General features: G+C 40.4%; 4 protein-coding genes, 4 long non-coding RNA genes and 3 pseudogenes across 13 annotated transcripts; 6 read left to right on the forward strand and 5 right to left on the reverse strand.

Annotated features, from left to right (window-relative positions):
* Positions 1 to 4,657: 4,657 nt before the first annotated feature.
* LOC140611640 (uncharacterized) lies at positions 4,658 to 14,521 on the forward strand. The gene is made up of 3 exons (XR_012012733.1): positions 4,658 to 5,164; positions 5,315 to 5,389; positions 9,819 to 14,521. It is a non-coding gene; the product is annotated as an uncharacterized lncRNA (long non-coding RNA).
* On the reverse strand, positions 7,574 to 9,263 carry LOC140612022 (cationic amino acid transporter 3 pseudogene; annotated as a pseudogene).
* Positions 14,522 to 20,018: 5,497 nt separating the features above from the next.
* Positions 20,019 to 36,688, reverse strand: RAB33B (RAB33B, member RAS oncogene family). The gene is made up of 2 exons (XM_072788325.1): positions 36,353 to 36,688; positions 20,019 to 22,797 (listed from the first exon to the last, which is right to left on the reverse strand). Exons 1-2 carry the CDS (start codon positions 36,587 to 36,589, stop codon positions 22,357 to 22,359), a joined length of 678 nt encoding a protein of 225 aa, XP_072644426.1. The 5' UTR covers positions 36,590 to 36,688; the 3' UTR covers positions 20,019 to 22,356.
* Positions 36,689 to 37,297: 609 nt separating this feature from the next.
* Positions 37,298 to 72,914, forward strand: LOC140611643 (uncharacterized). The gene is made up of 3 exons (XR_012012737.1): positions 37,298 to 37,719; positions 70,569 to 70,682; positions 70,805 to 72,914. It is a non-coding gene; the product is annotated as an uncharacterized lncRNA (long non-coding RNA).
* On the reverse strand, positions 71,042 to 154,327 carry NAA15 (N-alpha-acetyltransferase 15, NatA auxiliary subunit). Of its 4 annotated transcripts, none has more exons than XM_072788327.1 (20): positions 153,967 to 154,327; positions 122,973 to 123,057; positions 120,584 to 120,688; positions 116,998 to 117,155; positions 115,869 to 116,003; positions 114,540 to 114,693; positions 110,451 to 110,570; positions 109,026 to 109,121; positions 108,769 to 108,875; positions 106,405 to 106,477; positions 103,630 to 103,799; positions 101,504 to 101,656; positions 100,842 to 100,970; positions 99,513 to 99,726; positions 90,896 to 91,089; positions 86,325 to 86,433; positions 83,359 to 83,457; positions 77,312 to 77,455; positions 75,904 to 76,001; positions 71,042 to 73,964 (listed from the first exon to the last, which is right to left on the reverse strand). In XM_072788327.1, the coding sequence occupies exons 1-20, from the start codon at positions 154,018 to 154,020 to the stop codon at positions 73,764 to 73,766; spliced, it is 2,598 nt and encodes an 865-aa protein (XP_072644428.1). In that variant the 5' UTR covers positions 154,021 to 154,327; the 3' UTR covers positions 71,042 to 73,763. The 4 variants fall into 4 exon arrangements, 3 of the variants coding, with proteins under 3 accessions (XP_072644428.1, XP_072644427.1, XP_072644429.1); XM_072788326.1 differs by having other exon boundaries at positions 77,312 to 77,458; XM_072788328.1 differs by lacking the exon at positions 153,967 to 154,327 and adding an exon at positions 129,267 to 129,421 and having other exon boundaries at positions 77,312 to 77,458.
* Positions 149,909 to 160,223, forward strand: LOC140611642 (uncharacterized). Of its 2 annotated transcripts, none has more exons than XR_012012736.1 (3): positions 149,909 to 153,382; positions 156,999 to 157,104; positions 158,260 to 160,223. It is a non-coding gene; the product is annotated as an uncharacterized lncRNA (long non-coding RNA). The 2 variants fall into 2 exon arrangements; XR_012012735.1 differs by lacking the exon at positions 149,909 to 153,382 and adding an exon at positions 154,453 to 154,802.
* A 587-nt stretch (positions 160,224 to 160,810) lies between these two features.
* On the forward strand, positions 160,811 to 165,689 carry NDUFC1 (NADH:ubiquinone oxidoreductase subunit C1). The gene is made up of 4 exons (XM_072788330.1): positions 160,811 to 160,944; positions 161,306 to 161,409; positions 163,753 to 163,832; positions 165,528 to 165,689. The coding sequence occupies exons 1-3, from the start codon at positions 160,860 to 160,862 to the stop codon at positions 163,810 to 163,812; spliced, it is 249 nt and encodes an 82-aa protein (XP_072644431.1). The 5' UTR covers positions 160,811 to 160,859; the 3' UTR covers positions 163,813 to 163,832; positions 165,528 to 165,689.
* Positions 165,690 to 172,128: 6,439 nt separating this feature from the next.
* On the reverse strand, positions 172,129 to 172,988 carry LOC140611577 (small ribosomal subunit protein uS2-like; annotated as a pseudogene).
* Positions 172,989 to 174,946: 1,958 nt separating this feature from the next.
* MGARP (mitochondria localized glutamic acid rich protein) lies at positions 174,947 to 186,902 on the forward strand. 2 transcript variants are annotated; one of them, XM_072788331.1, is made up of 4 exons: positions 174,947 to 175,105; positions 179,216 to 179,319; positions 183,731 to 183,824; positions 186,092 to 186,902. In XM_072788331.1, exons 1-4 carry the CDS (start codon positions 175,024 to 175,026, stop codon positions 186,493 to 186,495), a joined length of 684 nt encoding a protein of 227 aa, XP_072644432.1. In that variant the 5' UTR covers positions 174,947 to 175,023; the 3' UTR covers positions 186,496 to 186,902. The 2 variants fall into 2 exon arrangements, with proteins under 2 accessions (XP_072644432.1, XP_072644433.1); XM_072788332.1 differs by lacking the exon at positions 174,947 to 175,105 and adding an exon at positions 175,216 to 175,315.
* Positions 186,903 to 194,517: 7,615 nt separating this feature from the next.
* Positions 194,518 to 194,647, reverse strand: LOC140612174 (U4 spliceosomal RNA; annotated as a pseudogene).
* Positions 194,648 to 198,263: 3,616 nt separating this feature from the next.
* On the forward strand, positions 198,264 to 208,962 carry LOC140611646 (uncharacterized). The gene is made up of 3 exons (XR_012012738.1): positions 198,264 to 199,700; positions 201,009 to 201,187; positions 206,925 to 208,962. It is a non-coding gene; the product is annotated as an uncharacterized lncRNA (long non-coding RNA).
* Positions 208,963 to 228,453: the final 19,491 nt, after the last annotated feature.

Genomic DNA, 228,453 nt, shown 5'->3' on the forward strand with positions numbered 1-228,453 from the left:
AAATAAAATCTTTAAAAATAAATAAATAAATTAAATAAATAAATAAATAAATAAATAAATAAATAAATAAATAAAATAAAAAATATATGTGTATATTTATATACCACATGAAGGGATATGCAGTGGGGGGTGTCCGTCCATACCTACCAAAATTGGTTCCTAGAAGGAAAATAATGTATCCCAGTTGAATGGAGATATCAGAGAAATTTCTCAAAATTTCTTTACACAGTAGAGCTAGTCAAAATTGAGCCCTTGGCCCATGGGTGTGCGTGTCCTGGAATACTGCTCATGCTGGGAAGACTCCCAGCCCCCAAGGCCATGGGGAGCGCAGCCGGAAATCTGGAAGCCAGTGACTTCTGAGCAGCCAACAGCTCTTTCAAAGTTCATGCCCTGTGTTCTGCAGAAGCTCCCGGACGCTTCCACGGTGGGACGTGAACATTCCAGCCTCGGAGCCTCTGACCCGCGAGCCGTCAGCCAGAGAGAGCGCAGGGAGAAGCATTAGAAAATGCGGCTGCTTCTCTAAAAGTCCCTTTTTCACTTTTTCAGCACTTTGGGCTCAAAATCCTCCGTACTTTAACGCCTCCTCCAGGAACTCAAAAGTGGCTCTTTGGGAGCCGTTTTGAGATCCGAGCAGAGAAATCTACAGTCCCCGGAGAAAGACAAAAGTGGCTGTCAAACCTGCAGGCCTGGTGTCCATAAACTCTCTTAAGAAACACTCAGGATTTGGGAATTTACTTCCGAGTCCAATACAAGAGGCAGAGAAAGTGGGTGGGGTGGAGACAAAACCACACTGACCTGGTGTGAATAACGATTAAACCTGGGCGATGGGTACGTGACGAGGGGGGCGGCCGTTCTTCTATACGGTGGATTTTGCTAGGATCCTGAATCTCCACAATAAAAAGATAAAGGAAAAAAGAAATTTTAAAAAGTGAAAGTTAGGGCAGCCTCGTTGGCTCAGCGGTTTAGTGCCTGCCTTTGGCCCGAGGCGTGATTCTGGAGTCCCGGGATCGAGTCCCACATCGGGCTCCCTGCATGGAGCCTGCTTCTCCCTCTGCCTGTGTCTGTGCTTCTCTCTCTCTCTCTCTCTGTCTCTCATGAATAAATAAATAAAATCTTAATAAAAAAGTGAAAGTGACCATAAATATATCAGAAAAGTGTCCCGGGGGCAAACCTTACCCATCCTAATTCTGTCCAGGTAATTGCCTTCCTTGAATTTCCTGGTCCCACTGGCGACATAATGCGTGCTACGAATGGGTCTATCAGAGAACGTCAAACATTACGTGTCTATAAGTGAAATCTCCCCTTGGTCCGATTCCTTACACACCAAAGCAATCCTCTGAGTGTCAGTCTGCCTTCAGGGAGATAATGCTCTGATCACGCTAGCAGGAATCCCCGACCCATGTGACATTCTTCATATTTTTCATTCGTTGTGACTAATCTAGGATTCCAGTTGTCCATTGGTTGTCTAATTAGTTATCCATTAGTTATGTCACTTAATTTTCACAATGGAAAACATGGGGTTGTGTCATTACTTGGAAAAGATCACCATCCCAACCGGTTATAAAGGGCGCAAAATGCACAAAACAACGCATGACACACGGTGCTTCCGTGGCTCAGTCTGAAGCATCTGCCTTCGACTCAGGTCATGACTCTGGGGTCCTGGGATCGAGCCCTGCATCAGGCTCCCTGCTCTGGGGGGAGCCTGCCTCTCCCTCTTCCTCTGCCTCTCCACCTGCTTGAGCTCCCTCTCTCTCTCTCTCTCTCTCTGCCAAATAAATAAAATCTTTTTTTAAAAAAGATTACTTGAAAGACACTGTTCCTTAATCTGAAAAAAATGTACCTGTGTTAAATACTCATTGCACGTAATCTGTAATGCCACATTCTGGCTACAAAACCACGCGAAGATATATATTTTTATTTATTTATAGTTTTATATAGTTATAGTTACAGGCCATTGTTTTTCTAAGTATAATTTCATGGACACTCCCCATCTCATCACAAAGAATCATAGTTTACCACTTAAGATAATATTACTAGTAAATCCCCCCCAGGCAGGCAGGTGTAAACACATGTTGCCATAATCCACTGAAAGGGGATGTACCGTAAGGGCGCTGCTGGGCCTGTTTGATGTCCAGTGTCAGTTCACGTATTAAATATCGTCAGTGCTAAACCTCTGGGTCTGTATCATCTATCTGCACACAAACACAAGGTCTACCCGTCCTTCCCACACTCCAGTGGACTGTCTCCCACACCCCCCGGGGTGTCTCTACATTCTCCTGTTCACCGGAACAGTATTTCCTATTATAACACAAGACAGTACTTTTTATTTTATCTTTTCTTTAAGAAAAAATATTTTATTTATTCATAAGAGACACAGAGAGAGAGAGGCAGAGACACAGGCAGAGGGAGAAGCAGGGACCCCGACGTGGGACTTGATCCCGGGTCTCCAGGGTCAGGCCCTGGACTGAAGGCGGCCCTAAACTGCTGAGCCACCCGGGCTGCCCTATCTTTTCATTTTTAAAAGGCTTCTTCCCATCCCAAAGCCTGATCCGGTCACCCGGCACCCCCGCCCCCCGGACCCATTCATCCAGGATAATTACCCAGGTACCCTGGACATTGAACACAGTGTTGGAAGAATTGTTCACCTGCAGACACAGCAGGTCATGATCCTGGGGTCCTGGGATCGAGCCCTGCACCAGGCTCCCTGCTCGGTGGGGAGCCTGCTTCTCCCTCTGCTCCTCCCCCTGCTTGTGCTCCCTCTCTCTCTCTCTCTGCCAAATAAATAAATAAAATCTTTTAAAAAAAGATTACATGACACTATTCCTTAATCTGAAAAAAATGTACCTGTGTTAAATACTCATTGCACGTAATCTGTAATGTGCACCTGCAGACGCAGCAGGACCTGTGTGACCAGGGTCAGCCTTTTGCAGAGCCCAGGAAAATGAAAGGCAGTGAGAGGAGCACACTGAACGTGAGGTCAAAAGCCCAGGACTCCAGCCCTATGAGCTCTGGGTGCTTTCACACCACTGCCCCTATAAACGAGCCCCATAGAAACCTCTCCGCCGCCAGAGCAGCCTGTCCGAGGCCCAGTGGCCAACGAAGGCCCTTTGCAGACCATTGTTCCCATCGCCTTCCTGTGCCTGAAACAGTCCCCTTTCGAGGCTCTCTTGCAGCGAGGGCTGACCGCCTGACCCATGAGGTGTCGGGGGAGCCGGGGGCCCCCGAGCGAGCCTCTGGGAAAGCCATGCTCCACGGCCTGCTGCCTTCATCTCTTACTCTCCCCGCCCCCACTTTTCACACCACAGCCCAGTGATCTTTTATTTATTTTTTTAAATTTTATTTATTTATTCATGATAGACATAGAGAAAGAGAGAGGCAGAGAGAGAAGCAGGCTCCATGCAGGCAGCCCGATGCAGGACTCGATCCTGGGACTCCAGGATCACGCCCTGGGCTGCAGGAGGCGCTAAACCGCTGAGCCACCCAGGGATCCCCCCCAGTGATGTTTTAAAATAGTAAAGCAGATCATGCCTTGGCCCTGCTGAAACCCTTCATTGACTTTTCACTGCAGTCAGACTAAAATACAAACTATCTGCAGTGGCCTGCGTCCCCTCCCCACCAGTGTCATTTAGTCCTTTCTCCCAGTCTCCGGCTCCAACCAGACCTTCTGTTCCTTGGACTTGCCAAGCGATCTCCTGGCACCGGGCCTTTGCACCTGCTGATCCTCGTGCCCAGCGATCTCCTGCTCGTTCCAGGGCTTGCTCTCTCTCTCATCCGTCAGCGCCCAGCTCCTACGGTGCGTGTTGGAAATGCCTTCCCCAGCCATCCCACCTCAGGAGTCCTGCCCTTTACCCTCTAGCCCGTCACCCTCTTGGGTCCCTTAGTCCAGCCCACGGCTGCTTTGTGCATTTCTTTACTTGTCTGGTGCTTGTCGTCTATCGCTCAAATACAAGCATCCCTGAGACGCCGCCTTTTCCAGCTCTGTGGACTGCTGGATCCTTAGCCCCTTGCATGGGGCCCGAGACCGATGGGGCACTCATTCGATATGTGCCCAGCAAGCAAACGGGTCTCCCCTGTGGCTTTCTGTGTGACCAGGGTCAGCCTTTTGCAGAGCCCAGGAAAATGAAAGGCAGTGAGAGGAGCACACTGAACGTATTCAGTGTGCTGAATACGTATAAAAATATTTTTTTATTTCTTTGATTTTTTATTAAGTAAACTTTTTTACTGAAAGAAAACCATACTTACAGGAAAGTACACAGATCCTAAGTGTATAGTTTGATGAATTTTCACAAAGTAAACATACCCACTAACTAGGATCCAGATTCCAAAACAATATTTCATGCACCCCAGAAACCACTTCTAGTTACGACCCCCCAAGGTTATCACTATGCTATGGATTCATTTGGCCTGGAGTTGCACTTCACATAAATGGAACCATACAGTACGTGCCCTTCCAACTCGACTTCTTTCCCTCAACACAATGTTGGTGAGACTCATCAGAACATTAGTGGTCAGACCTGACCTCTTCTCGTCACTGCCTAATAGCTCCTGTTTGGGTGCAGCGCTGCTCGATGTGTTCTCACGTTCATGAACAGCTGAGTCGTATCCAGTCTGGGCTCTTACAAATACTACTGCTACATCTTCTGGTGAACACTGGTACTAATCTTCACTGGGGTGGGCCCAGGGATGGAATTAATGGGGTCTTGAATATGTTTATGATCCATGCAGTTGATTTTTTTAAAAGATTTTATTTATTCATCAGAGACACCAAGAGAGAAGCAGAGACATAGACAGGACTCGATCCCAGAACCCCAGGAATGCGACCTGAGCCAAAGTCCAGCCCCTATTTATTAACTTCCTCATCAAAGGAAATGAGAGGCTCATCAGCAAGAGTTTGCAGTAGGAGTAACAGGTGGTTAACACGCGACATGCAGGATGCTGAGATGACGTCCAGGAAGCGGTAAGCAGGGGAGCCAACCTGGTAGCAAAACGAGACACAACACAACAAAAGTAAGGGAGCGATTGTGATCGGCTTGGGAGCGGCAGGCTGTGGGCAGCACCTTGTGGCCCTCAGCAGCCCCTGATTATCTGGATCGCCCCGGCTATGGACACCGGAGGGAGCCTTGAGAGAAGACCTCTGGGCGTGAAGGTGGCCCAGTGAGTCAAGGTCAAATGCTTGCCTCCCCGCCCCCCCTCCAATTCAGCATCACCTGCTAGGGGAGGGGGCCCTACTGTCCATTGAAAGTCCCATTGCTCTTTACCTCCTCCCCTCCCAGGCTCCTCTGTTCACATCAACTGCTCTGATTCATCTCCACAGCCTTCCTTATATCGGATGGATTTCAACCCGAGGAGACGGCGGCAAGGCTACGGGAAGAAAGCAGAGCTTGCAAAGGTAGGCAAACCTTGCTCAATCCCTTTCCAGCAATGCTATTTTTAAAGATTTTTAATTAATTTATTTATTTTGAAAGAGGGAGAACGAGAGAGAAGGGGAGGGGCAGAGGGACTCCATCCCAATACCCCAGGATCATGACCTGGGCCGAAGGCAGACGCCTAACTGACTGATCCAGCCAGGGGCCCCTCCCACAATACTATTTTAGAAAAGTTTCCTTAATTTCTCTAAGAGCAGCATTAATACTTCATAAGGGTTACTGTAAAGACTCCGTGACGTGATATATGAAGCACCTGGGCCAGTAGAGAAGCGAGTAATAAAGTTATAACTTTGGAACAAGCAGGGTGGACTTGGAGGGGATTTAATGAGGGAAACGTGGATGTGTGTGATCTTGTGGTTTATGAGAAATGGGTATTGGTCTTTGCCCACAGTTCCTGGCTCAAGCCCCCCCCAAACCCTTGGAATTTCCTAAGTAATAAGAGCAAAGGGAGTATCTTTTGCTATAAAATCTGATCTTTCGCCCTTAGTTCTTCAAGCAGCTTCAGAGCAATAAAGATGAAGGGGGGGGGGGGCTTGGTATTAATAACAGCCCCTTTTAATCACCCTTCCTTAAGTTAATGAGTTACTTTTGGAAAGTGCCTTAGGTAACCTAAGGATAGAGGCTGGCTGCCCACAGGACCAACCAGGTGATTAGAGCCTTGAAACTCTCAGCCCCATCCCCAGACCTCTAAGGAAGTCACAGGGGCTAGGGACCCAGTTCCATCACCAATAATCAATGATTTAATCAATTATGTGATGATTTATTGAAGCCCTCGTAGAAATCCCTGACTTAGGGGTTTGGAGAGATTCAAGTTTGGTGAATGAGAACATGATGTATCCACATGCCTGGAGGGTGGCCCACCCTAATCTTCACAGGGACAGAAGCCCCTGTGTTCAGGACTCTACTGGACCTCGTTCTGTGTATCTCTTTATGCAGCTGTTCCCTCAAACCCTTTAATATCCTATGGTAATAAATTAGTAATCAAGTGAGTAAAGTGGTTTTCCTGAGTTCTGGGAGTTGCTCTAGCAAATTAATTAAACCCGAGGAGGGGTTGGTGGGAACCCCAAGTTACAGTCCATGACAACCAGGACTTGGGATAGTCTTGTGGGGGTGAGTCCTAAACCTGTGGGATCTGACCCCATCTCCAGGCAGATAGTGTCAGAAGTGAGTTAAACTCGCAGGGACACTATTGCGGCACCAGGCTGGGTCTGGTCAAGAGCGCGTGACTCTTGATCTCAGGGTTGTGGATTCGAGCCCCATGTTGGGTGTATTAAAAAAATAAAATCTGAAAATAAAATAAAATAATAAAAATAAAAAAATAATAAGTAATAAAAATTTAAAAATAAAATAAAATAAAATCTGGGATCCCTGGATGGCTCAACGGTTGAGCACCTGCCTTCGGCCCAGGGCATGATCCTGGAGACCCAGGATCGAGTCCCGCATCAGGCTCCCTGCAGGAGCCTGCTTCTTCCTCTGCCTGTGTCTCTGCATCTCTGTGTGTCTCTCATGAATAAATGAGTACAATCTTTAAAAATAAATAAATAAAAATCTTTAAAAATGGGGAGGGGGCTTGAGAACACCCAATCAGTGTCTGCTGAGAATTGGTGGTGTTCAGAAACACGTCAGAAAAAAATAAACAAAAAATAAAAAAAAATAAAATAAATTAAAAAAAACATGTCAGAAAAGCCTATGAAAAAATCCTATGAAAAAAGCCTATGAAAAGCCTATGAAAAAAAAACCTATGAAAAATCTACGGCAGACCTCATATTTACCAGTGAAATTTCAAGAGCATGCTCTTTAATTTTTTTCTTTTTCTAGTTTCTTTTAATAATTTTATAAAAGGCCAGTAAGCAGCTACAGACACAAGTGAAAAGTAGATCACTAAAAAAAAAAAAAAAAAAAAAAGAGATGAGGAACAGCAAAGACACATCCTTCCCTCCGCAATAAATACAGAGCTCTACTAGTGTTCCCCACCCACATCCCATGGGGGCCCTAGCTTCGCGTGTGCTCAGGGGTGCTCTCCATTGTTGCACGGGGGGTCCAGACAGCACTCGGGTGTGATGACGTCAAATCGAGTGTGTACACGCATTGCTGAGACCATTGCTGAGATCAAGGTCTGCAGTTTGGGCCCTACACTAGAGCGGGGCTCAGTCACTCTTAACCTCTTCCAGGCTGTGCTGGATCCCAGAGCCGAAGGAGACGGCAAACCCAATCCACATCCAGACCCCGAATCGGGTCCAGGTGCCAGTGCCATCTGCATCATAAGGTCAACCTTCACAGAGATGCTCATTAGAGGGAGGAGAGGCGAAGCAGGTACCTTAAAGTGCTGGGGAGTGGAACTCCGGGGCTGTCTCCTGGTGACCTCAGTGATCCCAGTAACGGGCATCAGGAGCAGCACAACCACTGCAGTCCACACTGGGTCTCCAGAAACCAGTGGAACGGGCCACTGGGCCACACCAGGCAAAGATGAGTCAGCAGCAGAGCAACCCATGAGGACAGGCAGAGACAGCTTGACCGGAGAGCGGAGTAGGGATGCAGCTGAGTGGACCCCCGTAGGGTCAGCCTCTCTACCCCAGCCATCCTCTCCTCCTGCAGCTGCACCCCATCCCCCTCACTCCTCAGCTCAGGCTGACACCTGAGGATGAGAACACCAATAGCCACCAGGGACTAGGCAAGTAGGGTCCCAGTCGACCCGAGGCCCACAAGATCGGCGAGTCCAAAGAGGAGTGCCCTGAACGCTGCAGTAATGCGGAGACCACGGTGGCCCGATGGGGCGTGTGTACCCGTGTGCACGCTGGCAAGGACACAGAAGAGGAGGCCATGTGCTGCCATCGCCTGGGTCACCGAGGCGTGGGGAACATAGAGCCTGAGAGGCTGCTAGAAAGAGCACAGAGGGATCCCGACTGCAGGCCCGGGCCATGCCGGCTGCACCCATAAGGCGGGGAAGGAGGCTCCAGCCGGGGCGGAAGGCCCGAGCTCACCCTGTGACGCAGCTGAGGTCAGCCTTCACAGAGATGCTCATTAGAGGAGGAGAGGCCAGGCAGGTACCTTTTTTTTAAAGATTTATTTATTTATTTATTTATTTATTTATTTATTTATTTATTTATGATAGACACAGAGAGAGAAGCAGAGAAACAGGCAGAGGGAGGAGCAGGCTCCATGCAGGGAGCCCAGTGTGGGACTCGATCCCGGGTCCCCAGGATCGCGCCCTGGGCTGAAGGCAGGAGCCAAACTGCTGAGCCACCCAGGGATCCCCAAGCAGATCCCTTAAAGTGCAGAGGAGTGGAACTCCGGGGCTGTCTCCAGGTGACCCCAGTGATCCCAGTAACGGGCATCAGGAGCAGCACAACCGCTGCGGAGACATGTGGAACCACGACGGGGGGCTCGGGCACCAGACCCCGCGTGGCACAGTCCAGCCAACGCAGAAGCTAGAGCGGCCACCACGAAGCAGATCACGGCGGACGGTCCTGCTTTATCTCTGGCCGCCTCAGCAGCCAGGACACACACACCTGCACCCCGTGTGCTGCCCACACCCAGGGCCACACCCAGGGCGAGTGCCAGCCAGGCTTGGTTCCAGCGCACGTCTGCGTGCCAGCTTCTGGCCAAATCTGCGAAGCGCCTGCCGCAGCACTCTAGCTGCAATTGAAGTGGATTCAAGGATCGGGAGCTGTTGCAAGCCCAGGGAGAGGAGAGTCTCAGGGCTGGGTGAGTCAAACCGAGCTGGGTTGGGGGTATGGACTTCGGTTGCTCAGGCTTCAAAGCTGCAGCTTCGAGCATTCTCTTTAAGATCAGGAACAAGATACATGTGTCAGCTCCTCCTCTCCTATTGAACATCATGGTGAGGGACACCTGGGTGGCTCAGCGGTTGAGCGCCTACCTTTGGCTCAAGGTGTGATCCTGGATTCCCAGGTTCAAGTCCCACATCAGGCTCCTTGTCTGCCTGTGTCTCTGCCTCTCTCTCTCTCATGAATAAATAAATAAAATATTTAAAAAAATATCATGGTGAACATCCTGACCGGTGCAACAAAACCAGATAAAGGTAAAAACTGCATAGGAATTAGAAATACAAAAAAAAAAAAAAAAAAGTTTGATTCTTGTTTGCAGGTGATTGATAACTTATGTAGAATACTGACAATAATCTACAAATAAATTATTAAAATTAATAAATACGGATGCTTGGGTAGCTCAGCGGTTGGGCATCTGCCTTCAGCTCAAGTCATGATCCTGGGATCCAGGATCGAGTCCCACATCAGGCTCCCTGCATGGAGCCTGCTCCTCCCTCTGCCTGTTTCTCTGCCTCTCTCTCTCTCTCTCTCTCTCATGAATAAATAAATACATCTTTTTTAAAAAATTAATAAAATAAAATTAATAAATATTTCACTTGGTTCCTAGGTAAAACCAATATGCAAAATCAATATACAAAAATCAAGGATCTTTCTATACACTAGCAACAAGAAGTCAGACAATAAAGATTTGTGAAGATATCTTTAAAAAAGAACTAAAAGAAAGTTCTTAAGAATAAATCAAGTCTCTTAAGAAGAAAATCAGAAAACTTTATTCAAAGACATTAAAGAGAGCCTAAATAAATGGATAGATTTACCATATTCCTGGGTGGGAAGACTCAACATCGTTGATACGTCCATTCCTCTACACTGATTGCTAACTTCAGAGCTTTTTTTTTTTTTTTTTTTTTTTTTTTCAACTTCAGAGCATTTTAACTGATGAAAATCCCAACAGGATTTCTCATAGAATTTCACAAGTCAAATCTGAAACTTAGACAGAAAAACAAAGGTTCAAGAAAAAACAAGACTCTGGCAAGGTGAGAGACTTTTCCTGTTAAATATCAAGATAGAAAGCTCTTGGTATAAATATCAAGATATAAACTGAAGGATGTATAGTATCAATCTGGAAACAGACAAACCAATGGAATAAAATAGCCCAGAAACACAAATGCATAAATGGTGTCTTTATTGATAGAGTGGTTACTACAGACCAGTAGGAAAGGGTGGGCTACTTAATAAATGGTGCCCAAACAAGGTATTCATATGAAAAAAAAAATACAAATTTGAGTCCTTACCTCATATTATATACGACTCAATTCCAGGTAAATTAAGGACTTCAATATGAAAAAACACAGTCATAAAGCATTTAGAATAACATAAATGGAATATCTCTTTTTACTTAAAGGATAAGGAAAAAATTTAAATCAGACACAAAAACACACTGAAATAAAATGATTGATAAATTAGCTATACTAAAACGAAGAATGCCTGTTCTTAGAAAAACACCCTAAGAATGAAAAGACAATCCATAAGGTGAGAAGAGATATATGCTTCACGGGCAGCCCGGGTGGCGCAGCGGTTTAGTGCCGCCTTCAGCCCAGGGCCTGATCCTGGAGTCCCGGGATCGAGTCCCACGTCGGGCTCCCTGCGTGGAGCCTGCTTCTCCCTCTGCCTGGGTCTCTGCTTCTCTCTCTCTCTCATGAATAAACAAATAAAATCTTTTAAAAAAAAATGTACGCACGGTACTGGTTTTCTGAAAACTTTTTTAAATGATTAGCTACAAGGTAACCATTTCATTTGTAATCCGTTTCTCAGCGAGCACGGTACGTGATCCTTTTACAGGGAACTAACCTGGGGCCTGGGTGACGCGGTCCCTTAAGCTCAGGGTCTTGAGATCAAGCCCCGCCTTGGGCTTCACGCTCAGTGGGGCGTCATGCTTGGGCTTCTCTTCCTTCCCTCGGCCCCTCTCTCTCAAATAAAAATAAATATTATCAAAAAATAAATAAAATAAAGGCAAATAATCTTTTTATTCTAAAGATTTTATTTATTCATGAGAGACACAGAGGGAAATTCTAATCTACTAAGTGTCCTTAAGTATGATCACCATTTATGTGAATATTAACATGTGTCAATCAATAATGTCAGCATAATTTTTAGTTTGTAGAATTTAATTGTTTCTCAATTTTGTTTCATTTTTATGTTTTGAGGTCAACCCTTTCTTTTTTCAGGTGTCAAAAATGCTCATGGGTTTTCAGGAAGCTCCTTGGTCCTGGGGATGTGCGGAAGCTGCCTAGAGGACTCAGGGAGCCTTCTGGAGGCTGGGGCCGGAGAGGGTGACTCAGTGGGCAGCCTCCGCAATAGAAAGGGACTGAGGCCCAGAACCTCCTCCTCCCTGTTCCAAACGCCGGGCTGAGGGGAGAAGTCCTCCTCAGAGAGGAGGAAAGGGTGAGGAGAAAAGCTGCTTCCAAGAGACATGGGTTTCCCGCCCGTCAGCTCTGGGGGACGGAACCTTCCAGAAGCAGCCAGAGGCAATGTGAGCAAGCCTCCGCGCTGGTCACAAACTCCAGACCGGAGCCCGCGGTTTGGAAGAGTTGGGTGGCTTCTTGACCCTTTGGGTGTCTCCTGTGGAGGCTGAAATGGAGGCTCTCAGAGTTCAGTTCATGAGGCCCAAGCAGATTCTGGTCGTGGGCAACTTGGGAGCAAGGGGAGCCAGGGGACGGAATGGAGAGAAGCGTACCCCAGGCGACCGCAGAATGGGGTCCCCCTGAGGCGCCTCAGGTCTCATTAGGGAGGTCAGTCTCATAATAACCGTTTTTAGGCTTGCGAGGGGCAGGTCTCATTGACCCTGCTTTGCAGCTAGGGAAACTGAGGCTGAGCAGCGTAAGGCGGCTGGTGGGAGTCTTGCCACGGCTCAAGCTGGCGGAGCTGGGCCTTGCTTGCCATCAGGATACAGGACAGGAAAGTGGGGACTTCAGTACTTTCATTATCGTCTTTAAATTAAGAAATGCTGCTTTGGGGTGGCTCAGCGGCTGGGCGTGTGCCTTCGGCCCAGGCCGTGACCCCGGGGTCCCGGGATCGAGTCCCACGTCAGGTCCCCGCAGGGAGCCCGCTTCTCCTCGGCCTGTGTCTCTCCCTCTCTCTGCGTCTCTCCTGAACAAATAAATAAAATCTTTAAAAAAAGAAAGAAAGAAATGCTTTGTTTTGTTAAGCTTAGCAGAGGAGTTAAACTCAAGAGTGGCTTCATTTTTACTTTCATGCAACCAAACTCCCAGGAGACACGCGTCCTCTGCGAGTGTAACCGAGGGTCACTCCGAAGGTCACTCCGAAGGTCACTCCCGCAGGCCGGGGACCAACTGCTCCCTTGCACGAGGCCGTGACTCGACCATCACGTCCTGAAGCCCTTCGAGCCAAACTGTTAGGGAATCCAGAGCAATCCCTCCGGGCGAGGAGTGATCGCAAAGGGCAGGAGGCTGGGGGGCAGGAGGCCAAGGACAGTCAACCCAAGACCCCGCCTGCGACGCTGTGGGGACCGTCGCAGGTGATCAAGGCCACCTCAGGCCCACCCCATGGAGCGGGTGCCTGGCCTGCCCTGGGGGAGACCTGGCACACCTGCACTGGCCATCGCCACCTGCACAGGTACCCCGCAGAACAGTAAGAGTCCGCACAATAAAGGATGAGACAAAACACAGATCATCTTTAAATAATTATTTTATTGCTTTTCACTTAGTCCTAAAAAAGCCTTTTTATTCACCCTGTCACACACCCACAAAGGCCTGTTTTGCTAATAATAATAAATAGGCTTTAGTTTGAAGACCTTGATTCTTAAATCAAATCATCTTTGTGACAAAGCAAGGCGAAGGTCTCTCTCCTTTTTTTTTTTTTTTAAGATTTATTTATTTAGGGCAGCCCTAAATAAATAAATTTAGGGCTGTTGAGCCAGGTCGTGACCCCTGGGATCGAGTCCCACGTCGGGTTCCCTGCATGGAACTGCTTCTCCCTCTGCCTGTGTCTCTGCCTCTCTCTCTCTCTGGGTCTCATGAATAATATATGAAATCTTTAAAAATAAATAAATAAATAATTCTCACTTGGTTTCTTATAATACTTTTACGGTTCTTTTTTTTTCCACAGCTTTGTTCCATTTGAAATTTATTTCAGTGAAAGATACGACATAGGAACACAAATTTTTCTTTTTAGATGACACTTACTTGGCCTAACACTCGGTTTTGAATAATCTGTCCTTTCCCCCTTGAACATGAGGTGCCGACTTGATCATTTCCTAAATTCTGTATGTTTTTGGACCTCTTTCTGGATTTTTCTCTGCTGTTCCATTAATCTACCTATTCATGTGCCATTTGTTTTAATAATTATAGCTTATTGTTTTAATGTCTGATAGGATCAGTTCTGGTTTTACTCTCTTTTCCCAAAGTTTTTATGGTTCTTGCTTATTTTTCCACTAGAACTTCAAAACTGGTTTAAGATCTGAAGCCTAGAACAACAACAGCAAAATCCTGTTAGTGTTTTTATTAAATCCCTGTTCAACACTGAGGTTAAAGAGAATCGCTGTCTTTATGCTCTGAGGCTTCCTGTTCAAGATCATGGCGAGTCTTCCCATTAGCTCCACTGTTCTTTTGGGTCCCTCTGGAGCTTTTAGGGTTTTTGTTTTTTCATATAGATATTCCTTATTTCCTGGAGAGGTTTATTTTTAATTATTTATCTATTTTGTTGCCCTTTTATTTATTTTTATTATTTTTGTTGTTGTTGTTGCCCTTTTAAATTTATGTTTTTGGAATTTTTAAGTATTCTGAGAATGCGTCTCAGGACTCTCCACATTTGGTCAAGGTGGAGGAATTGAACCCAGATACTCCCCAGTCTTAAATAGTTAGGAAAGGACTTGCAATCCTAGAAAGAAGGTAAGAGAAATCAGTTTGGGATGGCCATATATGCCCCCAATGAGTCCTAGCGTCCCCTACAGCTTGGTGTGGCCGCATGCCACAGTTGTGGTCAAAGAGAGGCAGACGCCTGCCCGCCATTCTCAGGTAAGCTTTGCTTTCCCGGAAGGAGGACTCTCCTTTCTGTTTGCTTCCTTCTTTGTTCCACGTGGCGGGTGAAAGGGAGGCTGGAGTTGGTCTAGGGGTCTGTTCACTACAGAGAAAAGGGGTCTGGAGAGTGGCATCCCAAAGCCACCACAGCTCATGACTTCCGGTGAGAAAAATAACCCCTATTCTGGAGAGGCTTCGGTTACACGTAGCTGAACCCAACCCCAGCTGGAAGGACACTTTATTTTTTTGTTTTTAAAGATTTTATGTATTTATTCATGAGAGACACAGAGAGAGGCAGAGACCCAGGCAGAGGGACAAGCGGGCTCCATGCAAGGAGGCGACGGGACCCCGGGGTCACGGCCTGGGCCAAAGGTAGACGCTCAACCGCTGACCCCCCGCTCAGGCGCCCCTGGAAGGACACTTGAAGCGAAAGGGTGAAGGAGACTTGGGGACACTGGGATTAGGGCTTGTGGAGAAAGCCCGGGAGCCGCGCCTTCGTAGACGGCGAGCCTACGTGGCGGCCACCGGCTGTCCCGCTCGCTAGCCCTCCGTGGGGGGCACTTGCTGGGGAAGTCTCGCCATTGCTCTGCTGCCCTCCAAGCCGCGGAAAAATACCCTTTTAGGCACTTCGTGGACAATGTGTGAGGCCCGCAGCTGCTCCCCAGCAGCGCCCCGGGAGGAGCGGGGCGGACCAAGGGCCCCGGGCCTGGCAGGCGGCCCAGCGGGCCCAGCAGCGTGTCTGTCTGGTTGGGCCCAGCACTGTTTGGGGGCAACTGATGCCTCATGGAAGTTATGCCAAGAAAGCATGTCTGGCTTCGGATTGTTCAGCTCTGTCCGTGGACCCGACTACCCTGGGTAGGACGGTCCACCATCGGGCGCAAGGCAGCTGCGTGGAGGTTGGCGGGGATCGCAGCCCGTGGGGACGTGGCTTGTGCACACGCGGGGGCTGGTGGGGGCCTGCGGGGCGCTTGCGAGCCCCGGGCTGGCGGGAGGCCCAGGGCTGCCCACAGGCCTCGGCGCCCCCAAGGAGGGCCCCTCTCTGTGGCCCCCCAGCCCGGAGGCTGCCTGCTGTGTAGACGGAGCCCAAGCCACAGGGACATCCCAATACGATGGATTGGAACATTCTAAGCTCTGCAAGGGGAGAGCATGAGGGCAGGACGAGAGGCCTTGTCTGGGGCCTAGTCTGGGGCTTAGTCTGGGGCCTAGTCTGGTCCAGCCACAGCATCTCCCGGGCAGCAAGGCCGCCTGCGTGTCCTGGGGGGCGCCCTGGTGCCCAGGCCCCTCGGAGGCACGACCCACGGTGAGCGCACATCTTCCCCAAGCTGCTGATTGAGTCAGTTCCACGAACTGGTCACTCACACGGGAGATCACTGAGTGGGCCCGGGAGCTGCTTCCACGCTGCACTCCCGCCTGCCTGCCTGCTGAGCACACATTCATTGGTTGATTGATTGATTTTTATTATTATTTTTAAAGATTTTATTTATTTATTCATGAAAGACACAGAGAGAGAGAGAGAGAGAGAGAGAGACAGAGACCCAGGCAGAGGGAAAAGCAGGTCCCTGCAGGGAGCCCGCTGTGGGACTCGATCCCAGGACCTGAGTCAAAGGCAGATGCTCAACACTGAGCCACCCAGGGGCCCTATTTTTAACTCTTTGAGACCCCTCCATGCTGTTTTCCAGAGTGACAGCCCCAAGTTTGCACGTGTACCAACCGTGTAGTATACGTTTTTAAGTTTTGAAAATTCTGGGAACTTAATCATATAGGTCATGTGTATCACAGTCCTGAAAGGAGGCACTCCCGGAGCCTCTGTCCTTCCTCTTTTTTTTTTTTTTCTGGCTGAACAGCCTATCCCTTTAGGATCTCATCTTCAGGAAACAACTCCCCAGACTATTTTCCAGGGCCTCGACTGCCCCTGGATTCCTTGAGGTACCAGTGGCACACCCAATAGACACGGCCAAACCCAAACTCCTAAACCTCCTCCCTAAGCTTGTCCTCCTGTGTTTCCTGCAAACTTCCAAGTTCTGAGGCTCCCTTTTCTCCCCTCTCCCACACCTAGCATCCCACGCGGGTCTGTTGCTTGGACGGCCTTTGACCCCTTGCATTTGATGGAATCCCAGGTGTCCTAACGGTGAAACCTCTCGGTGCCTCCATGTCCTCTCGTCTTTATAAGGGGCTGCCAATAACAAAACGGTCGTTGTGGGAGTTACGGGAGTCGGTAAGGCGTGATGCCTGTTGCTGCACAGCAATCTTCAGGACCTCGAGATGAAAGTGCCCCTGATTATCTCTTATTGTTGCGGTGGTTCAGGAATGCGGGCCTTGCTCTGCCCAGCAGTTCTGGGGTGGGTCTCCCTAAAGGCTGAGCACCGCTGATGCTCCCCTGGCGTCTGTCTCCCTGGTTTCCCTGCATGGTGGCCTCAAGGCAGCCAGACTTCTTATAGGGTGGCCGGAGACGCCCAGAGCCAGTGGCCCAGGACAGGCCTGGGGTGTGTAACTGAGCTCCCAAGTCCTGCTCTACTTGTGCAGAGGAGCAATCACGAAACCCTATGTGGGTTTAAGAGAAGGAGGTATAAACTCTGTGCGTGGAGGCCGTGAAAAACTCATGGGCTTGGGGCACCCGGGTGGCTCAGCGGTTGAGCATCTGCCTTCAGCTCAGGGCGTGACCCCAGAGTCCCGGGATCGAGTCCCACATCAAGATCCCTGCGGGGAGCCTGCTTCTCCCTCTACCTGGGTCTCTGCCTCTCTCTTTCTTTCATGAAGAAATAAATAAAAAAGGAAAAAAAGAAAAGCAAAACCTATGGGCTTTTTAAAAAACATCATAATAAGTGACCATAAAAATGTTTTTTGCCATTTGGATGATCCAGTGTGTCTCTCATGGCCCAGTAATTAAAAGACTTCCTCAGGGAAATCCCTGGGTGGTTCAGTGGCTGAGCGCCTGTCTTCAGCCCGGGGCCTGATCCTGGAGACACGGGATTGAGTGTGTCTCTCATGAATAGATAAATCTTTTTTTAAAAGCACACACACTAGAAAAAAGATTCACCAAAGAAGGTGAACTTCTCCAATATATGAAGTATTCCTACAAATCAGTAAAAAGGACAAAGGAAACAGACAATTCAACAGAAAAGAAAATACAAATGATCATTAAAAAGATGCTTAACCCTATTCACAGTTGAGAGAAAGGCAATTTTTCACCCAGTGATTTGCAGAGATCAAAAACTTCGGTGACAGCCTGCATCGGGGAGTCTAGAAACACTTTCCACTGCCAGTGCGACGTCTGGGGAGGGCAGTTGGAAACCCCACTCGCAAATGCAGACTTCATCCAGCAATGTCACTTCCAGGAATTTGCCCTTCAGACGTATTCACACATTTACAAAATGATTTCTGTAAAAGGTTATTCATCTCAATATTGTAATAGTAGAGGACTGGAAACAACCCAAATGTCCACCAGCAGAGGGAAATCTAAATTACGATCAACTTAAAGGAATTCCATGAGGCCTAAGAGAGAAATGATGCTTACGTGTCCTAAGATGTCCTCATCCTCAGGTATTTTGTTGCTATGCCCAGAAACCACAAATTCGTGATCATGACTCTTTGTGGTGGAAGAGCCAGAGCTGAGCGGAGTGGGGAGGAGACTTCATCGTTACTCATCTGTACATGGCCCAAACATTGAACCATGTGAATATACTTCCTATACAAAAGTCTAATTTTTAAAAAGCCCTATTGTCATATTTTACAGATAAACAGAGCTCTCAAAGGATTGAGGAGCCAAGAGAAGTAATGAAATTAAATGCCTTTGTATACTCTGTTATTTCTATGGAATGAAGAACAATATGAAAATCCACCTTTTGTTTTAGTACTAAAAGAACGCTCCAAGACTTCAAGAAAAATAGACAAAATCTTCCATAACTATTTAAAAGTATAAATATCTAATAGCATTAGAGCACAAAACTCAAATAATTTTAAGTGAGAAATTTCACAGGACTCAAATGTCTGAAAAACAAATACGGAAATGACAGATTACGGGAATCGAACTTTTGGTACATGCAAATTAAAGGAATCCAATAATCCAAAAAATAAGACTTGAAAACATTCCTTTTAAAAACATCTAGTTACGTACATGAGTGCAGTGCGTAGCCCTAGGGGAGAACCATACTAACTGCTTCAGGAAATTAAATTTCTGAGCTTGACCTAATCAACTTGTATTTAATTAGTCTCTGTCTCCTCGGGATTTTCACCCTGGCAGGTCTCCAATCCATGTTCTCCCGCCAGCGTCCCAGCAAAGACTTTCTTTAGGCTCGGACGCTGCCGTGCCTGGCCACCAGGCCTCCATTCCCCCGCGCCCTTCCTAGCACCACTGGAATTTCTAGCATAAACCCGACGGTCCCAGTCACCACCTTGCTTCAACACTCTCATTAGTTACCCAAAGCTCAAAGGCTTTCACGTGGCTACTCTTTTCTCCCTTCTCTTCAAAATTCCTTTGCCCCCAAATGTGGAAATTGCCTATTTGATCTTTTTTATTCTTATTTTTTAAGCTATTGATTGGTCTTGGGCTGGGCATCTGACTTTAGCCAGGCCAAAAATAGTCCACCCCAGATATTTTAACTTGGGATTGACAATCAGTTCATCTCTCTGAACGTCGGCAGCATACAAAAGTTCAGACGCAGGCAGTGGCCACATTTTCTGCCATCTGAACCAGAAAAGGGGAGAAAAATCCAGTTGTAAGAGAGAAAGAATGAGGATGTGCAGAGAAGCTTAAGCCCAGAGTTAGGAAACTGGGTACCCAATCCCAGCATTTCTTAGAGTCCAGCTGCATCCTTGTCCCGGAGTCCAATAGGATGAGTCAGACTCCTCCCGATAAATCCTCCCCTAATGGGAGCTACACCACACCCTAGGTTGACAGCCTCATTTCCTGTTGTTCTGACCAGCTCTTCATTGCCCTGCACTCGCTACCCTGCATCAAAGTCAAAACATGGCTCCATGCTGTGTGCTCACTGTCCTAAGTATGATTACATTTACCATATTATATTGTAGAATTCCCAGGTGTTTACACAGTATTTTGCAAGTTCTTCAAGGACATCGTCTTAATCATTTATGTCGCTCACTGCCCAACACAACTGGAAAACACATAGCAGATACTTGACAACCGTTGGACAAATCAGGTTATTCCAATCAATTAACTCTTGCCACAAAGGCTCTAGCAAATTTGCCCTCAGAAGACCTGACCAACTTATTATCTTAATAGCTGATACGAAAGCAGTCTTTCATGAATAATATGATTTTGTGTTTGAGCAGGAGAGTAACTGACATGTGAAATAAATGCACTGGGTAAAGCAGTATTGACTTCAGAGGCCCAAGTGCCAACCCACACTTTTCCTAAAGGGCCTGAATCAGTAAAGGTGAATGTAGAAATTACAATCTTATACCTACAACAGAATTCCTTCTTTTTTGTCATACAATTTATAATTATTCATTTCGTTTTGCCTTTTCTAAGTCTGGGGATGTCAACAATTCTTATAGTATTCGTTGGCCCTGAAGTACTCTTCAACAAGCTGATTACTTAGCCATACAAATGAAAAAAAATCTACCCTTATCAGCTAATTTTAGTATTTAGGGTTTTTTTCTGAAAAGTTCTTTAACCCTAAATGTGTTTCCAAATAGATTTGTTTGTTTCTAATGTATTATATATACTTTACCTGGAAGCCAGAGGGGAAAAGAGATTTTTTCGTTTTGCTCTGTAATCATCCTAATAATCAAACAAAGGGAATGAAATACAATTTCTTTATGGCAAAGCTGGTTTATTGAACTTCGTAAGGGAAATGTTACAGTGACACTATTCCACAACGAAATTATTTAACTTCAGATTTCATGAAGAAATATATTAGCAATATACTGTCAATAAAGCATCATCATTAATAGCTAACTACATATAGATTCTGGATTAACTTCCTTCAGTTGTTCTCAAATTAAGACTTTTCCAAAACATATCTGATGTTTTCAATTAAATGTCACAGCTAAAATAAATTCACACAGGAGTTACAAAACATGTGACTTGTGCTTTAAAAATTTATAATTATTTGTTTGATAGCCACCATTCTGTAAGTGATTTCTCAACAATGAAGTGTTTTATAAATATTTTGGAAAATATCTAAAACCTCTATCCCCATTCAACTGATAAGTATGCTCTTTTAAAAAATAAAAACATATGTAGAAAAAATTAAGAGAGTAAATCATTACAAATGAGATACAAATATTTTAAAATTAATAAATATTAAAGTGAAAAAATAAGTTCTTTTACAGAACTGTAAAGGATACCTGTATTAAGTTCTTACAAAAAGAAATAAAGTTAAATTATTTTTTTAATCATTATTAACAGCACTTAAAAACATAAATGCACTGGGAAAGTTTGTAAACTTTCTTCTCACACTTTAGAAAATGTTTTAAAAGCAATAAACGGATTCCCTTCTTTAAAAAACTGTTACACTCACCACAATTAGCACAGTTGTCATTGTTTTTTACTATAAAAATAGTTACAAATCAACAATTTAAATTAAAACCATTTTAGCATAAGAAAAATGGATTAATCTCCCTAAACACAGATAAAGCCAACTTGTTTTTCCTTAGGCTCTAATATTTAAAACTGAATAATTATTTCTTTCAGTTAGTTCATTTAATAGCATTATCTTGTTTTTATAATTATTCAGTTAGGATCACCATAATGATTAAATAAAAATCTTAAACTAGATTACATATTTGAATTCTCACATTCTGAAAATATTGTTAAGTATAATCATCTTTTGGCTTATTTACCTCTAAAATTATCAAGGACAGCAATCTATCAGAATTAGTGAATGTGTGCACTTCAGTTAAGGTTCATGGCTTACATTCCATTCGTGTAATAGCTTTGTATACAAGCTTACTATTTTCTATGTGCAAAGTCTTAAAATCAAAATAAATTTTTGGGGTAAGAAACTTCTTGTACTATTCTTTACATCACTAAGAGAGACAACGTATTTCTCAATATCTTATTTATTTTTCATACCAAGGAGGAATAGCTTGTTGGGACCATAAAATTTAAAGATTTTAAAAACTGGTATGCTACAACACGATACTATTACAGAAATATATGTAGACTCCTAGCAATCAGAGGTGTGCCTTCAGAGCTACAATCCAAATAGAAGTTGATTTGTTAACTCAACCTTCCAGTCATTGAATTGACTGACCGTGGCGGGGAGAGCAAGAGATACTATGCCAGACCCACAGTTTGAGATTACAGAAGCTAAGAATAGGTCTCCTTTTGTAGCCAGGAATCACATTTATCTATTCTCCCCCCAAATTACAACTCCTCCAATGCTTTCAATTTGTTTTTTACTAAAGATACCAAAATATAAAGCACCTTATTATGTCACTTCATTTAAAGTCAGACTTATTTTTGCATATTTTAATAGAATTTAGTAAGAAAACAAATTTTTTCTAACAATAACAATGACTTCTGTAGATCTGACTGATAAATCAATTAGAAATATCAAGCACGTGGAATCACTGGAAGTCATTCTTTATACACTGAGAACCAGAAAACATTCTATGCCTTCTCCTCCCACTGAAACTAAAAATCATCTTGGCTCTAACATGTACCAATAATAATGCAATTAAATACATCAATAATACGAAGAAAGAACTTTAGGGAGAGGCAAATACCAGTTTTGTCCTATTGAGAATGCTTCCCATTCAAAGGACATACCTAGTAGGTATGTCCTATACCCTTTTATTTCTTTTCTATCCCTGGAACACAGGAATGAACAGTGATTTACTCCTAAAATACCATCATGCTTTCATTTGAAGCCTCCTTCACTGGGCTCTCAACGGGAAGATGTTCTGATTCATCCTACCTTTGCTTCATTTTCAACCTCACGTGAAAACCAACTTTTGCCCTGTGTTGTCATAATGACAAACTTAATTAAGTAGATACAAAATACAAAAATTAGCATGACAATGATAAACAGTATAATGTCAGGATGATCCATTATATTTGAGATTAAATCTTATGACTTATCACTGTCATACTTCAAAAGTATTTCTCTAGTCAAAATTAGATAGTATAATAAAGACTGTTACTTAGCACCAGCATGTCATTGCAGGCTTTGGTTCAGGCTTCAGAATAATTCCGTTATCAGGGGGTTGACTAAGCATTAATGGTTTGTGGCTCTTAAGTTTATGAGCCAAGGTCATAAATATAGCTTCCACATGGTCATTATCATTGGGGTTTTTCGCAGAGGTTTCAAACAAAGGCATACTGTGTGTGTCAGCAAATTTTTGTGCCAAGTCTGTAGGTACTTGAATGGCACTTCTCAAGTCACATTTATTTCCAACGAGAATCCGTGGTATGTCACTGGCTAGCAAATGCTGTTTGCATTCTTCTATCCAAGATGGCAGGCTATGAAAACTAGCCATGTTGGTCATATCGTACACGAAGACAACAGCATGTACATTTCTGTAATAGTGCTGGACCATGCTCTTTCTAAATCGTTCTTGTCCTGCTGTGTCCCACAACTGGATCTGAAAATGGAAAAAAAAAAAAAAGAGAAAACTGAAAATTTCATTCCAATTATACTTATGAGATTTTTGATCAACTCTGCATGGTCTTTAGTAATTCTTAAATTACACTTTGATCCTTCTATAGTGCCTTTTCAGTGTAATTTGTGGGACCCAAACTTCATGATACTAGTTACTTCATAATTAATGCAAGTGTCAGAACAAATATTTCAATTCAGCACTTAAATTTTAGTAAGTCAAATTTGTTTGGGTGAAATTATACCTCAAAAACAGATTTTAGGGCAGCCTGGATGGCTCAGCAGTTTAGCACCTCCAGGGATGGAGTCCCATATCAGGCTCCCTGCATGGAGCCTGCTTCTCCCTCTGCCTATGTCTCTGCCTCTCATGAATAAATAAATAAAATCTTTAAAATCTAAAAAAAAAACAAAAACAAAAAAACAAAAAAAAAATCTGACATTTTTATTTAATATTTTAAAATCATTTTTTTAAAGATTTTATTTATTTATTTATTAATGAGAGACAGGGAGAGGCAAAGACACAGGCAGAAGGCAGAGTGAGAGCCCGATGTGGGACCCAATCCCGGGACTCTGGGATCACCCCTGAGCAGAAGGCAGACACTCAACTGCTGAGCCACCAGGCGTTCCTGAATGTCAGATTTTAACAAACATATTAAGCATCTAATTCCTGTAAATCTGGTTACTATATGCCCTTCTCCACCTTCCACTAGACTAACTTAAAATAGTAGACGTAGGACAGATGCTATGAGTCATTAGGTTTATTAGTCCTCAAACCAATATATACAGACCTTCTATGAAATCCCCCTTGAAAATCTTAAAAGGCTAGAAAATCATTTATTTAACCTAAACATGTCTACCAACAAGACTAGTCCAGTATCTCCTAGTTGAAATACAGGGGGCGGGGTGGGGAGGATTGAGGAAAATAATATCTAAAGCTAAGTATAAGTTATGTGTCATGATTCTCTGAATTACCCTTTTGTTTGCTTCCTAAAAAAGTTAACTGATGGGGGTGGAAAAGACTAGAGGTAGATCTGATTAGATACCTTTTTTTTTTTTTTAATTTTTATTTATTTATGATAGTCACACAGAGAGAAAGAGAGAGGCAGAGACACAGGCAGAGGGAGAAGCAGGCTCCATGCACTGGGAGCCCAACGTGGGATTCGATCCTGGGTCTCCAGGATCGCGCCCTGGGCCAAAGGCAGGCGCTAAACCACTGCGCCACCCAGGGATCCCTGATTAGATACCTTTTGATAAAAGACTTGTACTATCTACAAGGAAGCCTCAACTGGTGATTTTTCAGAGTGACACAGAGTAGAAGGAAATGTAGATGGCCCACAAAGTAGGATATAATAGAGTGCTCAGAATATGGCAGCACATGGTTAAGTCCTCAATGAAGATGTAATAATGAATAAATACATTTTAAAAATGTGATTAGAGATGAAAATATTGATCACAAATCTCTTCCATGGTACCTTAATTAAAAAAAAAAAATGTTTTAAAATAATCTCTACAGCCAGTGTGTGGCTTGCACTCACAACCCCAAGATCAAGAGTTGCGTGCTCTTCTACCTTGGATTTAATCAGCTCTGAGCGGTTTTTTTGGTAGTTCCTTTTAAGACCAAGTTTCTCCATTTTCTTAACATTCTCCCTTTCTTTCTAATTAACATAAACCAAATTTTGCTCCAGGTGGAAATATAAAATACTATATAAACCTGATCTCTCAGGCTCCCCTGGAACTAAGGGAGGCCAAATGACAGTTCTAGCCAATAATTTGCAGACAGTCTTTCAGGGGGTTTTCCGGGAAAACTATGGATATGTGATTTTTAAAAGACAGAGCATTTGGCAGGCGCCTTTTGCACCTCTCTCACTGCACCCTTTCTGCCTGGAATGGGATATAATGACTGGGAGTTCAGCAACTATCTGCAGAGCATGAAGAAGAAAGAGACACAGAATAGCAGAAGTCTACATAAACCTTGAATCTTGCTGCCTCGGGTCTCCTTAGAACATGAGAAAAATAACAGCTTACCCTGGTTAAATCATTATAGTTGAATCTCTTAGATGTAGCTGCATGGCATCCTAAAATTACTTACCATGCATACTGTTTAAACCTTTACCCCTTACACTCACATGTACTCACTAAATCACAAGGTTTTGCCTCAATGCCTTCCTAGAAACCATGTCACAAAATAAATTATCATAAAATGCCCACCGTGTGATGTAGGCAACATAAATGGCAGACAGGCTGTAAAGACTCCATATCATATATATCAGAGGTAGAAGCAAACAGTTGTCAGCAAAGCAAACTAAGTACTAACATCTAAGACTATCTAAATCAACAAGTATTTACTTAATGCCTACTACATGCCAGAGATGACTGTTACACCTCTAGGCCTTAGCTTCTTCAACAGTGAAAGTAAAATTTAGTTTCAGACCCTCTAAAATAAGCACTCATAGACTAGCTGCAATGAGTGTGCAAAGAGCTACTGAAGTGCTTAAAATACTTTAAAAATACAACTTTCCTTTAAAAACATAAAACTTTCTTACCCCAACTAACAGATTAAGAATACTCAACATACAATTAAAAATGCTTCTGTAGATATCAAAGCATACTACACAAAGCTACAATAATCACACCGTGTGCTACTGGAATAAGATTAGATGTATAGATCAACAGAACAAAACTCACAGTCCAGAAATAACCCCATACAGCTACGGCAAACTGATTTTCAACAAGAGTACTAACACAATTCAGTAAGGGAAAGAATAGTTATTTTAACAAATGGTTCTGGGATAACACACAAAAAATTAGGTTGGACCTCCTACCTCACACCATATATAGAAACTTATTCAAAATGGACAACAAATCTAAAGAGCTGAAACTATAAAATTCTTAGAAGAAAACATAGGGATAAGTATTTGTGACCACACTGGGTTAGACAATGGTTTCTAAGATATGATATTTAAAACACAAGTAATCGGGGGATCCCTGGGTGGCTGAGCAGTTTAGTGCCTGCCTTTGGCTCAGGGTGTGATCCTGGAGTCCCGGGATCGAGTCCTGTGTCAGGCTCCCTGCATGGAGCCTGCTTCTCCTCTGTCGGTGTCTCTGCTTCTCTCTCTCTGTGTCTCTCATGAATAAATAAATCTTAAAACAAAAAAACAAAAAACACGCGGATCCCTGGGTGGCTCAGTGGTTTGGCGCCTGCCTTTGGTCCAGGGTGCAATCCTGGAGTCCCGGGATCAAGTCCCACATCGGGCTCCCTGCATGGAGCCTGCTTCTCCCTGTGCCTGTGTCTCTGCCTCTCTCTCTCTGTCTCTCTCATTAATAAATAAATAAAATCTTAAAAAAATAAAACACAAGCAATCAAAGAAAAAATAGACAAATTGGACTTCATCAAAATTAAAAATGTGTGTTTCAAAGAATATTATCAAGAAAGTGAAAAGATGACTCACAGAATAGGAGAAAATACCTGCAAATAATATCTGGTAGGGGTATACCATCCAGAATATTTAAGACCTCTTATAACTCAATAATAAAAGGACATATGAACCAATTAAAAAATTGGTAAAGAATATGAATAGACATTTCTCCACAGAAAATATACAAATAGTCAATAAGCACGTGGAAAGAGGCTCAACATCATTAGCCATCAAGGAAATGCAAATCAAAAACAAAACAAAAACAAAAACAAAAAAACCAAATACCACTTTATACTCACACTAGCAAGGCCTAAATTAAAAAAAAAAAAAAATGGATGGACGATAAGAAGGGTTGGTGGAGAAAATCTGGAACCCTCATACATTGCTGGTGGGGATGCAAGATAGTACAGCCACTTCAGAAAACAGTTTGTCAATTCCTCAAAAAGTTAATCAGACTATGACTTCCCACAAAAAGGAATAAAGTACAGATACGTGCTACCACAAAGATGAACCTCCAAAATGCACTGCATGAAAGAGGCCAGACACACATTCTATGGTTCCATTTACATAAAGTATCCAAAACAGAGAAATCTATAGAGATGGAACATGAGAGGTTTCACTTTGGAGTGATGGAAGTATTTTGAAACTAGATAAAGGCGTGGTTATACAACATTATGAATACTAAATGGAATTGTTTACTTCAAAATAATTTTATGGGATCCCTGGGTGGCTCAGTGGTTAAGCATCTCCTTTCGGCCCAGGTCATGATCCTGAAGTCCTAGGATCGAGTTCCGCATCGGGCTCCCTGCATGGAGCCTGCTTCTCCCTCTGCCTGTGTCTCTGCCTCTCTCTCTGTGTCTCTCACGAATAAATAAATCTTTAAAAAAAAATAAAATAAAACAAAATAATTTTGTGTTAATTGAATTTCACTTCATAAATTATTTTTAAAAAACATAAAATGGATTTGCTGTATGACCCAGTAATTCCACTCCCAGGTATGTACCAGAGAGAACTGAAAAGACATATTCACACAAAAACTGGTACACAAATGTTCCTAGCAGGAGTATTCGTAATAGCTAAAAGGTAGAAACGACCCAACTATCCATCAACTGATGAAGGAATAAGCAAAATGTATGTCCATATAATGGAGTATGATGCAGCCATAAAAAGGAATGAAGTACTGATACGTGCTACAACATGGATGAATCTAGAAAATATTATCTTAAGTGACAGAAGCCAGACACCACAGGCCACATATTGTTAAGATTCCAAAAAAAAAAAAAAAGATTCCATGTGTATATGAAATACCCAGTATAGGCAAATCCAAAAGCAGACTGGTGAGTGCCAGGGTTGAGGGAAGGGGAGGAATGGGGAGTGACTGTTAAAATGGGTTTGGGGTTTCTTACTGGAGTTCTGGAATCAGATAATGATGACAGTAAATATACTAAACCTTGCAAATATACTAAAAACCAATAAATTGTATATTTTAAAAGAGTATATCTGATGGCCTGTGAATTATATCTCAGTTTTTTAGAGTGACAAAACAAAACAAAACAAAACAAAACAAAAAAACCCACTCCAAACTGTATCTTTAACATTTAGAAAGATATTTGGGAAATATTTTAGATGACCTATATAAAAGCTAGCCAAAGAAACTGGAGCTGATCTCTTCTCTTTTCTCTTTTAAGAACATTCCTCTATAGCTCAGGTATTCATTCAAAAACCATTTCATCAATGAAAAATGATTTATGATGTTTTAAGCAAAGAATATTTATAAGTTAAAAATAGATAAATGATAAGTACCCCCCCCCCAAAAAAAAATGAAAAGTACCCAAGGAAATAATACGAAAACATTAATCACGGTTGTCTTTAAGGTAATTTCTCTGCTTATTTCTACTTTTCTGTTTTCTGTAACAAGCAACCACTTCTTCTATAAAAACAAACTAAACTTAAAAAAATAATAATTACACAGAATTTAGACCTGCCTCAAAGAGCTGCAAAAGTCCTCCATAAAAGTGGTGATGATGAGACTGCTTATCCCTAAGAAAACTGTTGGTTTGTTTTAGGATGAGACGGACTCAACAATACTTGGCTTTCCATCAGTCCTGTTCAGAACTATGCATTCTACTATATCAAGACTTCCCGGAAACAAGAGGTATGAAATAGTAACTCTTCACAGTTTACCAAAAACCTATACAAGTAAATACTAAGTTAATGAGGCATTCACAAAGGATTATTTAAGAAGAAGCTTCAGGTGCCTGAGTGGCTCAGTCAGTTAAGCGTTTGCCTTCAGCTTAGGTCCTGGGATCAAGTCCTGCACGGGGCTCCCCATTCAGGGGCGAGTGTGTTTCTCCCTCTCCCTCTGCCCCTGCTCTGTTGCTCACTCGCTCAGTCTCTCAAATAAATAAAATCATTAAAAAGTAAAGACAAAGAAACTTCAAAATTTCACTCAGAAAATTGCTGAAACAACGAAGGCTCAGCAAGGGGGCTAGGGAAGGAGCAGAGAGACTCAGCAAAGAAAGGACAGGACAAGTGATAAAAACAGCACCAGCCTTAAAAGACAAGAGAAAATTCTGACCAAAAGAGAGACAGATAGGGAGATACTAAGGGGACAACGGTACCCCGTGATAGCATAGAAAAGTCCTGAAGTTAGCTTTAAGTAGAATGATACATACGTGTTTAAAAAAGGGGAATAACACTCTGGAACCTAAGGAAGTGACATGCCTTTGTTTGGTTAAATGAGGAAGTATTTTCAGAGCAATTTTTCCCAATTTAATAATGTTTAGTGGAAAATGGTTAATGCATGCTCCCACAGATATTACCCCCATTTTAAACATTATAAGGACAACATAAAATATACCTCAATATTATTTCACAAATCTCTACTTTAAATTCCAATACGAAGTTCCAACAAAAACAGCAACCTAGTTATTTGCTAAATCCCAACAGTAGATTCTTATTGTTGGTATAATAAGCTCTTTTAGATTTATTAAAAAAAAAAAAGATTTTATTTATTTATTCATGAGAGACACAGAGAGAGAGGCAGAGACATAGGCAGAGGGAGACGCAGGCTCCATGCAGGGAGCCTGAACATGAGACTCAATCCCAGGTCTCCAGGATCAGGCCCTGGGCTGAAGACGGCACGCAACTGCAGACCTACCCGGGCTGCCCTTTTAGTAGTTTTATTACCAAAATGAGGAAGTGATCTGGCCAAACTAAATACTATTTTTGCTTGACTCAAAATGATAAAGGTATTAACCCAAATGATCTTCCTTCTTTGACCACCTATCAAATTTCCATTAGTTTCTCTTATCACCTCAATACTGGATGTCCAGAGGAGCCTACCAGTGGATCTCTGTTTCCATACATTCCATATGGATCCCCCGAGTACTACATAGTTTAGAGACTGAGCTAGATACTCAAAGAAGTCTATGGCATTACTAGACATGGATCCTGCTCTGAATAAGACTGAATAGGATGATAAAAGAGATAGAGACACCTACATAATACTGTGAGGAAAGAGATCATGTAAAGACTCAGGTAAGGTGCTAAAGGGAGTCCACAGAAGGAAGAAACAGGATGGAGAAGGAGAGGGGCAGCCCGGGTGGCTCAGCAGGTGAGCGCCGCCTTCAGCCCAGGGTGTGATCCTTCAGCCCAGGGTGTGATCTGGGAGACCCGGGATGGGGATTGGAGTCCCACATCAGGCCCCCTACATGGAGCCTGCTTCTCCCTCTGCCTGTGTCTCTGCCTCTCTCTCTGTGTCTCTCATGAATAAAGAAAATCTTTAAAAAAAAAAGAGAGAGAGAGAGAGAGAGAGAGAAGGAGGGATCAAATATTTTTGATAGACGCACTGAGTTTAATAAGGAAGAATGACATGTGGTGAAATATGAGCAGAGGGGATATTCCAGGCCCAGTAGGGCATGCAAGGGAAACCACAGGGATCAGCAAATAAGCAGCTGGACTATAGGTACTTGAAGGAAATTAATGGGGAAAAAAAAGTTTGAAAAGCAGTATGGAGCAAGATGAAGGAAGTCCTACATTCATTTTAAAAGTTGGAATTTTGGGAATCCCTGGGTGGCTCAGTGGTTTAGCACCTGCCTTGGGCCCAGGGCGTGACGCTGGAGTCCCGGGATCGAGTCCCACATTGGGTTCCCTTCATGGAGCCTGCTTCTCCCTCTGCCTGTCTCTCTGCCTCTCTCTCTCTGTCTCTCATGAATAAGTAAATAAAATCTTCAAAAAATAAATTAATTAATTAAAGTTGGAATTTTACAATAGAATGGAGAACTACCCAGGGCATCTGAGGCAGGGCACAGAGATCTCCCTAAAGTGCAACACTAATCTGGCATTTGGGCAACAATGTACCAAAAAAGGTCATTGCCAACTGGGGATGAGAGAGGAGTTGGGTTGCTGTAACAGTTCATAGGGAGGTAAAAAAAGACCTGAACCAGGACTTTGAAGAAAGGATGGATGAGAGAATCATGCACATAGAGAACCAACTGGATGTAGGGATAAAAGAGAGGGACGAGGCCTTGAGGATAAAGAGGACACCATGATGCCAACCTAGGTGATGGTGATGTGGGGAGAAACAGGAGAAGCAGATATGCCAGGGAAGATGAACTCACTTTAGACATTCAAGGCAAAGGAGGGATTATCCAAATAGCCATGTCTAGAAGACAGTGGGAAATGCAGAGTGACTTGAGGAGGGGAGTGGGCTAAACAAAGATTTGGAAGTTACCTTCATGGATTGACAACTGTCATCAAGAGACTACCAAAGGAGAGACTGTAGACAGAAAACCAGGTCAAGGGGCAGTCTGAATCTCACTCTAGATTCATTCTCAATCGCTGCCATATTTATCTTCCTAAAACACTTGGTTTTGTTTTTGTTTTTTGTTTTTTTTTTAAGATTTATTTATTTATTCAGAGAGAGTGAGAGAGAGGCAGAGACACAGGCAGAGAGAGAAGCAGACTCCATGCAGGAAGCCTGACATGGGATTCGATCCCGGGACTCCAGGATCACACCCCGGGCTTCAGGCGGCGCTAAACTGCTGCACCACCGGGGCTGCCCAACACTTGGGTTTTTTACCATGCATACAAAATGAAACCTAGACCCTCTAGCTTTGTTTTTCAAACTCTTCACAAATGTTGCTACCAACACCTTCACCTTCTTCCCGCTTGCTACCTTTCCACAGGAACCTCTGATCCTGCTGGAGCATCCTGCTGATGGTCCTCTTCAGAAAAGCCCTCCGTCTATGAAACCTCGCCTAGCACTCCAAACACATGATTCCTCCACCCACAACCAAACAGTAACCTGGCACTCATTCAGTGCCTGGTTTTGCTGGTCATCTTTTTTTAGGTATATAAACCTTACCCCAATCCAGGACAGCAATTCATCTATGCGCTCTATCAGGGTCAGCAAACTTTTTCTGTAAAGTGTAAGAATAGTGAATATCTTAAGACTTTGTGGGCCTACCAGTCTTGGTCACAACTATTCAACTCCCGTTGCAGCACAAACGCAAGCACAGAATGTAAAGTCATGGGGCATGACTGTGTTTCAAAACTTCATTTATAAACGCTAAAATCTGAATTTCACATAACTTTCACCTGTCATGAAATCATATTCTTATGATTTTTCCCAAACCATTTTAAAAAGTGAAAGTCATTTTTAGCTTGCAGGCCATTAAAAAAAAAAAAAAAAAAAACTGGCAGCAGGCCATGATTGGCCCTCAAGCATAGTTTGCTTAACCCCCTATGATGTTATCAAAATTCTTTGTGACTGACAAAAAATGTCATCTTTCCTGCAACTACTCCTTAAATATTTGTTTTACCAATGTGGGGACAGGTCCTGATTACGTTCCTTTAGTTAATATTAACATCTTGTATTTAACATGGCAAAATACCTCTATGATTGATAAGCAAGCCATCCCAATGTTCAAATAGAAACTGCTGGCCCCTGATGAGAAGACAGATTAAATGCAACATGAGGCTGTCATCATGCTGTTGGTGTCTGCCATTGTCATATGCTTGTATAAAAGGAATACAGCGAGTTATCCTGGGGATACACATACAAAGAAGGAGCATAAGGATTAGGGTTGAGAGTCTTAATTTAAAAATCAAATGTGTTTTTATTTAAAGAATCCAGTCTATAATTTTATTCAACTTCCAAAACTCTGCAAATAAGATTTTCCTTTTTCATCCATATATATATGGTACTTAGACGAACAAATCTAGACTTCATTACATTTTATAGAACGTTTTCACTGATTCTGAAAGGGCAGTGCCCTAAGACATGCTCTCTGAAAAACTTCCAGCCCACAATTAAAAGCATTTAACATATGACTCCTGGGTGGCTCGGTCCATTGTGTCCAACTCTTGATTTTGTCTCAGGTCGTGATCTTGGGGTACTGGGATGGAGCCCCAAGTTACACTCCCTGCTCAGCAGGGAGTCTACTTGAGATTCTCTCCCTCTGCCCAACCCCCACCACGTGTGCACATGTGCATGCATTCTCTCTAAAATAAATAATCTTTAAAAAAAAAAAAAATCGGAAAGCCCGGGTGGCTCAGTCAGTTAAGCAACTGTCTTTGGCTCAGGTCATGATCCCAGGGCCCTGGCATTGGTCATACTGGGCTCCCTCTGCCCCCTACTCATGCTCTCTCTCACTCTCTCAAATAAATAAATGTAATCTTAAAAAAAAACTTAACACAGTATCTCAGCTTTACCAAACAAATAATATTTTTTTTGGTCTAGAATGTCATTTTATTCATAAAGTAACATAAAACTTTCCAGTCTTCACTTTAAGATGAAAAATGAAGACATGTCATTTCAGATAAGGCTAAAAATTTTCCAGAAAGAAAGTATGTATGAATGTTGCAGCAGCACTTAAGATGTATCACAGGTTAACAAAGAAAAAGCAGAAGTAGCACATGAAATAAACTATATTCACTTCAGTTTTTTAAAGACACTAGAAAATAGTTTGCTTTTTTAAAAAGATTTTATTTATTTGAGAGAGAGAGAGAAAGAGCATGAGTGGGGGAGGGGGCCGAAGGAGAAGCAGATTCCCCACTGAGCAGGGAGCCTGACTGGAGGTGGGGGCGGGGGAGCAATCCCAGGACCCGGAGATCACGACCTGAACCAAAGGCAGCCCCTTAACTGAGCCACCCAGCACCCCTAAAAATATTTTTTTTTTAAGATGTTATTTATTTATTCATGAGAGACACAGAGAGAGACAGGCAGAGGGAGAAGTAGGCTCCATGCAGGGAGCCCGACATGGGACTTGATCCCAGAATCCCGGGATCACGACCTGAGCCAAAGGCCAACACTCAACCACTGAGCCACCCACATGCCCCAGTTTTTTTTTTTTTTAATCTCAAAATATTTCTGTAAGAGTCTTTTCAACCACAATAAAAATCTTTCAAGTCTTAAAAGCTGGAGGTACAAGTCAATGGCTAACCCTTAAGAAGAAAAAAACTCAGCATCCAGGTCTCCATCAACCAAACAGGTTAAGCTAAAGCTCAAGAGGAATAATCCCAGAAAAAAATATTTTCTCCTTACTCCTCTCAACCAGAATAAACTCTATGCTTCCAGATTGATCATATTTATGGTTCTGGTTTACTTATCACTGCCAACACTTACCCCAGTAGTTAAGTATTCAACTTAGATACTGGACATGTTTTATATTTTTTCAATGAAAACATCTCATTGGGGATCCCTGGATGGCTCAGTGGTTCAGCGCCTGTCTTCGGCCCAGGGCATGGTCCTGGAGTCCCGGGATCGAGTCCCACGTCAGAGCTCCCTGCATGGAGCCTGCTTCTCCCTCTGCCTGTGTCTCTGCCTCTCTCTCTGTTTCTCATGAATAAATAAAATCTTAAAAAAAAAAAAATCTCATAAATTTGCAACTCCTCCCGTTTCATTTCCCCCTACTTACATCTTTAAAATCATGCTTTTAGGGGAGTTTCTCTCACCCTCAGTTGTCTAAACCCTACTGTGCCTCTACTTCACACTCTGGTGCACAGGCACAGAAATGATGGTGCCAAAGACAAACAAGGATGTTAATCCACCAAGGAAGAAGAATCTTTTTAAGATTACCAATTATGAACCAGGTGCTTCATGTATGTTGGTGTGTAATCCTCTCATCTAATCTCATCTCATCTTATATGGTGTTATCCCAATTTTTCAGAAAAGTAGTCTCTGAAAGATTAAAGAGCCTGCCTAAGGACCAGAGTAACCAAACACCCCAGTTCACCTACGACTGAGGGGTTCCTGGGATGTGGGACTTCCGGGTTTAAAACTGAGACAGTCTTGGGCAAAACTGGTCACCCACCTAGGGACACATCGCCCATATCCTCACCCTTTCATCGGTTCAGATTCAAGCTAAATCTGCTGGACTCCGGAGCTCACGCCCTTCCTCCCGGGTCTCCTGCCTTCCCCACACTAACTTCCTTCTCAAACCCCAGAAGCCTCATTATGTGCTTCACACCCTCAGGATTCTGGGCCTCCCCTAATTCTAATGAAAAAGATTCCGGGGGAAAAAAAAATAGATTCCGTTCTCTTCTTATTCTGTCTTTTCTGTTGTAATATACACAGATCTTTCTTAACTTCCTGATACAGTGTTCCCAAAGCACCATCACACTGGCAGCCTGGATGGAATAATAAAAAAATTAAAACATAAAAGGCAAAAGGGCCGGCCTGTAGAACTAGATGAACATCCTAATATAAAGCAAAAAAGTAGGGGCGCCTGAAGGGCTCAGTAGTTGAGCACCTGCCTTTGGCTCAGGTCGATCCCGGAATCCAGTCCCACATCAGGCTCCTGCATGGAGTCTCCTTCTCCCTCTGCCTGTGTCTCTGCCTCTCTTTGTGCGTCTCTCATGAATAAATACTTAAAATCTCTAAAATCCACAAAGCAGACAGTAAACGCGGTATAAGGAGGCAGGGCGTTTCCTGGGGTCTGTATGTCCCGGGGACGTGGAGTCAGCGAGGGCCGCGGGCCAGCGGGGTCCGGAGGGAAGAGGCGCGTCTGAGGTTCACACGGGCGGAGGTGCCGGCCCGTCACCGTCCTCATTCCCGCCCTCGGAACTCTGGCCTGGCCTGGGGCCTGGGGCCGCCTACCTCCTCCTCCAGGACCCGAGCCCCAGGGAAGAATTAGGGACCGGGAGGCGGAGGCGCTAAGACGACGCTTTCTGGAGAACCGAGCAGGAACTACCACGGATACAGTAGTTCCGCCCGAAGATAGATTTTTCTGGACAATTCCGTGTCCTACAGAAACGTGAACACCTGCACGCAGGGCGCACCTAACTGCTTCCTCGAAGGCCGCAGGACCCGGCGGCCTAACCAGCGACCGGCCGTCTCTTACACGTTTCCCGCCTGAGGACCTCCAGGCTCCTCCTTCGGCCTTGGTTCGCGGCCTCCCGACGGCGGAGACGCTGCCAGCGAGCGCGGACCCGGCCACCGGCTACCGCGCCCGCAGCCGCCGCGCCCTTCCCAAGCTACAAGCGGCATTTAAGAAATAAATAGGATAAAAGTCGCCCGAATAAACCGCGGGTCCGGGGAGTTTGCAGGGCTCGCCTTGCACGGCCGCCCCGCGCAGATCCTTCCAATCTGCACCCGCAGCCTCCACCTGGGCTTCAGGGAACACGGGCGAGGCGCCACCGCGGGCAGCCCCACACCCGCCCACCTTGATGCGCCCCCCGTGCGGCGGGGACCCGGACCCCGGGCACGCCCCCGCGCCCACCTTGACCCGGACCCCGGGCATTCCTCCCCCCCCGCCCGCCCACCTTGATGCGCCCCCCGCGGCTCACCTTGACCGGGCCCCCGGGCACGCCCCCGCCCACCTTGACCAGGCTCCCAGGCATCACCCCCTACCCCCCCACCTCGACCCGGCAGCCCCCCCCGCTCACCTTGACCCGGCCCCCGGGCATCACCCCCCCCGCCCACCTTGACCCGGCAGCCCCGCCGCCCCACCTTGACCCGGCCCCCCGGCAGCCCCCCGCCCCCCCCACCTTGACCCAGCAGCCCCCCACTCCGCCCACCTTGACCCGGCCCACGGGCATCCCCCCGCCCCCCCCACCTTGACCCGGCAGCCCCCCGCACCTTGACCCGGCCCCCCGGCAGCCCCCCCCGCCCCCGCTCACCTTGATGCGCTCCCCGTCGATCTCCACGGCTCGTTCTCGGAAATCCACCCCGATAGTAGCCTCCGTGCGGTCGGGGAAACGGCCGGCGCAGAAGCGGTAGGTCAGGCACGTCTTGCCCACGTTGGAGTCGCCGATCACGATGATCTTGAAGATGCGGGAGCGAGCCGGCGGCAGGAACCCCGCGGCCCCCGACACCGCGCCGCTGGACGACAAGCTCGCCTCCAGGGACGACTCCATCTCCGAGGCGGTTCCCGGGACCCGCCCCGACCCGAGGCGGCGGAGGAGCGGACACGCGCACACGCCCCGATGACGCCACCGCCAGGCGCGCGCCCTGCCAGCCCGCCCGCCCCGCCCCGCTGCGCTGCGACACGGCGGCCGGGCCCCGCCCCCTCAGCGGCAGCGCGCCTGCGCAACGCCCGGCCCCGCCCCCTCAGCGGCAGTGCGCCTGCGCACCGCCCGGTCCCGTCCCTCAGCGGCAGCGCGCCTGCGCCCCGCCCCTCAGCGGCAGCGCGCGTGCGCCCCGCCCCGCCCCGCCCCGCGCGGCTGTAGCGCCCAGCGGCTTCGCCGCGATGCTCCTTGCGCCCGCCCCCGGCCCCGCCCCGCCCCCGCCGCCCGGGGCTGCCTGGAAGGGCGCGGGCGCTGCTGGGGCTGGACGGCGGGTGCACAGGGCCGGCCCGGCCTAGCCACGTCCGCGGGTCCCGCCCCCGCCGGAGGAGGCCGCGCAGTCGCTCTGGGGGCGCGGAGGGGAAGAGGGACCGCCCGCAGTCTCTCGCGAGAGTGCCGATGAGCGGGCGGGGGCGGGGCCGCAGGAGGCTCGGGGGCGGGGCTTAGGGCGGGGGCGGGGCCGCAGGAGGCTCGGGGGCGGGGCTTAGGGTGGGGCGGGGCCTCAAGAGGCGGGGCGGGCTGCGGGGCTGCGCTCGGCCTCCGGGCCCCTGGACGGCGACGCTACGCCGCTGGAGGCGAGCGTCGGGCCCGGCGGACTCGGGCAGCCCCAGGGCTCGGGCTCGGCCGGCGCTTGCTTGTCGGGGAGCAGGTGCGGGCTGGAGGCCGCCTCCCGCCTCGGCCACGGGAGGGACCCAGGTGCCCGGGGTTCGTCCGGCCGCAGCCGCACGTGACACCTGGGCCACTTAGGGCCGTTGAACCAGGTGGTTACCGGGCGGCCTCCCTGCAGAAAATAAAACCCATCGTGCGCCTTGGCCGGGCGACCGGGCGACCGGGCCTAGCCGGTCGGGGTGGATAAGACTGCGTTTCTTCTGTCTGAGCCCGTGTTGATGCTGCTGGTGAAGTCAAGGGCTAGGAAACGAGAACGTGGCCGGCGTTTAAGTGAGGGGAGATGAGCTGCGGAGATGCGGTGCTTATTCCAATAGGTAAAATGCAGATGGAGTCCGTCGGGGGGCACGTGGGTGGCTCAGTTGGTTAAGTGTCTGCCTTTGGCCCAGGCCATGGACTCAGGATCCAGCCCCATGCTTCTCTCTCTCCCTCTGCCGCCCCCCTTGCTTGTCTGCTCGCTGTCAAATAAAATCCTTTAGGGCCTCCTGGGGGGGCTCAGCGGTTGAGCGTCTGCCTTCAGCCCAGGCCGTAACCCAGGGGTCACGGGATCGAGTCCCGCATCGGGCTCCCTGCATGGAGCCTGCGTCTGCCTCTGTCTGGGTCTCTGCCTCTCTGTGTGTGTGTGTCTCATGAATAAATAAAATCTTTGAAAAATGAGTGAATGAAATCTTTTTTAAAAAATGAAAATGTTAAAAAAAAAAATGTAGTCAGAGGAAATTAGCTGTAGAACCCGAGGGTGCCCAGAATTAACAGGAATTTGTGATAGCCTTAATATACAGCTTCTGTTGTGGTACAAAAACATACAGTCACTAATATACCAAGTGATGTTAATCAGGAAAAAAAGTTTACTCACCTGGTTGAATGTGTGTGACAATTACATTGATTGGGTATCCTGTTAGAGAAACTAGAACACTGTGTGTCTGTGAGGTCGTTTCTATGAAGTCTGACCGTCCCAGGTACTATTAGAGGGCCTTGGAGTGTGTTCCTCTAGTTAACTCTGCCTATCCCATTCAAAGGAGAGAAGCTGAAGACTTAGAACAAAAACCAGTTGAAGAATTCAAAGCTCTGCATAATCAAGTAATTGGAAAGGATGAGTGGGGGAAAAAAAAAAAGATTCGACATCTTTCTATCCTAAGAGCCTTGCTCTTTTGTATTCTAGCTTTTTCAGTTTTGCTCTTACTAAACTATCAGAAATTCATTTTCTTGTGTTTATCCAAATCCTGTTCATGAAACTTTTCTTGATTACTTCAGAATGTACTTCGCTTTATCCTAAAACTAATAACATTTTGGGGGTATTGCTTATTTGGCCTTTGGATACTATTACCTTCACTGTTTAAGTTTCATAATGATGTGTTGTCTCCTACCAGCCAGATTGTCAGCTCTTGACTACTGATGGAAAGCTCATTGTTTTTCAGCAAACGAATAAATTAATGAAATGAGAAATTTCTCTAAAGTGTGTCAGTTTGAACCCTTTACTAATTATACACATTTCAGCACAATTTAAATAGAAGAAATACTTTAGACACTTGACACTGTTATGCAGAGTTTTGTATTTTCAGCTTGCAGTTTGAGAGACTGTGTGTGACCAACATATATGCCACTCTTCTTAACTGAATAATCCCAGAACCTCCGGGTTGGGTATTTGGAAATTCTACTGTTGGGAAGAATGGATGGATCACGCAACCCTATTTTCTGAGAATTCATTTTGTCCTTGGAATTCTTCACTACTTGCTGTCACTACCACTTGACCTCAAAGTATAAGCATGTAACTTTTTCTTAATACTTTGCAACATAGCTGAGAAGAGACTAAATTTGAATTTTTAGCAACATAACTTAAACTGGAACATTAGAAATGGTTTAGGGTACGTATTTAGATTTATAGATTTATAATTTATTTAGAGTATTTGGATATATATTTTAAGATACTTTAGGATTTTATTTGTTTATTCATGAGAGAGAGAGGCAGAGACACAGACACAGGCAGAGGGAGAAGCAGGCTCCACGCAGGGAGCCCAATGTGGGATTCAATCCCGGATCCCCAGGATTAGGCCCTGGGCCAAAGGCAGTGCTAAACCGCTGAGCCACCTGGGCTGCCCTAAAATACTTTTCTAATAGGAAAAATGAAAAGGGAGTTAACTCAGAGTCAAAGGGACTTTTTTTTAAACTAAGCTCTACATCCAGTGTGAGGCTTGAACTCATGACCCAGAGATCGAGTCACATGCTCTACTGACTGAGCCAGCCAGGCGCCCTCAAAGAGACTTTTTTTTTAAGATTTTATCTTTTTATTTGAGAGAGCAGAGAAAGGAGGAGGGACAGAAGGAGAGGAAGAAGCCGACTCCCAAATGAGCAGGGAGCCCAACACCAGGCTCGATCCCAGGACCCTAGGATCATGAGCTGAAGGCAAAGTTTAACGAAACGTTTATCCAGGCACCCTGGGGAATTTCAAATATAAGAGAATATTATGTATAATTCCATGTGTTCATAAAAATATCTTATTGAGCACCTACCACATGAAAAACAGGCACTATATGAGTTGCTAACGATAATGTGGTTAACAAAAAGACCCAGTTTATGGAATTTGTTTAACAGAATACTAGAGATAAAGGGGGTTGGTACCTCTAACTCCTGCATTGTTCAAGCTTCCACTATATATCTTATATGTGTTGTAGTATGATATTACTTGAAGGTAAACTGTAAGTTAAAGATTCATATGGTAAAACTTAGAACAACAGGTACAATAATAAAACACAGAAGTATAGCTAAGCAGCCAACAGAGAAACTAAAATGGAATACTACAAACTAGTTCAAAAGAAGACAATGAAAAATAAACAAAATGTAGACAACCAATAGAAAACAATTTATCAAAAATTAAATTAATTGTAAATGGTCTAAACATGCAATTAAAAGGAAGACATAGGGATCCCTGGGTGGCGCAGCGGTTTGGCGCCTGCCTTTGGCCCAGGGCGCGATCCTGGAGACCCCGGATCGAATCCCACATCGGGCTCCCTGCATGGAGCCTGCTTCTCCCTCTGCCTATGTCTCTGCCTCTCTCTCTCTCTGTGACTATCATGAATAAATAAATAAAATCTTTAAAAAAAAAAAAAAAGGAAGACATACCTCTCTAAATAAAAAAGCAAGGCCTAATTATGTACTACTGCTTACAAAAAAAAAAAAAGGCATCAACAACCTAAAGCCACAGGTAAGTTCTAAGTAAAATGATGGAAAAATATAAGTAAATAGAATAAAGCTGGAATATCTACTAATGTCAAAGTAGACTTTAGGGAAAGGAATTTGGCCTATCTTCAGGACAAGAGATAAAAGGGGACATTTCATAATATAAAAAGGTCAATTCATCAAGAAGATGTAGCAACAAAACTTAAAATTACATGAAGTAAAAACTGACAGAAGAGAAATAGACAAACCCAAAATTAGAGCAGGGATTTCAATATTTCCTTCTTGGTATTTGATAAATACGTAGATTTTTAAAATCTGTAATGATAAAGAAGACTTTAACTATATTATCAACCAATCTGACCTAATTGATAGAGAAAATTACATGAAACAGTAGGAGAATACACATTTATTTCAGAATGCACATGGAACATTCACCAAGATAGACCATAAACTAGAAGATTTCTTTTAATTCTCAATAAATTTAAAAATAACTGACAATTATATCAGTCAAGGTCCAGTTAGGAAATAGAAACCACATAGTAGTTTAGCCATGTAATTTTTTTAAAGATTTTATTTATTCATGAGAGACAGGCAGGGACACAGGCAGAGGGAGAAACGGGCTCCATGCGGGGAGCCCAACGTGGGACTCCATCCCGGGTCTCCAGGATCACGCCCTGGGCTGAAGGTGGCGCCAAACCACTGAGTCCCGGGGGCTGCCCACCATGTAATGTTTAATATAAACAGGTATTAACTGTGATGGGCTCGAGGTAACAAGGGATTAACTAGTAGAAAGTAAAGAGAACTTTAAATATTATAGGGACATGAGAAGTAGTTATAGAGATAGACTCCCCAAAGCACATCCCCCACACATCCTCCCCCAGCTCCAGGCTGAGATCTAGACCTTGTTACAGAGGGCAAGGCCCTGGCTTAATGACTGGTAAAGATTTTGCTGGGACACTGTGCCAGTGAAACATGATGGCAATCCACCCTTTGGAACTTGCTGAAAGTCCACCCTCTAGGGTACCACAGAAAGTTGTTCATCAGGTGGTGAACATACCTAATGAATGGTATCTCACAGAAGCCATTCTCAAGCAAGAACTGGAAAGTTATTTCTAGCATCTTCTATTGATACAGCTTAGCACTGTGCCAGTTGGCAAAGGGAAAATATATATATATTTTTTAGATTTTATTTATTTATTCATGAGAGACACACAGAGAGAGAGGCAGAGGCACAGGGAGAGGGAGAAGCAGGCTCCATGCAGGGAGCCCGACATGGGACTCGATCCCGGGTCTCCAGGATCAGGCCCTGGGCTGAAGGCGGTGCTAAACCGCTGAGCCACCTGGGCTGCCCAGGAAAAATATTAAAGAGCTTAGTTCCAGGGCACCTGGGTGGCTCAGTGGTTGAGCGTCTGCCTTCGGCTCAGGTCATGACCCCAGGGTCCTGGGATTGAGTCCTGCATTGGGCTCCCTGTAGGGAGCCTGCTTCTCCCTCTGCCTGTGTCTCTGCCTCTCTCTCTGTGTGTCTCTCATGAATAAATAAATAAAATCTTTTTTAAAAAAAAAAGCTTAGTTCCAGTTTGGGGGCAAGCAATGAATCTAGGAGATAGAACAATTCTTAATAAAAGCTTAGAAGAGAAAAATGTGTTATTATCTCTACAGATGCTAAAAAGATGATATAAAATTTAACATCCATGTCTAATTTAAAAATCCTTGGTAAATTAGAAATAGAAGGATACTAATAAAGAATATCAAACATTTTCTTCCAAATGCATGGCTGGTAAGTTTCTTTGAGGAATCCTGCTGCCAAAGAGCTATAATCTACATGAGACATGCTCTATGTGGCATCCTTGGTCCCCAAGAGACTGAGGAAGTCCTAAGGAAGCCCCACTACCATCAGATACACACAAACCCTTGGCCCAGGCTGATCAGCAAGCAGATAGGAGGACACGTGTCTACAGCAGCTGCAATCCAGACACAGAGCCCTGGACTAGCTGCCAGGTGGAAAAGCCATACATAGGATTTCCTCACCCTCCCATAAAGACCTGAATTAATCTGAAGTCTGTGTTGCTCCCTGGCTATAAGCAAAAACAGAAGCAAAACCTCTCTGGAGGAAAACATCCCCAATGTAGGTCAAGAAGTCTTTCAAAATTAAGGTCAAGCAAGGAGCTCACAAAGAATTCCAAGCACCAAGAAGCCAAACTATTATGAGTATCTGTAGGAATAACGTTCAGTGGATATATAACTCCAAGGGCCATAGATAGTGGAATTGACAGATATAGAATATGTTCCAAATGTTTCAAAAAGTACAAGATATAATCACAAAGATGAGCAAGAGACTACCAAGAATGAACAGGTAGATTGGGAGGCAGGTAGGAGTGGAGAGACTTTCTACATGTGAAAAATACAATTATTGGAATGAAAAAATTCAGTGGAAACATGAAAGAATAAATTAGATACAGATGAAGAGAGAATTAATAAATGGAGAAGATATACCTGAAGAAATTATCTAGAATATACTATAGAGAGACAAAGAACTAAAAATATGGAAGAGCTATTAAAAGATGGAGGCTGGGGGGTGCCTAGGGGACACAGTCGGTTGAGTCCCATTTGGTTTTGGCTCAGATCATGATCTCGGTCTCAAGATGGACCCCCACATCGGGCTCCATGCTCAGTGCAGAGTCTACTTAGGACTCTCTCTCCCTCTGCCCCTACCTCCCACTCTCGCTTGCTTGCTCTCTTAAACAAATAATCTTAAAAAAAAAAAAGATGGAGGTTGGGATAAGAGAGTCACATAACTAACTGGAATCAAAAGAGGACAAAAGAAAAGAGAAGCAGTATTTTTCCTCAACATTTTGTAAAACTTCAAACATACAGAAAAGTGGAAAAAATTTTACAGCAAACATTCATACCCACCACCAAGATCCTAGATTTAACATTTTATTTCATATGCTATATCATTTATGCATTCTCCTACCCATCCATCAATGCATTATGTTTTTTGATGCATTTCAGAGTAAGTTGCAGGCATCACCCTAAAGATGTTTACCATTAACTAGTGTCCAATATTGTTTTATAGGATTTTTACCCCCAGGTAAAATTTATGTACAATAAAATGCACAAACTTAAATGCACCATTCACTGAGCTTTTCCAAATGCACATACTAATGTAACACAAACTCCTATCAAAAAATACAGCATATGGGGCACCTGGGTGTGTCTCAGTCAGTTAAGCATTCGACTCTTGATCTCAGCTCAGGTCTTGATCATTGGTCATTGGTCATTGGGCTCCATGTTGAGTATGGAGCCTACTTAGGAATAATATATATATTTATATCCAACACCCTAGAAAGTTCCCTTGTGTCCTTGTCAGTCAAACCCTGTCCCCTACCTCCCACTGGTAACCACTGCTAAAATAAGAGGCAATATTTAAAGAAATAGTACCATGACTATTGCAATAATGATGAAAAACATGTACCTGGAGGCTGGAGAATCACAACATAACCAAAACAGGATAAATAAAAAGAACTGCATAATAGCACACTGTAAAGAAATTGAAGAACTCACAAGAGAAGATCTTAAAAGCAGCCAGAGAGAAAGGACTGATCACTTGCAAAAAACAGCAATTAAAACCACAATGGATTTCTCATCAGCATCAATGGAAATCAGAAGTTAATGGAATAATATATTTCAAGTGCTGAAGGAAAAGAATGATCAACTAAATTCTGTACCTATCCAAACTATCTTTCAAGAACAAAATTGGAATGGAAACATTTAAAGGTAAGTGAGAACTGAGTTTACCCCAGAGGCCTGCATTAAAGGAATTTTCTCTCTTTTTTTAAAGATTTTGTTTATTTGAGAAATCAGTACACTGGCCCAGGCACTGAGGCAAAACATCACCTTCAGAAAAGCCTGACTGCTACAGGAGGAAACAGACATTTTAACAAAACTATAAGGGGCACGTGGGTGGCACAGTGGTTGAGAGTCTGGTCGTGATCTTAGGGTCCTGAGATTAAGCCCTGCATTGGGCTCTGTATTCAGTGGGGACTCTGCTTAAGACTCTCTCACCCCCTCTCTCTGTCCCTCCCCATTGCGCTCTCTCTGTAAAATAAATAAATAAATCTTTACATAATAATATAATAACATATATATAATAATTTTATGTTTATATATAATATAATAATATATACATATATATGTTATATATAATTTAATATATATAATAATTTTATAATTTATATATAATATAATAATTGAAAGAAGAAAAATAAAGCAAGAAGTGAGAGCATGACTGGAAGAGGTGGCTGTTTTATGTGGGTGGTAAGGGAAGACTTCTTTGAGGAACTGCTACTTACGCAGAGGCGCAAAGAAATAGGTGAGATAGCAAGTGATGCATATACATGGATGGGGGAATGGTTTTTCAGGCAAAGGGAAAAGCAACTGCAAAGACCCTAACACAAAAACAAGGTTCAAGGAATGCAAATAGATGTATCTAAAATTTTGAAACCTACTTAGGGTCAATATATTTTTTTCCATTTCAAGTGAAATGTAGAAACCTTACCATCATAATAGTTGTTGTATGTTATATAATTGTTATAGTTGTCATCAGTTACATCTACATGAGTTGAAAACTCCATGAGACAATGTTGTGATTTTTGCTTTCAACGTCAAACATATTTTAAAGAACTTAAGAGGAGAATGGGCTACTATATTTATGCCAACATTTATCATTTCTGGTGCTCTTCCTTGCATTCCTGATGTTTCAAGTTTCTTTCCAGTGTACTTCTTGTCTGTCTGAAGAATTTCCTGTAGCAATTCTTTTAGGACAGGTCTGCTGGCAATGAATTCTTTTAGTTTTCTTCATCTGAGAATGCCATTATTTCACTGGATATACTATTTCCGGAAGATATTTTCACTGGATATACTATTATATGTCAACCATTCTTTTTTTTTAAAGATTTTATTTATTTATTCATGAGAGACTTAGAGAGGCAGAGACATAGGCGGGGAACCTGATGCAGCACTTGATCCCAGGACCCCAGGATCACAACCTGAGCCAAAGGCAGACGCTCAGCTACTGAACACCCATGCGCCCCTCAACCATTATTTTCTTTCAGCACTTTAAAAATGTTGTGCCACTTTCTGCTGGACTACATAATTCCTGATAAGAAATCTGCAATCAAACTATTACCCTGCTGATAATACATTGTACTTCTCTGGCTGCTTTCAAGACTGTCTTTATTTTTCAGCATTTCAATTATGATGTGTTTGGACAGAGAATTTCTTCATGTTCATCTTGTTTAGGCCTTGTTGAACTTCTTGAATCTATATTTATGTCTTTGGCCAAATCCAAGATTTTTCATCAATTATTTACTCAGATTTATTTTCAGCACTTTTTGTTATTGTACCACAGGTCCCTCAGATTCTATTCACTGTTAAGCCAGTATTTTTTTTTCTGTTGTTCAGATTGGATAATGTCTATTGATTTGCAAGTTCACTGACTCTTGTTTCTGTCCTCTCCACAATGCTCCTGAGATTATCTCATTAAGTTTGTAAAATTTGGCTGCTATAGTTTTGTTTTTTGGGTTTATTTTTTACTATTATAGTTTTTTTTTAATTTGTATTTATTTATGATAGTCACAGAGAGAGAGAGAGAGGCAGAGACACAGGCAGAGGGAGAAGCAGGCTCCATGCACTGGGAGCCCAACGTGGGATTCGATCCCGGGTCTCCAGGATCGCGCCCTGGGCCAAAGGCAGGCGCCAAACCACTGCGCCACCCAGGGATCCCCGACTACTATAGTTTTCAATGCTAAAATAACCATTTGGTTTTCATTATATTTTTCATTTCTTTGCTGATTCTTTACTCCTTGGTTTCAAAATTGTTTTTGATTGCTTGTAAGATAATTTTTTTAAGATTTTATTAATTTGAGAGAGGGAGGGAGGGAGGGCAGAGGGACAAGACAACTCCCCACTCAATGCAGAGCCCAATGTAGGCCTTGATGCAGGGCTCCATCCCAGGACTCTGAGATCATGACCTGAGCTAAAGTCAGACACTTAACCGACTGAGCCATCCAGGCTTCCTGTTCATAAGAGAATTTTTTGTGGGCAGCCCCAGTGGCTGAGCGGTTTAGCGCTGCCTTCAGCCTAGAGCATGATCCTGGAGACCTGGGATCAAGTCCCATGTCGGGCTCCCTGCATGGAGCCTGTTTCTCCCTCTGCCTGTGTCTCTGCCTCCCTCTCTCTCTCTCTCTCTCTGTGTCTCTCATGAATGAATAAATAAATAAAATTTATTTAAAAAAAAAAAAAAAAAAGAGAATTTTTTGTAATTGTCAAGAACTTTGAAGGGACTAAGATCTTACCTTACTTGCAAATTAATAAGTTAGGCCACTATAGCTTCAAGGACAGTGGCAGAAGACATGAGTCTCCTGGGTCAGAAACAAAGAACCATCTATTACCTACTCCAGTAGCAGGAAGCAAAGTATCTGCATTTATGCCAATTTCCTAAAGAGTCCCAGTTTCCACAGAGTGATGCCATGAGGACAAGGTGACACCTGTACATGAAGTGAGTTGTACTATAAAAGAGGAACTCTTTGGGAAACCCCAACCTGTAATAAGGGGCTAGCAAGCATATCCAACTGTGCCCTGGAGAGAGCCATAATCTCTCTTTATCCTGGACAGCAAACAAATCTACTCTTATTCTCAGAGGAAGCATTTCTATTTTCCAAGGATGTTGGCTCTACAAGAATCCCTGAAAAGACAGTCCACAAAAAAGCTGTTAATGCCTTTGCCCAAAAGACATGTGGAAATGCAAGAGATCAATGGAGAAATATCTCCCAACAAATAACTGCTTTAAGGCCTTTCTCAGATAATTCCATCATCTCTGTTCTCTCGATGTTGGCATCTTTTTTTTCCCATGTAAATTGAAATTTTTCTGGTTCTTAGTGTGCTTAATAATTGTGGATCGTATTCTTGACATTTCGAATATTGTTTTGAGGCTCTAGGTCTTGTTTAAATTCTAGTGAGAGTGCTGATGTTTTTGTTCCAGCAGGCAATCAACCTGGGTAGGTTTAGAGTAGCCTCCTGTGGGTGGGAAAGGGCATAGTAATACAAATATCTACCAAAAAACCCCCAATGTTTATTACATTCCAGGATAATAAACCAACAGATGCCTTTCTCCTCTCCTCTAGAGGAAATTTACCTGCATTTCAAGATAATGAGTAATCTCTCCTGAGGGGTGAGGAATGATCCAGTAACCAGCAGCCTTGATAAAAGCTTAGAGACTCCTAAATTCAGATTATTCTATGATGCAACCCACTGCACATAAATCCGGCCCTCATCCTGTCACCTGTGGGAATTGGGGCATGAGGAACTGACACACAATATTGCTGTAAATGTTATTCGCTATGAATAACCAATCTTCTAAGGTCCTGGCCCAGGAGTTTGATGTCCTCTGTCAGTATATGTGTATAAAACCATGGCAGGTCAACCTGCTAGCTCCCAAGAAGGATCCGCCCTCAGACACTTCCCCTTCTGTCTTAACAGTGGCAGGATGTAGAAGTTGAAGTAGTCAGAGGCCAGCTTGTGTAGGGCCAAAGGTCAGGTACTGGATGGATTGCTGATGTCAGGAATAACGACAAGAGTAATAGTGGTGGAAAGAACAGAACATCACATGTGAACTCTTCTGTGATAAGAGCAAAAGAACTGCCAGGACAGTGGATGACTATCACAAGAAGGGAGAATGGATAATATAGCAGAATGGTATGTACCTAAGGGAACTATGATTTTGGAAGGAAGAGAAAAAAGGTGTGGAATTGGCAGTAGGGAGCAAGCAAGCCACCTACCTCATCTCCAGGCCCTTTGTTTAGTGGAATAAAGGATTAAAAAACAAAAATGAAAAGCCACAACTCAAGAGTAGAGCAGAGAAAGCCATGTTTTCAGGAGATGGCTAGGTTTTTGGTAGAGTACGAAGATAAAGGGAATGTTTAGAAAAATTGTTTAAAAAATAAAATTTTTTAAATTGTTAAAAATATAGGGAATTTGATCTCAGCACAATGGAAGAATCTAGTAGATTAAAAGAAATGGAAATAAAATCAGGAAAAAAAAATAAAAGAAATGGGAAATCAAGATAGATTAGAGCAAGGCATTTTGGGTTAAGAATCTGTATATGGGGGCACCTGGGTGGCTCAGTGGTTAAGTGTCTGCCTTTGGCCCAGGGCATGATCCTGGGGTTCTGGGATCGAGTCCCACATCGGGCTCCCTGTGTGGAGCCTGCTTCTCCCTCTGCGTGTGTCTCTGCCTCTCTCTCTGTGTATCTCATCAATAAATGGGTAAAATCTTAAAAAAAAAAAAAAAAAGAGAGAGAGAGAGAGAGAGAGAGAGGCAGAGACACACGCAGAGGGAGAAGCAGGCTCCCCGTGGTGAGGGAGAGCCCAATGTGGGACTCAGTTCCAGGGCCCCAGGATCATGCCCTGAGCCAAAGGCAGACACTTAACCACTGAACCACCCAGGCGTCCCAATAAATAAAATCTTTAAAAAAAAAAAAAAGAATTTGTGGGATCCCTGGGTGGCGCAGCGGTTTGGCGCCTGCCTTTGGCCCAGGGCGCGATCCTGGAGACCCAGGATCGAATCCCACGTCGGGCTCCCGGTGCATGGAGCCTGCTTCTCCTTCTGCCTATGTCTCTGCCTCTCTCTCTCTCTCTCTCTCTCTCTCTGTGACTATCATAAATAAATAAAAATTAAAAAAAAAAAAGAATTTGTATATGGACTTGACCTATAAAAAGAGGCAAATAGGCATAGGAGATATGATGTGGTTATCTTTTTTTTTTTTTTTTAAAGATTTCTTTATTTGAAAGAGAGAGAATGAGAGAGAGCGAGCACGCACATGAGCAGGGGGAGGGGCAGAGGGAGAAGCAGGCTCTCCACTGAGCAGAAAGCCCAATGCAGGGCTCCATCCCAGGACCCTGGGATCATGACCTGAGCCAAAGGCAGACACTTAACCGACTGAGCCACCCAGGTACTCCTGATGTGGTTATTTCTAATTCTTTTATTTATTTATTTATTTATTTATTTATTTATTTATTTTTAAAAATTTTATTTATTTATTCATGAGAGAGAGGGGGTAGGGGCAGAGACACAGGTAGAGGGAGAAGCAGGCTGCTTGCAGGGAGCTGATGTGGGACTTGATCCCAGGACACCCCAGGATCAGGCCCTGGGCTGAAGGTGGCCTAAACTGCTGAGCCACCCGGGCTTCCCTTTAATTCTTTTTTTTTTAAAGGAAAGTCTGATTATAGCTTGTTGAGATTGTTATTTAAGCAATTTGTGGCCTGTAATTAGTCTCTTGGGATTGTTCTCTTAGGCAGTTTATATCGGTAAAGTAGGAACATACTGTGATCCGTTGGGGGAGAGGGGAGCAGACCTACCAGGAGCATAATGAACTCCGTGCCTCTAAAATCTGGTTGGGATTTTGGCTGAAACATTTCTGAAGGCATCATGTAAATCCGGGAACACTGGGAACCCTGGAGCCTCCCTCTATAGACTAAATCTTGGTGTTGCTGATGGACAATCTTCCAGGGATATGGAAATCCTGCTGTGGGTGAGAAAGGGTGTAATGATATAAATATCTACCCGAAAAACCTAAGGAAAGCAACATCATTTTAAGTCTTTTCTCTGACTTGAACTTCTCAGACAGGGCTTTTTTGAACACATTATCTGAAATAGTATTTTTCATGGTCACTTTCCACCCCTTTCTATGCTTTCCCCAACTTCTTAGCATTTATCACCCTGTCATATATTTATTTGTATAATATTTCCTCTCAGTAGAGTATAAAGATCTTAAGAATAGATTTTTTTACTGCTTATTTCTAGGACCCAGAATAGTGGCTGGCACATTGTAAACACTCAATAAACATTTATAGAGGGCAGCCCGGGTGGCTCAGCGGTTCAGCGCCGCCTTCGGCCCGAGATGTGATCCTAGAGACCCGGGATCAAGTCCCTGCTTCTCTCTCTGCCTGTGTCTCTGCCTCTCTCTGTGTATCTCTCATGAAAAGAAAAAAATATATATAGAATGAGGGAATGGATAAATTGAAGAATATTAGAACAATTAAATGAATTCAGTAATGAGGCCAATTACAAAATCACAAATCCTCAAATAGCATTTCTCTATATAGCAAAAGCCATTTGAAAAAATATAGAAAAAGATATTTATTAATAACAAAAAATATAAGATATCCAGAAGTAAACTAAATGGAGACTAAGTAACATTCAAATTTTACTGACAGAAGAATTAAATACATAAAGAGTCACACATGTTGCTGAATGGAAAAGCATATTGGTAAGGACTCAAATTTGACCCAAGTTAATCTATAAATTTGACACAGTATCAGTCAAAACCCCAACTAAAGTTTTAGGGGAAATGGAAAGTCAAAACTTGACAAAAAGATTTTAAGTTTCACCAGGAAGAAAAGTGAATTCTGTTGAATTACTGTAGAATAGGGAATTAAATTCCGAAGAAAGGTACTAATAGGGACCTTGCTCTATCAGACACAAACACATTGGAAATGACAAACTGTATCAAAAGCTTAAAAAAAAAAAAAAAAGTGTAGGGCAGCCCGGGTGGCTCAGCGGTTTAGCACCGCCTTCAGTCCAGGATGTGATCCTGGAGATCCAGGATCAAGTCCCACATCGGGCTCCCTGCATGGTGCCTGCTTCTCCCTCTGCCTCTGTGTGTCTTTCATGAATAAATAGATGAAATATTTTTTAAAAAAGTGTATATCCTTTAGCCCAAATACTTCACTTCTAGGAATGTTTCCCAAGGGGCTTCTGGGTGGCTCAGTCGGTTCAACATCTGCCTTCTGCTCAGGGCATGATCCCGGGTCCCAACACTGAGCCCCACATCAGGCTCCCTGCTCAGCGGGGAGTCTGCTTCTCCCTCTGCCCCTCACCCCAGTTCATGCTCTGTCTCTCAAACAAATAAATAAAATCTTTAAAGAGAAAGAAAATCTTTCCTGAGAAATTGATAATACGGCAAAGTTGTTTGTTAAAGCAATTCCTATAATCCCAAAACACAGAATTTGTGTTTCACAAGTAGAGGATGGTTCAAACAAATCATGGCTTTAACAAATACTTGTGGGGGATCTCTGGGGGGCTCAGCGGTTGAGCACCTGCCTTCGGCCCAGGGCCTGATCCTGGAGACCCGAGATGGAGTCCCACGTCGGGAGACCCGAGATGGAGTCCCACGTCGGGCTCCCTGCATGGAGCATGCTTCTCCCTCTGCCTGTGTCTCTGCCTCCCTCTCTCTCTGTGTGTGTCTCTCGTGAATAAATAAATAAAATCTTAAAACACACATACACACACACACACACACACACACTAAAACCTGTATAATACCATGGAGCCTTCAAGAATTACATAGTGTAGAACTACATTAATTGGGGATATTCACATATATTTCTATGTCAAAGAAAAAGCTGACTATAAAACACTATATCTAATAGTATCCTCATTTATGTAAAATTTTAGAATAATAAATTTATATATAAAGGTGCAGAAATTACCTGGATGGAAGGTTATGCATCAAATGTTAACAGCTTCTTTGAAATAAGAATTAAGGACGATTAAATAGTTGTTTGTTTTCTGAATTTGTATATTGAAAAATTAGTGAAGTTTTCCCCAAAATGGGATGGCAGTTAAACTCGTCACTGTTGCCATCTAGTGGCAACCACAGAGATTTCTTTTCTTTTTTTTTTTTTTTTTTTTTTTTGAGATTTCTTTTCTATTTAGAAACATGGCACACAACATATAAAAGTTATAAAGAAATCTGCAGTATCCCCCAGTTCTATCCATTTTACAACTTAAAAGGGAGGAAATAAAAGCAAACATTTTAAGCCACTTGTCTGAAGTCACACTGTTGGTGAAACTTATTAACAGTAGCAAACATTTGTTGAGAGGCGCCTGGGTGACTCAGTTAAGCGTCTGCCTTTGGCTCAGGCCGTGATCCCAGGGTCCTGGGATAGGGTCTTGAAATCGAGTCCCCCCTTCTTCCCCTGCCCCCTGCTCGTGCTCTCTTTCTCTCACACTCTCTCAAATAAAATCTTTTAAAAAAAATTTTGTTGAGTGATTTTTCTAATGACTTTATATGGATTATCTCATGTTATTCTCATAGGTACTTATGAGGGAGATCCTATTTTCATTCTCATTTATCCCCACTTAACATATGAGGATCCTGAGGCTCAGAAAGTGAGTTGCACAATCCGGGCAGAGCCAGGCATTCTGAGGCCCACCTCCCTCTCCTCAACCTCCTCTATGGTGCCATCTTACTATACCCCAGTGCCTCTTCCTTCAGTGCTTTTGGTGACAACTCTTTGCATATCCCCAGTGTCCTGTTCCTCATAGTTAAAAAGAAAGTATAAACATTTACTGAGAGGAATAGTAGGAAACAAAATAACTTTACCCATAGTACCTTGTAATAATCTTGTCCAGATAGAAACAGACCCATCTTGAATTTTTCCAGGGTCCAGATAGTAGAGACTCTTCTTTTTTAAATTTTTATTTTATTTTATTTAATATTTATTTATTTTATTATTATTTTTTTAATTTATTTTTATTTTTAGTAGAGACTCTTTTGTCAAGAGATTTGGGACTATGGTAGGCTTACGAGCACTCCCTCGTTCCAGTTTGGTCCATGCTATGCTCTCTGCTTCAGTTTTTGATTACTAGAGCTTAGAGTAACATCACTACTAGGTAAACTTATTCATGAACTTTCCTCCTTTCTCTTTTACCTCTTGCCCAAATTCTCAGGGAAAATAGTCTCCACTCTTCATCTATCTTTGTGCTCATGAACCAAACGGCATAAGTGCTAATAAGTGTAAAAAGTTGTACTATAGATAAATCTTTTTTTCTTTTAAGTTTTGATTTATTTGACAGAGAACACAAGGAGGGGGAGCCTCAGGCAGAGGGAAAGGGAGAAGCAGGCTCCTTGCTGAGCAAGGAGCCCAACACAGGGGCTTGATCCCAGGGTCCCAGGATCGTGACCTGAGCCGAAGGCAGATGCTTAACTGACTGAGCCACCCAGGTGCCCACGGTAAATCTTTTAGAAGTGAAATTGAAAGTGTGTAATAACTAGTGCCATTTACCCTCTAAAGCCCTGTGAAAACCCAAAAAAATATTTCAGAATTGCTCCCAAAATAAATATATGCCTTTGAATTATCATCTCATTAAAGCTGCTTTTTCTTGCTTGAAAATGAATTAAAATTTAAAATTTGTACAAGAATTGTAAAACTGTTTTATTTTTCTGCTTTATATTTTTAGAGGACAGTGTGTGAAAAGCCCTTAGGTGTCAGACAGTCTTGAGTGAAAATTCACATATCAGCTGTCACACATTAACTATGATTGAAGTTAAAAAAAATTTTAAAGGATTTTGTTTATTTATTCATGAGAGACAGAGAGAAGCAGAGAACACAGGCAGAGGGAGAAGCAGACTCCTTGCGGGGAGCCCGATGTGGGGTTCGATCTCTGGACCCGGGATCACACCCTGAGCCGAAGGCAGACGCTCAGAAGCTCAGCCGCTGAGCCACCCTGGCGCCCCAATTTGAAAAAAATTATTAAATTTTAATTTTAAAATCCTTACCTCTAAAATTAAGGATCATAACGTCACCAAAGGTGATAGAGAGGAATAAAGGAGATGACATAAAGAACTAGGGCATGTGAGCATCTACCAGATACACATTTTCTTCCCCTCTCTCCGCATTATGCACTAATCCACATGTTCTTCGCACATCTGGGCTAGGCTTTACTTGAAGGAATCCTTTATATCCTAGCCAATGCTCTGTTGGAGGGGTTTGTGAATCTTTTTTTTTTTTTTTTAATTCCTTTTTTCAATCTATCAGTGAGTCCTGTGGGCTTCACTTTGAGCATTGATCCCAAATTCAACGATTTCTTATCCCCCAATAACTACCACCCTGCTCCAAGCCATCTTCATCTCTCACCTGAATGGGGCACCAACTTCCTAACTGGACTACCTGCCGCCATTCTTGTCGCCACCATCTACTTTGCACCTGCAGATAAGGTTATTTTTTCAAAAACCCATCATGTCACTCCTCTGCTCAAAGTCTTACAAGAGACCTTCATCATTCTTAGACTGAAAATGTAAAGTCCTTGGCCCGGGCCCCCAGACCTCGGTGATGCGTCCCTACCTAGCATCCTGGTACCTCTCCGACCTTCCCGGGCTCCAGCTGCACCCTTGCTGGTCTATGCTGGTGCCAAGCACACTCCTCCCTTGGGGCCCTCATATCTGTTGTTCCCTCCACTTGGAATGCTCCTCCTCCATCTACGGAGCCCCCCTTTCTCATTTCTCACCTCAGAGAGGCTGGACCTAGGCACCCTACTAGTAAACAGCCCTCCCAAGCTTGCGCTTCTCGTTCCTTTTTCTTCACCGCATTTCCCGTACCTTGGCACCGTGAGACACATGCACATATAAATGTTTACTGTCTTCCCACCTGAAAAGTAAGTTCTAAGAAGGTGAAGATTTAAATTTTGTTCTTTGTATCGCTAGCATCTAGAACGATTGGTACGTGTCAGGCATTAAAAAAATATTTGTTGAATGAATGTCTGAAAAAACCTTTAACGTCCTGCCATCAAATGAGGGCTCCTAGAGCTTTTCTTTCCCCTCTTCCTCCCTTTAAGTATAAGAGATTTTTTTTTTTTTCCTGTCTGAAGGCAGACGCTCAACCACTGAGCCACCCAGATGCCCCTTTCAGGCTTTTCAAAGCCGAACTTTTTGGAATATTCTTTACCGTCTTTGCATTGCCTCACCTCTCATTCTATTCTCCCAAAGTCCTTATAAGCAGTTTACTCCTGCTTTGGTAGTTTTCTTCCCGGAGCTTTTCTGAGACCTGCTCCTCTTACTGTTTTTCTCCTACTTCCCTGACTGCTACTCTTCTTATCCTTCCCTCAAATTCTGTGTATTTCAGGTTCTGATCTGGGTTTTTCTCATTCTACACATTCTCCCTTTGGCAATCTTCCCCATGTCCACAGCTTCAATTACCGCCCAAATCTGCATGCTCCCCCTACTGGGCTCACAATTTACATGACCTAGGGTTTCCTTGATCCCCACTTGGATTTCCACAAGTGCCTCAAAATAAAGATGTCATCTTGGTTCTGCAAACTTATTTCTCCTCCATTGTTATTTCAGTGAAGGGACCATCACCCTCAACCAGGTGTTCCGTGGATTTTATTCTTGACTTCTCCTTCTCCTTTAACTTCCCCTATTTCCAGTCCAACCCATCATCACGTTCCATTCATTCTACTATATTGGATCAAATTGTGCCCCCTTCCCCCAACAAAGATGTCCAAGTTCTAACCCCCTGCTACCTGCGAATGTGACCTTATTTGCAAATAGAATCTTTGCAGATGTGATTAAGTTAAGGATGTGGTTAAGGATCTCAAGATGAGATCATATGACTGGTATCCTTATATGAGAAAGAGGAGGAAGGAGAGGCAGAAATGAGACCCCAAAACAGGGGGAAGGCCCGGTGCAGGCCCCTGGGAAGATGCAAGGAGCTACCGGAGTCATGTTAACACAAGCCAAAGACCACCAAGGACTGCCAGCCCTACCAACACCTTGATTTCAACTTCTGGCCTCCAAAATTGTAAAAGAACAAACTTCTGTTTTTACCACCAAGTTTGTTATGTAATATATTTACATTTGAATATCTCTTGAAATCCATCCATGTTTCTCCATCTTCACTGGCCCTATCTAATTCAAGCCACAATTACAATCTTCTGCTAGTCTCAGCCTGTCATTCTCAAATGCAGGACATTTACCCCACTATTTACCATCTGTGAGTGGTTTACCCATGAACTCCTGCATGAAGTCTAAATGCCTGGGGTCATGGTTTACAGGACTTACATTTTGGCTTCTGCTTATTTGCGTGCCCTTATTTCTCATCTTTTTATGCTCATCCTTGGTTTTATGCTCTAGGCACAGTCAAAATTTCTGATATTTATGGGACCATTTGTTCCCACACAGCTAAATCTCATGACAACCCTATAAGACAAGAACAAGCTTCTTTCAATGTCTCAGTCTTTTTTCTCTTGTTCTGAGACTTGGCATATACTGTCCTCCACCAAAAATAATCTTACTTCATCTTCCCTTGCTCTTTGCCCCCTCTGCCCTCTGCTCACCTGGCTACCTCACACTTAAACTTTAGGTCTCAGCTTATTCAGCATTCCATGAAGCATTCCTAGATCTTCTTAAATCTGGGTTATGTGTCACACCCCAATTACCCAAATTGCCATTACACCCTGCATTTCCCCTATCATAAAAATATAATTGTCTTGGGGATCCACGGGTGGCTCAGCGGTTTGGTGCCTGCCTTTGGCTCAGGGCGTGATCCTGGAGTCCCGGGATCAAGTCCAGCATTGGGCTTCCTGCATGGAGCCTGCTTCTCCCTCTGCCTGTGTCTCTGTCTCTTGTGAATGAATAAATAAAAAATCTTAATATATATATATAATTGTCTTATATTTTTTCTTAGTTCATTTGGGCTACTCTAACAAAGCATCACAGACTGGGTGGGTTTATACACAACATTTCTAACAGTTCTGGAGGCTGGAAGTCTGATACCAGGATGCCAGGGGTGGGTGAGGACCCTCCTGTGCGTTGCAGACTTCTCAGTGTAACCTCCCATGGTGGAAAGAGAAGGCAAACTCTCTGAGGCTTGTTTTGTAAGAGCACTAATCCCATTCAGACTCTCCTGAGTCTTAACCTCCCAAAAACCTCCTTTCCAAATTCCATCACCTTGGGGATTAGGATTTCAACACCCACTTTCGTGGTACTTTCAGACCATTGCAACTGGCCTGTATCTCACACTATTTTATGCTTCCTGTGGATTGAGGCTGTACCTATCACTTACCATTGTAACCCCATCCCTAGAATCAAGTACTGTGCCTGGAACACGAGATGCTCAATCAATATATGTTAAGTAAATGAAAGAAACTTGAAAAGGTTGTGAGGAGCATTATGTCTCTAACATCAACTAGGGTAGAAACACATGTATCCTCCACTGATCCCTTCCTCAGAATTAATGCTTCCTAGGCCTTTGCTCTGGCCAGTTCTCAAAGATCATTTCATAGGCATTCCCTGAGACCTACAAGGCCAGTTAGTCCTCACTTCCCTATTATATTCAGTACTTCCCCAATACAAGGCTCTCCAGGTGGCCACCCTCTCCCATTCTGCTTTGCAATCCTCCCAAACCCTTCCTCTTTTTGCTTTTTCCTGTGTCCTCTGGAAATCCTGCCTATTCAGAACAAACTCACCTGTATTCTCAACCTTGTAATGAAATACTCCTTTTACCTCCTGGCTTTAAACAGAAAACTGTGGGATGCCTGGGTGGCTCAGCAGTTGAGCGTCTGCTTTCGGCTCAGGGCGTGATTCTGGATCCCATAATTGAGTCCCGCATCAGGTTCCCCGCAGGGAGCCTGCTTCTCCCTCTGCCTGTGTCTCTGCCTCTGTGTGTGTATATCATGAATAAACAAAATCTTAAAAAAAAAAAAATCCAGAAAACTGCTCTCCCTTGAGAAGACTACACCTCTTCTACTGCCACCTTGGTGGTCCTACTGGATTGATTATTCTCTCAGAACCCCAATATGTAACTCATCTGGTCCATGAGGTTGGAATTCAGTTTTGACCATTTCCAAGTATTGGCTATTACATAATAGAAGAATGAAGAGCTGTCTATAAGGATTTGAAAACAGCGGTAAAGATGTTTATTTTGGAAAGATCCTATAACCATGAATTGTTTTAAAAATTTCACTGAACCTAAACAATAACCTCTGAGTTTCTCTCACAACTACCAAATTAAAAGTGAAAAATAAAACAAGTGGTGCCTATGGCTTGGAGACTACAGAAACGCCATATAAGCTGCTGATACTGCTCCTCAGCAAACCTATTTCCTCTAGGCTGCAGGGTCCATGGCCCATGATGTAGTTACTACAAGCAAGCATGGAGGCTTCATCAATTATGTGTCTGGCCTAGAGATGTACTTACATATTGATTTAATTTTTTTTAAGATTTTTAAAAATTTTTTATTCATGATATATATATATATACATATATATATATATATATGTATATATATATATAGAGAGAGAGAGAGAGAGAGACAGGGGCAGAGACACAGGAGGAGGGAGAAGCAGGCTCCATGCCGGGAGCCCAATGGGGGACTCAATCCCAGGACTCCAGGATTGCGCCCTGGGCCAAAGGCAGGTGCTAAACCACGGAGCCACCCAGGGATCCCCTTGATTTAATTTCTAATGGTCCATGATATGCTTGACCCTTGTAGCAAATTCTAAAAAGCACTAGATTTTTCTTTTATAATAAATTTATCTAAATTCTAACCTGTTACATGAAGACTTTACGGCTGTTAGGTTCCAGCAAGAAGCTCCTATAGTCCAAAATGCAAATTGTAATGACTGGTGATCTTTTTCGAGCACTTTCTGATCTCTCATTCTGGCTCACTGAGCCATCTTCTGACCTATGACTTGTTTAAACTGGATTAGTCACCCTGTATGATGACCTTTTCATGTGGTAAGTTAATACATTTAAGCTGGCAGTCTAATTTATTAAGATGTTTGTGTGAGCTAGTTTCCCCAAGCTTTAGTACCCATAAACTTTTAAGACAGACTTCCTGAACCTGTACTTAGCTGCATATCAGGCCCAACTCTGTTGTCTAAGATAATATAGTATTACCTGACGCAATCCAAATGGCAAAAAAAGAAAGTTCAAATGGCCCTGTTTCCTCCTGTCTTGCTGGCTGACTCTTCTGCTGGCCCTCAAAAGTCCCAAATCACCTGGGGTGTGGAGCCAGAGTAGTTCAGAACCAAATCTAGGGTTAGGTGTAGAGCTCAGAAGATTGGAATATCCTGTTGGCGGTGTAGAGACCTGCCCAGAGGCCTGAGTTGAGGGTTAAAATTGGGGTGAGGCTCTAGCTTAGGGTTGGTATCCAGGGGAGCACTGAACGTGGGGCTTGGCTCCAGGGTTTGTTTGGATTTCTCTGGCTGGGGCTGTCTGCCATGCTTCCAAATGGCAGGTTTCTTGTTTTCTTAGCCGTCTTCGGGTGTCACCCCATTGTCCTCCATCCTTCTGGATTCAGGACTAGGTTTGGGGACTGGACTTAGCAAGAACCAAACCTATGGTTAGGGTTAGGTTTAGAAAGGCCACGGGGCTTGGAAGGTCCTATCTGCCGGCAGTTAAGAGGCCTGCTTGGAGCCCTGAGTTGAGGACTAGAGTTTAGGGTGAGGCTCAACCTTAGGGTTGGTGTTCAGAGGGGGTCTGAACCGTGGGCTTGTGTCAGGATATCTTTTTTTTTTTAAGTTTTTTTTAATTTTTTAATTTATTTATTTATGATAGAGAGAGAGAGAGAGAGAGAGAGAGGCAGAGACACAGGCAGAGGGAGAAGCAGGCTCCATGCACCGGGAGCCCGATGTGGGATTCGATCCCGGGTCTCCAGGATTGCGCCCTGGTCCAAAGGCAGGCGCCAAACCGCTGAGCCACCCAGGGATCCCCTGTGTCAGGATATCTTTTGGGTATCTCCTGTTCTAGCTCTTTTCAGGTACTCCAAAAGGCACCATTTCTGCCTCTTTTGCCTGCTGTCTTCAGGTGTTGCTCAGATGTGCCGTATCTTTTGGGATTTTTTTTTTTTTTAAATTAAGTCATTTATTTTCACAATATACTTGAAGGGGCTTAAGGGTGTATATTATTTATTTTTTAAATTTTTTTTTATTTATTTATGATAGGCACACAGTGAGAGAGAGAGAGAGGCAGAGACACAGGCAGAGGGAGAAGCAGGCTCCATGCACCGGGAGCCCAACGTGGGATTCGATCCCGGGTCTCCAGGATCGCGCCCTGAGCCAAAGGCAGGCGCCAAACCGCTGCGCCACCCAGGGATCCCCTCTTTTGGGATTCTGAGTTAGGATCTGTGGCTGGGTGGGTTCAGAACCCAACCTAAGGTTAGGGTGAGAGCCCAGGAGCTTGGAGGGTCCTAGCTGCCTGTAGTGTAGAGGCCTGCCCAGAGGGCGGAGTTGAGAGCACACATTGGGATGAGGTTTAGGATTGGTGTTCAGGAGGGTGATGAATGTTGCTTGGCTCAGGGGGTTGTTTGGATTTCTCCTGCTCCTGCTATCTGCGAGGCTTCCAAATAGCGTGGGTCCCTCCACTGTCCCATATCCTTTGGGATTTAGAGCCAGGTTTGGGGGCTGGATCAGGTCAGAACCAAACCTAGGGTTAAGTTTAGGGCCCAGAACCCTGAAGGTCCTATCTGCCAGCAGTTAAGAGGTTTGCCTGGAGCCCTGAGTTGAGAGCTAAAGTTAGAGTGAGGCTCAAGCTTAGGGTTGGTGTTTAGTGGGGCGCTGAACCAGGGCTCGTGTCAGGATTTCTCGTGCTCTAGTTATTTTCTGGTTAGGGTTAGGGCTAGGATAGAGTTAGAATGGAATATCCTATTTAAAAAATCATAACAGGGGATTCCTGGGTGGCTCAGCAGTTTAGCGCCTGCCTTTGGCCCAGGGCGTGATCCTGGAGTCGGGGGATCGAGTCCCACATCAGGCTCCCTGCATGGAGCCTGCTTCTCTCTCTGCCTGTGTCTCTGCGTCTCTCTCTCTCTCTGTCTCTCTCATGAATAAATAAATAAAATATTTAAAAAATAAAATAAAATAAAAAATCATAACAATGTCAAGTCATATGGAAACACAGTTTTTTGGTAACTCATAGGCTGATTGTGATGATTTTCCACCCTGTGTAATCAAATTAAGGGCGTATATGATAATAATACATAATACATTTCCAGGATAGCTAAAACTCATTCATTTAATAAACATTCAGTGAGCATTTCCTTTGAAGGCTTTATGTTCAGGGAAGTAAAGGATATAAGAAGGTAAAATACATGGTGTCAGTTGTCAACCCAGTTAAGTAGCAAAGATCTCTATAAATAAAAATGCCACATAAGTCAAGAAATACAAATTTGAGAGCAGCCCCAGTGGCCCAGCGGTTTGGCACCGCCTTGGGCCCGGGGCGTGATCCTGAAGATCTGGGATTGAGTCCCACATCGGGCTCCCTGCATGGAGCCTGCTTCTCCCTCTGTCTGTGTCTTTGCCTCTCTGTCTGTCATGAATAAATAAATATTAAAAAAAATACAAATTTGAGCTGTCACAAACATCAGATGTTCCCACGTGAGTTGTAGGACCATAGCTGAATTCCCAGGAAAGGAGCATCACTGTGGCTTAAAATGGCTAGGGATGCTTCACAGCGTGAAAAGTACTTTGGGCTTTGGAAAGGAATGGGAATTGCCAAGCTTTCTTGCTAAAGCATTATAATTAGAAACCAATAAAATAGGGTGTATCTGTACTTACCTTACACCCACACTATAATATTATACTTTAGGTCAAAGAGCGAGTCCTCGAGTAAAATCAGGGAAAACATTACCATCACTGGAAACGATTATAAACACAAATTCTAATGTTAGATTTTGCTATTAGGAAGTCCTTCATCCTTAGTAAAATTAGTTTCCACAGAGTAGTGGGAATTGGATCCAAGGAACAAGCTGAACAAATGGGAGTTGAGGACGTAGACTTCAAGAGAATGTTACTCTTCCAGAATTCTTTGGAGGTAAGATGGAAAGGAGATGGAGGGCAGAAACCAGATGGAAAGAACGGGTAAAAAGAGGGGTCATGATATTTGAGAGATCTGAGCATGATTGTAATTTGAATGAAAAGGAACTTGTAGAAAGAGGGAAAATTTATGAAACCAGGGCCCAAAGGAGACAGAAAAGGTGGGCCTTGAAAAAAATATCGTTTCTCAGAAACTAAGGGAGTAAGGGAATGGTTATAAATAACTTTATTAAAAAAATAAAAATAAATAAATAACTTTATTGCTCTGAAGTTGAGGCTTCTTGCTATATGGCCTCAATTATTTTGTGAGGTAGGAGGGAATTAAAAAGGGGGCTTAAAGAGAATGGAGACAGTTTGAAATATACCACTGACTATAGACAAAGCTATCTATCAATGGTGGTGTTAACTACCAAACTGAGTTTGGAAATCATGAAAGTATAGCTTTATGATTGTTCCCAGTATCTTAGCTGAAAGGCTTATAGGGCCAGGCCTATGATGAGACTGATCCAGAATTGTGAGTCGGATGACAGATAGAGGAGAAAGACAAGGATGCAGGAAATTGATGGCAGGTCATTGATGCCACGCAGAATATAGCACTGTTCTAGAAACACCAGAGAGATACCAGGAAAGGAAAATATGGCACGGTACTGAAAGCACTGGTGAGAGATTGGGTCATGTAACCAATTAAAAGATCAAGGCCAGATATGGAAGGAAGTGGGGTCAAGAATCAACTGGAAGAAAAGGCAGTATTATAGGAATAGAGCTCTGGGGTGAGATTCTGGATCAGGATTATTGGGGGTAATATGGATGGGAGAGGAAGGGTATTGAAATCACTCCGAACGACTGTATAACGAAGTAGAGAAGATGGTCAAGAGAATGAGTTGAAATGGCCTTGGAACTGTGATACTTAGGTATTTGACAGAGCATCCACATGAATGTTGAAATCTCCTAGAAAATGATAAAACAGAGGGATCCCTGGGTGGCGCAGCGGTTTAGCGCCTGCCTTTGGCCCAGGGCGCGATCCTGGAGACCCGGGATCGAATCCCACGTCGGGCTCCCGGTGCATGGAGCCTGCTTCTCCCTCTGCCTGTGTCTCTGCCTCTCTCTCTCTCTGTGTGTGTGTGACTATCATAAATAAATAAAAATTAAAAAAATAAAATCTTAAAAAAAAAAAAGAAAATGATAAAACAGAGATTTGAAGGGTTAACATGATCCAGATACAAAGACAAGAAAGCCTCGCAATCTCTGATAATCAGTCCATCTATACCATACAGCTTTTTGCCACTTTACTAATGGCATCTTATCCACTGGAGTGGTTTCTTTTTCAGGACACTGTATTTCACTTGAGGGATACAGGGATGGCAGTTCTAATTCCTGGAATTGGTAAATGATCTCAAACATGTATCTTCACCATCTTAAAGGTACACTTCCTCACTGCAAAAGGAAATCCAAAAGCCAGCACAACAGGGGCTTATGAAAAAAAAAAAAAAGTAAGTTTGAAACATAAAGCACTGTCAGCATGATGTCATATGTATATCAAAAGGGATAAACAAATACTGTATAAAATGCATAGTTTAGAAATACTCATATTTCATTCCAACAATTCTTTCTTCTAAGGGAGTTCTAAATAGCATAAGGCTTTTAACTTCATTAATAGCTCTCTGGGTAGAACAGTAGGATCCAGGAACACACCATACATAGTCTAGTTTGCCTTGAAACAAAAAACCTGGGTTTAAGTTCCTGCTCTAACATCTACAAGTCTGTAACCTGAACTCCTAAGTCAGCACTTGCACTACTACTAGCTGGGTGCCCTTTAGCATGTCACTTAACATCTCTGAGACATGAATCTTCATCTCTAAAGAAGGGATAATAGCTACATAGGAGTAATCACAAAGGGTAATTAATATTTTAGATATTATTGGATCCACTTTTCCACCTGAAAAATTATGTCACATATCCTGGTGATCTTCCCTTCATTTTTTCATTCTTGGTAAATCAGAAAAACGCCATTTTTAGATTTTTAAGGAATCCCTACACCCAATGTGAGGCTCGAACTCACAGCCCCAAGATCAAGAGTTGCATGCTCCACTGAATGAGCTGGCCAGGCACCCCTGTAAACCTTTACTTTAAATGAATATATCCATAAACCACACAGGATTTACATTAATACATGAAATACGTCATTTAACTTGTTTTTTTTTTTAATCACCACAGTTTTGGAAAGTAATTCTTGATCCACTTAATGCTGGCTTATTCATTTTAATTGTACAGCATTCCATTAAATGAATATAGCACACCTTATCCATTCTTATGTCACAGAGACTTTATTTCCAAATTTCATTATTATAAACAATGCTGTGACGAACATTCTTGCATGTCCCTCTGGCAAATAGGTAGGATGTTTACAGGGTATTTATATATATATGTGTGTGTGTGTGTGTGTGTGTGTGTATCCTAGTGGAATTGCTGGTTCATAGGGGTATGCACGTTTAATTTTAGTAAATGAATATTGCCAAATTACCCTCATACCAATTAATACTCCCAAAGACGGTACCTGAGAGTTCCTATGTTGTTTTTCAACATCCTTGCCAATATTTGATATTCAGACTTCTAAAATGTTACCAGCTCAACTGACAAGAATTATAATACTTTGATTTTGACCCTGTTGTTCCTAATCATTGAAAAACTTAAAAAAAAAAAAAAAAACCTTTCTGACTCACCAACATTATAATTGTCTAACTTTTTAACTATTATTTCTTGGTCTCTTTTGCTAGCTTCTCTTCCCCTAGCCACTTCCCTTGGCAAGTGCAAGTCATCTTTGTTTATTCGCTTTTGAGCAGTCTTATCCAGGCTATACTACTCACAACTAATTCTTCAAAATCTACAAGTCACCTCTCTCCTAAATTTCAGACCCATATGCCCAGTGGCCTAATCTTATGGGATTTACATGTCCTATAAACACCTAAAATTCATTCTGAAAAGACTCTGCTTTTCCCAATTTCTTCTCCCAACTCTGTTTAATGATACTGTCGTCAAAGTATTTCACGCCCAAACCTGGATGTCATTAACTTTTACTTCTCCATGCACTATCCTCTCCCCTCCAACAAGTCAGCTAATCTAGGTCCTACCTTCTTAACATCTCTAGTATCTTGCTCTCCTCCCTATACTTACTGTGTTTGTCCTCACCACTTTTTCCCAGAGGTTATATCGATCAGAAGCAAGCACTTTGGAGATAAACCCACCTGGGGTTAAATGCAGATTTTTATCACTTATAAACTGTGCCACCATGAGCAAATTATGATCCTCAAGTTTTCTGTTAAATGGAAACGATATCTACGTTGTATGGACTCTTCAAGGATTAAATAAACTATCAAATGGAAAGTGCTCACTACATTGCCTGGCACACAGGAAGAGCTCAGTGGTAGCTCTTCATTAGCTCAACTTGAGTCTTGTGATTAGTTTCAGTGCCTCCAATCTTGCTCCCCACCCTCACAATCACATTGCTAGCAAAATTCTCTCACCTTTCTCTACTTCTTCATAGCTATCCTGTCTACACATAACCAAACCCAGTCTTAGTAAGTCATCTAACAACTTTAATCTGAGCCCCAGCCTCATTTCCTAGATCCTCTTCTCAGTACTTTACATAGTCCCTGAATACATATTTCATGTACCTGTGCCTTTACATACATACTGTCTAGGACACTGGTCTCTTATCTCTCCAAGCTCTAGTGAACATTCTGTTTAGCATTTCCTAGTTTATCCAAAAATAAATGAATACCATCTCTAGGCATTTATAAATTACTGCTGCACTCATTTCTTGATTTGTCTGTCTCGTTTACTAGCCTGTAAAAAATGTGGAAGCAAGGACTATGTCATCTATTCCTAATATGAAACAACAGTCCCTGGGGTGCAGTAGGTACTCATTAATTACTGGATGGATAAAAGGGAGGGTATTAGGACTGGCCTAATTCCACATCTTCTAAGTAACTTTAAACTGTAGCATCAAGCAATCTGTCGTTTGCTAACATGAGTAAAGTTTCCATGAATGTCAAAATGATCATGGAGGATGGAGGTATTACAGGTTGTTTTCTCTGATGTGAGAAAAAGCAAAACAATGTAAAGTTCTCACAAGTGTAAAGTAAAATACTAGGGAAAAAATTAAAAATTGAGCTATTAATATCTAGAAAATTATAAACTATTTCCTGAATATGCTGGCCCAATGTACCGCAGTCAACAAATAAGGATAACCAAGTCAAATACTTACAAATAGAAAGAACAGGGGTACCTGGGTGGCTCAGTTGGTTCACCTGAATTCAGCTCAAGTCAAGATCCTGGAGTCCTGGGATAGAGTCCCAAGGCGGGCTCCCTGCTCGGCGAAGAGTCTGCCTCTCCCTCTGCTCTTCGCACCCACCCACCCAGCAACCTCGTCTTCTCTCTCAAATAAATAAATAAAAATCCTTAAAAACCAAAACAAAAAAGAAAAGAAAATCTTTTTTGCAAATATTTGTATTTATAATGAATGCTTACTATGTGCCGGGCCTTGTGGTAATCACTTTCTATACAGTATATACATTACTTAATCCTTCCAACAACTATGAACTAGAAATTATCTTGCCTAAGGCACCTGAGCCAGGCGTTAAACCTAATTCTATCTGATCTAAAAGCTTATGCATCAAGTACATCACACTATTGTACCAAGCCACAAAGTTGGCATTTAATCACAAGGTTCAGATAAAAGTAACTAACATATAAGGCTAGATAGACTTCTATGTGAAGAGATAAGGCAATTTAGACTTTCCAAGTTTGCAAAAGTGAGGGAAGATCATCCAACTCTATGAACTCAAAAATGGCAAAGAGCAGTATCAAAACCAGACTCATTTATTAAATCCTTCAACCAGCCAAGAACAAGCTAGACAGAATTGAGGATTGTCTATAAAACAATTCCTATTAAAGAAAAACACTAGATTGGATAGATTTGGGATACCAACCCAGAATGTTATTTCAACAGATCTCACAACGCAGGTTTTAGTTTGATATAAGATTGTGTATTATGTAAATCTCCTTTCCAGGTTATACATGAAGAGGCCAACATTTAGCTTTGAATGCTGTCTGTCCAAGAATCATGGCTCCTTTCACATCTGAGATTTGTAACAATAATCCATTTATGTAAAATGTAGTCCTTTAGGGAGAAAAAACATGTATTTGATTGAGGGTTAGGTATGTATGGATTTGCAGCACTCATTCTTTTAAAAGTCGGACTCCATGCTTTGCTTTGGTACTCATCCACTCAAAAACTCAAGCATCTATCTATCCATGGCAATTTTTAAAAAAGATTTTATTTATTCATTTATTTGTTCAGACACACACACAGAGAGGGGCAGAGACACAGGCAGAGGGAGAAGCAGGCTCCATGCAGGGAGCCCAACGTGGGACTCGATCCCAGGACCCAGGATCACACCCCGGGCTGAAGGCAGCACTAAATCACTGAGCCACCCGGGCTGCCCATATCCATGGCAATTTTATTTTAAAAGTTGCTTTAATGGAGACAAGTTACTATGACATCCAACAAAACTATGAAGTGATTTTTTTTTACCCTTTGAATACCAGCATCTCATGTAGTATAGTAGCAGCAGAACTTACGTAGAGAAAGGCATGGACTTTCAAAGTTCAAACATAAGTTCTTCCCCTTAATGTAAGATAGGGGAAAGTTAATCTTTTTGTACTTACAGTTATCTGCTTCTTTTAATCTAAGGAAAAAACTCAATACTATAAAGCATTTTTAAAATTCATCAAGGACAGTGGGCCTCAACTTTGGATGCACCTTAAAATCACTGGGGATTGAGGGGAGCGGAGATAATGACCCATGCCCAGGCCTGACTCCAAATCATTCTCTCAGTAGGTAGGCCCAGGCATTGAGGGTTTTTTGTTTCTTAAACAGGTCCCCTGGAATTCTAATAAACAAACAGTGTTAAGTTTATGACTTGAAAGGATTCAGTTGCCTATCCTAAGCAAAGACCAACTGTGGACCACAGCTGCTGGTTGTGATGAACACTAGCTGTAGGTCATGTGTCTAGAAATAACCACTGCAGACTCTACCCTGGTGTCTCCTTGCTTGTAATCACTTAAAGTAGAGATAATAGGCTAGAAAAAACAGAGCTTTCTAGGGAGGTGGTTGGTGTGTGTGCTACCCATCCCCTCAAACTGAAAGATGAAAAGCAACTAATGAATGACAGAGAATGACAGTCTCTGTGGTATTCCACTAGATGTGATGTTACCTGGGTGGCTGGTTGCTAAAGACATGAATGATGAGTAGATTCACTGCCAACTTATGCGACAATGAACAGGAAACTGAAAAAGTTAGAGGATGGTCCTCCAGTCATCTGCTTCCTACAACGCCAGTCACAATCATTCCATTGACAAACTATAGGGAAAAAACAAAAATTAGATGTGAGAAATGTATTCAACATAAGTAAAATATAATGGACCTGTGGTACTTTGAGGAAATTCTTCAAGACCAACAAAGAGTCAAAAGATGAACAATAATACTCTAAATCAGATCTAAGCAAACTATGCTAACAGTAAACAATGCTGAGTACATGTTCTCAATACTTCTATTACTGTTATTAATGCATAATTTTTTATTAAGTTAATGAAGGGAAGAATTAGTATTTTGTATTCCATAGTTCAAACTTAAGCATTTGGGAGATGTTATTTACTTCTTTAAATGGTTCCTTTTTCATTTTTAAAGATATCAATCAGCAGTCTAACTACTTGAAAATAGTTTGAAAGATGAAAAGTGGAGCTAGGGCAGCCCCGGTGGCGCAGCGGTTTAGTGCCGCCTGCAGCCCAGGGCGTGATCCTGGAGACCCAGGATCGAGTCCCACGTCAGGCTCTCTGCGTGGAGACTGCTTCTCCCTCTGCCTGTGTCTCTGCCTCTCTTTCTCTCCCTGCATCTCTATGAATAAATAAAATGTTAAAAAAAAAAAAAAAGTGGAGCTAATTTAAGTATTCATAAGTAATGAAGAAACACCAGTGTTTTGGAACAACACTTTAGAAAACCCAGCACCTATCTCAACTGTGATGAAACATCAAGCACTAGGCAATGGACCTGATACACTTGCAGATAAAAGTAAACGAGTGGCAGATTCATAAGAGCTCGTTACGAAACTACAGTAGACTAGAAAGATAACAGAAAGGTGTGGATAAAGGCTTCTTGTTAAGACAATGCACAAGTAACTAGATATAGAAAGCAAATGTAATTATCAGCTGAAAGCAAGCCATGGGGCCCAAATCCTATTCCCCAAATCTCTTTGCTCTTCTGTTTCTAAATGAGATACTTTGTACTTATTGAGACCAAGTTGATTTAGCAACACCAGAATCTTTATGTATCACCAGAAAATTTTCATCACATTCAAGATCACTTTTTCAATTAAAAATTGTACCACTTGTGTGAATACAGAGGTTAAAATAGGCACAAGGCCTAATATAAAAAAAGGTTAAGAACTCCATTACAGTCTTCCTTAGATTGCCATGTATCAACTTTACTTTTGCTACAAGCCACCTTGAAATAAAGTCTATATTGTTTTTGGCACCTAGAACTCAATAGAAAGCATTCAAACATTAAGATTGCAAGCTTGTGTACCATTGGCAATTTATAAAAGTTCTAACTTAAACAGTACCATTTTTTTCTTCTGGTTACTATCAGAAGATGGTGTCATTTCAAAGGCAACTGGAGGGACCCCTGGGTGGCGCAGCGGTTTGGCGCCTGCCTTTGGCCCAGGGTGCGATCCTGGAGACCTGGGATCGAATCCCACGTCGGGCTCCCGGTGCATGGAGCCTGCTTCTCCCTCTGTCTCTCTCTGTGTGTGACTATCATAAATTAAAAAAAAAAAAAAAAAAAGGTTCAAAGGCAACTGGATTAACTGAGGCTGGAAACCCTGAAGACCCACTTTCTACCACACACTGCTCCCTATCCTGCCCATCTTTGTATTGTAAAAGGGGTAGGTCTTTTTTTTTTTTTTTTTTTAAAGAGTAGGTCTTGATGGAGGTAGCAGTGTTAATTAAGCTGTACAACATACAGTATGTAACCAATACTCTTCTGCTTCACTGAAATGAGCATTTTCTCCAAAACCTCCTGCATACTATCAAAACTTAATATCCACCCTGTAGATTGCATACTAAAAGGTGAAAGTGCAATTCAATAAAGAACAATGATCTTTTCCAAAAATGTTTTATTGCTACAAGTAGTGATATTTCTAGTCATCAAAATCGGAACACAACTTAAGATTTCGGCTCCCTATGGGGCAATACAGCCATTTCATGTGACTTTGTTTTAATTTAGGTTTGGCAGTGGATTCAACAAAGTTTAGATAGTAGCTGAATGGAATCAAGAAACCTTGCCTGTAACTTAAAGTGGAGCAGGAGCTAGAACAGGAGACTGCCTACCATCTGACAGGTCAGTCTTTCTTTGAACTCTCAAGAATTATTTAAAAATTTAAGGCTAGTAATTACTCAGACAAGTATACAGGTATCTTATAAGAAAATTTAATACTTCACTTTTTACCTTTTCCCAAACAGATGCTACACATGGCAACTGGAATATTCCTAAAAAATTGTGCAGGAGAGAGACTTCCCTGAATTTATCACCACCTACCTGAAACTAAACCACACTCTTCTGGCCTCTTCTTACAATCACAGCTTTCATTTCGTAGCTCTAACAGCAACACACCATGGGGTACAAACATCACTGGAAAACAAGGTCCTGATAAAACCCACAGAAAAGCTGTTCACTAATATTGGGACTACTTTTAGCCATGCTATTATAGATCACGCTTTATTTTTGTGCATAATAAATACAGAAAAATGTTGAAAATGCATGACTCAACTATCTAATTAAAGCTGAGTAAACTAACCTAGTCAGATTTTAATTTTTAAATGAGAAATGACAAGAGTAGTAAATATAAAGAAAAACAAAAATAACTTTACTTTCCTATGTTAATACAGGTCAAGGGACCCTTTCTTCTGAAAAGGGTTGATAACACCAGTTCTCAGCAATAAACATAAGGCACTTGTTTAGAATACAACATCACTGCATTCCCCCCCCCCCCCACTTGTTTTTCTAACCCTGTTTTCCCCCACAGTATCATTTGGAATTAATAGAGTGAATGAGGCAAATGTGAGATGATCCAGTTGATACTACTCAGAGCAAGACAGTACAGTACAATGTTTTAGGGGTGCTGTCTGGACATAAAATGAACCCATTCAAGGTCCTCTGACACCAGACAATGTATCCACTATCAAGTAAACCTGAAAGAAAATAAAATATTTATTCAATAGTTCCAGTAAAATTGGGTCAGAGTACAATATACACGTTAGGAATTTATCTCCTCACGGGTGGCATCCGCATCAAGAGTTCTGAATATTTATGAATTTTCATTCTAAGACAATCTACATCATTTGAACATCAAGACAAATATATGAATTTCATTTCAATATACAGTAGAGTTTGAACATAATTCACACACACTCCCCCTATTATATGGCTGGTGCCTCCTCCCAACACCTCAGCAGTGGCAGAGGTAGCACTAGTGTTCTTTCCCAACAATGAGAACTTCAGTTGCCACTCATAGGAGAAGTTGAAAAAGTTTTTTTGTTTGTTTTTTTTTGCCATCTGTTAAGATGTTCCTGAGACAGGGCCAGTTAAGAAAACATGACAAAGCACTGGAGTTCAGTTTGTACTTCTCTTTACATCACTAAATCGTTAGACTGGGACGCAGAATGCAGGTCACGTACTATGAAAAGTTGAGTTTAGCACAACTGATCAATCAGTAGAAGGATAAGGTCTCCTGAAAATTCCCTTTAGAATGTATTTCCTATAAACTAAAAGTACCACAAAAGGTCAATTATATATACAATTGACTAATTTACTTAATTTACTCAGATCTTGCAAATGCAATGAGAATACTGAGCATGAGGCCAGTTCTCAGTAGCTAGGTTTAACATTTTAAGGCTCATATTATCTCCATCAAAATTGCAGTTTTCAGTTTTCCTTAAAAATTATGAGTTAGGAACTACATTCATAGTACCTGCCACCATCCTAGCCCTCAATGAAATCTTAATGCAGGAGGAGCAGGACACCTTCACCTGCATTATGGAGTTCCCCTGACATCGGCACTCAGCCCATTCTCAATGCTCCCATCTGAACTAGTTTATAGCACATTACATTGCCTCTGGCTTGCACCTCTGTTTCCACCTGTGTATTTTCACAGAAGCCCAACACAGATTAGTTGAAATATTCACACAACTGTTTTTCAAAACAATTTATTGCATCATATTTGGTACCTTATGTTTGACAACAAAAAGGAAATTACATCTGTAACTGCAGGAAAAAGAAGCTGGTCTGTTATTGAAAAAAAAACCTTGGGCCCTTTAAAAATTACAAAGTCTTGGGCTTGCCTGAAACAACTGAGCAAGAAATATATTCTTAGAAATGTAGGGCTTCAAGTATTACAAACCTGTGACACTGTGGAAAAATTCCAGAGGTATCTAAACTGCAGCACTTTTTTTTCTGCATAACGTGAACAAGGCCTGCTGAGGTTTTTAACTATTAGTCTCTTGATCAGTCATAGAATGGTAGTCAGGAGTTCTGCTCTTTAACTTCAAGCCATGGTAGATTTTCTTTTTTTCACTCTTGGGTGAAAAAATTCATGCGTGCTAATTAGTTGGTGCCACATCACAGTGCATTTGGTTCTTGCATTACAGTTTTAACAAGTTTGGCCAAAACAATGCTGAAAGGTTTGCATTGCTATTTTAGTTCTTCAAGTTTTAGTTAAAATTGAGATTGTTCCAACTGGTTCCTTCAGTTAAAAACTGTGGTACAAGAACACCAAACTGATCATGTACAGTGAATTTTGGAAACACAACAAGCGTATTGAACACCCTCTAGGTTTCTTATAATTCTGCTTGGTATCTATATGTCCCAGCTCTACAACATCAAGCATCTGTTGTAGGTTTCTCTGTAAATAGTGATTCACATTGCATACTTCCTATGGTCAGAATCAACCCCGTAACAAAATCAGTCAGATGCTAAAGCCCCAACAACTCTTTGTGCTCAGTGAAAGAATCCAGTGCTAAAACAGCGTTTATGCTGTCTGAGATATAGTAAAATCTCACAAGACAAATTTTAAAGTAATATTTCTGCCACACACCTGCTTTGTTAGCTGTAACAGCCTCCAGATTTTATATAAATTAGTTAAAAAACATGGGTGGGTAGGTAGGAATAGAATAAGGTATCTTTTTTTAATCCCTCAATTTTAGCAGCTTTTAATTTTTTAAGAAACTGAACCTATATCCTGTAATATGTTAGATATTTTATATATACTTTTTCAGCAGGATAAAAAACGTAAAACACTATTTGAAGGCAAGAACATTTACTCTTCTCATTCTGTGTAAGTTAGAGCAATGCAGCAGGTGCGTGACAAAAATATTATACACTAGATATGGTCCAAAGTCATTCCATTTGCTTGTTTAATGATGTTCAAATTTCATTGGCCAGTTCTTCAGTTTCTGCAGAACTATCTCCATTAACTGTGATCTTCATATCCTCTTCATATCCAGGAGGCATGAAAGCCAAAGCATAAGGGAAAAGCTTATGACAATTTGCTCTATAAACTTCAGCAGCTTCTTTACAGTCTCCTAGGCTACCATCACACAAGGCTTCTAATACCTCCATACATGTCTAAAGAAAGAGAAAAGGTCATGTTATAACTTGTCCAAAAAGAAGTTTTTACTATGAATTCATTAGACATTTCATTATCCACAGATTTTCTAAACAAAAGGCATAGGTACCTATCTAAGATACACAAAAGCATTTTACTTCCACATATACATTCCACAAGAATTACTTTCTTCGGATTTGCAGGGTTAATACAAAAGGATGAGTTATAATATAAACAGGGCCAGGACAAATGTTGGGCAAACAAGGTGTGTAGGGTGCTACATTTAAAGACACATTCAGGGCAGCCCTGGTGGCGCAGCGGTTTAGTGCCGCCTGCAGCCCAGGGTGTGATCCTGGAGACCCGGGATTGAGTCCCATGTCGGGCTCCCTGCATGGAGCCTGTTTCTCCCTCTGCCTGGGTCTCTGCCTCTCTCTCTGTGTGTCTCTCATGAATAAATAAATAAAATCTTAAAAAAAAGTAAAGACACATTCACTCTCAGCAAGTGCTTGACCCCAGGCAGCAACCCTGCCTCAGCCCAGGCTGGCCCTGGGTATAAATGTCAAAATCTCCAAGGTAGTGTCAGTTACTTAAATCTTTTATAGTTTTCTTTTTTAGAGCTTAGAGACAGTTGGCAATATCAAACATTGCTTTTCATCCTTGTATTCAAATTGAAGGTTTTTGTCTACTAAGTGGAAAAGGAGGTCTCCTTATATGCAAGAAAAAAATCTGTTAGTGCAAATTGATTAACTGTTTCAACCAAACCCCTTTGTGGATCTTTTTATATTTTACAGTGATTCATTTTGACTTGCATTTCTCATGTTTTCTTCCTTCATCTTCTCACTTGGAAAATATTATACAGTTGCAGTATATAGTACTCAACAAATTTTGCCAGTCTAGAAATGTTTTAATCTAAATGATGTATTAATTGACAATCAACAAGTCCAATGTTTCTTGAAGATATTTCCTTCATTTGCTACTAAAGGAATATATCAGATGCTTTTTTTATATGGCCAATTATTACAGGAAATAGCGCTATGCCCTTTGTTTTTAGTCTAAACTAGAATACCTATATTGCAAGACACCTATTTTTCTTTTACTCTATTTAATCTCATGTTACAAGTTACAAAATGAGTGCTCTAATTTGATTCCTAGTACATACATGTTCAATATGTCAGAATCTTCAGAGGGGGAACCTGGGTGGTACATAGTTAAGCAATTAACTCCTGGTTTCAGCTGAGGAAGTGATCTCAGAATGGTGATAAAATGCTCTATGAGCAACTCAGCACAAGTCTGCTTAAGATTCTCTTCTCCCTCTGCCCCTCTCCACCCATCCTGCATATGCACATGCACACACTCACAGTACATAAATAAATCCTCAAAAAAAAAAAAAATTCCTCACTGAAACCACTGCTTGCTCAGAAATGCACTGATATGGGGGCACCTTGGTGGCTCAGTCCTGATTTCAGCTCTGTTCACGATCTCAGGGTGGGGAGATGGAGCAGCAAGCCGTGAGGAGTCTGCTTGGGACTCTCCCTCTGCCACTTGTGCATGCACGCACACATGCCCTCTCACTCTCGCTAAAATAATTATCTTTTAAAAATGCACAGATATGAATGAAGTGAAATTTAAAATTAACTATGGAATATATATATTATTTTACTAAAATATATTTCTAGAAAAAAAATATTTTAAGTAACAGATGTGGAACTAGTTCTTGAATGGCAAATAGCCTGCTATGTATGTGTGTGTACACACAGTCCTAAATAAACTTAAGGTAAGGTAAGGTTAGGTTCTGATGTGGACTCATAACAGTTTGGAAATAGTATGCATAAATAACAAAAAAACAATTATTTAGTGAAAATTATTCTCTTTGTGAAGAGAAACAAAGTAGTCAGGTACTCCTTAATAGAGATTATGAAAAAAAAAAAAAAAAGAGGGTGATTATCAAAAACTCTTTACCTGGAGGTTTCTGTTAGTGAGGGATTCATCAAGTGTTGTTGCCAACTCTATAGCTCGCTTCTGACTAGAAGGATCTAAATAATATACCATTTTGGCAGCTAAATGAAAATAAAAAAGACAATTTATTTCAAAGTAAAACCAGCATCTGTTCTTCTATCCATTCAAACATAAGATGGAACATACATGTGCACATAGAGTGTGGTACTTAATTAGAAAAATGGGAATAGCCATTTGAAGCATTGTTTAAAAAAAAAAAAAAAATCCTTGGTGTGTCTGGGTGGCTCAGTTGGTTAAGTGTCTGTCTTCGACCCAGGTCATGATCCTGGGGTCCTGGATTGAGCCCTCCATGTTGGGCTTCTTGCTCAGTAGGGAGCCTGCTTCTTCCTCTTCTTCTGTTGTTCCCCCTGCTTGTGCCCTCTCTCTCTCTCAAATAAATAAAATCTTAAAAAAAAGAAAATCCTGAGATGACAGACCAAAAATAGCCTAACTAGAATTAAGGTAAAAAAAAAAAAAAAAAAAAAAAAAAACTATGAAGAAATACAAATATTCTAGTAATAGTTGTCTTTGTGTTCTGGGACCTTGGATAGTTGTCTTCTTTCTAAAGTTAACCATAGCGGTACACCTGGGTGGCTCAGTGGTTGAGCAATTGTCTGCATTTAGCTCAGGGTACGATCAAGTCCCACATGCTTCTCCCTCTGCCTATGTCTCTGCCTCTCTCTCTGTGTCTCTCATGAATAAATAAATAAAATCTCTGAAATAAAATGAACATAATTTGGGGCTATGTGTAGGGATGGGGGGGGTATGGTTGTAGATACCGAACCCTGGTGGTATGACCAAAAAGCTGAAATCAGAATTCTACCAAGGCATACAAAAGCTGCTGGGCTTCTTAGCCAGGTATTCTAAAAGCATCCTACTAAAAAAAAACACTACCCAAATGGTCCCATCAAGTTGACTTTGGACTGCTACCACAGATGCCTGCCTATGAAACAGTTTCAGGTGTTTTGCATTATATAGTCCAAAGCATGAGAAATCTTATGTAAGTATGAGAAATAGAAGATGATGGTCATATCTAAGTGAATTTTAAGAGCATGTTGAAGGGATAAAGAAAAGAAAAAAAAAAGAAACCTCCTCCCTCCTTCATTATATAGCTAAATGCAGTATACCTGCTTTGTTGTAAAGCCTGTACTGAACCAGGAGAAACTACTGACCTTAATTTTGAGTAATAATTTTGTCTAAAAAATTGAAACATTTATAGGAAGTATATTTAAGCTGCCTGTTTTCCTAAGACTGAAACATGAGATAATCACAATGCCTCTTCCATGTGAAAAATGTGTAATCTCTCACTGATCCATTAAGGTAAAAACTGAAATTGTTTTAGAAGGCTAAGATAAAAAGAAAAAGTGATTACCTGATAATCTGTGTGGCAATGAATCAGAATTCCTTTTCAGAAAAGTTTCATTAAAATTCTTTGGATTCGTTGCTCCAAAAAGACGATTCATTTCTTGTTTTAATACTGTTCTAACTGTATCAGGTAAATCTTTACTTTCACACACTGCTGAACAAATTAAAAAGAAACTTAATTAGCAGTTAGATACTCTGATATTGTTTGCAGAAGTTAAAAAATAATCTACTTAAGGAGTCCAGTGAAACAAAGCAATTATATGTAAATACTAGATGAACCTACTTATAATTCAACACTTAAAGAGCTTAGTATATAAAGGTAAAGAATGTGTGTCAGCAGAACAATCATTTTCTAATGGCATTCAAAGGCATTTCACTGATAAATGATTCCTTTCCAGAAAAAAAAAAAAAACCAGAAAGCAAGATACATAATGAAACATATAGTTCTGTAGCTTCCTAAGGTCCTGGGAACTGCCCCCTTCAACTTTAAATCAAGTCTGTAAAACAGGGGCTTAGATGACACCTACCTGATAAAAAATGTCACAGCATATGCAGTGCTGAAGACAAAAGAATTTTCCTTACCTTCTCTGGCTTCTGTACCCAAGTAAGGTATTACAAAATTTATCAATTTTAAAAGAAAACAATATTGACTTCATTGACCTATATTCGCAGGGGCTATGCAAACTGAGTTATCACTATATAATAAACTCCAAAGGACCACTGTAGTATTTTCCTTTAATGAATACACACTAGTATCACATTCCCAGGCAATGGGATTTTGAGACGGAAAGGCTGACCCCCGCAACCTCAGTGACTGAATATTAGTATGCTTCTTTTCATTATTACTTTGGTATAGAGACAGAGTCTGAAGCTTTGAGCCAGAGAGACCTGGGTATGGATCTAGGCTTGGACAAGTCAGAACCTCTCTGAACTTACTTCCTCATCTGTAAAATTGAGAAGATCCCTAACCTAAAAGGTTAACAGTAAGGAAAACTTATATATGAAAGAGCTAATTATATAATAGCTAAATATATAATTCAATAAATTGTAGTTCTTATTTTTGTCATAGATTGAAAACATATTTTCCTTATGGTTAGCAACTACGGTGGTCGCTTTCAAACATACTGATGAATATGTATCCTATATACATAATTTATTATGTGAAGCAAAACTTGCACAGAACACTAACCCTAATTTTGTGCTACACATCCAAATATTTTCTACTCTATTCTATTTCTGCTTTAGATTTTCAAATGGTAGTGATGACTCACTAAACTGCCTTCATTATCTCACTAATGGATCACTACCTTAAGTTTAAAAAACACTGAACTCTTGAGTAGTAAACATCTGTATGAAACATTCTATACATAATTAATACCTGAATAATTGATTGATACGCCCTTTGTTGGTTAAATAACATTTCTTCTATCAGTCTATAGAATTTGGTGGTTCAATTAAATGAGTTTTTTTTTTTTTTCAATTCAATGAGTTATTAAAGAATTTAGCTTAACCTCCATTATGGCTGTACTTTCAACTTGGTTTTGGCAATTTATCAGTATTTGTTTTTCAGGGGAAGCAGGAGCACAGAGAGAACTTACAGAAAAGTTGGTAAAATAGATTACAGCCAATTACAATGAATATTATGTCAAAAAATCACAGGTTTTCCATAAAATGTTATTTCCATGGGCCTTGTTGGTTTGTATGAAGTGCTTTTTAGACACTATATGCAGGTGGGAAAATAACTGCATAGTCACATTATAGTTGCTTATAGGTGGAAGCTAAGCTTTTCATGTTTTCTATTACCCTCCTTAGATTAAAACAATCTTCCCAGAAAAATCAAAACTGCTTAAAAAAAAAAAGCCCACAGAATTAAAAACATACATATATAACATAGACACACACATACTTGGGATGTATAAAGAGAAAATATAAATATCCCAACTTCCATTAATAGCTATTTCCAAAAACATCTCCTCACTAAGTCACAAAATGTTTGAGGCTGACTCTACTTCCCTACATTATGTAGATTGGACCTGGAATTTCCAGGAAGAAAAAAAAAAAAAAAAATCTACGGCAGTAAACTTAGAATGCTGTATGGAATTCTACATAATGCAATTTTACCTATATCTTTAAGGAAAGAAGCAACCTCAAATGTCACAGATTTGTTAGATAGGCTTTTATTGCTTAAGACTAGTGGGCAGGGGGTAAGAGGAGGAATCAATCTAAAAATCCTTTGAAAAAAAATAAAATAAAAAAAATAAAAATCCTTTGAAAGTGATTAAAACTAGCAAAAACTTATTGAGGTCTCAGAAAATAAAATATACCAGACTAATTATCTTCTTTGCTATCTTCTGATACAATAATTAAGTCTTGTGAATCAAGGAAAAGTAATACTTGATTGAGGGAAGGGAAAAAAAATCTTTTTTATGAGGCTTTTTGATTTGAGTCTTTTGATATCTTAAAATTAAAAATAATGTTTGGGGGACGCCTGGGTGGCTCAGCAGTTAGTTGAGCATCTGCCTTCAGCTCAGGGCATGATCCTGGGTCCAGGATCAAGTCCCACATTGGGCTCCCCATCAAGGAGCCTGCTTCTCCCTCTGCCTATGTCTCTGACTCTGTCTCTCATTAAAAAATAAATAAATAAATGAATGAATGAATGAATGAATGAATGAATGAAATGTTTGGTTAATGCTATTAGCTTTTAAGGAGATTGAATTAATTTGGTAATCATCAACGGTCAAAAGCAACATTGAAAAGGGGGCTGATTTTTAATCAAAAGAGTTACCCTGAGTTCCTAGAGTAGCTGGCATTTTTTATTTTTATTTATTTATTTTATTTTTTATTTTTTATTTTTTTAGCTGGCATTTTTTAAATAATTTGGGTAGAGGGACGCCTGGGCGGCTCAGCGGTTAAGCATCTGTCTTCAGCCAAGGGCGTGATCTTGGAATCCCCCGATCGAGTCCCGTGTTGGGCTCTCTGCATGAAGCCTGCTTCTCCCTCTGCCTGTCTCTGCCTCTGTGTGTGTGTGTCTCTCATTATAAATAAATAAATAAATAAATAAATAAATAAATAAATAAATAAATAAATATTTTTTTAAATTTAAAAGTCATAATTTGGAAAAAAATAAAAGTCATAATTTGGGTAGAAAATGCTCATATTTTGTGTGAGATAAAGACTACTCACTACTGGGTTACAGCACAATGTATTAAGTGATTACCACTCAAAATGGCAAAATAGGTAGATGAGAGTATTAATGCAGTTTTTAGGAGAGAAATGCATAAATACAAAAGAAAAAGAACCTGCAGATAAATGAGTTTGTACAAATGAGAGAGGAAAAGACATAAAATTTATTGTAGAACAACGTGACCAAACAGTGATTTTTAAAAGCATGTAAGGGAATAATAAAACAACTGAATACCTAAGCTCCTACCCTTTACTTAGCACTGAGGAGAAATGTAGTTTAAATTGCTCTAAGTCCTAAAACTTAAAAAAAAAAAAAAAAAAAAGTGAAAAACTTGAAAAGGGTACATACCAAATCATCCTCATAATTAAAAAGAGGAGAAGCTGATCTATATATAGTAATACTAATTACACTGGTAGCATAACAACATTCTCATTTGGAGGTTACTTGTAACCAGCTAAAATGAGTATTTACTTAGAGAAGTTTCTACAATAAAATAGGCACTGAAACATCTTTTTCCCCCATACTTAACTAATATATTAAAGGAATCCTGGGACACCTGGGTGGCTCAGCAGTTGGGCACCTGCCTTCAGCTCAGGGTATGATTCTGGAGTCCTGGGATCGAGTCCCACATTGGGCTCCCTGCATGGAGCCTGCTTCTCTCTCTGCCTATGTCTCTGCTTCTCTCTGTGTCTCTCATGAATAAATAAATAAAATCTTAAAATAAAGTAAAATAAAAAATAAAATTAATCCTGTGGGGTATAATCAAAGATGCTCCTAGTCTATGTCTCTATAGTTTCACAAATATTTTTATACAGTACACACCTGTTCTTAACAAAGGTAATAAGCTGTCTACTCAACTTCTTGAAGGCTTTTTAAAAAGAGTGCATCTTTATCACTCCAAATTATCACTGCTTTAACTGCCTAAATTTAGTCAAAATAAGAATTACTTTGTAACTCTCTTCCTGAGGATGCTGTCAGTTAAACACGTGGAACAATGGCATAGCTTATGGGGACACTAAATAATTCTACTTTTACATCAGGATCACGTAGCATTTGTTCTTCTGAAGTCCATGAGCATTTTAATTCCTGAAACAACTGTTCCAAGAAAACAGTCCTATGTTCATTAATCCACAATTACTGTAAGCAAATATATTTAGATAAGCCACTTTTAATTTCTATTTCAAAGTGAAATCTCTAAATCCATAATTATATTTATTATTTTACTGCCTTTTAGGAAAGAGTTGATTATACAAAATAAAGTGTGTGTATTAATTTTAAAAATAGATTAAATGCACTCCATCCTAACTAAGACTGGATTTTTTTAAAGATTTTATTTATTTATTCATGAGATACACACACACACACACAGAGGCAGAGACACAGGCAGAGGGAGAAGCAGATTCCATGCAGGGAGCCCGACATGGGACTAGATCCCAGGACTACAGGATGACGCCCCAGGCCAAAGGTAGGCGCTAAACCGCCGAGCCACCCAGGGATCCCCCCAAGAATGGATTTAAAACCATTACCTCTGGCCTTCATTTTCTGACTCATGTTTTTTTTTTTTTTTAGATTTATTTATTTATTTATGATAGCCAGAGAGAGAGAGAGAGAGAGAGAGGCAAAGACACAGGAGGAGGGAGAAGCAGGCTCCATGCCAGGAGCCCGATGTGGGACTTGATCCCGGGACTCCAGGATCGCACCCTGGGCCAAAGGCAGGCGCTAAATCGCTGAGCCACCCAGGGATCCCCTGTGACTTATGATTAAAAAAAAAAAATTTTAATACAGTAAGAGACTGAAAGAAAATTTTTTAAATTTTCTCTACATAAAGCAATTCTTTATGCTTTATGGGTGGTTATGCTATTTATTACTTCCAGAATTTAAGAAACTGAAAAACATCTCTATGATTCAGTGTCTTTAACAAGAATCATTTTTTTTTGACCAAGCATAAATATACATAAGATTTTACTTTTTCTTAGAAGTCAAAACAATGTTCTTAATCAGAATAATTTAGCATTTTTCAAAAGACTGATTTGGATGCCTGTTTTAATCTCATTATTTAGATATGTATGGATTCATATGTGGATGGGTATTTAGCAATACAATAGGTAATTTAACAGTATTTGCAGATTGTTCTATTAAGGATTCAATTTTCCCTCTCCAATCAACTTAAAACTCAAAACACTACTACCACTTCACTACAGGAGTACTTTACTCTAAATTTAAAGTTCTTGTAGTAGAAATAAAGAACAATATTCAGATCTGAGCTCTCATTCCTGCTTCATTACTAATTATCTGTGTTACCTTGAATAAGTCATTTAATCTTTTAAGGTCCCAGATTTCTCAACTATAAAATGAAAAATAATTAGCATGAAATTCCACCTTTTAGACTCTTAAAATTCTGTAGTTCTACTTCACATTAAAAGTAATGATAATGGATCTTACTATGAAAATATTTGAAAAGTACAGTAATTGCCTTAAAGGAACAATGGCATAGCTTTTATATCTTTAAACATATATTTAGTAACAAAAATTTTAGCTAGTCAATTTCAAAGATTTTTCCATTTTGGAACAATTTACTAAAAAGCTTTACATAATAAGTATGATTTGAAATTTCAACTTACATGTAACTTTTTAGGAACAGAAAGAAAGGTGATTCTCAAGTATTTGAACTAAACAATTCTATATCAAAATTTCTAGCCTTAAAATAAAGAACTTCATCACAAAGAAACGAACCTTGCTTTTCCCCTTAGCTAATTTAATACAAAACAGTTTTAAAACGATTGAGTTTATGACAAACTTATATAGATCACTTATACAGTCACTATCAACTTCTGTAATCAAATACTTAAGTAATGTAAAACAAAACATACCAGTACTAAAGAGTCGAATCATACACTCATGAAGCCAGGGATGACTAGAATCAATAGCAAATGCCCTCTTTACTGATTGTAGCATCAAAAGAAACTTTTCTATAAAAAGAAAAAGTAAGATATATTTTGATCATTTGATAAAATAAGCTGCCTCCTTTGGAGAACTAAGACCTTACAAATAGAGAAACTAATTTAGAGTCAATCACATCTGAACTGCAACATGAGTGAAGCAATTATGAAGTACAAAAAATTTATATAGCATTCAACAGTATTTGAACTAATGCCATATAAACAAAATTTGAAGCCATTTTATTTCTTAACCTCCTTTAACCAAAATAAAGGGATTTCCCACACTACTTATAAAACTTCCTTGTTTATACTTGAAACTAGCTTCTTTCTTGGGTTTTGTGACATGTGAAAATAGCTTCCCTCCTACTTGACCGTCTTTTCCTAATCAATTCATGGATCCTCTTCCTCCTTGAAAGGTCAGTGTTCACCAAGATTGTTTTCAGTGATTTCTAATATCTTTCTATACCATCCCCACAACTGTACCCCCATGTTTCCCAAGCCTCAGTAATATTTCCACCCACTGAATGGAAATTTCACCTGAGTACTCACTGTACTTTCAAGTCCCATCTATAAACACCTCTTTGTTAAGACTTCCCTAATTTGGTAGCATTCTCCAAATAACAAAATTCAAAGCTCCAGACTCCTCTGATTTCTTTTTCCTTTAATCTTTTTCCAAAACTCAGAAAGCTGAAAATACTGCCATACTTTGTTACTACCCACTTCACACTACTACAGTGAATTCCAAATAGAACACAATCAAGAAGCCAATTGAAAGCAATTTAGATTGCCCTTCTCTACTTTAAACAGAACAGCTTTTTTATATATCAGGATTCCATTTTAAGAATATCTACTGTATGGGGATGCCTGGGTGACTCAGTCGGTTAATTGTCTGACTCTTGATTTCAGCTTAGATCATCATCTCAGGGTTGTGAGATCAAGCCCTGCATCGTGCTCTGTGCTGGGCATGGAACCTGCTTGAGATTCTCTCTTTCCCACTGTCCCCCTACTCCCACATTGCTTGCATATGAAAGAAAGAAGAGAGAGAAAGAAAAAGAAAAAGAAAAAAAAGAAAAGAAAAGAGAAAAAAGAAAAAAAAAGGAAAGAAAGAAAGAGAAAGGGAAGGGGAGCTGTATTAACTGTTGTTCTTTTTTCTTTTTTTTAAAAGATTTTTTTTATTCATGAGAGACACACAGAGAGAGAGGCAGAGACATACACAGAAGGAGAAGCAGGCTCCTCACAGGGAGCCCAATGTGGGATTCAATCCCAGGACCCTGGAATCACGGCCTGAGCCAAAGGCAGACGCTCAACCACTGAGCCACCCAGGCATCCCTTAACTGTTCTTTAAAAGAAAAGTTTCTAAAAAGAAAAGAAAAGAAAAGAAAAGTTTCTGGAACACCTGGCTGACTCAGCAGTTGAGTGTTTGCCTTGGGCTCAGAAGGTGATCCCAGAGTTCCCAGATCGAGGCCCACATCGGGCTCCCTGCGAGGACTGTGCTTCTCCCTCTGCCTGTTGTCTCTGCCTCTCTCGGTCTCTCATGAATAAATAAATAAAATCTTTAATAAAAAAAAAATAAAGTGGAACCTCAACCATGAAAGAAAGAAAGAAAAGTAAAAAAAGAAAGAAAGAAAGAGAGAGAAAGAAAAGAAAAGGAAAGTAGGTAGGTTTCTAAATTACTGGGTTATTATTAAACTTATTTTCCAAATCATAACACAATCATTTTTGGAAAACAGAAATGTCACAGAAAACACTGTAATCACTCAAATCCATCAAGAGCCCATCTGTTATTTTTTTATCTATTTCCCCTTGGACCTTTTCCTATCTTATATACCCATGTAAGTATCTTAATAAAAATTAAAATCAAACTATGGTTTCATGTCCTTTTTTCAAGCAATGCTATATACCAACTTTCCCCCAACATTATTATTAATTACTTTGGATAAACATGATTCTTTAAAGTTTTATTTATTTATTTATTCCTAAGAGACACAGAAAGAGAGGCAGAGACACAGGCAGAGAGAGAAGCAGGTTCCATGCAGGGAGCCTGATGTGGGACTCGACCCCAGGACCCCAGGATCATGACCTGAGCCTGCAGGCAGACCCTCAACCACTGAGCCACCCTGGCGTCCCTGGATAAACATGATTTTTTAATGGATATTCTATAGAGGTACCACTTCATTCAATCGCCTTCAAAACAGTTACTCTGCTTGGAGCAACACCCTTCTATCAGATCTTACTAACCAATTTCTCTTCCCTTAGGCACGCATCACCTTAATGGTACACTGTTGTGTTTTTTTTTTTTTTTTTCAATGAACCACTTAGATTACAGCAATTTAATACCACAAAGGCTCAGTATCTATATGTAGTCTAGGCATTCTAAGTAAGACAACCAAGACCCTCCATTTATCTTTGATCTGACTGAGGCAATACAGACAACCTCTACATTATTCATGCACACTTTAGTTTTCTTAATGAATCCTCTTCCTTTCTATGTATCTTTTCTTTTAGAAATGTGATCCATCTTTCAAGATACACCTCAAGCACCACACTTTCTAACAACAGTTAATAATAACCAACATTTATTCAATGCTCATTTTGTATCAGGCACTAATCTAAGCTCTATGTCACTAACTAATTTCATTCACACAGGCACGTGGTAACTACTATATTTGATCTTCATCCGAGTTATGTGTGTATATCTACTATTGATTTTAACAGTCCTAGAAGAGATAATAGTATCATTTTACCTCTCCACAACATCTTGTACATATAGCACACATTTCTGTGAGAAGCTGCACTGGGGAAAAAAATCCTAGTGGTGAAACTACTGGATTAGGGTGTCTATATCTAAGAAATACAGTGATCAATTTTATCAGGGCCACTATACCCTAATTGCCTACCTTTCCTAAAGTAAATCTCAAAGGCAAAAAGATGCGTTTCTATCTTGTTCTTCACCAAGTTCTTCAACGGTGTTAAAAATTTAATAGCTTCTTCCAATGGAGTTTCAACCTAACAAAAATAAAAGATATTATACAAATGGAAGCAAGAGGAGGGGAGGGAGTAGGGGGTGAAGGATGTGATCTTATTCTGTTATAAACAGTTCACTTTCTGGGTTGGTTGCTGTAGTTTTTTTTTGTTTTGTTTTAATTTTTTTGGTGAAAAACACTTACCCATTACCCAGAAATACATCATATTTTAACCTCCCATAATCTAAAGGAAGAGAATTTTGAACTCTAGAACTCTTCACTGGTCTTTACCCAAAGAGACTACATGATCTCTGGATAGAAACTATCCAACAAGTAAAGACAAAGATAAAACAGAACCAGGGAAACAAAGACAGTGAGATGAACAGGTAAGAGAGCCAAGGGGTGAGGTGGGGGTGATGGGGGGAGGACAGAGGAAAGATGTTAAATACGATGAAGAGGGGTTAAGAAGGAGAAGTAGGGAATATTACAGAATCAGTTAACATTCTTTTTAAATTCAAAGTGAAGCACAATCAAGCTATTAAGAAAAAAAGCAGTACAATATTCACTATCTTGCTTTGTTCAAAATTATATTCTATAGAATCCATTATTTATTCCAATGCCATACTAATGGTGAGATGGCGTTTGATAAGATTTATGTTTATCGAACTCTGTTTCTACCACCCTTTATTAATGACATAAGATGTCATATTAATTACATACTTGTAATATATCCTGAGCAGGTATACGTTTAGTACATAATTATGCTACTGTTACACTCCTAGACGGAGTATTTAGACAAAATTCTTCTCTGTAGACAGAGATGGGGACCACCACATTTATCAGAAACGCATTGAACATCTGTGCCTGTATTGGCCTTGTCTCATCACAGAAGCAGTAACAATTTATCCTTGATGGAATTTGGATTTGCCATACCTGTCCAACATGCCTCTGCTAATACAGTAATTGTGGCTTCACCAACAGATTCTGTCCAAGGAAATTTTTTCACAGCATTAAAAAAAAAAAAAAAAACTTAAGCAAAAAAGTGATGTCTAGGATATTTACCTTACACTAATATGTAAGGCCGTTGGCATTATTCTGAAGGACACAGGCTCTGAACAAGAAATCAATATATGGCATTGTCATTCTAATAGCTGTAGATACCAAAAGACAGATGGGAGAGGGGCCCTCCTAAGTATACCTTTCTCAGACATTTGTAAATATTTTGTTTCTGTGTCCTAAGATTTTGATTCTTTTTTTTTTCTCAAGATTTTGATTCTATGTCCTACTGAGTTGGAATTTGTAGTGGACAGGGGAGAAATTTCTACCAGGGAAAGGTAAAGAACTGGAAACTGGAAACTGGAAACTAAAATTGCAATGGAGCTGTATCAATCTTGATACATGAACTTCAGAGCATTGACTGAACCGAAGATCATTGTAATGACCAGGGTAAGTTACTACCAGAGAGATATGGCTGCTGTCACAGAATGGAAACAAGAAGTACAGGGAAGCAGAGTCAATACAAACATTATACTTACTGAAATCAAGTATTTAAACTTGGAAAAAGAAATGAGAAATTCTGCTTTCAATTCTAATAAATGAGAACATATGCCTCCACAAGAAATCTGGATATGCTGTCTCCACATGTTTCTGTGTGCCTCGCATAGGTAAGATTTTCGTTAGGCTAAATCTGAGTATTTAAACATATATATAACCACAAGCTAAATACTTTCTACATATACACATAATGAAGTTGAGGGTTAAAAGTGTATCAACAGGGATGAGTTCTAAAATCAATGCTTAAGATCAAGAAAAAAAGAGTATCATAAAAACTACCCTTGAAAAATCCCTAAAGTTGTAAAGACAGATGTATAAAAATGAGTATTTACCAGTATTTGCATGGAAACTATATTAAGTACCAAAATGATAATCATTATAGCAAAACGTTCCTGCTGGGAGAGGCATACAGGAACTGACATAGTCTAACCTACTGGGAGTCATACTTCCTCCATCTTATACTCAGTTGGGGTCCTGTGTTCACTGAGTGGAGTACTATATGAAATTGCCAGAATTATGCATACTCATCTCTGTCTCTCAGAACAAAATTACAACCAGTAATGAAGATTTGAATTTACTTAAATTTAAAGAGATGTAGAATGGGGCTGTACTGTGTGGATGAGCAATATAAGAGATCTGCAAAGAGCAGTTTTGATCATATGTAACTTTTAAATTTATAAACTAATAATGTGCAGTCTAATCTGCATTACATATGTTGTATAGGAATACATCTCCCTATACTCCCAGCATAGCAACAAAAAGTTTTACAACTATTCAACACTATACAGACAGAATACTAAGGACGCACTGATAAGGAGGAACTATGTGTGCACAGAAGGAAATAATCCAGCTGAGATGAATACTACCTGGAGGCAAGGAGAAGCATAGGATGGATGGTACAAGAGGGAAATCATAGATACCAATTACTGCTTCATGGTAAGTTTGGAGAAATAAAGACTTCAGGTTTATGATCAGTTAACTGAATATTAAACTCGCTAAACTAAACCTCTTCCTATTTTCCTTTTTTAACTGGAATTACTGCTAACTTAATAGTGCTTTTATATTATATATATAAAATCCTGAACTGGTGACACTAAATATACCACTTATAACATGAAGAATGATAAAATACAGAATCACAAAACATCACAATCTGGAAACTGTAAATCCAGACTTGGCAGGCAGCTCTTAATATACCCTACAATGCCATACCTTATTATGATGGCTTGGTGTAATCAAGCACTGCCACTATACTGGAGATACAAGTGTGGACACTATATTAGAAGTGGGCATGCTGGTGGCAGTTTTCCTAGGAAGAGAAGTGTGCTATGTGCATAACAGGTAAGAATAGTATATATTTAAGAATAATATATATTTAACAGCAGCCTATGAAAGTCCATCCCTTCCACTGGGCTCTTTCCAAATAAAGAGCATTTCTGTAGGCATTATTTTCTTCTGAGACTCTACAAACCTCTAGCTATAAATATCTAGACTATAACTTGACATCTGGCCCAAAAGCAGCCATGATAAGCTGGACACAAGGAAAATCCAACAGTCTATAAGGAGGCCTGGTATAAGAATTCTGCTCTGTGGGTAAGTACCTCTATTAGAGGGTGACTAAACAATCCAAATAGATCCTCTCTTTAAGAAGTATAATGGAAGATATGTAAGATTACAAAGAAAAAAAGTCATTAAGAAAAGTCATGGGCTATAAAGAAAGCATGCAGACAGAATGATGGTGGCAGTCAGTGACAGTGGTAAAAGTGGTAGTAATAAAAAAAGCTGAAGCTTAAAGATGGAAGGCCCTTAAAGTTTATATTATACCTGAATAACTCTGCAATTCTCCATGAGGTCAATTTTCTGTGCTTCCTCACTATTCTGTATATTCCTTCAATAAACTCCCAACAATAAAAAGGTAGTATCCTTGTTTGTAGAAGTTATACAATTGTTTGTGAAAAGATGTCAATATATCCTTTGAAATCCAAGCTAGATTTCTCTATGGTTCTTTTTTTTTCCCCCTACGGTTCTTAAATAGCAATACTGCTAAGAGCTATTACTATCCACCTTCTCTATGTTAAAACTATTTTCCAACTCTACTTATTAGGTATTATAATTTTTCCTAGTTATAAGGTGGTTGATTTTGATTTTTTAGTTACTACTCGGGCTAATACTGAACTCTAGGGCAATGTGCTTACTCTATTTACTGCTTTAACATGATATATTATGCAATTATTTTCACACGGAGAAGCTGACACCAAGAGCCAGAAGAAAAGTGCATAAGGGTATGTTACTAATCAAAATATTCATGTGACAATGAATACTTTGGTTTCAGCTTAATGGTTAAAAATGGCAGATATGATTTTGATTTAGGGGAAAATATATAGGGACTTTAAGGAAATTAGGTTCAAATGGCAAAGTCCAATAAATAAACTGACAAATGAGTGAGAGATATACATATACACTCACTTTTTAATAAGTTCTATTTGGCCTAGATATAAAAAGTTGCATGTTGCCACTTACAACAGATAGCTACATTCTTTGCACATATAGTTCCTTTAATCCTAACACCCCTGACTAGTGGAGATTTTTTTTCCTAGTCCCATTTTATACATGAGACAACCATCAGAGAGGTTAGACAAAGTGTCCAAGACACAAAGTAAAGTGTAAGTGCCAATATGCAGACCCAGATCAGAATGACTCAAAAGCCTAAACTTTCCACTATACCATATTACACTACTTTGGATCCGGAGCAACATTCCAAGGTTTTGTTTTTGTTTTTTAATATTCCAAGTTTTAAATGTGAAATATGATACGGGAAAAAAGAAAGAAAATAGACAAAAAATTAAAATGATTCTTCGTTCTAAAATCTATAATCAAATTGAATAAGCATAAAATGACAACAGCTGGTCATGAAATTTCACTCAATTGTGCTAAACACTATTATTAAGTACCTTGGCCAGTTTCTCAGGGATAAGTTCTTCTTTTGGACCTCCGATTTCTTCATCATCATCATCCTTTTTCTTTTTCTGATTTCTCTGCTGCTTTTCTTTTTCTGCATTTTTTTTCTCTTCTTCTATCTGGGCTTTCTTTTGAGCTCTTCTTTGTTTATTTCGTAGCTTCTTTAGCTCTTTGTCAGACATGTTTGCTGTAGGCAACATGTGTTAATTAATTAAAACCACATTAATCAGGTTAGTAATGATAAATCACTAACTTAATATTTCCATTAAAACTCTCATAAAAAATATTACATGTTACGCATGTTCATGTTCCTATGTGTACCTAGACATTTAATGGTTCCACATATGATAGAGAACACTCTGATCTCTTCAAAAAAATTTTTTGAAAACAGATGGAGACCTGGTGCCGCAACCATAGCAAAGCATAAAAGTATACAAGTTCCTCCAGCAATATTATACTTGAAATTCTAGAAATGTAACATGCTGTTTCATATTTCTATGGCTGTAGACTCTGTTCTTTCTTAGTTATGCCTCTTTAAACTCATCAATTATTCATTCTCTACTTGGTGCTGCCACTACAACATATATTTTGCTTGTCACAATACTTTTTGTTTATACATGTTCTCCTTTCAGACAGTGAATTCCTTGGTGGAAGAGACTCAGTTTTACTCCTAAATCTTTGTATTCTCAGTGCCTACTGGTATACAGAAAATATTCAAATATTTGTTATAGAATAATAAATAACTATATGGTAAATTAAAGGTCTGACATTGAAAATTAACAGCTCTTGTGGTATAAATCATGGAATGTCTCAAAACAAAGACTGAAAATCACTAGCACGCAATAATAAAGTGAAAAACCTATATTGTTTAGTTTTCAAGCAATAAATCTGAAAGTTACATGTGCAACTGGTATTTATTTAGATAATACTTATTGATACTAAGAAATGAAAAAGGTCATTCTAAAATATACCACGGTGTTAATTTTCAAATATGCCCATAAACTCTTTCCTTCAAAAGGTAGAGCCTATTTCCCCTTCCCTTAATTGTGGGCTATATTTAACCCACTTCCAACGAATGGAATATACTAGAAATCAAAGCACATGACATCCAAGATCAGAACATAAAAGTATGGTAGATTCCTCCTTGCTTTCTCCTGGACCACCACTTAGAAGAAACCAGCCTCATGCTGTGAAGATACACAAATAACCTTATGGAAAGACCCATGTGGCCAAAAAAAAGGCCCCCGGCCATGAGAGTAAGCCATCTTGGAAGCAGATTCTCCAACTCCAACAATTCAGACGCTCTGGCTGCCGTCTTGACTTCAATCTCCTGAGAGACTCTACATCTTTCAAAATCATATAGCAAAGCTAAGTGGCTTCTGAGTTCTTGGCCCATAGTAACTCTGAGGTAATACATTTTTGTTATTTAAAGCTATGTGTAAGCAATCTGTTATACAGCAATAGATAACCAAGGCAGATTTTGGTACCTGGAAGTGGAGTGCTGCTGCAATAAAAATCTAAAATGTAGGACTGACTTTGGTTCTAGAGCATGGCAAATGGTAGAAAGATTTGGAAAAAAGGATTAATGAAAGCTCAAAGGATCTCAGACTATTTAATAGAATCTAGATTTTGAAGAGGCTGCAAATGAAACATGTGATAGTCATATAGAGACAGAAAGTTTAATAATATGCATTTAATAATATTATAAAATGTATCAAATGAACTGGGTGATCTAGCTTTGAGGGATTCAGGCCGAAAAAAAGGGGGTAGTTAAGGTAGCACCTGATTCCTCTTGCAGCTTACAATAAAAACGCAAGAGAAAGAAACAAATGGAACAAGAATTCCATTCTCAAAATTCTCAGTTCTCAAAATTCTCAGCCTCTTCAGAAGGGCTGCTGAGCAAAGATCAAATTCAGAGAACTGCCAAAAAAATATGTCAACAAGAAAACAGAGTTTGGCTTTAAATTTTTTAAGACTCAGAACTCAGAAAAGATGGTGCCTCAGTTATTAGTCACCCAAAGGTTCTCTTCTCTTAAAAATTTTAAGAGTGTGATTCACAGATTCTTTCAAACAGAGCTTCTAAGAAACTCAAGCACGTTGTCCTTTCAGCAAAAGCTCTACGTAACAAAGATATTTGCGCATGTAGCTTCCAATAAGATTTACAAAAGATCCATAAAGGTTTTAAGAGAACTCTATGGGCAGAAACAGCAATAGTTTAGTCCAAACGGACTGTCCATTTAGATTAAAAGGAACAGAGATAATATAAAAGACACCCCTAGAAAGGAGTAAAAATGAGTGGGAAATATCAGGGAGGGAGACAGAACATGAGAGACTCCAAACTCTGGGAAACGAACTAGGGGTGGTAGAAGGGGGGGGCTGGGCGGGGGGGGGGAGGGGGTGACTGGGTGACAGCCACTGAGGGGGGCACTTGATGAGCACTGGGTGTTATCCTATATGTTGGCAAATTGAACACCAATAAAAAATAAATTTATAAAAATATTTTAAAGACACCCCTAAATTTTGGAAGCAGACTGAAAAACTACTCAGATGCAAAAAATGCTAACTTTTTAAAAAATAACTTAAGTAATCTCTACACCCAACATGGGGCTTGAACCCACAACCCCTATAACAAGAGTTGCAAGCTCTTCCAATTGAGCTGGCCAGGCGCCACACAAATGCTAACTTTTAAGAACAAGGAAATATGATGCAAAAGGTAGAACCAAGGACCCAGGGATAAGACCCAGGAACCATTAGAGAATTAATCCTACATTGTGAGTCCTAATCAACAAACAACTGCTATCCTAAACCTAACTAGACTTGAGAACTGACATGAATCCTGTGTACCTCCCATTTCCCCCTCACCACTCCCCTTTTGAACAAGAATATTGACAATGGTACTCTATTCCTCTGCAATCAATTTATATTGGACATGTACTTACGCACAGAACTATACTTGAAGAGCTATACTAGCTATACTAAAGAACCATACTCAAGACCTCATCAGCACTAGAACCTCATTTAAATATAACATTCTGGACTCTGAGCTAATGCTGTAATGGAATGAGACTTTTGAAGGCCTTGGAAGGGGCAAGTGTATTTTGCATGTAAGAATAATGTAAATAATTTTGTGTCCAGAATACAGAACTTGGCAGTTAAAAATATGTCTACAAATTGTTTGATTCTTCTCTCAAATATAGGTTATACTTGGTGACTCACTTCTACAAAGACAGAACATGAAGGTAGTGATGGAGTGTTATGTCAAGAGAACAGAACTTTGGAAGCGTGTGGCTTCTTCCTTGCTTTCATGGCTAGCTACTATAGTCTTGAGGAACTGAAGAAACACTATAGAGAAACTAATGAATTAAAGCCACCTTTACAAAAGCCATGTGAGTGAGCCATCTGGGAAATGGATCTTCTAGCCCTAGTTAAGCTTTCAGATGATTACAGCCTCACCCAACATCTTTTTTCTTTTTTTGAGAGTTTGAAAGTGAGAGAATGAGCGCGTGCACTCACGTGCGCACGCGCACACACACACACACACACACAAAGGGGAGAGAGAGAAGTAGGCTCTCCGCTGAGCAGGGAGCCCAATGTGGGGCTCCATCTCAGGAGCCTGGTATCATGACCCGAGCCAAAGGCAGAAGCTTAACCAACTGAGCTACCCAGGCACGCCAGCCAACACCTTTACAACTTTATTAAAGACCCTGAGCTGGAACAACCTAGATGCTTCTAAATTCCTAAACTATAGAAATAGTTAAACTGCTAAATTTAGGGAAATTTATTATGTGTCTATTGATAATAGATAACAACCATCAAAAACAAATACACACCTGCTTCTCTCTCTTCCTAGTAAAAAAGCCCTTGCTACTAAAAAAGAAAATTTCAAACAAGGACCAAAAATTACATTCTGGAAATACAAGACATTTATAAATGAATAACCACAAAAATTATAGCCTTTTAAGGACTTGTAAAATAACTGTTACCACTTATATCCTTACTACACACTAGATACCATGCACACATTTTATTTAATATCTTCAATAATCTCATGGGTTACAGTATAGTGTTATTTAACATATGAGAAAACTGAGGTTTTCAGAGGAAAAATATTAACTCAAGAGTAATAATAAAAGGGAGGACAAGGATTTAAATCCACCTAACTCTGATTCCATAGTCTAGGCTCTTTCTTTCCACTATGTTATACCATGAGTCAACAATCTTTTTCTATAATGGGCCAAATACTAAATATTTTCAGTTTTGTAAGCCATGGGTCTCTGGTGCTAACTAAACTCAGCTACTACAGCATAAAATTAGCCATAACAATACATAAACAAATGGGCTCAGTTATGTCCCAGTAAAACTTTATTCATCAAATCAAACTGCAGTACAGATCTGGTCCACTTGCTATTTTGTAACTCTATTTTATATTATCTGCTACTGCCTTGAAAGGACTCACCTAGTTCATAACAATAGAGTTGCCATACAAAAATAGAGAAAGGAATAACCACATTAGATATTAACACAGAAATTAAGAGTTTGAATTTTGTTTCACTTAATGTAACACGAGTTACACCTGGATAAGCACTGTCTCAACTTTACCAGAATTACCTATTATCTGTGTGAATATAATAGAGACTCCAAATTTTTGCTTCAGAGAATTCTACTATGCTAGAATGTTGCACTATCTTAAAAAAACAAAAAACAAAAAACAAAAAACTGGGCAGCCCCGGTGGCGCAGCGGTTTAGTGCCACCTGCAGCCATGATCCTGGAAGACCCTGGATCTAGTCCCATGTCAGGCTCTCTGCATGGTGCCTGCTTCTCCCTCTGCCTGTGTCTCTGCCCACCCCCGTGTGTCTCTATGAATAAATAAAGTCTTTAAAAAAAAAACTATGTATATGTATGTGTGTGCATTCATATATGTGTATACATAGACAGTAACATCTAAACCTAGACTATACAGCGAAATCAACATTCACATAAGAAGGCAAAATTTAAAAAATCTGGTCACATAAAGACTTTTAAAGTTTACTGAAAAGATAAAAACAGGAGCAAAAAATAACTTCTCAACCAAAGGATAACTACCAGATATTTACTACAAATAGTAAGCTTTATGGTGGACCATTAGAAACATTATGTTTAAAGATAAAAAAGGCAGCAATCATGCTACTGTTCCCATTAATTAGCAATTTTAGCAACCCATATCAATGCAGTAAGGCATGGAAAAGAGAGGTATACAAAAACTACTAATGTTTACAGATTAATGTTAACAGCTTACATAGAAAAAATTTTTAAAATCAACTGAAAAAACTACTAAACCTAGAATCAGAGTTCAACAGATACCAACTTGACAAAAACTATTAATATACATTTAGAATACCGAAATGGGAAAAAAAAAGACATGTAGAGTTTTGGTTGTAAACTCACCAAAGTTATATGACAATTTCACTAAAACATAAATAGAAGATACAGTGCATTCTAGCATGCAAAGATTCAAGATTATTTAAGATATCCCCACCCCAAATGGTAATCTGGATCTTAAATCATTTCAAATTAAAAATTCCAAAAGAAAGTTTCTGACAGACAAGCTAATTCTATAGTTCAAATATAAAAGCAAGTTCATACAGAAGAAAATTCTTTTTTTTTTAAGATTTTATTTATTTATTCATGAGAGACACAGAGGGGGAGAGAGAGAGACAGAGAGTGGGTCAGAGACACAGGCAGAGGGAGAAGCAGGCTCCATGCAGGGAGCCTGATGTGGGACTCGATCCTGGGTCTCCAGGATCAGGCCCTGGGCTGAAAGCAGCGCTAAACTGCTGGGTCACCCGGGCTGCCTCAGAAGAAAATTCTAAAGACAGTTATAAAGAGAGACAAAGAGATCATAAGAACATAAACCTGTATACTGATGTCAATAACCACAGTATTAATGTCTTTTTTTTTTAAAAGATTTTATTTATTCATAGAGATGCAGAGAGAGAGAGAGAGAGAGGCAGAGACACAGGCAGAGGGAGAAGCAGGCTCCATGCAGAGAGCCTGACATGGGACTCGATCCAGGGTCTCCAGGATCACGCCAGGCGGCGCTAAACTGCTGTGCCACAGGGGCTGCCCAGTATTAATGTCTTTACAGTAAGTTCTGATGTTAGAACCAGATACCATACCCACAACCCACTACATTGTATTTCACAGTTTAGTTCATGATAAAGGTGGCATTTTTTTAAAAAAGATTTTATTTTTAGGTAATCTCTATACCCAATATGGGGCTCAAACTCACAATACCAAGATCAAGAGTCACATCTTCCACAGACTGAGCCAACCAGTCACCCTTCGAGGTGGTATTTTAAATTAGTGGGGAATATGACAACCTATCAACAAATACTGCTGAGGAATCAGCAGCCTATTTAAGGGTAATAAGCTGCCTTCTACTTCACATCTTTATATAAACAATTAACTCCAGATGAAGAGTGCCTGCGGGGTCGTCGGGTGAGTGTCTGATTCTTGGTTTCGGCTGGGGTCATGATCTTAGAGTTGTGAGATTGAGCCCTATATCAAGCTCCACACTCAGACCAGAGCCCGCCTGGGACTTTCTCTCCCTCTGCCCCACCTCCAAGATGGGCGTGTTCTCTCTCTCCTTTATAAATAAAGACATACATACATACATTCTTTAAAAAGTCTAGGAATTATAAATCAGTTATTTTCCTCAAAATAACAAAAACATAAAGGATGGATAATTTTCTACATTAGCAATAAAGTAAAAGATAAGCTCAATATAGTGTGTGTGGCAATAAAAACTGACAAACATTTTAAGGAAGACAATTTTGACACTATTTCAAATTCTCATACTCTTTAACCCAGTAATTTCCACTTCTTATGATCCACGGTAAGTAAACAAGTGTAAAATGTTATACAAGGACATTTACTATAGTATTGCAATGGTGGTGGTGGGGGGGGACCCACATAGGTTCCTACATAGCTTTTAAAACAACTGATAAGGGCAGCCCAGGTGGCTCAGCGGTTGAGTATCTGCCTTCAGTCCAGGGCCTGATCCTGGAGACCCAGGATCGAGTCGCACATCAGGCTCCCTGCATGGAGCCTGCTTCTCCTTCTGCCTGTGTCTCTGCCTGTGCGTGTGTGTGTGTGTGTGTGTGTGTGTGTCCCGTGAGTAAATAAATAAAATCTTAAAATATATATATATTTTTAAAAATATATATATTAAAAAAATAAAAATAAAAATAATAAAATAAAAAAACTAATGATTGTAAGAAGTTATGTCCAGACGTGGAGCAAAACTATGAAAAAACAAGTCTAAGTTGCAGAATACTGGAGATAATATCACTAATTTATAGGGCTAAAAAAATAAAAAATATCACTAATTTATAGGGCTAAAAAAATAAAACAAATGAAAACCAAACAACTTCAAAGAACTTCCCTAAAATGTGTGTGGAGTTTACGTACACATAAAACTGGAATATGTAATTGTGTACAAAGGACACTGAACCTTTTATAGGGATAACCCTTGAAAGAAGATTATCTATGGGTGGGAGAATAGTGAAAGGGGATTTTTACAATTGCTAGTGTACTTCTGAATTAATTTTGTACAATTAGAGTTCAAATATACACATGTACATAATTTGTATACAAATGTACATAAATTGTACATTATTTGTATAATTTGAAGAGGTGAAAGGCAGGAGGAATGGAGTGAACAAAAAGATAAAAGAAGCCAGAGGATCACAGCTCTCAGTGTTAAATTGTTTTGTAGATTCTTACTGGCATTTTCTCTCTAGTTGAAGAGGCAACCACAGGTAGAGGATCAAGTAAAATCTATACAGGGGTTTCAATGTGTGATTTTAAATTTTAATAAAAATTAACAAAAGAATCCAAAGGTCTTTATCAGGAAGGATACAGAAAACAACCAACCATAACTTCAGAAGAGGAATAAGCTCAGGACTGAGTATGTTACTGTTACACTTTTTTCTGCCCCACCTCATGTTACATTTTTGCCATGAATAGCTCACAAAATATTTAGGAGTATAATTAATTTATATCCTTCTACATGCCTGATCATTTTTATTCTGAGATCCTTTTCCAAATAATTATCTAAGGATGTCTATCTGGCATCATGGTATAAAAACAGCACTTTAGAAACTGGCCAAATGATAAATCACTTAGCAATTTTACTAGTTTAATTCCAAGCTGGCTTTTAATGTTCAAGCGACACTGACCTTTCACTAAATTATAAATATTACAAAGAAGAATAACTAGATACACTGACAACCAATAATAAAGTAGAGTGCCGACACTAATGATACAGTTAGCAATTTATAGTACTGTGTAAACCAGATGTTAAATGTTAAACTCATGGAATTCAACTTCCTAAAAAGCTAACAATCAGTTACAAATTAAATTCTTACTTAACTTTTGAAAGCATAAACAGTATTTTTCTTTTATTGCTTAGAGAAATCCACAAAATGTCCATCACCATTTTCTAAGCATGTATTAAACATCTTCCCATAAGGTGCTTACTAAAAAGCTCAAGAAAAATCTGTTACCCAAAAATACAAATACACATATATACACCATAGCAAACAAAAAGAAATCTTTGGATATTATACCTGTATCAGCTTCATGTTCTTTATTCTCATCTGTAAGGGGGTTGTCATGAAGCTTCAAATAGATCTCTATAGCAATTCGTGCTGCTTTGAAGTAAAATGGATGCTGTCGAAGTACATCTTCTAGTTTTAATAAGTCCACATATGATCTAAGGGTAATCTTCCTCATACAGTAAGTATGAAAGTCAAACTGGTCATCAGTGATTTCTATAAAATGCTAACAAAATTATCTTTTTTATTATACTGAAGTATAACAATGTCAAAGAAAACTACAGAAATCAAAGTCTTGGAATTACTTGTTTCCTACACATTAAAAATTAGTAAAGTAAAAAAACATTAAAAATTACAATCACCCAGTATCAATATTTTGCAAATAAGCAAATACAATTGGCTATTCCTTAGCACAGTATATTCACCGAGGACTGAATTATTTGGTGAATGAAAAAGAAACACATGATTTTTAAACATATATATTTATTCCTTCCTTAATCATACTTAAATAAAGCTAGCATAACAAATCAAAACATAATTTATTAGTATACATGATACAGTACATTTACACATTAAAATTCAGTTTTTATATTCAGAATGACATGCAAATACTGTATGTAGTATTTGGTAATTTTTCTGAAAATATAAATCTTAGTCCTACACAATGTTATGTGGGAGAGAAATAATTAGCATGTAAGTCAAGCAACCAGAACCTAACACACTTTAACTAAGCTCTGGGGTTCTCGACTTGATAAGAGAACAGCATAACAGCATGAATATATAAATTATCTTTATCTGTGAAAAACACAGAAAAGGAAAGCCAACCACTAGTGACAGAAATGAATCAAAAGAGGACTTAAGATGAAAGTATCAGGAAAAAAAAAAATAAAAAAAAAAGAAAGTATCAGAAAATGAGGAATTACATAGGCTACAGAAATACTGTAATAAAGGATTCAAACCTTGTAGTTTATGATTATCAAGGGTATATTGCATCACCAATCAACCCCATACCACACAGCTTTCTAGGGTAACTTAATGAGCTTTGTATTACTGAAGATGCAACAACAATTTGAAAGAAACATTCAAAAGTCAATAAAAACATAGCCAAGATACAAACTTTCCATCAAGTTTTTTACATGAATTCTTGCTGAAAAGCAGACAATGGGCAAGTCTGCTGAAAATGTAGTCTATAACATTTCTATCAAAAAACTGAAAAAAATGTGAGCACTAATATTTAGAAGTTACTTACTGTGAATTATAAAGAAAGGAAAAGACAGTAATTGTCCAAAACCTTCAACATATAACAATAAAATGAGAAACTCATACATATATGGTACTTACTCTCTCAATCTCATGACATTTCTTAAGTGCTTCACCAAATTTATTCATTGCCTTATAAGCCTGGGCACATTCTGTCTGGAACCACATGCACTGCATTTCATTCAAATTCTCTACCGCTGATGTTCCTTCCTATATGAAAATTACATACATTCAAGACCATTTCTTATCAAATAAACCATTTTACCATAGAATTTAAAAAGGAAAATATGGTCAATCGATTCGAATTCTTTCAAAATCAATTTCTATCTCTTTAACTATTTTTAGAGTGAGAGAGAAATGCTATTATGTGTAAGAAATTAGAATTATATTTCTAATCACTAAAAAAAGTTCCTTTGTAAATAATCAAAAGATCTATATAACTGGGGTTGGAGAGTAACATAAGAAATAGAACTAGCACACAGCATGTAGTAAATTAACATTAGTTCCCCCTTAAAAAAATTCATATAAACATACATTGATATAAATCAGTTTAAAAACCCATCATACAAACTACTAAAAATAAAATTATGTTTTATACTGATACTGATTTCAGTTTCTTCCTGATAAGGCAATTTAATTAAAATCCCATTTTGATACTAAAATTGCTAGAAACAAATTCTGAAAAAACAAGCAATGTATACAAGTATAAACTGTTTATTTGTAAGATTACGAGCTGTACAAACCCTTGTAAATTTCGAGCACATTTCTTCAGCCTCTTTTATCAGATTGGCTTTTAGCATGTACTTTGCACACTTGGAATTGATAAATCTGTCTGCTGTGTCCAAGGCCTGCGCTTCATCCATCCACCTTGCAGCTTCTTTAATATTACCAGCATGCTTATAGAAAAGCAAAATAAACCAGTCAGTATGCTAATTTTACTATGCAGGTAATTAGTTACCTATTGATAAATACCTAAAACACAAATGGAAAAAAAGGTATTCTTCTGACTGATCTTAAGACCCTAATCAATGTAGATGCATATATTTTAATACTTTTCTGGGCATGTAGAACATAGGCTGACAGTAAAGAACTGTTTTAATAATACTGTTTACTGTTAGACTTCACTGCTTGTATCAGTGTCTGGCACATATGAATACTCAAAAACAATGGCTGAATTCAAGAATAAATGATAAGCAAAATCTTTAAGTCAGAATAACAAAGTTCATAGAATGCATCATGTCTGAGCATAAGAGAAATTCTGTCAACATAAAAGAACACTCATCTAAAAAAATTATTCAACATCGAAAAAAAAATTTTTTTTTTAAAAAGGGCAAAAGTATGGCCAAATTTCTACCCTAAAGGAACCACGGAAACATTACTCCTTATTACTGGACATTCCACAAGGCTCTAATAATGTAAATATTCTAATTTACATTATTGGTCCATTTTGTCAAAGCCACAAAACTATGAGCACAACCTGGCTTTTTAAAGTGCTTTTAAAACAACACTTAATTTCATTATTTTTTGGTAAATAAATTTTTTTTAAAGATCTTATTTATTTATTCATGAGAGACACAGAGACACAGGCAGAGGGAGAAGCAGGCTCCATGCAGGGAGCCCGATGTGGGACTCGATCCTGGGACCGCAGAATCAACCCCTGAGCTGAAGGCAGATGCTCAACCGCTGAGCCACCCAGGCATCCCTTTTTTGGTAAATAAATTTTAAGTTCACAATCTCTTCCCTAAGAGCTTTTATTACTGGGATCCCTGGGTGGCGCAGCAGTTTAGCGCCTGCCTTTGGCCCAGGGCGCGATCCTGGAGACCCGGGATTGAATCCCACGTCGGGCTCCCGGTGCATGGAGCCTGCTTCTCCCTCTGCCCGTGTCTCTCTCTCTCTCTCTCTCTCTCTCGCTCTCTCTCTGTGACTATCATAAATAAATAATAAAATTTTTTAAAAAGGAGCTTTTATTACTAACTTTTATTTGTATTAAGAAAGAGAAGAGCCAACTTTAAGATCATGCTAAAACATATAATTGAAGATTCTCAAGTAACAGCAACAAGTTAAGAAGACGGCAGCCTGGGTGGCTCAGCGGTTTAGCGCCGCCTTCAGCCTAGGGCGTGATCCTGGAAACCCAGGATCAAGTCCCACGTCAGGCTCCCTGCATGGAGCCTGCTTCTCCCTCTGCCCATGCCTCTGCCTCTCTCGCTCTCTCCCTCTCCCTCTCTTTCATGAATAAATAAAATCTTTTAAAAAGTTAAGAAGACAAGAACAATAATATAATCTTCAGTTTCATTTCATTAAAATTACCAGATACTGATCATGATCATACTCAAATGCTAAGAGAAACAAACCTGTCACAGTAAATTAAATACTTCTGAGTATCTATACTCTTACTACTTAAAACCAAGAAAATAACCAGACGTGTGTATGTGTGAATGTGGGCGCCTGGGTGGCTCAGTTGGTTAAGTGTCTGCCTTTGAGTCAGGTCACGATCCCAGTGTCCTGGGATTGAGCCCCACATCGGCCTCCCTGCTCAGCAGAGAGCCTGCTTCTCCCTCTCCTGCCCACCCCGCTTGTGCATGCGTGTTCTCAGTCAAATTAATTAATTAATATATCTTTCTTTTAAAAGAATATATAATATGAACAACAAAATATCTGAATAATCATATGCATGTATATCTGTATGTGTATGTAGAGATATGAGTAAATTATCATGACCATGACAAATCTAAAAATAAACAGACTGAGAAATGTTCTACACTTATTCCAAGTTTTCCGAGCCATCAAATATATCATTTTTGTTACAAAATTATAGAAAACAGTTTTTAAAAGACTCATTACCTTATTAAAAAGGGGGGGAATATTTTACCTTATAGATTTTAGCTTTCACAAGAAAGAGTTCTATCAATGTAGGTGTACTTTCAATAGCGGTATTTATGTATTCCAGAGCGATGGATGGCTGACCAATTTTGTCATAATGCTGTGCCAAGTAGTATTGGACCCAAAGTAATGTGGTTGGTGGTTCCTCTTTTCCATCATCTTTAAAAAGTGGGAGAGGTGGGTGGGAGAGGAAATAAGCCAAGATTAGTCATTACATATATGATGAGAGTACCCACCTCCAAATGGCTTTATCTTTATTAATAAGGAAAAGCAGTTTGAACTATTTATTTATGTATCTAGTTATAAAACCATCCTTAAATTTATAAGATCTTTGGAAGGGATCATGCTGTCTGTTCTGTATCATTACAACCTCTAACACAATGCCTTGAATTTAGTAAGAACTTTATATATATAATAAATATGGCAGATAAATGAGATCAAAGATATTAAAAATTACCTAAAAAAAGAAACTGAAAGGAGTGGGGGTAGACAAGTTGTGCTAGTACTATGAAAGTGTAATGATCAGGATGTTATTTATGAGGGGCGAAAAAGGTATCAAAAATATTGATTTTCCATTAATGTGAAATTAAAAAAAAAAAAAATGGCCTGACTGCTTAATTGGGTTTCTAGCTAATGTACTAAACTATACATAAATATACTTGTAATGTGGTTGAGTTTGGGGTGATTATAATATTAATATATTTTAATATTATGCTGATGTGCAACGATGCATAATTTAGGTCAAATAAAAACTATACCCCAAAAATGACAGAAGTAAAAATGCTTACTCTACATTTTAGTTAATTTTTTATACACTCACAAGAAAATGTGTAAGTTAAATATACAACCCACACATTATAAAATAGTTTTTAATACCAATATCTAAAATCTAAGAACTGTCATTTGCTTTCAAAGAAAGCAATGGATTGCTTATTTTTATCCTAGTAAAAGTAGGATGGCTCAGTGGACAAACAATAGGAGTGGAACTCACCAACTCCCGATCTGATAGATCTGCAACTAAAGTGCTGCATATTCTTGGGCATGTCATTGAACCTCTTCCACATTTGTAAAATATGTAGGAAAATGCTGATAATCAAAGGAACATCATGATGATTAACCAATGAAACCATGGTAACGCCTTCTAAAAAGTATTATTAAAATTAATCTGAGACCTAGAAACAATGATCAACCCAATAGCAATGAGCATCCCAGGTCCCATACTGGGCTTTCCCACTAAGAACCAGGGCTCCTTTGGAAAAACAAGTGATTCCAGGTCTGCTATGGGCAGTGTACCAGATGAACTGGAATATCTGGTCATACCAAACTGCAAAAAAGCTACGTGAAGGCTGGAACCATTTGAAACTGCAATGATTTAAAACATCAAGTATGTTTAAACCCATGAATTTATAATACCTTTAAAATGTGCTCTGGCATCTTTGAAGGATGCTACTAAATGAATTCATTATTTTGAAAACTGATAAAGAACAACAACAAAAAGTATGAGATACAGGGGAAAGCAGCAGCATTTATCTTGCTTTTCCTATATAAACCAAAATACTGGATAAACAGGTAACAGATGAAGGGAAATTTCTCAAGATAATAAAGATGAATGACAGATTATCACTAGCTTATAATTCCTGACAGTTGCTAACATACAAACACTAAGTGCCTCCTGGTGTAAGAACATACTACATCACACCCATGAAATAAACCTTTTTCACCCTCTGTATTTAAAAAGAAACAAACAAAAAAAAAAGTGAATCTCATTAAGCCTCTACCTAGACCTGTCCATTAGAAGCTTCTACAAGGATGGAAGCATTCTGTATTTGCCCTGGCCATTATGGTAGTAGGCACTGGCTTTACACAGCTATTGAGCAGCACCTGAAATGTGGCTACTGCAACTGAAGAACTGAATTATTAATTTTACTTAATTTAAAAATTTTAATAATCACATTTGGCTAACAGTTATTATACTAGACAGCACAGCTCTACAGCCAACTACCAATTTGTAACAACTCAGAGAATAGAAGAACATGTTAAGCAACACCATGCAAGTCCATTCAGCAAAATCTAGACTGTAGAAAACTTAAGAAAAAAAAATTCAAAATTTTAAGCAAATAAATTGCAGGAAATAGAGCAAATAGAACACCTATAGATTTTTTATAAGAGAGTTGAGATATATCAAACTCAAGAGTATAGATTTCATATGGGTCCTCACTCAAACAAACTTGAAAACCAAAGAGGGGGAAAAAATGACATTTCTAAGATAACTAGAAATGTAAGTAAGCATGGATTTTTCTTTGACAATAAGAAAGCATTAATGTTCAAGTGTGGTGATGATATTATGGTTATGATCGTTAGAATACTAAAATAGTCATGGATAAAACGATGCGATGTTTGGGACTTGCTTCAGAATAACATGGGAACAGAGGGAAGTAGGTAAGAATATCAATGAAATATGTTTTCCCACGAGTTAAAAATTATTGAAGTTGGAGGGTACGTAAATGATGGAGGATCACTGTATGATTGGATCTACTGTTTAAGATGTTTTAAATTCTACACTTTTTGTCAAGAAGACAATATGATTCTCTTCTTGGCCAAATATTCTCACACAATGTGCAAATTAATGCATCTCCATCCTTAAAAAGTTTAAATATACTAGGCTTACTGTCTAAATTATGAACAATAATGACCTTCTGATTAAGAATTCCATAATATATTAAAATTTTCAAGATGTTTTTAAACATAAAACGTGAGCACTTACCATTAGGGTTAAATAACCGGCAGCTTTTTAAAGACGTTTCATAACCTACTACTAATTCTTCTATGATTGCCACCTAGAGTACAAACACACAAGCACATTTTGATAAAAAATATATACATGCAGTTACTACTCTTGTACAAAAACATGTTATTTACTATTAGCTAAATCAATATTCACACACGCACACACGTGCACACATGCACACACCCTTTTATAAACCTCTTAACCTATGGATAAAAACTTTAAAACAAGTAAACCATACATTTTTGAAGGGGTTATTTTTTTTAAGGTATTAATAAGATAAACTTTTAGGGCGCTTGGATGGCTCAGTTGGTTAAGCATTCGACTTCTGATTTTGGCTCAAGTCATGATATCAGGGTCCTAGGATCAAGCCCCGTATCAGGCTCCATGCTCAGAGGCAAGTCTGCCTGTCCCTCTCCCTTTATCCTCCTCCTACTCATATCTGCTCGCTCTCTCTAAATAAATAAATATATAAATATTTATTTTAAAAAATATATATATATATATAAACTAAAAACTTAGTGGCAACTCCTTCCCTGCTAGAAAATAGTGCATCAAGCTGAGCTAGAAATCAGGAAAAGGTTGGATTAAAAGAGGTAATATTGTGGATGACATTTATCTTGGTTCACTTTTATCTCAATTCACATAAGTAACACCCACAATTAACATCTGTCCTTCAGGAATCAAATTCAAAACTATGTGAAAAGAGAAATTCCAAGTATACAAAAGCATCAACTCTCAATTTTAGAGTCCAAGGGAATGCATTAGTGAACTGGAACATAGAAGAGTGGGTGGATTTCTGAAATCCAGGATAACGAGTGGATGTCCAGGTTCTGGTTTCTCCTGAGTCATGACTATACCACTTGCTCCTGGCTTTGTAAGAGATCTGTGAATACTTTTAATTTATTAATTCCCTTCTTCACTTAATCCATCTATAATGGATTTCTGTTACTATAGAAGCTCTCCTAAATGACCTCAACTTAACCGACAACAGATTAACACCAGCTCTCTCCATTACCTCAGAAAATTGTGAGGACTGAATGGTCACAGCTAGGTTATTCTGGTGCGCTTCTCTTCTGCTCCCACAAGTTGAGCTACATGTTTACTAAGAGTTTTGTTTTCCCAAACCTGTTTGAATCAGTTGCATTTATTATCATCATTACAGAATTTCATTATGCAAACTTATGAAATAAGAACAAAAGAAAAAACTGAAGTTGAATACTATGGAAAGACTCAAGGCTAAATTAGATACTTCTAATCAATTTAGGTTTCAATGATATGGAAAGACTCAATGATATGGAAAGACTCAAAGCTAAATTAGATACTTCAAATCATTTTTGGTTTCAATGATACAACCATAAAGGGGAAAATCGTAATATATATTGCTTCTACAATCAAGACTGTTTCATAAGCATCAAGTTCCCATGCTACTGAAACTGAAAACAGAATACATTTTATGAATGTGATTTATGTAATTTAAAAAAGTGAAAGTCATCAATGAAGCCCATATTTCGGGCCTCTCAACCAAAGACTGGAAAATAAGCACACATTCTGTGCTTCAGTGTTTAATTACATTAAAGTGTTTACCATGCTTAATTTGTCCCATCTTTCTGATCCTTCACTGTAACTGATTTCTTTTTATCCAACCAACATGTCTTGGTGTCACTGTACTTGCAAGCAAAATAATCTGAATTAAGATTAAAACACCGTCTTAACAAGCAATTTGAATATCATTAACAGCTAAAGAGTCAAGTTAACTAGCTTACTGGGACACCAAATTCTGCTGGCAGAATTTTTTTCTACCAAATAAAAAAGGAGAACGATTACTGAGCTAAACTTTAGTTTAAAAATCACTTCTGGGATGTCTGGTGGCTCAGCAGTTGAGTGCCTGCCTTTAGCCCAGGGTGTGGTCCCGGAGTCCTGGGATCTAGTCCCACATCGGGCTCCCTGCATGGAGCCTGTTTCTCCCTCTGCCTGTGTCTCTCCCTCTCTCTGTCTCTCATGAAAAAATAAAAAATCTTAAAAAAAAAAAAAAATTACTTCTTTTACCACGGACAAGGATTAGAAAAAATTTTGAAGAAATAACTACCTCACCAACTTTTTATACCAAACTGACTCAAAGTAAATAACAGAAATAGAAGAGAAAATAAGCAAATAAGTTACTTGACTAAAAACAGAAAAAGATGAGAAAAGTAAAAGGCACAGAACCTAAAATTTAGACTGCAAACAAGGAAAACATACCAGATTCACAAAATGTGTACTATGTGCACAGATAATCAAGAATCAACTATTCCAAATGCAGAGCAAAGAAAACAGAGGAAAACAAATGGTATTTTGCTTTACCTTTTCTTTATCTTTGTATAATGACCGCAAAGTATTGAAGACTGGTGGACAACCTTTGCTGAAATTCATCCTTAGAAACTTATCCAAACATTCTTTAAACTTCTCACCTTGGAAGAAAAAAATTCTGTTGATTTGCATGTACCTAGACAACTCTAAAATGTATACTTTAATATTAATATGCACACTCATATATCTAAGACCAAGGAAACAAACTGTAAATCCTAACATCATTTTCATTTCTTTGCAATTACTCTCACCAGATAAAAAGTTTAATGGCAATCTTCTTGGAACCAGTCCCCTGGGATATTTAGTCCAGGCCTCCTCATAAATTTTTAGTCGTTCTAACATATTAGCTGCAAACAAAGAAAAATTTTATATATATAACTTGATGTGTTTTCTAGCAAATTACAAATTTCTCAAAGTATATATAAATTCTTATTAAGCAGAAAAATTGAAGGTGAAAAGAAAATTTATAATCTAACCACCTAAATATACCAAAAATCATTTTAGAATATTTTCTAATATTTTCATATTTTAAATGCCTATAGCCATCTAAAATACATAATTTTCTTTATACTTTCTGCTTTACGTATCTTTCAGAATGTGAGGATTCCACGTTAGTTCTGAGAAAGGCTTGGTTATTATCTTTCCATAGATTCTACTACTCTCTTCAGCCTATCCTTTATTTTGGAGCTTTTGGATCTAATCTCCCAATCTTTTATTTCTCCGCATTTCTTTTTTTTTTTTCTCCGTATTTCTTTTATATTTTCTTTTACTTTCAGTTGGAGCTCTCCTCTGTTCAATCTTCCAGTTCACTAATTTTTCCTCAGCTGTGGCCTCTCTTCCAATCAATCTATTAAAATTTTTATGCCAAGAGGTAGGCTTTTCATCTCCTAGATTCCTAATTGGTATTTTCTCATAATCTTTCATATTTTATGGCTGCAATTCCATTTTTTCATCCTAGATTACTCCATTTATTCCCATTTGCTGGCGTAATAATTACCATTCCTGTGTTGGTGTTCCAGAGTAATACAATATTCTTTATTACAAGGTTTCTCTTGCATATATCAATGTATCAGTAATGGTTCACTATCAGTCTTGAGAGAAAGAGAGCGAGCCTCAAATCAGATCATCTTGGCTAAAGGCCCTATCTGTAGGCGACATGTTTCTGGGTCTCTACTCACAAGTGGGTCCCATTCATTGGGGCATGGGCGTTGTGAGGAAAGACCCAAGTTCATTTGATGAAAATTTAGTTCCTCTTCCCACATAGAAAACAGTGGTGCTCTTTCAGCTTGGCTACATTCACATGCCATTGGCAGACCATGCTGCTGTGACCACAGAAGTTAAACTTGCTTCTTTCCTTTAGGGAGATGTCTCAGTAAGGAGACAATTCTGTCAGTAGGAATTTCCCTTTTAATTTTTTGATGCTGCCATGACATTTGTGAATTTTTCAAAGTTGTTTCTGAAATTCTTTTTTTCAACTATTCCTATAATGTGTAGAAGAGATATTTCAGAAAATGATCAATCTGCCATATTAAACGGAAGTTTTGCAACTGTACTTTTGTATTCAGATTTTGCACCAGTTCTTAACCACTTTTTTCTAGTTATGTTTTTCAATGAGTTAACAAATACTTATCAACAAAAGGAGCAATTAAAACTTAAAAAGTTTTAAACAATACTACCTGGTTTGAGTGCCTTTTCCAGGCCCTTATAATAGGCCCAGTTTTCAGGATTTCTCTCTTGTAATCCTCTATAGACATCAGCTGCATCTTCCAAACGACCTAACTGCAACAGAAGTTCCCCTAATGAAAAAAAATTAAATTAACTAAATATATTTTGATTATAACTTTAACTAATTTCCTTAAACTTTCTCTTAAAACCTCCTCAATGTTGGGAAATGGATTTGGTATCCTCCTAAGTTCCCAATACCCTTCAACAAGACTACCATGTTATTTTTTTGTTTCTTTTTTAGAAGTTCATATGTAGAAATGCTGTCCTCTGCACATCCTCAATTTATTCAGATATTTGTCTAACTCCAGATTATTTCCCCAAATTCACCAGTCACCAACCCATTTACTACTTAATTATTCCTGACATAAGACAATTTCACATTGACCCAATCCAACACTCTAACCTTATGATCCCCAAATCACTTATATATCAGGATTCTTCTATAGCAGCCCACCATCATGGCCACGTTCAAAACCTACTTTCTCGCTCTTCCAACTACCAAATAGGGCACCTACCTTGTTTTAAGCTTAACTGTCTTGTCTAGCTTGTTCTTATCTCACTAATCCTAGCCTTTAATCTTCGAGAAAAACCATTCCCTTTTCTTCAGGCCCTGACATAACTCATACACACATCAGTGGTTTTCCCTGGGTTGCAGAGCCAACTTCAACCCTAAATGACATTAGCAGCCCCAAATATCAAAATCAGTCTCAAAACCTAAAGCTCTCTTATTTACCAATTTTAGGACCTGGATCATCCCAAATGTTTGCTTGCTGCACACCTTCTCACAAAAGGAAGCAGCAAGTCAACAAATGAACAGACAGAGGCCATCAGTTTCACTAGAAATCTATGAGCTCCAAAATCAAAAAAGCATCAAACACTGCTTAGGTACACTTTGGGCTTCCATCCACCAAAGGTATTATTTTCAAACCATGACTTCGCCCTTGCACCCTCTGCTCTCATCAGACAATAAAAATGAACACTGGGTGTTCACTGTGTGCCAGTTACTTTTAAACGTTTCACATGCATTAAATAATCCAATTCTCAAAACTCTTTGATAGGTTACTAGCATTCTCATCATTTTAAGGCAGAGAGAACTTAAAAGTAAACTTGCTGAGGGTCTTTCAGATAATTAATTGTCAGAATCAGGATTTGAGTCCAAGTAATTCTTTGCCTAAAAAAGCATAGTCTTAATGTCTGTATCACTGGTTCTCAGCCGAGGGCACTTTTGCCACCCAGGGAACATTTGGCAGCATCAGGAGACGTTTTTTGGTTATCACAGTAAGGGATAGGGTGATGCTACTGGTATTTTGATAGGTAGAAGCTAGGGATCTAGCTTAGAATGTTCTTAGAATGTATCTTAACATTCTGCAAGATACAAGAGACTTCCATCCCCAATGTCTCGGTCCCAAAACAATACCAATGTTGAAAAACCTGGTCTATACCAACCAAAAGCCTACTTCAGTAAGAACAAAAAAAACAACTTTTCTCCCCTACACTACACCCATCCGACATCTTTTCTTTGTAGAAAGAACTGGTGCTTTAAGAATTAACAGTGAAACTTTCTGCTTAACTCTGCCTACTCACCCACTCCAGAAGTTCCCAAATTATTCAGACCACGAACAATGCCTTTATTGCTGAAGTTCCAAAGATGAATGTTCTACTCTCTGTTCCTTTCTATTCTCTTTATAGACCCTGTCCCCAATCACCTGACTCACTGCAAGTATTCAATGCCTACTTTTTGGAAGCTGCTTCCTACTTCACTGAGAAACTGGAGCAATGAGAAGAGAGCTCCCACATATCTACTATGTCTATATACCTACTTGTCTATATATCCTACCCTCTCTTATTCCTGTGAACTACTCATGTTGTTATCTAAAGCTAATCTTTCAACTTATCCTCTAGATCATATCCTTTCTGCTGTATCAAATATTCTCTCTCTGCTGGATCATTCTCCAGTGAGCATAAGCACAAACTGTCAAAAACCTTTTTTTTTAAGATTTTATTTATTTATTCATGAGAGACTCAGAGAGAGAGGCAGAGACACAGGCAGAGGGAGAAGCAGGCTCCCTGTGGGGAGCCCCATGTGGGACTCGATTCCAAGACTCCGGGGATCACGCCCTGAGCCGATGGCAGACGCCCAACCGCTGAACCACCCAAGCATCCCAAACCTTTTATTCCATTTCATCTAGCAACACCCCACTTATGTTTCCCTAGACAATACAACTCCTTTTAATGAGTCATCTATGCATGCTATCTTTAATTCTTTGACTTCCAAAGTCATTTAATTCTACTTGATTTGATTGAGTTTTTGCCACCCTCCTTCCAAATGTTCAGAAAATGCTTTTTATTAAGGTCACCAATGACTTCCAAATATCCACTGATCAATTCTGAGTCCTCATCTAATTTGATCTATCATTCTCGCTAATAGAGTTAACAAAAGGATCAAATGAGATAATGTACGTAAGGGTATTTTGAAAACTATCATGTATTTTGATAAAGAAACAACGGTCCAAGTCTTATGCCTAGTCATATAGCCAATTATAGTAGCCAATGAAGGAATCCAAACTAGTTTTTTCCAATCCTGTGATCTTTCCATAAAGTCAGAAATCCATTTCCTTTATAACTAATAGACGGCTAGGGATGATCAACTCAAATGAAAGTTGGCTTCTCTGGATCTATAGTTTACAAATGAGCTCCAGCAGCGGTAGAGACATCTTTTTTTTTTTTTTTTTTTTTTTTGCCAGTACCATTATCCTCTGCTGATAGCTCATGTGGCTAATAATGGTTATATCTACTATGCACCCAAGTATCGCACTTTTTTAGTGTTCAATTTCAACAGGAGCCAAAGGAATTTGAAGCCAACAAATATCAGTTCCCTGGACCACCCGGGGCAGAGTGACATTTCAGATAGTAATCCTTAGGAAAGTACTTCTAATTTCCGTTACTTCTTTCATTTTCCATAATCATTCACTCAACTTTTAAAACTCTAAAGCTCCTGGGCAGTCCCGGTGGCTCAGCGGTTTAGCGCCACCTTTGGCCCAGGGTGTGATCCTGGAGACCCGGGATCGGGTCCCACGTCGGGCTCCCTGCATGGAGCCTGCTTCTCCCTCTGCCTGTGTCTCTGCCTCTCTCTAATAAATAAATAAAATCTTTAAAAAATAAAACTCTTAAGACTCCTTTTTCTTAGCCCTCTAATAAATGGTAGCACTGAAGTTTTGTTTTGTTTTGTTTTTACTGAAGATCTTTATTTAGGAATTTACCTCTCATCACAATCCACACACATAAAGCCATATCTCTGGTTTCAATTCATATTCTTTTTATGTCCAGAAAGACATTCAGATAAACTAGAAAGACCTCATGATTGCCCCCTATATCCCTTAGAAAAGAATGAATTTATGAATAAATATTACTGTTAATAACATATTCAGTTTTGCTAATAAGCTGTTCCTAAGAAATTTATTCCTGTCATATAACAATTACCTCATGTGCTTTGAACACTAATATTTTCAAGCCAAAACATTTTATTTATTTGTTTATTTTTTTAAAACATTTTATTTTAAAAAAATATTTAAAAAAAAAAATATTTTATTGAATCCCTTCACTTAATGGTTTTATGTTTGCAATTATTCTTTCCTATATCAATATCCTGTTTAAATGTGTATTTTCCAACATTAGAAACTATGCAAAGTGTACGTGAGCAAGAAAGATTTTTCCATCACCAAAAAGCTGAATTATATGCAATTATCAGCAGCAACTAGATTTTTTAGCCTTGCTCTTTGTCATAATTAAATACTAGAATAAATGATATCCCTTTAAAAAAAACACCCTTCGTGGTGCCTGCATGGCTCAGTAAATTAAGCTTCTACCTTCCGCTCAGGTCAGGATCTCAGGGTCCTGGGATCAGCCCCTTGTTGGGCTCCCTGCTCAGCAGGGAGTCTGTTTCTCCCACTGCCCCTCCCTTCACTTGTGCCCACCCTCTCCCTCCCTCTCAAACAAATAAATAAAATCTTTAAAATAAATAAATAAAAATCTAAAAATACCTTTGGTTTCTTCTACAGCAAGTTTATCACAAATTTGCTTTTCATAGGTACAAAGATGTTCCAGGGCTTCTCTATAGAGACCTGCTTCCCGAAGAACTTGGTTCTGATATAAAAGGAGTTCGCTATATTCATAATCCACTTTATCAGGGGATGTCTATATATGGATATAAGGAATACTAACAGTAAGTTTGTTTTATATTAGAAAACTATTTATACACTCAAAATACATACAAGAAGTCAAAGGATAATGACTGATAAAATTCATTTTCTAAAAATTCTTAAGTGTCTAGAAAACAACTGATAATGACGATATTAACTTATAACCCATTGAATAAAGAATAAAGAATCCCTAGCTCCTTACATATAATAAGAGATGAGAAAGGAAAGCTCTTAACAGTAAAATGTCAAATAATAAATCTAGAAAAAATAAGAGTTACAGAATCACCACTTTGCAACTATCATAAAACAGCTGATTCAGCAAGAATCACTATCAGTGAATGTTAAAACCAGTGGAAAGTTTTATGAAGAACAGGCTATTCATAAGATCTCAAACTGTTTACTAATTATAAACAAGAAAAAAATAGTAATTTTTTAGTCAAGAAACCTAGCAGACACCACCTTAACCATGTAATTAAATGGAACAAACAGATCTTATGAGTTTCTCAATGTAATGAACTGAGAGGGGCTAAACATAACTCTGTAGTTTCCTGCCAAAAATACGTTAACTATATATCTAATAATGAGGAAACATCAAACAAATCCAAATTGATGAACATTCTACAAAAGTACTTGCTGTACTTTTCAAAAATTTCAATGTCATGAAATACAAAGAAAGCCTTCAAAATTTCCAGGTTAAATTCGACTAGAGAAATGATAACCAAGTGCAAGGTATGATTCTAGTAACAGGGGAAAAAAAAACTCTTAGGACTAATACATTTTGAATATGGGCTGTAGATTAAATAAAACAGTCTATCAATGTTAAATTTCCTAATTTTTGATAAGCCTATGTTGTATTGTATATAGAGTTATTCCTAGGAAATATCCCACTGACAGATTTGGGAGTAAAAGATCATGGTGTCTGCATTACATTCAAATGTTTCAGGAAAAAAAATTAAAAAGATAAGTAGATAAAAGAGATTGTAAAGTAAATGTGTCATATATTAACAATCAGTTAATGTGACTCAAGTCCTATAGAGATCTTTGTATTATTCTTTTCTCGAAGTTTGAAATTATTTCAAAATAAAAAGTTAGCAAGTCTACATATACTTCTTTTGTACCATTATACTTAGAATTAGACCCAGTTTACAAGGTCTGACTTCTGGCTATTACCTGTTGTGTTTTCCTAAATTCTTCTAAAATCTTTGCTGCCATTTCATAATCTTCTAATAAGTGGTAAGCAATAGCATAACCAATCCATGACGCTCTCTGTGCAGGGCGAAGCTGAAGTAATTGATATCTCGTTTCCTTTAAGGGGGGGGAAAAAACCACTTTTTCTTAGGTTTACAGTGAATGAAAGCAAATGCTCCTAAAAAAAGAGCATTTATTAATTTACTCAACAATGCTGAGCAATCTGCAACACAATACTGGGAATAATTAATAGAAAATAGCTTCAGGCATCCCATATTCATAGGAACAAAACAGTATTTGTTAAGAAGTACATCGAAGACTCCAAGATAATCTTATAACTCTTTTAAAAGTTAAGACCAGATATGCTTTATTACTTCTGAACTATTTTTTTTTTAAGGAGACAGGATAGAAAAGATAGTACAGAAGAAAAACTTTTTTAAAAATATAGGGCCCAACTACAAGTTAAGATCTATAGAAAACAACTGAGCAGGTACTACACGTACTATATAGACCCAATTAAAGGGTTAAAATATAGGCACAAAGACAGAATGGTCTCAATGGAGGTAAAAAGAAGAAACAAATCTGCTTTCCAGGAAAATGTGAGAACTAAGAGTTGTATTTACTTGTTAAATGCATACAAAGTCACTGTCTATTTGAGGAACATCAATGTTAATTTTGACTGAATTAACTCCATTCTACACAGTAATCCAATTCAGCCTCAGAGTAAGATAATTTATTTTAAAAATCTGATTAGTCCAGTAATAACATATACACAAACACTACTGGGGGGATATGAGTAAGATTCATTAAATTCTGTTTAAGAGGGATCCCTGGGTGGCGCAGCGGTTTGGTGCCTGCCTTTGGCCTAGGGCACGATCCTGGAGACCCAGGATCGATTCCCACGTCGGGCTCCCGGTGCATGGAGCCTGCTTCTCTTTACCTGTGTCTCTGCCTCATTTTCTCTCTCTGTGACTATCATAAATAAATAAAAATTAAAAAAAAAAAATTCTGTTTAAGAACAGAAAATTTTGTTTTCAGGAAGTACTCAAAAGTTTTAAATATTTTAACACTACTTTCCCCTTAGAATAAAAAAATTCACTATTTTACTTACCCTGTAACCCTCAAGATCTCTCATTTGAATCTGTAGTAAAGAAAGGTCCCTTAAGATTTGAAGATTGTCTTTATCCCATTTTAACGCATTCCTATAACACTTTATGGCTTCATCATATTTCTTGTCTGACCTCTGGAGAAGGCCATAAACATGCCAACCTAAAGGATTTAGTTAAGGACACAACCTACAAGTCAAGAAATAATATTCCAAAAATATTCCTCAAGAAACTCAGAAAACTATAGCTAATTATAAAATTATAAGCTTAATTTTAAAAAAGGAGAGAATATAAAGATAGTTTAACAGTAGATGGAAAATAGCACAGCTTTCTGAGCCAGAGAAAATAAGGTCTCACCTGTCTTATTAGCTGTGACCCTGAGTAAGCTTGTTGTTTCCTTAATTAAAAAATGTAAATATTAAGTCTATACAGCACAGTTTCACAACTAAATGGAAAAGATCAACACAAAATGAATGCTCACTAAATGCTAGGAATTATCTATCTATTTATTTATTGAGAGAGAGCACCCATGCACCCACACATGAATGAGTATAAGGGGGGTGGGGAGAGAATCCCAAGCAGGCTTCATATCACAGGTCTCCATCTCAGGACTCTGAGATCATGACCTTGAGCTGAAATCAAGAGTCGGATGCTTGGGGATCCCTGGGTGGCTCAGCGGTTTGGCACCTGCCTTTGGCCCAGGGCGCAATCCTGGAGTCCCGGGATCGAGTCCCACGTCGGGTTCCCAGGATGAAGCCTGCTTCTCCCGCCTCCTGTGTCTCTGCTGCCTCTCTCTCTATGTCTATCATAAATAAATAAATCTTTAAAAAAAAAAAAAAAAAAAAAGAGTCGGATGCTTAACCGACTGAGCCACCCAGTTGCACCTGGAATTAAACTTTATTTCTAAAAGAAAAAAGAGGGAATGAGTAGATTCATGACATATAGTTATTTTACATCATGTATATTTTTTTTAGCTAATAAGATCCTTAGTGTTGAATACATAGTGCAGAACAAAGCTTCTAAAAGTCAACACATGGAAGACAGAAATTACATATAAAAATTCACTTAGCAAATGATTATTAAAATATTTTAATAGCCAGAAAAAAGGTGACCAAAATGGACTGTTTTCTGCATTCAAAAAAATTTGAGTCTGGTAAGGACACAGATAAGTAAACTATAGTAGGTTGTAAAAAATGCTATAAAGGGGGGAAAATATGTAAATAGCCCCACTCCCCTAATACAAGTCCTTTACACTTTCGATCTTGATTACTGCAGTCACCCATCTTCCACCTTCAGTGTCTCTGCTTTTATTCTTTCCAGAATAACTTAAAAAAAAAAAAAAAAAAAAAAAAAACACTAAAATCAGAAGCAAAGAATTCACTTCCCTTTCCAGAAACTTGTGTGTTTCTCAGTTCAGATTAGAACTTTTCAATCCACCAAATTTTATGCCAGGGATCCTCAAGAGTCAGTTAAATACAAAATGTCCAGAATGGCACATATAACCAAAAATACATATTTAATATCATAAATTTCATTTGCAAAATCCTTGCTTTCATATCATAAGTGACAAAGTAAAGCGTAACATGTTTTCAAAAGCCTAAGACACTCTACCCTTCGTAATCTGGCCCCCATTACTTATTTCAGGACTTGATCACCACTCTTGAGCACTGCAACAATCTTTTAACTAAACATCTCCTAAAAATCTATACCTATGGAGTTTAACATTGCTGAAATTTAAAAGAAACATATGTCCATCAAGAGGAACATAAATAAATCATAAGTAAATGCATATAGAACATTACACAATCATTTAAAATGATGAAAAGATATCTACAACAGTCTTAATAATTAGTCCTTTGATTACCCTATGGTTTCTGCTTATTCCCAGTCACTTCTGCTTTACTGGATTAATGATAATATCTGAACAAGCTGTAAAGCTTTATGTAATACTCAAACATGGTTCTGTATATGCTGCTAGTAAGTATAACTTCCTTTCACCAGACTGCAAATTCTTTGATAGCAAAATCCCTAACTTTTCTTCATCTGTAGTATGCCAGAGGCCTGGTAAATGCTTGAAATTTTGCTAGGTGTCTCAGCACTTAAAATTTTTTCAGTTCACAAAAATAGTTAAGAAATATTTATCTAAAAATTGTTTGGAGACACCTGGGTGGCTCAGAGGTTGAACATCTGCCTTTAGGTCAGGGGCATGATCCCAGAATCCCAGGATCGAGTCCCATACTGGGCTCCCTACATGGAACCTGCTTCTCCCTCTGCCTGTGTCTCTGCCTGTGTGTGTGTGTGTGTGTGTGTGTGTCTCATGAATAAATCTTAAAAAAAAAAATTGAAAAAAAATTGTTTAAAAAAGAGCAACCCACAATTTTTTCTCTAGCTTCCTCAGACATTTGTACTTGCTCCTAACTTCACACTTCTCTTAAAATTTATCTAGTATAGTACTCTCAGCATTATCAGAGACTCTGTTAAGCATCTAATATACCTCATCATTAAATCCTCACACCACCACAATGAGGTGGGTATGGTTCTCTTCATCTTATACATGAGGAAACTAAGCCCTAAGATCAAACAAAGAAGCAGAGACGAAATTCAAACCTAAGGAAACATACTCCAAAGCCCATGCTCTTCATCAATATACTATTTGCCTATTATTCTTTACTGTGTATTTTTTCTGAATTTTTAACGATGATAAAATCTGCAGGGTACTTCTTTATTTGTAAACGTGGGAAGAACTTTCATAAATATAGTACACCCCTGCCATGGGGGATAGGTTTCAAGAATCTCAATAACTGGGACACCTGAGTGGTTCAGTGGTTGAGCATCTGCCTTCGGTTCAGGGCATGATCCCAGGATTGAGTCCCACATAGGAATTCCTGCAGGGAGCCTACTTCTCCCTCTGCCTATGTCTCTGCCTCTCTCTCTGTGTCTCTCACGAATAAATAAAATCTTAAAAAAAAAAAAAGACTCAATAACTGCCTGAAACCGTGGACAGTACTGAAGCCTATATATAACTGTTTTTTCCTATTCACACATACCTACAATAAAGTTTAATTTACAAATCAGGCATAAAAGAGACTAAAATCAATAACTAATAACAAAATAGAACTATAATAATCACTATAATAAAAGTTATGTGAACACGGTGTCTTTCTCTTAAATATTTTATTATGCCATACTCACCCTTTTTCTTGTAATGAGAGATGATAAATGCTTATGTGACGAGATGAAGTGAGAAATGACACAGGCATTGTGATATAGTGAAATATCACTACTGATCTGACAATGCATCAGAAGGATCATATGCTTCCAGACCACAGCTGACCTTAGGTAACTGAAAGTGCAGAAAGCAAACTGCAGAGAAGGTAGGACTATGGTGTTTTAAAAGGCAAGTCCAATTTATCTGAATAGAAGTAATGTTAAACAGGGTAGGTACATAAAAATGTTCCATGAAGAGAGCTGTTAATCAATTTAAAAAAGAAATCATCTCCTGTAGAGTTATATAGTAAGAGGAATCTAACACTTCCGACTCCCAAACTGTTGTCTTAGCTTAAGACATTCCAATCCAATCAAAAAGGATACACACATGACTCTTCAAGTCATTTCTCAAACCTCTACGAACCAATTCATAAGCTTCTTCCTTTTTCCCCAAACAGTTCAATGTTAATCCTTTCATAGCCAGGGTTTCTATTTAAAGAGAGAGAGAGAGAAGAAAGGAAGAAAAAAGAAAGTAATTAAACATTAAAAATAATTTAAGTAATCATAATCTCAGAAACAAATGTTGCATTATCCTAAGAATTTAAACCTTCGAGAAGATAATTTGGAAAACTTTCAAATTTCTACAGAATTAAAATATTTTAAAATTTGACAAAGGAAGCAAACACACACTTCTATAGTCTAGGCATCCTCAGATTTTTCTTTCTAAATAAAAAGATACAAATGTGCATGAATATCTGGTAATTCATGTGCTAGCAAGATACAATGACTATTACTATTCTTCAAGAGAATTCCATGGGGTCACCTCATATAATCAATCCCTGTTTTAAAGTATAGAAAACTTAACCTTAAAACAGACTTTTTTTCTGTGAACCCAAGTTACATTAAGATTAAAATCACTGTTCAATGATTGAACCATACACATATAAATTGTCTAACATTTCTGATTTTCATAAATGTTTAAATGATTCTTTGGGATTACTACCAAATACACAAGAAAGAAAATGTCAGGTACCTGTTATTCATAATCAAAAGATTAACAGAGTTCAGGAAAATACTAAGTTCTCAGAAAAGGAAAAGAAAAAATATTTCTAATTTTTATAATCTGCATGTTATAAAGCATATAGCAATAAAAAATATTCATTATGATTTCTTAATTTTAGGACTAAAATTTAAGCTTATAGAAAAATTAATTAGGAATAAAAGGTAAAGATTAAAGAAAAGTATTACTCTGAGGAGGAGTCATCATTTGTTTAAAAAAAAAAAAAAAAAAAAAAAAAAAACCGGGCAGCCAGGGTGGCTCAGCGTTTTGGCACCACCTTTGGCCCAAGGACTGAGTCTCTGCATGGAGCCTGCTTCTCCCTCTGCCTATGTCTCTGCCTCTCTCTCTTTCTCATGAATAAATAAACAAAATCTAAAAAAAGAAAAAGAAAGATTTAAAAAAAATACAAAGAAATAGGAAAGAGAGGGAAAAAATCATATATAAATCATTATAAATCACATACAACTTTAAAGGAAAAGGAAGCAAACAAAATATATTTGGCAAATAGCCAAATTAGAACAGTACCATATAAAATAGTTCTTTGTTGTTAAATAGGTAAAATCTATTTGTAGAAGTTTTACCAAACATCTTAAAGTGCCTTAATTAATGAAACTCTGGATTGCCAGTGAGTCTAAGACAAACCATCACTTTATCTACTGTTAAAATACTTTCAATTAAATTATGGCTCTTCATACAACATACCATCCACCTAACAAAAAAATACTTAACAAGAAAAAATAAATAAATTAGGTAGTTTTATTTCTGCTTTCCACCTCCAAATAATTTTATTATAGTGAAAAGTACACAGGAGTAGAGGGCACCGAAAGAGAACTATTGCTCTCTCCCTCTTCTTCAATACTTTAGAAATTATCAAATTACTGAAGAGCCCTGTTTCCTAATTGTACAAGTCAGACTTGTGAAAGCTTAGCTTTCCTTATGTCTTCACAAGTTTAGCTACTCTCCTCTTTTCCTACAAATATCTCACTGTCCAATATTCTATCCTCACACAGGCAAAAGCGATGTAAGTTTTCAGAACTTTACAATATACAAATAATATCTTAAACATGACCATCTTGAAAAACTAAGATATAATGTTGAATAAAAAGATGCTGGCTCGGGATCCCTGGGTGGCGCAGCAGTTTGGTGCCTGCCTTTGGCCCAGGGCGCGATCCTGGGAACTCGGGATCGAGTCCCACGTTGGGCTCCCGGTGCATGGAGCCTGCTCCTCCCTCTGCCTTATGTCTCTGCCTCTCTCTCTCTCTCTGTGTGACTATCATAAATAAATAAAAATTAAAAAAAAAAAAAAAGATGCTGGCTCAAAAGCTAAGGACCAAACAGGCACTTTCTGAATAAGCTTACTTTAAGAAATCAAAATCTTTCCAGCTCAACGAACGTTCTAAAACAAATTTTTCTAAATCTTAAATGAGTTTACTTATTAAACTTAAGCGTATCTGTCCCTACTAATTTCCCCTGCCTTTCTTATAGCACTAATCTTCAAAACAGGAATAACCCAGAAATCAAGTAGAATATGTTGGGTTTCTTGACATTGAATTCAAACTGCACCTTATATATTAAACACCTTCAAACAATAGTCAAAGGTCAGTCCATTCTCTCTAAAAAATAGTTAAGGCAGCTGAGAGTTATAGAACCCAAATATGTAAAGCCAGACAAGTTAGCAGAGCCTTATTTACTAAAACTACCAAGTATACCTACCTCCATGCTCTGCAAACTTGGGATTGGAGAGGATTTGTTTACAGAATTTCAACCCATTTCGATACTGTTTATGTTCATAACATCTCTGTCAAAACAAAAATGAAAAATCTGTGTTCAGCAAGAAATGCAAAACCATTTTCAATTTAACCCTAAAATTCTGATTGCTAAATACAACAGAATGATCAAATGTTATTTCCATATTCTCCTAAATCCCACTAAAATTCCAGTTAAAAAAAAATAGAGAAGATTCAAATACAAAAAGTAAACACAAGACAAAGAGAATATAAATTAGGAAAAATAAATCATCAGCTCACTCCAAAAATGCCCAACAAGTATTACAGAATATGAAAGCTGAAAGAAAATAAAGGTATGAAAACTGTATTTTAAAATAGTATTTCCTTCTTACTGAAGAAAGGAGGAGAGATGAACCAGTGCATGCAAAACAATGAAGAAGGAAAAAAAGACCTATATCATGGTACATCATAATGAAATTTCAAAACCTTGAAAATAAAGGAAAGGTCCTTAACTTCCAGAGGGGGGAAAAAAAGTCACATAAAAAGGATCTGTAATTAGAATGGCACTGAACTTTTATTTCAAAGTAATAATAGAATACTGCTGAAAACCAGAAAACATCTATAAACAGCTTTCAAAATTCAAAGTAAAATCAAGTTTTGACCTAGAATTCTACACCCAGCCAAATTATCAATCAAGTATATGAAAATGACACTTAAAGGCTCCTCAGAAAGCTAAAATTTTATCTCTATGCACTCTTCCTTAAGAAGCCATTAAAAAGGAATCAAAATAAACAAAAAAGGACAACATGGCAGTTGGTAAATAAATCTAATGCAGAAAAAAGAACTACAGAACAAACACTCCAAAGTAAAAAAAAGAAGCCAAAGGCCACCATGCAAAACCTATTGGCCAAAATAGGAACCAAAAGGCCTCCCAGTAAGGCCAAAAATGGAACCAAAATACTTCATAATATGGAAATTATTATTTGTAAGCACATGACATTAATTCAGACACATTTGGGGAAAATGAGCAATAAGTCTACAGAAAACCAGACAACTGAATAAATGAGACAAATTATTATCTCTAAGAGAAATAAAGGGGATCCCTGGGTGGCGGGGGATCCCTGGGTGGCGCAGCGGTTTGGCGCCTGCCTTTGGCCCAGGGCGCGATCCTGGAGACCCGGATCGAGTCCCACGTCGGGCTCCCGGTGCATGGAGCCTGCTTCTCTCTCTGCCTATGTCTCTGCCTCTCTCTCTCTCTCTATCATAAATAAATTAAAAAAAAAAAAAAAAAAAAAAGAGAAATAAAGGCTTGTATGAGAGAAAGTATGGTCTTCACGTAATATTTAGCTTAACAGTGAACAATACATAGATAATTATAAAAACATAAATATTCAGTGCTGGTTTATCAAAATATTGTGATACAATATGACAAAGTAATAAGGAAAAGGAAAGTGGACAAATCTGTGAATGATGAAGTTCTAAGTCCTTTTATATAACGTCAATATTCAGTGCTGGTTTATCAAAATATTGTGATACAATATGACAAGGTAATAAGGAAAAGCAAAGTGGACATATCTGTGAATGATGAAGTTCTAAGTCCTTCTTTTCTAACTCAACGAATTGTCTAAAAGTCACGTACCAAGAAATGGTGGTATATTATTAAGCAACAAGATAAATACCAAAGAAAATGGCTAAGAGGGTGCTTGATTTTGAAGAGGGAAGGTGAGGGGTAAAGGGGTAGGAAAGAAGAGGACCTATTTTTTCTTTATAAATATTTCAGTGCTATTTGACTTTCAGGTATCAATATGTAGTTTCACTAATAATAGTAATTAAAAAAATTTTTTTTAAAGTAGGCTCCTGCCAATGCAGGGCTTGAACTCACCACACTGTGATCAAGAACTGAGCTGAAATCAAGAGTCAGATGCTTACCCAACTGAACCACCCAGGGGCCTCAATAAAAATGATCTTTTAAACCATTCTATTTGTTATAGAAAAAAGCCTATATCTAAGAGATATGATAGTCTATGCCAGCAGATTAATCTATTCACTGTCATAAATTTAAGTAAATTTTATTCACAACTTTTCAAACAGTATCTTCAAAATTTGAGAGACTTAATGCAAATAATGACAAAATCATAGCAGAAAAAAATTGTGTAGAAACAATGAAAATGTAAAATTTTACATTTGGCATCAAAGAAATCAACTGCTTAAACTGAATGCTAGAGCCAACTATAGAACTGTTCTATAACAAACTATGTACTCACCATCTCTATTTTACTGTTTCTCATCTCTAACTTAATATATCCAAAACACAACTGAATTTTTCCCGCAGAATCTGTTCCACCAATTCATCATCTCAGTAGATGCTTTCCCCTCAACTCACCCAACTAGATGTGAAGCAAACAAACAAAAACCCACCCCCACATACACGTACACATAAAACCCTATTTATCATTGGTGCTTTCTTTCACTCATACTTCTATCCTCTAGTATGTACCATTAGTCCCAATTTCTCTGAAATAGCTTCCTAATTCCTTGCTTCCCCCTTCCCCAACACATATACAGTCAACTATACACTTAACAGGCAGAGTGATCTGGGGAATAAGGAAGGGAAAGCACAAGCAACAACTTAGGGCTATCACTAATCATATGCAGTCAAAGAAACATAACTAAGTAATTAAACTTAGTGTTCCTATTTACTCAGCAAAAATCATTTTTTTTCTTATAATAATAATTATGTACAGCTATGATGTAAACACTAGTTAAAAGGGACACTCTTGATGTGTCAATTTTTCCAGGAACTATATACGTACAAAGAATAGTTTAAGGGTATTGTTCTTAAAATCCTCAATTAGCTTTCTGAAAATTTATTTTTTTAATTTAAAAAAAAATTTTATCTAAGTATGCTTCATGCCCAGTGTGGAACCCAACATGGGGCTTGCGATCAAGACCTGATCAAGAGTCAAATGCTTAACTGACTGAGCCACCCAGGTGCCCCTCTGAAAATTTATTTCGGTAAAAATACAGTAAAGGAACTTCCACTTTTGGCTGTGACAGAGTAAGTGAGGCTAAACTTGACCTTCCACTTACTGTAAACAACAAAACTGGACAAAATATATGAAATAACCATTATCAGACATTGGACAATTGGCAGCACCGGATTGTGAACCATGGGAGAGGTAATGACAGGCTTAGAAATGCCCCTACTTATAGATCACAGCACGGGGAGAAGAATCCCAAGCAGAGCATAACAGTCCACAAAGAGTTGAAGAGACAAAAGACTGAACGAAGTTCAATAACGCCAACCAGATGGTAAAACAAATGCTGATGGAATTATTCAGAGAAATTTAAAAATCTGCAGGGGAACCAAATGCACTGGATGCTGAAAACTGTTGAGTGCTAAGTCTTAAATATGCAGAGGGAAACTTCATGAGGCCAAAGAATGACTAGGGAGCAGTAAGTTCAAGAATTTTCAGGGCTCACATGGTACTGAGAATTCCAAGTAGCCAGAATGGAGTCTTCAATCAACACCTGCAGAATTCAGTAAATACTATAAAAAGATCTACCCAGCAGAAGACAAAAACTAGCCCTAGAGTAAGTATACTCTAGACCCTCCCCTAAACAAAGGCCTAGACATGTATACAAGTCACTTCCTATTTCACTCCTATTAATAAAGTCCAACACTCTTTGAAGACAGTTAAGTTCAATACAAAAATGTAAAATTCATAATACCCAATATCTAATAAAATATTTTCAGATAAGCTAAGAAGCAAGAAAACAAGACCCATAACCAGAAGAATTAAGAGAATGATGAAATTATGTGGTCAAGATAACAAGACAACTACATGCTCAAGAGTTTAAAGAAAATATAAACATGTGAGAAGAGAACAGAATATACAGAAAAAGAACTTGCATTCTTTTTTCTTGAACAGTGCTTCTGGAGATGAAAAATATAATATATATAATGAAAATATCAGATTAAAAGTATTATGCCACTGCAGAAGAAAAAAAATCAGTGACATGGAAGACATAGCAATAGAAACTACCCAAGCTGAAATATAGAGAAAAAAGATAGAAAAAATAAATTAGTAGAGTCCCCATGCATCTGTTGCTAAAAATTAAGTACTAAGGTTTAAATATGTAGGATGTAACATCATGAGGTCAAACAATGACCCTTCTTTACAAAAGGAAAATAAATTCTAAGAGCATCACAAATCTAAATGAAAAAAGTAAAACCATAAAAATACCACCCCCCCAAAAAAAAAAACCCATTTTAAAATAATTTCATTATGTGTTGGGTCGACAAGCGCCTTAATCCCTTAAACAGGAAAGTTTAAAAAAGGCAAGCCAGAGAAGACGTATATAATACTCAACAAAGATCCTTTATCTAGAATATATAAAGAACTCTTCTGAGTCAGTATCAAAAAGATAGATAGCTCATTAAAAAACTCAGCAAGGGTGGGCAGCCCTGGGGTGTGATCCTGGATACCCGGGATCGAGTCCCATGTTGGGCTCCCTGCATGGAGCCTGCTTCTCCCTCTGCCTGTGTCTCTGCCTCTATGAATAAATAAATTTTAAAAAATAATAATAAAATTCTTCTTAAAAAAAAAAAAAAAAACTCAGCAAGGGTCTTGAAGAAATGCACCCAAAAGAGGTTATCCTAACAGCTAATAAATACATTAAAGGTGCTTAATTACATCAAAATAAACAGAAATAAAAACATTTCCCAAAAGACAGGAAAAAATATGAACATTTATTAATAGCTGAGATTACAAAAACATACATGAAAGCAACAAAAAAGAATACCTAAATTAATAACCTACCTGACCTAATAGTAGTAAGTCAGCAAAAGCATAATAGTCTCTTTTACTTCGGATTAAAAACTGCTTTTATACCTAAGGCTCGAATTTATCAAAGCCAATACAACAAATATGGTACAAGAGGAGTCTACGTCTTCTCTGCTAAAATAAAGAAATATATAAAGTGTGACCACTGTGTCATAATCTTAGATCATATTTGTAGGTAATTTTTATATACTAGTAACATTATGAATGGAAAAAATTACTTCAAGGAATTAGTCAAACAGTGAAGAGCGATGGAACCAAATAGCTGATTTTTTAAACAATGACTTCAGATAACAAAACTAGTGATGGGGTGCATGGGGGTTCTGTCAGCAGAGTGTCTGCCTTCGGCTCAGGTCATGATCCCTGTGTCCTGGGATCAAAACCCACATGAAGGCTGAGCAGGGAGCCTTCTCCCTTTCCCGCTGCCTGCCGATCCCCCTCCCTATGTTCTGTGTCAAATAAATAATAAAATATTAAAAACAAACAGAAACAACCTAGTTATGTAGTCTTAAGTACTTTTTGAGTATCAGAGAGTCTTTAAATCTTGGACATAACTTGTCAGGAAAAGACATGTAAAACAGTACTAACAGCTAATGCTTACTGAGCATTTACTGTATGCCAGGTACAGTGCTAAATGCTCTACAGAGAAAACCCATTTAATCTCACAATGATATGAAATACGTACTCCTTTTATATTCATTTTATTTATTTATTTTTATTAATCAGCCAAGAAGAATGAAATTTTATACTCATTTATTTTTTTTAATTTCCCAACTAATTTTTAAAAATATTTTATTTATTTATTCATGAGAGACACACAGAGGGGCCGAGACACAGGCAGAGGGAGAAGAAGCAGGCTCCATGCAGGGAGCCGATGTGGGACCTGATCCCTGGACCCCAGGATCACGCCCTGGGCCAGAGGCAGGCTCCAAACCGCTAAGCCACCCAGGGATCCCCTTTATACTCATTTTAGACGAGATATCTGAGGTCCAGGGACATTATATTATTTGGCTAAAGTCACACAGCTAAGTGATGGAAAAAAAAGATTTAAGCCCAGACTATCCGGATTCAGAGCCATTACACCTAGTCATTTTAACTATCTTTCTACTAAAGTTCAGTAGTGTACAATAGAAAAAAAAAACATTAGGATAAAAGAGAAAAGAATTTTTCAAAAAGAAAACTTATAAAAAAAAAAAGAAAGAAAGAAAACTTCTAACACCAGTAATATAAAGCCACTGTAGAAAGCAGACAGGCAGCAGAGAGAAAGAGAAAAAATTAAGCTAGATCTCATTACAGAGGCAATTGTTATTAACATTCTGATTTTTAAACAAGGTTTTAATCCAAAAACTACAGAAGAGTCTACTGTCTTATAGTATAAATGTGAACCTGTATAAATAATTCATAACAAGCATATAAAATAATATTTATATTCTTACTTGACATGCACAATGTGACTTTATTTTGTACAGTTGAACTTAAAATACTCAGGATTCCAGTTGTTTTTTCTCTTGGTCTTATTGGAAATACCTTACATTGTTTACAGCACCACATTTTTCAAAGGGATTTCACACTAACATCTCATTTAATCTTCATGATACTCCTGTAAACAGCATAAAAGGTTCAATCCTTATTGTACAAGATTAAGAAAACAAGCAATTTACCTAGTTAGTAGCAAAATTGAGGCTACATTCGCAGCCCTCCAAGGCCCAGATGAGAGCTCCTTCCATCATATACAGAAGTTTTATTAAATTTTATTAACAGAAATGTTATTAGAGGGTTTAGTTTGTGGGAGGGCGCCTAGGTAGTTCAGTCAATTAAGTGTTTGACTCTTGATTTCAGCTCAGGTCATGATTTTAGGGTCCTGAGATGGAGACCCACATTGGGCTCTGTGCTAGGTGTGGAGTCTACTTAAGATTCCCTCTCTTTCTCCATCCCCACACACCAGTGGCACGCTCTCTTTAAAAAGAAAAAAAAAGGCCTACAGTTTTGGGGTGTCTGGCTGGCTCCATTAATAGAGCATGCAACTCTCTCAATCTCAGGTTTTTGAGTTTAAGTGGCATATGTTGGGCATGGAGCCTACAGAAAAATTAATAAAAACATAAAAGCCTATAGTATTTTAACAGATCTTCTAATCAAATTTAAACATTTATCTTACCTTGTTTATATTTTATTTTTTTAAAGATTTATTTAGACAGAGAGAGTTGTATGATGGGAAGGAGAGGCAGACGAAGAGACAAACTCAAGCTGACTCCCGTCTGAGTGCAGGGCCCAACCTGGGACCTGATCTCAGGACCCTAAGATCATGACATAAGCTAAAAGCAACAGACTGTGCTACCCTAAATGGGCAATAAAAATGACAAAAGCAAAGTGAGAAAAATGAATACACACAGAATAATTAACTGGATAATTCCCCCAAATAACGGAGTTTACCAAATAAAAATTAAAAACCAAACTCCACTTTCTTTAAATGTGTAATACTATATACTACCCTAGCTTTTCATTTTATCACATTTCAGACCAGCAACTAATTAAGTTTCAATTCCTAATGATTGTGTTCTCAATTAATGAAATCTGGCAGTCTTCCATATTAAAATGATATTCAATGTTATTAAATTATCTGTTAATGTGACCTGCAGAAATAATTCAGAATGGCATACTCCTCCAAAAAACTGCTAAGAATTCATTTCTTCATACTCAAGAATCAGTGTGTACTTAAGGAAATGATCCCTTAAGAGAAGGATCTCTTTTCTCCTAAAGCACTACTTCTACAACAGGTCACTCATTACAAATGAGTGAGTAGTATTCTAATTTAATAGAAAATAGTAACTAGAAATATCCAACTTAGTTTGTACCAAAGAATTTCCTTAAAATTTCTGCTCTTGCCCTAAGAGAAACTCTAGTGGCAAACTCTTTTAACAAGAAAAATAGGGGGATGCCTGAGTGGCTCAGCAGTTAAAGCATCTGCCTTTGGCTCAAGGCAGGATCCTAGAGTCCCACGATCGAGTCCCACATCGGGCTCCCTGCATGGAGACTGCTTCTCTCTTCTCTGCCTCTCTCTGTGTGTCTCTCATGAATAAATAAATAAAACCTTAAAAAAAAAAAAAGAAAAATAGGAAATAGTATATCATATTTCATTCAACAATTTTCCCCCAAATATATAAGACCAGCTCTATGTATAATTCAGCTTGAACACACAATTTTTAAAATGGTATCTTACAAAGCAGCCTTAAAATATAAGTGGATATGAGGTCCTTTCTTGAACCACTCAAAAAAGAATAGATGTACAAAGTGAAAAAAAGATTTGCTTATTTTTCAAAATCCCACATAACACTATCACTAAAGTTAATTCTATAGAATTATAAAGAAGGAAGGTATCATGATAAGATTTTTATTTTTTTTTATAATAAGATTTTTAATGCCTTAACCAACTCCATAGGCTGAAAGTAAGTTTTTAGGGAACTGACTTTTACTTAGAAAAAGAAAAATACAAAACACTATATATAGTATACTTTGAGGAAAAAGTTTCATATTCAATTCATTTAAAATAGGTTTTATAAAACAACATGGTAGGCAGAGATAGTAAGTTCGGTACAGTGGAACCATCCAACTAAATAAAAATTCAAGTCTACAGGGGCACCTGGGTGGCTCAGTCAGTTGAGTATCCAACTCTTGATCTCAGCTCAGGTCTTGATCTCAAGGTCATGAGTTCAAGCCCACCATGAGTTCAAGCCCAGCCCAGCATCCTACTTAATTCTACAATCTTATCTCTAAAACTCCTATATTTGGGAGTTCTTGAAATTTCAGAACTATAAGGGTTTCCAGTTTCCCTTGGTATGGAATGAATGCCACAGTGCTCTATTCTCTTGCCTATAAAATGGATATATGTTAAATCAAAATTAGACATAATATTTCCAAAAATACTAGAACATTGTAGACCATTACCTTCTATTAGGAGTTAAATTTTATAACATTAACACTATGCTCTAGAAAAAGTAAAGCATGGGGTGCCTGGGTGGCACAGTTGATTAATCCTCTGACTCTGGTTTTGGCTCAGCTGGTGGTCTCAGGGTTGTAGGATAGAGCCCCACATTGGGCTCCACGCTGAGCATGGAGTTGGCTTGAGATTCTCTCTCCTTCTCCCTCTGCCTCTCCCAATTGTGCTTGTTCTCTCTCTAAAAATAAATAAATAAATCTTTAAAAACAAAAAAGGAAACAGTAGAGCAAAATAGGATATAATTAGAATAAATTGTTCTAATAGATAAAAAACCCCATGTGCTAACTGATGGTACCATACACTGATATTCCTGCTTCCAAATGTATAAGAGTAAGTAACACAAATAATAACTCCTGGGGAAAAAAAAAAGAAAAATATGAAACTTCTGCCAAGCATAAAACTAGTAAGTAAATATGAAATAATTATTTTCAGATGTTGGATGAGAGCCAATACAAGACTGTGATCTCAGAAGGGAATCAAGGTAAATCCCAAGAAAATCCTTTTCTCTGCCTAAGGGCATTTTCCAGACTGTAGAATGGGGGGAGGGGGGCGTGGTGCAAACAGAACATGGCAGTCTCAGTGATCTAAACAAATAATCTGAATTAGAAAGTGCTACAGTAACTAGAATTTATGGGGCAGAGTACCAGAAAGTCTATGCAGGGTCTACAAAGGGCTAGATCTCACAACCCTGAGATCATGACTTGGGCCAAAATTAAGAGCTGAATGCTTAACTGACTGAGCCACTCAGGCCCCCTGAATTTTTTGTCAAATATTAAACTGAGTGGGTTCATTGAAAGATTCTACTAAAGGTAGGCAAAGACAACTACCAACCACATGAGTGGAACAACTATTACTGCTCATACAAAGATGGGAGGAGACATCTTAGTTCCTAATATCCAGCTAGAAACTTCATTAAATACTCCAAGATTTAGTAGAGACTTAAAAAGTCTGCATTTTAGGAATAAGGCTAAGCTAGATCCACTTTTATTAAAGCCTTAAAACAAGCCCTGGAGACTAGCTGATGCAGAAGCAAATTAATGGTCTATCAAAACAAAACTCTACTAAGAAAGACAATAGGACCCAGACATTTAATATCCTAGTGTCTGCAATATTCAATACTATGAAAAAACAAAAATTATTAGAAAGGTGAAAAAGCAGAAACTGCGACCCATGACCTATAGGGAAAACAAAATCAACAGAAATGCAAAAATGATGATGATGGAAGTAGCAAAGATTTTAAAAGTTAACTACTAGGTAATATAAAAGGACTGAAAGGAAAACATGGGCCCAATCAGAAAAACAGAAAATCTCAATAGAAAAATGGAAACTTGTTGGCAAGCGCTAGGGGAGGCACCTAGCTGGCCTCAGCTGTTAGAGCATTAAGACTCAATCTTAGGGGAAAAAAAAAAAAAAAGACTCAATCTTAAGGTTGTGAGTTCAAGCTCCATTCTGGGGAGAGTTCACTTAAAAAAAGAAAAGAGGGGTACCTGGCTGGCTCCGTCTGTGAAACCTGAGACTTTTGATCTTCCACTTCTGGGTTCAAGTCCACGTTGGGTATAGATATTACTTAAAAATAAAATCTTTATAAAAGCATACATATATACTTAAAAAAAAAAAAGTAAAAACTTTAAAAAGGGGGGGGGAGCACTATAGGACACCTGAGTGGCTCAGTCGGTTCAGCGTCTGCCTTCAGTTCAGGTCACAATCCCAGGGGCCTGGGTCCTGAGTGGGGCTCCCTACTCAGCAGGGAGTCTGCTTCTCTGCCTCCCTCTGCCCCTCCCCTTGCTCACACTCTCTTTCTCTCTCAAATAAATAAAACCTTGGGATGTCTGGGTGGCTTAGGGGTTAAGCATCTGCTTTCAGCTCAGGGTATGATCCTGGATTCCCAGAATCAAGTCCCATACTGGACTCCCGGCATGGAGCCTGCTTCTCCCTCTGTCTGTGTCTCTGCCTCTCTCTCTCTGTCTCTCATGAATAAATAAAATCTTTTAAAAATGGACCCTGTAGAATAAAAAAATACCAAAAAAGGAAAAGTTAATATAGCCTTAAAATATTAGACACTGCAGTGAATTTGAAGCCAGTATAGTGAATGTAAAACCACTAAGAGAACTTAAAGTGACTTCAGTGAAAGTGAAAACATGTAACTAAAATTATCCAAAATGGGAGCTCAAAGGGGAAAATGAAGGGGGAAGGAAGGAGAGAAAAGAGAGAAACTCAATGACCTGTGGGACAATATCAAGTAGTCTAACCGTATAACATATACTGTAACAGGACTATTAAAAGATAAAAAGATTAAAATGGGATAAATATTAAAAAACTGCAAAATTGATGAAAACTCTAAATCCACAGATCAAAGAATCTCAACAAACCACAAGCAGGAGAAATTGAAAAAAGATGGGAGGGGAACAGGTACACATCACAATCCAATGCTGAAAAGTAACAAAAGAGAAAATTATAAAACTAGTTAGAAAAAAGCTTATTATTATAAAAGATCTCCAATTATCTCAGCTTCTACCTTAAAAAAATTAGAAAAACAAGAGCAAATTAAACTCCAAGTAAGCAGAAAGGAAACAAAAAAGGTTAAGAGCATAATCAATGAAAGAGAAAAAAGAAAAACTGAGGAAATCACTGAAACTAAAAGCTAGTTCTTGGAGATCAATGAATATGATAAGCTCTAGCCAGACAAAGGCATAATCACAAAAGTGCATAGTATAGTGAAGGAAGCTAGAACCCCAGCTTTCTAGCCAGAGGATGAAAAAAGACAACTCAGGGAAACAAAGTATCAAGAATTTCACAGAGAAAGAGAAACTGGAGAAGGCAACCCCATAAAGTCATTTATGAACTCCATGTTTCACCTCTAAACTGTGCATGCATAGATCTGATCCTATTGATGACACCAAAGACTGGGAACTGAACTAACAGATACACTGTCCAGGACTCAGACTAGGTACTATGTGACACATCAGCACGATTTTAAAACTGACTACAAAGATTTTAAAAACTGTACTGCCATTAGAACCACAGCCAAAGAGTTGAGATTTGCAGTTTGAATCTAACCAGATTTGCTAAAACAAAACTAACATTCTCCATAGGCTCTCAACAAGACCCAGAGTCTGGTAAGCTAATATTCAAATTGTCCAAGATAAAATCCAAAATTATATGGCATGTGAAGAGAGAGGAAAAATCTCAACTTGCAAGAAAAAGACAATTTACAGATACCAATGTGGAGATAAGAGAGATTTATTTAAAAATAACAGAGGAAGCAATTACTGAACACTTTGCAACACTTTTTTTTTTTTAGGAGGATAAAAAAACTCATCATATGAGCTTAATACCAGAATGAAGACAACAGGAAAGAATCAATGTACTGCTAGATCAATAAGTAAAATTTATCCAATATGAAGAACAGAGAGAGAAGAGATTTTTTAATAACGAACACAGCCTTGGGCACCTGTGGCAGAGAAATCCCAGAAGGGGATCCTTTTGATGGCCCAGCATAGGTCATCAGCACCATGCTGAGGCACCATGGTACTATGAGATCACAGCAGATTAAACTGATATTAAGAAACAGAACTTTTGTCATAATACTGAAAATTGTTCCACTGTTCTTCCTAGAAAAATGATTTCTAATTTGACTAATAAGATTACGAAGGAGGTTGGGCGCCTGGGTGACTCAGTTGGTTAAGTGTCTGACTCTATTTCCGCTGGGTTATGATCGCAGGGTTGTGGGATCCAAACCCTCCAGTGGGCTCCACGCTGGAGGCAGAACCTGCCTGGGACTCGGTCTTTCCCTCTGCATCCTCCCACTTGCATGCTCTCTCAAGCACACACAGATAAATAAACATATGCACACAAATATATACACAAAATAAAATAAAATGAATGTGAAAACAGTTAAGGAATCTCCAAAATAGGTGGCTGTTTGTATAAATAGAATAGCTGGGGGCACCTGGGTGGCCCAGGCAGTTGGGCAACTGACTCTTGGTTTTGGATTGGGTCATGGTCTCACGGGGCATGGGATCGAGCCCCCACATGGGGCTCCGTGCTCAGTGAGGAGCTGGCCTGAAGACTCTCCCTCTGTCCCTCCCTCCGTTTGTCCACTCGCATAAGTGCTCTCTGAAATAAATCTTTAAAAGGTAAACAAAAATAAATACATAGAATAGAATAGCTGGACAAGCTCTGAAAAGCCCAGAAAAACTACACAAGTTTATCTACTGCAGAAAGAAACTTCATCATCCTTTTCCAAATCCTTGTTACAGGGAAAAAAGTTCCTCAGAAGTGGGAACTATCACAGGACAAATACAGAAACTAGGCAAAAACTGTACATAAAATTTAGATTTGGCATTAAGATTGCTTGATTTTCTGTAGTATTATATCTATCTTTCCATTGCTTTCCTTCAACTAATGCAAAAACATTTAATTCTTTGAAACTGATTAAAAGGAACACAGCTTCAAACCAACCTAAATGATAAAAGCCAAATTTGGCTTTAAAAGTCAATCATGTTGAAATGATGCTCGGTATTTCTTCAAAATAATCCAGGCGGGAGAGGTCACAGATGAAAAAGAATGAACCAGGGACCCCTGAGTGGCTCAGTGGTTGAGCGCCTGCCTTCAGCCCAGGTCGTGTTCCTGAAGTCCAGGGATCGAGTCCCACATTGGGCTCCCTGCATGGAGCCTGCTTCTCTCTCTGCCTGTCTCTGCCTCTCTCTCTCTGTGTCTCTCATGAATAAATAAAATCTTTTAAAAAAGAAAAAGAATGAACCAAAAGTTGGTAGCTGTCGAAATTAGGAGATAGGTTCATTATTTTATTTCCATTTGTTTGAAATTTTTCACAATTAAAAAGTTAAAAAGAAAACGAGTCTTGGGTATGCCAAAAGCAAAACAAGGAGCATTTCTTCACTCTCCATCCAGGAGCTTGACTGGCACTTAGTGCCAGTGTACTGGAGCTACTTTAGTGGTTCTACTACTGTAGAGCAGAAAGGTATGGAGAGGACACAAAAAGCCTTAGGAGTCAGAGGTTAGAGCTGTAGCCATTTAACATTTCAGTTCATCAATATTAAATAAAAGTTAAAACTCTTCAGGAGCACCTGGATGGCTCAGTCAGTTATGCATCTGACTCTTGATTTCAGCTCAGGTCACGATATCAGGGTTCTAAGATCGAGCCCCAAGTTGGGCTCACGCTAAACGTACAGCCTGCTTAAAATTCCCTCTCTTTTCCTCTCCCTTTGCCCCTCCCCGCTCTCTCTTCTAGAAAAAAAAAATTAAAATTCATTAAAGCTCCTCAGTCACACTACCCATTACCTCAGGTGTTGAACAGCCACATGTGAACAGTGGCTAATGTCCTAGAAACTCAGATATAGAATGCTTCCATCATTACAAAAAATTCTATTGGACAACAATGGTCTGGAGTTCAAATCTTAGCAACCACTTAATAAACAGCTTTGTATCAATGGCCTAACAGCAGCCTCAACTGTATCAACAAACGTGCAGGGTTGTGAGAAGTGAATGCAAACATATATAAAGAACATGAATAAGCACTCAATAAAAATGTTTAAATAGGGGCACCTAGGTGGCTCAATCAGTGGAGCACGTGACTCTTGAGCTGGGGGTTGTGAGTTCAAGCCCCACGACGAGGGTATAGTTTACTTACAAAAAAAAAATTCTTAAGTTTTAATAAAGCACTATGATATCAGTTACAGCTTACAATATTTAGATTTGACCCAGCCTGACCAAATGCAGGAAATATGAAATCAGAAACTAAATTAAACTATACAATTAAGGGGAACAAAGGGTCTGAGATGATGGAAATGTTCTACATCTTGAATGGGGTATATGCAATTCTTTTTTTTTTTTTTAATATTTTATTTATTTATTCATGAGACACCCAGGGAGAGGCAGAGACACAGGCAGAGGGAGAAGCAGGCTACCCCCATGGAGCCCGATGCGGGACTTGATCCCGGATCCTGGTATCACAACAGGGGCCAAAAGCAGACACCCAACCTCTGAGCCACCCAGGCATCCTGGGGTATATGCAATTCTCAAAATGAATAGAACACTACCTTCAAGACAACTAATAAAACAGTCTACTCAACACCTGTGCATTTAACTGTAAGTTATACTTTAATTTTTGAGAATTTTTTTTTTTTTTTAAAGAAAACACAGAGGGGTGCCTGTGTGGCACAGTTAAGCATCTAACTCTTGGTTTTGGCTCAGGTCATGATCTTAGAGTCAGGAGATCAAGTCCCAAGTTGGGCTCCGTGCTCAGTAGTCTCCTCTCCCTCTGTGCTTTCCTGTTGCACTCTCTCTAAAATAAATCTCTAGGGCACCTGGGTGGCTCAGTTGTTGAGCATCTGCCTTTGGCTTAGGTTGTGATTCCAGGGTCCTGGGATCGAGTCCCACATCGGGCTCCTGTGGGGAGCCTGCTTCTCCCTCTACCTGTGTCTCTGCCTCTCTCTGTGTGTCTCGTGAATAAATAAAATCTTTAAAAATAAATAAATAAATATTTAAAAAACAAAAGATCCTCCCTTTCTTAATATTACTGTAGTTGGAACTCCCACTTGCAGACATTATGTTGTCCTTTTCATATCAGATAATTTCTGACAAACTACAACCGTGAAAACAAATCCCATGGATGACTTTTCTCCTCCTAGTTTTACGCTATTTTTTACAACGTTTCTCTTCTACAATAAAAAAGCAAAACGAAGATCCACTGAGATAAGACGGAAGACTAACCAAGTCAAGGCTACTTTATAGTTTCCAGTTGGAGGAGACCTTCAATGTCGCAAAAGAGGTCACAGAGCTCCTGTCTGCTGCCAGCTCACTCTTTATTAAATCATTTTCATATATACTGAGCCAAAGTTTATCTCACTCTAACTTCTGCTTACTGATTTTAGCTTGGTAAGAGTTCAGTTTTCTCTTTCAAGCTTACCATCTTTGTTCTTTAACTGTTCCTCATATGAAAGTTTTAAGTCCTTCAACAATCTGGGCTTCTCTCTGAGGCTGATACAGTATTGTTTCCATACTTGTACATTTTTTCAAAACTAGTAAAATCTCCACACACACACACAAAGAGGATAATTTAAGTGAGGTTGCTAAATTTTGTTTTTTCTACATATTTTTTTTTTAAAAAATCTGTCATTAATATTTGACAAAATCAAAGGCATGTCAGTCCTTTAAAAGGAACAAACAGGGGCACTTGGGTGGCTCAGCGGTTGAGCCTGCTTCTTTTCCTCTGCCTCTCTGTCTCTCATGAATAAATAAAATCTTAAAAAAAATAAAATAAAAACAAACAAAAGGAACAAATACACAATCTCAGAATAAAAGAAAGATCTGTGGGAATTTTACACCAATATTCTTGTAGCATATCAGCCTGAGGGAGTCCTTGGTCTACAACTAAATTTTGGACCCAAAAGTTAAAATTAGATATGGTCTTACTAGCAGCAGAATTCAATCACCATCTGCTTTCTGGATACTACGCCACTGTTAATGCACTGTAAAATGTGTTTTATCTTACTTTTTTTCAGCATTAAGCTATGTCACCTGAGAAAGAAGTTAAAGATTTCAATAGAATCCTGCTAAAGAAATGCTATAAGCTATGAAATCTAATGCTAGGAATAGGACACAATTCAGTAAAAATCAAAGTATCTATAGAAGTTTGATAGTTAAAAAAAAAACAAACTTGTTCCTGTTATATATATATAATCCGAACAGTAATTTAAAAAACCACCATTACTGTCAAGCATAGCACCTAAAACTAAAAATAAATTCTTTATAGGATAATGACTGCCCCCTAACTTCTAAACACTCCACAACTCCTCATCAAAATCATACAGACCAAGAAAGAAAGCAAACAAAATCACACAAAACCAGCATTATTAAGAAGATGTGACAGCTAGGGAAGCCTGGGTGGCTCAGTGGTTGAGAGTCTGTCTTTGGATCAGGTCAGGTCCCGGGATCGAGTCCCGCGTCGGGCTCCGTGCAGAGAGCCTGCTTCTCCCTCTGCCTTTGTCTCTGCCTCTCTCTCTCTCTCTCTCTCTCTCATGAATAGTCTTTAAAAAAAAAAAAAAAGACAGCTAAAAATTCCAGCTTATATGTATGTGCATAAATACCCAAGATCAGACACCTCAATGGGAACTGTCCAAAAGAGCAATACAACAGGGTTGAAGTGGTGACTGAATACATGTAATATTAATATTAATATTAACTAGGATTCACCCTCATCCTGAAAGGCCCCATCCTGAAAGGAAGACCTCCTGAGAGACATGATGGATGAGCAATGGCCACTAGAGTCACGAAGAGGAGGCTTAAAAAGTCTGTGAAGACCATCTCTTCAACAAATGGTGTTGGGAAAACTGGACAGTAAAATGCACAGGAATGAAACTGGACCACTTTCTTACATCATACACAAAAACTCAAAACAGATGAAAGACCTAAATGTGAGACATGAAACCATAAAACAAACAAACAAACAAAAAAAAAACGAGAAGAGAACACAGGCAGTAATTTCTCTGACATCAGCAGTAGCAACTTCTAAATATGTCTTCTGAGGCAAGGGAAACCAAAGCAGAAACAAACTATTTGGACTACAATCAAAATAAAAAGCTTCTGCACATTGATAGAATCAATCAACAAAACAGCAAGGCAATCTACTGAACGAGAAGATATTTACAAATGACATACCAAAAAAGGGTTAGTATCCAAAAGATATGAAGAACTTACAAACCCCAACACCCAAAACACAAATAATCCAATTAAGAAATCGGCAGAAAACATGAAAAGACACTTTTCCAAAGAAGACAGGGATCCCTGGGTGGCGCAGCGGTTTGGCGCCTGCCTTTGGCCCAGGGCGCGATCCTGGAGACCCGGGATCGAATCCATTATCAGGCTCCCGGTGCATGGAGCCTGCTTCTCCCTCTGCCTGTGTCTCTGCCTCTCTCTCTCTCTCTGTGACTATCATAAGTAAATAAAAAAAAAAAAAAAAAAAAAATTTAAAAAAAAAAAAAAAAGAAGACAAACAGATGGCCAACAGACACAAAAGATGCTGGACATCACTTACCATCAGAGAAGTGCAAATCAAAACTACAAGGAGATATTGTCACCTTACACAGGTCCAAATGGCTAAAATCAACAACGTAAGAAACAACAGGTATTGGCAAGGATGTGGACAAAAGGGCAACCCTTTTGCACCTAGGGTGGGAACGCACAGTGGTATAGCCACTATAGGAAATAATATGGAGCGTCCTTGAAAAGTTAAAAAAAATAAAGGTGCCTGACTGGCTCAGTTGGTAGAGTGTGCAACTCTTGATCTCAAGGTTGTGGATTCAAGCCCCAAGTTGGAATTGCTTAAAAAAGAGATTACTTAAAACTAGAATCTTTAAAAAACAAACAAAAAAAAGTTAAAAATAGAACTACCCCACAATCCAGCAATCACACTACTAGGCATTTACCCAAAGAATACAAAAACACTATTTCAAAGGGACACATACACCCCAATGTTTATAGCAGCATTATCAACAATAGCTAAATAATGGAAAGAAGCCAAATGTCCACTGACTGATTAATGAATAGAGATGTGGTATATATATACAATAGGATATTACTTAGCCATAAAAAAGAATGAAATCTTGCACGTGCAACAACATGGATGGAACTAGTATGTAAGTGAATAAGTGAAATAAGTCAGAGAAAGACAAATATCACGTGATTTCACTCATGTGGAATTTAAGAAACAAATAAGTAAAGGGGAAAAGAGACACAAACCAAGAATCAGACTCTTTAACTACAAAAAACAAACTGATGGGGACGCCTGGGTGGCTCAGCAGTTGGGCGGCTGCCTTCAGCCCAGGTCGTGATCCCGGGATCCGAGATCGAGTCCCACATCGGGCTCCCTGCGAGGAGCCTGCTTCTCCCTCTGCCTGCATCTCGGCCTGCGTTTGTGTCTCTGCCACTCTCAGTCAGTGTCTCTCATGAATAAATAAATAAGTCTTAAAAAAAAAAAACCTGATGGTCACCACAGAGGAGGTGGGCAGGGGGATGAGAGAAATAGGTGATAGAGATTAAGGAGTGTACTTGTGATGAGCACCAAGCTCATGTATGTATGGAAGTGTGGAATCACTATATTGCACACCTGAAACTAATATTACACAGTACGTTAACTAACTGGAATTTAAACAAAAACTGGGGGAAAAAATCAAAGGTAGTGGTTTTACAAAGCATAGCCTTCAAGGAGAAGGAGCACCTTCACACTTGAAGGCCTCACAGAGAAGTCACTGAAGATGAAGACTACTAAAATGATGACAGAACAATTGGAAAGAGGTGGAAGAGACACATTTATTTAAAAAATGATTCACTGTAGCAAAAGAGGGTGCTCTCTTGAACTAAGAAGTCGAGGAAGCCACACAAACCCCAACCTAAAGATAAAACGGTCTATACTGTTGATCTAGTAAAATCCATCATAACCTGAACAAAAAAAAGAACCTAGCATCTATACCAAGTTACTTATATGGAAAAAGTAAAAAAAACCTTGTGGCAGATTAAAACACACCCGAAAAAGCCTAGCGATAAAAAAAAGGGGAAACATGTAATACAACTCCATCACAAATTAATTAATGCTGTATGGCTTACAGTGAGGTATGTCAGTTACTCCTTAATAACTGGAAAAAATAATTATATACCAAATAAACACATAAAAGAAGACTTCAAATCAGATGTTCAAAATTTTAAATGGACAAACAATAATAAAATATAAAACAGGTACTGAACTAAAGAAACAAAGGACAACTCCATCTCAGAAACGAAAACAAAACTTCGAGATCTATGATCCTAAGAGATAGAAAATAGGAATGCTTCTCAAATAAATGAAAAAAAGATGAAAATTAACAAAGGAAAAGGAAACGACAGAGATAGGAAAAGGAGATCCAACGGGCAAAGATCATTGAATAAAATAGAACTGATAAGCGATAATTCTTTTTTTTTTTTTTAAAGATTTTATTTATTTATGAGGGACAGAGAGAGAGACAGAGACAGAGACACAGGCAGAGGGAGAAGCAGGCTCCATGCAGGGAGCCCGACATGGGACTCGATCCCGGGTCTCCAGGATCACACCCTGGGCTGAAGGCGGCGCTAAACCGCTGGGCCACCCGGGCTGCCCATAAGCGATAATTCTTGAATTTAAAACAAACTTCACTCTACCACCTGAAACCACGTGATGTAGCAGGGAAAATTTATCCAGAACAGTCGACACAGAGACATAATCCTGGTAAAATGATTCAATTCTACAGATAAAGGAAAACCCCTCAGATCTCCAAAAAGAAAGACCAAATCATTCACAGAGAAAACCACAGTGGCATCAGCAACAAACAAGCAAGACAATAGGATAAACAGCAAGACATTTTCAAAAAAATTAAGATATGCAACAAATATTTTACATTCAGCCAAACTGTCCTTCAAATATCAAAGCTACAGAAAAAGTCTAACCACGTAAGATTTCCACAAGCATGGCTGAGGAATCTCTAGTACACAATGAGGTTCATCCAACCAACAGATGATTGGGGAAACTTCAGCTAAGGCACCTAAGTGGCTCAGTTAAGGGTCCACCTTGGGTCCATGGGCTCCCTGCTCAGCAGGGAGTTTGCTTCTCCCTCTGCTTCTCCCCCTGCTCATGCTCTCTCACTCTCTCTCTCTCTCTCAAATAAATAAATAAAATCTTAAAAAAAAAAAGGGGGGGGATCCCTGGGTGGCTCAGTGGTTTAGTGCCTGCCTTCAGCCCAGGGCGTGATCCTGGAGTCCTGGGATAGGGTCCTGCATCAGGCTCCCTGCAGGGAGCCTGCTTCTCCCTCAGCCAAGTGTCTCTGCCTCTCTCTGGGTCTCTCATGAATAAGTAAAATCTTAAAAAAAAAAAAAAAAAAAAAAAAAAAAACTTCAGGTAAAGGTCTGCTTGTGAATATAAACTAAATTTCGTTATAGAACTAAATCTAAAACAAAGATATTGATGAGGGTGAAAGAAGAGTATATAAAATGACATACTCTCACCAGTAAAATAATTTTTTAATTACTTAAAGATTTTTATTTATTCATGAGAGACTTGAGCGGGGGGGAGGGGGCAGCAGAGGCAGAGAAAGACAGGCAGGCTCCCTGTGGAGCAGGGTGGCCGACGGGAGGACTTGATCCCAGGACCCTGGGATCATGACCTGAGCCGAACGTAGACACTTAACTGAGCCACTCAGGCACCCTAAAAATAACTCTAAAATGTCAAAGAAAAAGAGACATGGAAAAAGAAGTAAAGCAGAAGAAGCTCATCCATTGCCTCACACATAAGAAAATGAGACTGAATGGATTTAATTTACAGCTAACAAATCAAATAGCAAAAGCCTAAATAAGAAAAAAAAAAAAAAAGATGACTAAGGGAACTTTTCAAAGGTTAAAATACAAAGATAACTGACTAGAACAAAAATATAAACCTTCCTAAATACAGAAAAATACACAAAACAAAAAAATCAAATGGAATATAAGACACTTAACATAAAACAAAATGAGATCAATGAAAAAACTGAAGTTCTTAATAGACTACACCTACAACAAAACAAGTACTAATTCACATGCTTTATCATTTGCCAGGCACTTTTATACATAGCTCACTACCTGACCAGTAAAGTGTGTCAGAAAAATACTGTTTTATCTCTGTTTTTACTCAGATTTGCAAACTGAGTCTTTTTTTTTTTAAGATTTTATTTATTTATTCATGATAGAGAGAGGCAGAGACACAGGCAGAGAGAGAAGCAGGCTCCATGCCAGGAGCCCGACGCGGGACTCAATCCCAGAACTCCAGGATTGCACCCTGGGCCAAAGGCAGATGCTCAACCACTGAGCCACCCAGGTATCCCCCAAACTGAGTCTTAAAGAGAGTAAGGGATAAAAAACAAAGCAGAACCAGGATTCAAACCCACCATCTTTCTATTGTTCTTTCCACACCAGGCTCACTCCACTGAACATCAAAATTGTTTCAAAACACCACCTGAAGAAATGTGTAATATTTTGTTTTTAAAATACTGTCTTCCCACACACACAAAAAAAAATCTTTAGGATGAATTGGCCAGTAACTTTTGATAGTCTGGAACAAAGCTTCTCTTTAAGAAGGAAAACACTAAAATAAATGAATGAATGAATGAATGAATGAATGAATAAATAAATAAATAAATAAAAGGAAGGAAAACACTGAAATAAGTTTAAGTCTTCTTAGTGGCTGTGGCAACTAAGATGGCAAAGAATGTGATACTATCGCGGGTTCTAAACCCAAGAAGTTCAAGCTTAGGAAATAATCACATGCCAGAATGAAGGAAGAGTTACCCAGACCACTCCATCACTAAGTAAGATAATGTACAGTCAGTTCTGCTATAATGCTTGCTTGGAAAACACATTTGTTCCAACATGACTGACATATTAAGAAATATTCTGAACACACTAATTTTCAAATTTCATAATTGTGGAATTTTGTCCACGTAAGTACTAGGTTTGAATAAATAAATTGAATAAATAAATTGAAAAAATAAAGAAAACTGCATTCAGCTGCAACAAGCCACATAGGCATGTAAAGAATAGACATACGTCTAGCAGCTACATCACATCAGTTCTGGCTGTGTTATGAGCCACACCCATCCGTATCTGGTGTTATAACTTTCCCTCAGATTTTAGATAACTTTCCATCCATTACTTCAAAATAATTCACAAACTGCAACCCTTCTGACACTCACTTCCACAAACAAACTTCTGGTCTTTTCCAAAGTAAAGTGCAGTATTTATTCTATAGTATTTATTTATTTGTTAACCATTTAACATATGTAAAAATAGTGCTATCACTTTAATTCGGTTCTTACCTTTGCTTTTTTTCACTAGTGAAATTTCTGAGTGTTGTGCCTAACCCCATTTTTCCCATAAGCCCTGTGGTTTTAACTGCATAATTTTGCATAGTATAGTGACTTTTAGGAACTCATTTGTCCCGATACAGCACAAGTGACTGTATATAAAGCAATCAGAAATCTACTCTTAACAATAATGTAAGTACTGGCTATACTTATTACACTTTCCTTAAAGGAAAGATGGAAGATTTACATCAGCTAATGTGTAAGAAGAGCTTAGCATAAAATCTGGCTCAAAATAGATATTCAATAAATGCCAGTTGACTTCATTTTCCTTCTTCTTAAAGATTCTGACTCAATTCCAAAGCAATGAGAATCAAGGATGATCCTGTAATCTCCAATGAGATCTCTCTGAAAAATAAAAAGAGTACCAGACTAAGTAGAAGCCATTATTAAAAGAAGAAAAAAAATTTTTTTAACTGGAACAACCATGTGTGGAAGTAAACAACCAACCTTAAGGGTTTTTTCCCCTAGGTCTATACTTTTAAAAGCAAACTTTCATTTCTCCTTTTATATACAAGATATGTAGACAGAACAACTCTTACAGGTAACACACAGGATTATTTAAATAATCTCCTACATAATGAAATGAAATGGAATCTTTAAGATTAAAAATATCACTGGGTAGAGGGGCCTGGCTGACTCAGTGGGTAGAGCATACAACCCTTGATCTTGGGGTCATGGGTTCAAGCCCCATGTTGGGCGAAGGGCTTAGTTAAAAAAGAAAAAGGAAAAAAATAATTGGCTTAGAATAAGATTATAATTTGCCCAGTAGGCTATGACAGAAATTTCAAATTATCTCAACTGAAAATGTGTTCCTGTTATACTAACCAAAGAAAATTTCAGTGGAATAGAGCATCAGGCAACAAAAATACTAACCACTCCATCATTTATTTCTATACTACAATTTTATTTTACTTTTAAATAGCCAAAAAGATTGCTTTTATTAAATTAAAATTTTGATGAATTATTTTAATTCCAAATTATGTAGTCAACAACAGAATTCCTATCTTACTTAAGGGGGAAAAGCCATATGCAACAAGTTAAACTAGTTTTTGAAAAGTTATAACTTCAACACAAGTTTGTACAGCATGCATTATAAAACAGCTTACGTATTAGGTATAGAGCTGATATTCCAGGGAAATTCTCAAAAGTCAAGAATACAATCAAAGCGTAAAATTCCCTCCTTTCCAAACCCTAATACTTCTATTAGGAACCATCACTCTTTTTAAACCTCTTCACTTGCTCTTCTTACCATCAACATTGGCAACTGACATGTTGCAACTGACTTCAAAACTACTTTTCAATAAGAATCTTAAGTTTTTCTCTCTTCAACAGGACTACAACCTATAAATAGCAAAGTTGTATTTAGATGTGGAAACTGATGGCTGGCCAGGCTCACTGATTAATTATGCGGCTTGCTCTGCACACCAGCTTCCCAGCATACCTTTCCAAATCCAAAAATTCACATTGAGCTTTACATTTTCTGTAAAACACTCACAAAGCAACTCTAATCTACAAAATTTTCCCTTCCCCTTTTATAATAGCATATGCACTGGTCCTCACCCCCAAACTTGTGTTAGAATCAGTTGCAGAGCTTTATGAAACTATAAATGACTGAGCCTTACTATCTGATTCAGCAGGCTCCTAACAACAAACATCCTCATTTAATTCAGATGCCATTTTTTTCCTCCAGTACTAAAACAACCAAAACAGAAACAATAAAATTTCCTCTTATTATGCTTCTGCGACTGGAGAAAGGCCATGTAAACAAGCTAATACTATGATTCATCTGTAAATGAAACTTCTAAGGTCTTACCGGGTAATACAGGTTCTGCCTGCCATCCTACCATTACCTCATGTAACAATGTACTCCATCTCCAATGCCAAGGCCCAGTAACTCCCTTTTTCAAAAACCTTTATGTAAGAACGTAATCCAAAAGAGCTTTCTCTCTCGTCACTGTTTTAACACTCATTCTATGCAACCAATACTTATTCAGTGTCTGTTACGGTACACGATTTCAACCAATGGGGGTACAGTAACAGAAAGAAGGCCCTATCATCATAAAACCTACATTTTAGTTATAGAAGACAAGTGATAAGTTACTTGCTCATATAAGTCATATGGCAATACAGTGTTATAGAGAAAAAAAAAAGTAAAGAAAATAAGATTGAGCTGAGGAGGGCTTCTGGTTGAGGCAGGCCTCTATAAAACATTCAGAGAACATCTGAACAGAATTCTAAGAGAAGAAATGTGCCATGCAGGTATGTGGGGGAGAAAATTCTGAACAGTTCTTTGCATATGATCCCTTATATAACCCAGCTTTTTATGTCCAAAAACACTTTTATGAACAAGAAGATATATTTGAATCAATGCTCTGTGTGAACTGCATTGTCAAAAAAAAGCACAAATATTAAAGGAAATAATGCATGCTAAACAAAGAGTCCTTCAGCTAAAGCAGGTTGGCCAGTAGTTCTCCAATCCTCCAGCCATATAGGGCACCATGCCTGCCTCTGTGGAAACTCTTTTAACCAGTGCTTCAAAGTAATACTTGGGATAGCAATTCTATTATCATCAGAAAACTTAGTTTGTGTAATCCCCAATAATGACCCAAGACTGCACACCTTTAAAACGCCCACAGTACTGAACATTAAATTCAATTCCCTATTAAACTTTTTGCATGCTTTTCTGAACATACAGTGTTGCCTACAACTATTAAAAACTAAACTGTGATCAATCTTTTTTTTAAAACCAGAGTACTCTATTCTCCAAATAATCTGTACAAAGAAGTACTTTAACCTGCTCTCAACCCAAAAGAATCACTTTTGAAACATTTCAGGTTTCTAACACAATAAACCACTTAAATATACGCTTTGGGGGTGCCTGGGTGCCACAGTCAGTTAAGCCACTGACTCCTGATTTCAGCTCAGGTCATGATCTCAGAATGAGATTGAGTCCCACATCTGGCTCTATGAGGGCATGGAGTCTGCTTCTCCCTCTGCCTGTGTCTCTGACTCTGTGTGTGTGTGTGTGTCTCATTAATAAATAAATAAAATCTTTAAAAATAATAATAAATAAATATCAAAATTACACACTTTGCCAATTTAAATAAAAATATGTCTTTGTTCATTCATACTACATCCCATTCCAGAAAGGATTTAGGGCAGAAATAAAAAGGAAAACAAAACTGTGAATTCACCACATTATCAAACATTTTCTCCTAAAATTTTTACAGACTTAAAAAAAAAAAAGTATTTGGTGTATTTTACAATATAGTATATTTACATTAGAGCAAAATTTCTAGGACTAGCAAAATTCTAGCAAATTCCAAAGGACGCTTTCAGGGAAAAAATGTAGTCTAGCTTAAACATTTGATTGCCTACAGTGTGCAAAATAAAAGGACTTCATAGCAGGTAAAACTTTGTTTCCATTTCTTTGTTACATTCTGAACACATGTAGGGCAGCCAAAAGCATATTAAAACCAGTTTCAAGGTTACTGTCCACATTCAGTTGCAAAACTAGAATTGTCACATAGAAATTTAAGTCAAGGGCACTTCCACATGCATACGGAAAATTTACTTGACAATCAATTCCTAATCTTAATTTCACCTGCAACTAAATCCAACCTAAGTATCATCCAACTGTAGAAAGAGCACTTTTTTCCAAACGCAATACACTGCATGAAATAATTTGCCTATGGGATGCCTGGGTGGCTCAGTGGTTGAGCATCTCCCTTTGGCTCAGGGCATGATCCTAGGGTCTGGGATCCAGTACTGCATCAGGGTCCTTGTGGGGGAGTATGCTTCTCCCTCTGCCTATGTCTCTGCCTCTCTGTGTCTTTCATGAATAAATAAAATATTGAAAGAAAGAAAAGGAGAGAAAAAAAGAAAAGACACGAAGAATGAATCTGCCTACAATGTGCAGGTACCTACCATACATCTAGCCACCTACAAACCTACAATTATCACAATACTTTTACCTAACTCCCTCTCCATAGGACACCTCCCCACCCCCGCCCCCACGAAATAGACAAACACTAGGCAGGTATGATACAAATGCCCTGAGCTAACAAACAAATTGATTCTTGAATCTAAACACTAAGCTTTTAAGCTTAATCTCAGTCTGTTTCCTTAATAAAAATGTCCCTACCTTGAGAAGGCTTTTTTTTTTTTTTTTTGAGAAGTTTTAAGAATAAAGAAGGATCCACAAAGTGCACTGTCCAAAAAGGTAACCATATACCACATGTGGCTATTTGAATTTAAACTTAATTTAAAAATTTAATTCCTCAATTGCACTAGCCATATTTCAGGTGTACAACAGCCACATGTGACTAATAGCTATCATATTGGACAGAGCAGATACAGGACATTTCCATCACTACAGAAAGATCTATTGTGCATGCGGTACAAATGCTAAGTTTTCAGCAAATCACAAAAATTATCACCTTGCCATACTAACTTCTCTTACCACTTTTCTAGAAAAGATAATTTCTGTCCTCTAGATTTTTAACTAACAACATAAATCATTCAGGCAAAAGTCCAAAAATAGACTAATATTTTAAATACTCCCAACTTAGGCTTTTAGCCCTCACATTAATACCTTAGGAAAAGAAGAGCAGTGGCAGCAATAGTCATCAAGCCGGTAACACTGGAGTGTAAAGCATTAGGGTATATCCAACTTGTCCAAGTGGGCTAACATCTAAAAAGGTGTGAATCTCATTCCACCTCAGCAACTCATTCTCCCCACCCTTAACCTAGATCCCAAAAAAGTCGTGTAAAAATCTGTTTATTCCCTCAAACTATTTAAGTAAACAAACCATCAAGAGTAGGCAAAGTCACCATTTTCTAATGAGTTCGTTTTCCAAACTGTTGAAATAGTGTATAATTACAACAAAAAGCCCACAAAAACACCACTTCTGGTAAACACACATAACTGTTCTTTAAACTAAAACCCATACAGAATAGATATACCATATTAAATTCATCCCCTGCCCTTTCTCTAGACAGATTATAGACAAGATACATTTTGTAGGCATTTTGACCAATTTACAATTCTTTAGTCAGAAAACAGGTAATACATGAAAAAAAGGGCCCAATTTGCAACAAACTGAGTTTTAGGTATCACCTAAACTAAAACAAGCCAAGTGATTCCACTACACAAACTTTTTGAGTTTCCTTTGAAAAATTAAGGCAAACACATAAAATTACTTTGTAATTGGGATCCCTGGGTGGCGCAGCGGTTTGGCGCCTGCCTTTGGCCCAGGGCGCGATCCTGGAGACCCGGGATTGAATCCCACGTCGGGTTCCCGGTGCATGGAGCCTGCTTCTCCCTCTGCCTGTGTCTCTGCCTCTCTCTCTCTCTCTATGACTATCATAAATAAATTTTTAAAAATTTTTTTAAAAATTACTTTGTAATTGAGGTTTTAAATATTTAAAATACAAACTACATTTCCTAAAGGAACCTACTACAAACAAGTATGGTACAACTAACAAAGTAGTAGCCAAAAGATGAATACTAGTGGAATGATTTAACAGTTACCAACCTAACACCTGGTTACAGGCATTAAGATATGCCCAACTTTTCAGAGGGGATGGGGCTTAAATCAAAAGAGCTAACCTACCATAAAAACTGAGAAAGCAGAAGCAACTGTGAAAAAGCAAATACTAAGTATGCTTTTGGTTAGGAATGCTTTCTTCATTCCTAATATAATAAGAACATTACACCCCCTTTTCTTTAGCAATTTTTGCATTTCTTTTGCATATACCTTATCATAGTAACTCTTTTAGCACTTTGATTCTAGCAATGAACTTAAAAGTTCTGCCGCACTATCACAACCAGAAAAAAAAATAATACGTAAAATGCTTAATCAAAAAATGCTTTCTATGAAGAGCTGAACTGTGGTACATCCATATCACAGTATTCTACTCAACAATAAAAAGGCACAAACTAGTATTGATACAGCCAACAACTCAGATAAATCTCAAAGGAATTATATTGCATTAAAACAAGATCAAAAATTAAAAAAAAAAAAAAGAAACCAAGGCCAATCCTAAAAGTTATATAGTGTATGATTCTTCTCAGTAAACATTCTTGAAATGACAAGACTATAAAAATACAGAACATAACGGTAGTGGCTGCCATAGTTTGGGGGTAGAGGCTAGAAGGGAGGTGGGAGCATGTGGTTCTAAAAGGGCAACAGAAAGATCCTTGTGCTGAAGGAACCATTCTGTATACAGACTGTAGTGGTGGTTATGTAATTACACTTGTGATAACACTGCATGGAACTCTATACACACAAATTAGTACAAGTAAACTGGAGAAATTAAATAAGATTGGTAGAGTATATCAAAATGTTACAATAATGAACTACAGTTTAGCAAGACATTATTAGCACTGGGGAAACTGGGTAAAGGGTACAAGGGATCTCTGTATTATTCTTTAAAACTACATGTAAATCTACAGTTATCTCCAAATAAAAAGTTTGGTTTTTCAAAAACTGCTACTCTAACAATTGGGATAATTTTAATATCAACTGGATACTCCATAGGGAGTAACCATTAACAGTATTATAGCTCTACAGGACAACTTCCTTGTTCTCAGAAAATGCTTGCTGGAGCATTTATGGATGGGATTCTATGTCTGCAAGTTACTCTTATGTGCACGGAAAGGGAGAGAAAGCAAATCTGGCAAAATGTTACATACTAAATTTAGCTGAAGGGTTTGGGAGTGCTCCTTGTACCCTTCTCTCAACTTTTCTGCTTGAATATTTTTTCCACAAAAAAAAAAAAAAAAAAAAAAAACTGTTAAGGAGTAAGATTTAAGACAAATTTTCATCCTAAAACTACATTACAGTCAAACTTCCACACCAATCAGCCTTTTAAAACATTTAAAATAAATTGTGTTAAAACTATGTCATAGTCCCATCTACACTCGTTATTCTTAAACCAAAAATAGCTATAAGGATTTTGAGGTAAAAGAGCTATGCGATACTGGATGTGACTTTCTGGTAAATCTTTCAACATAAATGGACTCAATCCGTAAGGCACGTTGGATATCTTTGTAAAATCAAAGTTAGTTCAAGATGGATCAGTCCTTCCATTTCCAGAAGACGGGATGCCCAAAACTGTTCTACTTTTCAAACAAAGTGAAGCTAATTAACAATCACGACGGAAAACAGCCAACACGCTCATTCATGCACACACCCTCTAAATCTGAAGAGTCTTTTTTTAAGTCTGGCAAACAGCTCGTTCTTTGCACAAAGAAACGTGTGCACCGACGGGCAACCCACACGCTAAAAATGGCAAACCAAACATGGGCCACAATGTATTAACTTCTAGCGCCAGGGCCGCGAGACAGTTCACAACGTAAACAATGCCTCCAAACATCACTGCAATTGATAGTATCCGAGGGAGAGAGAGAGAGAGAGAGGGGAGGGGGGAACAAAAAAAAAAAGAAAGAAAGAAAGAAAAGGGCAGCAAACCGCACACAGAGGAAATATGTAGGGGAAACAAGGGAGTGTGAGCTACAGTCCAGAGGATCCGTCTCCGAAGTTCTCAGGCTGCTCGATTTTCTGCATCGGCGTTCATACCCTTTGTGGTCTTTAAAAGAAAATCCGTGTCCGCAACGTCTCCAACCGAAAACTCGGTAAACTTTTTTACGCGTCCACCCGGGCCGCCCCGGGCCGGGGGAGCGGGGAGCGGGGAGCGGGGTGCGGGGTGGGGCGGTTTCCCGCTCGGGAGACCGAGGAATCACCGTCCGTGCCCTGCTCCGTGCAGGCAGGAGGCAGCGAGCGCGGGGAGGCCGAGGCTCTGCAGCGTCCGGCCGGGGCGGGCGGGGACAGGTGAGCATCCATCCCGCGCGGAGGACGCACGGGCAATGAATGAGCGGCGCCGCACCCGCACCACCTGTTCCCGCCCGGGGGCCGCGCCCGCCCGCCCTCCGCGGCCCCCGCCCGCCGGGCCTGCCCTCCCTTCCCTCGCGGCGGAGGGACGCCCGCCGCCGCCGCCGCCCGCGAGCCCGAGCCCGAGCGCGGGGTAGGGGCCTACTCCGGATCCCCGGCCTCCGCGGCGCGCACGCGGACGCGCACCCGGGCGGCGGCGGGGAGGCCGGGGGGCTTGGGCCGCCGGCCCGGGGCACGGAGGCGGGGTCCCGGCGGCGCCGAGGGGAGGGGTGACAGGCCCGGGCGCCGGCCGAGCCCTCCCGGTGCCGGCCCGCCGTCGCCCGCTCACCAAGATCCGCTTGAAGAGCGCGTTCTCCTTGGGCGGGAGGCTCACGGCCGGCATCGTTCCGGCTCCTCCCGCTGCTCCCGCCGCCGCCCGGCTCGGTCAGTCTGTGTCCGGCCGCCGCCGCCGCCGGCCCCTGGCTGCTTCAGCCTTGACTCGCCCCGACCCACCGCCGCCTCCGGGCCTCGAGTGTCACCGCGCCGCGCAGCCCCGACACCCCCTTCCCCTCCTCGTCTGTTTTTTCCTTTCTCACTTAACGCTGCCGCCGCCTCCCCCCCCCACGGGTCTCCGTCGGCGGTTCACGTGGTAACTGAACAGACCGACAGAGGCAGCCAAAATGGCGGACGCGGAGGGCTTTCCCACCCGGGTCACGCCTCCTAGCGCGCAGGCGCGATGACCCCCTTTCCCCACCTCCGCTGTCCTAGAGCTTGCTGGGAAGCCCGGAGGCCGGAGGGTGGGCGGAGCCGGCTAGGGCAGCGGCAGGCCCCGCCCACTCCCGCCGGGCCTGCGCTGCGGCGGCTCTGCGCAGGCGCGGCGGGCGCTTCGCGAGCGGCGGTTCCCGCCGCCTTCCCAGGCGGACTTTGTCCTCGGAACTGCCGAAGCGGCCTCTCCCCGCTTGGGCGGGCTCCCCGGGTCCGCACGAACGTGCTTGGAGCCTGCAGTGCCGAAGCGAGGGGGTTCCAGAAGCCCTGCGTCTGATCAAGGGCCTGATCAAGCATCTGAGGCGGAAGGAAGGAGGATGCAGGCATCCCCCCGGGGCTCAGGGCTGGGGGGCGGGGGGGAGGCTTGTTCTCGGGCTTCAGGGAGTCCGAAAACCGCGCTGACTTCGTTCATTACTTAAGGTGAGCCTGGCAGGAGAGCCAGGTCCTCAGCGGCCGTGTTTGCACTGCCGCGGAAGCATCGGGAATTAAAGTGCATTTTATTCCATCGCTGAGTCCGTACCACGGAGAGGCCAGGGCTGATTGGGTCCCCTTGGGGGGGGGGGGGGGGGAGCGGGTGGAGACCTCGGGGACGGGGAATCCCCGGGGCTGTCTGAAAGCTAGCGGGTGTGCTGAACTCCCCATCCCCGGGAACCCGCAGGTCTTAAAAACCCAAGGATCCGGCAAGGATACTCAGAACTGCTGCAGTAGGCAGCCCGTGGTGGGACTTGATCCCGGGACCCCTGGACCACGACCTGAGCCAAAGGCAGACGCTCAACCACTGAGCCACCCAGGCGTCCCAATATACTTGATTATTTTCGATGATCTCTCTCCAGATGCTGAATTCCATCCGTCAGTAGCATCCTCTGCGTCATGAGTTACACTGTACATGCAGTAGCTTTGTTCTTTTGAATGCATTTACCCAGATAGTTTCCCCTTTCAGCTTGCTCTTCTTTAACCCTCCCCGGAAGGTGTCAGAGATGTTTCCCAGTGTGAAAATCTGGGACTAATGCTTGGGTTTTCTAGCTATCTCAAATGCCCTCTTCTTTTGCCTGGATCATAAATGAGGTTTTAGGTTTTATCAATCAAATCCTGCAGTTCGAGCAGCCTCGGGTGGCTCAGGGGTTTAGCGCCTGCCTTCGGCTCAGGTCATGACCCCGGGGTCCCGGGGATCGAGTCCCACATCAGGTTCCCTGCATGGAGCCTGCTTCTCCCTCTGCTTGTGTCTCTGCCTCTCTGTGTCTCTAGTGAATAAAAATCTTTAAAAAAAAAAAAAATCCTGCAGTTCTCCAAATTCTGTTATCTTCTTTCAAAAGTTTCATTGAAATAAAGTATCTACAGGAAATCATGTTTGGGTTTTGGAATGTGGCCATTTTTTTAACCCTAACTTTTTTTAAAATTTTTTAATTCATTCATGAAAGACACAGACGGAGAGGCAGAGACACAGGCAGAGGGTCGAAGCAGACTCCATGCAGGAAGCTCGATTAAGGACTTGATCCCGGGACTCCTGGATCACACCCTGAGCCAAAGGCAGATGCTCAACCGCTGAGCCACGTAGGCGTCCCAAGATTTTCACTTATTCATGTGAGACAGAGAGAGAGAGAGAGAGAGGCAGACACATAGGCAGAGGGAGAAGCAGGCTCAATGCAGGGAACCCGACATGGGACTCCATCCTGGGACTGGATCCCGGACTCTAGGATCACACCCTGGGCCAAAGGCAGGTGCTAAACGCTGAGCCACCTAGGCGTCCTAAGCTTAACCTTAACTTTTTTAAAATATAACTAAGAACAGGGATGCCTGGGAGGCTCAGCGGTTGAGCATCTGCTTTCATCTTTGGGTGTGATCCCGGGGTTCTGGGATTGAGTCCTACATCAGGCTCCCTACGTGGAGCCTGCTTGTCCCTCTGCCTGTGTCTCTGCCTCTGTCTCTGTCTCTCATAAGCAAATGAAAAAAATCATATATATATATATATAACTAAGAACAAACAATTCACAAAAACAGTTGTCGTTCAGTGATAACCTTTGAACTTCACTGCCCCCAAGAGGTCTTTCTTTTAACCATCTAAACTATTAAGAAGTAAGAAATTATCTACCTTGTGATAATTTTAGTTTCGCTACTAACTTTGGTTTTCAAATCTCTGGTTTCATATCCACTATTCACCCCTTTCAGGGAAGAAAATTTCTGATCTTTGAAACAAATAGTATTCCCCACAAAAGGCTGAGCACCTAATAGTCAAGCCAAAAATATAGTTTGGTAAATGTTACCCTTTTTATGGTGGATAACAAATTTTTAAGACTCAAAATTTCACAAAGTTTGCATCAACATATATGGTCATTTCCTAGTTAAAATGCACCCCTAGGGGCAGCCAAGGTGGCTTAGCGGCTTAGCGCTGCCTTCAGTCCAGGGCGTCATTCTGGAGACCTGGTATCGAGTCCCATGTCAGGCTTCCTGCATGGAGCTTGTTTCTCCTTCTGCCTGTGTCCCTGCCTCTCTCTTTCTCTGTCTTTCATGAATTAAAAAAATCTAAAAAAAAAAAAAAAATGCACCCATAGATAACAGTTGGACCATACAATCAGTGACTTGCTAACCTGAATGCGATAATAAAATATGTTCTCATAGATCCGAGTGTTCGACAGAGATTCCATTTAACACATATGCTGTGAATGACAGCTGTGCAGGAAGTTAATATGTCCAAGGCTGGATGATGACAATGAGGATGATGATGGTTAGTACATTCATCTTACCCTAAGTATTTGCATATCACTATTGTCAAAATGCCTCTTCACAAAAATAATAATAATAATAAATAATTTACCTTCAAACTTTAGTTCTCCGAAAAGGATATGTGGAGTGAAAATTCTCCCTCTCCATATATGTAAGATGTTCTCTATTGACATTTTTATGCCCTAATTCTTAAGTATTTAAATTTTATAGAAATACAGCATAAGTCCATATATTTGTCACTCAGATTTAACAAATGTTTAACATTTTGTGATTGCTTCTGATTTAAGATTTTGTTTATCTGAGAGAGAGTGAGAACACAAGTGGGGAAGTGCAGAAGGAGAGGGAGAAGCAGACTCCCTCCCCACTGAGCAGAGAGCCTGATGTGGGGCTCCATCCCTGGGACTCCAGGATCATGACCTGAGCTGAAGGCAGATGCTTAACAGACTGAACCACTCAGGCACCCCTGCTTCTAACTGATTTTTTTTTTTTAAAGATTTTATTTGTCCATGAGAGACACAGAGAGGGAGAGGCAGAGACACAGACAGAGGAAGAAGCAGGCTCCATGCAGGGAGCCTGACGTGGGACTCAATCCTGGGTCTCCAGGATCATGCCTGGGCTGAAGGCACCACTTAACCGCTGAGCCACCCAGGGTGCCCCCTTCTGACTTTTAAATAAAAATTCGCAAATAAACTGGGGTTCCTGGGTGGCTCAGTCTGTCAAGCATCTGCCTTCTGCCTGGGTCATCATCTCAGAGTCCTGGGATCCAGCCCTACGAGAATCTCCCTGCTCAGCAGAGAGGCTGCTTCTCTCTCTCTCCCTCTGCTACTTCCTACCACTCACTCTTTCTCTGTCTCTCTCTCTCAAATAAGTAAATAAAATCTTTAAAAAAAAATAGGTGTGCGGATATATCAGATATACCCTCTCCAGATCCTAAATTTGATATATGAAATTCTCTTGCATCATAAATCAATAAATGTAAGTGTAGTGATCTTTTTTTTTTTTTGATCTTCTATTTTATACTTTCAACTCTTGCTCTTCTCTCACTCTTCCTAGAAATGAGAAGTCAATTGAGTAAGATGTTGCCCAATGGAAAAAATCTGGGACTAGAACTGTAGTTTTCTAGCTGCTAACTCAAATCCTTTCCCCTTTTGCCTAGGTCATAAAGGTTTTAGCATTCAAACTCTGGAAATGCTTAAGTGCATGTAATGTAGCAACTTCTACCAAAATATCTGTGGCTATGAGCTCCTGGCCGGAATTGCTTCATCAGGATTCTTCTCAAGATGGAGTTTCACCTACAGCTGCCTCCTCCCAAGTGTAGGGTTCCATCAGCTCTAACACGCGGAGAGGAATGCACTTGTATTTCATCACTTTCCCAAAATATACACAAGTAAAAGGATACAGGAACCAAAAGAACAAACCAGCTTTTTCCAACAGCAGTACTGAACTTGGTAATTTGCTTCCTGGCTCTGTATGCTCTGACTAAACACGGCTTCTGTTTCGACTTGTTAGATACTAGCAAAAGCTGTGTCAGGACAAGCTTCCAAGGGATGATGTAGAAAGAATATTCAACTGTCAGGTTGCTGAGCGGACAAGAAGTTGAGAACCAACAACTGACTCAGCATGTTAGTTGGGTGGTTTGCTTACTTGAGCATGAGGCCAGGAAGCTCAAACCAGGTTACAAACTATAATGTGACTCACAGTTAGCAAGCTAGTTAGCCATTCAGTTGCACGTAAAAATGAACAAGAAAGCATTGTACGATGATTTTATTCATTGGTCAATAATTATTATTTTTTACCAGTAATATTGCTAAAGAAAACAGAGAGATGGGCATCTGGCTAGGTCAATCAGTTGAACATGAGACTCTTGGACATAGAGTGGTGAGTTCAAGCCCCATGTTGGGCACAGAGCTTACTTAAAAAGGAAGAAAGAAAAACAAAATTAAAAAAATATATATAGAAGGAAAAGAGATTTGCTAATATTCATTGTGCTTTTATTTTTTCGTATTTTAAAGATTGTGTTTATTTTTTCATGAGAGACATAGAGAGAGAGGCAGAGACACAAGCAGGCTCTATGCAGGGAGTCTGATGTGAGACTTGATCCTGGGTCTCCAGGATCAAAAGCCTCGCAGCTTTTGATTTTTAGGCAAATTACTTACTGTCTCTATGCCTCAGTATTACAGCTGTAACATAAAACCTATCCTATGTGGTCCTTGGGGAGCTTAGAAAGTATCTGGTAGTCGTAAACAATTTGATTTTGCCCACCGAAGACATTGTACTGTTGATAGGCTTTATCTTTCATAATTGAGCCAGATTTTGTGCAGTCACTTCTCAATCCAATCTGATATCTAAAGGCCATGAAAAATACGTATATATGTAAAAGAAATAATTTAACACTATAATCCTTTAAACTTAATGCCACTTAGCATCATTTTAAAAGCACAAGGAAGGGCAGCCCAGGTGGCTCAGCGGTTTAGCACCTGCCTTCAGCCCAGGGCGTGACCCCCGAGGTCCTGGGATGGAGTCCTGCATCGAGCTCCCCGCAGGGAGCCTGCTTCTCCCTCTCTCTCTCTCTCTCTGTCTCTCATGAATGAATAAATAAAATCCTTAAAAAAAAAAAAATAAACTCGCCTCTTGGAACCTTGTTCTCTACAGCTCGGGGCCTCGGGACTGGGGGAGGCTGCCAGGTGGGCTACTGAGGATCAGCAGAGCTGGGCTCAGAAGACCCCAATCTGAACCCCACCTCCCCTGGCTGTGGGATCCTAAGCCTGAGCAGGTCAGGGCACTTCCGAAATACGAAGAATTCTCTTTTCCTCGCAGCCTCGGGAAGCTTCGCTAGGATAGTGCGTGTGAACAGGCTTCCGGAACTGAGGTCTTTCCAAATAGACGGTATGTCCCCTTGCACGAGCCAGTTGCCTTCTTGGAGCTTTATCTGTAACCTGAGGATAGTAAGGCCTGTCAAGCGGTCGTTATGAAGGTGAAAGGAAATGATGCACAGAAACCAGTAGGATGCATAACACACAGCGTTTGGAACACAGAATTAAAAGTCCTAGTTGTTGCTCGACGCTTCTTTTTCAGTTTTCTGGCTCATGTTGCAAGATTTTCCTAAATCTGGGCAGCCGGGGGGCGGGGGGCTCAGCGGTTTAGCTCCGCCTTCAGCCCAGGGCGTGACCCTGGAGACTCGGGATCGAGTCCCACATCGGGCTCCCTGCAGGGAGTCTGCCTCTCCCTCTCTCTGTGTCTCTCATAAATAAATAAATAAATAGGGCAGCCCCGGTGGCGCAGCGGTTTAGTGCCACCTGCAGCCCAGGGTGTGATCCTGGAGACCCGGGATCAAGTCCCACGTCGGGCTCCCTGCATGGAGCCTGCTTCTCCCTCTGCCTGTGTCTCTGCCTCTCTCTCTCTCTCTGTATCTCTCATGAATTAAAAAAAAAATAAATAAAAAATAAAAAAATAAAAAATAAATAAATAAATAAATAAATAAATAAATAAATAAAATATTTTAAAAATAAAGATTTTAGTAGATCTGCTGAGTATCCCTGGGGCAGGAGCCTGAAACGGAGCAGCAAAGTGGATAAATGACCCCTCCACCCCCCTGACCCCCGCCTCGTTCCACCACCGCCTCCCGAGGCCCATTCCACCGACCAGGCGAGGCCGCCCCGCCCGCGAGCTCCCGCCGCGCTCCGCCAGGGGGCGCACGGCCGCCCCGCCCCGCCCCGAGGCCCCGCCCCCGAAGGAGGCGGAGCCTCGCCCGGCAAGATGGCGCCGCCCGTGCTGTGCCGCCCGGCCTCCCGGCTCCTGGCTCCGGCCCGGCTCCTGGCTCCGGCCCGGCTCCCGAGCGCCCGTGAGTGCTCCTGGCGGCGCAGGCTGCCCCGGCCTGCCCGTCTGCCGCCCCCGGGGCGGGCCCAGCCGGCGGGGGCGCGGGGTCGGGGCCGCGGGTCGCAGCGCCGACTCTAGGCTCGCCGTCGCCCGCCGCCGCCCTCTCTCGGTCCCTGCGAACAGCCTTGGGGCTCCCGAGAGCCGGCGGAGCCCAGTGCCCGGGCGCGGAGGGCGGCGCGGAGGACGGGGGCGGCGGGCCCGCAGCTGCGAGCCCGCTTCCGCCCGGGGGTGGGGGCGGGGCGGCAGGCGAGGCCCACTTCCGCCGGGGGGCGGGGCGGGAGGGTTAGAGACGCTAAGGCACCTGCGCGTCCGCTCTCCGCCTGCAGCTCGGGCGCGGTGGAAGTTCTACGTTCGGGAGCCGCCGCGGGACCGCCCGGACTGGCCGAAGGTCGGGCTGACCTTGGGCACCGCCGTCGCCCTGTGGATCCACGTGAGTTGGCGCCCCCGTGGTGCGCGGGCCCCGCTCGTGGGGGGGCGCGGGGGCGCGCGGGGCCGGGCCCCGGCCCCCACCCAGCCGCGCGTTCGCGGAAGTGCTCAGCGCGTGCGACCTCACAGCGGAATCCCAAGGACCAGCCCAAGGAAGGGAGATTGCAGCGGCCTCGGAGTTAGGCCGGTCGTTGTTAACTGGCATGACGATCCGTTTAGGACGGACGGCAGTTTCAGGAGGGATTGTCCTTTACTGGCTAATGAGGATGGAGGCTGCCCTTGGGTTCATTCATTCATTCATTCATTCATCCTGAGAGAGACAGACAGGCAGGGACCCAGGCAGGAGAAGCAGGCCCCATGCAGGGAGCCCCACGTGGGACTCTAACCCGGGACCCCGGGGTCACGCCCTGGGCCGAAGGCAGACGCCCAACCGCTGAGCCACCCGGGCCTCCCTGCCGTTGGGTTTTACGAAGACTTTTTTTTCCAGATGCTATACGGACACATCATCAATGGACAAGCAATACAAATTAAGCCCCACTAGACTCCCAAAACACAAGCTTTTAATCAACGTTTGGGTAAATGCACCGTTGGAAATCGTACTCTGTGTGTAGCAGGTTTTTATTTTCTCTTTACAGTATTACAAATGCTTTATTTTTTTAAAGATTTAATTTATTTATTCATGAGAGACAGAGAGAGGGAGAGAGACACGCACACAGGCAGAGGGAGAAGCAGGCCCCATGCAGGGAGCCTGATGCAGGACTCAACCCGGGACCCCGGGGTCACACCCTGGGCCACACCCTGGGCCGAGGGCGGCGCTAAACCGCTAAGCCGCCTGGGCCGCCCTCCAAGTGCTTTACATATAAAAATTCACTTAATCTTTTTCAACAACACTGTGTAATAGGTACTGTTATCACTGACTTTTTATATATAAAGAAAACACTTGGAGGGGAATCCCTGGGTGACTCAGCGGTTAGCGCCTGCGTTTGACCCAGTGTGTGACCCCGGGGTCCCGGGGTCCCGGGATCAAGTCCCAAATCGGGCTCCCTACACGGAGCCTGCTTCTCCCTCTGCCTGTCTCTCATGAATAAGTAAATATTTTATTTAAAAAACAAAAAAAGAAAACACTTGGAGAAATTAGTTGGCTAAACCCGATTCTCCCTGACTTCAGAATTACACTGTAGACCACCGTGAAATACTGCCTCTCTGTAGACACCTTTTTTTGAAGTTAACTCAAAGTCTGTGTGCTATGTTAGTATTTAAGATTTGTTTGTTTTTATCTCATGGGTTTGGGGCTTTCTTTACTGCCTCCCACCTCCAATGCTTAGATCTCTTGTTTTGAATTTTCTTATTAAAATGGCTTGTTGATAATGGGAAGGAGTAAGAGATGGTGAACGTGGTTTACAACATAACAATAGTAACTAATCCTTTCAAAAATAATATTTGTGGGACGCCCAGGTGGCTCAGTGGTTGAGTGTCTGCCGTGGGTTCAGGGCATGACCCCAGGGTCTTGGGATCGAGGTCCGAATGGGGCTCCGTGGGGAGCCTGCTTCTCCCTCTGCCTGTGTCTCTGCCTCTCTGTCTTTCATGAGTAAATAATAAAATCTTTAAAAAAATTTTTTTAGTCTTAAAAAAATATTTGTTATAATGAAGTTTTAATTTAAAGCTTTCCCCAAAAAGCTTGATTGCTGCCGAGAACTCTGAGTGTAATTTGGATCTTTGCAGCAAATGTCACCCTTGTGTATCGACCATTGTTTTGGTTGCAGATTCTGTCAGACGGTGGTTCTAAGAAAGTTTCTATGTCCCGAGACATTGAATTAACACACAGACAATTGGGGATGGGGATGGTGACTCACAGTGTCTGGCATCTAAGGTTAGAGATGTAACACAGCAACCAGCATGGGCCTCATTTAATGACTCCGTTCTGGTTGGTTGTGTTGGTTTAACTCCTCTGTAGTAACTTACTCTATTACGTTAATTACCTGCTAAATGAAATAAATTATTTGACAGAAGTTGAATTTAAACTCATAAAGGGGACACCTTGGGGGGCTCACAGCATGATCCTGGGACCGAGTCCCACATCGGGCTTCCTGCATGGAGCCTGCTTCTCCCTCTGCCTGTGTCTCTGTCTCTCTGTGTGTCTCTCATGAATAAATAAATAAAATCTTTTAAAAATAAATAAATAAAAATAAACTCCTAAAGGCTATCTTCTCCTCAAATTTAGTATGTTAGATTAAAATGAACTAGTATATACCATTCATAGTTTTTGGACTTGCATCTCTTAGCCTTTTATTTTTAACTAGAATAATTTATATATATATTTCTAATTCTAATTGTTATCTACTTCTAGCTAATCAAAAAACATAATGAAGATGTTTTAGAGTATAAAAGAAGAAATGGGTTGGAATAAACCATTGAAATACTAATATAGTAAGTATGCAATTTTATAGGATTAATAAATTATGCAAGTTAATTTGACCTCTTTTTAAATAATGTATTTTGGTTGATTTTTTTATTGGGTTTATATATATTTTTGTTACATCTTTTAAGTAATTTCTAAACTTAATGTGAGGCTCAAACTCACAACCCTGACATCAAGTATTGCATGCAACTCCAACTGAGCCAGCCAGGTGCCCCTACTGAGTTTATACTTTTAGCACTGATATTCCTGTCTGTGACAAATTTTTGAATTTTAATACCTTAGCTGAAGCATCTCTCAGCATAAATATTTTTAGCATCATTTTCAATCATGCTTTGTTTATGTTCAAAGAAAGTTGTGTTTAAGAATGAAATCAAAATCGTATCATTTTTGTAAACCTAATATACTGTACACAATGACTTCATAACATTGAAGACAAGTTACCATTATTCATGTATTTCTTAATATCTGTTTGTTAAATGTGACACCTGAGTAAATTTCATGAGACCAGAAATCCTATTTTATTAATCATATTGTACTCAGCAAATTGCCCAGTGCTTGGGCCTGCTGGTAATTTAATATTTGTAGAACAGGTGAATGTATGAGGGCAATAGATTGGGAAATCTTTTACCATATGACCATTTCATTATGATTGTTACAACTAACACCCAGTTGGACAGTTCCTAGTAAAATCTAGCTGTGAACAAGGTACTCTTCTCTGCATGCTCAGTGATTTAAAAGAAGGAATGAGGGACACCTGGATGGCTCAGCGGTTGAGCGTCTGCCTTTAGCTCAGGGCATCATCCTGGAGTCCTGGGATCCAGTCCCTCATCAGGCTCCCTGCATGGAGCCTGCTTCTCCCTCTGCTCCTCTCTCTGTGTCTCTCATGGATAAATAAATAAAACCTTAAAAAAAAAAAAAAAGAAAAGAAGGAATGAGTTTACTTTATATGTCTACATATATGTAAATGCATAGTTTATTTCTGAAAATCCTTTTAAAGAAATTTTACATTAATCTTTTTGCAAAATGAAAAATCACATACATCTCAGCTTTAATAAGAATTAGATTGATTCAAGTAGGTAACTTGGGGGCACCTGGGTTGCTCAGTCAGTTAAGCATCTGCCTTTGGCTCAGGTCATGATCCCAGGTTCTAGGATCTGATCATGACAGCATCGCGCTCTGTGCTCAGCAAGGAATCTGCTTCTCCTTCTCCCCTCTGCCTGCTGCTCCCCCTGCTTGTGCTCTCTTTCTCTCTCTCTGTCAAATAAATAAATAAAATCTTTTAAAAAATAAAGTAGGTAAGTTATAATCTGCTTGATAATAGTAATCACTAGCATACACTTTTTTTTTTTTTTTTTTTTTTTTAATACGTAACAACTCTCAAGCTCGGCTCTCTAGGGTTTGATTATCCAAATTTTTTCACTTCTCTTTTCCTATTAATATCACCTTGCTATCCCTACTACAGTCAGCCAATCAATCGATAAAAATGAAGTCGATATTTAAATCAGGATGATTTTGCTACTCTCTTAATAGGTCACATAAAAATTTTTTGCTAAAACTTAACACAATTAAGGGTTGATACTTTTTGTGGATTTACTTTCTAGACTTTACCAGATACTCTGAGGTAAATTATTCAGAATGGTTTCAGTTTAATATTATTTCTGCTGGTTAATGATACAGTTTTAATTTTTTTCTCTTCATTATAGGTATGCTCCATGTTGTGATTATACTAGTTCCTTTGGATTCAGCAACCTGTTAAGTTGTAAACATGAGAGAAAAAGTTATATGTGAATATGTGAATGTATGCCAAATCAGCATTTGTGTTTTGCATCTTTAAATGAAAAAATAAAAATACTAATGTATTCAGATTATGCATATTTTAACTATGTAGAAAATGTCAGTTCTAAAGTACATAACTTGAAGTATTCTGATGGAGAAAGTACCATCTGATAATGGGGTCGGTGGTAATAAGGGTACGTTGGTAAAAAAAAAAACTTGTTAAGGAGATAAATTAAAAATCGCTGCTAAAAAAAAAAATCGCTGCTGAAGGATTTACTCCGTATACCAACTTTTCATTTCTAATCCAAATATTGTTGAGTGTGTTAAGGTGATAAAACTACATTATTTTTCAAAATACTTAAGAACCCAAATACTGTTTTCTTTGAGAGAAGCCATTCCGGTAAGTCAGAAAGGTGAATCACTTACTCTTATTACTAGAGTGTTCATACTTCCTTGAATTTCAATGATTGTCATTTGTATGGCTTTTGTACTCACCAGTTATGGCACCAATTTGTTTTTTCTTTTTGTAATATGATTTAGCAAATGTCTATGAAAGGGGGGAAGAGGAAAGAGGGTTAATAGGTACAAAATAAAATACACTTCATTTATCCCTCATCAAAATCCTTTCTTGTGGGGACGCCTGGGTGGCTCAGCCGTTGAGCGTCTGCCTTCAGCTCAGGGCGTGATCCTGGGGTCCAGGGATCGAGTCCCGCATCGGGCTCCCTGCATGGAGCCTGCTTCTCCCTCTGCCTGTGCCTCTCTCTCTCGGTCTCTCATGAATACATAAATAAAATCTTAAAAAAAAAAAAAACTTCCTTTCTTGGAGGGAGGGAGGGAACCTTTCTTGTGTGTCAGTTAAGATTTATTTATATGCTGCTTCATTCATTTGTGACTTAAATGCTTAGGGTACCGTACATTTGAAAATTCATTATTAAGGTCTCCATTCTGATGTTAAGTGGAAAGACTTACTGTATTATAATTGGTTTTGTCTGTGTTTGGGGCTGTGGCCAACACTTACTCTGGGAGATTCATGGCCTAATATCCTTGGAAGTCACTTCCGAACATAAATTGAGTTTAATATTATTTTTAGATTAATTATATGATGCAAGTTCAGTGAAAGACCAGATATAATAGTTACTATAAACTTTTGTTAACTTGGAGCCCTAGCTGATAGACCTAGACAGGACCTTGGGGTTTCAGGTTACAGGTTCAGGACCTTGGGGTTACATAGACCAATGTCATATTTATGCAAATGCAAAAACCAGAGACGAAGAGTGATTTGAACAGCACTGTGGTACATGTGATAGATTCCGAAGATGCCCATTGCCTACTCCTTGGAATCTGTATATGTTAGATTAAATGGAAAAAATGAATTAAGATTACAGATGGAATTAAGTTTGCTAATCACTAAATTTGACACTTGAAGGGGGAGATTATCCTGGATTATTCATTTGGGCCCAATGAAGTCACAAGGGTCCTTGTAAGTGGAAGCGGAGACACAAGAGGGTGTCACTAATGTGCTGTGAAAAAGACACAGCTGGCCGTTTCTAGCTTTGAAGGTGGAAGGGGGCCAAGAGCCGAGGAATGGCAAAGTCAAATTCTCCCCTGGAGCCTCTAGAAAGGAACACGGTCCTACGGACACCTTGATTTTAGTCCAGTAAGAACTGTGTTGGCTTTCTCACCTAAAACAAACAAACAAAAAAACCCTGTAAGATAATAAGTTTGTGTTGTTTTAAAACACTGTTGTGGTAGCAGTAGGGGACTAGCAGCACCACATGGTAATAGAAAACAAGCAGTCCAGGTATCAACTCCCAAATCAAACTGTTCCACTAAAAGAAACCCTGAGAAATTCACCTCCCAAAAGGGAATTGAAAACTCCAAGACACTTGAAATTCCAGAAACTGATAACCTTAGTTGGAAATAAAATATAAACAATATCCATTCTATGTCAGGCTTTGCAAACCTAGCTGCCTACCCGGTGTGGACCTCGATCTTGACTCTGCCTGTGTGACTCCAGGGGGAGCCATTCCTCGTGACCAGGCCGTCCAAAAGAACTTTCCTATTACTGATGGACGCGTCCTGTCTGCTCTCCAGTATAGTAGCCACTAGTTCCGTGTGGCTGTTGAGCATTTGGAATATGATTAATGGGACTGAATTTTGAATATTTCATTTTCATTAACTTAAATGGCCACATGAGGCTGGCAGCCGCTTTACTGCATAGCACGGATGTAGATCACTAACCTAGAGCCCTGCACACAGCGGCACTAGTAGAAATGCCTCCTAAGTTAAATACTGAAACCTCACTCCGACTGGGTTAAGCCAAAAAAGAGTTCCGAGGATACAGACCCCAAGGATAGGAATGCGCCTGGGCCCAGTAATAATGAGTCTGGAACTCCAATGTTATCAAGACTTGCTCTTGGCCCTGCTGTTTTCTTTGTACAATTCTCTAACCCGATCCACACTGTAAGAGGCCACAGTCTCATAGGTCCTAGCTTTACATCTTAGTTGAAGAACGTAGCTGGACGGAACAATATTCATTCTGATTCTGAATTCCCAAGAGGAACTGTGGTCACATTATGGTTTCTTTAGTGATAATATAAGAGAGTTTCCATTAAAGAGAAGATGCAGACAAAATCCTTTAATTACAGTCAAGTTTTTGTTTTTTATCAGATCAAAATCGGGCACCTGGGTTGCTCGTTGGTCAAGCAGCTGCCTTCAGCTCAGGTCAGGATCCTGGGGTCCTAGAATCCTGTGATGGAACCCCAGGTTGGGCTCCCTGCTCAGCCAGGAGTTGGCTTCTCCCTTTCCCTGTGCCCCTGCCTGCCTCCCTCCCTCCTCTCCCTACCTCTCCCTTCCCACCCCCTCATCCTCTTTCACTCTCCCAAATAAAGTCTTTTTTAGACAATTAGGTAGAGCTTTTTTCATATTTAGTAGCTGTGAGGTGGTCATTTATTTAGTCATTCATTCATTTTAAGCTCTGGACCCAATGTGGGGCTTGAACTCACAACTCTGAGATCAAGAGTTGCATGCTTTTCTAACTGAGCCAGCCAAGTGTCCCTAAATTATTTTCTTAAGTTGCCATGGAAAAAATAAGCTATATAAACTCAGTTGCAAGTATAAGAAGTAATAGGTTGAATTGTGTCCCCCCCCCAAAAAAAAAGATAACGTCATAGTCCTAACCCTCAGTATCTCAGAATGTGACCTTACTTGGTAATAGGGTAACCGCAGATGTGATTAGTTAGGATGGGCTCATACAGGCATGGAGTGGATCCTTAATCCAGTATGATTGGCATATTTAGGAGAAGGGACAGACACATGGACACACCGAGAAGACGGCCGTGTAATGATAGAGGCAGAGATTGGAGTGATGCAGCTACAAGCCAAGGATTATTACAAACTCTGAAGCTGGAAAAAGCAAGGAAGGATTCTCCACTACAGCTTTCAGAGCAGGCGTGGCCCTGCTGACATCTTGATTTCGAGCTTTGAGGGCCCCAAACTGTGAGAATCTCTTCCTGCTGTCCTGAGCCATCCAAATTTGTAGTAACATGCTATGATACCTTAGGAAAATTATACAGAAGTACTAGGGCATCTCATGTTTATTTTGCCAAAGAAGAGTAGGTGGAGAGTGTACTGAGTCACCTCCAAGAATAATTTAAGCATTTACCACCTTTGATGACCTTTCTCCGTCATTGTATCTAAATATTTTGGCCCATCAAAAGGATTTATCAGGGCTTTCTTCATTGCCAATTTGTCTTCCTAGGTACTCCTGTAGGTGTATCTATGTTGATCTATATAAAGTACACTTTATATTGATCTGTTGAAAGTACAGGTGATAGCCTAAGAATTTAATGTTAAGAAAAACAAAGCTGTGGGGGGCCTGGGTGGCTCAACCAGTTAAATGACCAACTCTTGATTTCAGCTCAGGTCATGATCTCAAGTCCTGGGATTGAGCCCCTCATCTGCTTCTCCCTCTCCCTCTGCTCCCTGGCCCCCACTCCCACACGTGTGTGTTCTCTCTCTCTCTCTCTCTCTCTCTCTCTCAAATAAGTAAATCAATAGAATCTTTAAAAAAAAGAAAGAAAAACAAAGCTTTTTCTAACTTTTGATGGAGTCCAGGAAATCACTCCGTCTTTGAAAATTCCTTTTAGTTTATAGCATTTAAGCCTTGAGTAAGTATGATTAATATTGCCAATACAGGCCCCTTACAATATGTATTCAAGGCTAATATCTTCTTTGTCAACGATCACAATTAGGTAGAGTCCATCTTAGGTAAGCTGAATCATCTCTGACCCTTGATTCTTGTTTTCCCAACCAGACCACGAAAAATGTCAAGGATGTGCTCAAGGGCAGTATTATCAACAACATGGCCAACAGCTGGGAAACCATTGCCTGAGTTTCTCAGTCCTCTATCCAAAAGACCTATGTTAAAATTCTTTTGTGTTTGGGAGAAACAGCTTACCACAGAGTGAATTTGACAACCCATGGGCATGTCCTCTCTTAGGAAATATTTCATCAAGATACGAAGATTTTGCCATCAAAATGGAAAGCCACATATTCTGCAGGAGCAGTAAAGTAGGTAGAAAAGTCCCCTTCAATCCAAGAGGCACTGAGGTTGGGGTGCCTGGCTGGCTCAGTCACTGGAGCACAAGGCTCTTGATTTCAGGGTTGTGAGGTCGAGCCCCACGTTGGGCACAGAGCTTACTTGAAAAACAAAACAAAACAAACAAGAGGCATTAAGCTTTTAACTAAGATGGATAGGACCTGGAGAGTGGCACTATTTATCTCACAATTCTGGCCTCTCTCAGCTGGCAAGGCCTCACCCAGCATAGAGGACGTGATAGACACCCCACTAGATCTTACCATATGATAAGAGAGTGGAATACAATGGGTCCTGTCGTGTGTGCCTTGAAAAGCAGCAGAGGGATGCCTGGGTGGCTCAGAGGTTGAATGTCTGCCTTCAGCCCAGGGCGTGATCCTGGAGACCAGGGATTGAGTCCCACATGAGTCCCTGCATGGAGCCTGCTTCTCCGTCTGCCTGTGTCTCTGCCTCTCTCTCTCTCTCTGTCTCTCTCTCTGTCTCTCATGAATAAATAAAATCTTAAAAAAAAAGGAAGGAAGGAAGGAAGGAAGGAAGGAAGGAAGGAAGGAAGGAAGGAAGGAAGGAAAATAAAGAAAAAAAGAAGAAAAGAAAGAAAGAAGAAAGAAAGAAAGAAAGAAAGAAAGAAAGAAAGAAAGAAAAGAAGAAGAAGAAGAAGGGAAGGAAGGAAGGAAGGAAAGAAAAAAGAAAAGAAAAGAAAAAAGAAAAGAAAAGAAAAGAAAAGAAAAGAAGAAAAGAAAAAAGAAAAGAAAGAAAAGAAAAGAAAAGCAGAATATGGTAAAAGGAGCTTTGGGCTCCAGCTTGGGCTGGTAGCCAGAATCTAGCAATGCCTCCTCCAACTAGGTGAGCATGTTTCATACTTAATGTGCCTTAGGGCTCACATGAACCCTATGAATAAAGGAATTATCCACATTTTACTCAGACCAGTAAAACAGACTGGGTATCTGGCTCCAAAACTCACACTTCCAACCACACTAGTATACTATCTCAGTGTTTCTCATGAGTGATGATAAAGGGATAAGCAACATTACCCAATATCCCTTGGGATCGTCAAGAGGATGGAGTACAGAAATAAATGAGGCAATACTTTGGGAAAAGCTTTTAAAGTCCTATACATGTGTGTTATTCTTGCATCATTTAAACCAATCGGTTTGCATTGTTAAAACTAGTTTGGTTTTAGGGGTCCCTGGGGGGGGAGCTCAGTTGGTTAAGCATGTGCCTTCAGCTCAGGTCATGATCTCAGGGGCCTGGGATCCAGCCCCTCATTGGGCTCTCTGCTCAGTGGCAGTGGCAATTCTGCTTTTCCCCCATCCTTTGCCTCTGTGATCTTTCTCACTCTCACTCACCTCAAATAAGTAAATAAAATATTTTTTAAAAACCTAGTTTGGTTTTAACCAAAGGCCTTAGATTACATTTATTATTAATATCCGATCGGAGATTTCTTTGTGATCATTGGCCCCACTGACGGTGGGCTTGGTAGCAAAGGTGGTTCTCCGCCTCATATACCTGCAACTATAACATCTCTGTGATGGCAGAAATCTTGTCTTGTTCCTTGGAGAGTGCCTTGGAACGGTGCCTACCGTAATAATACTCGGCAAGGATTTGTGAGATAAATTATGACCAATCTCCAGCGTCTAGCATGGTCTGTAGCATCTTGTGAGCATTTTGACACACATTTAGAGTCTGACCGATGGGGTGACTACTATGCAACCTAGAGGTGATCCAGAACACCTCAGACTATACCAGAAAGAGAATACAATTGCACTCTGAACAGGAGCCTAGAACAGTGTCCCCAGAGCCACCATCATTTACAAATATTTACTCAGAAAAAAAAATCCTTCTTTTTTTTTTTGTTGTCTTTTTGCTTTTTAGAATCTGTTTATTTTCCATCAACCTTATTTCCATTTTGTTTGCCTCTGTAGAAGAGCAGCTTAAGGCCCCTCCACGGTTGTTCCTACGCACTCAGCGGCCTGAGCAGCAGGAGCTGCAGACCAGTCGTTGGGGGGTGGGGGGACGGGCTGAATAGGTGCACAGGGCCCCAGGCCGTCTGCAGACCATCTGCGACTTCAGGCTGGGTCGCAGTGACTCAGGGACTGGAGCCATCCACTCACCCTGAACTTCCTCCTTGGTCACAGCCTGGTCAGCAGCTCTTCCTTTTCCATCTCCCCAGTATCTCTGCAGAAGCAGACATCAGGCATGACTTCCCACGGGTGCTCAGGGTACACGGTGCCACACACATGCAGGATCTCCCGGGCCAGCACCTCACTGCGTGAGCTCCCTTGGTTGCAGGGATGGCAATGCCCACGCAGGGGAGGGTCTGTGTTAGAGCCACGGGAGGCAGGCTAAGGTGAGGCCTGGGGGTCATCCCTGGGATCGGTCACCGCCAGAAGCCTTGGCTCTCAGAAGGCGGCCTGGATCAGCTTAGCGAAAGTTCCAGGAGCAGAGAGGCCAGCAATCGGAGTGGCTCCTGCGGCAGCAGCAAATTCCGGATTTCTGGATGATGCGACACATCAGCTGGGGTTTCAATGGCAACAACGGCACCAGCTGCCAGCAGAAGCTTCTCCCGGGTTCTCTTCAGATTTAGGAGGTAGATACCATCACTTTGCCCTGTGTACTGTTCCATTTGGAAGTCAAGGTCGGTACCACCGAAGTGGGTTCCTGCTGCAGGAAGTTGAGGGCCTCCAACTCCATCATTTGCAGAACATCAAGGGCCCCAGACATTGTGAAAGTTTCCCCTGTCATATGGCAAAATGTATATGGCAAAACAACGCCATATGGACCCTTCCCTGGGTAGCAAGGAAAGGCAGAAAAAAAAAAAAAAACATTTTAGGGGAGCTTCTGACACAATAATAGTATAACGCACGCATTAATTCATTTAATGCATTTATTGCCTTTGACTACTTCTCCCTGGCAACCAAGTAAAAATTCATCGCCAAGTATACCAGGGAATGAATGAGCCATAGTGGAAGGCAGATTTGGTTTGATTTGTCCGTTGGTCCTACCAGCTAGCAGTTCACTAAACATCCCACACCCCACGGAGATAGCTAATCTCTAGTTGCCAACGGATGTGTGCCTGATGCTGCTCAACGTAGTAAATGCACTAACCTGCATTCTGCTACTATCAGGACTATCTCCTTGGTGGAGGCCTAGCCCCTTCTCACACTGTTTGGAAACCAAAATTTGATCTCTCGTTACCTACAGATTACCTAATTGCCTTTTTTTTTTTTTTTTTTTAAGATTTTACTTATTTATTCATGAGAGACACACAGAGAGAGGCAGAGACACAGGCAGAGGGAGAAGCAGGCTCCATGCAGGGAGCCCGATGTGGGACTCGATCCTGAGTCTCCAGGATCAGGCCCTGGACTGAAGGTGGGGCTAAACCGCTGAACCACCCGGCTGCCCACCTAACTGCTCTTATTTAAATGTTTCATCACTAGGGATAGCTAGCTACTCTGAGTATCAAAAAAACAGTTCTGATCATTGACTTTGTATTCTTCCAGTGAGAGTATGTCAGAGTACCCAGCGTTGGGTGCAGAAGTAGAACCTCTAAGGAGTGTTTATTCACACAGCAAAATGTGCAAATGTGCCTGTAACATGCCAAGAGAACTTGACACTAGAAGAACTATGATCACGTCTTTTATTTTTTAATTCATGGTCATCAGCTCCTGGACATTCCTTCCTACCACCAAGCCATTTGCTAAAGGCGAGAATGTTGAAATGAGAATTAAAAGAGATAATAAAGGTGCAAGTGCTTTATAAACTATCAAGTTCCAAACACACAGGAGGGATTATTATAGGAGGAAACATGCCTTCCAAAAATGAATCATTTAGAAATACTGTAAGGGGCAGCCCTGGTGACTCAGCGGTTTAGTGCGGCCTTCAGCCCAGGTTGTGATCCTGGGGTCCCGGGATTGAGTCCGACGTCCTGCTCCCTGCATGGAGCCTGCTTCTCCCTCTGCCTGAGTCTCTGCCTCTCTCTCTCTCTCTCTATGTCTCTCATGATTAAATAAATAAAGTCTTTAAAAAAAAAATACCATAAGCATCAATTATTGGTTTCCATGCTCGAATCATGACAAATTCTTGTAGCCACAACGAAGCAATAAATTGAAATCTGAGGTTAGAAACTAGTAATTCAGCATTTTTTGTCCTTGTGGAGATCCTAAATTTCACAACCGGTGGAGGTATCTACAGCATTTTAGAAGTTTATAGTTAAAAGTCTTCGTAACGGTGAATTGCCTAGAGATCCAAGTATTCCTGGGGCTTTGAATACTCCGAAACTTCCCGCTACCCTTTCCACCTCTAGGAAGGCTAAGGGCTGGGTAACTTAATGGGTTCAGGAGGTGGCTCAGTGGTTGAGCGTCTGCCTCCGGCTCAGGTCGTGACCCCGGGGTCCCGGCCGGGATCGAGTCCCCGCGGGGACTCTGCGTCTCCCTCTGCCTGGGCCTCTGCCTCTCTGTGTCTCAGGCATAAATAAATAAAATCTTAAAAAAAAAAAAACAAAACCTCTCTCTCTAGGTCTATCATAAATAAATAAATATTTAAAAAATATAATAAAAAAACCCCAAACAAACAAAAAACGGGGTCAGGATTTCACCCGGCTGGTAAACCGCGTCTATGTCACGCGAATCGCGGAGCACTTCCAGCGGGCCGCCCCGCCCCCGCCCCCGCCCCCGCCCCCGCCCCCGGGCCGCGCGGGGCTGGGCCGCGGCGGGCGCTCCTCCCCGGGGCGGGGCTCCCCGGCTCCCGGCTCCCGGCTCCCCGCTCCCCGCTCCCCGGGCGCAGCCGCACGCGGCCCCGAGTGTGCGGCGCGGCGGGCGCGGGGCGCGATGTACCTCCGCAGGGCGGTCTCCCGGACGCTGGCGCTGCCCCTCAGGGCGCCCCCCGGGCCCGCGCCGCTGCGCAAGGACGGTGAGTGTCGCGCGGGCCTGGGACCTGCCGAGCGCGGCCGGGGCTGCGGAAGGGGGCACCGAGCCCCCGGGGTGGGGGTGGGGGGACGGAGGGAGGCGAGTCCGGGGGCGACGCCCCGAAGGTCGGGAAGACCTCGGAAGTAGGGAGCCTTTCCCGCGCCCTTCGGAATCCCGGCCGGGCTTCCCGGGTCCGAATCCTGACCTGGGGCAAGTGAGTTAACCTCAGTTTCCTCATCTCTGAGATGGGGACAGCAGTGGGGTGAGTCGGAAGGAGTCACTATGCGGTTAAAGCGCTTAGAAGGGCGCCTGGCTGACGGCTGCGTAGCTGAGCACCTCTATGAGGTTAGGGACCAGGGCGCTGCAGCTGCCCGAGGGCGGAGCGCGGAGGGCGGCGGGGGCCACGCATCGCGGCCAGGAGGGCGAGGGGCCCCGCGGGCCGCACAGACGTTAGGGACCAGGGCGCTGCAGCTGCCCGAGGGCGGCGGGGGACGCGCATGGCGGCCAGGAGGGCGAGGGGCCCCGCGGCCCCGCAGACGTCGGGTAAATGCCCCCGAGCGAGTACAGCCGAGGCTCGCCCAGGGCTCGGGCAGCCGGGACTCCACGGGCCTTCGAAGCCCCTTCCCTGGGGCTGCCCGGGAACCGGGAGCGGTCCCCCGTTCCAGCGGCTGGGCCCCGCCGTCCCCGGACCTGCCACCCCTCCATCTGGGGCTGCCAGGGAAGACGGGGTGCGCAGAGGTGTCCTAAAGGGGCGGCCGCGGGGCGAGCTGAGGCTTCCTAACTGAACCTCGAGGAGCAGGGCGGCGCCGGCTCTAGCGCCTGGAGCGCGGTGCGGCCCGCGGGGTGCGAGCGCGCGTGTCCCCCCCCGCCCCCCCCCGCCCGCGGCTCTAGCCTGGAGCCCCGCGGCCTCCGCCCCGCACCCCCGGACGCCTCCTGGGAAGGGCGCGCTCCCAGAGCGTGCATCCGAGCCGAGAGAGACAGAGACAGAGACAGAGAGAGAGAAAGAGAGAGACAGAGAGACAGGGACAGAGAGAGAGACAGAGACAGATAGAGACAGAGACAGATAGAGACAGAGAGAGAAACAGAGACAGAGAGACAGAGACAGAGAGAGAAACACTCCTGAAGAAATATGTATGGACCCTTTTTTTTAGAGAGAGAGAGAGAGAACACTCCTGCAGGAAATTCTGTGGACCTTTTTTCCCCTTTTCTTTTCACATTCATTAGGCCTGTGGCGGTGATGCTGGTGGTGGGACGGAAGGAAGGTCTGTCCCGCTAGCTTTATTTTTCTCTTAAAACACCGGGAATAAGTTGCCTGGCAGGTAACAGAAGAAGGCATCTTCGTTTCCTCTGATCTTTGCGCGCAGAGACAGAGGCAGTTTTTTCGCAGACGAAACAGGGAGAAGCGGTTGGTGCCGGACCGAGGCAGGTGACGGTGGTGACTGGGGGGGTGGGGTGCGGAGAGAGGAGCGCCCGCCCCGACCGCCTGCACCGCCCCCCGACCTGGGGACCGGCCTGCACCCCCCCACCTGACCCGACCGCGGCCTGGGGACCCGCCTGCACCCCCTGCCCCGTCCCCGCCCCGACCGCGGCCTGGGGACCCGCCTGCACCCCCTGCCCCGTCCCCGCCCCGACCGAGGCCTGGGGACCCGCCTGCACCTCCCCCCCCCCCGACCTGGGGACCGGCCTGCACCCCCCCACCTGACCCGACCGCGGCCTGGGGACCCGCCTGCACCTCCCCGCCCCCCCCCGACCTGGGGACCGGCCTGCACCCCCCCACCTGACCCGACCGCGGCCTGGGGACCCGCCTGCACTCCCACACCCACCCTCGTCCGGCGCAAACACACACACACACCCCTTTTGTAACGACGGTTTCAGAGGATTTCTTTCCCAACTTGGGATAAGGGGAAAGTAGGTTAAAAGTCCTAAATCGGAGGGTAGCAATTCGGGCTGTGGCAGCACTGATCTGTCCCTAATTCTCGTCTGATTGTTTTTTCCTCGTAGCCCTGATTTATGTAAGTAGTTTAAGAACCATTATTTACTGCAAACCCGACTTCAGTCAGGAACGTTCATTGACCATTTTCCTGGTACTTTCTCTGTTGATGAGAAATAAAACTTTCAGTTTTATCGAAGAGCAAGATGTTAGCTGTGCCTGGTCAAATTGTGTTTTCTGTGTTTTGCTTTTAAAAATATGACTTTTTAATGAGTAAAGAATTTGGGTTTGTAATCGATCATTTGGAAGGGATGCAAAAAGGCAAAATAGAAGTCACCTGTAATCCTAAGTGAAAACCACCATCTACGTTCTAGTGTATATAATGCTCCAGACCTTTTTTCCTCTTGCATTTTATTCTTATGCACTTGGCTTCCACAAAGTGAGATAGCCCTGTATAGATTATTCTGCTATAGCTTTGCATTTAATATATTGTAAATATTTTCTCATGTAAGTAAATATTCTTCTGCAAAATTTCAAATATCTAGTTCACATTGTATGGATATGCTCAAATTAAACTAATTAATCTTTATTTTTCATTTCATTGCTCTTTTAAATAACAGACATAAGTGTATTTGTGTTTGTCTTTACCTAAATCTCTAATGAGTTATTTATTGCTTCCTACTTAAAATAATCTTTTTGGTATCTATGGCTGGTTGACAAGTATGGAAGCTACATATTCCCTATTTAATAACAAATGTATTTTTAAACGAACAAAAGCCCCCCCACACACACACACACACAAGTCAAAGCCATTACCTCTTATGCTGTCTTCTTTGGGTACATTTGTGGGGGAAAATATTTTTTTGCAAGAGACGGTCATTTGTATCCAAACTAAAAACACAAGAAATCTCTCTAGTATTGCTACTATAAAGGTTTGTGATCAGTGCAAATGTCTTAATATTTGCCGTGTGCAAATCACAACTTCTTACTAATCCTCACACCCATACTCTGTGTCAGGCCACGTCCGATTTCTTTGCACTTTCCCAGTCACAGCTCTCCTACTCTTGCATATACTGTGCCTTCTGCCTCCAGTGCAATTTCTCTTGCCTTATTTATCTGACAATCTCCTCTACTGTTCCTTCAAAACCCAGGTCACGTCTCTTCAATTGTGACAGGTACCTTGAGCCAACTAGCTGAGATTTTTCACTGAATTTCCATGCTGTTGTTGCAACTTCTACTTACTTCTGTTCCTGCATTCGTCCTACTGCATTGCAGTTATTTGTCTACAATTATTTGTCTGTAGCCTACTTGAGGCTAGGGACCTAGTATGTCTTGTTCACAGTTATATCCTTAATGATTCTAACCATGCCAAACACACAGGAGGTGCTCGGCTGTATTTAATGAATGAACAAATATATAAATGCCTCTACTTTTTAATCTTTAAAATAAAGAATTTGAGCTGTATGAACTTTCAGTTATTTCTAGCTCTGAGTTTATCATAAAAATTTCACTTCCAGGGCATATGGTATAGGTAAGGTTTATATATTTAAACATAATAATATAGCACTCTTATCTATTTCTATTGTACAGGATTGTACTTCTATTTCAAACATGACCTTGTAACATTTGTCTTAAGCTTATATCTACCTGTCTTTAGAGGCTTTTGTTAGAAAAAATAAGATTTCTGCCTATTTGTATGTACATTTATATATGATGAATTTGTATTATAGATTTATAGAAATGTGTTGGATTTCAACATGTTTTATTTAACATGTAAGTTTTAAGTACAAATATATTTAATTCACTTTTTGGAAAAATAATCGTTTCCATTGAATCCTGTGGTGGAGTACATACAGCAAGTGGATTTCTTTTGCATCTTGTTTGACTATTAAAATTGTTCAGTGCTTTTGTCATTTCTCCTTACCTACGCCTGCACTCCTTCCAAGAAAAGCATGATGCTAAGCATGAAGGTGACAGGTTTCATGACCACTTGTCAAATTAGATTGGGAAAATGTCAAATGGAATTATTACCCTACCTTGTAATACTGTATTCCCTTAAGCCAAAAGCACTTGATGTTAATAGATTCTAGGTTCACTGATGGGGAAAAGTTTTTTAAGATATAATTATTTTAAATAGTTTTGCTTAAGTGGTGGAGCTAACTGCGTTTCAACTTGTTTTCCTAGCATCTCTTCGCTGGATGACGTCTAACAAATTGCCTGGACCATCTGGATCAAATATGATCTATTATCTCGTTGTAGGTGTCACAGTCAGTGCTGGTGGATATTATGTAAGTGTTTAAATAACCATAATGTTCAGGAATTCATATATTTTACAACCTATGGTAAAACTCAAAGCATTGCTAAAGTCAGGACATGGGATTAATTAAATATATGAGATTATGGAGATTTTTTTAAAGTATAAATCAACATTTCTTATGCATCATACACTGCCAAGTATGGGTGACTTTCAGTAAAAATGGTGTTATTATAGGGATGCCCAGGTGGCTCAGTGGCTGAGCGTCTGCCTTTGGCTCAGGGTGTGATCTTGGAGTCCTGGGATCGAGTCCTGCACGGGGCTTTCTGCATGGAGCCTGCTTCTCCCTCTGCCTGTGTCTCTGCCTCTCTTTCTCTGTGTCTCTCATGAATAAATAAATACAATCTTTAAAAAAAAAAGATGTTATTCTAAATACTAATAACACTAGTTGACGTTTGAGTATCCATCTATCAAATGACAGACTTATGGCTCATTTAATAATTACACCAATTTTATTAGGTAGATACTATTATTAACATTTAACAAGAACTATTTGGAAAGATTAACTTAAATTAATAGACTACTTTTTTCTAGAGCATTTTACGTTTGCAGAAAAATGAGCAGAAAGTACAGAGTTTTCATACCTCCTCTCAGCACTCCCTCCATTAACAATCTTGTATCAGTGTGGTACATTTGTTACAACTGATGAATCGATATTTATACATTATTATTAACTAAAGTCTATAGTGTACATTAGTCTTGGTATTGTACATTCTATGGGTCTGGACAAATGTATAATGATATATCCATTATAGTATTATACAGAATAGTTTCACTGCCCTAAAAATTCTGTGTTATATCTATTCATTCTTTCCTCCCTGAATCTTTTTATTGTCTTCATAGTTTTTATTAATTTTACATATCTTTATATACCTTCATTATTTTACAAAGGTAATATTCATACATTTTTTTAAAATTCAAAATAGACATGGAAAATTAAAAGTGTTTTCTTCCCTGGTCCCTTTACCCACTCCTCCCAGGTAATCACTGTAAAACAAAGCTTTTGGGATCCCTGGGTGGCTCAGTGTTTTAGCGCCTGCCTTCAGGCCAGGGCGTGATCCTGGGGTCCCGGGATCGAATCCTATATCGGGCTCCCTGCATGGAGCCTGCTTCTCCCTCTGCCTGTGTCTCTACCTCTCTCTCTATGTCTCTCATGAATAGATAAATAAAATCTTAAAAAAAAAGCTTTTGATGACATAATTTTGAACTTAAAATGATGGAATATTTGCGCACTAAATAAGATGAGTCTATTGAATCATTCATCATTTTGTCATAAACTTTTTTTTTTTAAGATTTTTTAAATTTATTCATGAGAGCCACAAAGAGAGAGGCAGAGATGCAAGCAGAGGGAGAGGCAGGCTCCCCACAGGTACCCTGATGCGGGACTCGATCCCAGGACACTGGGGTCATACCCTGAGCCGAAGGCAGGCATTCAACCACTGAGCCACCCAGTGGCCCCTCATCTATCAGCTTTCACTCATACCTAGATTTGTTTCTTCTACCATCTTTCAACGGCTTAATGTTGAATTCACTGCCCAGGGCTACTATTGTTGGATGTAGGCCATTGAAGAAACAGAGTGGACTAGGCCTTGTGATTATATGGGAAGCTGGAAGATGGAATTTCATCTGGAACTAACTGTACCCATAATTATGTTTATTAGTGCCAGACATGAACGGCTCCAGTCCATGAATTCTTTCTTTCTCCATCGTAAACTGGAAGGTTGTAAACTGACTGAGCTTTTGAGTCCTTTCTAGCCTTGTTCTCTCACAGTGGAAGTGGAGGTTGGACAAGGTGATAGTCTCCAAGTCCCTTTCCACTTCTAGGAATATGTAGGTTTACTCTTGAATGGTGGAAGCTTTAATTCCTAAGAATCTTAGGCTTTTGTCAGCAGGAAATACAGAATACGAGGCACTTGAAAACCTGTATTCGAGTCCCCTTCCTTGTCCTATACTAAAATAAGTGCTGTCCTAGATTTATCTGAATTGAATCCACAGATGCTCACTAGCCAGTTTTTCATTTCCAAGTAAAATCTTTTACTATGAGGACATCCTAGAATCTGGGAGAGGCACAGGTCGTGTCAATTTTTGAGGGTCTGAGCTATTTGTGGGATATTTTAAATACTAACGTTTCATAAATAATATAATAAAATAATATCATTATCATTATATTATATATTATATATTATTATTATTATATTATAATAAAATAATATAATATAAATAATATCATTTGGAAATAAATTTCAGAGTCTAGATTGGAGGCCGTCCAAAGGCCTCTTCCGGCAGGCCTTCTTTCCACCCTGCGTTTGACCATGTTAGATTTGGAAAAGGTAGGTTCTCTTGGCCACGGGGGTATGAATCAGTCTAATACCATCATCTCTTTGATTCTGTCTAAACTAGTCTTTCTTCTCACCTTGTGTTTTAGCCCCTTGAACAACAACAAAAAGGTAACATTCCTTGGGATGTCATTCATTGTTGGGCTGGCGATTTCAGGACTGTGAACCCCTACACAGGCTCAGCTCTGTGTACTGAGGATGGAGGGTGCTAAGTCAGCAGAGTGGCTTTATAAGCTACGAGGAGCTCCCACCCGACTAGAAGAGTAGTCCCTGCTCTTACTCAGAAACCATGACCATCACTCCTGCTGATCCTGTTTGCTCTGCCTGTTTCAAACCCCAATGGTTCACATCAGAATTCACCAAACCCTGTGGGATTTGATAGGGCCACTTCCATTTCACTTCCACCCTTGAGGTTATAGATTTTCCATTTCCACAGTCTAATTTTAACATGCTATCAAATGGTTTGTGATTTGCAAAGCACAATTTTTATTTATTTTTATTTTTTAAAAGATTTTATTTATTTATTTATTTATTTATTTATTTATTTATTTATTCATTCATTTATTATTTATGAGAGACACAGAGAGAGAGAGAGGCAGAGACACAGGCAGAGGGAGAAGCAGGCTCCATGCAGGGAGCCCGATGTGGGACTCGATCCTGGGTCTCCAGGATCACGCCCTGGGCTGAAGGCGGCGCTAAACCTCTGAGCCACCCGGACTGCCCACAAAGCATAATTTTTAATAGATGCTTGGTCTTTCATTATGAGAAATTTTGAGAATACTATATACAAATATACAGATTCTGAAAATCTGTCATCCTACTACCGAGTGATAAATCACTACCATCCTTTCTTTAAAGCTGAGATAATACAAACAATATTATCTGACTAGTGGGATTTTCATTTTTGAAATATCATTGGCTAATATGAGTACAGGCCAGAGACGACTACTTGAATATGAAATGAAAGGAAGCCTGCACGTTGGATCTATGCTTCAGATGGTGTTATTCCCAGTTCTGTTTCTGAAAATAACCATGGTCAGGTCATAGTGCTGCTTTTAAGGAATAACACTAGCTTACATAAGGAGTCTTCATGAGGGTCTACAAATAAGCTATTTTGGAAGATTTTTTTCATACTTTTTATTGTGGGATGATCGAGTTTCACATGCAGTGATAAGAGCTCATACCAAGAGGATCTCATATCATCTTTGCCTCATTTCCCCCGGTGATTAACGTTCCTGAAAGCTCCAATACAATATCACACCAGGAAATGGACGTGGATAAAAATCCATTGTCCTTATTCAGATTTTACCACTTTTACATGCACATTGTGTGTATATGTGTGTGTATTTAGTTCTGGGCAAGTCTGTCACATGGAGATTCGTGTATTCACCACCACTGTGAAGATACAGGCTCCCTCATTTAGCCCTTTATAATTGCCCTCAGTCTCTTTTTGCCCCTCCCCTCCCTTCTTCCTGGCCCTCACCACTAATCCGTTCTCTAGTTCTATCACTTTCCACTGCAAGAATGCTACATAAATGGAATCATAAAGTACATAACCTTTTGAGACTGGCTTTTTCCCCTCAGCATACTTCCTTGGAGACTCATCCAAATTGTTATACCTGTATTGACAGCTCATTGCTTTCTAATCCTGAATACTGTTCCATGTTATGCGTGTACCAGTTTATTTAACCATTCACCTGCTGTTGGACACCCAGACAGATTCCTGCTTTTGGCTATTACAAATAAACAATCATGAACACTTGTATATGGGTTTTTGTGTGCACATCAGGCCCCATTTCTTGGGGATAAATGCCAAAATGTCTCTGCTCTCTCTCTCTCTCTCTCTCTCTGTCTCTTATGAATAAGTAAATAAAGTCTTAAAAAAAATAAAAATAAAGTGTTCTGCTTCATAGTGAACGTTTCCAAAGGGGAAGCAGAAGAGTAGAGAGTGCGCATTGGTTTCTCTTCTTTGAATCGTAGATACCTTTGAATTTGGCCTGATGAATCCTTGAACTCCAGAAATAACCTTAAACACACATTTGTTTTCAGACTTATAAGATGGTCACATCAGAGCACGCCAAACCCACGGAACATATAACAAATTTGAAAGAAAAAAACAAAGCAGAGTTACATCCACCGCAAGGTAAAGTGAATTTATTATTTTTTTCCCTTGAGGCACTGACTTCCATCACCCTAGCCTAGCAATGGAATACTATTGGTTTTTGGCTTCTTTACCAACTTAATAGAATGGCTCTGGGCGGGAGTTCATTGAGAAAGGGAAAGCCCGACCAAAACCTAAAGAATATTGTTATGTTTTGGATGAGTGCATCAGATAAATGAGACGTTTTACTTTTGTACTGCTGACCAGTGACTTTGAATTCTTTGTGTGGTAATGTTCCTTTTCCCCTACTCAGACTTCCATTCATGCAGGCATAATTTTAGTATCTGTCTCTCTCAGCAGCTTCACCTTTCATTTCCCTCATTTTTTTTTTTTTTGAATCACAAAACTAATTTTCGTTTCAGTTTTGGGTGCCTACCCAAAGTACACTTGACATTAGGACAGTCAATCATGTCTTTTAAGTCCCTCAGGTGATCTGATTGATAAAATAGCAACTACTGGAACAGAAACTTTATATTTTCACTCTAATGTGTATTTTTTGCCTTAAACTGCTGCTTTAAATACTTTTTCTTCCAGGCAGCCCGGGTGGCTCAGCAGTTTAGCGCTGCCTTGGGTCCAGGACATGATCCTGGAGTCCCGGGATTGAGTCTCACATCGGGCTCCCTGCGTGGAGCCTGCTTCTCCCTCTGCCTGTGTCTCTGCCTCTCTCTCTCTCTGTCTGTGTCTCTCATAAATAAATAAATAAAACTTTTATAAATAAATACTTTTTTCCATCTCAATTATAATACCATTATTATTAATGAGTATGATCACTCTTTAGGGACAGATAATAGCTACTTATGAGAGGCGCCTGGATGGCTCAGCAGTTGAGCATCTGCCTTTGGCTCAGGTTGTGACCCTGGGGTCCTGGGATCGAGTCCCACATAGGGCTCCCCACAGGGAGCCTGCTTCTCCCTCTGCCTGTGTCTCTGCCTCTCTCTGTGTGTCTCTCTTTTTTTTCCTCTGTGTGTCTCTCATGAATAAATAAAATCCTTTAAAGAAAAGCTACTTATGAGCCAGTTTTAGCCTTTTAGTCATGACAACAGTAAGAAATGGAATATCATCAATAAACACCACTGAAGGGGCAGCCCCGGTGGCGCAGCGGTTTGGCGCCGCCTGCAGCCTGGGGTGTGATCCTGGAGACCTGGGATCAAGTCCCACATCGGGCTCCCGGCATGGAGCCTGCTTCTCCCTCTCCCTCTGCCTGTGTCTCTGCCTCTCTCTGTGTGTCTATGAATAAATGAATAAAATCTTAAAAAAAATTGATTTACTAAAAAAAAAAAACCCACCACTGAATACAATTATGAGAAGGCTGATTGTAATGATAATGAAATAACAGCATTTCCATAGCACTTCTTTGTTACTGGGGTGGGGAGGAACAGAAGGGAGAAAGAATCCCAAGCAGACTCCCTGCTGAGAGCGAAACCCCACAGGGGCTGGATCTCCAGATCCTGAAATCATGACCTGAGTCAAACTCAAGAGTCGGGTGTTTAACCTACTAAGTGACCCAGGCGCCCTGCACTTTTGGTTTTAAACCAAAATGATAAAAAATGTATGATAAATCGTACACATTATTTTAATCAACCCTCACAGTAGCTCTGTGAGGTAGATATTATCAATATCCTCATTTTACAGATGATAAAACTGAGGTTGAGACAGGATTGTCTTCACATTCCTTATATTAAAATAAATAATATTTATTAAAAAAATTTTTTAAGGTTTATCAGGTTCAAAGTGTTTATGAAAAAGCAGGTCCCCATTTTCCCTCCCAGAGGCAGGCAATAATACCAGCTTCTCCGTAGCCTCCTGGAGAGAGTCTTTGCAAATAAAAACCACCTGGGTGGGGATCCCTGGGTGGCTCAGTGGTTTGGCACCTGCCTTTGGCCCAGGGCGCGGTCCTGGAGTCCCGGGATCGAGTCCCGTGTCGGGCTCCCAGCATGGAGCCTGCTTCTCCCTCCTCCTGTGTCTCTGCCTCTCTCTCTCTCTCTCTCTCTCTCTCTATGGCTATCATGAATAAATAAATAGATAAATCTTAAAAAAAAAAAACCATCTGGGTATATCTTCCCTCCTTTTGCCCTAGCACATATGGTGCCGTACAATACACATTGCTCCTTTTTTCACATAAGAGGCCACCTTGAAGACCATGTCCTATCAGTACATATAGATTTGTCTCATTTTTAACACTGACTGTGCAGAGTTCCCCCGTATTCCCGTGCTGTTTAACACTTTGTTTAATGGACTAAATCTTAAAGGTGAAAAAGAGAACGTTTTGGGAGCTGAGAAAGCAGGTTCTGAAGTCCATGCAGTATCGTTAGTGGAAGTTCCGGAGGTGGACGCAGAAGACAGTCCGGATGCTGCAGGTGCAGCCCCAGAGGCCTCGGCCTGTGCAGGTGACACGGAGGCCACTGCGCTTGGGGCCGAGGGTACAAAGGCAGCGCTGGGCCCCGGCCCTGAAATGCCCCCTGAGGGTCACAGTGCAGCTTCGGATGAAGCTGTTGCCAGAAGTCACGATAAAGGGACAGCAGAGGGGGAAAGCTTTGGTGGAAATGCTGAACTAGAAGAAGAGAATCCTCCGGTTGAATCAGAAGCCTGTGCAGGGGATGATTTACAGGAGGAAGCCCGCGGTGGTGCTGACGCGGCCCCGGCCCAAGGCTGATCCCAGGCTGATTGACACCTCAGCAGAAAAATGCCAGAGAGGGTCTGATGGGTGCTTTTGTAGTTTCAGTAACCGTAGCTTCAAAACAGGCTGCTTTTCTAGAACGCTTTAATGTGCCTTGAAGATTTTTGGTGTCTACTGACAGATTTCAGGATTGAGAGACTTGAGATTTTGCACATCTGAATAGTTTCCTACTGAGATCATATTCGGAGATCAGAATATGCCGTTGGGGTAAAGAGCTTAAGGAATTCCATCTTTGCATTTGAGTTTTATGTTACAGGAATCGAGCTATCCATATAATCTGCATTCACTTTAATTTTGCTATTCCTGTACCTTACTTCAATGTATGTTAACTAGATTCTCGAGTTTTGATTTGAACTCATTTAAATAAAATTGGAAAATCTTTAGTGCCTGTTTTTATTTGCTAATATTTATATGTATAAATAGTCTATAATATTAAAGATTATGTATAATATAATAAAATGTTATATTATGAATTGTAGATTACCGTACACACATATAGCTTCACATGAACAATCAAAGAAAACATATAATCTACAGAGAACTCTTAATGGATGTCTTATGAAAGAAATATATTCATTAAAAACATAGGATGGGGGCAACCCTGGTGGCGCAGCGGTTTGGCGCCGCCTGCAGCCTGGGGCATGATCCTGGAGACACTGGATCGAGCCTGCCTCTCCCTCTGCCTGTGTCTCTGCCTCTCATTCTCTCTCTGTGTCTCTATAAATAAATAAGTAAAATCTTAAAAAAAAAAAAAAAAAAAAACAGGATGATGTGAAAAAAAATCTACAGAGAACTCTGCATATAGCAATATACATACCTGTTCTCCCGTCTGTATTACATGGGAGGCTGTGCCAACATTTTTCATTTCAGTTCAAATAATGTTTACTGAGGATTTATACTTTGTGCCAGGAATCATTCTTTCGTTCACATATTCAACAAATCCTAAGTGAGCACCTGTAATGGACTAGGCACTGTTTTAAGTGCTGAGGTTAAAAAAAAAAAGACAAAAATTCCTACCCTTCGCAGCTTATATTCTAGAAAATGATCAAATAATAAATAAGATACATAAGAAAATTATATAGTATGGTAGATACTGATAGGTATTTTATTTTTAAAGATTTTTAAAATTTATTTATGAGAGACACACAGAGAGGAAGAGAGGCAGAGACACAGGCAGAGAGAGAAGCAGGCTCCATGCAGGGAGCCTGATGTGGGACTCAATCCTGGATCTCCAGGATCACACCCTGAGCTGAAGGCAGCGAGCCACCCAGGCTGCCCCTGATAGGTATTTTAAAAGAAAAGCAGTGAAAGGGAAGGGGTTTATAAGTGTTGGTTGGGAGTGGAAGTTGTCATTTTAGATGGCATGGCCCGAGACAGCCTCACTAAGAAGCTGTCTAGTGAGTAAACACATGAAGGGTGTACAGGGACCTAGTGGTGAAGACATGAGGGGATAGAGGAAAAAGAGACATTCCAGATGAGGGAACCGAGAAGTGCAAAGGATCTGAAGCATGAACATGCTAGAGAATTTGAGGAATTGCAAGGTGGCCAAGTGGCTAAAGTGGAGTGAAAAGGAGGGAGAGTAGTTGGAGATGATTTCAGAAAGAGTGCAAAGTTATGCAGGGATGGGCGGTATCCTGCAGGGTCTTGTAGGATTTGGGCTGTTACTTGGGGCAAGTTGGGGTGTTGTAGTGGATGCTGCTGATGCTTTGCTTAGATCCCCTTACCTGGACCAGTATTTACTCCCAGCCTCTGGGAGAGGTACGCACACACACATACACACACACACACACCCTGCCCTAGCCCCAGGCTGCTCAAAACCAATAACTGACTGCCATACTGGTCCAAAAAAGGCAGGGCCAACTCTGTGAGACAACTCATGCTCGAGGGCTCAGCTTGAAGCTGGTTTCCAATCTAGATTACATCTTTGCTTCGCTTTCCTCTCCTGTCCTATTTTGCTTTCCTCTCTACTATTCTCCCAACAGCACCTCTTCCATAGATCACTTGCCCCCAGATTCCTGCTGTTTCAAGCTCTGTTTCTAGGGATCTCCACCTAAGATAATTGGCACTAGATGTGGTCCTAGGATGCAGACACTAAGAGTAGGATTCTGGAATTGCGTCACTCTCCAGCTAGATGGTAACAAGGACCTCATCACTACTGGTAGATGGAAGATTGCTAGTTCCTGGCGTTCTGTAGCAATGTGATCGCTGAGATTTTCACCCGTGGTAAACTAGGATGGAATATATAGACATACCTCAGAGGTATTGCAGGATTGGTTCTGGAGCGCTGCGATAAAGCGGGTATTGCAATAAAGTAAGTTAAAGAGATGTTTTGGTTTCTCAGTGCATATAAAAGTTATATTTAGGGGCACCCAGGAGGCTCAGTCGGTTAAGCATCCGATTCTTGGTTTCAGCTCAGGTACTGATCTCAGGGTCATGAGATCGAGCTGGCTTAGTTGGTAGAGTGTGTGACTCTTGACCTTGGAATCGTGAGTTCAAGCCCCATGTCGGGTGGCAGCAATAGACTTGCTCCATGCAGGGAGGCCAATAAACCTTCTCTTTGTAAAAAATGTAATATCCATGAAGCACAACTAAAAGAAGTATGTCTTTAAGTCGAAGGTGATCTACTACTATTGGCTTGATGCCTATGGAATTTGAGAAGTACAAAGAAGCAGTAACTTTAAGGACTGGATCATTACAGAACAATGTTTAACTCCAAAATTAGGATGGTATCTTGGGTTTGTTTTGAATTTGTCTCAGTGTCAACTCTGTATTAGACTCACAAGTCCAAGGCCTATGGCACAATTAAGGGATGCTGTTTTATTTTATTTAAAGATTATTTATTTGTTTATTTATTTATTTATTTATTTATTTATTCATGAGACACAGGGAGAGAGGAAGAGGCAGAGAGACACAGGCAGAGGGAGAAGCAGGCTCCATGCAGGGAGCCCGATGTGGGACTCGATCCCGGGTCTCCAGGATCATGCCCTGGGCCGAAGGCGGTGCTAAACTGTTGAGCCACCCGGGCTGCCCTTTTTTTAAAGAAGGGGATGCTGTTTTACCAAATAGTCTGTAAGATGAGGCGGAAACACTACCCAGTACCACACTTATGACTTCAACATACACACAAAAATACATTCTTTTCCACTGTTTTGCTTAGGATGGTTTCTGCTGCAAATAACAGAAATAAACTCAAAATGGGTTAAATGACAAAGACAGTTATTATCTAACTAGGTATCCAGAGGTTGAGCTGCTCCAAGGTTGGTTTATCCTGTGGCTCAGTCATCAAGAATCAGGTTGTTTGTCTTATTCTGCTCTACTATCAAGAATGTCTTGGCTTTGTCCTTGGTAGGCTTTCTTCATAATCACAGGATGAATCACCACAATTCTAAGTATTTTATTCAGACACAATAATGTCCACCAGAAGTCTTTCAAAAAGAATTTCCTCATCTTAAGAAAATAGTTTAAATGCATTTTTTTCTTTTTAATATTTTATTGTGGAAAATTTCAAACAAAAGTAGTGAGGACAGTATAAGGGAATCTTCATGTGCCCTACATCCCAATCACCAATTATCAACTCTTGGCAAATACTATATTTTTAGTCCCACCCACTTATCTTCCACCACCTGGAATGTAAAATAATAATATGTATGTAAAATAATAATATGATAGCAATAATAATTCCTTCTATTACTAATTATCTAGTCAGTGATCCAATTTCTTCAACTGCCTCAAAGGGTTTTCCCTCCTTCAGTTTGTTCTTTGAATTAGAACCCAATTAAAGTCCACAAATTGAAGTTGGTCAGTATATGCTTATGTTCTTTTTTTTTTTTTTTTAAGATTTTATTTATTTATTTATTTATTTACTTACTTACTTACTTATTTTAGAGACAGAAAGAGCTGACCTGGGATAATGAGGATTAGAGGAGAAGGGAGGAGGGGGGAAAGAATCTACAGCAGACTCCACATCGAGCTTGGGGTCTGTCATGGGGCTTAATCCCATGACCCTGGGATCATGACATGACCTGAAATCAAGAGTCCAATGCTTAACTAACTGAGCCACCCAGGCTCCCCTCCAAGAGGTCCCCGCCAAGATCCTTGTTAGTTCTTTAGTTGTCTATTTTTTTTAGAAACTCTTTATGTACTAGAGATAACACACTTTTGTCTGATATAAATATTTTCCATGTTTGTTGTTCATCTTCTGACTATACTTATGGTGTTTTTGTAGCACGAGAGATTTTTTTGAATTTTTACATAATTAAACTGATCAATCTTTTCCACATTGTGAATTTTGAGCCATTGTTAGTGTGGTAGACTGGGGAAAAAAACAGTCACATATTCTTTCCACGTACACTCCCGTGAAGTGTACCTTTATATCTCTTCCCATCAAGAGATAGAGACTCTTGGGCACTTGGGTGGCTCAGTTGGTTAAGTATCTGCCTTCAGCTCAGTTCATAATCCCAGGTCCTAGGATCGAGTCCCACATTGGGTTTCCTGCTTAGCCGGAAGTCTGTATCTCTATCTCCCTTTGCCCCCCCACACTCATGCTCTCTCTCTCTTTTTCTCTCAAACAAATAAATAAAAATACTCTTAAAAAGAGAGAAAGAGAGATGGAGACTATTGTTCCATCTTGGATTTGAGCTTCCATTGTACTTTGCTTTGATGGAATGCCGTGGAAGTGACTTTGTGAGAGTTCTCACTTTCTTGGAACCTGGAGACCAGGATGTGGGCTCCATGAATGAGAGACCTTATGGAGAGAGAGGCCCCATCTATAGCTAGCACTAACCCCACATATGTGAGTGAGGCCTCTTAGACCCTCCAGCTCCAGCGTCCTTGCCAGATGACTGCAACTGAGTGATCCCGGGCAAGACCAGAGAAGAACCATTCAGCTGAACATAGACCAAATTGCTGATCCACAACATTACGAGTAAATAAGAGGGTTGTATACTAAGCAAGGAAGGTGAGGGAGTGTAAGCAGCAATATGTAGTGAACATAACTAGGAAATAAAATGTAACTTTGAATTTGGTGCAGACTAGCTTTTGTATTGTCACCTGTCAACATTCCTCAACAGGGATGAAGAAAGAATGAGTTGTACTCTGCAGATCCAGAATTTGGCCAATTTTTGCCTTTTCTGAAAAAAATTTCTAGTACTAAATGCCACACATGACTGCATACAGAAGGATTTTTTTCCTTTTAAAATCCAGTATTTATTTAGAGATCATGTTACTATCTCTAAAGCAGCAGCTTTTAAGTCCAAAGCAACCTATATTTCACTAACCTTTTCTAGACTTTAACAAGAAATGTAATGAAAGTTTAACAGTATTTCATAAACAGCATTTTTATTATTAGACATTGGCTGATTTTTTTAAAATTAAAAATATATATCTTTAAAAAGTCAAAATGGGATATAGTGTGGGGCTTAGAATATGAAATCAGTTACAAAAGATTAAAAATGGCAGCAGAATCAGATAACCAAGTTCTGTTTGATGAAGACAGGGAGATAAAGGAGGACTAAATTTATAAAAACACAATATATGTTTTAATCAGTGACATGCCCCTGAAATTTAAACAGTTACTTTCACTATTGAAAGAAATGTATGGGTCAGTCTTGAATAATGTGAACTAACTCCTCTGTCCATTTTTTTTAAATGTGAATTTTCCAATGCAGTGTATTCCACAGCCAGCTTTTGAGTCAAAGCTGAATTCAGGGAAGATTAGTTTCTGAATGTGTTAGTAATTTCTGTGCCAAGTATTTGTCCTGTCAGATAACATCTGTTGACCAGAAGCAACAGCCATTACAATAAGGCACATTATATAATGTTGGTCCTCTGTTAAAAACCTCTCTAAAGAAATTTCTAGAAAAAGATTTATTTATTTTATTTAACTTTTGGGGCAATAATGGGAAGAATTTGACCAGTTAAGTATTATTATTTTAATTTTTCACATAGATATATAATTTTAAATAGCCGTTGCCTAAAATAATAATTAATGTAAGAACTTATTTTCTGAGACTATTTCTTATGGATAGTGATTTCTGGGGAGGAAGAAGAGACTGAAGACAAAATTAGCTTTTTCCTTTACTGGATGAGAACATTGTGGACATTATTACTCCTATTCAAGATTAGAATCCCTTTTCACATATAAGAAATGCTTTCCTTCAGAATTAGGGAAAGAATGTTCCTTTGGAGTGGAAGATTCGTGGACTGTGGTTATATCTATTATGTCTCAAGCAGAAACCACATAGAATGACCAATTAAACTGATTTTTTAAAATATTTTATTTGAGAGAGAGAGATCAAGAGAAAGAGAGTGTGTGTGCAAATGCACGTATGAGCTGGAGGAGGGGCAGAGAGACAGGGACAAGCTGACTCCACCCTGAGCATGGAGCAGAGCCCTATCGGGGCTATCCATGGCCCTGAGATCATGACCTGCCCCAAAGTCAGATGCTTAACCAACAGAGCCACCCAGGGACCTCTAAACTGATTTTTTAAATTCATCTTTCGAGCAGCATCTGGGTGGCTCAGTCAGTTGGGCACCCAACTCTTGGTTTGTGCTCAGGTCATGATCTCAGGGCGATGAGATCGAGTCCCAAATGGGGCGCTGCGCTGAGTGTGAAGCCTGCTTAAGATGATCTCCCTCTTCCTCTCTCTCTGCCCCCACCCCCGGCTTGTACACACTTTCTTTCTATCTTTAAAAAAAAAAAAGAAAAAAAAATAAATAAAAAATAAAAAAAATAAAAAAAAGAAAGAAAATTCATTTTTTGATTAAGTGATAATTGAATTAATCATGCAGTGATTTTATTCTATTAATAGGATATTTATTAAACAAATTTTACAAAGACTTAACCCAGTTATTTTACTCATATAAAACCTTCTTTTTTCTTTTAAATATTTTATTTATTTGAGAGAGAGAGTGCAAGAAAGCATAAGCAGGGAGAGCAGCAGAGGGAGAGGGAGAAGCAACTCCTCACTGAGCAGAGGGCCGATGTTCAGCCAACTGAGCTGAACTGAGCCAGGCACCCCATATAAAATTTTCAATAAGGAAAATGTAACATTCTTCAAAAGAAGTAAAATGGTAGAGAATATTCTGGAACTAAGCTCTTTTGCATTTACTACCATCACACCTCTCACTCCCCCTGGTCCTCTCTATCCCCATACAGGCTGCAAAATGTTACCTTAGCTCAGTTCCTCACCTGTGGCTGCTTGGCGAGGCTCCCTACCATTCCATTGACAGAGTTAGCCTTCGAAAAACATACGTTGAACACGTTGCCTCCCAGTTTAAAGCTTTTCACTAGCCCACCAATATCCAGTTGAGGACATTTAAATTTGTCACCATTCTACAGTCAAAATTCTTACTCTATAGTGTGACACAAAGCACACCTGTTCAACCTCTCTCCATTTTTATTTTGTCCTTGCTCCTATTTTCCTGCAACCTCCAGCCACTTTTCCTTACCCAGGATCCAAAAGGCCTAAACGATGAAACAGTGTCATTACTTGAACTTGTCATCCTCTGTTATACCTCAAAGATGGGTGCATGTAGTTTCCTCCACCCGGGAAGACACTCCCAACTCTCAACTGGCTCCACTGCTTTCTGGTTACTCAGCTCAAGCACCATCTGCTTCGCAACACCCTTCCTCACTGGGCTGTGCTGAACCTTTCACACCTTCCTTTGTGTCATTCTGTACCTTCTCTATCATTGCTTCCATTTTCTGTTTTTTAATTGCTTATTTCTATTTTAGAGTCTCCATATAGAATGGGAGTTGCCCGAGAACACCATATTAGGGGCCTCAATAAATATTTGTTGAATGAAATTATGAGGTTCAGAGACTAATGACCTGGTGGAGAGAATTGACCTCTACCAACTGCTGATATTTGGCCATTTTGATCTACAAAACCAGCAATTCCCTTCTCTTTTTAAATTCACTTAGTTACTTGAGAGAGAGGAGAGCAGGGGGAGAGGCAGAGGGAGTGGGGGAAAGCAGACTCCTTGCTAAGTGTGGACCCCGAGGCAGGGCTTGATTCCACGACCCTGAGATCACGATTTGAGCCAAAATCAAGAGTTCAATTCCAATTAGCAATAATCAGGCCTCGGATAAACCTCACTGGCAACGAGCCTGCCACTGTGCAAAGCAAAGAGCCCAATTCCAAACGAGCCACCCAAGTGCCCCCTAAAACAGCAATTTCATAAATACGTTCCATGAGGTAAATCTTGAGAAAAATTCAGATGGTTAGTTTCACTAAAATATTTACAGCTTCTAAGGTAAATACGAATTTTGTCAGATTGTGTAGAAACCCAAACAAAGATAGTCTCAAATGCAAATGTCATTTCTTTACATAAAGAAATCAGCCTATATATTTCTTCTCAAAGTACAAAGCCCATTCGTTATTCTAATGGAATTTTCATTTCATTTGTATTTTTTCCCCCAAAGCCTTACATTCATAGATATCTTGCAGAGGTTTCTACGTAGACCATTTCCCATCATATCTTTGTTAATAGTCCAGAGAGAATGAGCATAGGGGTTTGGTTCAACGGTGCTCTGGGAAGCCTTTTCAGCTTCAGGACAAGCATCACCACATTAATCAATTTACATGAGAACTGTGGCTGCAGGCAGATTCCAGTGCAATTCATGTGCCACCTCACATTATTTTAGCTTCACTGTTCCTGAAGAGATTGTTTCCCAAGTATTTAGATATGACTCTTCTTGACAATGACTGGCTTCCTCCTAAGCTGAAAGCTGAACAGAAATATCCAGAAGTATCTTCGCATTATTCCTTAAAAATCATTCAAAAATCAAATCAATATAATGAAATTGACATTGAATTGTCTTGCAGACATTTCTTGTGCAATGATAACACACTTAAAACAATTTACCCGTGAATATAGCAGTAATGAAGCAGTGTTCCCAGTACCACCTTAACTCTTTTTTCCCCTATTGGCTATTTTGGTTACAGTAATATTTTCTGCTTCTCTCTAAAAGTCAATTTCCTGTTTCCTCCTAACCCAGGATTAATTGGAAGCAGAATTTCTCATATTCTTGTCAGTGCGCACAGTTGGCCATCATCCGGACTGTGTGGAATGTCATCATGTGGATGAGTCCAATTCCCATTGTTTGTGACCTTACATAAATATATGGCTAAAAATATATGTTTAAAACATGGAGAATATTGAGTGTCTGGGAACTTATTCTACTAGACATAAAGAGCTGTAAAGCTATAAGAATTAAGATGGTGAGGTGAATGGATAAACAAATAGCCAATGGAAAAGAATAGGGAGCTGAGAAACAAGCCTATGCATAGATGGAAAGGAGAATTATGATTGATTAGAAACCAGTGAGGGGGGCCTGGCTGGCTCAGCTGGTGGAGCATGCAACTCTTGATCTCAGGGTTGTGAGTTTGAGCCCCACATAGGGTGTGGAGATTACTTTAAAAAAATCTTTTTAAAAAATTGTATTTATTTATTCATGAGACACACAGAGAGGCAGAGACACAGGCAGAGGGAGAAGCAGGCTCCCTGCGGGATCCCAGGATCATGCCCTGAGCCAAAGGCAGATGCTCAACCATTGAGCCACCCAGATGCCCACTTTAAAAAAAAAAAAAACTTAAAAAAAAATAAAAAGAAATCAGTGAGGCAATAATGAACTCTTTAGTAAGTGGTGCAAGGATTATTGGGTATCCAAATGGAAAAATAAAACAAAATTAACCCATTACATTATAATACACAATCAAAAAATTGCAATAACAAATTTGAAGTGAAAAGAAAAAATTTAACATTTTTGGAAGAAAATATTTCTTTAACTTTAGAACAGGGAAGGATACCTCAGACACAAAATTGCAAAACAGGATAAAAAGACTGATTAATTTGGGGTTCCTGGCTGGCTCAGTTGGTAAAAGCATGTGACTCTTATTGGAGAAGGACAAACATTATATGTTCTCATTCATTTGGGGAATATAAATAATAGTGAAAGGGAATAAAAGGGAAGGGAGAAGAAATGGGTAGGAAATATCAGAAAGGGAGACAGAATACAAAGACTCCTAACTCTGGGAAACGAACTAGGGGTGGTGGAAGGGGAGGAGGGCAGGGGGTGGGGGTGACTGGGTGGCGGGCACTGAGGGGGGCACTTGATGGGATGAGCACTGGGTGTTATTCTGTATGTTGGCAAATTGAACACCAATAAAAAAAAATTATTATTAAAAAAGAAAAACATGTGACTCTTGATCTCATGGTCATGAATTCAGGCCCCACGTTGGTCCCAACATGAATTCAGGCCCCACACTACTTTTTTTTTTTTTTTAAGATTTTATTTATTTATTCATAAGAGACACAGAGAGAGAGAGAGGGTCAGAGACACAGGCAAAGGAAGAAGCAAGCTCCATGCAATGAGCCTGATGTGGGACTCGATCCCGGGACTCCAGGATCACACCCTAGGCTGAAGGCAGGCGCTAAACTGCTGAGCCACCCAGGGATCCCCCCACACTACTTTTAAAAAAAAATCTAAAAAAATCTGAAAATTAACAAAAAGAAAATGAAAAAATAATTTATGATTTGTTGATACAATTTTATCCTGGAAAACTGAGATTCTGTATGGATATTAAAATTAATCTGTTTGAGTCACTTATTTACTATTCTAGGAAAACAACTTATTTATAAAGAGGGCTATTCCTATATTGTATGTATATATATGTATATAGGTAGATATATTAATAAGAAAAACTTATTTAACATTATCAGTCAGGTGATAGTTGGTTAAATATGACAAAATCATTGAACAAAATCAGCCTCCTATGCAAACATATTTTATAATTCAAAGTGAACAAACTTTAGGTCTCTACACCTCATATTTTAACCAACGCAATTACCTATTAAAATAAAACTTTAAATGTTACAGAAAAGGTGGTTTTTGGGTTGGTATTTTTTTCTTGCCATTTTCAGTAAACAAACTTAGAAAAGCCATTTTCTATTGTCAGGACAGAAAAAGATACATGATTTCTTTGAATTTTTGGTAACTGATATGCAAATATAATATTCACCCTTATATTTCTTTCTAAATAAAAGATAATTGTGCTTGAAGTTCTCAAAATCACTTGTTTCAATAGCTTATTCATATTTTCCATTAAGTGCTATTGAAATTTAGGACCTAGGGGCACCTGGGCAGCTCTGTTGGCAAAGTGTTGGAGTTTTGATTTTGGCAAAAGTCACGATCTGGGAGTTCTGAGATTGAGCCCCAAATCAGGGTCCACTTCAGGTTTCGCACTGCTTGGGAAGCCTGCTTGGGATTCTCTCTCTCTTTCTCTCTCTCTGTGCCCCCTTGCCCGCATGCATTCACTTTTTCTCTTTCTCTCTCTCTCTCTCTAAATAAATAAATACTCTTAAAAAAAGAAATTTAGGGCCTGTTATTTCAAGTTTTCTCGTAATCAACAATGAATTTAAAAAATTGAAGGTTTATATATTTGTATTTGTATAAGCAGAAAAGCAGTGGGGGAGTCAAGAATGGGAACAGTAGGGAAGCCTAGGTGGCTCAGTGGTTGAGCGTCTGCCTCTGGCTCAAGTTGTGATCCCGGGTCCTGGGGTCAAGTCCTGCATCAGGCTCCCCGCAGGGAGCCTGCTTCTCCCTCTGCCTGTGTCTCTACCTCTCGTGTGTCATGAATAAATAAATAAAATCCAAAAAAAAAAAAAAAAAGGAATGGGAACAGTATATAACAGTGAAAATGAAGAAAATAGAATTACTTGTATCAATATGGATAAATCTCAAAAATACGTTGAGTGGAAAATGCAAGTGGTACGTAGCATATGATACCATATACTTAAAAATAAGAAAAACATTGTTAATTATAGATACCTATGTATAAAAGTATGAATTTATGCATACACATGATGCATGTAATTTTAGAATAATGGTTAGCTCTGAGGTGGGAGGGAGAAGAGTGAAATAGGAAAAAGACATATAGGAGAATTTTATATTTTTATTGCTTGATGTCTTTAAAAAGATGGAAAGCAAAAATGGCAAAATGTTATACTTCAAAGCAAGTTAGTGGGTAGATGTGTGTATTCATCATACTTTTTGCCGTCCTTTTTTTATATGTTTGAAATATTTTGAAATCAAAATGCTAGATAAAAGTAAGAAAACCTCACTGCTTTGTGTTTAACACTGCACTTTATCCTTCTTTTCCAAAGCTAGAAGAATAGTAGCTAACTGGACCTTCTGCAACAGAAAAAAAGAACATAGAGGCACTTGGGTGGCTCAGTCGGTTAAGCAACTCACTCTAGATTTTGGCTCAGGTCATGATCTCAGGGTCTTGGGGTTCAGCCCTGTGCTGAGCTTGCTGCTCAGCAGGGAGTTGGCCTGAGATTCTCTCTCTCCCTCTGCCCTACCCTCTGCTTGCACAGGCATGAGCTCTCTCTCTATCTCTCTGTCTCTCAAATAAATCAATTTTTTTTAGAAAAGGAAGAAAGGAAAAAGAATACTTGGGGCATAGAGCACTATCATGAGCTTGGAAGCCTATGTTTTATGATCCTTGAGCATCAAACTGTGTGGCCTTGAATAAATCTTACATCCTTCCTGGACCTTGGTTTCCTAACCTGTTAAATGAGAAGATTGAACTAGAATGTCCTCTAGGTTTCCTCTGAATCTAAAAAAGTTGACATCAGTGTACCTATGAGAATGGTTGGGAGAAAGACTCCTTAATGTCACAGGGGCCTGTTCTGAAGCTAAATGGCTGCCCGGAGACTGAAAACTTCTAGGCATATCCTGTCTTACAGCAGATGTGGCGTCTGAGCCAAGGACCGTGTAGTATTACAGTGTCCGTGAGTCCTACTCAAAAGTAATGTGCATTGTGGACTAAACCTCTGAGGAATTTTGACCATTTTCTGACCTTCCAGTTAATAAGTAAATAATACTGTTTCTTCCTCTGAACTTCTCACAGCTCTTCTTCCATAAACACGGTATGACCCTTCTTTATTTATCAATTTAATTGATTCTAGGTTTATTTTCTTACTGATCTTAAAATCCTTCCCTTAAATGTGTCACATCTATTGTCTTTTAGGCCTTAAAAATTCCACAACAGTCTTCTAAATAAAGTTAAAGGTGTTGACTACAGGCTTCAGCATTTTCTCCCAGAAGGCTCTGTCCTCATGGCCTTTCATTATCTACCATTTCTGTGCTGATTCACAGTCCATGATTCTACCAGGTACTTTTGTTTCCTTATTAAAAAAAAAAATCATTTCCTCAGTCTCCATTTCCTTTCCCTGTCTCTTGGTCTTTTCAGAGGACATCTGTACATTTGAAAATAAATTATTTTCTCCTTTTGATCTACTTCTGTTCTTCCTTTCAATATTATCCCCATAAGAAATAAAATAAACTTGCATTAAATATTTATTATCTATCATCATATATTGCACTATGTATTTGTTGATTTATTCTTTGAATGCATTCGAGCTTAGTATGATTGTCATGATTAAAACTGGAAAACGTGTTTCTCTCTGCATCTGGCTCCCTTCTACATATTTATGTAGATGTAATTAGCACATAGAGGATGAAATCAGGCCAGGCTTATGAATGAATACCCCTTGTATTCTGGTTTGCTCTGTTTAAAGAACAAAACCCACATTCTCAACTATAGGACTTCAAGAAAATGTATGCCATTAATCAAAGAAAGGGCCACATAGGAAAAGGTTGTTGGTATAACACAAACTCATGGATACTAGTGGGAAAACATCACAAAGGTAATGCTCGATTTATGGTAGATAAAAAATATGAGAGGATATCACTGTCTGAGTCTTTGGGTTACAATCTACATAATGATACAAAATGTGTCATTAGCCTTCCTCCACGGCACACAGAATGGGGCCAAGATACATGTGCACCCCAAGTCAGTGATGGATGATTAAGGAAGTATAGTTTTATAGTTGTTATTTGCTTATAATATTTGTCCATATGGACTTCAAAAGATACAATGACCTGCAATGAAATCACATCCATTCTTTGTGAAAATTAATATAGAGAAATGTAAAACCAGGTAGAAAGAAGAGGCAAAATGATTATAGATTCATGAGTAATTTTATTAAATATAAACTCTACTAGTACTTTATTATTTTTTTAAAGATTTTATTTATTTATTCATTCATGAGAGACAGAGAGAGAGAGGCAGAGACACAAGCAGGCTCCATGCAGGGAGCCTGACACGGGACTCGATTTCGGGACCCCTGGGCCTAAGGCAGGCGCCAAACTGCTGAGCCACCCGGGAATCCCTCTATTAGTACTTTAATCCTTCCTCAAAGTTAACCACTCACTACACTGACTTCAGTTGTAATTTTAATTTTAAAGGAGCATGAATATATTTAACATAGCAAAGAAATACGATAATGAGAATTAATTCAATTAAATTAAAATTCACTACCTCTCAAAATCTTAGGATTTAGTAAAAGTCATAGAATTCTTTTCTGCCTCCAGAAAAGAGATACCCAGACTGACTGCACAAATAATTGGCATTTTCTAGAGGATGTTTCAGGTTTTCTACTGCATCCTCCACACTCAGAAGAAACCAGCTAAGCACTTCCCCAGTCACTAAAGACTTGGAAGCAGAGCTGAAGGTGACAGCCAAAGTGTTCTCCATGGCCAGAAAATGCAGACAAAAAGCTGCTTTTTCATCTCCTTTGGACTACTGGGACATAGGAGGTAAGAGTGGGTCTCAACATGTTCCCAGCTGCAAACGATAAATCGTGTCTAATTACGATGGATAGGTAGCCGAATGATAGCCACCTCCGTCCTTTGGGACACTGAGAATGAGACATTACTAGCTTCCCTCCCCCCTTTGGTAAGTTTTAATTTAAAAAAAAAAATTCCTTTCCTCTGAATGGTTTGAAAATATTTGATTTTCTGCCAAGGATTTTCTTGAAGTAATTTCCTGCTTTATTTTCAGAAATATAAAATGTGGGTTAGGGATAAAGAAAGATCTACCTGACTTTAGGACACATAATGCTTATAAAAGGCCCTGTCTAGAACATGGAAGACTTCTAACTCTGGGAAACGAAGGGGTGGTGGAAGGAGAGGAGGGCAGGGGATGGGGGTGACTGGGTCATGGGCACTGAGGGGGGCACTTAACGGGATGAGCACTGGGTGTTATTCTGTATGTTGGCAAATTGAACACCAATAAAAAATAAATTTATTATTAAAAATAAATAAATAAATGGCCCTGTCTAAAATATTCTGAGAAAAGTACATGCCATCTTTTACAAATGATTTAAAAGATTAGACTAAAAAGTAAAAAATTTGCCCCTTAATTGTATGGTAAAGCTTCCAGCTCCACTTTGAGGTTGCTTCGCCTATTAGGCCAAATATTCTATGATTCCCTTCTGGGATCTGTTACAGGTTCTGTGATTGGCCAAGTGATCAAAGCCTGGTGGTTTTGCAGCTCAGCATCTGTATTTCTCTGTCAAATGGAAATTCAAGAACGACTTTTCTCATTAACCACAGATGTTGCAGATTTGAGGCTAGATTCTTATTTTTTTGTGGTCGGGGGATGGGGGGGAGGTGGGATTGAAAACTGCCATTTTGAACCTGGACAAGAAGGAAAGGGTCCAGGTTCTCCAGAGCCATCTCTGCCGGTCATTTTCTTTGCCACACAGCAAGAGCCCTTGCTGAAAATGGCAAGAAAGGTGATTATCCTCATTTTTAGATTTTTCTGAGTTTAAGGAGCAAGCAAGAGTGAGTTCTTAACGGTGCTTTTGGAGAGAAGAATCTGAAAGAAAACTCGACAGTGCTTCTTAATTTTTCCCTCTTTTAATGACCACTGAAAAGCATTGTAGCATCAAGGCTTGCTGTTGATAGAGCTCTCTAAGCAACTACTTTTATTTAGTCAAATCAATTCACTACTTTTCAAGACCCGGAATAACATTTATTAGTGGACATTTAGGTGCCTGGATAGATGGCGAAGCTTACATTCCAGGCAGAGAGAGACACAGGCAAAGTGTGCTATAAAATTGAGATGACAGTAATGTTGGAGTAGCTACGGGGGCCTATGAAAGTGGGAAGGGAACTGGGGTCACAGAGTGCTTCCGTGCTTCCGGGCAAAGACAATCACTCACCTGAGTTTTCAAGGATGGGGAGCACCGGCCAGTTGAAGAAGTGGGGACTTGGGTCAGCAGGCATTCCAGGTGAAGGGAGAAGTCGAGGTGACCATTCAGAGGCTAAGATGTTGGGGGTCTGTAGGCCATTCCCGTTGGCACCACCACTGTTCATCAGAGCGTAGGCCAGAGCAGCTGCTGAGTGACAGTCCGTGCTACGTGCAGCTCTAACATTTTGGAATATAACCAGATAATCACAGACTAGGGACATTTTCGGCCATTGCATGGCCTTTCTGGTCCTTTTGCACTGTTAACTGCTGTATTCATGCCTGAAGCATTTCCATGCTTTCACGTGAACTAATATATATATATTATATATATATATATATAAAATATAGATGTTGTGTAACCAGAACAGCAGCACCTACGGGCAACTCTTCTTGCCACTAGTGAGGTGTGTTATTGGCTGCTCCGTCTCAGCTACGCCAGCTGGATTATGTTGCTTCACTTTCCCACCAGAAGAAGGTTCCCTTTCTTCGAAGGCAATAAAACATTGTGACGATTATGACATTCTTGGGAGTTTCTTGGTTCAAAAGAGACAAAACAATAAGGCGTTTTATCAGACTTTTTGAATGTAAATCTTCATTTTTCAGGATGAATAACACATACAGCTACAGCCTAACCATTACATTCTAAGTGTGATCCGCTTCAGAGAGAACGTATTTTACTATCATTATTTTAAGGCATATTTCCTGACATTTTTGTCCACCTTTTCTCCTCTCCACCCCCCCAAAATCTCCTCAAACTCTAAGCTAGATTCCAACCGTGCTTGTGAACCACACAAAGGTGCCATTTCTTCTTCTTCTTCTTCTTTTTTTTTTCCCCCCAGATTTACCATTTCTGTTTCAGAAACTTGGCACATAGGACACCTGGGTAGCCCATCAGTTGAGCATCTGCCTTCAGCTCAGGTCCTGATCCCAGGTCGAGTCCCACATCTGGCTCCCTGTGAGGAGCCTGCTTCTCTGTCTTTCTATGTCTCTGCCACTCTCTGAGTCTCAAATAAATAAATAAATAAATAAATAAATAAATAAATAAATATTTAAATATTTTTTTTAAAAATTGGCACATGCTATGTGTAGAAACACGTCTGTAGTGCGCTGCAAGGTGGCTGGCTCGGGTAGGGGACCCGGCTCCAGGAGAGCACAGGCCAGCAAGGAGGGGGAGTTCAATCTGAGGGATGGCAGGGCCCCCTCCCCCTGGACTTTCTAAAAACGAGCTAGTGAAATGTCCCCCTTTTACGTGTAAATCGTGCAGGACACATGCATCACTGGCTTCCAGACCTCGCTGCCCTTGCCTGCGGCCTCCGGGGCCTGCCTGCTGCCAGGTCAGCTGTCGTGGCCTGAGGCCGTAGGAGCACCGCAGGGCAGAGGCCCGTCTGGGCCCCCTCATGGCCTCGTTCCTCTGCTCAGCTCCGACGTGCCCACTACGTGGCACTAAGACAGACAAAGCTCCTCATCCTGGAGAGGCTTGTGTTCTGAGCTGTATTCCTGTCAGCCCCGGGCCCTGTTTGCACGGCTTCTGTTCCCGTCTCCGTCACCATGGCCGGGCCTGTGTTTCTTCCAGGCCAGTGTCCCTCTCAGAAGTGGCCTTCCTGGCACAGCTCTTCCAGTTGAGCACAGGCTGATGTGTTCTTCAAGGCCTCCCAACAGCGTCTAGGTCGGGACAAGTTCCTGCCTCCACTGCACCCTGGACCCCAAGTGAGCATCTGCCTCCAGGGAGTCAGGTCTGGATCCTCAGTCCAGACTGTCCCTCTCTCTAGGAAATGTCCTAGCAAGGACCCTCCTCTCCTATCTCAACTCATAGTCCCTTTAACTGATCCCTACGTGGCTCCCCACAGCCCTCTCTGCCATGTGAACCTTCAAAGAAAGGCTCCACATCCCAACCTCGACTCTCACAAAAGTTACTTCCTACTATCCCCACATCAACTTGCAGATGCAAATAAAGATGAGAAGAGAATATCTTTTCAGCTTCACTCCATAGGGTCCAAGCTCAAAAGCCTTTGATCTAACTAAGCCCCAGGCCTTTGTTGAGCTAGAAAAATGCCCTGTTACCTATAAAATACAATAAACATTGTGCTGAAATTAACTTAAAAAAAAAAGCTATCTGAGTATTTTCTTTCTTTTTTTAAAAGATTTTACTTATTTATTCATAGAGACACAGAGAGAGAGAGAGAGAGGCAGAGACACAGGCAGAGGGAGAAGCAGGCTCCATACAGGGAACCCAATGTGGGACTTGATCCCGGGACTCCAGGACCGCACCCTGGGCCAAAGGCAGACGCTAAACCGCTGCGCCACCCAGGGATCCCAGTATTTTCTTTTTGAATTAAGCTCTTTGCAGTTTTTACTGTAAAGGGAAAATATATTCATTTTTAATTAGAAAATAAATGGATAAAAAGGAGTCATATTTTACTATGTAAAGTTCATGATCCACAATTATATATGTCATTAGATATGAAATTATAACTCCATTGCATTTCATGCATCTTAACTTCCTACCTCTTAAAAATTAGTTTTTAGATTTTTAATTATTTCCCCTCAAATCATACAGGAAGACAGAGTATATAAAACAGTTCCCAGTTTTCCCCTACAATAGCATTGTGGTTTTTTTTTTTTTTTTTTTAAGATTTATGTATTTATGAGAGAGAGAGAGAGAAAGCAAGTGGTGAGGAGGGGCAGAGGGAGAGGGAGAGAATCGCCACTAGCTCGGGGCTCTATCTCACAACCCGGAGATTATGAACTGACCGGAAATCAAGCTGGACACTCAACTGACTGAGCCACCCAGGCGCTGCTACCATAGCATCTCTGAGAGTTAATCACTACTAACAGTGACTCTAGACATTTCTCTGCGTATATAAACCTATATATTTTTTAAAGATTTTATTTATTTATTCATGAGAGACAGAGAGAGAGAGAGAGGCAGAGACACAGGCAGAGAGAGAAGCAGGCCCCATGCAGGGAGTCCGATGCGGAACTTGATCCCAGGACTCCAGGATCAGGCCCTGGGCTGAAGGCAGGTGCTCTGAGCCACCCAGGCTGCCCTAAACCTATATTTTTAATCTTTTTGAATCCATTGGGTTTTTTGTTGTTGTTTGATTCATTAAATATTGGCAAATTGAACACCAATAAAAAATAAATTTATAAAAAAAATTACATTTATTTTTTTCCAACAGTTTTTCAAGGAGTATTTTACATATCATATAATCACTCCTTTCAGGTGTACAATTCAATGATTTTTTTTGTACAGACATTTTACTATTTTGCATATGTGACCATCACCATATCAATTTAGAACATTTTCATCTCTCACTAAGATTCCTCATGTACATTCACTGTCACCCCCATTCCCCTGAGCCCATATCTGGGCAGCTACTAATCTACGTTAGTCTATAGGGCTTTGCCCTTCTCTGGACATTTCATTTAAATGGAATCATATACTATGTGGTCTCTTGTGTCTATTTTCTTTCACTTAGTATAAATATATATGTGTATATATATATTTATATATATTTATACTCTCTAATTTTATATGTATATATAAAACATATGTATATGTAATAGAAAAATATTTATGGATGCTTTAATGAGTCTTACCTGAAAATGATCTCCATAAGTAAAAAAAATATTAAAGATTTATATAGTGCTAATGTTAGGGAAAGAACTAATACCAATTATCAGCCATTGAGAATCCATGAAGATAACTAATTTTTTGATATTCCACTCTTCCCTCTAGTGGCCAAGATGAAAAAAGGCTATTGTGTTTGTTAGTCTAGACACATCCTAGATCCTCCAAAAACGCTCCTAAGTATTCATTCACAGCTTTTCCCACCATCATACCAGCTTCCCCAGGTGCAGGGATTTACTATTGGTGTGAAGAGTTCAAAGTGCGAAGCCAATAGCCTGAGTTCGAATCCCAACGCTTCCACTTAACTAGTTACGGGCACTGGGGGCAAGTTTCCCCTCCCCCAGCCTCCCCAAGGCCGAATTTCTTCTTCTGTAAGATGAGGATGGTAATAGTGCCTGTCTCATAGAGTTGTTGGGAGGATTAAATGACTTAAGATCATGGAACTCCTTTGAACAGTCCTGGGATATAGTAGAAGTTGAATAAATCTTCTCTGTCCCAGGTTTTCTTTTTTTTCTTTTTTTTTTTTTTTTTTGATGTCCCAGGTTTTCTGCTTCTGTCCTCCCAAAATAAATGCCCAAGCCAGTCCTCCCTGTGCTCTGCTGTTGGCCTCAGCTTTCTTCCCATGTAGTCCACTTTGGCAAGTTGTTTTAATCTTTTTCTTTCGGCAGCTTTCTCTTCTTTACCAGCTCATCCCACCTCCTTCTATCTCCACTACGGCCTCTAGTTCACGACACCATCGTGCCCTGATCCTGAGGGAGGCTGCCCTACTTCTCCCACCAGCTGCCCTACTTCTACTTCTCCAGCATCCTGTCATGGCTCAGCAACCAGAATTTATCTATTTGATGCTTTGTGGGAGTTGGGTGATCTGAATGCCATACGTGATGGGTGCGGAAAGCCTTTCAGAAATAGCTCCCCTGCAGCCAACTATCGATGCTCCATAGTCCTTGCCTTTCCAGGTCCAACGCCATAGCCATGGGCTTTCCAGTTCTGGGGACAGTCCTGACCCAGGCAGGCAACATATCCAGAGTTGATTTGGGGGGTGTCTGGCTGGCTCACTGTGTAGAGCATGTGACCCTTGGTCTTGGGGTCCTGAGTTCAAGCCCCACATTGGGAGTAGAGATTACTTAAAAAAAAGAAAAAAAAAGGTGGTCAATAGATGTTAAAAATAAAATAAAATAGAGCTTATTTTTATCCACAGGTGGTGTCTGGGCTTAATTTTATTATCAGCCTTACACTTCTGTCACTCTCACACTTCCAGAGTGAACTCTGGTGCCCTAGTATGTGTCCTTTAAGCAAGCAGCCCTTTTCCCAATCACTCACTATGCTTCCCTAGGACGTATGGGCCTAAACTTTTGCTGTAGTATATGCTTTAGACACCAAGATCCTCTGCCAGAAGTAGAATCTTTCCTTACTATGAATTTATTGGATTGGGATACTCAAAATATGCTTAAGTTTTGTCATTTTTTCTTTTATTTTTTCTCTTTTTTTAGAGAAAGAGAGAGAGAGGGAACACTTGAGTGGGGGAGAGGGGCAGAAGGAGGGGGAGAGAGAGAACCTTAAGCAGTGTCCGCATCCAGAGCGAGGCCGACACAGGGCTCTATCTCATGACTCTGAGATCATGACCTGAGCCAAAATCAAGAGTCAGACTCTTAACCGACTGGGCTACCCGGGTATCCTGCCATTTTTTTTTTTTTTCAAGAGATTGGACTGGGCCTCCATCCCCTATAGCTTATCTGGGGTCCTGCTGGAGGCTAGATGGATCCACAACACCACCTCTCATGGTGGTCAGACTCCTGCTGACATGCCTGAGCTGCCAGATTAGAACTCCTTGGATATTGTGGGGGTGGAGATGCTTATGTCCCCCCAATTCTGACACATATGATTGACCAAGTTCCATGTAGCAGATTTTGCTTATTTTGCTACAAAAGCAAGGAATAGATCTATTCCCTCTCTTAGACCTGTCAGGCCAAAAGCACTCCTCATGATATACCGATATGGACAGGGTCTGTCCCTCTATCCCTGACCACAACAGGACTCCAGTTTTCCTAGGCTAAGTCATGAGAGTAGGGCAAGAATTTAAACGGAGGCCCACATACCATATGTCTACATATGCATGGGTTATAAATCAAGCAGAAAAACTGTTTAATAAAACCTATTTTATCCTTCTGCCTTGAAAAATATCCCTTCAGAGTGATAAAAATGAATTATGTGTAAAGCTGTTTTTTAATATAACTAAAAACAGGCAAAATCTTAAAGATGAGTGAATTTAATTTTTGCACATCTGTGTGTTCTCTTGTGAATATAAAATAAAGGCAATCATAATGCATACATTTTTGTATATTTATTTCCCTGGTGTTTGTTTCAGCAAATCACTAATTATGCCATTATAATCAAGATTTTCACAAAGCTTGTGAAAATAGTGCCTATGATCTAAAAGATTAAAAAATGAAATGTAACTACATTAAAAATATACGAAATTTGAGTGTCTCTAAAAATTATAAATTAAAGCAAAATCTAATTATTTTTTTAAAAGATTTTATTTATTTGAGAGAGAGAGAGAGACAAAGAGAACATGAGTGAAGAGAGGGGCAGAAAGAGAGGGAGAAGCAGACTCCCCACTGAACAGGGAGCCTGATGTGGGACTCGATTCCAGGGCCTGAGCATCATGACCCCAGCCGAGGGCAGATGCTTAACTGAGCCACCCAGGTGCCCCTAAATTTTAAAATTTAAATAAATAAAATCTTTAGAAAAATAAAAGTTCAATGATTTTTTAAAAGTAAAGTTTTAATCTTACTTTAAAAAATTTAATGAAGTGATGGAATATTCCTCAGCCATTAGAAATGACAAATACCCACCATTTGCTTCGACATGGATAGAAATGTCGAAGGGTATGATGCTGAGTGAAATAAGTCAATTGGAGAAGGACAAACATTATATGGTCTCATTCATTTGGGGAATATAAAAAATAGTGAAAGGGAATAAAGGGGAAAGGAGAGAAAATGAGTGGGAAATATCAGAAAGGGAGACAGAACATGAGAGACCCCTAACTCTGGGAAACGAACTAGGGGTGGTGGAAGGGGAGGAGGGTGGGGGGTGGGGGTGACTGGGTGATGGGCACTGAGGGGGGCACTTGACCGGATGAGCACTGGGTGTTATTCTGTATGTTGGCAAATTGAACACCAATAAAAAATAAATTTAAATAAAAAAATTTAATGAAGTGGTATTAAATATTTGTAGAAAAATAAAACTAAACAAAAAAAAGAGAAAAAAATTAAAATAAAACTACAGTAGTTCCCTCCTCTCCATGGGGGATAGGTTTCTTTTCTTAAATTAATTAATTAATTAATATTATTTATTTACTTACTTATACATGAGACACACAGAGAGCCAGAGACACAGGCTCCCTGCAGGGAGTGGATGCAGGACTGGGGATCCCAGGACCCCAGAGTCACACCCTGGACCCAAGGCAGATGCTCAACCACTGAGCCCCACAGGTGCCCGCCATGGGGACTAAGTCGAGGGGGTTTTATGGGCTTGTTGGCGGGCTGTTTTAATCTGATTAACCCTCCATATGTCTGTTTTCCAATCAGGTTTTTGTCATCTCTCTTTCTCATGGGAGAGAGTGGAGGGCTCTTTCCAGGGTGGTGTGAAAACTCCTTAAGGGTGGTTTCTTAGGGCAAGAGCCCCTTGTCCCTGTCTGCTGGCCTTCGGTCTATCCTTCCTCTTGACTACAGCTCAATCCCAGGCCCCCTTGTGGTCCCTGGCTACATTAGCTCCCTGTTAGGTTCCCACCCTGTGGTAATTAATCTGGGACAGCTCGCTCTGTCCCCACCAAACCTGCTTACACGGCTCTCATCCCCATATCTCTGCCTCAGAATCCAGACACAGCAATTCTCAACCCCTGCTAAATCCCAAAGAGAAGAGGAAGGAAGATCTTTCCTCCTGTGAGCCACAGCCCCTCTCTTGAAATCCTTAGCTTCCTTCTGTCCCTGAACCAACTTTTTTCTAAGCTTAGTGGCAGTGGGAACATAGTTTTCTTTCAGGGAAAAATTCATACATTCAGGGAAAACATTTTGTGTAGGTGTGAATTCTGGCCTGTGGCTCAAAAGTACAGTTTCTGAAGTCTGGGTTTTGTAGTGTTAAATAACATTATGGGCGGGAAAGCAATGAATCGTAGTTCCCAGTGAACTAGAAGAGGCCGAGCCTAGTTCTTTCCATAGCCTGTCCTTCCGCCTGAAGGGAAGATAAGGCCTGACTGTCTCTTCTGTGCTCTGCTCCCTCTGAGTTCTGCATCTCCAGGCAGCTGTTCCAAAACAACACGCAGGACTCCTCAGAAGCCTGGGAAAATCTGGTTGCCTAATACTCTGAGAAAATTTAGCAGTTAGTGAACCGTGGTCTAGTGAGGGCCTTTGCGGAGATACCGTCATAGTGGGGTCAGATGTCCTTCATCAGATATCCCTCACCTCATTATTTAGCAGATGTGTCAGTAGGGTCAGAGAAGGAGACTGAGATCTATTGTGAACGATAAAGAGGGAGGATGCGGGAGAGGGCAGAGAGAGCCCCAGGCCTAAGCAGACCCCACAAAGTCTCAGCCAACCCACACAGAACCGACTGGCCGTAGGGGGGTCCAGCTTTGGGCAGCCTGGGTCAGCGCTGGGACCCCTGCCAGGACCGCCAGCGGGCTGGGGCTGCCCAGCAAGAGGGTTGCTTAGGTGAGTAATTCCCTTGCAACTGCACAGCAAGTTCTTCCTTGACAAGAGATCCAAGCACGGAGCCTCCATGGCCTCCACAGCAGGGAGGCCTCGATTTGCCAGCTGATTTTCCATCCCCGGAAGGGGCCAAGTGAACCCTTGAAAATGTCTTGCTCCTCACTCTAGCAAGACCGTTACCCACCTATTATTCTCTTTCTCTTTTCCTCCCCCGCCCCCATCACTCCCGCCAGCACCTCCTTCCACGCCACTACTCCTTGCTAGGGCTATTCCAATAATCTCTATTGCTCTACCCCTACCTACTCCTGTGCCTTCCAGACTGCTCTTCCCACTGCAGCCAGAGTCGTTTCAAATACAAATCTAATTAAACCCTTAGTAGCTTAGCAACTCAACACTATCCTCAAGGTCCTGAGGGTCAGCCCACCTACCTCATCCCTCCAGTACACATCCTTCTTTCTATTCGGAGAGAATACGCCCCGCCTCTTTCTTTCACAAGACTTTTGTATATGCGAATCCCTCTGTCTGGGATGCTTCTTGCCTCTTTTCCATGTCAGAAATACAGCTCGATGCAGTTTGGGGTTTATTTTTTTACCTATTGTACATACTCTTGATGTCTTTTTTTTTTTAAGATTGTATTTATTTATTTGATGGAGAGATGGGCCAGGCCAATTGGGGGGTGGGAAGGGAGGGGGAGGGCAGACGGAGAGGGAGAAGCAGGCTCCCTCCCTGTTCAGCCCAAGAGTACCATGACCTGAGCTGAAGACAGATGCTTAACCGACTGAGCCACCCAGGTGCCCTCTAGAAGTCTTTTTTAAAATTAAGCAAAATGAGGGCAAGGTTTTCGTGAAAATACAATTAAATATATAGAGAGGCTTTAAACAGACATGTAAGAGACTGAAGAAGCATGTTACCACACAAGTCACAGGTAGAAGGAGTTGACTGCATGGTTGCTTTTGCAGAAATAATATATTAATTACTTTAAATTATTTTTCAGAGGACTATAAAGAATAAATTTGCAGCCAATTATTTTTGTGGAACCATAAAAAAACTGTGTGATGTTGTCTGAAAAACAAGTAGAATACAAACTGATAAATGTAGGACTTCCATTTCTCGAAGTACAGGTGACTGGATAACCTGAAAAACTTCTTGCCAGAGAATATCTAGAAATTTTGGATGAGATATAATAAATGTTCTTTTAAGTGCATGGCTGAGCTTGTTTGCCTAAGAGTAAGAAATATCTCTAAGAGAAAAAGTGAGAGGGAGAAATGGAAGAGGGAGAGAGATGTTAACAACTGATTAAGATAAGCGGCGTGCTTACAGGTGTTCCTTGAACTACTGTTTTTTTTTTTCTTTTTTCTTTCTTTTTTTTTTTTAAGGCTTATTTATTTATTCATGAGAGATACACAGAGAGAGGCAGACACACAGGCAGAGGGAGAAGCAGGCTTCATGCAGGGAACCTGACATGGGACTTGATCCTGGGACCCCAGGATCATGCCCTGAGCCAAAGGCAGATGCTCAACCACTGAGTCACTCAGGTGTCCCCCCTCTTTTTTTCCCCCATTTTTCTCTGTGCTTGAAATTTCTCGAGTTAAAAAAATTAAAGTAAGGCAATGACAAAAATAACAAAATAGAGCCCAAATTCTGAACACAATATCACATGAGACAAGAGAGAGGATGAGGGGTGATCAAAATGAAAGCACGTCAAGCCCCTTGTGCTCTACAGAAGGGTAGAGAGAACTGCCTTCTACGGATGTAAATAGAGAATAAAAAAGCTGTGCATGTTTGCAATTCCTCCTACCCACGACTTCATAATCCATAACATGCTGTCTATCCCAAAGGCATCAGACATGCTCGTTTAAATACCCCTGAAAGTAGTGAAAGGAATGTACAAGGGTATTGATCTCATCATGGTTTCTTTTCTTTTTTCTTTTTGAGAAACAAAGAATCAGGGGTGCCTGGGTGGCTCAGTTGGTTAAGTGTCTGCCTTTGGCTCAGGTCAGGATCTCAGGGTCCTGGGAGTCCTGGCAGTCCTCTCTCTCTCTCTCAAATAAATAAATAAATAAATAAATAAATAAATAAACAAATAAATAAATAAAATCTTTATTTTTTAAAAAAATTATTTATTTATTCATGACAGACAGAGAGAGAGAGAGGCAGAGACACAGGCAGAGGGAGAAGCAGGCCCCATGCAGGGAGCCCAACATGGGACTCAATCCGGAGTCTCCAAGATCACACCCCAGGCCAAAGGTGGCCCCAAATCGCTGGGCCACCGGGGCTGCCCAATAAAATCTTTTAAAAAAGAAAAGAAATAAAGAATCAGGCTTTGTTTTTGTTATAGTAGCCTCACAAGTTGGAAACGGCCTAGTTGAGAACTGGTTAAGTGAACTATGATATATATATTCAGAATAATACTATGCAATCCTTTTTTAAAATTTTTTTTTTAATTTTTTATTTATTTATGATAGGCACACAGTGAGAGAGAGAGAGGCAGAGACACAGGCAGAGGGAGAAGCAGGCTCCATGCACCGGGAGCCCGACGTGGGATTCGATCCCGGGTCTCCAGGATCGCGCCCTGGGCCAAAGGCAGGCGCCAAACCGCTGCGCCACCCAGGGATCCCAATACTATGCAATCCTGAGTAGTGATGATGTTATTCCATATTTACTGACTCAAAAAGATTTCATGCTTATGGTTGAATAAAATAAGTCACAGAATGCATGTATGAGCTTATTTACATAAAATTATTTTATACATCTGTAATTATGACATTGGGGGTCTTCATAATAAGTCTGTGGGTGAAGGGCATGTAGAGCATGCAACAATTGATCTCAGGGTTGTGGTTCAAGACCGACTTGAGTGTAGAGATTATTTATTCATTTATTTATTTTTAAAGATTTTATTTATTTATTCATGAGAGACAGGGAGAAAGAAGAGAGAGAGAGGCAGAGATACAGGCAGAGGGAGAAGCAGGCTCCCCACAAGGAGCCCGATGTGGGCTTCGATCCCAGACCCCAGGATCATGGCCTGAGCCAAAAAAGGCAGGTGCTCAACCACTGAGGCACCCAGGCATCCCAGAGTGTAGAGATTATTTAAAAATAAATCTTTTTTTTTTTTTTGTTTATTTATGATAGTCACACAGAGAGAGAGAGAGGCAGAGACATAGGCAGAGGGAGAAGCAGGCTCCATGCACCGGGAGACTGACGTGGGATTCGATCCTGGGTCTCCAGGATCGTGCCCTGGGCCAAAGGCAGGCGCTAAACCACTGCGCCACCCAGGGATCCCTAAAAATAAATCTTTTAACAAAAAGTCTCTAGGTGACTTTTTACTTTGTGCTTTACACTTTCCTGGGCTTGACTGTGTTAAAATGGGCATGTATTATTTAAAAAAATAATAATAAAAGCAGCAAAGCTGTTCTTAAATGTAAACAATAAAATAATTGTCAAGTATTTTGCTCTTGCATTTTCACCGGGGCTCTGTCCATCAGGAAAGAAGTCTGAGATCACTGTACCTAGGAAGGAGGAGAAGTGAGCAAAGAAGTGACCACAGCTGCACTTTCTCCTCTCTTGTAAGCCGGGGAGCTTCTGCAGCCTGAAGGAGGACTTCACTATAGAGACGTCTACTGGATTCTCACCTGGCAGGTAGGACTAGACGGCCTCCTCCTGTCTAGCAAGGAGATCCACACAGAGAAAGGGGCACCGATTCCCTGACCAATTTGAATGAAAAAAGGGCTCTGGAAGGCTCAGCTGCCGCTAGGGATTAGAGTAGCAGCTGTGATCAAATCCGCACCCCAAGGCTGTGGAACTCAGAATCAAAGAATTCTTCTCAATCCCATTGCTCAGGATGACCCCTCCCTCCACATTTTTTCAATATTTCACCTAATTCATCTACTAGAACACTTTTTGGGTTCCTTCTCAGCAGTGCATTCCCATCTTTTCTTTTTTTTTTTAATTTATTTTTTATTGGTGTTCAATTTACTAACATACAGAATAACCCCCAGTGCCCGTCACCCATTCACTCCCACCCCCCGTCCTCCTCCCCTTCCACCACCCCTAGTTCGTTTCCCAGAGTTAGCAGTCTTTACGTTCTGTCTCCCTTTCTGATATTTCCCACACATTTCTTCTCCCTTCCCTTATATTCCCTTTCACTATTATTTATATTCCCCAAATGAATGAGAACATATAATGTTTGTCCTTCTCCGACTGACTTACTTCACTCAGCATAATACCCTCCAGTTCCATCCACGTTGAAGCAAATGGTGGGTATCACCCCGGCCCCTCTTCCATCAGGGTTTTGGCCAAGTACATGGGTGCACGCGAAAGCTTCTTCCAAGGGATGAGCAGTGGGTGCCTCCTAGGCCCAAGGACGCATCACGATTTGCAGGGGGCATGGAGCTCACAGCAAGAAGATGAATCTGAGAGTCTGAAGCATTTATTTATTTAGAATTTTTTAAAAAAGATTTTCTTTATTTATTCATGAGAGACACAGAAAGAGAGAGGCAGAGACATAGGCAGGGGGAGAAGCAGGCTCCCTGTGGGGGGCCTGAAGGGGAGACCCTCAACTGCTGAGCCACCGAGGTGTCCGGAGTCTGAGCCATTTAATAATGAAATGTATATCCTGACCTAAGTCCTTTAGTCGAAGCTCCTATTTGTGCAACAATGAACATTCATCCAACTCTGAAGGTCCAAAAGATCCATTTTCGAAACAGGCTGGGTTTGTTAATATGAAACTTTTGGGGAGAATGCAGGGTAGGCATTTGCAAACACAGAAGGCAGGACTATAAATTCGTGCCATCTATGTTGGCATGTTGAAAGACATGGTGACCAAAGGTATTGCCAGGGACTGAGTTGTGTCTGGCCAAATGTATATTTTGACACTTTAACCCCAATGTGACTATACTTGGACTTAGGACCTTCGGAGAAGTAACTAAGGTTAAATGAGGTCATAAGGGTGAGGCTTTAATCTGTCCCATAAGAGTGGTTTCCTTAGAAGAGGAAAAGATACCACTGTGCTCGATGGCTCTCTCTCTCGCTCTCTCTCTCTCTCTCACACAGACACACACACACACACACACACACACACACACACAGGAAAGGCCATGTGAGGATGCAGGGAGAAGGTGGCTATTTGCAAGACAGGAAGAAACTTCTTATCAGAAATCAAATTTGCTGGGCAGGTGGCTCAGTGGTTGAGCGCCACCTTCAGCCCGGGGTGTGATCCTGGAGTCCCGGGATCGAGCCCTTATTGGGCTCCCGGCATGGAGCCTGCTTCTCCCTCTGCCTGTCTCTGCCTCTCTCTGTGTGTCTCATGAATAAATAAATAAAATCTTTAAAAAAAAAAAAAAAAAAAAGAAACCAAATTTGCTGGCACTTTCACTATGGACTTCAAATTTCCAGAATGTTCTGTTGTTTAGGCCACTCCATCTGTAGTAGTTTCTTACAGTGGCGCAAACAGACTTATATAGGTAACTATATAGCACAATACTTTAAAGTTTATTGTGCTAAAACATACATAACAAAATTTATCATTTTAACCATTTTTAGGTGTATGATTTTAACCATTTTAGGTGTACAGGGACCTATATTAGCACAAAACCTTAAAGTTTATTGTGCTAAAACAAACATAACAAAATTTGCCATTTTAACCATTTGTAGGTGTGTGATTCTTTGGCATGAAGTATATTCACAATGTTGTACAACTGTGTCCACTAAGATAAATTTATTTTTAAACAGTATGTGAGGACAGCCTGGGTGGCTCAGCGGTTTAGCGCCGCCTTTGGCCCAGGGTGTGATCCTGGAGACCTGGGATCAAATCCCACGTCGGGCTCCCTGCATGGAGCCTGCTTCTCCTTCTGCCTCTCTCTCTCTCTCTCTCTCTCTCTGTCTCTCATGAATAAATAAATAAAATCTTAAAAAAAATAAAATAGTATGTGAGTTGCATTTTCAAAAAATACACCCAATATGTTGTTTTCGACCATTAGATGCCTTTTCAGGTACGTTTAAAGCAATGGGTCCAAGTGTCAATGTGAACAAACTAAATATGCTATTTTACTTATGTTTCCAAGTCTTGTGGACACCATGCTGCAGACACTATAATGTGGACATTATATAGGCAGGCAAAGAGGTAGACGGGGTGAACGGGAATTTTGTAGTCTTGGCTCAAATCCTACTGAATATGTGACCTTGGGCACATTATTTAACTTATTATTCTACTATTGTTTGACTGTTCTTTCTGTTTTTTACAGTCTAGTGACCTCCAGAGAGATTGACTTTATTCGGGAGGCCTGGGTGGCTCAGTGGTTCAGAGTCTCCCTTTGGCTCAGGTCGTGATCCCAGGCCCTGGGATCAAGTCCCACATCGGGCTCCCTGTAGGGAGCCAGCTTCTCCCTCTGCCTGTGTCTCTGTCTCTCATGAATAAATAAATAAAATCTAAAAAAAAAAAAAAAAAAAAAAAAAAAGATTGACTCTTTTCCCTACCCCTATAGATATGGTTTTATAAGTTATTTCAACAAACTTGCCTACATGGTATAATTCAAAGGACTGCCCATCTAGATCATCTTCCCTAATGGCCTGCTATGTGGCTTCAAATGCCTACTTGACATCACTGCTTCGTAGAGCTGGCTTCACGAGTGTGAAACCTGTGCAGATACAGAAGTCCTCACACTTAGAAGGGCCCTGTGCTTGGTTTAATATTCTGTTGCTTGCTGCTATATTGAAATTCTTAATTTTTGAATAGGAAGCCCTGCATTTTCATTTTGCATTGGGTCCCACAAATAATGTAGCAGGTTATGTGGTCCTGCTCCTTTGGGTGAAAGCATTGTCTTCAGAAAGACCTTATTTTATGAGCAAATAATTTACTCAAAAGACTTCCACATTGACACCAGTTAACACCATTTTTTCCACATTGATTAATGTGTTAATTAATTCATTAAAAACAATATCTGAAGGATCAAAACACTGACTCTATAATTTTTTTAAAAATTTTATTTATTTATTCATGAGAGACACAGAGAGAGGCAGAGGAAGAAGCAGGCTTCATGCAGGGAGCCCGATGTGGGACTCGATCCCAGGTCTCCAGGATCATGCCCTGGGCTGAATGCGGCGCCAAACCGCTGGGCCACCAGAGCTGCCCGACCCTATAATTTTTTATGTAAAGAAGCATTTTGATGGACCCTGGGTATCTCGGACAGTTATGTGTCTGCCTTCGGCTTGGGTCATGATCCCAGGGTCCTGGGATTGAGCCCTGCATCGTCTGCCTCCCTGCTCAGCAAGGAGCTGCTTCTCCCCCTCTCTCTGCTGCTCCCCCTGCTTGTGTTCTCTCACTCTCTGTCAAATAAATAAAATCTTTAAAAAAAAAAAAAGAAAAAAGGCAGCTTGAAGAGGTCTGGAGCATGAATACAGGGTACCTTGAGGGCCTTCGAGAGAGTAGGAGGGAGGGGGTAATGAAGGCATTAGACAGCAGAGGACTTGATGTATTTTTGTTGAGTGACAGTACAAATAAATGGGTGAATGAATGAATGGGTGAATGAAATGGGTGAATGAATGCTAAGGGAAAGAATGGAAGAGACATGTAACTCAAATATATATATATATCTCAATATATATTCTATTAGGCAATATACATTCTCTTAGGTATATACTAGGAGCCCCGTCCTAAAGAGGGAGTCTGAATGGTTGCTTCCTATCTGAGCTAGTTTCCTTGGGGTATGCAGTAAGCTGAAACTAAGCCTGCTGTCCTGGTCCTCATAGAAAACTGGCTTGAGGCCTAGAGCCCAAGGTCAAGGCAACAACAAGGCATGAGGTGTGCTAGCTGCCTCTAAGGGTGTCTGGCTAGCAGTTTGCCCCCCAGGATAACACTCTACAATAGATGGTGATAAACTGACTCAAATGAAATATCTCTTTTGGGAAGTATAAATGCTAGGTATCCCAAAAAGAGGGGAAGTCATTTTAGCTAAGATTGTCGCTGTGAATAAATGTCCTGGTTCCTCTAGTTTGCTTTACACAATCTCCTGAAGTATGGGCAGCCGGATGAGGCAATCTTGAGAGCTAACATTCTTCTGGCAACCCCCATCCTATGACTGAAGGTGATGTGTGCGTGTCCCTTTGATCTTAAACGAGCTAAGTGACTCGGAACATAATGTCATTTTGACAAAAATATTACACAGACCAGGTGAAAGTGACCCAAATGTCCATCGACTGACAAACGGATAAACGAAATGTGGTATATACACATAGTAGAATATTCAGCCTTAAAAAGGGGGGAAACCTTGTCCACAGTATCCAACAATAGATGAAACTTAAGGACACCCTGCTATGTGAAATAAGCTGGTCACAGAAAGACAAATGCTATATGATTTCACCTTTTTGGAGTATGTAAAGTAGCCAAATCCATGGAAAGGTCCCCTAACTCCCAGGAGAGAGTTCCCCCACTGAGAGAGTGAGGAATACGGTACATGCAGGTCAACATTCATTGTAGCGACCTTAAAGTTATACTGTGGTAAGAATCAACATTTCATGAGGAAGTAAATTTATATCTTGACTGTGAGAATCATTATCTGTGAGAATTATCACTTTTTTGGACAAAGAGATATAACCAGGACACCTGGTTCCATTGGCGGCAATGTAATTTAATTGTGGTCAAGGTCAAGGACACTTTCCAAACTCAAAGCTTTGTAAAGTGATGGCTACTGTACTCTCACTTCTTGCAGTGCAGGACATGCAGTTCTGGGAGGTTGGGTCACTGGGGACAGGAGCAAAGGCAAGGGCCATGCTGGGGAAAGAATCCCGAGTGGCCATCCGTAGGGTGTCCTTCATGGAACTCCTATTTTCTATTCTATAAGTGTCTGTCCCAGATGCCCCCAAAGTGAGTATTTTCCTCCTACATGCCAGTTCCCATCTGATTAGAATGGGGAATATTATCCTGTGTCCCCCTCTGCTTCTCTAGCAGGTAAAGGGGAAGGCAATGGGACTGTCATCAAGAATGTGGCATAAATTAAAACAAACATTCACTTTTGTCAGAACAACTTAAAAAGATTTCAACATTAGTGTAATGAAACAGATAATATACCCTGTCTCACAAGAAAGCAAGCAGACTGGGTGTTGTTGATGCATAAAAGTGTGTTGATAGTCACTAAAGCAGAAACACCATGAATGCAAAAATATTAGGCATAGTTTTGGAAAAGGAAAGTGAGACAAATCTAATTTTCAGCCATATTGTTCTTAAGATCTGAAAACAAAGTCCTTTTGAGACCCTTTGCTTGTTCCCACATTTCTTAGAAGCTTCCATTTACACAATTTTCAACCTGCCTACAAACCTACTAGGTCTGCCCCAATAGTTGCAGGTTTTTTTCAGGCTGCTTGAGAACAAGGCCAATTGCCTGGATGCGCATGAAAGTTTTAGACAGAAGAGGGCACTAAATCTGAGAGTTTCAAACACCAGGCTCTACGGGGAAAGGCGGCAGGAGTTGGGGGGTGCGGGATGAGGGTGCAGGGTGGAGGCTGGGAGAGCAGAAGGCTGGAGGGACACTTGACGGAGAGGGATTCCTAATCCAACTCAACCACAACTGTAAGTCAGGAAATGAGTATTCGTGTGAGTTTTCTTTCAAGCCAGAAAGCACTTGGGATTTGGGGCAAAGCATCGGGTTTGAGATTTTGTGAGTGATGCTTTGAAGAAGAGCTTGACTTGAGAGGGTTGACTGAGGTCGACTGCACACTGAATCTAAATGCTACATGTAAATAAATAAAGGAAATCATCGAAAAGACCCTGTCTGTGCATTCATTTTCTAAATATATGGACCAAGAAAGACTAGACTAGAATGAAACAAATAGTTTTGGTCTTACTGCCACCGAGTTCTATTAAAAAACATTTTTTTAACATGGAAATCTTGCAGTAAATACTTTAAAATCCTATTCTAGAAGGAAAAATACTATAGGTGACTGTTTTAATCCACACTGGAAAATTTCCTTTTCAAATATTGTGGGTAGATTGTCAGAGAATTTAGCTTTTCTGTTTAAAACTATGAAGCAAAACTTCCTAAAATGACGATTTTGAATAGATTTTAGGTAGTTCAAAACAAATATTTCAGTATCCCACTGTAGGAATAATGTTTTTTTTTGTATTTGAGGTTTTCCTTTTCTGGGAGAACTGCCCACACTGTTCCTCACCTCCCTTTTTCCAGGATGTGCAGACAAGGGCTAAGCTCTTCCTGCTGTCAGAAAGTCTGTGCAGAACAGCACTGTTCATCGAAAATAGAGTGCCAGCTATGTGTATGATTTTCAATGTTTTAGTATCCACATTTTTAAAGAGTAAAAAAAATGGTGAAACTAATTTTAATAGTTTAACTCAGTATATCTAAAATATTATCAACACGTTATCAATAAAAAAATTATACCTGAGCTATTTTACCTTTTGGGGGGGAGGAGGGCCTACTAAGTCTTTGAAACCTGGGGTATTTTATATTTACACCACATGTCAATTTGGACAAACTACAACAAAAGTGCTTAAAAGCCATATGTGGCTAGTGCCTACCATATTGGACAGTGCAGGTCTGGAACATACTGATTTTTGGTCATGAAAAAATACGCAACTAATCAGTTAGATAGCAAATTTAATGATGTACCTACGAGGCACTGCCTTCTATCAGTCTAATTCTATGTTTTCTTTTTCAATTGTTTTTATTGCAGCAAAATACATAAAATGCAAAATTTACCATCTTAACCATTTTTAAATGTACAGTTTACTTTAACTTTTAAAATAATTCATTAAAAAATAATAATTCATTAAAGTTACTGAAATATTGAGGGATGCCTCGCTGGCTCAGTTGGTGCAACTGGGACTTTTGATCTTGGGGTCATGAGTCCAAGTCCCACTTTGGGTGTAGAGTTTACTTAAAAATTAAATTAATTAAAAAGAGGCACCTGGGTGGCTCAGCTGTTGAGCATCTACCTTTGGCTCAGGGCGTGATCCTGGGGTCCTGGGATCAAGTCCCATGGGATCGAGTCCCACATCGGGCTCCCCACTGGGAGCCTGCTTCTCCCTCTGCCTGTGTCTCTGCCTCTCTTTGTGTCTCTCATGGATAAATAAAATCTTTAAAAAATTAAATTAAAAAAAATAAAGTTACTGAAATATTGAATATCCTTTTCACTTCGAATGTTTACATATTTTTTTCCTCCTGTAGATACAAGAAGAAGAAAGGAAAGTTTCAATATGAAAGTAATGTTTTTCATTTTCAGCAAAATTATTAATTTAATTTTGAAGTGTATATTTGAGGAGTCATTTTTCCACCATCTAAGAATCTCATAGACACAAAACTCAAAAACACTATGGGAAAAGACTAGGAGAAAGGAACATGAGCTGCTTTATAGCACAAAAAAAGAAGTTAAGGAAGAAATTTGTGATTTATATTAATTTTGTAAATATTGAAATAATATTTTAGTTATACTGATGATGCTATTATGGATTTTATATATCTCTATAAATTAAGATCAACATAATGTTGCAATTTTTTTTTAACCTGACATAGTTTTCTCTATTTTTTTTCCCTTCTTAAATAAATAAATACAAATGGAACTGGAAGATTCAGAATAAAAAAAATTAACTCAAATAATCTATTTCTTTGTAAATTCCATTCTATTTTTTATTTAAACAACAGCTTTACATTCACAATTACAGAATTGTATGTGAGTGATGGAGTATTAATTCTTATTTCAAAAACTTAACTTTTGTATTTGCTTAGTTGTGTGAACTAAACTGTCATAAAACTTTTATAGTTTTATGTTTACTTACTTATGTTTACTACAGTAAGTTTTGTAGTTCATGACTACATTTTTACAGATCCATTGAACCTAGAACTCTGAAGTAAAATAAAGAATTAATTAGCGGGCTTGTTCACTGAGGATCCTAAGGCAGCTGGTCCCCACCTCCAGCTCCACTGTCTCCACCCCAGCCCTTCAGTTGGGGGCACACCTAGAAGTCAGGCTCAGTATCAGACTCTTCTCCCATGGTTGCCCCACAGCAGGGATATCTGGGCTCAATATGGTCCAACACCACCTCAGCCGGCTTCAAATTGACCCAATGAACTTAAATCTAAATACTAAAAAGGGACAATCTAGAACCAAATAATTTACTGTACTGTTGTTCATTTGCTTGTCTTTGATGTCTTGTAAACAGGTCTTTTTTTTTTTTATTTTTTCCAAGATGTTCTTTAGGTACTGGCTGTTTCATGGATTTACTTTCTTTGTCAGTATTCATACTTGCTAATATGTTTGTTACTTCATAAAAATAAGGAAATTATAATATTTCTTATAATATTCTAAATATTCTTCTCAATAAAGGGAAGATTATCCTTCTCTCCCTTAGGAGTTTCTTTATCTTCTACTCAAATCTGCCTAAAATCCTGAGCACAATACAACAATTAAGGTGCAAATGTCTATTGTAAAAGAAATCAAGTATACGTTTCCTTGTTTAGGTCTTTCCTTCTTTCCTTTTTTTCTTTTCTTTTTTTTTTTAATTAATGTTTTTTGAAGATTTTATTTATTTATTTGAGAAACAGAGAGAACACTAGGTGGAGTGAGGGGCACAGAGGGAGAGGGAGAAGCGGATTCCCCACTGAGCAGGGAGCCCGACTCAGAGCCAAAGACAGACATACCCAACAGACTGAACTACCCAGGTGCCCCTTTTGATTTATTTTTTATTTCAGCTTTTTCCCCCACTCTTACTGAGCCAGACCTGACAGGTAACATTGTGTAAGTTTAAAGCCTATAGGGTAGGAGCTCCTGGCCGGCTCAGTTGGGAGCACATATTACTCTTGATCTTGGATCTTGAGATCAAGCCCCACGTTGGGTAGAGAGCTGACTTTGAAAAAGAAAAAGGAATAAAAAAGCCATTAATAAAGTATACAGGGTAATCAGGGTAATGGTTTGATATCTGTATTCATGGCATCTCTCTTTCTTTTTCTAATCTCCATGTAATTTAAATGCCAGTGGGTTTAGTTATGTCCAAGCAGCTTCTAAAAAAATTTGGGTTCAAAATGTCATCACATGAAAACTACATCAGTTGCAACCTACTGATAAATTCGTAATTCTTCCCATTCGGCTAAGACATATAGACATGTAGAGTCCTAGTAATGCCCTCTATAAAGCCCCTTCCAAGCTTCACTGCTCTGAGGCACAAAAGACTTGCTATGCCTCTCCAGGAAGAAGGGGCCTATGTTCTGTGTATGTATTGCTTTTTCCATTTACCCTCCTTTGACTTTGAAAAGAATGTTTGTCTTATTTTTTACTTAGGGGTATCAAGGATATCCAGGTTTATTGTTTATTTGTGAGTTGTAAGGAAATGAAATGCTTCAAAATCCTGATCGTGAATTGACATGGCATGAAGATTCTGTAGGTGGGACAAGGGTGCCTGGTGGGTGTGCAAGGATATGTTTAGAACTGTATGTATGGGAAGAAGTGTACGTGTATGTCCTATTAACTTTCTAAAGTTGCGGTGGAGGTGGTGGCAGCCAAAGAAAAGAAGGATATTGAAATTTTTTTTCTCCCAACATTTTTCTATTCTTATGGAAATAGGACTCTTGTTTTTGGTAAGAATTTGCCCTTGATGCTCAGGGACACTGAAGATATGAGCCAATATCTCTAATGTTGCAAGCTGGCTTAGGGAAAAAGCCAAACTACTAAAAGCAGCAGAGAAGAAAGATGGAGAGTGAGCATCCTGAAAGTGAGTGGCTTTGTTACAATTGTCCTTGCCTGTCCGGTGGTCTGGGTACGTGAGCCAATAAGTTTATTGCTGTATTTGGCTTAGCTGGCTCAAGTCAGTTTTTGTTGTTAATCTTAGAAATACAAACTACCAGTTACTTTACTGGCAAAAATAGGTTTATTCAGGAATAAAAGAGAATTGCAATCTGGGGCAAATAAACAGCTGGCAAAACTATAGTTGAGTCTGGAGAACAAAGGAAAGATACGCTTTTTTTTAAATGGAGAAAAGGAGCAAGTTTGGAAGACCATTATATACTAAGTCCACTGGAGAAAACCGAGAGTTCGAAAAGTAATGGCTTTTCATTGGCTTAGCTGTTGGGGGGAGGGGAGCCAAATAGTATCCATGTGCAAGGTCAAGTCCATGTCTTCCTGTTGGGTCTTCAATTTACTAGAAATGATAGGATGGGAGAAGTCCCCCTACTGAAACCTCCTGATTCCATTTTAGTGAGGTTTATTTCTTTTTTTTTTCTTCTAAGTTTATTTATTTGTATTTTTTAGTAATCTCTACACCCAACATAGGGCTTGAACTCATGAATTTGAGATCAAGAGCTGCAAACTCCTCTGACTGAGACAGCCAAGCACCCATGAGGTTTCTCATTATTATTATTTTTTTAAAGATTGTATTTATATATTCATGAGAGACACAGAAAAAGAGAGAGAGACAGAGATACAGACAGAGGAGAAGCAGGCCCCATGGAGGGAGCCTGATGTGGGACTCCATCCCTGGGTCTCCAGGATCACGCCCTGGGCTGAAGGCAGGTGCCAGACCGCTGAGCCACCCAGGGATCCCCAAGGTTTCTTATTATTAATTTTCACTTTGTCATGTGCCATCAAGAGTCCTGATAATTCAATGGATAAAACTCCAAGTTCTTTCTCCTTTTATCTTTTATCTTGAAGATACAATGACAGTTTATAGCTTCTACCATTAATTCACTCTTCACATATGCTATTTACTCCAGGGATACTACTGAAAATGATCTTTGCATTTTTCAGAAAGCTAGACATCAATTTATTTTATAATTTAAAATGGTTGCTTGGCTGGCTCAGTCAGTGGCGTGTGTGACTCTTGATCTTGAGATTGTGAGTTTGAGCCCCACATTGAGGGTAGACATTACTCTAAAAATAAAATAAATTATATTTTTATGAAAGGCGTGGATCTACTCTTTCAAATTTTTAAACTTTTCCCAAATAGTCATATACTATTACTGAGAATAAAGGCCAACTTTAAAAAAAAAAAAAAGGCCAACTTTTTCCTTTTTTTTAAAGATTTATTATTTATTTATTTATTTATTTATTTATTTATTTATTTGAGAGAGCAAGTGTGTGTGGGCGGAGAGGCAGAGGGAGAGGGAGAGAAAGTCTTTAGCAGACTTGGTCCTGAGCCTGGAGCCAGTGTGGAGCTCAATCTCACTACCCTGAAATCATGATCCTGAGATCAGGACCTGAGCCGAAACCAAGGGTCCATCACTCAACTGACCGAATCACCCAGGCACCCCAAGGCCAACTTTATTATTTTTTTTTTCAAGCTAAAAAATAAAAATGATATTTATTTAGCTTTTTGGAAATATAAATAACACAATAGGTGACAAAAAGCAAAACAAAACAAAACAAACTCCTGACATGTTATATGATCAATCATTTCCAGGCACAACAGCATTTATTAATATAAAAAAATAAATTCAATTTCATTTTTATCTGCTTTCCTCCCAGTTTTAACTACATGGGTGTTTTGGGGAGTATTATTTTTTTTTGACCAACTTTATTCTTAAAAAATTAAATCTTCAGATAAGAAAGGATAAAATTCTTATCTCTGTCTGAGGGGTCTTAATTTCTAGACAGGATAAAGGTAGGTGCTACAATAAAGTAGAGGAATCTCTGTTTTAAAGTACTTTCCCACATTTGCTCAAAATTATTAATACAGTGAGGAAGTTCCCTTCTTATAATTTATTTCTGCTCTATTAGTGAATGTGGTCTGCTTGGTTTTGTAAGCAAAATGCTCTCTTGTGCTAAGATCCCCTAAAGCTTGCTTCCTTGGGGTTCTCTGGACCTTAGACTAAGATGGATGTTTAAAAGCATGCTCTTCACTGGTTTTGCACTGCAATTCCATACCCACCATGAACTTTGTGAGGTTGATAATTTTGCCACGGGTTTGTGGCATTGCTGAACGAATGCATCTCATAGGGCACAGCTAATTTTTTATCATCTCTATGGCTCCAACTCCACCCCCTACCCCTTAAGTGCAATCAACAAATTCCTCCCCTTATTCTCCTTTTTTGATGAATTGCTCTTCACACTTAAATCTCAGCTTCTCTGCTGGCTAAACCTGGAACTTTCCCAACAGGTAGGACTCATTCCTAAGAGAAATAATCACACCAGTTGCTAGAAGAATAAGATCTCTCCATTTGTTAAACTAAGAAAGGGGAGCCTTTGACCCCTACTTGGGTTAACAAAGCTCTATCTGGCTGACACCTCCGTCATCCCATTGATTGGAAAGGCTGTTTCAATGATGATGCTGTTTAAGAGTCTCCTTTTCACTATCTCTCCATGTGGTCCCTTTGAAAGACAGGAGCCGTGAAAGAGGAGAAAAATGTCTCTGACAATGGAGTCTTTTAACTAAGAGACTTGTAGTCCTATTAACTTTCTAAGCATTGTGTTTATTACTCTATTTGTCATCACATTTGGGGGAGGATCAGTTGGTATTATTATTTTTATTTAAAAGATACAAAAATGGGGGGCACCTGGGTGGCTCAGTTGGTTAAGAATCTGCCTTTGGCTCAGGTCATGATCCCCGGGTCCTGGGATGGAGCTCCAGGTGGGGCTCCCTACTCAGCGGACAGTCTGCTTCCCCCTCTCCCCATACCCTTCTCCCCCCAGCTTGTGCTCTCTGCCTTTCCACTCAATCACTTTCTCACAAATAAATAAATAAAATCTTAAAAAAAAAAAAGATACAAAAAGGGAGCGTCTGTCAGGAAAGCAAGAAAATCGATCTCAGGGTCATGAGTTTGAGCCCAACACTGGATGTACTTAAAATACATAATAAAAAAATAAGAGATACAAAAACATCTAAGACACAAAAAGATTTGTACCCAGTTACAGATCTAAAATTATATATTTCTTGGTATCCTAGCTTTATTTCTTTTTTTTTTTTTTTTTTTTTTTTTTTTTTTGTAAAACTTTTTTTTTAAATTTATTTATGATAGTCACAGAGAGAGAGAGAGAGAGGCAGAGACACAGGCAGAGGGAGAAGCAGGCTCCATGCACCGGGAGCCTGATGTGGGATTCGATCCCGGGTCTCCAGGATCGTGCCCTGGGCCAAAGGCAGGCGCCAAACCGCTGCGCCACCCAGGGATCCCCCCTAGCTTTATTTCTAAGGTGATTTCATACCACAGATGATGAATCGCCAGCTTTCAAGATCAGTTTCTATAGCACAAATATCCTTAGTTAAACCCCGGGGAAGCCAAAATCAACATTTATCCCCAAGTAATTGACAGTCCAACTCTGGTACCTGAATAACCCCTTACTCAGTAAGTTACTCAGTGCCATCTGGGGGAGTTCTTGCTGGGAAGAATTTTGCAGAAGATGGTAAAGACAGCTTAAGAGGGGAAGGAAAGTCACTCAGGTATTCATGAATAGATTTATTTCTTTAGAAAAGCTTGTAAAAATTAAGATCAATGTGATTCAGGGCGCCTGGCTGGCCCAGTCGGTAGAACATGTGACTCCTGATCTCAGGGTCGTGGGTTTG

The sequence above is a fragment of the Canis lupus genome, chromosome 20 (genome assembly GCF_048164855.1).
Source record: "Canis lupus baileyi chromosome 20, mCanLup2.hap1, whole genome shotgun sequence".
Lineage (NCBI taxonomy): Eukaryota > Metazoa > Chordata > Mammalia > Carnivora > Canidae > Canis > Canis lupus.

Bases quoted from the DNA above. Each gene is read 5' to 3' on its own strand.
- MGARP (XM_072788331.1), top strand. From the start codon at position 175,024: ATGTACCTCCGCAGGGCGGTCTCCCGGACGCTGGCGCTGCCCCTCAGG. The intron at 179,320-183,730 runs GTAAGTGTTTAA...ATTTGTTTTCAG, and splicing joins TCAGTGCTGGTGGATATTAT to ACTTATAAGATGGTCACATC. The intron at 183,825-186,091 runs GTAAAGTGAATT...TAAATCTTAAAG, and splicing joins AGAGTTACATCCACCGCAAG to GTGAAAAAGAGAACGTTTTG.
- RAB33B (XM_072788325.1), bottom strand. From the start codon at position 36,589: ATGGAGTCGTCCCTGGAGGCGAGCTTGTCGTCCAGCGGCGCGGTGTCG. The intron at 22,798-36,352 runs GTGAGCGGGGGC...TTCCATTTTCAG, and splicing joins TCGACGGGGAGCGCATCAAG to ATCCAGTTGTGGGACACAGC.
- NAA15 (XM_072788326.1), bottom strand. From the start codon at position 154,020: ATGCCGGCCGTGAGCCTCCCGCCCAAGGAGAACGCGCTCTTCAAGCGG. The intron at 100,971-101,503 runs GTTTGTACAGCT...ATTTTCATATAG, and splicing joins TGTGCTCGAAATTTACAAGG to GAAGGAACATCAGCGGTAGA. The intron at 91,090-99,512 runs GTATAATATCCA...TGTTGCCTACAG, and splicing joins AGAACATGAAGCTGATACAG to CAAACATGTCTGACAAAGAG.
- NDUFC1 (XM_072788330.1), top strand. From the start codon at position 160,860: ATGGCGCCGCCCGTGCTGTGCCGCCCGGCCTCCCGGCTCCTGGCTCCG. The intron at 160,945-161,305 runs GTGAGTGCTCCT...CTCCGCCTGCAG, and splicing joins GGCCCGGCTCCCGAGCGCCC to CTCGGGCGCGGTGGAAGTTC. The intron at 161,410-163,752 runs GTGAGTTGGCGC...ATCTACTTCTAG, and splicing joins CCGTCGCCCTGTGGATCCAC to CTAATCAAAAAACATAATGA.